The sequence below is a fragment of the Poecile atricapillus genome, chromosome 11 (assembly GCF_030490865.1).
Source record: "Poecile atricapillus isolate bPoeAtr1 chromosome 11, bPoeAtr1.hap1, whole genome shotgun sequence".
Classification (NCBI taxonomy): Eukaryota; Metazoa; Chordata; class Aves; order Passeriformes; family Paridae; genus Poecile; species Poecile atricapillus.
Window position 1 is genome coordinate 5,505,222 of NC_081259.1, and position 288,358 is coordinate 5,793,579.

The 288,358-nt window shown below is 41.8% G+C and overlaps 1 protein-coding gene across 1 annotated transcript; it reads right to left on the reverse strand.

Moving 5' to 3' along the window:
- Positions 1-41,570: 41,570 nt before the first annotated feature.
- MCTP2 (multiple C2 and transmembrane domain containing 2) lies at positions 41,571-159,297 on the reverse strand. The gene is made up of 23 exons (XM_058847241.1): positions 159,151-159,297; positions 143,145-143,723; positions 137,894-137,956; positions 136,640-136,748; positions 125,774-125,916; positions 124,884-124,960; positions 123,627-123,738; positions 121,697-121,732; positions 113,048-113,212; positions 111,572-111,702; positions 104,972-105,158; positions 104,136-104,229; positions 100,256-100,358; positions 98,495-98,597; positions 89,361-89,462; positions 88,336-88,410; positions 87,395-87,514; positions 64,330-64,452; positions 61,447-61,488; positions 51,301-51,410; positions 48,858-48,967; positions 46,453-46,550; positions 41,571-44,267 (listed from the first exon to the last, which is right to left on the reverse strand). Exons 2-23 carry the CDS (start codon positions 143,658-143,660, stop codon positions 44,199-44,201), a joined length of 2,688 nt encoding a protein of 895 aa, XP_058703224.1. The 5' UTR covers positions 143,661-143,723; positions 159,151-159,297; the 3' UTR covers positions 41,571-44,198.
- Positions 159,298-288,358: the final 129,061 nt, after the last annotated feature.

Genomic DNA, 288,358 nt, shown 5'->3' on the forward strand with positions numbered 1-288,358 from the left:
AGAGTGCAAGAAGAGCCAAAGCTTGAAAAAAAAAAAAATTCTGAAAGCTTTCATAGCAGCCTTTATCCAGCAAGTTTCAAAGAGGGTCATTTTGCACTTTCCCTGTATTTAATGAAAACAATTTCAAAGTTGAATTGTCCTCAAGCACTTTCAGTTTTGTTTTCTTCTTCTCATTCTCCTTTCTTGTTCCCCATCTGTGAATGGACTCAATAGCAGTAGAAAGCCAAAATACTCAATCATTGTGCCCTTTCAATGGGCCATAATGGTACTAAGGCTGCATAGAGTATTAGGCAATACAGTGTGAATAAACCTCTCTTTTTATATAATAATCTGGATTTTACAGGTCATTCCTGGGAAAACTGTACACTCATCTGTGCAAGTTTTCCACAGGAACATACAGAGCTATTATCATTTGCCAGAACTTTCTCATTTTAGTCCTAGAACTGTCATTGTCAAACCAATCTTGTGTTTCTTAATGACTGAGAGGTAGCAAGAATCGGTACTGAAAGCTCTCCAGGGCCTTTAAGAGGTTTGTGTGTTTGTAACAGCACATCTACCTAATCTGCAATGGTCTGCTCACTTAAGAACACTAACTGGTAGAGAAAAGCACAGGTTTCCAGTTTCTTACCTGCAGGGCAGTGGTTACGTGGTTCATAGGCAAGATGACCTCAGGTTGTGGCCAACTTTATCCTGTTATTCTGGGTGCTCACGTAAATGTCTGAAGTTGTACATGTCACATTAGCAGCCACCTGAAGGCTGGATGTGCTATCTGTTCTCCTCCTTCACAGGAATGGGGGAGAAAGCAGTGGGAACACATCCAGTGCTTTCAGCAGGTGCTGAAGGGGAAAGAGGAGAACAAAGTGAGCAACACAGCGACTTCATTAATAAATTTTTGTGCACTAAATCAGAATCAAGAAAATCTGAGTGCATGAGCATCAGGCAGAAAAAGACAAAGTGCAGATCAACTGATGGGATTCTTGATAATTTTAAAGATATTTTGAATAGTCTATTTAGATTATTTTAGAGTTTTCACCAAAGCAGAAGAACTGCCTTACCTGATGTGTGATGTTTCTAGATTCTTCACTGTTCCTCTGTCCATCCATCCCATCTGTCATGGCAGTGTGGCTGTCTCAGATCACTTCTACATCCAATGGAAAATGTTTGAATACAGAAAAAAAAAAAAAACCAGGACAATCAGGGTAAACTGGCACCCCTGAATCCAGCAGCTGGAGGATTTTGTGTTGCTTTCAAGCCCAGGACAGAGTTATATTTTTTTTCTGCTATAATCTGGCCAGGGTCACACCAGGCTCTGGTAGCACTTCAGCAGTATCACACCACAAAGGGGTGACCCTGAGGTGACAGTCTCATGCCTGGGTGCAAGGAAAATAGTGGATCTGACTTTAGGGTTTTGCAGTTTTGACACTTAGATCAACACCTACTCCATTAATAAATGAAAGTTCACGTACGAGAAGACACACCCCACACTTAGTATAACAAGTCTCTGCTTTGCTAATCAAAATAAAAAAAGCATTTGTGATTAATTTGGAAAAGTAGCATCAGGCAGGTGACTGTGGCATCTGCTTGACATATTTCCCATACCTTTTCCTTCACATGATGCAGACTCTGTGTACTAGTAAAGCAAGGTATTATAAATTCAATATCCAAATTTTCCACCATGCCAGCAATTGTTTTAAGCCTGCTTCTTGTGCCTTTTATCTCTCTTACAAATCTTGAAGGGAATCGGATTCATCATTACACAAATGGCCTTTATTTCTGGCTGTTAAAAACCTGATGATGAGCAACATTTCCAAGGAAGAAAAAGCAGTCAATTTCCGAAGCATGTGCAGAGTTAATGTCTGCAGTAATTGCGACTAAGTACGGTAGAGCAGAGATGCTCTGCCAGCTGGAGCCAGGGATTAAAAAGGAAACATCTGTGCTGAGATTATAGGAACAGAGGAAGCTGTGGGAAGGAAGGAAGCAAGAATGCCCATGTAGGTCCACCTACCTCGTTTGAACTTCTCCTTTTCCCCATGGTTTTTTTTTTCCTCTCACTAAATTCTATGTATTTACCACCACAAGTGCAAAGAAAAGCTTGTCTGATTTCTCTGCTGCTTGACCTTTCCTTTAGATCATCCTCATGGCCACACATCTAACCAGAATGAGCATTAAGAGCAGGAGTTGGGCATATCCTTAAAACTGAGCATTTATAAAAGTGATTTGCTGAGCAAAGACACCTTTGAGCATAATGACTTGAGATAAAACTTTGGGCCTCAACCAACAAACTATTCAAAAAAGAAACTAACTTTAAGCAGGCAAGAAACTCCCTTACTCTCAGTGGGACTATACACAAACTTAAATTTAAGTGAGTTTAATTATTCAGCTAGAATAGGAGCTGGACAAGCAGGAAGAGTACAGTCCAATAAGTATTGTTCATTATATCAGAACCGAAATGCATCATTGTAGATATTGAATACTGACTGTATGCTTCATTCTGCGTTCAATAAAACATGCTGAATGTAAGGAAAATTGTCTTCTTTTCAGGCATCAGAATTTTAAAACCTGTTCTGCCTTTAGGATTTTTTTTCCCTTCATTCTTACTTAAATAGTGAATGAAAGCTACAGGAGATGCATTCCAATAAAATAATAAAAAACTCTGGTGGCTAGGTAATGTGTCAAGGAAGATGAGACATACTTAAAACAATTTTTAAAACACAGCAAGGAGAAATTTCTACACATGCACAGACACACATTTAGCTAGTCAGCTTAAATTCTAATGAAATATTTCATGTTGCTTTTATCCCTCCCAGTACTGAAGATTTACAAGTTTGCAGTCGATTTTCAGAAATTGCCCTTTGTACAGGAAGGTCAAAAAGAGATTAGAGAACTCTTCACATTCACAATATTTTGTTTTTATTTTTATTTCTACTCCAGTTGCTTTTGAACTCATGCTCCTCTGGTGAGGTGAAAACTCAGGAGTGAAGGAATTGAAGGTGGGGAGAAGGAGGGAGGAGAGGAGGAAGAAAAGCTAGAAGGGAATTACTCCTTTCAAAAATAAATCAATCAATAGAAAAAGCACAGAAGTATTACTTTAAAAAAAAAAAAAAATTCCCAGAGCCAGCACACACACTCCATTTCTACTAATTGGATTGTGATGTGTTTGCCTTTAATATGTGCAGCCAGCCCCTATGCCCTGCCTTGTGCACATGTCATGTCCTTTTAACATCAGCAGCCACTGGCCTGATTCTCAGTCCTTGATAACATGTTCCCAAGTAGGATCGTGTAACGAGGGGGAAGGAGAGGGAGAGCTGGGGGAGAGCAGCCAGTGCTGGCACAAGAGATTGGTGGCCCTGTTGAAATGCTACAGACAATTCTCTTCTAATTGCAGACCCTTTGGTTTGATTTCAATTCTTTGTTTCCTGTTGATATGTCGAGGAAAGGCTGCATCAGCCATAAAACAAAAGGATGGGTTCGAGCAGGGCTTTTCCTTAATCCGCTCTTCTCCTTTCCCCCTCGCCCTGCTTTCAGCAGATTTCCAATATCATTAGTTTCTCTGAGTGTCTGCATTTTGCTGTTCTTCTTTAGAAAGGGAGGAGCTGTCAGAGACCACAAAAACTCTGTTGGGTTCAAACCACAGAAGTTTGAAATGCTTCAATAGCATTGATGAAATCCTAAAAGACAGTGAAGCTAGGGAAGAGCATGATGGGCAAGGAGAGGACACTTGCTTGGTCCATCCTCTCTCAGACCAAGTTCCCTTTTACTACTGCACCTTTTGACTCAATATTTTATCCATTTATTTTATGCAATTTGCTGAAATAACTTGCAAAGGTCCCCGTTGCCTACCTGGTGGGACAACACATTCTCACTCCATAGAGGAGCCCTCTGTGCTACATGGCTGCCAGAAAAACCAGAAGAAATTTATGAGCTGCACTGCCATAATATTTTCCTTTCTTTTCATTCACTTATTCTGTAAAAGGCATTATAGGAAGCTTTAGATCAAGTATTTTGCCAGTTCCTTGAGGAGAGAAACGGGTTAGCCATTTAACTCTACTGTTCTTTTAGTGAGATTGCCCATACAGGACATTCAAAATAAAGAATTTTGAAAATAATTCGCTTCCACCATCACTAAAAGTGAAATACACTTGAATAACTTTAACCTTCTTTTAAAGTGTATAGATGCTTCTGCACAGGTTAAATGTCAGATTAAAATATACATGGACTTTTTGAGTGGCATGTGAGCAGAAATCAGCCCCAGACACCACAAAACAGACTTTGCACTTATTCTGGGACCACATCTGAATTCCTGATCATTTTGCCTGATTTTTTTCCATTTGATTTATAAAAAGAGAGCGGTGAAGTTGGACTGGGATACATCAGACTGCAAATTACTCCAGACTTGGAGGTCTCACTGGTTGACTCTCCAGGGTTTATCTGAACTAAGTGCACATTGGGTTTGCTCAATGGAACCTTCTCCTAAATGCAGTTTCTCACCGGGTTCCTGATGTGTCCATACTGGTGTGAATAAGAGATACCTTCTGGTTCAGTGAAGATACAAGTTTGCCTGCAAAGTTACTCAGTCAACATCTCCAGTGTTTACTTTCTGCTTTAAAGTGAACTAGAGGACTTTTTGGGCTCTGTTACATCAGAACCACTGAACCCACTGACAGTGGCTTTTCCTGAATTCTGAGATCCCGAGTGATGCTTTGCCTAGAGATCAGATAGTCCTTGAATACCCTGAGGAACAGTTAATAAAAAAAAAATTCATTCAGTGGGGACCAAAAGAGAAATCAGATTCACAAATCCAAACTAGAAAAGTGAGTATACTGCCTTCCTTATTTAAGTCATAACAAATACCAAACTCTGCATAATAAAAAAGGCTTTATGGCACTATTCTTTGTCACACAGGTGATGCTGTGCAGTGGGGTAACACAGAGATCAGCCTGCCTTTCCTGTTTTGGATCCTCAGCTATCCCAGATCACCAGCTAGGTGACAGTTACCTGCCCTTAGCATCTCTCATTGTGTCACCTGTTAAAAACAAAACTCCAGCAGCAGCAGCTTTAAAATTTTGTGAAAAGACATCTTATGGTTGTCACTATCAAAACAGATCCAGAATTTTAACCTGTAGCTTTTATCACTTTACACAGCTGAGCCATTTGTTTTGTTAAACTGATCTGACCATCTCTTTGGGCAAGAGCAGGTAACCCAAGGCTTTCAACTAATGACAGACACGACAGAGAATAAAAGAGTTCCAGCATGGACCATTTCAAAGAAAACCAATGCAAACTTAAAATATCCTTGGAAAGGGGGAAATAAGGTAGCATATGGGAACTCAGCACTTTACTCACTTTCCTTAAGGAAATCCTAATAGCAATAAAAAACCCAAACCATTGAGAGCTACAGGGGAAAAAAACCAAAACCAACAAAAAACCACTGATATCCTTAAAACAGTAAGGATCCCGGCTGATGCAGCTTGAAACATTAATTAGTTCCCCCCTTGACCTGTATTTGATTAGCAGATGTGCACATCCTGAACTCTGAAACCTCTCCTGCACCCTTATTGTGTGTCACTCCATGCTCCATCCCAGTTCTGCTGCCGTGGGTTTCGGTGGCGCTGGCACAAGCTGCTGACAATCCCTGTACCTGCAAGCTGAGCCCGTGCTGTGCCGTGCACCAGTCAGATGTGCAGCTTACCAGCGTGTTACTGCGAGCAAAACCCTGTAATGTAGCAGCTTGGCAAGGGAATAGTTTCCCTTTTATCTCTTATTAAAGGGGATCAGGTGTTTGCCCATGAGAACTGCACTCTAAGCGACATGATTCTATTTTTTTTTTCCCCTCGAATATGCCCATAAACTAGATATGTGTCTGTTTAAATAAGCATAAAATTATGAGTATCCTGCAGCAAAAATGAGACAGCAGCGTTCAGGAGTAATGTGGATAAAAAAGCTCATTCTTTTCCCCTTCCATGACTTTGGTGGTGAACTTTGAGCCTACGCAGAATTTTCAAGGACACAGAAGAAGGGTCCCTACAGATGACAAAGCCTTTTTAGAATAAGCTTTTCAATGTATTTGATTGAGAAGTAGCAGTATAAAAGCTGTGATCCGTATTTCTGTGCACATATAATCCTCAGCATGCTGGCAGCTCGCTGTGTTGAGGAGCAGCGTCTCCCTCAGGTTTGCCATACACCCTCCACTTTTCCAAACACAGAGGACTTTACTGTTCTCTGAGTCGAGACTTTATTAGTTGCACTGACTGCAGGATTCTCGTGGTCTTGAGCCTTCTTATTTTAAAGCCTTTCATTTCCCACGACAGCTGCAAGGTGTCCCTTCAAGGATTTTGCTTTTTTTTGATTTATTCTTTTATACACTCAAGCCTCAATCGAGATATCCCAGCCTCATTCCGTTCCTGACCTCACGCTATCAGACTGGACTGACCCTCCATCTCTCAGGACTGGGCTGGATTCCAGCCCAGGTTATGGAAGCACTGGGGCAGAGCTGCCAAGCAACCCATCAAGAGAATCCCAGGGAGACACTTCACCCAGAGCCGCTGCCGGCCACGTGAGCCCGCTCAGCTCTCCACCCGCTGAACTCCTGACTCCAGCCTTGTGCTCAGCCAAGGCTCAGTCCTGGGTTCACTTTGTTTTTCTGAGAAAATCCTGACCAAGCTGAGCGTGGCGATCCCACAGGTGGCATGGAAGTGGATGACATGGGGCTGAGAACTGCAGACAATACTGAGAATTGTCTTTTTTCCTTTCTTTTTTTCAAAAAAAGCAGCAGTTTGAGCTAGGAGTGAGCTTGTTGGCAGTGAGTTGGAGTTCCTGAGAGCCAAGGCACCTGCTTCTGGTCATTGTTCTCCATCCACCACACCTGTAAGAGTGAGGATATCCAGGTATTCGATAAACCCCAACCTCAGCCAAGAAGATCCAGCCCACAGAGAGGCAACACCCAGGGGCTGACACCTCTGTGTCACAAATCTGCAAGTGAAACACACCCAGATGAAATAAATACCTTCACATTACATCATCACGCTTTTTTTAACTTTAAAGGGAAGGGAAAAAAGGAGGTGCTTTACTGGAGTAACCTTACTGTCAGGATCAGACTGGAAAAATGCAGCTGCTGTGTAAACCTCTTGCTGAAAATCCTTTCACTGTCAGAAAGCCCCTGTTCTGCATAATATATTTCTCTTAAATTAATACCATAAAAAAAAAAATCAGTAGAAGTAAGAGAAAAGCAGCTCTAATTCAGGAGAAACTGAGGCAATTTGAGACAGTATAGGCTGGATTAGCTTCCAGCATGGAAGCCATTTAAATAAACCTCTAAACAGTCCTTAGTACTTGCTTAAATAATAAAGTGGGGGGAGAAATAGAGGTTTTAAAGCTGGAGGTCTATAAAATCTCTATTCTTGTCCTATTCAAGAGCCACCCTTAGCTGCTGCTGATGAGAGCAAAATTGGGAGCAAATAATACTACCATCCTGCTTCCTCAATAATGCCTTTAAAACATATAAGTGCCAGTTGAATTAGCCTATTTACAAGACTTCTTTCTTCCCCCTGACTGTAAACTCCTAATGACTCTCCGTTACACAATGCAATTCAATATGACTCAAGCTTCCAGGGGTCTTGATCCCCTCTAGATAGTGTACCACAAAAGTGATTTATAAACTACAGTCTGAGAAAGTCACAGAGACTGAAGTGATTTGAGAAAATAGTTCAGGCTTGTAAGTGAATACAAGTGCTATGAATTCCAATGACAGAATAATACCCCCTCCCCAAATCTTTTTTTAGCTCATTTCATACAACAGAGAGAAAGGTAGTGTTGAAGGAAAGAGAGGAAAGGAATAAAAAGCCCAAAGGGGATAAGAAAATTGAGAGCTGTATGGTGAGGGCTAATCAGGCACACACGAAACTAAGAATTTTATTTTTTTTTGGTATGAAAAAGTGTAATGAGAGCCTGTTTGCATTGCAGATCATATCTCTGAAACTGAGCAATTTTGAATGGAGCACTCTGGCTGGAGGAGGCAGGGAAAGAGCTAATAGAAACAGAGACCACTGATAAGCTGAACACGGATCAGGTGTATCGTTGGAGGAGAAAAATACATATTTGTCATCCTTCCTTCTCCTCAAACAAGTGAGCAGCAAACCTAGGTTCTTGTATTTTCTTTTCTCTATATCTCAAAAGTTATTTTGGATTGAACCAGGGCTGGGGTGGGGGGAACAGAAAGAATCCCAGAGCATGAAGTTCCTTCTCACAACACAGATTTTCCTATCCAAATTTCAAAAGGGGCTGTTATTTTGGAGTCTGTTCCCTTCCCCCTCCCCTTATCGCCTCTCCCAGTCTTTCATATTGAGGCGTTTGGTCTAAAGACAACCAGGGAGCTAAATATATATTAATTAGAACTCTTGAGGCTGCCATCAATGAGATACAATTATCCCAAACTGTTGCTATTACAGGCTCTGATAGCTTCATTTAAATTCCTGAATAAAACATGAAATATCTTTAATGAGAAATGAATATAGTTGTCAGGAGGGAGTAGTTGTGATATTGTTACTAGTTGAGATATAGAAGATGAAGACATAATATGAATACCTCCGAATTTATATAAAAATGATGGCTGTTAGCAAAAGACAGATACTCCTTCAGAGACTTCATTTGGGCTGCATATCAAAAAAAACATGGAAAATAGCAACACATCTCTTGCAAGGAAACTCTGCTATCCGAAAGGCAGCTGGGACTGCTGTCATGCTGCAAACCATATCAGCTACAAGGTGTAACACTGGTCTAAAATATTCTTTACCATTAAGGGGAATGTAAACAAATAATGTGAAGCCCAGTGAGATATTCCTTTTGCCTTGTTACTCAGTGGCTGGCCAGGGGGCTCAGCATGGAAAACTCCCACACTCAACCACACACTCCCTTGTTTTTCTTACTTTTTTTCTTATTTTTAAGACAAATGCCAGTGAGGGAGCAGAGACACAGTTCTCTCCCTTTCAAGGCAACTGAAAGGCACAAGGCCAGGCTAGCAAAGAGCAGTTCTTTAAATCACACTGTCAGGGAGAGAGGAGCTGCAGCACCTCGTCATTCCTCCACAGCTGCTTGATGGACTGCACCAGACATACTAAAAATTCACCCCTAAGCTGCAGCCCAGGTTTCCTCACCTGCTGTTTATTTTACTGCATTTAATGAATCTCCCCTCCTTCCCACGCTTGTGTATTTGTCTCTTTTTTCCTTAAAGTGAGATCTCCTGCATATTTTAGACTTTTCATCCAGGAGAATTACTGAAATAGCATACAGAGAAGGGGCAGTCTGACTCCACCACTGGAATCCCTCACTTTCCTGGTTCCACCAGACAACAAAGCTCTCCCACTCTGGTATCACCCCTGGAAAGCAGTGGCTCCTGGAGTGGAGCACAGCAGCTATTTAACAGCATGTACCATCACTTACACTTCAGTGTAGGTCACAAAGTGGAGATGATTACCATACTAATTGAAAGGGCATGGGAAACATTAAGGAAGCAGAACATAATTATCCAAACTGGAAATTGCCAGGCCGTTCCCATTCTTGAAGGATCCTCTAGTGACCACAGAGAATGGTCAGGACCTCAATTTAAAGTCTCAGCACAAGTTTGCATCAAGCTTTTTTACATTAAATCAATTAATATGTATGTTCTGACTATTATTTTTCAGACACTTGTAGTGTGGTGTCTCCGTTTCTTCTCCAAGCATCAGTGTTGCCTGTAGTCTCTAGACAGAGAGACAGAAAATTATCTCAGGGATACAATTCAATTTCTCTTAATCAACACCTCTTTGCTTCATCGAGTAAAGCATGTTTAATCCATTTAGAGTTAGTTGTCAAGGAACACACACTCTAATTAATATTTTCCTGAAGATGTTCATACATGACAGTATAATAAATTAAACAAAGAAAGTGAAGGATTGAAGAGGTCCTAAGTGCCTCATTCAGACTGGACCAGAAGGGAGACCTCCATGGATTCTGTTTTTCTTCCACACAAGATAAGACCTTACAAGAATTAAAGGGAATTCATGTATTTAATATGCCTTCTATTCTTGGAAGCCCTCAGGGCTAAGTATGCTGCAGTTATGGCAATGAACTGCTGTGCCTCAAAACTTGCCCTTCCAGAAATGGATCAACAATTACTGTCAGGTTCCTGGGATGAGAGAAGAGTTTCCCAATCTATTGCAAAGCTTATTCTGTCCTTACACTTGCCATATTTGTGATTTTGAAGGCTCACAAGCCGATATGTATGTATTCACACCCCACAATAAGAAAATGGTTATAATTCAGCACTCCAAAACTGGCCACAAAATGCCTTGGAAGCAGAGATGTGCAGTCATGGGATCAAGAGTACGACCAAGAGTAAAATACAAATACCTGAATGTCAACCTGAATATTTATGCCACGTTCACATGCGTTAGATTTATATGAATAACAACCATTCCTGGGATCAAAAGTCAGCTTTAAGGTGAAATATTACAACCCAAAAGCAAATAGGTTGCATTAACAAGCAAGTCCTTTTCCTTTATAGCAAATTTGGGATCCCCTTGAGACAGTCAAACTTGCTGAATCAAACACTCACCCCTGACTGCATAAGTCATCCTTAAGGAACACAATTAAGGGCCTCAGAGCCTGACACTGTGAACATCAAGCACAATTTACAGCCCTAGAATCAATGGTACCAGAGCGATATCCAATTTTACTCATTTTATTTATATAGTTTATTTCCTCCAAAAATTAATTTTATGTTCCAAAAAATTTCTGGATTAATAGCCCTAGTAACTGAGGCCATCCATCAACACAAAATATACAAGGCAAACAGTGACTCTGCAGATTTTACCATTTGTTTTAAAGCAGAACATGGCCAGAAAATGCTTGCAGAGTGACAAGAACATCCAGAGACCAATATTTTTACCCTCTTCTGAGATGTCATCTAGGGTGTCAGCCAGCTATGACCAGCTGCAGTGTCATTATTTCTGATGGGAACAGGCATTTTTTCCAGGAGGCAACTGACAGCAATGACTTTTTCACTGGCCCCTTCCAGTTGCTCAAATCTTAAACTGTGGTTCAATGCCAAAAAAAAAATAAAAATAAAATAAAATAAAAAAAATTAGTGTTACCCAAAAGATGGATGTTTATTTCAAATTCACAAGTTGTTTTCTCCCTTTGCTAGATTTAACCCAAACTCTCTCTATTTTCCTCATCCCAGTACTGTTGTATTTGGGCCCTGGCAGCTTTTGTCTATATTCCTGCTATATCCTGGGCAAGGCAGGGGAGTTTTCTGGGTGAAAGAAATACGAACATGAGAGAGAAAAGAGAAGCCAGAGCAGCACTGTGATCTCAGGGTGGTGACATGTAAGAGCTAAGATACATAAACTGTATGCACAGAGAATTTACCATTGGGTGTGGTGACAATAATTTGCATGTGTTATTTGTACCAAAATCTTGGCTTCAGATCTTCTCCAAACACAGATTTCCCCTTCACCTTCCCATTGCAACCTCCCCCAGATTCACCCCTCGTCCCTGGGGCTCACTGGCACCAGTGAGGGCTCAGATAAGACACCCACCTTTGGCCTCACCTCTGCAAGATGTTGGTTTTCCTCTCTTTTCTTCCATTGTTCTCCTAATTCTTAAAATAAAATCCCTTCTGACTGAAGGTACCTGTTTGTTCCTATATCCTGAGAAGCCTAACAACAAAGCACTTGGAATTACTTATTGCTATGGCTTGGGGATAAGATTACATCTCTAAGTTTATAAAGCAGAGGCTACATTTGCCACTAAATACAAATGATTTTAATAATCAGCATTATATTTGCTTCCTTCAGCAGGGTGCCTTGTCATTACTTTAACGATAATAATACTCGCTTTTCATTTGCTAAGTGTTATTATGATTATTATTCAGAAGCTTTACTATAATTAACTAACTGAGCCTCACAACACCCCTGTGAGTCAGGTAAAGAATTATGACTCCTTGCTTTTTTACCTGGAATTGCTGCAAAGGGGAAGCTGAGGATTGGAACACAGAGGAGGCTTGGATTAAAACCAGCACTTCTTACCTCAAAATCCCATGCACAAACCCACACCCTGAATTCCCTGCCTGCAGTTCACCATCTAGTGATGCTGTCAATCCAAATCCTCCAAGATGACATTTTGGAGAGGCAAGAAAAAAAGAAGGAGAAGGAAGAAGAGACGTGGCAATCCCTAACAATGCTGAGACACTTTGCTCTCTGCAGCTTTAACAACCTCGTCTGGCAGCTCCCGCTCCTGGCTGGTGTCAGTTCCCAAATCCTGAGCACTCATGTTCAGTGCATGCATTACACACATCTGTATCTATACAGGCGACAGCTTCTGCCTATAATAGCCACCTGTGAGACCAGGGGAGGGGCATTAAAAATTAAAGAACTGCAGAGTAGATTGGAAGCCAATCTTGGGCTTTATAGACAGGGAAGCGTTTGACAGGTGGTCTCTGCAAAAGAAGTGGCCTTAGAGACACATTTCTCTTGATTTTATTTTTTAATTAACTTTTATTCTCAGTATTATCATGTCCTCCCCACACACACACACTTCCTTCCCTCCTCGTTTTCAGCCTGAAATGCTGATTAACTCACCAGACTCTCACCACAGTGCAATTATAGGTACCTTCAGTGTTGAAATCCAGCAGGAATGTTTTAAATATCTTTTCATCTATCTACATCCCGATGCCATCCATCTATCCAACAAGCCCAAAGACCTTGACAACCACACATAGTCAAACTGCAGTGCTTATCATCAAATTAAGGCAAGTGGCTTATCCTGTAACTTGCTATAGTGACTGTCCAGCAAAGCCTGTAATTACAGGGCTGCTCGGTGATGAGCAACCCAAGCCCTGGGTCAAGCATGTGCCTGTTAAGCTCTTCCACATGTGCCATTCAGACCCTTCCTGTTTGGGTTTGGTGTGCTGGCTTTGCACCTCTCGCCTCACATAAAACCAGATGAGCTCAGAGAGACCAGAAGGGCCATCTCCATCACTGTCTGCAGGGCAGGCTTCACCTCCTGCCATAAAAACGCTTCCTCACCTTCCCTCCTGCTCACCCCTCGCATTCCCGCTTTCAAGTTAATTGGAATAACACATCTGCAGCCAAACAACAGAACCCAGTGCATCCCCTCCAGGCCCCCCCTGCCCTCTCCACCCCCCTAATCCCGCTTTGCTTCATTGACTCCTCCAAACCCACCGCATTTCGACAGGAGCACTTAACCTTCTGCAGAATATCTTTATGCTCCATTTTCCTTTCCATTAGGAAGGAGATGAAAGCAAGCAGAGGATGCTTTTGTACAGCTGCTGCTGCTGCCAGCAGATGTGCTCTCCCAAGTCTGTATGTGTTTTTAGCCTAGGCTTGAATACTTTGGGGTGTGAGGGGTTTTGGTGTGGAAGGGATGTTTGGAGGAAGCTTAAACAATGCTGAGTTTAAGCCAAATGCAATGATTTACACCCAAATCAGAGTAATTCATGCTGTCCTCCACATTCTTACCAGAGACTCTGCTAACCAGAACTGCTGCTGTACTTTGAGTTCAATTTTCCAATTTCTAAATGTATAAAGTCAAGACTCAAACTGAGATTAACCATAGACCTTTACTACCTGAGGAAAAGATTTGTTATGAACCTGCAAAACTTTACTGTGGTATTCACTTCTTTACTTCCAAATTAAAAACCACTTCTGAGGCCTTCTTCATAAAAATTAATTCATGGCAACAATGGGAATGCATCCATGTACATAGGTACATATATATATACATATATAAAAACACTTTCTAAATAATTTTTAGAAAGATAAAAACAATCATTAGGAGCTTCCACACTGAGAAAAAATATCCTGCCCAAGTGACTGATGAGCACCAGTAACTTTCTGTTCATGTGTGTTCCTGAGGTTCCAGGTTTCTCTGTTGCATCCCACTGAGAACCAGTTCTGAGTCAAAGCTTGGGAAGCTCCGAGTGCAGGAAAACTGGCTCTAATAAAACTGTCCACATTGTGTCCTCCCAGGAGTCATTTCACCCACCAAAAGTGCAAACACATCTGGGGCAGGCAGCAGCTGAGTATAAATATAATATAGAGGGAAGTGATGAGTCTTTTCTGCACCTGAACTGCTGAATGTGTTTTAGGAAGATCCTGTTTGGAAGCTGATCAATCCCATGCCTACTCTTGCTTGTTTTCCATGCTTTAAAGCATGCCTGGTTGTGACCTCTCTTTTCCATCTTGGGTTGGAGGAAGGAGGATGGTGTGGGGATGGGCAGGGGTTAGCTCAGGATTTAAGTTTCCCCAGTTCAATCCTTTGCCCTGGACAGTCTTTGTGTATGTCTTGGGGCAAGTCAGTTAAACTCAATTTCCCACCTCTGAACTCACAGTATTATTGAAAGCGCAAACACTGCTGGGCCAGGGAGGGACAGAAAGCTGCCAAGTCACCAGAGCAGCAGCAAACACCATTGTGATAATGGATTGTAATGAAAATGTCCCTCATTCCCTGATACCCAACCCAAGCCAGCTTGAGGTGGTGTTAATGAAGCTGTAGAATACCCAGGCTTTGGAAGGGCAGGTTCTGGTTATAGATTTCAGGCAGAAGCTGTCCTGCAGCAGGGCATGGGGGGACTGCAAACAGGGCAGTCTGAGACCCCCTCAAAAACCACTTTGGTGGCTTGCCCAGCTCCAGCAACAACAATCACTCTTTCCTCCTTAGTGCCATCATGACCAAATCAAAGCTACATGAATCTCTGTCATTCTGTCCCTTCCCTTATTGCACCAGAGGCTCAGAGAGCCTGGCTCTGCCTTAACAGTCTCATTGTATTAGCCTGATAAACCATCCGTTTACCTATAATTCAACAGACTGTAAAAATCCTCGTGGCTATTGCACAATAAGGAAAATAAATAATAATATGCCTTAACAAGCATCAGTTGAAATAACCAGGATTTGATGGACCCAGTGATAAACAGCAGATTTACTTTCCTGGGAATGCAGACAAACTAATCAGATTTAGTTGGCAGCTATGAAAACACAACTGATGGGAGGCTCAGCGCCGGCTCACACAATCCCCTCCGTCCCCGCGAACGCAGAGGGGCATGAAAGGAATGGGCATTAAAAAGATATCCTATCGTCATGTCCCTGTGCTGGATGCAATGCCCTGGCACGCTGACAGCTGCCTGGCAGCTTTCCATCCCTGGGAAGGGGGGTACTGGCCTGCACAGCCCAGACAGCAGTTTAACCCCAGGGTCAGAGGCCAGTCAGGCGTTATCTACCGACTGGGCGCATTTCCTCCGCATCTGTGGCTTCAATATTCCCGAAAAAGACACTGACGGGAGGATGAAAGCTAATGGGAGCTCCTCTGGTATTTAGAAATTTAAAGGCCTACATTCATTTTTAATGACCTTGGGAGCTCACTTTTTTAAAAAATAAATAAATAAATACCTTAAAACAAACAAACAAATAGTCAAAAGCAATTTATGCTTTGTGAGAGGAAGAAAATTACTCTCAGCCTGCCTTCCCTACCTGGTTTTTCAGGACTTCTAGCTGTTGGACAAGAGGAGAATTGCTGTGTGCTTTGTTAACTAAAACATAATTTTCAGGATAATATTCTGACTATGAGATGGATTGTACAGTTGTGCCTTGCATGCACACCATTAAGCTTTTATTGCACAGGATGAAAATAATTCCTACCTTAGCAAGGTAAAAACCATCATTATCTCCTCCCTGTTCTTCTGCACAGGTAGATTTTGACAGACCCTTGTCAGTCTGCATGAGGCACAGGACCAGTTTTCGAGCTAAGTACTTATTTGGTGCATCTCTGTGATGTTTTAAAGCCACTCTTGCTTTCCAGCTGTCTTGGAGGTGCCAGCACTGTATAAATTTGAGCAGCCCCTAAATCTGATCACATTTATGGTGCCCACAAAAGCAACAGGGAGCTGCTCCAACACCTCGTGGCCAGGCAGGCAGACGGGAGCCTTGATTGTGTCCCATCTGCCAGACACCAGGATGGAGAGGGCAGAGATGTCCCCAGAGCCCTCCTGCTGGGCCAGAAATGTTCTGCTGGTGGGTGCCCCAGGTACCAGCCCTCCCACCAGAGCTGTGTGGCAGCAAGGGCCACCCAGCAGATGATGATGCTGCCGTGGACCACAGGGCCAAGCTCTGTGAGATAAAATCAAGCCCTTTGCCATTACCCAGGTGGAGCTGAGCTCCTTTTATTGATTATGCTGCAGCACTAGTTCTAGAGGAATGCAGCTGTGGATGGAGCCAAGATGACTGTCTCCAGTGGATGACGCTCCAATGTTTTTAGGTGTACTGCAATTTAATCTTCTGTCCTTTGTTATCTTTTATGAGGATGAAATCAAAACACTACCTGATGGGGCACTATTAATGGACCAAATAGCTTTTCCCATGTGCTCAGTTGATTGCCATACAGACCTCACCACAAGAACAGTCACCAGAAGACACATCAGAAGGACTTTTTGCCAATTCTTATGAGTCACTGATATTTACTGTCTCCTTCCCAGCCATATCACAAAACCACCTCTACGATTAATATCTTTACTGGCATCCTCTGTGGAGTGGTAGCCAACACCAACATAGCCTCTGCATTTTAAAGGTGACAGAGATGGATGAGGTCATTTTCCCATCCCTCATGTCATTTCCCACCCTCTCTACAACGGTGCTCCTTAGGAGAATATCCTAATGGAGGGTTTGTCTAGACTAGCCTTTAATTGACTCTAGCAACAGGACTTCCTCCATTTCTCCAGGGAGATCATTCCACCACCCTGCAGACCTCACTGCCAGGAAATGCTTCCTGATATTCACCCTACCAACTCCTTCCTCCTTCTGGAGCTGTTCTCAGATAATGTTTTGTACAACCAAAGCTGTAGATCCCACCCATCCCACCGGGGTATTCTCACGTGGACCACATTTCCAACAGGCCTGATAACTTTCTGCTTGTCAACTTTTTTTCCTTTCAAAAGCCCTAGATCAACACAATTATTTTAGTTTTCTCCCTTGGCTGCACATTAATTTTATTAGTTTATGGAAAGGGGTTTTGATAGCAGTGGCAGAGGAAATAGCACCTTTTAGGCAGCCATTATAAACAGTCAAATGTTTCTAATTTACTACAGGAACAAAAAGGTGCTTATGTGTATTCTTCATCAAATTCCAAATTCAGAGTGTAGAAGAATTACTTTTTCAAATGATTGTTTAAAAAGAAATCAGTTTAGATTAATTTACTGCCAGAGCAATCACATAAATAGTGAACACATTAATAAGGTAGTAATAGATATATTAATAATGAGTAAATTGATTGTTATGGGCTGTTCAATACTGTGCTTATTAGCCAGGTTTATATTCATCTGCACTACTAGAACTGATGAGCTTTAAATAATCTATAACATGTTATTCATGACTTGGGTATTCTTCTCTATTAATAATTTACTAACAGTTTATAAACTATTCATAATTGCATCCTTCATCTCAAAATATGATCTTTGATCTAAAAGTGAATTATAACTTAGGACAGTCTCCACTGGCCTGACCTGATCACACACAGGGGAACCACCCTGGAGCTGCTGAAGCACCACCCGAGCAATTCCCACAGTCCCCACAACTTGCTTCAACTCGTGTTGTGGCTCTCAGGAAACCTGATAGGCAACACAAATTTGATTTGTAGTTTTGCAAAACTCAGTAGCAAAAGATGCTTAGAGCATGGTTAACACTCTCATTGCATTTGCAAATCCCTTTTCACCTGCTGGTTTGGAAACATGAGGAAGAAGGGCTAAGAGGGGGTTACCTAGACTACCATGCAGGTATTATTACTGTTATCATTATTATTATCATCATGATCATGGGACTTGAATTCATCTTACCAGTTCTGTCAAGGCACAGAAACAAGCCCTGCTCTTCTTGGAGCATAAATCGTGCAGAAAACGGCTGAAGAGATGCCAAGAAGAAATGGAGTTTTAAGATTTCACCAGCAAGCAAAGGTCAACAATCAAAGCTCTGGCTTCCTCAAACTGGAATTTTCATATCTGTACTCTTCCAAAGATTCACCAAGTCCTGGAAACAGAGATGCCAAAACCTTGGAAAAAAATAATCCAATATGTGCTACAAAGGAAAAAAAAATCTGGCTTATTGGTCATTCAGGGAATGGCTAGACTGTGTTGGGAGAGGTGTTTTTGACAGAAAGCCATCAATGCTCAAAGCTTGGACAAAAACTTGTGGAAGTATTTAATCTAGTTCTGGTATTTAAGAACAGTCACCTTACTGGGACAAGTGCAGACTAGGGTATAAATATGAGACAGGAATGTGCTAGCTCCCTCATGAAGAGGTTAAGGGACTTTGTCTTATTTAAACACCTAAGGATTTAAAAGATGTTATGATGGCACTTCTTAAATGAATTCAGGATGGTGAGACCAGGGGAACAGTAAAGAAAGATTATGTAATTTGAAGGACACCATTTGAACTAGATCAGTTAATTACAGATCAACCAAGAATAATCTCACCATGAAAATAAAACAACACAGGTATTTATTATTTGAGTATTGAAACACTGTTATCATTTTCTAAAATTAAACAGAAGGGAATCCGAACTGAAATTTGATAAGCCTTTGAAAGGGGCTGTATTGCCAAGGAGACATGAATCCTGCATGTCAGTAAAACCCCAAAGGGCTGAAAGGAGTCTGGATTCTTCTTTGTTTGCGTTGTATTTATCTTATGCATCAGGTTTCTGTGGTTACTTCTGGAGAGCAAAAAGGATTTATCCCCTCCTCACCCTTTTTGTCTTCTGACAGGCCTGTGGGGTTTGTCTGGGCCCAGTTTGTGCCTTTCTTTGAGCACAAATTGCTGATCAGCCATCATAATGAACAGGATGTAGAAAGATGCAGTGATATACTTACAGATCCACATGTCCCCAGCTTAGTTGGAGGCTGGAACTGATGGATGAACTCTTGAGAGAGGAATAAAGTTTGCTGAATATACCTAGATGACATAAACATGCTTTATTTCTTTAGATAACTCAATAGTACAATATATGAGTGATGGGGCAAAATAGAAAATGGAAAGAAAATTCTTCTGGGTATTTGTAGTACCTAGATTTGATTTTGAACTCAATCTCTGCATGCTTGCTAGATGGTCTGTCTTAGTTTTTGTCTGAATGACCTTTGAAGGCTTGAATATCCTGGACCCTTCAGAATCAGGTTTGGGGCTGCAATCCTCCCTCTCTGGAGGAAAAATAATTTCAGAAAGAGCTGGAACAGAAGAAAGATTTGTTATGGCTTGTAGATTGGGTGATTTATCCAGTTTGGAAACAACGACAAAAGCACTCTCTCCTGTTTCCCCAGAATAAGTCTGAATGGTGGAGAAAATTAGCCAAGTTTTTTCAATTCTTTTTTCCCTCTAATTATTATTATTGCCAGCTCAGCCCCATCATTCGACTACACTTAGGAGATTAATTTTTTTTTTTTTCTTTTTTTTTACCCTGCAAAGTACTTTCTAACAATACTTATTAATTTTGCTGGAGGAGTGGCCCAAGTAACTGGAGTATTCTCCTGTTCTGTCCTCCCACACACGACTCAATCTTCCCCCGTGCTCATGGAGGAACAGCAGCCTCCTCTTTCATGCGTCTGTGCTAAAAGTGGAAAGAGGATTTGACTTAAAGGCACACTGACAACTGGTTTAAAATCTTGAGTTAATTTGGTGTCAAAGTAAATTTTTTTAATAAAATTTGAGGGTTTCGTTAGAGTGTCGAGAGAGTGAGAGATCTGTTAAATTAAAAGAGAATTAATTATTCCCAGCCATTACTGAAAATACAAACACAACCTGGTTGTGTTAGAGCAAATGAAATTGATTTTAAACAAAACTGAACCTGACCATTCTTGTTTCACCACCTGCTCTGTAGCACTGACAGCCACCCTTCTCCAAGGCACTCTGGCTTCTCCAAACTTCACTTCTTGTTTGACAGAATTAAGTATTAATCTGGCCACTTTTTGAGAAAGCTGAACAATAACCCTGTTTGCTCAGACTGTCTCAGCTGATTAAGTCTTGCTTCCAAACTGATTGGGAAGACATATGAGGGTGACAAGCTTTTGTCTTGTAGAGATCCTCATGTTCAAAGTCTGTAAATTCTCATCTCTCTCTTGCCACTCCTGTTTCTCCATTTAAGCAGACACAAACCTAAACAACAAACCTGAAATTTAGGAACTGAACAGAAAGCTCTAGCTTTTCTTTTCCCAAAGCCCTTCAAACATTTCTGGCATGCTTTTCTTAATCTGCCACTTGATGTTACCCCTTTCCTGCTAAAAGATATTAGAATACAGGTTTTGTTGTTGTTTGTTTTTCATGAAAAACACACTATTAGATCCATTCACACAATGGAAAACCAACACAGCAGTAAAGGCAGAGTAGGGGGTTGCTAAATGCTGATGAGAGCTGAGGCATATTAACCAGGTATGAATATGCTGCTCTATTCTTTGGCTTGGAAATCATCGCTAACAGGCTTCAAACCTGCTCTCTCACGGCCTATAACAAAGACAGAGAGGTGCAGAGGAATGTAATTAATTCCTCATTGGCTCTTCCTTGCCTCCGTAGCTGCACAAGGAAGGATGGTGTGAGACTGATTCAGCTATTCCATTAAAAACAAAGGGAGATGGTGAAATGAAACCTTTCCTGGCGGGTGTTTCCAGCCCCAGAGTGGCCCTTCAGACCACACAGAGACACAAGCCCTGCTCAGGGGGTGCTGTGAGGTGGCCAAGGCAGCAGTGGGGCACACGGAGAGGCACGAGCCAGCAGCAGTGCGGGGCACGTGGGACGTGCCAGACAAACCCCTGGCTTGGGAACCCTACCAGCACATTATCCAGCTCTCCTCAGCCTCCTCCTGCATAAAAAAAGGGAGAGATGGTCAAGAGATGTTATCCACGGAAAGAGCAGGCAGAGGAATTTAGAGGAACTCAGAGGATGGCTTAGTTTGAGCTCATGGCACACTGCTGGCATAACTATAAAGCCAGTGGTCATCCCATCAAAAGAGCTCCAAGACATCTTGGAATTTTCATCAAGGCCAGGCTTGCCCCTGACAGAAGTGAGAGCTGTGCTCCCCGCCTGTGACACTACTCACAAGCAGATACAATCACTCCTGGTAGGGCATTTCACAAAACATTTTCCGTCAGCACCTTTTTAAATATTAAGCAGCGAGATCTGCTGGCTGCCTCTCCGGAATTGCCGTCTCTGACACTGGTGATCCCAGTGTGGCAGCAGAATTCAGCAGCCAAACCCTGCCTCTCAGCGAGCGGCTTGCAGATGTGGATTTTAATTAAAAATATTTAATTTTCAGCTCTGAGTTCCATTTGCTCTACCTGGCATTACAGTTTGTGGCGCTCATCACACAGACCGCTGCAGTGTTGCTGTGTGGAAAGCTCAGGCCTATGGCAGCTCCATGAAATGGCCCTGCTGAGCCCTGTTTTGTGCTCAGCCATAACAACCAAAATGGAGCTGAAAAAAATGAAAATCATTTGGGGCTCAGAACCTACCTTATACTGGAACAATTCCCTCAGAGATTAGCAATATGGAAAGAGCACCTTTCTAGTCCCACCAAGACACATCCCTGTAGAACCTCTTTATTGTTTTTCATCTGCAGAAGGCTGAAAACTCTAGGCATTGCTCACTTCCAGGGGAAAAAAGTTAAATTTAAATTGGCACCTCAGGCTTGTATCACATCCACAACTATCTCCAAAGCCTGCCTCATCCTGTGGCCATTTTTTCTTGAGATGAGATGCTGCATTCCCAGAGCTCCAGCAGCTTCCCAGGATGGACCTCACATGGTCCAGTGGGACTTTACATAATTCCTTCATCGTCCTATTTTCCTTGTAAAAAATAAGTTAAGACAGTTGTTCAGTGAAAAGTTGCTGTTCCACTTGTTATTACTCATCACTCAATTTGCCTCTTTTCAAGTTATTTAGTGAGCAGCATTAACTTTATATATATTTTCCCTAGTAGGTTTCTACATCTACAGACTTGAATGAATGAATCCTTAATTGACAGTGTGGAACAGGATTTAGTGCAGTTCCTGCTCATAAAAAATATTCTCCCTTTGTCCTCTGATTGTCCCCTGCAAGCAACATACAGAGCATTCTTCCACATATAAACACTTCTTCAGAATTCAGCAGGGAATTTTCAGCATTTTGAAAGTCCTACATTATGGCTGATAAATAACTGAAAACCTATTTTGTGTTTAGGTCCCAAGTTTTTATGGAATGTGGAGGAACCATGTGGAAGAAAGGGCAGAAAGCAAGAAAACTACTCCAGGGCAAATAAGCTTCCCTATATCAAATATCCAAATATAATATACTGGATTTTGATGTATTTCTAATTATTATGAACTTTGATTATGAATTTTGATTATGAAAAATATTTTGAAATATTATTGCACTTTTTATATCCCGTTTTACCTACAATTAGGAGATTCACAGGAGAAATAAGGAGTCCTACACCCTCTAAAGAAACTCGTGTTAGAGGGCATGTACAAGTCAGTGTCTGCAGTGCCAGTGAGAGCTCATCCCCAGCGAAAGACTTTGTGAACTGTTTGTGGGAAGGACAGTACATGGTTACATGGCACCTGATGCAAGGGAGGCATGGCATATGACCCTTACTGCAAACGGAAAAATAAACATCAACAAGACAGATTGAAGAACACATCAGAAACAGTAAAAACAAAGTTAAAAATAATCGCTGATAACATTTAGCCCGGAGTGCTTTTCGCTTTGTTATTCTATATTGACAATCCCACCTACAAACGGGTCTCTAAGACTTTTTGACTTGCAGACAGCCTGGTTTGCTCTGCAGACCCCCATGTATCCATTGTCACCCGTGGGAGGGCCCCAGGGACTTTGCTGCGCTGCATCTTTGGGGACGGATCAAATGGCTCCCAGACGAGAACAGAACCAGACATTTTCCAACCAAATACCTCTCAGGTCACTGAGCAATGCTCTGGTGGCTCTGCCTCGCCAGCAAATGCCCACGCTGAGGCACGTCAGTGAGTAGCTTTGCCTGAGGAGCCTTCCTGCCTCCTCCAGGCTTTCTGGATGATGGCAGCAGGGACGTGTGGCCCTGCTTCGGCCGGTGCCAGCACGGGCCAGCGAGCTGGCAGCAACCACTGACACGGGCTGGGCACGGGCTGAGAGCCCAGGCTGGGAACACGGACACTGGCAGCACACACAGAGGTTTAGACCCACCAGAACCACTGCTGAGGAAGTTAGAGAAGGTGCAGGTGGCTGAGGGAGAGCAAAGGAGGAGCAGAAAGTCTCCCCTGATTGACTCAGCTCCACAGTCACTGCTGATGAGCGCTACCAGACATGGCAGGGCACCAACACAAGACTGAAGGAGTTTCAAACTGGGCTTGGGGGTGAATTGCACCAGCAGAGTTGCTGCTCTGAAGTCCCAGACACAAGAGCCCCCATGCCAAATATAAAGCCAAAACAAAGCCCAGTCCCTGATTACAACAACTTACAGCCTTGGGACATGCAATTACTCATTCAGATGAAGCTTTATGTCAAGAGCTACTGCTTTACAAGACAATTGGGTATTGCTGCAGATGACTGCCACAGCAAGGACATTTAGGAAATCTCTCAAAATCACCCTGTGAGTGCTGCCATAGGATCCAGAGCACAGCTGCTTCATCACTCTGTTCCGGGCTGTCATGTCGAAGGATAACAAAATAATGTCAGGCAGTTGTTTCTACTCCATGGAAATGAGCTGTGTTACCTCCACAGGGGGATAAATCTCTTCTGTAGCTAAACCAGACAGGCTTTGCAGGACACCAAACCCTCATCCCCAGCCATCTCAAGTGACAGACTGGACACTGGAAATTATGCCGTGTCCCATGATCCACACTGCAGGATCCCACAAAGACCCTCTGACAACCGCTTTTCTTTTCCTGTGTCTTGATGAGTCCACCAATAGTGATGGATTGGGTGGGCAAGGCCTGTCAGAGGACACTTGGGATGTCAGACAGCTTTCCTATCCCCTCTGTGTGGCTCCAGAACATGAGCAAAGATGAACTTTTGTTGTCATCTTGCTCAAGTCCCTCTACATGAAAATCTCCAGGCTGATTTCTAAAGATCCTTGAAGCAAAGAGAAGCATACTGAGGTGTCAGATGTAGAAAACACATGTCAGAGCAAGAGCATTCCCTTTCCCTTTCACCTCTTGCCTGCCTCAACACAGTCATTGGTTTCAACATCTCTCCTTCCTCACCACCCGTGAGGAACAGACCATGGACCAGCAAACCCAGAAAAGGGCAATTCCTGCCCAAATCCAAGCAGTTTCTCCTTCCCCAATCGGAAATTGCATGAGTTTATGGTAATGATGTTCTGCATGAACTTGTTCTCCAAACAAGGACCAGCTTGTCATCAGACAGAAGTGGAAAAGGGTCAACCTTTCCTGCCCTTTCTGCACATAACAATTCCTCCTTTCAGGGGGGAATGACTTGAAATCTCCAGTTACCAAAGCCTGTTTTCCAGAGTGACACCTCCAGACCCAGGCTCCTCCTCTCCCTTTTTTAGCCTATGAACAAGCCCTTGGTGTTTTGGCCAGGCCACTTCTCCAATGCAGCTTCTGTCTTCAGGAAAAGAAAAGGGAAAAAAAAACCAACATCTGGAGGGGGATTAAAAAAGAAAAATCTGTGCTTTTTTGGGGAAAGTTCTGCAAATATTATATGCCTCCTCTTTCTTTTTTCTTTCTATTTCTTATATTTTTTTCCCTTCTTACATTCACACAAGCAAAACAACAAGAGCGTCCTCTGATGAATGTGGCAGATCGCCATGGTTACGGTTCAGAGATGCAGCAAAAAGCAATTATGGTGGGACAGAGTAGAGAAAAAAAGAAACAAAAAAAAAAAAAAAAAAAAAGAGAGAAATGCACCTCTTTGTCAGAATTTCAGAACAGCTGTAATAACACTTGTGCACCCCAACCACTGCAAAGTAACTGAAATATTGTGGCATGCTAAATGCCAACGCATTAAATACCAGGATTTCAATGTCACATTATTTAAAAAGACAGGAAGCATTAATTTCCAGCTGCACTTTCAGCTTGTTAAATCATCTAGGGGGAATAGGGAAAAAGGAGCAAGTCCATGGCACAGGGCCTCACATTTTGAGGTGTGAAATAAAACACTGTTCAGCAAGGCAGTGGAATGCACTTGTAACAGATTTAATCTGACAGCAGCTGCGGTTTCCTATTTAAGCTTTGTGTGATTTATTTTTCCCCTTGGTGTTGGAGCTCCTGGAAGAGAAGGCAATGCTCTCCTGACCTTTCCTAGTCAGAGGATCTCAAAACACTTTACCCCCGTGCATCCAGTGTTGCTGCCTGTGATGGGCAGGGGAGGTGGGCTCTCCCTGTCCTCACAGGGTGGGTGAGACCTGCTCAGCTCTGACCTACCAAGGGTCACAGGTGGTTTGTCTTGGCTTGGGCTTCTGCAGTGACTGGAAGAAGAAGGCAATTCTCCTTTTACATGCTACTGTTTTAATATTATATTGAAAATAAAAGCTGCATGTCACAGGTTGGGATTGTCTAACATTTATATCTCTGCAGCTAATAAAAAAGATTCACCTCTGCTCTCTCTTACTTGTATTTAACCGTGATGGTTTCCATCATTGGTCTAACAGATCTATTTTTGGTGATAACAGCAGCATAAAATATTTCCCTTCCTTTTCATACCTGTTGCATACTGCAGCCTCCAGCTGTGTTCTTGTCTTCCTGGCTATGAATCACACCAGAGATGAGATCCTGCTGAATTTTAGACCATGGAAAGAGGCATAAGGTGAGAAATGACTAAAGTGGATCTGTCTCTCATCCTGTTCACCAAGATGTTCTGAAAATTGTAGTGCCAAAGGGTAGAGGGAAAGGAACAAATCATGAAAGGAACAAATGGTGCTGTGTTTGGTATACTTGGGAGTAACAAAAACAAAGGATGGACAGAGTGAAAAAACAATGAATAAACAAAACAGCCCAAACAGGACAAAGACTAAACACTTCACAGGTTATTTACCTCTTTTCTGAATGTTCCCCTCTGGTTTTGTTTCCTGTCTCTTCCTCCATCTGACCATAAGAGCAAGTTCCTCCATCCAGACAACATTAACTCAATTAAAGGACTAAGACAAAAAATTAGGTTTCCCCATCATAGCAGAGGTCCCCTGTTTCTCTCTTCTTCTTTCTATATTATGCCCAGCAAAATCAAAGCTCCAGACTTGCTTCCTCACAAAAGAAATCTGAGAAAACCTGTGCATGAGAAGACACTAAATTTGAAGGAAAAATGAAGTATTGCCAAGTCTTGTGGTTATATATCACAAGTCTATTGATATTTTGACTTTTTTAATTGCTTTTTATAGTGCTGTCTTCCAAAATCAAAAATCATCATGAACCTCTTATGAAAACAGCAGAGAAATCATGAATAATAGAAAGAAGGGACTGCTAAAGGTTTAGCAGTGAGAAGGAGCCTAAAAACACCCAGAGCTAGAAATTGTCTTGCTTTGTAAAAGCAATTAATGATTTAGACAAATCTGTTGCAACTTCTCAACACTGGGATGCATCACGTTAGATAATGTATTTAGGAAGGACTGAGTACTGGGGCATCACAAAAAATTTGTCATAGGAGAAAAGCTCTGTGGAGTGAATCTGAGACCTAATATTGCAGGTCATGCCTTTACTGACTTCTGCAACAGAAGTCTCAAGGGCTAAACCAAACCCCAAAATGAATGCTCCTGTAAATCCAACATTTGGATGCACAGGAAAGCTGTAGGGTCTCAGAGAATTCCACTGCTAATGCATCCTCAAGGCTTTTGTTCTGTCAGCACTGGAAATGTAAATCTGAAAACAAACAGTAAAATTTACCTCCAGTATAATTTTGTATTGGAAAAAAAAAAGGCAAAAAAATGAACAGCCTCAGTTTCTCTAGGCAACTCAAAAAAAAAAAAAAAAATGTAGCGTTTAAATCCATCAAAGTATTTTTCTATACATAAAATTGAAAAGGAAAACAAAAGGCCATTGGAAACTCTTTTCCAATTAAATTCAATTTTGGTCCGGAATCACTTCTATTGTTAAACTCTCAGGGGAATTATCAGCAACCCATACTCCAGGAAGGTGGGGTTAACCCTTCCCTTGACAATTCACACCTTTGGAGGTTTGGTTTCTGCTTCATTTTCCCCTGTCTCGGAGCAGTTCCCAAAAGCAGAGGTTTGGTTTAGGTTTAACCAGCCTCAGCAGTGGGACAGGCTGGGGTCTCTCAGGACTTCAAGGGTCCCAGGGCAGCAAACATCAGAGCCAAAATCAGGCTTGAGGTACCAAGCAGGAAGGGTGGCAAGGCGGGTGAAACAAGCTCAGTTTCTATGTCAGACTTCGGGTCAAAGCAGAGAATGTTTGCAAAAGTGTGTCAAATGATGAGGAGGAAAAAAAAAAAAAAAGAAAAAAAAGACTGTTTTGGGAGTTTCAAAATCCACTTCTCTTTCCAAGACAGGCAAGACAGCAAAGCCTGGAAACCTGAAAAGTGAGTAATTTAGGAAGCTCTGTTTTTGAACATGGTGATGGCCCTGAACCCACCATGGAGAGCTCCAAGAGGGAAGGATCATTAAGGTGAATCAATTCCAAGCTGTAGCTTCAGACCCAGCCCTGCAAGTGCTGAACTACCCCAAACCAGCAGGATCTACAAGCACACTGAGCCATTTCTGTCAAACACCCCGTGCCCAAAGGGGAACTCCCTAGAGATGGAAAGCAGATCAGAACAACCAAAAGTGCCCCAACCCTCTGCAGCAGTGAGTGCCATTGCCAAGGCATCCTTTGTGATCTCGACATTTATATGAGAGAGAGATAAAAGAAGGAAATTCAAAACAAAGGTTTCATTGCAGATTGCTACTTTGCCATTGCTTTATTATTTGTTATTTGCACATGTCAGATAGCTGGACTTGCAAATAGCCTTAATTAGAAATGCAGATTACACTGGGCCAGAACACAGTGGACACTTTCACTCCAACAATCCTGCTGGGAAAACACATGACCAGTTTTCTAAGAGACAGACTGAAAGTCAAAGTTAGCTTCATTTTTAGCCTGTGTCCTGTTCATAACCCAGCAGCTGTGAATAATTCTTCATTCTTAAAGAATTTAAAGGAAGAACTGTGTTTCCAGTAGGAATTCCCACTAAAAGAGATCTGCAGCTCCTTGTAGTGGTTTTATGTGTTGAGGTAGAATCAGACATGATCAATCCTGAACTTGAGAGCTGCAACCAGAAAACCAGTGTGTTGTCTCAGACCTGACAACAGGCTTTAATACTTGAAAGCTTGTCTCCCTGCCCACAGCTGAGATTAGTGTGTCAAATAAAAGATATTAACTTTCCTCATGTCCCTTGGCTTGCTTACCAACCCTCCTCCTAAGAGTGGGACCTCTCACTCTGAACTTGATGATACAAAAGCAGGGCTACCAATTCCTGGAATAAATGGCCATTTCAAATCCTACTGGCCATTTGATGTTTTGCAGGTGATTTCTTTGAGGTTGGCCCATTGCTTCATTTGATTTTAGCAGTGCCTAAAATCCTCCATGTGTTACTCGATATGTGACTGTTTTCCCGGCTGGTGCTTTGCAATTATAACCAAGTCAAGAAACAAGCAAAAATGGACTAAAGTTAGGGATGAAAATAAAATGTTTCATGTCATCACACACACTTCATCACACAGGACACTCACCAGCAGGATAAAAGCTGCTCCAGTCCAAGTGAGGTTCACTGTTTCCAGGCAGAAGCTCCTGGATGTCTGTACTCCTGGACATCAGGTGGCAGAGCTGCAAGATGGGTCCACAACACAGTGAAGTCCCAGCTTACCAAATCTGGAAAAACAGCACTAATAAAGAGGCTGTAGAAATATATGTCTAAAAAAAAAAGGTTGCTTGGAATGACAGGCTATGGATATGGATATGGGCAATACTTCTGCTTTTCTTAAGTGTTTATTAATCATTGTGACTTTGTTCAGTGTTCACTGAAGAAATGTAAATATTTCACTAAAGACAAAGATAAAAAGTGTGCAACTGGTTTCAGATAAACCATTAAACCTGTGAACCTGAAGGGAAATATGGATGTACATCCAAAAAATCTGGTGTGAAGATCAAGCCCACTCTCAGACTCACCATTATACAGAAATCCTCATCTTCATTGGTAATGTTTTATGGGTTTGTGAGTGGCAAAAAAACAAATCAGCAATCTGCTCAAAAGGATGCTATCATGGTTACAGAAGGCCACAACTTGATCCCAAGACATGTCATAGCTGTCTTGTGTGGCTGGGCAATCTGGTCGGATCCATTTCAGGAGGAGTTAACCCTGCTGCATCTCCAGCTCCTCAGACACTGAATTCACACAGCAGAGGTGTGATTTGATGCTCTCAAGTAAGGCTGAAATTCAGGTGAGAACTGGTATCCTGAGTTTATCTAATTTGCACCTGAGCTGATATAATTTTGCAGTCATGAATCAGAGTTTTAAATGTAAGGGACTGAATTTCAGACCTGAACCTGGTCAATCACACCTTGTAAATGTGTCATTTAATGCAACAACTGTGAGAATTGGCAGGTGGACAGAGAATGAGAAGAGAATTAGCAAATATTTTATAAAAAAGAAAAGGTACAAGACTTTCAGCATGGAAAAGAGAGCTGTGAGAGAAAGCTCAAGGACCCAGAATGGCCTTCATGCTCCGAAACACTTCCCCTTCCAAAAGGCTTTAAAGGAAATCTCTGACTTTGAAACTTTCCCCACCTATTTATTATCTACATTTGTTTGTCCAGGGAGGTCTGTTGAGAGGATGTGCTTGAATTGTGATGTCATTGAAATCCTGACCTTTCTGACAGCTCCCAGCTTCCCGTCAGCACTGTGTCAGGGCCAGGATTGGCACCTTCCAGCCTCTGCTTCATCCAGCCTGCAGCACAGCAGCAACTTCTTTATAATCAGTGGATTCTTTCTTTTCCACTGCATCACGATGGCACCTGTGCAGGTATTTTTAGAGGGGGGTGCTCCACCTCAGCTCTGGAGCTGCTCAATTCAGGTTCAACAGAACTGGTCTTATTTATTATAACTCCATTTCAATCCAAAACCAACCAATGACTCAACTGCTCCTCTCTGCTAATGCAAAAATTAAGGGGTTAAACATTTATTCCCTTCAAGTCAATGAAAAAACTCTTTTTGCCTATGGTGGGAGTAAAATGCCATTAAAGTTTTCTAATACTGCTTCTAAGAAAAGGTTTGGGTGGGAAGGATAATTGTTGAGAATTTTTTTTCTATGATATCTTACATTGACTTACTGTCAGAACTATTGCACTGTTACAAAATATTTTCCAAAGTCTTGCAATAAAATGTAGCTGGAGATGTAAATAAAACATATAACTACGTTTGTGACTTTCCAATTTAGAAATGGCAAGAAGGTCTCAGCATTTCAGAGCAATGTATAAATTTCTATCACAGTACTTATTATCAGGTTATGAACTCATTTTATCCTTATAAGTGTCTCAAATGTATATACTCCACTAAATTTCACAAAGTATTAGGTCTAGGTGAGGGTTTTAAACAATGTTTTTCAGATATTTGGACCCACTTAAATTGCTTCAGTGGTGCTGATGCATCTTGGGTGTTTTATAGGGTCAATTTTACAGGGAGAGAATTTTATGTGAAGTAAGGAAATTTTAGACACGTGGAAAATATGAGCAGCCACAAGTTAACATCAGTGTCAGGAACATGTCTTCAAAAATGTACCCAAGAAGCCAAAAATCTCCACAGGTCAGAGTCCAATGGAAATTACATGAAATGCAAGTGGAACTGGCTATGAGCAGCTTAAGAACATCTTTACCTCAGAGTCCAGGACCATGACATTTCAGGTTGCCCATGAAAATCCATCAGGACGAGGTCTCCATGTGACATCATTTAGCATTTTCAAATGTTCATTTGACAAAGTTCTGAAAAATACTTTTCCTGCTTGATCAAGAGAATATGCAAAAGGAAAATTTAAATTATACTCTAAAAACTATTCATTTCCATGGACTATGCCAGCAAACCTGCACAGTTCTCTCTCTCTAGACAGGACCAAAGCTCTGCCCCTGGTGCTCAGCAATTCTCTTTTCCCCCTGTCTGGGAGCATCCAGACCCATTTCTTTTCCAGGAACTGCTCAGGACTCTGAAGTTTCCCTCTGCCACCATCCCCTGCTCCCAACATCACCCTGCAAATGATCCCCAGCAAGCACCCAGGAACACAACTCAGGCAGGCAGACAACACCAACCTATGGAGAAACTCTAATTTCAAGGCAATGTTGAATTTCTCCCAGCAGGAGATGCAAAACTCTTCTCTCAGCTAAAAACATTCATTTTCTCACACTAGAAAATCTTCCATTAGCTTCTATAAATAAGAATTAGCCAGTGCTAAACTATCATATCCCCGTGTGCTAATAATTTCTTTTAAATTCACATGATTTTGGATATCTTCCTGTCTCTAACCTTATATTTACTTCTAATCAGTGATTTAAGTGTTTTAATATTTCACAAGGAAACCTGCAAACAAGGTTTCAAACAAACTATATTATTGCATTAATGACCTCAGTAAATGTTTATTTTCAGCAAGACAAGAAACCAAACATTCTTTCCCTTAGGTCTCCTCTATGAAGCAGGAAAGAAACTGTTTACAATAATGAAGGATTTCTTCTTCAGTGTGGCTTTTGTCACTTTTCCAAAACCACAACACCTGATCTAAGGCACCTGGCCAGGGACTGCCCAAGGCATCAAGATTTACTTCTAAAAATGAACATTAAACTTCAAAGCCACTTGATCAGGCAGCTTTCTCAAGCTTCCAGTTTAATCTAAAACTCTGTGATTAGGTGGCACATTTGCATAAATTTGGTCCCTGAATATTAGAGCCGTAACAGGCATCCAGTTCTTTTTTCAGAAAAGTGACTTCACTTGGATGAACTTACAAAGTGTACATTCAAGCTTCTAATTCAGATATTCATGGACTTGATCTAGTGCTTGGAGTAGGAGAAATAACCCTCAAACAGTAAAGGACAGTGCAAAAAACCAAAACAAACCAAAACCCAAAGACACAAGATTCAAACAACAGGTTCTTTTACCAAGCAGAAAATATTTTTTTCTCACCATTTCACACAAGGCCAGATGTGAATGTGTTTGGTATGTTGAGCAGGGGGTATTGGGTGACAACCATCCTTAACTACGTTGGACTTGAAAAACTGGAGCAGAAAAATGTTCTGTGTCTATTTTTGGCAGCCCTATGGGACTGTGTTTTCTGTCCCAAGCCCTGACCTCGTCAGAGGTTTCCATCCATTTGGAAAGCAGAGATAAAACAAGTGCTCAGTGCTGTAGTTTGCAGCACAAAACACTGGTGATGTTTCAGCTCACCAGGCTGCACTGTGGTGGGTGGGGAAGGAGCCACTGGAGCCCTCCAAAAGTGAGTCATCCTCAGCTCCAAAGGATGTAAATTCACTTCTCACAGCAGTGCTTGAGAGAAAGTTTTGCCCCATGAAGTCAGTCGTTGAATTTTCGGACAACAGGCTCCCCACCTGGGGGGGAAGCTGCTCTCAGCACTGGTATTTTAACTTGTGGAGGATGGAAAACACGCTAGCAGAGAGTTTGTTTTGGCCCCACAATACAGGGATGGCTGAGCTCTGCGTCCAGCAGAAGATTGTTGTTCCAACAATGGAAAACGGAAGGGGGGAAGAGATGAACTCAGAACAGACAGCACACCAAAGCCAAAACACACATTGCAGACATTTCTGCTGCGATGGGATACACAGGTTAAGCCAAGTCAATGCTCTGCAAGTCTAAAAACTCACGCTCCAACAAGCATCAGCCCTCGGTAGACCTGGGCAGAGCAAAGGTTTTTACTCTGGCAAAGCGACCAGTTGAGGGGAAGTGTGAGGTTTTCAACAAGTTGCTCCTAAGAAGATTTAATATCATATCTCCTCCTCTGCTGCATTGCCCTCTCACAGCCTACCCCTCCCAGGAGGCTGTGCAGAGTTAAATCATTTGGCTGCGAAACAAAGGCAGAGGAGGGTAAAGAGCAGCTGAGGGAGCAAAAGATGAGAGAGGTGGGAAGACAAGAGAGAGGCAAAGGAGAGTGCTCTCCCAGGGATGTGAGGGAGCTGCTGAGGGCAGCGATGGCAGAGAGAAGCCACTGGCACAAGCAGATTGTCCTCCCCCAGCTCCACACATCAGTCACAGTACGAGGATGTCTGGAGCAAGTCCCTCTGGAAAACACAGGCATCCAGACTCACTGGTGGCAAAACCTGAGGCTGTGGCTCGCCCAGCTCTGCCAGTGGGAGCAAACACTGGTGTGAGCAGCCCTGACAGACTGCAGGGGGTGAAGATGGCCAGGGGCTGTGTCCAGCTGCTGGCCCAGCCACAGGCAGGGGGAGGTTTGTCAAAGCAGCCCCATGGAGCAGGTCAGCACACCTGAGCATCCCCCTGCCCCATTCCCCAGTGCAAACACAGAGCCAGCAGTGCCCTTGGACTGAGGTATCCCAACCTCTCCCTTCCCTAGCTGAAGCTCAAGAAAGATAATTAAAGCAGAACAGTGGTTTGGTTTTTTTTCCTTTTTTCTCTTCTAAACAAAGGGTGTGAATTGAGCTTTAGAAATATAAATTTCTTTACCCCAAACACAGAGGACAGGACTGTGTGCTTCAGCACTGCACATATCCTGGATTTTATACCTCACTTCCTTCTTTGCCTTCACTCCCTCTTTCTCTCCTTCCATCCTTCCCACTGGCACAGGCTGAAATCAGCCCTCCTTCCACCCCATCCTCTCTCAGACCTTTACATGCTCTTCCCAAACCTGATCCAACATCCCAGCATCAGCTGAGCTCAAGCTAAAGCACTCAAATATACTACTGTGAACTGGATGCAAACTCAAGCCTGGGAATTCTGCATATCCTCCATGAATTTAGCTTATATCAACAGCAGTAGATATTTCTGTCCCTTCTACACAGGCACACACATGCTCCTGCTGCTCCCAACCCCACAGGCATTCCCCAAAAGCCATCTAAAATTATTGCAAATGCAACACCACATTATGGCTTCTAAAAAATTAAAAAAAAAAAAAAAAAAAAAGAAGTGAATAAAATAAAACACTATTACACTAATACAAAATTAAAACAAAATAAGATAAAATAAGCTAAAAAATAAAATAAAAATAAATAAAATAAAATAAATAAAAAATAAGTAAAATAAAATAAAAATAAAAATAAAAAATAAAATAAAATAAAATAAAATAAAATAAAATAAAATAAAATAAAATAAAATAAAATAAAATAAAATAAAATAAAATAAAATAAAATAAAATAAAATAAAATAAAATAAAATAAAATAGTCAAGCTCTGGAGTACCTCCAGAGAGGAAAGCATCACATCTCAGCTAGTAAATAAGATGTTACTGTGAAGCTTGTAAAGCCAACGTTATTTCTCCTTTGTAAAGGCTCTACCTGCATAACATGAAGGGGGCTCAGTGACAGACACATTAAAACACCATTAAACTGTGAAATAGAACACAGTGTGAAAATAGATTTAACCTTCACAGCATATTGATCTCTACCCCGCGCCGTGCCTAAGTTCTTGGACAACTGTTTTATAATAGGTTTTACTTATTTTCCTGTTGCTATTCTGACTTCCTCAGAGGAGGGTGTTATTTCTAAAAGCTCCTGACAGCTAAGGGAAAAGTGGGCTTGTTTCTTAGTCATCGCTCAGTGCTCAAGCCTTGCTGCTGCCAGCTGCTCCATAAACAGAAATCAGTTTTGTGCAAGTGAAGGATGGGTCTGGGCAGCAGTGATTGCAGTGGGATGGGAGGAGGAGGAAGGGGAAGCGGAAAGGGAAGAGGAGATGGGCTGTTTGCGAGGACTCTGCTGAACAAAACTCTGCAGGATGCAGGCAACCCGGCTGAACCCAAAACACCTCCTGGAAAGGACAGTGCCAAGATTTATTTAAGCGTGCAGGGACACGGACGCTGTTTGTGAAGATAGGTAAAATAATTGTGCACACATCTGCATATTCAGACGGGAAATCCTTCTGATGAATTGGCTGCCACAGATCACGCTGCTGCCAGCCAGGCCTCAGACTTTCACTGGGAGATAGGGATTTCTCACAGTGATGAGTTATGCCACAGGACCTCTGACCCGCCCGTCACCTCCCTCTGACCATTCATCCATCTCCCAGAGCCTTATGCTAAGAGTTCAAACCCTTTCAAATGGCCAGGTATTTTTCTTTTTCACATCAGTTCAACAAAAATGTTCCACCCGCCTCTCCACTAGGATTTCCTTTCTGACCACCCCAAAATAAACCCAGCCGGAACACAGGACAGATAATGTCCAGCCACTTCCTGTAGCCCTGAACAAGGGTTTTGTAACACCCATGCATAAACTAAATGAATTTTTGGGGGCCGTGGAGGGGTTATATTTACGGAAATATTTCTGATGCCTTCCCCACTGCGGTCATCTGGCAAATTCTGGTCGGGCTGGAGATCTCTAAGCACATGTGAAAGGGAGGCTGAGCCCATCCATCAGATATCCCTGACACGCTGCATAGAAATCAAACCTCTACACTGGCTGCTGGGCATGGCTGAAGCACCCCTGGAGCAGAGTGCTGGAGCCGTGTACCCAGCCCTTGCCAGTAAATTAGCACCATACCAGACACATTTGCACGCATGGTTCATGGGCAATTTGCAAATTATCTGTGAGGCGACCGTGCAACTGCCACAGAGGTCACCACTCAGCAAGGGTGGCCAGGGCTAATTTCAGAAAAATGGCATTGACTTCAGCAGGGCTGGGATGGTGCTCACTGAATTTAAGGCAACTGCCCACTGAAAATCTCAGTATGCTTCCCCCTCTGGTTAAGTCTTCCAGTTTTCCATGACATGGAGCATTCTGGTGTAGCATGGATGCCAATCATTCCCCAAAAATCTGCAGTCAACCAAAATGCATGGCAACGTTAAATTTATCTCATACACCTAAACTCTAATAATAGGAGTTAAAAAATGGACAAAACTCACCTTACAATCTGGCAATAGGAAGAATTATTTCTCATTAAAATTTCTGAGGTTTTTGCAGGATGTCCTGTTTTGAATTACCTTTAATCCAAGTCACACTGTGATGATGGAAATGACTGAATATGTGAGAAAACAGAAAATCATTTTGGAAAGAGATTCCGTGCAAAGAAGCCTAACACTCTGCATGTGCAATAGAAAAGTTGCCAAAATCCCACTCCACAGAGCCCTCACCTTCTGAGCACATTCATATCTGGCTCCTCTGGGCACTGCCTCTGGTGAGCAGCAGCCCTGCAGAGCTTCAGAGGACAAACAAAATCCCCCAGAATCCCTTCCCTCTGGGGAAGGAGGGAGCTGGCAAGCAGAAAAGGGATAAGACTGAATTTTCTGTTGCATGGGGTAAGCCAGGAACAAGTGCTGAAATCATCCAGGCTCTGCTGGCACAAGCAGAACGATGGTGCCCTTTCCACTGTTAGTGCTCAGTGCTGCAGAGGAGGAGAGAACCAGCCACTCCTGCAGAATGTGACCTGTGCAGGAGATCACTCCTGACTGATTACATGGAAAGTGGTTTATTCAGAGTGTTCTCAGCAACCTTTTAACCTCGAGATGTTCAGAAGCTGCCAGATCTTCTGTGCTGCCCCATGCCAACCCTGGGCAGATGGGCTTTGGCTGCCTGACAAGAGCTGCATCACATCATGCTCAGGGCACAGACACCTTCTGCTGGTTTGTGATGTAGTGAACTCACATAGTTTGGGTCTTAATGGGTCTGAATTAAAGAATTTCCTCTCTCCTGTAGTGGATCTGGGCATGGGGTCTCCTAATCCTAACACTAGCAGAATCATTTCCATGGAACACTGTCTTACTGTGAGGAATCCTCTTTTCAGGGCATCAACATCCTCTCTCAGCAATAGGGGCACCTACTTTATCAGCAGCAAATTTGGCCACTGTTGATAGAGTTTTTGAACTTTCATAGAGTTTTGAAGACTGATCCAAAACCTTTGAGCTCCACAGGCATTTTATTTCAGTGCACTTCAGGTGCAGCTCATGAAGAACACCACTTTAGTACAGCAATGCAAGTGCAAAACATCAACTGTTCATTTCTTTTTCATGTAGAGGGGTGGTTACATTTGCCTACAGGAATCCTGACATTGCTTCTATTCCCTGAAAGGAATTTACTTTTTCCCTGTGCTTTAGAGAGGGCAAACACACTCTCTCCAGCACAGCTGAAGAAGTTGTTTCTGTTCTTGATGATGCTGGATCACAAGGACAAGTCACTCAGCTGTTTGACTTGAGGGGGAAAGAAGACTTTCACCTTCCCTATGCCTCAGCCATTCATGGACATTCTCCCTCTGTTTTTAGAGACTCTCCAGAAGCTTCTGTCCCAGCACACAGTGTCTTAGACAGCCCACAGCTCCCACGGATGGATCGTGGCCGGGTGGTACAACCAGTTTGCCACACAAGCAGAACAAAATGTAAAAACAATGCCAAGGAAAGTGGACAGCTGAGACTAGGGAAGCCTAAATCAAAATCCAGGCTGCTTTTCCTGCCACATACATGCTCTGTGACCCTGGGCAAATGCTTCTTCAAGAAATGGCTCAACTTCCTCCACTTGCCCTCTGGCCTTCTGATCAAAAAAGCAAAATCTTCAGGGTAGCACCTGAAGGTTACTCATTGTGTTTGGATGTCGAAGTTCAATCATTTAATAAACCCATTTAACTGTAATCTCAAGTGCAAAGCCTGAGATGCAAATACCTCATTCAAAAACATATTTTGAAGTAGCAGTCACACATGGCTATGGAAAGATGATGTTAATTGTGACTGCTTACATCAAATGGTACTGCCCAAACTGGTATCATATCCTACTCAAAAGGTCTGAACAGAAGCATCTGGGCCATCATGGCAGAGTTAAAAACAAGCCCATCGAAAATGGATAAACAATTAAAAATGTATTGAAAGAAAAAAGAAAAAGAGAAATCATTCCTAATTAATTCTAGTGCCCTGTACAACCCCAGACTATTTGTAATCCTACAGGGAACATCTTTATTGATCTGGGGGACGCTGCAGCAGACTTCTGATGCTTATCTCAGCATAAAAATAGGCTCTTGTGATGAGCAGTGATTTAATTACATGACAATCACTGCTAACAATGCATGGCGAATACCAAAAATATGCAGAGCAAGAGTGGCAGTGATAAATGCAAGGGAATGGCATTGACTTTCAGTAAAGTCGTCTATTGCCAGAGCTGGAGGGAGACTTCACCCCCCTCCCACCCCTTCTCCTTAGGCTGTAGCTGCTGTGTGGTTTCTGATACTCTGGAGTGAGCCGACCACGGGCAGACAGAAGATGGAGGGAGAAAGAAGACAGCCATGATCAAAGCAAAATTTAGCACACAAGTCACTGAATCTAACAGGCTTTTTTTGTCTGTAGGAACATATGCTCTTTCCACTGTGCATCTCCTCTTGAAAATGAGGATGAGAGATGTTCTTTACTTTGAGAGATGGCAGTACTGAGCAAGTGAAAAATATGTGGTTTTGCTGAGCACGGATTCAGGCCCATAAAATCAGTTGCCCTATGTGCTAGTGAGAGATCAAAGACCAGTCAAACACCATGTTCCACATACAGTAGCTAGGACAGAACTAAAAACGTTTGCTCAAGAAGCAGAAATAATTTGGTTTGTTTCTTTTCATGTGTTCTCATTGAAAAAAAAATACCCAGAATAGAAATAAATAATGTGTCACTAAGACACTCCCCTTTATATTCACTTAGCAGTACTGAGTGTGAAGTATTCACCAGCATCTCTGAAGGCACTGTAACATTAGTGGTGAGAAGATTGCACTGTCCTGAAGGCATTTGGACCCTCTGGGACTGCAGGAGTGTCGAGGCTGATCATGCATTTGGAGGTGGCAGGCCCAAGCCCTTGGGTTTTATCACCTTCAGTTTCTTGATGACAGCTCAACATTCAGTGTTTTATCCCACCATAAGAGCAACTTACCAAAATGCAGAGATCAAGAGCAAAGAAACTCATTCTTTCATCTGCTGGAAGCCTGATCACAACACATCCAGAACAGAGGAGAGACCCCCAGCTAAGCAGTCCCTAGGTTCCCATACCCAAACCACTGAGGGCCAGGGCCTTGTGCTTCCTTCTTGGACTGAAAGCCACTCTTTAAATGTGCTGGCTGAGCCATCCTAGCAGACAATAATTAAGAGTGAGAGGCAAAATCTGCTGACCATCTAAACCTGACCACAGTTGGCCCTTTAAGACCCAGAACCAGATGTATGTGCCCAGTCCATGAGACTGTCCCACCTCCCTTCTACAAGAAGTCTTCAGGAGTTTAGAAGGCTGGTTCCACTAGGACATCAACACAAATTTTACACCAGCAAGTCTTCCAGCTCTTACTTTCTTCCCCTGCAAGAGGCACAGCATCATGTTCAGCCAAGAGGGAATTTGCAGGTGTTCAATCCAACACGCAGGAACCAACTGGAAACATTCATTCACGTAAAATTTAACAAGAATCACCAGCCCTCAGGTTAAAGCCACACTGAGAATTTGAACTCATGCCTGCCCAGGTGCTGGTGCTGTTGCAAACACTGAGACCTGGATGCCATCTCCTGCTTCCCCATGCTCAGTTTCATGATTTATGTCAGATGAGCACGTCTTTCATGCAAAACCAAATGACCCTCTAAATTCTCTTGAAAGAATGTTGTTTTCAGTCAAAGCATCACAGAGAAAAGTAGTTTTAAAATGCTCTAATGTCAAAAGACTTTTGTTCCCAACCCTATTTCTAAAGGCTGGTGAATATTAACATTAATCATAAATATATCCTTTGCTCACATTTTCCTTGAATTACCCAATTACTGCTGAGGGCCTTCCCCTCTGACAAACTCTCAGGCAGATACTTTGTCCCAGAATCATATTTCACCTGGCTTAATTTACCCAAGTTTGAGAATGATTAAAACATTCCATCTGGAACAAACCAACAATAATTTGGAGTATCCCAGCTCCCTTCTGAGTTGGTAACTCTTAGGATGCAGAGGAGCAGATATACTTATCAAGCCTCTGTGAGATTTACAGGGATAGATGCACCAGGCCCCGACGCATGGAGCTTTACAGATAAAACAACACATAATATTAAAATCAGAACAGGATTCACTACTAACACATGCCATAGTCTCCAAAGCCAAAGCTAACATTCCCAAAACAGTCCATCAGCTTAGTTAAAGGACGGAAAATCTAAAGGTTAAGGTTTGTTTAGAATGTATTTTGTCAATTTTTTTAATTAAGGTATCAAAGAAGCCAAATTCCTTGCTGGTGTGAACCTACTGGTCTGATGGGAAAATAATTCCAGTTCCACTTGTGGTAACACCTGCAGAATCAGGCCCTCCAAATTAGAAATACAAAAAAATGTAGCCCCATATAGAACACAGGAAATTAAATGGCAAGCCTCTGTTTTCTAGTGGGACAGCCCAGTTCAGGGAGCTGTTGTACTCTTACCCCAGGCAGGGAATTAGCAGCAGCCAGTTTAATCTCTAGGGGACAAGCAGCTTCCCTTTCCCATGCACAGGGGTGCTGGGTGCTGATCCAGTGGGATCCCTGGGCAGCAGGACAAAGCCTGGGCTCTCCTCTGCTTTGTGGGTGGCTCAGGAGGTGACGGAGGGGGAAGCAGAGCTGTGGCTGAAGGTTAAAATCAGAGGTTTTCAAGCAGAGAAAAAGGAAAGGTGTGTGGCATTTCCTGCTGTGTTTTACTCAGTTATTTGCTTGCTTCCCACAAGCTGTGTTTCAGTGATTGACTTTTACTAACAATGATCCATAGGGAAGCCAGGTCCTCAGTCCTATTCATGGATATTCCAAAAAAATCAAACCTTCAAGCACCACCTTATGTTTGGGCAAATGTGAGTAAATATTGCATTTGCACATACACGTCAAACCCCGTTATTTACACACTGTACAGTCAGTGGACATGCTTCACATTCCCATATCTCCACGATTCTACAATCCAAAAGACCCAAAGTTAGACTGGAACTTCTGAATGGCTTCTGGTCCCAGAGACTTTAGACATCAAATGCCCTGAAACAAGTACCTTGAAGTAAAAAGCTAAGTTTTTAATTTCTATGCTATACATTGAATACATTAAAAATGTAAAAACTGATAATTTGCATGAGGAAATGGACACAGAGAGATAGTCTTGCTTTAAGAATTTCATGACAAATCTGAATTTAGAGTTTGATAAGTGGACTGTGCAGTAAGTACACATAATCCTCCTTTCCTTTAAGTAGAGCCTAGTAAATCCCAATATAGAGCTGTAGGCAGGTGAGATGAGGCTTTACCTCATTTCCTGCTGCAGCAGGAGATGCACTTACACTCCCTACTCCAAGCAAACTCCAGTGTGAATTGTTACACTGCACTGCCCACGGATGTCCTTGCTTACCTAGTCAGATACTATATATCATAGCACAGCATTTTGCAAAGAATGTGAAACATATTTCCTAATCCAGACAAATTAAAAGCATCAGTTTAACCTCAAATGTTTATTGCATTTCAAACAGCATTTATCAAAACAAAGAGCTCATCACAACATATATAGGTACTGGACCATCCAAACCCCTTCATTTGGTATGTCTCCAGCATAACAATTAACACAAATTATTCTGAAACCAAAGATATCTACACCAAAGAAAAAAAAAAAAAAAAAAAAAGAAAAAGATAACACCCCATCTCCTGAATAGAAATCAGTTCCACGTGGAAAAACCTAAAGAAAAACCCCCCAAACTAGTAAAGAATCAATCCAAATTTCTGAATAAATAAACAGTTTTTCCTGCAGTTTAATGTTTTCACTCAAATCAACGATCAGATCCCACACGCCTGCTTAAATATGCCTGACTTTGGTCCTTACAAAATGACAAGATTACAGTATGATAAACCAGATGATAGTTTGAAGCGAGACAATGAGGCATTGTTTACAGAGAAGATTGAGAAACTGGTTTAACAAAAGGGTTCCGTGGACATCTATTGTATGTACAAGAAGGAGATTTACTGGAGATTTTGTAATTTCTACAAGGCTCTTTCCAACCAGCTTCATTAAGTTGAAGTAAATCAAATCATGCAGAGATCTGGCTCAGCCAGAGAGACATGCCGGGAAAGATACGAAATGAAGAAGAACAGACGCGAGATGATAAGCTTTAGAATCTTTGGCATTTTTCATAAACATTTTCAAGGTTTTTAAATCTGTATACTCACCCATTTTCCCCCACACACTCGCCTATAAATACATTATATATGTACTCTTTATACACAACTCTGTATATGCATGGGTACACAAGCACACGTGCAAACAAAGAGGCATTTTTGTGGCTTTTTAAACCAGGATAATCTTTCCTCAATCCTTCCATTTGCAGCTACACACAGCTTTGCATGAGCAAAATACATTCTTTAGCCAATCAAGTATATGAAAATGTGCCTGTCTTTATTCAAAGGCACAGTGGGACTTTGAAAAAAGAACTTATGAAAAACTACTGAATCTGGCTAATAACCCCGTGGAAGATAGTCTGCTGTTAGTTTTCCTTCTTCAGATTCTTGGAACAGGCCCCCAAGACTGCTACAGAACCACACACAACTCCATCTGGATCACCAATCCATAAATGAGGTTTTAACCATTTTACCTTTTATTAGATGACTTTCAGAGCCTTTTTTTTTTTTTTATTTCAAAAAGAATCCTTTCTCCCAGGATTTCTGTATTTCTTTGTACTGTCAACTACCCCAGGGAATGCTGGTGGTAATCTCTGCCTGGGAATCCTAAGCAACAACTCCAGCCCTCGTACTACAAAGGCTTGTGGTGACAAGTCACTCCCAAAATCTCCCACAGCACCTAAAGGACCGAGGGCTGCAGTATCACCAAAATTAAGCAGGTTTTACACACGATTCTGTGTTTTAGTTTCCCCAGCCAAACAACCTGACTAATGCTGGTTTTCTGAAATACATAAAGCAAATGCACAACTGCTAAAAGATTGGTAAGCAAGCAAGAAATCACATTCTCCACAGAACACAAAATGGGGTCCTTTCTTCTGTCTTTCCCTCGTTGCTTCCACTTGACTTCACTTTTGGGTCTTCTCCTTGTGAACCACCAGGAAAGACTGCAAGAAGACATCAGTGGTGGACCAAAGCCTGCACACTATTGCACAACCACTTCTTTGGGCACATGCTCTCTTTCTGCACAAGCACTTGTTTCTTTAAGGCTATGAAGTGTTTTTTTTTTTCCTCTTGGATCTGTAGTGTTGACCCCTCTGGATTTAGACAGGAAAACAACAGCTATGCTGAAGATATCTGATGAGATGGAATTATAAAAGGCAAGCCAACAGAGTCTTTTCAGGTCACTGAGTTAGCCTTTTCTCTTAATCCTTTCATGGCATAAGGTTTTCATGCATCCATTGCCAGCAATGGATCTCTGATGATTCCAGTATGCAAAGAGTTAACCACAGTCTGGGCTTTAAAAAAAAAAAAAAAGGAAAAAAAAAAAGGAAAAAGAAAAACCCACAAGTGCTGGATGAAATATTGAGATACTGTTGGAGCTCCTAGCTCTTTCTGCTAATTATGATAAAAAACTTTTTAAAATGTACACTGCTTGAACAGAAGATGGGTATCAAAGACTCGTTAATTCAGAGCTTAAACCTTTCTAGGCACAGTGATTTAACTCAGAAAAGAATAGCTTTCATATCTTAATGTAAATCTGTTGGATATGTTAAAAACTGGTTCAGAGCATCTCCTCACATCAGCTCAGCTGATCTGGTACACTAAGCAGAATTATCTCTTCCTACATAACACAGGGAGTGCTGCCACATCCAGCCTTGTCTCTGCAATCAAAGGGGGAAAAAAAAAAGAAAAATAAAAGGTGCAGTTGCACCATCCTCTCCCATTCTCCTCCCCATCCCACAAACTAATTCATGTTTCACCTTGCTCTTTTTTGGGATGCCATGCCAAAAAGACAACCCCGAAAACAAACCCAAGATAGGTGTTTATCAGGAACCACATCTTCAAAGAAAGAGAAAGTCTGTGGCAGTGACTTTAGTGTTGTTCTGAAGCAAGAAGGAGGGGAGGGATGCTGTTTGTGCACGCGTGTGCAGGGAGGGAGGCGCCGCGTTCCCAAACGCCGCCGCATCCTATAGCGCGCTCCTCTTCTTCCTGATGGGGCTGGAGCTGCTGGATGGTTTCAATTCAGCGTGCTGCACCTGTGAAAACAAACAGCCATGACGTCTGCACTTAGGTAACTCTAGCTCACTACAGCGTGTGCTAATGGCTCCCCCAGGACAAACCCAGGGAAACTAAAGAAGGTTCAAAAGTAATGAATCATTTTCTAAACACAGGAACATGGGGGATTAATTGCAGGAAGGATTTGAGAAGTCATGCATCATTTCTTGAAACAAAAATATTAAAAGCAGATTTTTCTAATGAGATACATGGGGTTCTACCTGATTTCAGCAATCTTTTGGGTTTGTTTTGGTTTGGAAGTTGTTTTTCTTATCTTTCTGGCATTAACCTATTAGTTTAATAAACTTCTCTCAGGAGTCTCAATTCAAGTGGATCCCAATAGACAATAAGATGACAGTTGTCTCAACCATACACAGACCCTGGGATGCTGAAACACTTAATAATTTCAAAAAAGGAAAGTATTGTCCCAGATAGAACCTGGACAAAGCTACCTCCACCTTTCAAACAAATTCATACACAATATAATGATTAAAACATGCGTGGTAAACTGTCAAGGATGGTGTAATCTCCAAATTGTCTGTTGTGTGAGACAAAAGTATTCTCACTGAAATCACGGGGGAAATTGGGCTGAGCACATCATCTTTTTCACTCCTTCTCTGTCTTTTGTCCAACACATGTGGTTGTAAATGGGTACTGTACAGACAGGAGTAATTTCCAGCTCACTGCAGCAGCCCAGTGAAATGCTGATGCACTGATAGCACGAAAAACAAAGCACATGGAGAGGCTTTGGAGCTTCCATGGATGACTGTGTGTGGCTATCACCATTTTCAGCACTAGTGGAAAACTCCAAGGTTTGTCCCATCCAAGGAACTCCTATCATTCCTCCCATAGAAAACGGTGATCATTTTCCTTGGAGAGCTCAAAGGATCCCAATATGATAGAAACCACTCAAGGAAATGTTGTAAGTGTAAATGTTAAATAAAGCATAAATAGAAAAGCAGCTTATCTTTAAACATAAACACTTAAAGGGCATATGCAAACCATCACTGCAAATCCAGTGGCCTCTACAAGAGCAATGACAACAAATAAAAATACACTGAAGCTTAATGGTTCTATGATTGCTCCTGCTTAGCCTTTTTCCTCCCACCACTCCATGGTGGGATTTCTTTCCAGCCAACCAGTCTGGTGGCCTCCTGAGATAAATGTCACCAGAAGCTTTTTTCCAACCCAGCTTCTACCAGATGCCTCAACACTGCATGTGAGCAATTCAGTTTCTGTCTCTAACAGCATGAAGTCACTACAGGTGAGATTGTGATTCCCTTATTCCCAGTGAGCAGCACCTCACAGGGAAAGTGCCACAATTCACAGAGAAAGGTACAATGCCAGAGGGATCCTGGGCATCAGGATCAGGGCCTGGGGACACAGATTCCAGATAGTTAAAACAAAAGAAAGAATCCTTTATATTGTGTGGCTTCATTACCCAGCAAGACTATTTTCCCTCCTCCAAGAGAAATAAACAGATCTTGACATTCGAAAGGATTTATTGTTCAAATAATTTCCAGGAAGATAGGCGAGATTGCTGAAGACAATGTTGTTGTTTCAAAGAAATGGGAGAAGAGACAAGACTTGACTGAAACTGAGGGAGGATTCTGGCTAGATTAAAACTTGTAATTCCATAATGGTAGAAGATTGATCTGATCAACTGTAGAGTATTTTATACACATTTCAGGGTTTTCTTTAAAGGAAAAGATGAGCAGGGCATTGTCCAAAGGAGGCCTGGAGCTCAAGCACAATGTCACAGAAATAATTCCCCCCATTCCTCCCCCTATCTTGAGAAAAAGGAGAATTCAGCAAATCCTTTTGGATGGTTATCTCTATCAAAGAGACCATTTTTCTCCTCCCTCTGTACAAATACCGGAGCAGAAAGGTGACGAAAACCACAGCTCAGTAACCACGCTGAGTGATTTTCCAGATCATTTTTAAGTAGGTCTTTTCAGGATAATTTTTCTGCAATCATTTTATCCTTCTGACAAAGGATTTTGGCTCCCCTCTCTTCTAACACTCTCTCCCCCTCCCTTTGTGGATTTTCCCCAGATTCCTTATCTCTGTTATTCAAAAGTCTTTGGCATTGTATTCCCAAAGGGAGCACCCAGCCGCTCTCTGTGTCACTCCTGCCTCTGTTGGCTGTGGCCATTCATTACTTACCTTTTGAACATCAGATGGTACCCTGGAGAGGAAATCTAGTAGCTCATTATTGTCGATGGCATAGGGATTTCTAAGCTTCTTAGTAAATTTATTTATGCCTAGGATAAAAAAAAAATAAAAAATAAAGGCAAACAAAATAATACAGCCCTTTTCTCCTCCCTCCCTCTAAATTTGTTCAGGCAAGGTGAAAAAGGGAAAGGGAATTCACAAGTAAAAATTAGTGTGAAAACAGTGCCTCAGACTTGAAGCCATACACATGTTCCCTGTCACGTGGAATCACTCACAAGTGCTTCCTGGAGGAAGTAGAGGACATTATTGATCAAGGTATTTCTCTACTTTTGGGATCATGTGTTGCCAACAACGTGGTGAAAAGCTATTGCAGCATGAATTCTTTCTGGGGGATACTACAGGGAGAATACACACATTGAAAACCAAATCTGCTACCCTATGTGACCAACTGGAAAGCTCTGAAAATAATTGGGAAAAAGGCTTTTTTTTCCTTCCATCTTCAGAAAATGAAAGCTTCTCTTCCCCATCCCTCATGGCTTACCCCCTTTTTGCAGAGCCACATTTGCCAAACTGCCCATATTATGATGCTGTGGGACACTGTAAAACCTTATCACAAGGTTTAGTTTGACTTTTGTGTGAATAATTAGGCTTATTAACTGCAGCAATAGCATCTCCATGGACTTAGTTAAGCTTCAGTTGGCAGAGGTGGTCCCTGGTCTGGACAGAAGATCCATGGGAGTGTAATATTATTGTGAAGTTCATAAGGTCTTCTCTTGCCTCTCTTAAGGTCTTCCAGGTGAAGAAAATCAGCTAACCCATTTTAAAGAATAGCAAAAAATTCAAATGTTGGTTGCCTCTCAGGATCATAATACAGCATTCAATTCCATCATGCCCCTGTCCAAAACCTCATAGTGGTTTCCCTGAAAGTGATTTCAAATGCTCCAGCCTTCTCTCCCTGAAATGTACCTGCTTCACTCTGAGATTCAGCTTTTAAGCCATATACTCGTAGCAAAATGACAACACAATTTTCTGTGTACCTGATTTTTAAAAAACAGAAAATACCATAAGGTCTTTTGAGGCCTTGCCACAGGGTAGTTGTTTAACATGTATCATATTTGAAGGCCCTGTCACTCTAGATGATGTTGAACGGATGTATAGTTTTCATGTACTCACCATGTCTTCCATACAAGAACAACAATATTTTGTTACTGAACTTTTTACTCCCAGCAATTTCTCCCCTTTCCTTTTGCCCTTTCTTTTTGTTTGATTTAATCCTTTAGTTCTTTGTTGCAGTTGCCCAAGAATGGCTTTTTTTTAATGCCACCTTCTCATTCCCTCCCTTTTCTGCATCCAAGGCAGCAGCAGATGGCTCAGCGCCAGGGGTGATGGGGGTCCCTACAACTCAGAGCCACATCAGGGCTGAGCTTCTGCAGGTCAGGGAGGATTTACCTGCACTGTGCTCTCCACACCTTTCTACCTCAAGGCTGAGATAAAAGTTAGCACCCTAAATAAGGCAGGAGGTCATCTGGAGATGCAGAAAGTCTTCAGCAGCTGGAATCATAGAATTGTATGGGTTGGAAGGCGCCTTAAAAACCACCTCAATCCAAGCCCCTGCCACAGGCAGGACACCTTCCACTAGACCAGGCTGTTCCAAGCCCTGTCCAACTTGGCCTTGGACAGTTCCAGGGATGGGGCAGCCACAGCTTCTCTGTGCACCCTGTGCCAGGGCCTCCTCACCCTCCCAGTGAAGAATTTCATCCTCATTTCTAATCTATACCTGCCCTCTTTCTGTTTAAAGCCATTCCCCGTAGTCCTATGCCCTGCAATGCCATCTCCTGTGAAAGATGATCCCACATTTCTTCACAACATCACCAGTAAAGATTTACTTTCTAAAAGCTCCTCTTTTAGTTCATTATGTATCTTCAAATAGTTTCTGACCCACGACAAAAGGAGATGCTCAGTGTGTCCCACTGGGCACAGCCTGTCCTGACTGCCAGGATATTCAGATCCAAAAGGCTCCCAGGGTCCAAATCTACATGGTCCAGCTCTGAAAACACATCTTGTCCACTTCCTACCATTTCCCAGCTGGAGGGCTCCAGCACCAGGAAGCTAATTACTTTCCTGCAGAAGAAGAATAACACTGAAAGTAGCTTATCTAGGCTAATACTCTTCTTGTGGTGCTGCTGGAAACTTATAAAGAACCCTAAGAAAAGCAAATTATCGGATAACCCAGGGGGGAGAAATGGTAATTTTAAGAAGTTCATAACATCTTTATTCACCTCTAAGCAACAGCACTTGTTTGTCTGTGTAACAGGTCGTTTAAAGCTTGTTTGATTTCACTCTGAAGACATATATTGTATTTATCTCATACAAATGAGACACTGTGGAGTACTTACCCCAGATTAAAACAATGTACCTCAGTGGTATAAAATACAAAATAACTGTTGCTGCTGCCAGGACCAAGCAGGCCAGGACAGAGAGGAAAGGCACGGTCCAGTTGAATGTGCTGTAAGGAAAAAACACAACCCCTCTCAGCATTTCTGTTCTTGGACACTGTTTGTGCTCTGCTACCCAATAATAATTTAATGACCTCTTTCAGTGCTCAGTGCAGTCGGATATGCTGTAAATTGCAGACCCTTTGGAAGGTGGATAAGCAGATTCCTCCATCTGGATGTTATAATGGATTAAGGGAGATATCTGAGAGGCAGATATTGTGATAAGGAAGGAGAAGAGGAGCCCTGGGGAGCTCAGTGGAGTTGTTAGGTGTGTAAGGGAGTTGTTTTGGTTTCTTCTGTGTGTCGCACTTGTTACACATCTCTGCTCTCCATTATTCATGAGCAGATTATCTGATCTGGAGACAGGGCTGAGCCAGCTCCACTGGGCCACAGTGGAGATAACACGAGATGTGTGTCCAGCCCAGGTGTGGCAGGTAGCCAGAGTCAACCCCAATAAATAACTTGCATTGAATTAATTATGATACCAAACTGTGAAAGAGCAGTTTGAGTAATTTCTGTGTACAACATTAGAGCCATCATATTCTATATAAATCTATGTATATATACATTTTCTTCTATATCTTTACATTTTCAGCAATGCTTTACTGTACTGACTACAGGAAGGAGGCTGGCTTGGATAAGCTGTAATAAACCAGCAGCAGCCCAAGCTTCTGCATTCTAACAATCCACATTGGATTTTTCCCTAGAGGAGCATTCTTGAAAGGCTCAGTTACTACAGCATTTCAGACTTTAGCCACATTGTAGTGAAAAACAGGATTTTATTTCGCTCAGACCTCTCATCTGCAAGTCAATGATGGACTGAAGGTGAGAAGCCACTGCTAACACATCTTTGAAATATTATTTTGTCCCCCTGTGCCCTTGTAAGACATAACCCTATGCCCTGCACCAAATATTGAGACACCCAGACTACAAGGATGCCCACTAGCCCACAGGTGGATTTATGGATCTGGGCATCTCTGTTTCACACAATCTGCCTGCTAACTTCATCATACCACTACGATGGGGAGTAGGAAGAAGAGAGAATGAATCTGGACCACTTCTCAGGCTATAAAATAAGACAAACTTCCCTTGACAGATAAAATTAATAGGACGCTTCAAGAATTACATTTAAGCTTCAATAGACGTATTAAATATTAAGTAAAAATAGGTGGGAGAGGACCCATCATTATCAATCAATGTAGCTTAAGTTAAAGCAAAAAAAAAAAAAAGCAAAACAGCTCAATTGAGTTAAACTATGAAAACTCCCTATGATTGTGTAACTGGAGTGACAGACGGAAACTGTAGCACAATTCAGTCTGTCACTTACAAAAAAAACTTTGATAGTAATTTTTTAATGGCACATCACTGCCGAGCTACAACAGAATTCTTCTGAAATTACATCGGGCATCCACATTAATACCCAACGTGTTCTTTAAGATCATTGTTGCCAAAATGAATACAAGAATTAATACTGTTTAAGTGCTTTGAGCCTTCCTGCCACACAGCTGGGCAGAACAGTGCCCTGTTCATAGACTGGAATACATCTTTGGGCCACTTCCACCCCAGCTGGGGTGTCCGGAGTGGCACCACAGCACATGTGGTTGCTGTATTTTTAGCTTGAACCCAGCTCCTCATTAAAGTGAGGCTCGGTCACAAACCATCACTTTGTGTTCAAAACAGACAACAATATGGATCAATTAAGCTCCAATAAAGACTGAGTTATGAAAGGTTTGTGTGGGGGGTTTTTTTTTAATTTTTTTTTTAGGCTCTTCACCTCCCTCCTTTGTAAGGTCAGGAATACCCTCTGTGCCTCCCCCCTTGCCATGAGACCCTGAAAACCCCCTTTGGGCTTCCTGGTGGCACCAGCAGGAAGCAGACAGCTCAAAATGGTAAAGACAGAAGAAGATCAATGTGTTGGCCAGGGACACAAGTGACTGATAACCCCCACAGCCAGGTCAGCATGGGGAGGGCGTGGGAAAGGCAACACTGACCATCAGTACCCACTTTCTGTGATGGGAATGAAATGCCTGAGGCTTCTGTGCCCCACATCTTCAAGCAGGATCTGCCATCCATGACTCCCCACCCCATCAGAAACAAGCAAGACCAGGAATTCAGGCAAACATGAAAGCTACATCAGTAAAGAACACTGCTTCTCCTCTTCTCTGTGCTCTGCAAAGGTTTTTTGGAATAAAAAGACTGAAAGAGAAGAAGCAGTGGTGGGACAGGACAGTTTATCCTGCTGCACCTTGCAGCCATTTTTGGAGCAAGACAATTACTCCACATTGATTGTCCTGGTTCTGCCTCACTTCAAATCATGGTCAAGCAAGAAAAATTTATTACTTACTTCTTAATTCTCTCTCCAAATGATGCTATTTCTTCCAGGATGCTTTGAACAGCTATGATGATCTCTTGGACCATGTGGATTCTCTCAATTAGCCCCTTTTTCTCAGACTCCTAACCAAAAGAAACCAGAAAACCAAAACTTTTAATAATTTGCTAGGGTGTTCACAGACTATGGTGAAACTGAGATTTCCAGCACTGCTGATCCATCCATGACCTCAAGTATTTCCCTGAAGGAAGGACAGAACAAACATCACACAGAACTAACATTATTTGTATAGATCCCTGCATTCTCTTCCTTTTCCTCAACGCATGGGCAGAGTTTTCTTCATCTTCTAACACGACTGCAGGATCTCAACCAGGATTTCCCACAACTGGATGCCAAAGCACAAGAGGTGCTGAGCACCCCTGGTGTGAAGCGCTGGCTGCTCAGTGCTCCTCAAGAACAAAAATATTCTTGTCCAGAACTTCTAAATATCACTTTTCTGAGCTTTGTAGGCTCCCCACAACCATGCTGGTTTGTGTATATAAATTAGCAGCAAGATGGTGAATGCAATATTTTTTGAGCATTCTGTATACAGAGACTCATTCTTTTACTGGGAAAAAAAAAAAAAAAGATCAAAGGAAAAAATGTCATTTTCCCTTTACAGCGGCCATCTCAACTTCATTTCTTACTGCTTATTTTAGGCAACAACATTACAGGACATTACTACACATGTGCAGAAATAAAAAGGAAGCACAGAATGAATTAAAAATCAAAATTACTTAAATCAGGCTTGAAAACCAGTATACAATTATCAGCATTCAGCATTTCTTTGCCAGCAATCTAACACACATACAGGCATGCAAATTGGCATGGTTGCAGATATTCTAGCAAGAAATCAGCAAAACATTCACTTATTACAAAATGCAGAGCCCTGGACACTGATTTTACATCACATTTAGACACTTAAAAATCAGTCCAATTCAGAAAAAAAAAAAAAAAACAACAATAAAAAGCCCAACAAAACATTTTAAGCTGTGTTTTAACCAATCTGTTCCCAGAGAGGGGAGATGATGGCATTTTGTATCCCTGCTCTCTGTGGCCCACACCAGTCAAGGTAGAGGAAAGGGTGGGTGGGAATGAGCAAGGGCCAGAGATTTTTGCATCAACACTGCTGCAACCCTGCCTCTGTGTTGTCATCCACATTATTCCTCCATGCAGGAAAGGGTCAGAGGCTGTTTAAAATCACACAGGGCTGCAGAGGTGAGGGCTCTTGCTCCAGCATTTTGGCACTGCCGTGCTGGGAGAGCGTCTGTATGGGGCTGAGACAGGGCACCACTCCACAGAGAGTGCAGGAATAATCTGTGACCCATCCTTGGATGCTGAGAGGCGGGCATGGGAATGCTGCCCTTATACCACTTTGAATTACTCACTGCCCATTTCTCTCCCCAGTAATTTCTGAGTTTAAAAAAGCCAGCCAAAACCACCATGGAGTTATCAAGCTCCAGACATTTGAATATTTGCCTTTAGGTTGCAAGTCAGTGCACAATGAATAGAAGCAGCATTTTAAATAATCACACATTTGGGTGTGAAAATGAGTATTTTTACATTAATAAAACAACCAACAAAAATGAAACCCTTGGGGTGTGAAATAACCCCAGAACAAAATAAATAAATAAATAGTCAGTTTATGTGAAAATAGCACCAAAAAGTCATTTTCACACAGCTCCAGTTATAATCTCGTTAGGCTCAAATGTAAATGACACATTGAAATTATATTTAACTATTTCCTCACTGGAATGGAACAGCAGTCCTTGAACCATATCTGGCTTTTTTTCCACCAAATTTGGAAGCAGAAATTGGGGAGCAACTCATGGAAAACCAGGCAGTGGGAATTTCATTCTGTCCAAATTCAGGCAGAGGGGTAAAGAAAAATCACTTAAATAAAGTGATATTGCAGGGCAAGCCTACTCTTGCTGCCCAGAGCTGCAAGGCAGATCATCTGCCAGCTCTGTCTGCATCATGCTGACTTCATTTACACGTCCTCGATGGAGCTCAGGGATGTGGTGATAACACAGTTTAACCAACACAACACAACACAGCTCCTGCTGCAGCCACAAGGCAGAGCCAGAAAATAAACCAGAAACTGCCAGTCCCTAAGTTATGACAACTGCACGCCCATGCTCACCTGGCCACGTGCTAAAATCACCCCCAGACAACAGTGCCTTCAGTTTCTGGTGCAAAATATTGCCAACCAATGTAAGGGCAAAGACAAACTGGGATTAGAAAACCTTGTAAATAAAATCTGTTTTTTTGAGAGAAAAACAGGCTGCAACTGTCCCTGCAGTATGCACTGTGTGCATAATAGTTCGAAAATCCTGGGAATTTGTCAACGTCATTTCTTTGTTATTGCTGTTTTGTTCTGGAAACCTGCAGTCTAAACACATGGACAGGATTATTGGGCCACTGGTTAAGCAACAGAGAAGCAGACAAATGAAGTACAACAAATGGGATTTTCCAAATTATTTAAGTTTTGGAGCTTTGTTTATGCTTTGTGAAGCCAGTGCCTCACAAAACCCTGTCAGAAGCAGTAAGAGTCCATCAGGGTGACAGTCACTGGACCCTATTTATTAGAAAATGGGAAACTATCACAGAGAAAGCTAGATTTGAACGCTGCCATGTTCGTGGAAAATGTAAAAAAAGAACCCAAAATGCATCTTCCACTAAACACACTTCCTCATCTATGCAAGGCCCCACCACCCCAACAATCCTTCTCCATCCTCCTCAGGTATCATTCCTTTCTGATTTCTTCTGCACTCAATGTATTATACTGCTGGAAAACTGGATTTGGATACCGATAGTTTAAGATCACAGCTCAGAAGCTTTTGCATGAATTGAAAAGGAAATGTCCTGCCTGTTTCTGGCATTATTTCCCTAAAACCAGTCGTGATAACTTCCATTAATTCAAGGCCTTTTTCTCATTTATTTCTCAGCTGATTACAGCACTGTGGGTGGACCAAAACTAGTCTTCAGCCTCTGGGAAAGAATTAACTCCATCAAAATGAATTTACAACTGAGAATTAATTATATAATCAGTGTGTTACTTCAAATCTTCCTTGCATATCCTGATTTAGGAAACCTTCATTTCTACATTAATTGCCTGAACAAAACCACGAAAGAGGTTTACAAAAGATTAAGCATGTCACCAAGACCCAGCAATTTCAGAAATTAAGTCTTTTGTCTCCAGCTAACATACATCAACTCAGAAATGATGATACTGAATCTCTGCTGCACTGGAAGATGCTCCTAGATTTTTCTGTTTCTGAAATATGTAACAGTTAAACAGGACATATAAACACACTTAAAGAGTTACCACAGCTCTGGGATCTCCCTCCCTTGGAAGGAACTTACGCTGCTCTGAGACATTTGGGGTCTCAAAAAGAAACCTTCACACAACCATGGAGGGGCTCCCAATGCTCAAGACTTTAAAAGAGTGGGAATATGGGGCAGGCCAGGACAGGATGTCCCCAGCACTCACACAGCAATTCACAACGGGTGAGCTACAACAGCCAGAGCTGGTCTTGCAAGGGAAAATCCTAAGAGTTATGGGGGAAGACACTGAAGGCAAAATTCTTCAATCGTCTGCTCTGGAACAAAGGCCAAATGCCACCCATTAGTGCTTCTTCTCTAGCCAAGCATCCATTACTGAATTCAAAGCTTGGATGGTGGAGATCCCCTAACTTCTTTTGATCATTTGTTTCAATGATTAATAGCTTTCATCTTTACAGAAAGCTGTTTCCTATTTTTTTACATCTATCCTTCAAATATTTTTCCTCTGGATACATCCAAACCAGCAAGCAACGCTCCAAATGCAAAGACAATTTTTGCTGTTGTTCTCTGAGTGTGTTTCTGATGTATACTGCAAATATCATATGCACACAACGAAAAGTTAGGCTCAAAGCCATGGGTAACTTCTACATAATACTTGCTCACTTGGATTTCATGGAAAACACTTGCAAAGAAAAATCTTGCATGCAATTTCAAACAAGTGGTATTCATCAGCAGATTTCTGGCCTGCCAAGGGAAACTTAATATATAAAGCTGAGGAACACTTGGGGGCAAAGATGAGGAAAAGGGGAGGAGAAAACACAAATATTGATTAATGCAAAAGGAGGAGGAAAACTGGATACAGGCAGCTCAGTCAGGAATGGAAATCCTGAATATCTTCAGGGACTGGAAGAATTAGTCTGTCTAACCCTGGGCTGGCCTAACTTTCAGGATTAGCTTTCTTACAGTAGCTGTCTCATTATGCTACTGCTGCTACAAGCACATTAGGGCAATGTTTTACCAGGATTTATCTAACGTACTAGTTATTAATTCTTCAGTGTATTAGCAACGAAACAAGATTGATGGAAAGGGAAAAGAAAGGAAAATAGCTCAGGCATGCATTCCTTTTTGCTCCACCATTATTCTGCTTTAAAAAGAAAATCCAACAAAACATGCTGTAGTTATTTAGAGAAAAGCAGAGTTAGCCAAAGTTGGATTTAATTTTCAACTTGCTGGACTACAAAACTCCAACCTTACTGGTGTCCAGCAAAACCTGTGCCAAACAACATCTTAGGGCCAAAGTACTCGTCCATGAAGAACTTCTGAAACCAAAGGGATTTTATTTGGTATAAACAGCAGACCACTGGCCTCTATTGTCTGCAGGGAACACTTCACTAACAGCTCCAGTCTAGCAGCAGAATGAAGCTCTTGTGGGAGGTGGCAGCCATGGAGTGACAGACAGTCTCTTGGTAGCTAAAATGAATTCCAGGCAGAGCTTTGCAAACAGTCACCACAGCAACCTTGAACTGGCTCCTGCCTTCGTTGGGAGCCAAAGGCTGCTGAGAGGAGCCCAGCAATCCGCCTTGCTGAGTCACTGCTCTGCCCTGTGCTGCAAAGGCTGCGAGGAGAGCCCCTCGGCACTTCCAGGAGGATGGGCACGCCGAGGGGACGGCTGCCAAACTCCGAGCAACTGCCTCGTGCAGTCCTGAAACTGTGCATCACAGGATCTTTTTGTTTATTAACACCATGCTGCAAATGTGCCTGCCTGTGGAAATTTAGCGAATCTGAGTGTACTTGAAATAATTACCAAATAGAGGAAATGCAACACATACAGGTCAATTTATGCTCTCAGTTAAAAAGGTGTGAAATCTGGAATAATTCCACCAGAGCCAATAGAATCACTTCAGACTGGTATGAAGGAGAGCAGCATCGGTCTTAAAAGGAGACATTTGGAAAGCAACAGCACATGATGCTACAGCTCAGGCTGGGGAACACTCCCTGAAGGGCAGAAGATGACCACTTCATGCCCTGTTCAGCCATGCCTGCACCTTCTCTGCCGATAAGATTAGATGAATTTCGTCCATGCACAGGGGTCCAGCAGAAGTCTCATAAACCAAGCCCATAAGAAAAATCTTATGTGAAAAACCCTAAATCATAATTCAGTTTCTTTCTCTATGCACAGGCATGAAATGCAGGAGGCTTAAGAAGCATTTTCCGTACTTGCTCACGTTTTCATAGATGTGTAAAGTAATCTGAAGTCTACTGGTATTGCCACAAGATTTCAAGCAATATCAGCAGTCACAATAGAATAAAACACAATTCAGGTGAGGAAGACATGCTTAAGAAGCAACAAGAATCAATCCTGAATGGAGATACAAAGTCATCAGTCATCTTTGATTTAAAAAAGAGAAAGGGAAAGAAAATAAATTTTGTCAAAAATAAGTGTTTTCTCCTGGAAACAAATGAGACTTAAGAACAATCACATGGATTTTAGACTTAAACTACAGGATCATCTATGATCCAGGTAATGATCTTCAGCAATTTGGGGTACAGGAGAAAGAGATCTATTCATCTATCTTGCCAATTCAAAATAAAATTTAACAACATTTTAAATAGTTTGAATTTTTAAGGGACGAGAATGCTCTGAGGCTCATGTGCTTGGTCCCGTGACCTGCCTAGTGCTACTTAATATTTTTCCAGAAATTTAGAGAAGTTACAGTGTTGACTACATCTAGGTAGGTAATTCTCTCTAAGAGGGAGAATTCTGGAGTGCTATAGGGCTGCTAAGGTTTCCTTGTGAGGATATCTAAAAGTCCCCTGCAAGAACTTCCTTTCAGCTCCTCTCCCCCATCACCTCTAAACCTACAAATGGGTGGCTCATGGCACTGATACAAGGACTGTGACAATTTATGGGATGCTGATGGATAAGAACAGCCCTAGACAATGCTGCTGTGCAAGATTTAACAAGAGACCATTTAACTTCCAGTTTCTTGCACAAAGAAGGCTCCTACGAAAGAATCAAAGCAAAACCAAAGCAAGCCCTGCACTGGGTCTTTTTGCCCATAATTTTGTGGAGGACATGGATGCTCCTTGCCAGTCTGAACATACTCTATGTATCAGGGGGCATTTTCAAGTCCTCACCATCATTTCTCTTCAGCAATCTTAATGGGGGATGTTGAAATATTATATTGCAATGGTTGTATTGAAGAGAAAAAGAAAAAACTAATGAAATTATTTATACTTCCAGGGAAGAAAACAATGAGATGATATTGTCTTGAATGACCTTTCCTAAGTATGGGGATATAGCATCTTACACAATAGACTCTTGGTTCATGTTTCAATTACTGACCTTTACTGCGGAGAAAATTAATGCAATTTTCATCGTAATCCACCCGTACAAATAAGATCCATACGGAAGGTTTCCACATGCTGAATCTAACTCAAATGGAAAATGTCAGCTGTTTGCTACTGGATGAATTTGACTTTAATTTGTTCGGCTGAAGTCTTTTTGAATTGTGTTCATAAAACTTTGTATATCTTTGGTACCTATATTTGACAGAGATTTTCCTACATTAAAGGCATTGAATTTTTATTCTTTGGTGATTTTTTCCCACTTCTGTTATTTTCCCAATACATGAGATACTAAACATTTCTTGGAAGTTGCCAAATAACTTGGCTTAAAGCCACGGTATCATTTGATTCTTCCCTGTTACATTGCACTAGCCAAGCAGGACTACACTGGCTCAGCACAGGACAGAAACTCTCAAAACCAAAACCCCAAAAAACCAACAAAAACCCTGTACAGGAATTTCTGTTGATTCAGTTTTGTCTCTGATTTTCTTTTAAATCAGTTACCAGACCTGAAAATAGTAGTAAATTAGGTTTTGTCTGTTGTGGAGATGTAAACTTTTATTCAGACAATGGAGAAGACTCCAAGGCTCTTTCCAGTCAAGTGCTATGACACAATCATTCACATGTGTGCTCTTGAAACTCTACAGTTATTATCAGAAACAGAAAAAAAAAAAAAAATAAATAGAACTGGTCAACAACCAGACAACTTTAACTGAGTTGCATGCAGCTTGTCTATACCTTCTTACTGGCAGACCAAAGATGCTCCAGTGATGCAATTTTAAAACAATCCTTCCTCAGCCTGACAGACCCCAGAGCTGACAGGACACAGGCTGAACTCTGCATCCAAGATGGCACAAATCCGAGAAGGCATTTATCCACTGAAGAGCTCGTGCCAAAGGGACAGAGCACTGCTATCTTTTACAGCCCTCCATGCTGGTATGTGGGGAGGGCAGAGGGGGAAAGGAAGGGGGAGCTGGCAATTAAGCCCTGTCATTTAAGACAGATAGTCTAGGTGGAGGGAGTTAATCTGCTCTTGGGTTTTTGAACTAAGTGTCTGTGTATTTATAATTTGTAAACAGTTCATCTCTTCGAGGGTGTGTTACAATTCCCAGAAGCACGGTCTGTTATGTCTAACAGGCAGCAGAACCCAGAAGGGCTCTGTGTGCGAGTATTTTGATACAGCAGGATGACAGGAAACAGAAACAGTGACCTCGTACACCACAACCCAACTAGCAGATTTCAACTTTGGGAGCTCTTGTATTAGGGAGGAAAAAAAAATACACAGACTTCTTTTTAAAGTAGAGTTGTCTGTTTAAATGTTGACATTGCCATGAGATAGTGTCATAAAATTACATTTTTCTTACACTCCCCAGAGAGCACTGGCCACCCTCAGACTTGGAAAAGAGACTTGGAATAACTTAATGTACTTAAAGATGCAAGTCATGGGAGTGCAAGTGTGGCCCATCACTGCACATGGCTACAGTAAAGACATTAAGGCAATTCTGCACAGCACTGGACATGGGACAAATGTAGGGGCTGGCAATTGTCTCTTCTGGCAACTCTGTGTGAGAATTCCATAGACCCCTAACAATTAGAATGAATTCTGAATTATTACTGTAATGTTGGGATGTAAAGTGCTCATGAGAAAGCCTGCTGGGGGTGTCTGCTGTGAGAGGCTTTAGCCAGGGCTACCAGCTCTCTGTGTCAGAGAGTCCTGGAGAAATGGAGAGAGAGGCAGCTCCCATTACAAAATGGTAGGGCCAAACCAGCAGCAGCTCCACACTGACTCTCAGGAGTTCTACCAAACCTGCACACTCAGAAGAGCAAACCAAGAAAGGGAATGACAGTGAGGCTGTTTGCGGGGAGGCAAAAACCCAAAGTCATTAAATCCATATTGAAATGACCCAGTTGTATTTGTAGAGAGAACCAAAGTCACTGGAGTTAAATGCAGGGTAAATGTAACCTAGAATATTTTAGTATTGCAGCAATGAATTCATTGCACGCCGCAGGAAACAGAGGATTTGATACCTATTTAATACATTCTTACTTCTCTTTTCCCACCTCAGCACTTGCAAGGGAAAAACAGGATTATTAAAATAGAAAAAAAGTAAATGGGATTGTTCCAGTGAATAAGTTACACCTTTAGGCATCACACAAATAATACTTACAGGTGTTCAGAACCAGGTACCCACTAAATAGAAATTATTTACTTTTACAGATATTCAGCATTCTTTTGAAAAAGATGCAACTTTCATTTGGCAACTTCTGATGAGTTTCAGATATTGGTCCATTCAGTTGACACATTTTACAATGTGAAGAGTAAATTATAAATGAGAACATTTAAACAACTATTGTGTGTTGCAAGAAACCTGTAATTCAGCTGGATTGCCTAAACTTCACTTTATAACTTTGACGGATTTCTGGTTGCTCATTAAAATATAACCACAGCAGAAGAGCAAGTTAAATTGAAATAACTATTCCCATCAATTAGTCTGCTGAGCTTCAATCCTAGGGTCTGTCACTGAGAAGAGTTAAGGTGAACTTGCTAGCTGCATTATTGATTTACTTCTTAATGATCAACAATTTCACTGTAGCATTTTTAAAACATAGAATATTCAAGAAGAGTCTTATTAACTTAGCATGCAATTTGAAAGTTTCACATCCCCTCATGAACATTTTCTTCCTAACAGCTAATGTTCCTTTGCATGCTGTTGCTCGTTAAATAATTCCTCACCTTTTAGCTTTAAAGTATTTATAGATTATCAGATCCTCCTTCACTTACTTATGTTTTTTCAAGCTGTATACATTAAGTTCTCTTAATCTTTCTTCATATGTCATGCCCTCTAATCCTTTTATCATTTGTCACTGTGGTTTGATAAACTTGGAAAAAAATCCAATGAATTTTTCACAGTGAGAAGAATGAGTAAGTATGTTCCAATAAAATAAAAAACAGGCCTTGCCAATTCCAATTCTTTCCACATTTCAGCTGCTGAACTAAAACTGTTTTTTTTTTTCCCAGGCTCTGAGAGAAATGTTGAGAAAATTCTAACCAGCCCTCCACAAATCACACCAATTCTGGCCTACTGAAGTGGAAATGCCAAATGGTTTGGGGAAAGCCATTAGTAGGGAACGTCATCCAAACAGCAGCGAGGGGGGATTGTACATCCTTGTGTGCATCTTTGCAGCTCCCTGACCCACACCAACCCTGCAGGGACACATTCACAAACATGTGCCCACTACAGGGTCAGGCACAGCCTGGGGCTGCTCAGAGTCACTTGGTTCTGGTTCAGGTCTTGCCCAGGTACCGCTGCTGTGCAGCGTTTCACAAACCAACCCCTTCCTACCTTCAAACGTGCCAAGCAGCAAACTGCTGACAACTGTTTTCCCAGTCAGTACAGATAATAACTGAAGATTTATGGAGAGATTGTTTGTTTGTGTTCTCCCACCTTCCCTCTGATTCTAGCCAACACAGTTGAGAGATATGCTTACCTTGTCATCTTCATCTTCGTCTTCATCCAAGCCCATAAGCTCCTGCAGAAGCAGATGTCCACATTACAAAACGCAACACTTATTTTTTAGTGACAGGCAATGTTCAAAAAGCTTATGATACTCCCACAACGTTTCACTATACAATTTTCTCCCACTTCTATTGAAAGTAATTAAAAAACCCCACCACTTTCTCCTTTCCAAAACAGTGCTTTATATTCAAGGACCTTTCTTTTTTGTGGTATTCTGAACAAAGCCTGCAATGCCCTATAAAAATTTTAAGTCTAAATAAAGCATTAGTGGCTGTGTCCAGTAATCTGAAGGCAACAGGCTTTCAAACACATTGCCAACTTTTACTATCTGTAAACAGCTTTGTTCTCAGTCTTGCAAATGAACCAACTGGTATGTCAAGGCTGAGGACTCTATACTCAACTTGTTCCATCCCCACTGCCACAATGACTGCTCCCTCCCTTTAGGGCCATTACTGAAACATCAGACTTTAGACATTAGTATGAACATAATCAATCTCACAAAGAATCACAGGCAGATTTCTATGCAGCATTATTTCCTCCTTTTTAACTTCTGTGCTGACAGGTAGGACAGAAAACAAAAGACTTGGCAAAGGCTTGGAATTAGGAGCACTTGGCTTTCAATTCAGGTATTTAATAAACTGAGCCTTTAACAGGGACCTTCAGGTTTTTTCTTGGTTATTTAATATCTACATTTGAATATGTGTACTACAAGTTTAAATACAGCAAACATGCAAAGAATGTGAAGAATCACAATAAAAAGATGTTTTGGATTTAGGGTTTCTTAGGGGGTTGGGTGTTTCTCTTTGGGGTTTTTTAATTTTCCCCTGAAAAGCAGTTGTACTGGGAGTTCAGATACCCAGATTTATTCTTTGGCTCTCTGGAATACCCTGAACAGCTGAATTAACACTGATCATGGTTTAAATTTCTATAGAAGCTCCCCATCTGTAAAACATAAAACATTTTACTAATATTCACGAATTTAGCCTCCTGGCAAGTGGATCAGGAGTACAAGGTTAATTCTGTTATTCACATTTTATAGCACAGAAATCAGAATCTGAGGTTCACTTTTGCAAAGACTCTTGCTTGCATTCCTCTGTATACACAAAATGTGTGTGCTGGCACACAAAAACCAAAGGCAGTGAATATCCAGCCAAGGCCTGAAGAAGCAAAAAATAAATAAATGACTGTGTAAAAAGCATTGGTATTTTGTAGAAAACCTTTTCTCATCTGCAGGACAGATGTGACTGGGACTAGCACCTGATTGTCTATTTTTGACCTACAGATGGTTGGAATCATAGGCACACATAAAAAAGGAATCAGGTAATATTAAAGGCACTTTGACTACTTGTTCCATATGATCCCAATCCTGCAAAGCACTTTGGCAGACGTGTGATTTTGCATATGCAAAATGCACCCCTGAATTTCATGGCATGGCACTGCTTACAGAATGTGTGACAGGAAAAGAGCCAAATTCCTGATGGACCTTTCTTTCGTATTGCCACAATTAGCTGTATTTTTAGAAATAGCCTTTTTGCAGTGTCCACCTAAATGATGCTCTGCTCAGTTTTTCTGTCTTATGCGAGACTCTCCTCACCTGAACATGCAACATACTCACCACAGGATGAGAGAAGGGGATGGAAGGCACTCTCTGTGTATTTTTTTCTGGATAAGTTATTATTGTCATTATTTACTGCCTTTTGTATTAAAAACAAAAACATCTGTTTGCCTGGGATTCTCCCACATGGGAAGTTCTGCTTTTCTTGATGAAATCAAGTCATCACTGAAGACACACAGTGCCTTTCTGCATTATTCTGGACTTGGCTGAAACTGGGGAAAGGCATTTCTTTTACCATGTTTTCAAATTAAGCCTCCCCTGGTCTGGATAATGCAACTTCTCCTGTTTTCTAAGAATATTTCCACTTGAGAGTGGATGAAAACTAAACTGGAAGCAAAGTTTCACACTAAAACTAATAAACCAGCCATTGACTTTTTTAACTCTAGGATATTAAGCCTTTATGTAAAATCTACTTGACTAATCCAGGTAAAGATATTCTTCATGGCTACCAGTGAAAATTGTCTTTTTGTTAGAAGGAATCGTCAAAAGTCAGAAGGAAGCTATCCTTTGACTTCCATATCATTACTGTATTTATTTCACTTTTTAAAACAGAATATTATGGACATTTACTCTCCTTTCTATCTCTAATTACCATTGTTATGGAAGTAAAGACAGTGGTCAACATCAAACAGCATTTCATATCCCAACAGTAGCACTTTTTCACACTTGGTTATTTCTGTATTCAAAACTTCTGTACTCTTGATTATTTCTATTTAAAACCTTCCTTCTCCCAAGTAAAAAAACCCAAAGGCTAAATTTCTGGAGGGGAAAAAAACATTTGTCTTTCAAGAGCTGGGAGTGGGAAGGAGGAATAAAAGCTTCTTAAGACCTCAGATCACAGGACAAGCTTTAAAAGAACGACATTCTCTTTTGGATTCTATTGACTTTCCTCTTCTGTGAAACATGAATCATTAGTGTGTTGCAAAGTGTAATGGCAGGAGGGGAATGGCATTTAGGAACTTGCTGCTTTGCAAACCTTTCTTAATTCAACTTAAAAACATTTGTAGTTATTTAGTAAGTGAAATCTTCCTCCTACACACTCCCATCTTCTTCTTCTACTCCGAATGGTTTATTGCTTTAATTGAATAATGAAAATTGAGATAATTGAGGTTTCTTTTCAGTAACTTTGAAACAGAAGTGCTGTTTAGCTACACAACCAGCTAAATGCCATTCAGACGCATGACACTTTGCTCAGGGGCAAACTGGGGCTACCAGAAATCTTACTGCTACTCTACTTGCCTGGGCATCCTGGGCATTATTGACCTTCCCTGTTGTGACGAGGGAGAAATTGTATGCAAAGAGCACCAGCAAAGCCAGGGGCACCATGTACAGCTCCACGGTCCAGACGGTGACCACAAATACCTGGGAGAACACATACAAGTTTTGAAAGAAAAAGACATGTAAGAAAGGCTGCCAGTCATTATCACTCTGCACATTCATCCTTGAATCTCTGCTAATCTCATTCAGATTATTAATTATTTTGGCAAAGAAATCTGCTCCCTCTGTTCTGTGTGAGTTTATTAGGCTGCTGCTCACTGGGTTCTGCTCCCCTGAACCTGGGGCAGGAGAAGGCCATGAGCATGAGGTCAGTCCAAAGGCTTTCTTCACTCCTTCCTGGGACCCCTCCAGCCTTTTGTCCTGAGTGCTGGAGTACAACAGATGCACTTGGAGAGGTAAATCTGCTCCACTTGATCGAACCCTAATGCCAGCAGATCTTTCCCAGGCTAGGGAAGAGCATTTTCCTCTTGTGCAACAGGAGCCACGGAGCTCCCTTGTCACTCCACAGGGGATGATCAGCAAATGCATCTTCACCATCAATCCACCTATATTCTTGGCCCAGCAGCACAGAGAAAGGACTGTCACCTTGCAGGAGGCAAGGCCTTAGGTTGCACATGATGCATTATTTTGGAAAGGGATCCAGTCAGCCTAGTCTCCATTCTCATACTCTTGCCATTTGTCAGCCCAGCATATTCTGATTTCATTGGTTCTTTGGAGTCTCTTTTCCTAAAAACCAGTATGAGTCCGTGTGTTTGGACTGGTATCTGACAAAACCCACTAGCAGCAAAACCAGAAGCCAAACTGGAATGGCAAAACACACAAATAACACGATGGGAATCTAAAAAGCACATAGGATTTAAAAAAAAAATATTACAAGCCAAACTGCAATCCTATCTTACAAGTACCAACAACACCTGCAAACTTGGAGGGGTTGGCAATGCAAAGTTAATAAACTAAATCCAGAACTGCCATAAAATGTATGTTGTGATCCCATTTCCTTTTCTACTACATACATAGTGTTTCCAGAAGAACTGCCTAATGCTGGTAGCAACTTGAACCTATTTTAAGCAATCTCCTTCAAAGACATGGCACAAACGCATTTTTCTGATTTTTCCTCCCCCAAAAGAGGTTGGCTCGATCAGAAACAACAATCACATTTTTAGAATAATACAGGTAAGTGGAAATGAGTCAGATCCAGTAAAAGTATCTCCAACAACAAAGGGAAAACTCTAAGGGTGATGAGGAAGCTAAATCTCCACCTCCTCTCATCCTTGGCCTGCCAAATAGTACATATAAAGACAATGCTGGCAGTTGTAGAATGGGAATTTTTATGGCAATGTATGTTGTGTTATGGACCTGAAAGTGTAACCACATTGTACCAAAGAAACACTTCCCATTGCATTCAGCAGTGTGAGAACTTACACCCCCACAAAACAGCAGCTGTTTTAACTTTTTAAACAAAAAGACTTGTCTGACATCAGACAAATGGCAAGTTAATACCTACCATGGGCCAAACATAAACCAGGAAACAATGCCTGTATGCACAACCTTGCCCAAACAGCACTTGCATTTTCTGGAGTGTACCTGATTTCATGTTAGCTGTTGCTATGCAAGGAATTAGACTGTCATCCTGTTCTTGGCATTTGTTGGCCAGTAAAGCAATCTCTGAGATATATTCATTTATAAAATGGGCTGACATCCAGGCAATATATCCCCATGCTATTGATTTGCAGCACAGGAATGTGGAAGACGATTTGGTTTTGAGGGTTTTTTTTTTCCCTTTTTGATCCTGTTTTTCAACATACTAAAAAATTAGAAGTGATAATGATTCACACAGCCACATTTAGTATGTAAGCAAGGCAACAGAAACACACGAATCCAGGCCAAGAATTGGTACTTGTCTTACAGGAGTCTTGCATAACTTTAGCTAATAAAGCCTTCAATAATTTTGATATTCCCAGTTAAAACATCTCCCATAAATGAAAAGTTTTAACCTAAACAAGTTCCTCTGAAGCTATTCCAACTCCCTTGGATGAATATATGCTTGTCTTTTAAGACAAAGTGAAGGTGATAACAGCTTCTGTCCTACCCTAAATGTCATTCCAAAGAACAAGGACCTGTTATTGCACATAAATCCACAGGTATCTTTCTCAGGTACACACAGATTAAAAAAAAGACATACATATAAATATACATCTGATTCTTATGTAAATTCCTTTTAATAGAAATTCTTATTTCCAGGTATTAATTCAAAACATTTGCTCCAGTCCATGGGAAGGGGTTGCCTTTGCACCACCTCCCTGGGCTGTGAGCAAACTCAGCCTTCTCCTGATGCAGCAAAAAGGCCCCAGCAGCAGCCAGCCAGGCAAAGTCCTACAAGGAGTCAATGAAGCTCTTGAAGAACCTCTCTTCATTCACTCAAGTGCAGGACTTGACCCAATTTTAGTGCATCTGTCACCATCCTATGTGAACATCACCCTGCTCGGCTGCAAGTGCAACACAACCTTGCAATCACAGGTCACTCAGGCAAGCTAAGAAACCAAGACCTTGGTGATTTTAGATCTTACAGTACATTTTGTGTATTATTAAGTTGCAGACCTCAAACAAAACTTCAAACCTAATTACAAAATCTCACTGTAGGCTCAATGGGTAGCTGAGGCATGCTGTCTCTTCCTTTCTAATGCTGACTGGTTAATCAGCTGCTGAGTTATATCTCAGACAGGGAAGCTTTGATGGAGCTCCCACATCTCCTTAACAAGAGCTGTTTTGCTGCTATTGCCACAGTACAGGGAACTTTCATTACTGTGACACGACACAGACACAAGACAAATTGATTTAGCTATTCAGAAATTATTTAGCCTCGGAGGTATGGGAAATGATTGCTGTGAACATACAGTACATAATTAAAGTTCAGAGTGTGTTTATAGAGCGAATAGAAATATTTCTGTTGTTCTAACAGCCTTTTGAGTAGTTCTGCAGCATCAGTTTTCAAAGCAGATCCCAAGCAGGCCCATGTCCTGTTTTATCAGCTTTCAGGCAGCTCCCTGACACTGACCACAGCACCAGCAGTCCTGTGACACAGATCCCACTCTGCAAATGACAAGGTCCTTAATCACGCATGCTTTTACTCTCTCCTCATAAAGTGATACTTTATGCCTGGGAGAAGGTCTTGAATTATGCTCCCTAAATTACTTTCTTATCAATTTTTTTTTGCCAAAACTCAAGAATGCTTCATCTGCTGATGTAAATAATGGCTAATGCAAGGAAGAGTATCTTCTTGATTTCTTGTCATCCCCAGTCTGCCTTTTGCCTAATAGATAACCTAGCAAGGGAATCCATTAACAGGTTCAGATCACTTTCCCAGTGCCACAGAAGTCAGAAAGCCACAAACCATGGCCCTTATTCAAATGATCCACTTTCAACAAACCATTTCTTTTTTCAATGTTTCTCGTTGTTAGACAAAGTTCTGTCAGACATAATCCGTTACATAATTGATACTTTTTCTGCTGGACTTCACACTGTGGATGGGAAAAGTTAAAAGCACAACAGCCAATTTCTAAACTAAGAGTTAATGTGGTAGAAGCGAGTTTTCTACAGTACTCCTTTTAATGCAATTTGAGAGTATAAAAGCCTATTATAGAAGTGAGCACTTTAATTCACAGCATTCTAAAACAATGATCAAAATAGAAACAGGAATGAGATAGACCTATCTAGAGGGAAAGGAAAAAAAAAAAAAGAGCTCTTGAAACTAATATTTAGACTAGAGCTCTACCTAAAAGACAACAGCAATATCACAGCCTTGGAGAAAGGACCACTTTATTTCAGCTGATTAATGTGTTGCTATTTCAAAGGGCCTAATAACTACAAGTTAAAGCTCTGGAGGTTTGGAAGCTGTTTCATCTGAAAATCATTGAAGAGGGGTCCAACTGTTCCTGTCAAGAAGCATGGAGTTTGAACAACCATGAGAGTGGCCCTTTTGACAGCAGTACAAAAGATGAGAGAAGGCAGCCTCAACTGAAAGTAAAAACAAACCCTTAGAAACACGTTTCAAATCTGGTTTTTCTGCCGCTCTGGTTCCAATTTAGCATCTGACTATTAAGACCAGATTTTAGACGGGTGTCTACTAAAATATGCCCATAAAACATTTGTCACCAGCAAACCCACAGTCATGGGATAGAACAGTTTTAAGAGGCTTAGAAACCTAGCGTAAGATGGGATTTTCTGCGTCATTTTTCTACACAGTAATTACAATTTTTCTAAGTGAAAAATTAACAGGTTCTTTTTGACCTGGCAAGCCTTTGAGGTGCAGAGAGGGATGCTGCGCTGTGTGACAGAATAACTCTTGAACAACACCAGTGATGGGAGGAGAGTGTTACATTCCATCAGATGGAAGAAATAAAAGTGAAAGGAGATTAAATGCATGCAAGGAACCTATGGTAAAAAGTTATTTTCTTGGCCAGTGTAGGCTCCAATGCTAATGAAATGCCTCATCAGCAGAGCTGTGAAAAATATTGTTTGAAGCTCCAAGTTTCAAAAGCCACAATTTAACTGAACTCTAAACTTCTAACAGCTTCATCAAAAGTTTCCTTGAGATTTATAAACACGTTCTGTGTAACTCGTGAAGGCAGGAGAAAAACTTGGGCTGATACTGCTGTGAACGTCCAAATTTTGTTTTGAACTAAACTAAACTAAAACCAATCAGTGCATTTAATTTGAGACAGAAAGATGTGCTCTCCCTTATTCACAGGGGAGAGGAATTCTGTATTTTTAATTTATTTCTGGGCTACACAAGTTTCAAGTTACCATGTATGCATTCAAATGAACTCTAAAAAAAAAAGAGAAATTTTTGAGAAAAAATATTCAGGGATGAATTCTCTATTTTGGGGGGGGTTCTAATCTTTAAGTCCCTCTGTTCCAAACAAAATACAGGATATTAGCCAATAATATAAGATACTGGCTCCCCAAAAGGGCACTCGAATCCCTTGGAGGCAATAAGCCTGTCGACAACAAATTATTTCTGACAGATACTTATTCCTGCCCTTAGACAGGGAGAGGACAAGAGTAGAGGAGAGAATGAACACACTCACAGAGAGCAGTACATTTGTGCATATGTGCATATATAGCTGTGCATATGGAGCCATCTCTTCCAGATATGGGCAATATGGATGCAGGAACACAGCAGTGCTGAGCCTTCACTGACAAAAATCAGGATGCCTGGGGAGGGCCCAGACTGATGGGAGTGCAGCAATGAGCATGGCTTTCCATGGAATAGTGAGAGAATTAAAATAAAAGAAGCCATTAAAAATAATGCAAATTATCTTAATACCCCCCTATAATCTCAAAGCACAGCAAAAAAAAAAAAAAAAAAGGTTGAGAAAACCATGTAGCATGTATTTCCCACTAAAGATCCTCTTCCAAAGATGCATTCCAGAGTCGTTGTGACTGATCCTCTCCTTCCCACATCCACCTGATGCTCCCTCACCCCAGAGCCTGCTCTCATTGCACTTCACAGCCGGGAAGCTGGAGCTCAAGGAGGGTCAGCTCTGAGCAGTCTCTCCCTCATTGCAATGCAGTAATGGAGAACGTGGCAGGAAGAGAAATTATACTTAAATAAACCAGCACTGGCAGAAGAAACCTATTTACTTTAGATTCAATTTGTTTTTTGTGTCCCCGGCAGAAGAACGCAGAGCATCTCAACGGCGGCGCGGAACGTGCGCTGTATTGAACGGCAACGACCAAAATCAAAAATGACCTGAAGGAATAGAGGGCTTTAAATATTTATGCCACATTACAAATTATCTCTGCATTGCTCCACACACCACCGTACAACTTACTAATTTTTTAAGGGTGTACCACAAGGCAAAAAGCTCTTTTGTAAGTGTAAGCACAACCAGAATCCAAAAACAAAAGAAATCCACCTAAACATCCCAAAAGCCAAACCAAAGAATCAAACTGTGCCCCAAAAAACCCTCAGTCTGCCTAACAACATGTGACTGCACAAAACGAGAAGTAGAAATAAAGGAGATGTTTGCAAAAGTTGTTACCATGTGCAACAACCTAACGGGTTTTTTTCCTCAGGTAATGCTCTGGATAACAAACAACAAGCCATGTTTGCCCAACCCAGTTGTCTGCACAGGCTAAATCACATGAAGCCATGTCCTGCTGCCATATCCACATCCCAACTCTTCTTTTCCCAGCTGCATCTTGCTGAGTGAATGGCCCAGGACGAGGCTCAGGGGGGAAAAGGGGGCCCCAACTTGTTGGGAGGTACCCAACTTGTGCTTGACAATTTACATCATGTGTGAGGATTTGAGAAGAAAAAGGAATAAAAGAATAAAACCTGTGGTGGATGGGAACTGTGACCAGCATGGTTGCAATTTTACCAAATATTCAAAAGCAAAAGAAAAAAAAAAAAAAAACAATGTTCCCCACTCCCAACAAAAAAAAAAAGATATGCTAAACCAACAAAAATAGTCCCAAAACCATGCAAAAAAACTCATACTGTTTAAGTCAATATGTGTTAGGGCCTTTTTTGTCATTGCCTGATTTAGACTCTTCAGGGGGATCTCATTTTCTCTGCTGCTGGTAGGAAGTAGAGACTCATTTGTGTTTTAAATGAAAGCTGTGATTCATGTGCAATCACAGGACTCTTAAGAAATAGTGCTTTAAGAAGAAGCATGTTCTGCAAAAGTCGCAGAGGAATCAGAAGAGCTGACAATATTGCAATCTGTTCTCCACCATCCTCTTGGGACACTGCCGTCGGAAGCTCCATCAGGGAAGGTTGGGATGCTACACTCAAGACTGCAAACACTTACAAAATGTCCCCACTCTGAGCCTGAATTACTGTTGTCATTGACACGTTCAATGGATTTATCCCCTACTCATAACAATGCCTGGAATCAGAAAGAGGTAACAACAAAACAAAAACTAAGCTAATTAAAAAGTGACGGTTATCTTTTATTCTGATTATTTTCGTTATGTTAATGAGGTTACCCAGCCTAGAAATGTGGAACCAAGATCCATGGGTTTATTTCTGTATTGAGGAGGTCAGGGAAGAGGCACTCAGTCTAAATTTATTTCACTGAACTTATCACTTGTAAAGTCTGTGTGTGAGTTAAGATTTCTACGTTGCATTCCAGCTACTTGACAATTACCTGGCACATTGGTCAGTGTGGATGATAATTTCCAACACGAAGGGGTGCCACCTCTGCCCTCTAAAATACGTGCATTTAACCCCAAAGCAAATGCCCACGAGTCCAGTGGGTGCCCCTGCCCAATTTTCCTGTGGCTCCTACTTTATCCCTAATCCCTAAAAGAGGTTAAAACAGAATCAGCTACAACACGAGTTTTGGGTTCTATATTTATGTACGTACAACAGTTTTAGAGTAAAAGATTTCAAATCCTTTTAGGCGGCAGACACTGAAGAAATAGCTGTTTGCCAACATGCTGACTGGTCTAATTTTTCTCTCATGCTTTTATCTAACGTATTTTACATTTCCTGTGCCAAGTAAAATACAGTTAAGACCCTCAAGCAATAAAGCTTAAAATCAGAAAAAAAAAAAGAGGAAAAAAAAAGAAAAATTACAGCAGTTTTGTATGTTTTGGGGTAATCCTCTGGGGATGGGCCAGGGGAATAAATCTGCATGCTATTTATTTCTAAAGGGGTTACTATCACAGACCAAGGTGACTGGAGAAGATCCCAAAACAAAGAGGGGGTGACATGCAACAACAAAAAAAAAGCATCTGTTGTTTTATACTGTAGACAAATTAAATGGTAATTTTTTAATTCTAATGTTTTGGTTCGTTTTTCAGCAGGGTCATAGCTCTGGAATTATTCTCATACACAAAGTTATAATCTGTTTGCAGGGAAAACAGGCATTATGCAAGTTAAAAACCTGATCTTAAAGTAAATAATTCTTCCAAAAAGCATCAGAAAAAAAATATATTTGTGCTATTTAAAGAAAGCAAAAAGTGTAGGCAAATTTTAGTTATTCTGGATAAGGTGAACACCTTAAAAGTGTCATGGAAAAAATTATCATTAGCTGAGCTGATAAACGTCCACTTATTTGGAGATGTATTTGTTAACATTTTGAGAAACATTAACAGCAAGGGACAGATGGTGACGTAATTGTTCAGCAGTGGAAGGAGTGGTGGTGGAAATGCTCTTAAATTTGGGCTCCCAACTGGGTTCCAATTGGTAACGAATGGGAGTCTTAAATGATATGTTTAAACCACTTTAATGACTCCTCCTTCACACTCATAATATAAATTAGAGCTGAATAAGGGGAAAAGAGCCCTCTAATAAAGGAAACATGTTAAATTAGATTGTGTTCAGTGAGAATCACACATAAGGTTACTTCCCTGGCATTTCCATCTATGGCACAAGAGGAAAAAGAAAAAATCAAAAAACAGGTTTGTAGAACCTGGCAGTAAACCCAGTCAAATGAGGAATAGATGATCGTAACACCATTGGTACAAGACTGCCTGGTACCCTCTTTTACAAAACCTCCAGTCCTAAAAAAACATTTCTAGACTGAAACAGACCAAAGGAACAACAACAAAAAAAATTCAAAAAATATCCCAAACCAACAAACCAGTAAACCACGACCACAAACCCAGAAAAACACCTCTAAAGCACATATAAAGCAGTGAGATTATATCCTTTCAGACAAAGAATTCCAGATTATTTATTCTCTGTCCTTAAACTGGGATTCCCCAACACAGCCCCGTGCCAGAGCCCAGGAAGTCTCTTCATCTTCCTGGGATGGATTTCCCACAGCAAAGAGCAGAAATGCAGTTCATAACTGAGCCCCAGCCCTGACACACACCCAGGACACCAGGAGCAGTGTGACTGCACAACACTTAAATAATTCCAGCAGGTTCATAATCTGCAGTGTGACAAAACTGCTGCATTACAGAACAAATGCATGAAGCTGACTGAGGCTCACTGTAATTATACCCTGGATATGTTACCATTGTAAGCTAACAGCAGTGACACACAAAAACACCCCCTGTATATTGACAGCATGACTATGTAATAGAGATTTTCTACTAGCAGACCTGTAGAAGGTTGCTTTTTAAAACACAGAAAAATCTTTTTTTACAAAAAAAAAAAAAAAAAAAAAAATTAAAAATTGCAAGACTCCCGCAATTTCAGGCAGCTGTTCAGGTAAAACTAAAGCGAGAAGATTGTTTATTTTAATAAAGCTATTATATGTGCAACTCCAAATTAGGAATGGCAGGAGACTGGGGGATGCCTAAACCATCACCACCTGTTTGCCCTGAAAATCAATTAAAGTCACACTATCACAGCAATCCCTTCCTAGCTAATAAAAGTTATACAGCTTCAACATGCAGCTTTAGGTGCTTTGTGGGAATGTGCCTGAAATCTAAATCCTGAGTCTCACATTACTTCAACACTAAACACAACTCTGAACCACTGTAAAACTTGCTTTTTTGGGGTTAGAGAAGGTGTTAAGAGAAAAGAGATCCCAAAATGCTGTTTTGATGCAGTGGATTGAACTAATAATCAGTAAATTCTAACGATTCAGCCAAGAACATTATATAGAGTTTGAAGTAGGAGAAAACTGAAGTCCTTTATGACACATGCCTGTTCAACATATTCTGTGCTGCAGAACAGATCCAACTTTACAAGTTGAAAGCAAGGGCAGTAGAGACATCCCAAGTGTTTTAGTAATTAAACGAATATGCATAATGAACCATATGCCCAAAGGGCCTGTTCTTCATGTGGGCCAGATTTTTGTTTGAATTTTTAATTTTTATATACAGATGAAACATTTCATGTAATATAGCAACAGTGCAAAGGAACATGCTATGCAGGAAGGGAAGGAGGAACTACCCATCTGAGAACGATCAGAATACACTTGATGAATTCTGCTCCTCAATTTCCGATTCAGAGCCAAGAGGGCTTTAAAAAAAAAAAAGAAAAGAAAGAAAGAAAAAAATCCTTTTCTCCTTTGAACAGCTGTATTACTCATCTGCTCAGAGTCTAGAAAAGAGGCATTGAATATATGTATATTTATATAGGTCATATTTATACGTTTATGTGTGAAATGGATTCGATACACCAACACATTTAGATGCTGCAAGACTAGCAAAAACACAGACACTATCAAATTGAAAAGCTTCTGATCCACCAGAAAAAATAACTACAGGATGGCTCTCTGGCCAGCAGGACCTGTCACGTCGTGTGAGCTGCAGTGAAACAGGACCCACTCACATCTGTCTGTGAAACAGGAACAGGCATTTTGAAAAAGATGGGTCAAATTCCACTCTTGTTTCAGTCATGCTGCCCTACTGTGAATGTGAGGACACCACAGCCTTGTTGCAGAAATATTGAACCTCCCAAGTTCTCCTGGGGTGGAGCCGTGCTTCTCCTTTCTCAGTAACATTTACCCTTTTTTCCATTCCTTGCCTTTAAAGTACTTGCCAAGCAAAAGCAGCATCCTTTGCAAACATAGGCTATTTCAAATATCTAGACTGCCAAATAATAAACCAATTCTTTTAAGTGGTTCTTATCCACTGGGCAAATTTTTATTTTGCTTAAAAAAAAAAATCCAGTGACAGGAGTCAGGTAGTTGTCAGTGTGGACATTCTGGTTCAGAAGCAGAAAAACTTTCCTGCCTTGAGCTTTACCAGCCTTCTGAGCAAATTTTTGTTCCAGGATTTATAGACCAAGAGAACTGAAATGCTCATCAGACTTGGTGAGAGAGGAAAATGCCTCAGAGCAGCTGAGGTGTGGCACAGCCCTGGGATAAAGAAGCTGTGGCTGTGAGCGCTGGGCTCGGTCCCACAGAGATGGGCTGGGGAAGCACCAGCCCAGCAATAAGGGATGGAGACCACAACGTGAGCACTTCTGAATTAAAAGGGTGACTTTTCATCAAATTCAGCAGTTAAAACTTTTCATGGGACTTCAGGAACTCCTGTAACCAAAAGTTAGTGGCATGGCAATGTAGGAGCAACCCTGGTCTCAGGACTTTCAGTATTTAAAAGCTGAAATAGTTGTAAATAGGAGCATTCATTGCTCTCAGTCCTAATTCGGGGTCTGTGCTTTTGCCACCGCTTGGTTTGCATGATCTAGTGGTCTCCATGGAAAGACAGATAAACTTCAACAGCTGTCAGAAGACAAAAATTGACAAGGAGCATCACCTTTCCTGACTGTTTAAATCCTTTAAGGAAGTGTTGGAGCAATTAGAGAGGGAGTTTAATCTTTGCAGAGTGCATTAACACTCTCCGACCTCGCAGACAATAGATCAGACCTCAGACACATAATGCTTCCCTAAGGCTTTTTAACCAGAGCATTTGATCTCATCGCCACTCTGTGTGTCTTACTGTAGGTATCAGAGTGTGAGACAGGATTCATTGGGCTCTAAAGGACCACGGGCTCTGCCAGTATTCTTACAACTTTCAAGAAAGAAAGCAGGAATTGCTTTCATTGCAATACATGCTGCTGCAGAAGTACTACTTCCCAGAAAAAGGGAAAAAAAAAAAAAAGAAACAAAACAAGATTAAAACCATCCAGAGTAGCTCTGCAAAATGTCTTCATTTTTATTAATCTCATATTTCCTTTCTACTGCCACTGTTTATTTCCCAGCTTTGGAATATAAATCTATTTTTTTTTCTTAAAAAAAAAAAAAAGCTTAGATTAGTTTTTTATTCATAGAAACAGTTATCTGATAATAATTTCAAAATACTTCATTTCTTAACCCCTGCAGAGGGACTTAAGGGAAAGGGAATTAGGAAGACAGGTCTAGTTTATTAAGGAAATTGAAATGTATCATTGCAAATAATTTTCCCAAATGTGTACATGGAAGTATCTGGGGAAGTTTTCTTAACTGCTAGAACAAGTCATCATCTCATTCCTGATGGGCATGTTCAGTTAAAAAAAAAAAAAAAAAGCTAATATCACTGTATCAATTATGCATTTCCCATTTAATATTCTAAACATTTTAAGAAAATTTGCTTAGTGCAAATTTTTAATGGAATTAGACTTTCTTGCCATCATGTTCTGACAGAAGCCACATCTCCAATGGCCAAAACATAATGGGAGGATAAAAGCAGCTCCCTGGATTCCCACCCACTGCTAAAAAATGGGTGCTGCAGTCTCCCAGAGCACTGGGGGTTCTCCCCCACCATGCAATGCATTTGAGGTACTCACATGGCTAAAAATATTCAGATGAGGCTATTAATAATTTTCATTAGCAGCAGGTTTTGTTTTACTTTTCTAGACCAACAAAAAGTGCCTTTTTGTGGAGTACCTGCATTACAAAAAGGTTTGGCTGCTGTTGAAATGGGTATCTCAAATTTGCCAAGCCAAGTGCATCACAAATGACAAAAAGGTCACATATACCCAGTATATTTAAAAACAAGCAAGCCTTCAAAGTCAAAGTGTAATGCAGTTATTTCTAATCTGAACAAACAATAGAATGCATCTAATGAAAGCTGACAATTGGCTTTGATACAGAGATGTGCTGCTCTTCTCTTCCATTAAAAGATGAAAGCTGAAGGAAAGTACAGAAGACAGTGACTTCTCCCAAAACAAAAGTAGAAAGTTCTGAACCTCAGCGAGCAAAGTAGTTAAAAGCTGTTTTAGTGAAGACTTTTGCTCACCTTTGGCACTCATCTCTCAGTAAACATGCTGACTTTACACAGGTAATGCTAAAGGTAAAATAAATCAGCATATTAGACTGGTACAAAACACTACATGTTTTACATATTTATTAACACTTCTCAAAATCACAGCACTACCTTTAGAAAATAATAATAAAAAAAAAAACCCACACACAGAAAAACACCAAAAGAAACCTGCTAAGCTTGAGTACAGTGTGGATGCCACAATTAAGAATAAGAGATTTAATTTTCATGAAGCTGTTGGGGAAGAGATCAAAACTCTATTGATGTTATTGGTAGCAGTGCAAACCTTTACTGTGGAAGCAGTCAAATTTATACATAATTAATAGTACAGATTTTTTTTTTTTTAATCAGATTTCTGGGATTTTGCAGTCATCCCACTGCTCCAGGTTTATTTCCAAGTGAATATTAAAAAAAATAAAAAAAAATAATGGAAGGGACATACCCTGATTTAAGGTATTTTTACTATAACTGCTATCCTCAAACAACCCAAGAACTTTCTGCTTACTTAAGAATTACCTCTAAGTTAAAGCACATCTTAGCAACATCTTAGTTGCTAATAAAGAAAAGTAAAGCTCAATGAGAACAGGCTTTTTAAAAAAGTGTATTTGCTCTGCAGCTTCTCCACTAATCCCTTTTTATTTCAGAACTTGTAAAGGATCCAACTCTCTTATTTAAAAGAAAAAAGAAAAAAAAAAAAGCCCAACAAGCAAAACTCCTTGAGAAATCCCTCAAGGTGTATCTGTCTCCATCATAAACCCAAAATTTTGCATTACCTTCAAATAGGAAATTTCTTCCAGTTGTCACGATTTCTGCAACTAGTGTTACATTAGCACTGAGAGAAAGGGTGAATTAAATTTTTTAAAAAAATAGTTCAAGCAAGAGAAAGAAAACCTGCCAAAAAAATCGGACAAAAGCCTGAATGCCAGAGCTGGCTCATTCCTGAGGGTCCATCGCCATCTACAGGCTTTTCCTCCTCTCAGAAAACCTGATAATTCTATTCACACAGGATTTTTTGCCCAAAACGAGGATGTAGTTTTTTTAACTGATGTTAAATAACACAGGTTTGCTGAAGCTAGAGGAGTTACAGTGATTTAAACCACCTACAGATGAGCCTCTACTTATTCCCTCATTTTGGAAGAATAAAAACTTCCTCTATGATTCAGGGGAATGTAGTGTTGCTCTAAGCTTACATTTGTGTTAAAAACAACAAACAAACAAACAAATAACCTACGTTCTTTAAATTAAAAGAGAAAAAAAAAATACTAACAGGGGTGTTCCACCAATGGCATAGCAATAAAAGTCAATGTCTAAAATTTTCCTATAAAACCGAGTGCTTTAAAGCACTTTCTGAGAGGTGTCAGGTCAAAGTAATGTGAATAATGAGCCAAACCCAAGCAGATGCTGACGGAAAGAAAATCAATACACCTGTGGCTCTGGGGGGAAAAAGGAGCACATTAAGTATAAGAATTTTTAATTTCAGTAGCATTTTTGCTTCTTTATATATACCTTTCTCATCCTACAAGCCACGGCTTTCCTGCCTTTTTTGTTTGTTTGTTTGGGCTGAGCCGTATGTTTTTCCCATACAGCTTGCAGAGTCTAACTCCATGCCAACTTCGGGAATTTTACAAATAAGCTTCTCAAATTCTGGTATTTCCAATAGTGGTGGGTAAGTAGCTTCTGTCTCACACTCCTGTTTAATGAGTCTCACGCAGATGCAACATTCATTCAACTCAGAATACTAATTTCATCTTTGTTTATGCAATTTCTAGTCTATGAATAAAGTGAACTTTCAGAAAAAGCACCAGGCAAATTGGGAAAATGAAAATGACTGGATCCTGACATGGAAAATCATCTATTTGGGATCAGATAAGACAGCAAATTATTGCAGATAAATTCCTCTTGGTTTTCAACCTGCCATTCAATTCAGAAGACTTACAAGTCAGAATCTTGTGACAAGAATCAAAAATTCAGAAGATGCCCAAGAGTTTTAATTCGAAGTTCCTCTAAAGGATTTAAGACTGTGAAAAGAAATACAGCACAAGAGAAAAGTCAGATTTCAGGTAGTGGGCACAGCAGCCTTGTCCAATTTTTTGGTGGCAAATTCCTGAAGTCAGAATGGAGGTCTGTAAGATAACCATAAAAATCATGAACTAAATTCACCTTTGACATAATCTAAATTTTGCAATTTTGTTGGGAATAAAGGAACCAGTGCTGCCTTCTTGGAGAGAGATTTTCATCTTTTCTAAAACAGTTAAATAATAGCAAAAAGTAAAAAAAAATTCAAAAAAAAAAAAAAATTAAATGCTAATGCGTGATTACTCTCACAGTTGGGAGAACACAGAATATCTGCCAGCAAGGCGTTAGATACAGGAGTTCAGCATGTTAAATATACAAATAAACCCAGCAACAGGCAAGAGCATTATTTTACTGTGTTGAACAAAGCAAAATAAATACAAGGCATGCAAAAATAAATAGGAAAAGTACAAAATAGTATATGATCAATAGCAATCTTTTGCAAAACTTCAGGACTTCGAGACACAAGACATTATACATTAAGGAAAAATAAAAAATTTGAAAAAAAAAAAAAATTAAACAGGGTTTCACAAATCAAACGGTGAAGGTACAACACAATATAGCAAACTCCAGCCAGACCACAAAGAGGGTTTGCTCTTCATAAACATCAGATCAGGCAGCTAAAATTATTACCAAAGCGCTCTTGTAACTGTCACCTGTGGTGGGTATAATTACAGGCTACTGCTGCAAGCACGCCCACGTCATATGGCAATAAAAGGACCTACAGCTTGCCAAGACCAGGCAGACAATGGAGGACACACACCACCTGACGAGAGCCCAAAAAGATCAGCCAGGGAGACTAATAAAAATGACAGCTCTGAAACAAATGGCAAAGCTTCTACCGAAAGAAAAAAAAAGGGAAAAAAAAAAAAAAAAGGTAAATAAATAAATGAAAGGTGCTATCAAATTAGCTGGAAATGCAAGCACTGAGCAGAGTTCTCCAACAGGTTGCACCTTGAGCACAAAGGCAGGCAGAAGGATTTGTGGATGCAGTTAGTTCCTGTTTTAGTTAGAAAGAGCCCTTTTTAATTTGCCTTTTTTATTATTATTATTATTAGATAAACTGTATCCATTTGATCTTGGCTTTGTAGTCCGTCATTAAATAGCCAAAGAGATGAAAACTACATTTCCAATCTGGTTTAGAAGAGTGACAGATACCTGTACTATTCAGCTATCACAGCACCAACACCTTCTAGGGATAAACCCACATGCTATAACAAAGCTGAATTTCTTTCTCTTCACCTTAATTCTGTCCTGGATGCCTGCATACACAGTCCTGCTGACCAGCTGCACAGAGGCTTATCCTACATCAGGACTGCTCTTCTGCCCAAATACTTGGACCACAGAGAGTTTAACACACACAGCCAAGGTATTAAAAGGCTTTATCATCAATTAAACCCAACAAAATGCAATTAAAGAGTGAGAAGCAGTGTTCAGGTCTCTCGTTTCCAGGGCTGAGGGAATCATTTTGATGTGATGCATTCAAGTTTTGAGTACATGACACAGAAAGCCTCAAAAATATCAGCACAGCATAGTTTAAGAGGAAGATCCCCAACCCCAAAATCAAGGGAATTGCTATATAGGGTAAATACCTTGTTAACCACACACAGAGGAAATGACTCCTCAGATGCAAAACATAGTTGTGCTTTTATTTTTATTTTGGAACTTTTCACTGGTAAGAAGCAAATCCCCAAAACTCCTGAGCAGGAAATGTAAGGCCATCCATCTATTTCTAAGTTAAAAGGGATATTTGTACTGGTCTCTGCTCAGCTCCATCTCACCCTGACTCCAAAGCTTCAAACTTTGCTTTTTAAATCTTGTTTATTGTGTTGTCAAGGCTCAAAGTGGTTATTTCCCTATTAACTTTGTCCTTGTTTGTTCTTGCATTTTTGAAAGAGCTGGAAATAACATGTGTTTACTTTGCTGTGTGTCTCTCAGCATCGTCAATAACACTGTTGCTATTCCAGGAATTTTAACTGCTGCAGCAAAGCAAAGTCTGGGATCTCAAGCTTAAATTGTATTCCCCCTCAACCCCGGAAGAATAATAGTGGAAATGTAAAAATTGCTGGGGAAAGGGTGAAACCATCTCCTCTAATTGTCTGGAGAAGCCTTTTTCTCATCTGAGCAGCCACTTGTGTCGGGTATGGTGCTCCTGACAGCTCTGCAGCCACAGCTGGGGATTGCACAGGCACTGCCAGCAGCAGCCAGGGGGGAGCAGGGTGTAAACGTGTCCTCCGTCATTAGGAAAATACCTTTACTGGGATATAACAGCCCGAAATAAAAACACACCTCTCCACTCCAGCCTTTTCACTGGAGTTCCAGACGATTTTAAAGATGTGGCTTTGCCAGGGACTTGCAGAGGGAAAGAGGGGAAGAGATGTTGGGGGCTCTGAAGAATTACTTACTAGGTCAAATTCCTGAAACCTGCCTCTTGCTGCTCCTCAGCAGCCCTAGCCTTAACACGAATGAATTTCTGTAGCAGCGTTATTTTTCAGCTTCCCTATTTAAATAGAAACTGCCTTCCTTCCTTTGCCGACTGCTTCTTTAGAACTGTAGCAAAACACAAGCTGCAAATGGGCTGAGAACAGCCCTTAGCAAAAGCTCTACAGTAAAGCGGATGTAAAGACCATCTCTTTTGCATTAATACTTTTTTCCTTCTTTTTTTTTTTTTTTTTTAAGTTTTTTCTTCTTCCAAGTTCCCTATTCAGCGTTTGAAGAATACTCATTCTTCTCTCTTTAGGATTACATCTATTCATTTTATTTAGCTTTTTAATGTGGAGACATTTTAATCTACCATTACTTTAATGCTGTTCCCGAATAGTTTGGGAACAATGATTTATATTTCGTCTTCAGCTGTGAGGATGAAAAAAAAAGGGGGAGAAAAAAAAAGACTATATCCTTCTCATCAGTTACACATGTAGTCATGGCAGGGTGGTTTATGCTTTGTATCAGGGAACTGCTTGTCCAAAATTAGCAGACAATCCACAGTGAAAGTAAGAAATGTTTCAGGGGAGCTCATCTTGCTTCCTCACCCTACAGAAGAGTTATTACCACCTACTGGTAAACACTCAGTTAAATTAAACCTCTTTCTCTCTGCTTGGTACGCCAGAGGTGCAAGAGAGGTTTGGTGACTCAGTCTTTTATTCCATAGCTGCTAGTGGTCTCCCTTCTCCATAGATTTCTCATGTTCCCTTCATCCCAAGAATTTCCTCTTATTGATCTATAACTCCCCTCCCATCAAGGGAAAAATAAAATAAAATAAATCACTGTGTTGCAAAACAATGCAGGAGTTAGACTGGATGTTTTACCCGTATATTGTTGTCATGTCCAGGGTTGAATTATGCTCAGTACAAACAGGGCTGGAACATTTTGTGCTTTTCTTGGGAGAGCCAAACCATAACATGCAGGAGACACTTGTCCACATACAGAATGAGAGATTTACCCCAAGTAAACTCCAGAAGGCTCAGATTTGAGTTAACAAATATCTTTTCTGAGGGGATAAAGAACATTTCCCTCTTACTGATAGGCAATTAGCAATTTTAGAGGACACTGTCAACAAGCAAATGGCCTTTTGCCCGTAGTTCATCAGTATAAATATAGCCCAGCTCAACAGGGATCAAAAATTGTTCAAGTCTAATAAGATGATTGGTATCTTCTCTCTGAGATGAGTTTAGCTGGGCTCAGATCCAGCTCCTGTACCAGGAGCTGAAGTGGCAGTGTTCAATCACACACTCAGCAGAGATGCCCACAAGTTCCCAGGCTGCAGGCTCTGTCCTCTCTCTGCCACTGCCCCAGGTTAGACCTGAAGCAAACTGGCAGAGCAGTGCACATCCCTGCAGCCTCACCCAGCCAGCCCTGGGGCTTTTCAGCCTTCCAAGCTCCCACAGCCCCAGGGGCCAGTGCCAAAACTCAGGCATCCTCAAAGCTCCCCCCAGGCTTTGGAGATCTCAGTGGAGAACAGTGACAAAATCCCACCTCTGCAGCAAGGAGCACAAAAGCTTACATTTGGGTTGTGCTGCTGCACCCACAGCCCCAAAATCGTCCTTACTCTTGCATCAGCCAGCTTTCTGGGCAGCCCAAAGTGCTCCAAAACGACCCCACACCTGTCATTTTCCCATTAAATAGCTGCAGTGAGTTTCACCAGAAGCCCCACATTCCCAACACCTTATGCTGCATCACCACACATTCCTCCCCTTCCTCCCAGTACTAAACCATCATAAAATAATTAGTAGACACAGTGCAATGTCACTGCAAAATAAATAAATACTGCCTGTGCCTGCTGCATTCCTTTGTCTGGCTGGCCCTGGCTGCCAGCAAGGGCTGAGCTGGAAAAATCACTCCCACCTGTCCCCACCCTGGCAGCAGCCTGGATCAGCAAGAAGCCCAAACCTGCTGGAGAGTGGGAAATGCTGCCAGTGAAAATGAAGTATTCTGGCATGGGTGAGTGTGCAGGGACCCTGAAGGAATTCAGCAGCAGCACTGCCAGTCACACCAGAGGTGCTCTGGTGGCTGGTTTCCCATCATTTGCCTGATCCTGTCAACGTCTCTTGAAAATATCATACAAACTTTAAAAATATATATATATGATAGTAAAAATTCAAGTCAATATATCCTTTTAATTCCCACCAGATTTTTTTTTAATGCAATTACTGTAATTTCATTAAATGGCATAATTACCATTAATGCGGAGAAAACTGTCAATAGAAGGTGTAATTATGTTGTATAAAATCACAAGCACAATGTGCAATGATGCATAATTCCTCATGAAAATCATTGCGACTAAAATTAACTTTTAAATATTTTAAAAATACATATAATACAGTAAGAATGATTTGGTTATTACAGATTTCACTTCCACAACCAGCAAAGGGAGAACAGAGCAGGCAGAGAGTGTTTGCATACAGAAGGGAGGTTTAAGTGTGCAACAGGAAGGTAAGAAAACAAGTTTTTGTATACATGGGTGGGGAAAACAAACAGGTTATAATCAGACTTATAGGCTGAGTTGTGAGCAGACATTCCCCAAGGCACATTACACCACACAACTCCAGCTTTTTGGACACCAGTAACGCTGTGTGGAAGTGATGTCCCAATGGAGAAAAGTGTGATAAGGAAGGAGTGAAGAGGACCAGGCTAAAACCACAATACTGAGACTGCAAATGGGTAGAAAATTGTCCAAGGTAGGATGTGAAGTGTGTCAGGCACACGAGAAGGACCATACAGGGATGTACTGAACTGTGTCCAGGTATCTTCAAAATAAAGACCTTTTTGTGATGTATGCTTCAACCAAAACACATCTTGGGTTGAATACAGAGATAATGGTACCAAGATTAAACAGAAAGGAATGTCTGAAGGTCTTTTTGGTCTTCAAAATCTACAAATCCTCCCAATCCCTGAACTGGTGGAGAAGACTACACAAAGTGCTTAAAGTATCTCTTGGTATATGAACACTGTCAGCTCTACAGGCAACATTTTTCACATGGGGGAATATTCCTGATATTCCCAGGCACACACAGCCATGTGTGACCATTTTCCACACCAGACCACTGAAGAGAGGTAAACTATGAAGAACCCAGAAATCCTATGTGTGACCCTTTCCTCTGACCCAGGATGTTTTCTCCAGTTGTGTAACCCTTTATGCACAGGGCAAACATCACCAAAAGTGAAATTCTGCTCTTCATCTCATCCCCCTTTCAGTCCGCTTTTCTAAACCTCTAAACTTGAAAAAATTCCGATTTTACATGTTCTTCAGCAGAGCCCAGTGTCCTTTGTGCCTATACAATTAACTCAGATGAAAAATCATCAGATTAAAAGCACAGAACGCTGATGAAAAATGTGATTACATTTTTATAGCAGAAAAAAAAATTCATCTACTCACATGTTCTTGGACTGTCTCCTCTCACCATTACATCCTAATAAAGAAATTTAGCTTGGGATGATGAATCTTATAAATGAGGAAACAGTGAGAGCATTTCTCTCATTCACTGGTGTCCTGCCTGTGCTGTTCTCTGTTTCCTTCCTCTTTACCTGTCCCTCTTTTCCTCTTACACCCCTAAAAGCAGCTGATGTCCTTGTCACACACAGGAGCTGTCGCTCTAATGGGGAGGGAAGACTGAAACATGAAGGTGAAAGATTCCATATCCTTGGCTATTGCTGTCCTCTGACAACCTCACAAATATTTTATCTGCCTGGCAGTGGGTTTTGCCTGATTGCTGGAGAAAACAAGGCTCTCACAATTACACTGTCTGCTTGTCCTCCTCCTCCCTCACTTCATTTCCCCTTGGAAGAAGGGGCATGGGTTACCTGCAGAGGGAAACCAAGGGAAATACCAGATCAAAATGGTAATTTCCAGGGGCTCAAGGGACATCATCTGTAACGAAAAAAATTTTTAAAAATGCATTTTCTAGTTTCAAGGCCTAACTGGCATTGAGGCTACCAATGAGGGTTTTGTGAACCCAGCTGAAAAATGGGTAAAGAAGCTTTGTGCATCCTCCTCACCTCATCTTTTAACCAGCACGTGAGGGGTGGATTTTCTACCCAGACTGGGCAGGGAGGGATGCTGCACCTAACATGCTGTGTGCATATTTCCAATACTATGAACACTCACGCTGGAAATAGTGAGAGAGAGAGATGTATAATTAGCATTTCATTTTTAGTGCCAGAGCTGAATTATCTCCATGTGAGAAAAATCAGATAGACTTAAATTTTGGGTTGTAGAAGAAGCCTGTGGTAATTATTCTTAGAGTTGAGTATTTTTATTCCTTTCCCATTACCTTTCCTTTCAGGAAACCAGGAGTATTATGGTTTCCAGTAAAGATGTTATCAACCTGCAACTTGTAACCTGCTCATACTCCTTTACACTAGAAATAAATTCCTTTTTCTGTAGACCCATTTTCCCACCTTCATATTTTTCTGCCTCTCCTCCCCTTCCAAACTTTTCCTAGGTTTGGAAAACAGAACTTGACAGCTGTAACTTCACAAGCAGTTTGGTGAAAAAAGAGCAATCCTTTTAAACATGTGCTTAGATTCCTGCTGTACAGTGGTGGCAGGACCTGGATATTGGGATTTTACCCTCTCTTTCGAGTCCCTGCATGAACAGCCATCTTATTCCCTTGGACACAATCACAGAACTCTTTTGAATAGCCACTCTTACTTCAGTGAGGTACCAACCACTCTGCTCTCCAGCCATTAACTATATATAATACCTACAATATAATATCTTCTGAATGAACTTCAAGAAACAGGAAGACAAAACATAAGAGAGAAAAGACCCTCTTCATCCTACCCACGCATCTGTGTGATCCATCCCTCTGACCTACAGCGTGAAGACAGCTCTGTCCTTGTTCTGAAGTTTCTTTCAATCAAGGATTGGTCTACTTTACCCATCTGTGGCAAATACACTGAAGTGTTTTCCTTAAAAAAGCCTTTAAGCATCTTACAATTCACAGACAGTAAATGCAGGAGAAAATCTTAGAGATGTGGATGTTGTATTGCCTAATAAACACTCAACTCAAAAACTTTCCTTCTGCATGCCGGACCACCACAAAACGATTTTTGCAACCTTTAATGGCATGCCAAACATTTCAAGCATGAAGAAAATGTCACACCGCAGAATAAAGAGCAGGCAAAATCTTTTTGTGCTTGAGTGGGTTATGAGAAAACTGCAAATGGGGTGTTTACTACCAAGAGGAAAAAGGAGAGAGATGAGAAGTGGGAGAGGCAGGTGGAGAACTTGGCTTTTTGTTTGCTGAGTGCAGTAGAACTCACTGACCAGCTTTCTTTTTTTTTTTTTTTTAAACAATGTATTATTACAGCCAGGTGAATAAACTTGCAACAGGCAATGCCAACACAGGCAGAGCAGGAACTGATAAACTGCAGTGAAGTGATGCCTCACTGCAAAGGAAGATGGAAGGGACAAAACCCATCATCTCACTGCATCACCGAGACCAAAAGCATCTCCCTACATCACCACCACCTCCTGCCTTTCCTACCCCGCAGCTGCCACCTTCAAATTAAACATCATTAACCATTCCAAAGGCACCACTCAGTTACAGCCTGTGCCTGGTGGCAGGACATGGCATCCCCAGTGCTCGGTGCAGGAGGTGAACTCCTCTGCTCCAGGCCAGGAAAGGCTGCTCCTCAAGGTGGAATTTCCATCCCCACCAGGCCCAGTGTGGCCCAAGCTGCCCTGCAGCCACAAAGCAGCAGCAGGAAACCAGAAAGGGCTTCGTGCTGCTGGGGAGGAACACTCCAGATCTCAGATCACTCAGCCCCCATGCAACAAAAGAAAAAATCCACTTACCACAAATGCTATCAGGCTCTTTACCGTGGACTCCCAGAGAAAGCAGCTCCAAAGGAATTGTATTGTATTCCATATTGCCATGGTGATTTTTTTCACGCGATCAACATTTCTTGATAAGATCTGATAAATATTGAGTGGGAGGAAGGGAGGAGAAGAGGAGTTTAATCAAACACACTAATATACTACTATTGCTTCAGAAACAGGGATAATTTAAGCTACAAATGCACGCCGGGGCACATATTACAAATAAAGCCTCTATTTCAGACACATTCACCAGCTCCTGTCTGCTTTCTGATTACACACACAAACCTTCCAGATTTTCCTCACTCCTTACAAAAAAAAAAAAAAAAAAAAAAGAAACAGCAAAAAAGGCACAAAGAGATGCCAAAACTAAAATAAAAAAAAAAAAAACAGTTAAACAAACCTACCTCTATCCTCATTCAATTCTTAAAATACATCAGTGTCTCAGGAAAAGGGACAGAGAGAATGTAGCCTGCTCCTCTTTTCTACATATTTTGGACGAGTCCATAAAAATAAATAGGGATTTTTAGACTTATTATAGGGCCCCTCGATTCTAAAGAGCATAATGGCCATTGTTCTGAAATCCTATGGACTTTTTGCATAAGGAATTTAGCCCTGGTTTCTTCCTTCACAAAGAAGGGAATAAGGCTCTCATTGAGCTTTAAGTGCTGCGAACTGTGCAAAATCCACAGCTATCATTTTCCCCACTCTGAAGCACAAAGCAGAACTACTGATGCAAGCCAGATCAGAAAGCAATTTCGTGTTAACACAAACAAACCTTTTAATATATACAGAAATACACTGAATTTACATGTGTTCAGCATTTTATGCATAAATAGGTTTTGTTCTTGCAACCGTGCTACAGCAATTCAAATCTTCCCAAAACAGATGCAAAAGCTTAGCCCAGACACAATTTTCACCTTTTTAGAAAATTTGCGGTTCTCCTCAGTAAAGCGCTTTTCCCGGGGCTTGAATGTTCTAATACTTGCTTTTATCTAGAAAGAAAAAAAAAATAAAGAAATAAAAATAACACCATGTAGTTTAAAAGGAGTTATTTCAGTTTCATAGCAGCAGCGCTGCTCAGGAAGATTAGGAATTTCAGCATCTCTCACTCCGCTGTGTGACACAGGAGCTGCTTTTCATACATATTTTCCACAATGAGGATGGTGATGGCACAGGCTGGCCAGAGAGGGTGGATGCCCCATCCCTGGAAACATTCAGGTGGACAGGACTCAGACCAGCCTGGTGTAGGGGTCTCTGCCCATGGCAGGGCAGGTGAAGGAGATGAGCTTTAGGGTCCTTGGAAACCAAACCATCCTGTGATTCCATGCTGAGGAAAATGCAGACAAGTTAAATGGGGCGAGGCTGGACTCACTTCAGCAGGAGCAGAGCTGAGGCACAGCCCACGATGGCCTTAATAAATAGGAGTTAAACTCAGTAAAAGGCTGGAGGGCATAAACGATTGAGACTGACTCAGCCACCTAAAAACTAAGCACTGTGTCCATGCCTCATTAATTTTCCTGTCAACACCCTGGGAAGAGAACATCCTGGGTCAGCTTTTTAGGGGAGAAGTAGGTGTTAAAAGTAATGTATAATGAAATGAACCTGAAGCCCTTTTTTGGCTGTTGCAATTGAATCTGTGGCTACAGCAATCAGAACCTCCTTCCTAATGTGCTTTTATTAAGCACTTTATTTTTATTTTAAGGAGGGTTATTTGTCCTTCCAGAAATGCCCCTTCTCTGTTCCATCCACCTGGAGGGGCCACGGCTCTCATTGCCCAAATCTTATTCACTCACAACATCAAACATCCCTCCACCAGATGCAATGGGGACAGGACTTTTCTGGCTTGGTTCATGGTTTTAAAAGCATCACCCCCACCCTTGTCCTTGCAGATTAGTACTTTTCTTACACCAGTGATAAGCAAAAAGAAAATACTTCTACTTACAGGATTAAATAGGACATCCAGCTCCAAGTAAATCACTCCTTTTGAAGCACGCTCCAAGTCTTTATTCTTCAATGTGTAACAACTTTGTTTACCGTTTCTAATCTATAGTTTGGGGTGGGGAGGGGAGAAAAAGCATCAGTATTTTCCTGGCTGTAATCCTCAATATAATTTAAAGACATTGCAAACAAATAAATAATTAACTATAACTCAAGCACAAAGGAATAAAAAATAAAAACTTTCCCCGAACCCTGATAATATACTTGGAGCCTAAAACACAAAACAACCATTGGATTAAAGACCTATAAAATTGCAGATTAAATCTCTTATGGTCCAACTTTAATTTTCAGACCTTGTACTTTATAGTAGAGCAGCGCACGCAATAACCAGTCTGAAAATTCTGCCCTGGAAGCCAGTGAGTTGATGGAAGTAATCAGCCTCTGTTATTACAAGTTTAAAATGGGATTTTTCTTCCAAAGTTTAGGAAAAGAGCCACAAACAACAACTTTACCTACCTATTGCACACTCCAGTACACGAAACCACTTCTTAATGCTTAGTTTATTGCGACGTTATCAAATTATTACCCAGCAAACAAATACAATCCAAAGAAATGAATCGGCTGAAGTGGAGCGAATGCTAATGTAACAAATGTTCAAAATTAACTAATTCATGTAAAAGGCTTCTCCCCCCAACCCACCCCTGAAATTCAATACCACTTCTCTGCTCTGATCAACGGGTTGGCCCTATCTTATTTAAGCATCTATTAAACAAAAAAACAACCAGCCCAAAACCGAAATACCTTCCTTGCCATTTTGTAAACTATTTGGCTCAAAGCAAAAGCATTCTCTCTTCAAAAATGATGGCAGAAATGTATTTATTATACACAGTAGGATATGTATTGATTAAACATTTGGCTTTTTAGGAAGCAGACCAGTTAATTCTAAACAGCAATAACATAAAAAACTGCAGCTTACCAAAAAGCTATATTGAGGGACTGTAATGATCAAAGATTAAAGATAACGGAGGAAATTTGGGGGCATGAAATTGCAACCATATTTAAAATGGCTATTGCTGCTCTGGCATTTAGAAGAGGCACTCATATAAACCATGGTAGAAATGACTAAGGAAAAAAAAAAAGGTGTAATAGGAACGAAGTGATTTCACAAGACAAGGGAAAGGTCACTTTCTTTCCAATGTTGCTCCACCCTTTCTATACCAAAACAGCTTGTCAAAGAGTGGATGGGATTTCTGCCTAAGGGCTGAAAAGGAAGAGGGATCTCACAAGGACCAACTTTGCATCCTCAGTGGTGTAAGGCCAGGAACTATTTCCTATTTTCTCATCCAAAGCCTTACAGTTACAGAGACCTATGTGGAATTCATTTACTACCAATAAATAATAACAATAACACTAAACTCTCACAAAGCACCTCTGCTTTCACCACAAGAGAGCACACACCATGCTGGAGCTGGCAGCAAAGGATGCTGCAGCTCCCGGGAAAGGGACGGGTAAAAAACCATTTTGCAGTCCTGCAGCCTCAAAACAGAAGAGCTGCCAAAGGGATTAGACCCTTTTCTAGGGCCAAATGGACTGTCACCAGAAGGTCCTTGGGCCAGCTGCCACATACAGCATTGTCAACCCATCATAAATGTTTCTGCTCTCTTACCAGTTTGCTTTTCCTCCCTTCAAAAAAAGGAAAGCCAAAAAAAAAAATAAATTTACTGAATGAAAACAAAATTTTGTTTAGAAAATTGTGATTTTGTTAAATTTTACAAATTAAAGGATAAATGGTTTTACTGATGGCAGGGATACTGAGACAGAAATATTTGCTTTGAGGTCGTTGGTGCAAGACAATGCCCCAGCAACAGGTTTAGCCTGAGCTTTGATTCATGGATTCTGCTGTGACAGGATCAAATGTACTTTATTCCCAGTGTGTCTGCAGAGAAGCAGATGTCCAGTATATATCACAATACCCTAATTCTGGACTCTCCATGGTTATTAATTGTAGAGCTGAATTTCCTTGTATTTCAGGTATACATATTTCTCATCACATTTCAACCAGTTACACCAAAAGCAACAGCTAGTGGGAAGGTCTCTTTATATTCCTTGGGATATATTTCTTTCTTACATCTTTCAAGAGCATAACCCAAAAGGAAAAGAAATGTGACATAGAGGTAAATTGAGAGAAAAAGGAGAATAAATGTTTCTGAGTATTTGAGCCTGATACTGTGGTATTCTGCACTCAAAAAAAAAGCTTTGGGGAAAAGACTCCTCATTTTAAGAGCTGGAGCTGAATCAGGCATTTTGGCCATGTGTGCAGGTGTTTTCAAACAGTAAATTTAAAATCAGCAACAAGTAATTTCCACCTCTGTATTTTCCAATGGGGGTTGTTTAGGAAACTTCTTGAATGGTGTCATTATTATTGTTGCTGCTATTCTTAAATTGAACAGGGCAGGAAATAATGAAGTGCAAATGAAGTTTTAGAGTCAGATTTATTTGGCATATTTAATTCAGTGTTCAAACTCTCTGGAAAAAGATGTGCAATTATAACTCAGCCTAGGACTAAACATTCATACAGATACTTTAGCTTTAGACTTTCTTCAGAGGGAAAAAAGCACAAGAGAAGGACGGCAGGCTATGGAATGGCTTGCCTCCATTACATTTTCATTTGGATAAAATAGGGGAAAAAACCTTGAAAAAGTCAAACAAAAGACTCCCTTACAGTTTTGGCACCATGCTAGAGCAGTGTGGTTCAACAAAAAGTACAGGGTAATTCTAAGACCCACGACTGCATGGAGATTACACTGGTGGCATGCCTCAACTGTGCCCACAAGAAAACATGCAAAAGAGCCTTAAATACTCCTCATTTTCACTGCATCCTGTTCTTGGGGCAGAGCTCAGATTCTGTTCAGCTTCTCCCCCAGCTTGAGAGACAGACAGTTACGATAATTTCATTTTGCTCCTATTTCTTTCTGCCCTCTGGGTACTTTCCCCCAGTCTCTGCTATTCCCAAAGACCGCTTAAATGCTCTCTCCAGCTGTGGGAAAGAGCAGCCAGGGCTGGGGGAGCAGGACGAACCTTAATGTCAGAAAGATCAGGTTTCTTCTGCCACCCAAACACCTTTTGCTACAAACCTGATGATGTCACATGGACTTGACTCAATGAGTAATTCTGAAATCTGTTTCTAAAACAGCTTAACATCTACTTATAGGAAAAGGAAGGGAAAGGAATATTCAAATTAAATGTGAAAATATCTGCAGGTAAGCACCTTAAAGAGACATAATCAATATTATTCCTTTATTGATGATGGTTTATATCCTCTCTGAATACTAATGCCTGCATTCTCTGAAAGCTTCTTAATAGTTTATTGGGGCTCAACCACCAAGCAAGACTGCTCATAACCCTGGGATTAACACGAGGACAGCAGTGCCTACCACACCCACATGCTGCATTTTGCAAGGTCACCATCAGAAAAACAGTCTGGCTTTTCATCCCGTGGGAATTTCTGATGTTTGGGGCATTCCCCTCTTCTGAGTCAACACAGAAAGAGAAAACCATATCTATATTTTCACAGAAAGAACTGTATATTCTGTGTCACATTCCTTCTCCATACAGGACCACGGAAAGGAAATTATCAGTTGGAAGAAAAGCTGAAATTCTTTTTTGCAATAAATATTTCGACCTACAGAGGCACTTGAGGCAAAACACTCCCTCTAACTAGTTAGTGTTCTCTAACTGAAGGAAATGTTGAGGCACACGAGACCACCATCCAGTCAAGGTCCAAAGTGCACCAGGTTCCTCTCAAATGAATGAATATATTTGCTAAACTCTTCGCACAGATGTCCCCAGTAAAACAAATGTGACTAAACACAGTATTGATGTAGCCAGCCAATGCTAAATCTATTAAGCAACAACCTTCTGACCGCTTGGGAATTTTAATGAAATAGCAAAAGCCAAGATTGATATGACACAAAACACAGAGAAGACAGGACCCTTACGCAGCAAAGCGTGTTTTTTCATTGCTCTTGTCTTAAAGAAATATGGTTTAGAGGCTTTTTTTTTACATTGATTTTAAGAAAACTTCACTCTGTATCCAGCTTTGATGCAGATTCAATGTCATATATTGATGACCTGACAGAAGAACGCTGGGTTAAACCTCTGTACATCAACACCCGTGACGTGTGGAGAGGGTAATGGCTACTCTCCAAGGGTAATTCATTTAAAGCATTTGGGACCTCTGATATTCCTGCTTGAGCTCATTGCTGATGCACAATGTCATCCCATTTGCTCTGCATAGCATAAAGCTGTCTTGTAATAGACACACACCTCCCCTTATCAAAGGACACATTTCCCCAGGAAAAGATGAAAGCAAGCCACATATTTGATCCACCTGTATGTGAATAAAGAGGTTTTTGTTCCTCCCCTTATTCACCGAGCAATTTTGTACAAAATGCCTGTTCCTTCACTCCAAAACTCTTTACCCCAAACACTTCACTTTGAATAACCTTCTGTGGGATCCAAAGCGGAATGGAGATTTGGGGTTTTGGCAGAGGACTGCTGTCCAAAGAGCAAAGAGATACGGAGCTGATGGACTGAAAGAAAGCAGGCAGGGCTTTCATATGAGGGCTTTGAGCCAGTCTGAGGAGGAGCTGAAAACCCTGGGAGCACAAGGATCCTAGGTGATAGTTGAGACAACATCCCTGTTGATACCTCTTCAGTGAGCAGCGGGTGGCTGGGGGAGATTCTAACGTCAGAAACAAGACATTGTTTTCCCTGGAAGAGATGTGGGGGATTTTTCCCCATTCCAAAAATCCTGGTTCATGATCAGGACAAGAGGCAGAACAGACAGCACACTTCACAGATGCCTCCATTGCATAAACACAGCCAATTTCACTTTTCTCGAACTCCAAAACTTTCTCCTGGAAAGGACTCCGCACTTATGGTCAAGTGCTAAGTAAGTGCAATCATCAGGTGTCTGCTCTCTGAATCCAGGCCATCCTTTAGACAATTAAGCTTGCCAAAGGCACACTCCTTGTTTTCAGTGTATCATTGGCTACTGACCTTGCCTGGCACTTGAGAATATTTCATAGACCTCTTCCTGTTGGCTGGAAAAAAAGGGTGCAGCTGAGGACTACTCTGAGCTGTTAATCCAGCAGATAAAAAACATCCCATTCTGCGCTACAACTCTTCACTCAAAGGCCTTTCTACATCAGGATATTTGATTTACTCTGCTTTCAAATTCATTGAAGCACACTATATGCTCCCATGTCTCTAATAACTTGCAGCCTTCTAGGAGATAGGAGTCTCTTGAAGCAGAAGAAAAAAGACAGACCCTCACAAAGAGACACACGGTTGCCTTTACTAAGATCTAGGACACAAAGGAACACAGAGATAGAAAGGACTTCTTTGATAATTAGTTCAAGTCCCCCAGAACCTACAAAACTTCTAAAACCTATCAAACTTCTTTCTTGAAGTAATAAAGTTTTTGCCCTACTTCTCCGTTCCCCCGGTTCTTCTCCGGTTTCTGGCACAAAAGCCTGCTCTGTTCAGCGCTCATGGGCTTCCCTTTCACTCCCCAGGATCTCCCTCTTGGCCCAAGGCTTGGCCAAGCCATACTCCATGGGTCAGCTCTGGCAAGAGAAAGATCCATCCTGCTGGACACCATGGTAGCACTAATTTCTCTTCTAGTGTAAATTGTGAATGTGGCTGACCAGAGCAGAGTTTGAGATGAGGTCTCATACATGCCTTAGAGGAGGACGGTAATTTGATAAAAAGAACAGGAGAAAAAAGTACTCTAGGGTGATCAACATGGAAAAGTTAAACTCCAAACTTTTCTCCCTCTGTTGCCAAATTCAGTTTATTGCTAGCAAAATGTGCATTTATCCAATTCTGCTTTATCACATCTACCAGAAAGTGAAGTTTGCAGCTTTATTCATCATTTGGCACCTTAAAAGTCTTCTCATGATGCCCAGCTTTTTATTTTTCTTACTTGGTTCCTGTAATAATCCTAGATCACAGGATTGATGTTCATCAAGGATGAACAGAAAGAATACGTCATTTCACCATCCCTGAATTTTTGTGCTGTAAGGTTATTCCTGTGCTAATGTGATGATGAGGGTGTAGTCATGTTTGTAAAATGCCAGTGTGGGACTACTGAACACATTTAACCCAAACTTCAGTGTCATATTAATTAAACATTTCATATCCCTCCAACATATACTGTATTCAAGGCAGTTTTTCATTAAGAAAAGAATCTAGTCATCCATGAACAATTCCTGAAGTAAACCTACTTCACATGCTGACAGCTCACAAGTCAAACTTACACATTTTTAACAGGAAAAAAGAATGGCAAAAGCACATCTATTTTCAAAAGACAATTCAATGCCAGGCAAATATTAGGCCTGATTACATACAGAAATTAAATCTACATGATTTGTGAGGCTTCCCTGAGTCTTTAACTTGTTCTCTTTTAGTATATTTATCTAAATGGTTCAAAGGATACATTCAAAGTTACAGTCAAAATGACAACATACACTGAAATTCCCATTTGAAGAAAAAGAGCTCAGAAAATTACAGTTCTGTCTGAGCAGACCAAGTTAATAGGTGCAAAATGTTTTTAATCAGAAGCAGAGATGAGTATATTTACACTAGATTTGACTGAAATAGGAGGCAGAGAAGTTTGGATGGGAAGGAAGAAGATCGGTTGGCAAAGGAAAGCATAAACAATTTTTTTTATTTTTTTTTTATCCCAAACCTTGGACACAGAAAAACCTACACTGAATAGTTTGGACATTACCACACACATGCACTCCCCTCCTCTGCCTTGTTACATGCTTCCTAAGGGATACTTGACAAATGCCTATAAAATCAACAGAAAATCCAAATCTAACATCTTCTCACTGTGAGCCCACACAGCCTGCTGCTGATCATGCAGGCCATTTGGCAAGCACTGGGTCTGCAGGAGAGCAGCTGCTCCAGCCACTCTCTTCCAGTAACATCAGAGATACGAGGACTTGGGGAGTAATTAACAAAGTGATCAAAAATGGAATAAAAGATGTTAAGAGGTTTTTTCCTCCCTGTAAACATCAAATAATCCACCATGCCCAACTGACTCTAATATTATCCCAAAATAGGAGATACTGACAACTCAAGCTACAAAAATAGATAAACAATCTAAAATATTCCCAAAAAGATCACGTAGTCTGAGCCACGGAGGGAAGAGCATTGTAAAGCTCAGAACAGTGTGTGGCCACACAGAGCTCAGTATTTACTCCTGAATCTTAGGCTCTTTATATCCCCAAAATGCTGGGGCTCCCCTGTTTCAGACACCAGTGTGAACAGCACAGGGTGGATGAAGCCATACACACTTTTGTGAAGAGATTCAGAAGCCACATTGCTTTTAGTTCACATATACAAGAAATACACTTATTTAGACAAAATCACAGCTGGAGCACATAGACCTATTTCTTTGCCACTATAAAGTATTCCTTAGTATGGGATCATATCTTCTAAGTCAGTTCAAGAGTTTTCTGGGCAGTTCATTATTTATTTGGAAATACCAAATGTTTCAGTCCCCCTCTCTGATCTTGACTGGTCCCTCACATAAACTGTGCTGGTGCTGTGAGGCTTATATGGTCTGCCTTGATCAAATGGGACCTTTGCTTTTTTTCTGGAAATCTCCCATTTCTCCAGTCTCTGCTGGGACAGAGCCCCACAAATCCATCACTGCCTTTCCTGCAGCAGCTGACCTCTAAAACTCAAAGATAAACTCTCGCCTTAACCCTGGAAGATGCGTGCCAGCCTTTCTGCAGAGGTGAATCTGCTTTCACAGGGATGTTTCAAATCCATACTGCAATTTTGCACTCTGCAGTTTCAATCAGGATCCACCATCTGCCTATTTCAGAGTGCTATTACCCACAGCATCACACTGAGCATTACCAAAAGCATCTCACCACAGCCTGTGTTGCTGGAACTGGGTTACACATGGAAAGCATAAATGTCATCATAGAATATCCTGACTTGCAAGGGACTCACAAGGATCCTTGAGTCCAGCTCCTGCATGGGACAACCCTGAGAATCACACCACGATGTTTGTACAACAGATCATCAGCCCACACGTTTGCACAGGGCCCAACTGCACAAATTATCTGCCACAGCCTCCCCTCGGCACAGGGAACCTCCTGCAAAGCATCACTGCCTCACAACTCACAGAAACCCCCCTGCTCACTGCTAAACGTGTTTACACAACTTGGCTAATATGACACAAGAGTCCCATGATGTTTCAAGCCTCATCTACTAATTGATTTAGTAAGTCACAGCCTAGAAAGTTCTTCCTGCATGTTACTGTAAAAGCTACCAGAACCTTCTGTGACACTGCACATACACATGGAGCTGTTTATGGCCTCTTGATCTGGTTTGCTCACTATTACCACCAGTCTTGTTTCAAAATTAAATCAGTCTTACCAAACACAAAGCTGCTTTTCCCCCATTCCTCTATTAAAGTCTTTTAATGATCCTTTCATGTTCCACTCTCTTTAGCTTGGCCTTTTTTGGCTGTTTCTGAAAAAGCTTCTTCTTAATCTCCAGAGCAACCACTTTCCCCTGAGCTCGCTTTGTTTCCAGTTCTGATTTTATACTCCCATGGTAGTGCTCACTCCTCACATATTTGTTTACAGAACAAAAGCCACCAGTCTTTAAAAGCACCATGGAGTGGAAAACACCCCTTTTAGGTAATTTCATTCTGCTGTGCCAATAACAACAGCTATCTCTAGTCAGTCCTACTGCGATGTGCAATTACTTTCTTGGAGTAAAAAGAAGCAAGATGGAACAAAGACATGCTTAAAATGTTACCTTCAGAAGATGATGTGGAAACACACAGAACAACTCAATTATGAGTTCAGACCTACGTGGCACTGATGAAGTATGGACATTTCTGCAATTTGCTTTCCAATCAACCAAAATTTGCACTAAGACAGGTTGACAATGCTCGTTACACTAAGGAGAACCATAAACATTGCCAATTAAGGCATGCATAGATCACAAAACCTGTTTAAATCTGTGGGGTTTTGTGCAATGGGGGAAAAAAAAAATGTGTCTTGTTCCCAGCCAACCATGATACATGTGGTAAAGCTAACTTACAGACAGCAGAGGGATGGCAACTTTTCCAAGGAAATCAGGGGGTTTATCTCCATCTTCATCAAACACTGTCACTTCCAGAACATCGTGAATGTCTTTAATAGGGCTGGAACCAAAAAGTGCAGACACGTAAAAAATAATATTCAGTACAAATGCACACAGTCTCCACAAAGATCTGAGACTACTGTTTTACTAATTAAGTTTGCATTACCTTGGGGTATATAACTAGCATTTAATTAAATTCCCCCCAAAATGAATCAAGTGATGGGTATTCCCCAAGCTTTCCCCTCATGTTTCAGTTGCATAACTAGGTGAAGAAACTACCAGACAGGGACTTTTTGGTATTTTTTGTAGTGGTGATTCTATTAGTGTTAAACTCAGCTCTCCAACAGAGAATGCTGGTGAATGGGAGAGGCCAAGGACTGAATTCAAACCCAAGTTTCATTGCATTAAAACTTGGTGACGCACACAGGTATTGCAGAAAACCTGGATATAATGGGGGGGCTTTCTAGTGGTATTGTGAGCTCCAGCTGAAATGAACTCATCCACCCAAAACAATCCACACTGCTCCAAAATAAATCTAAATCATCAATATCTTTTAAGGGGCCTAATTAATTTTTTTTTTTTTTTAATGGACAAAAATCTAAGGAGAGATGCGAGTGCCTGACTGGCTGTGTGGATTTGGTGCTTGGATTAGCCAGGCAACATTAGTTAGAAAGTCAGAAAGAGTCCATAGCTGACATTTCTGAGACCCACAGGAAGTACAGACACAAACTTTCTTTTGAAATAAAATAAATTTGGATTGTTATTGGATTTATTTTCCTGGCTGAACATCCGACAAGACTCATCTGCTGGCATAGTCTCAGAAAAAACAGCGATGAGTGGAAGCTTCTTGAGAACAAAGTATGAGAAAGAACTCTAAGGGAGAAGCATTCAGCTGTACCCCTGAATTAAACAGAAATACAGCAAAGTATTTCTATTAAAGAAATCAGATAGTTTTTCTTGTGTTCTCATCCAGCCTAGCATTTATAAATGTTGCTTTAGCAAGAAGTTCATCATTTTCAAACTGTTCTTCCAGTGGACAGATGCAAATATCACAAATGCTTCACTGCCAGCCTTTGCACAGACTGCTGCAGCCTTGGGAGACATTTATCTCACTCATTTATTCACAAAAATCTTTGTCAGCATAAAGCAAGATTAAAAAATTGGGCTGCCTAAAAGCAATACCTAAATTATTAACTTTTATTATTAATAAAGTGAAAAAATAAAAGAATATCTTGATTTCCATAAAAATTTAAGCATCTAATTTGGAGCATGTTTGACTAGTTTAAATTCAGAAGATATACCAAAACCAATGTGAGCTCTAATTCTCTGCTTACTTCAAATTAAACAAGGATTCTACCAAGATTCAATGAAACATATTTTATTTTAAGTTACGGAAAATGTAGGCGTGAGTATCTGGTCTCAACTTTCTGTTACATTATCTCTTGGATCAAGCTATGACTCCATTATGTCTAGTCATGATTCTTCCTATAAATATCACAGTAATTTTTCTTTTAATGACTTCTATTAATAAACTCCATGCAAGAACTAGTAAAAAGTAAAAGGCTTTAATTAAGTTATATTTGAGATTTCTCCAACATCCTCTCTGACTATGAAAAAAATTACATATCTTAAACTTGACCTTTGTATTTTCCCAAAGTCGATAGCTTTCCTAGCTAAGCTGATGGAGTTGCTGCATGGTTTCCAAAGTAATCCACTTACAATGTGAAAACTTTGTTCCACTCTGGATTGAGGTTCTTGTAAACAGTGTGTGTTTGAAGCATGTCGTTTCCCAGCTCCAAGACACAGAAAGGATCACTTTTGCCTAGAAAGAAAAAAAAAAAATTAAGTGGACCACTTATGGCATTTAGTATGCAGACTCCTTCTTTGCAGTAGGGCTGAGGAAGTGATTGGCTAAATAAAATTAGATCCATTAAAGCAACTGCAAACTGCCCCATTCTGTTGGAATGACTTGCCAAAAAACCAGTACCTCTGATCATCCCCAGTTCTGGAAACTCCAACATTTACCTGACAGCTCAGTCAGGGGGCTTCACTCTAACACCTGAAATCTGTGACTTTCAGTGACTCATCTCTCAGTCTTTACAGCAAGAAAGATCAGTTGATGTTGACAATCACTCAGATGCCCTTCCCAAAGCAGCACCATTGCTCTGAGCCAGGGAAGGAGCAGTGCTGCAGTTACATTCCCTATTTTATCCTCTGCTTACAGCCTGTGGTCTTCTTCACTCGATGACAGGATTAAGTATCCACATCATGAGAAAAGAAGCGTGACACTGACTGAAATCAGAAGCATTTCTTCAATTAGTTCCATGTGAGCAAGTCCTTGAAGCTACAAAGGCTCTACACCGTGCCACAGTTTAAACAAAACCCAACATCAACTGGAGAATCCATGCATGATCCAGGTACTGCACTTACAACAGACAAACAAAGCAAACCTCCCAAAACAAAACAGATAAACAACAAAAACCCAAACAAACAAACAAAAAAAACTCCTCTTCAAAGAAGGATGTCAACATGGAATCTATTAGGTGAACATGTTTCCTAATGTATTTTTTGATCACTCATATTAAATGAATTTGTAGTTTTCCCAACTCTTGGCAGCTCAGCAGATTCCTTTTTGAACAGAGTGGCCCCTTATCAGCATGTCTGGCTCAGTATCTGATTTAATCTCATCTCCAATGCTCATGTACAACTCAGCCACAGACACTCCAGCCTAAATTCTATGTAGGCAACTAAATATGTCAGCAATGCAGGGATTTAGATACCAGACAAACAAGATATTTAAGCAAAAGCCGTGCTTTTCTTAATCCTTATTTTCTGTATTATTAATGCAGAGCTTTTAAGGGTCTTACTCTCAGAAGTTTATAAACTAAACAGGAATCTTTTCAGTATGTAAACAGTGGGTAATAACTAGTCAATATTGGTAAAGTTTAAAGACCATGTGTATTACTGGAATCTATTTGTCTTCTCCTTTTCAGCTTACATGCCCATTCCCTGATAAGTGTGGAAAATGCATGTAGTCTTTCAGAGAAACTGCTTGAAATGCAAACTGGTATATGCCAAAAACAATCCCACTGTATAATTTGGTATTCTGAATGCTATTTTTTGGTCAGTGAGCAAATGCAGTGTTTGAGAAGAACTCTCATGCGTACACAGAAAACATCCAACAAAGCAGAAAAAGTCATTTCCACGTCAACAGAACTATTATCTAGGAATATAAAAGTATGGAAGGTTTAAACTGGGCTAGCTGTGGCTGAAGAGCTTCTACATATATGATACAGCTGTCTGGAAACCAGCCCAAAAATTTATGTCCAAGAGTAAAATATGGATTTTCAGAGGAACACTGTTCAAAACCAAAGCAGATAGTGCGTGTTTTCTGATCATTATTATTACAGCAGGCTAAAAACTTGCAATTAAAATCTATGATGACAACATACAAGCAACTGACAGAAATCCCAATCACACCAAAATGCAATCTTTACTGTGGGAATGAGGTATAAGGTGGCATTACACTCATCACACCCACTGGTCTGCACCAATTTGGGGATGTAAGACTGGTGCCTGCTATGGGAAGGGACAGGGAGGGGACACTACCTGCTCACACTGCTCCTCTATTAACCCTTGGAAATCTTTGTACCTCTGATTCCCTCTGTGATTTTCCCTTTATTAGATTTTTAGCTGGGACTTTGAATTTACTTTTATCAATAACAATAAATCTGAGCAGTCTCCTTGGCAATGCAGGAAATATGGCACTGCTCTAGGAGGGCTCTATTATGGAAGCCCATAATTGCTGCACTAATCATTTATGAATGGCTCAGAACAGATAATTAATCTTTATGTCTCTCATTTCATGATCAGAAATTATGCTATTTTTACCTAAAATGGCTGCATCCTTTTGCAATTTGGTGGGTCTATTACAGCATAATACTAGGATATTTTCAGCACTGCCATTGAAAAACAATTTGTCATTTGCTTCATGAATCAGGCTCAAAGCCTGGGTTATTTTGAATATAATGACAGACTGAGTAACCTTTTACTTAAGCAGAATTTCATTCTGTGCTATGCACAAGGAATGTGTGTCACATACTCTGTATGAAAAGTCTTTGAATTGCAGAATCAAGAACCTGCGTGTCTCTTCCAATGTTCATTATCCACCCACATGCTCCTGTTTGAGTACTGAGGGAGAGGGGGCCAAATCCATCACTGATGCAACTGCTTTAGCATCAGCAAAGTTTTCCAGAGGGTAAATAACCTTCTGGGCTCAGCTCTTTCCATGAATTCTGTCCATATTCACATATTTCTAGATGGAACTTTTGGCACATGGCAAAGCTGGGGCTGCTCTGCTGTGCTGCACTTATTAAATCCAATTAGTCAGCAAGGTGCAAGTTACACTCCTAATTTCATATGGACAATATGTCAATTTAGATACGGATTTCTTTACAAGTTTCATTATTGACAGGTTTTGGTTTGGTGTTTTTTGTTTTGTTTTTTTTCAAATTAAGTTCTTCAATTCCTTAAAATACTGCTCTCTGCTGTAAGCATTTTTTTTCCAATTCAGGGTTAAGCAGTGAATTGAATATAGCCCTAAAATAGTACCATGATTAATCATGGGCTTTCTCCTTTGCTCCTTTCTTTAGGAGCAGCATTCTCTTATGTAACAATGCCTCCACAAATGCAGCAATTCCTCCACAAAGGAATGGGGCAAGAATGTTTTCCCTCTACCATCTTTCCTGCCTTTATCAATAAGTTATCTTAAAAAAATGAGTGTGTCAGCAAATACACAACACACAATGCTGTGCCTATGAATTATGAGCTGCTGTGAGATAGAGAGGGGAATTAAAAGGTCTCCAGAATCCTGGAGATGATGATAATAAAAATAATAATATCCAGGCAGTTGCTACAGAGAAGTATCAACCTCCTAGACTTTCCCCGGAGGTACAATATAAAGTTGTGGTTTTAAAAGGTGTTAGTGTCCACTGCTGTCAGGACCAAGCACAACCTGAGGAACAGCTCAGTGGAAAATCCATACTTTTCATGGAGTAAGAGCACCAAAAAGGTCATCCCAAACTGAAGCCTCAAATAAACTCCAAGAGAAAGCATCTCAACCCAGCCCCATTTCTGACAAGCCTTCTGTCTCTTTCAGATGACAGCCTGCAGCATCACCCAAACCCACACACCACATCAGACCCCCCCAAAATCTTTCAGTCTTGTTCCAAACTCACAAGACACCTGACAGAAGATGAAGAACCTTTGCTTTGCAGGTGCTTTGCAGGCACCATCACTCTGTATCAACTCTTATTTTATATATTCCTGGTAGAAAAAACACTTAGCATGATGTGCTGTTGTAAAGTTATCTGTCAGACTGCTCAGGTCTAATGGGAAATTAAAATCTCCATCCACTGGACCTTCCCACATACTTTTGGTAGTCAAAGCCATTTGGTATCTCAGTTCCCTGAGGCAGGTTTCACTGCTGGAGAGATGAGTGGGATTATTTACTTCTCCTTGATCAACTGACAGTACTGCACAAAGTCTATCATTTGCAATGTATTACAGCATCAAATGCTGCAAAACAGAAACAAAATACCTGAAAAGTCTGCTGCCATCAGGTCCACTGCCTTTAAAACTTTGACTTGTAAGAAGCCAATGTCCTTTATGTCACGAAAGGAATTCTTTACACACTGCAAGGAGAAAAGCACAAAGATGTATTTTGCTTGCAATTCAGTAAGAAACAGAGACAACTGGACCACTAAACAACTCATCAGCAAATTGGTTAGGTTGGAAGTAACTTCTGAGATCATCAAGTTCAACAATTAACCCAGCACTGCCACACCCACTCCTAAACCATGTTCCTAAAAGCTGCATCTACCCATCTTTTAAATACCTCCAGCACCGATGACTCAACCACTTCCCTGGGCAGCCTCTTCCAAAGTCGAAAACCCTTTTGATGAAGATATGTTTCCTAATTTCCAATCTAAACCTCCCCTGGCACAACTTGAGATACACTTACTCTTTCCTGACCAGTTTTTGAGGACATGGAAGCCATCTACATCAAACAAAGCTTTATTTCCCAACATTTGAAAGTCTAGAAAAAAACCTCCCTAAAGGAGGGAATAAAGTTAAGTATATTATTATCTTTTCACGATATTCAGTGTTTCATTCCCCATGAAAACCTCCTAATACAATTCAAGTTTGCAAAGAACAGCATTAGTATAAAACTCAGCAAATACAAATAGCCAAATTGCTTGGGTCTATCTGCCCTGTAAATCTCCTTGTCATTCAAAATGCAACTAACTCCATTTAATAGTTTTCTTCGGTAGGGGACATGTTATTATGACTGGAGAAATTCTTTTTTTTTCCTGCAATTTGGACTATTTAAAAAAAAGAAAAGAAAAAAAAAAACCAAAAGAAAGACAAACTCACATAACGCTGAGAAATCTGTTGCCGTTCATTGGGGTCTCCCAAAGGACAGACACACAGATCAGAGATAGACACTCCTGTACATGGGGCAACAGCAATCAGCATCAGCAGGGACCCTGGATGTCTTTCCAGAGGCAGCTCCAAGCAGTTGGTCTGCTTTGTTGGCAGGGCAGTAATGTCAACGTGGCACCTGGAACGACATTGCCAAGGGTTAATAAGGAAAAGGAGATGGTAAAAAAAGAAATAATAAAGCAATGTTTACATTGATTTCAGCAGCAAGCAGGGACCAAAACTTATTGTTTCTTCAGGATAGAAAGAGTGGGGGGAAAAAAAAATCATCCCAAAATTAAACATGGGAAAACCAATTAGGCAGATTCTACTGTCAGATTTTGCTTTCAGATCTGTCTACTGGTAAAGGGAGGTAAAAGGTTTGGGCTGCAAGTGCAGGAGGAAAACTTAACTCTGGCCTGCCTCACTTCCCATCTAAAATCCCCCAGTGTTTTGTGATGGATTTGAAACACAATTTTATTTCACCTGGGGGAAAAAAAAGGGGCAAATGCAAAATTTAAAACATTAGCCTAAAATAGATTCGTTTCTTTAAAGCCACATACTCCATTTTATGCTACATTATACTGTATGCCCCAATCTCTTTTACAAGCCTTACTAGAGTTACATTTTCAGTGTACTGTTATACTTCCCAAAGGGAAAGATGGTCTTAAAAGTCACCCCCCACCCATTCTTTGCATGTAATACGTATCATTAACCTGATGCTTCTCGCAAAAATAAAAATAAAGAGGATAAAAGAGAAACATTCATAAAAAGACAACAATAAAATATGAGTATGGGCTACAGCAGAGAGATCACCAGGCAGCCAGTTACACACAAAGGGAGTGGTTAAATGTAACAAAATGTCTAATCACTTGGCTAGGCTAAATTCCTTCTATTTAGAAGTCCAGTAAATGGAGTGGAACTTTCTTGAACCTCCGTGGGGCTTGGCTTGTAAGAACAGGCTGATGAAAAAGGGTAAAAAACAAAGCAAAATAAAATAAAACAAACAAAATATAAAAAAAAAAAGTAAAAGGAGAAGGTTTGCTGCCACACTGCAAGAGGAGGAACATTCCTCAAAGGGACGGGCAGTGGATGATGGAGAGTGAGGGGTTTTGCTTCACTTAATGCCTGCCGACAAGTTTTTATTTAAACTAAACTTGTTAAGGTGTTGTCTTAATAAGCTAAAATTCCACAGGGCTCCCCCAGGTGGGTTTCTTCTGGGTAAATGGTGCATGTAGTGTTCCTGATTGATCCCATTCCAGTAGTAGAGCTGGAGCAGTTTATGCCCATCTGCTATAAATTGCATGCTTTCCGCTTCTTAACAGCCTATTTTCTGTGAATGCTAAAGGGGGAGAAAAAAAAGGAAAGGAAAAAAATTCTCAAAACATTTCAGCCTGAGAGCCCAAGAAGCTGTGTTATGAAGTAAAAGCCACTGCTCTGATGAGTTTCTGAGTTGTCCAGTAGCTGCGTGTATTAAAACACAACTCCTTAAGCTTCCTCTGACCACAATCAACCAGAATGACTTTGCCTTAAGTGGGCTCTTTTCTCTCCACTGCTCTAGAGGTACAACAGGTTTCAAGTTTACTCTTATTAACTGCTTTCAAGTGCTTTGAAAGAGAAGGAAAATAAACCAGGCAGAGTACCAAGACGGCTCGGTGCGTAGGCTGCCTCTCAACACCATTTCCAAGTGTGAGAGGTTGCATTTAAAGCTCATTGCTACGCCTAGACTCTTCAGAAAAATATGACAGGAAAAGTTACAGCAGGAAGGAAAACAAAACAACAACAAAGAGAGAGAAAAAGACCTTATTTCTTTCTGAGAAAAAGCCCTTATCACTTCCATACTGGAGGTCAACATCACCTTGGCTGCATTAACGCCGCTGATGTCTCAGGCTGCAGCAGTTTCACTGATACTTTGGGTATCAGCACAAAAAGGGGGGATGTATCCTTATCCTGGAGTTTAGTTTTTTGGGTTTGTTGTTTTTTTTTTTCCCCCAGATGCAGAAACTGAAGGAAGGAGAGGGGAAATCTCAAGGTCACCCAGCTGGTCTGTGATTCAGCTGGCAATAGAGGCCATGTCTCCCACACCAGCATTGCATACACCACCCACTCAACACAGGCCACAACTGGGAAAAGCTGCAGTTGCTTTTTATGTTTAAAACTTTCCACGGAGTAAGACAGAAAACACAACTAGTTCAGACAACAGTGCATCTCCCACCAATAGATAACCTCAAACTCTATCATGTGTCAAGGACAAAGTTACATATAATTCTATCTTGTTTAGCAAATTGGAATTGTTTCTCTTCTTAAAATAATTTGATTTGCATAAGGTTAAAGAAAAGATGGAGTATAAGGGTGTGGGGGTTGGGGGGATGCACATGTGGAGGGGAAAACAGCAGGAGGTGGAGTGTAAGTATTTCTTCCTCAAGTCATGTCTGATTTCTGTGCAAACTAACTTTTCTTAAAACATCTGCGTTCACTCAAGGTATGCCTGTATTTTCTTGTGAGGAGCAGAAAAGAAAATCCACATTTGTTCTGGCAAAAGGCTTAAGAAAAAACAAAAAAACACAATCTGTTTAATTTAGGTTATACAACAAAATTGACCAGACTGCAGAGAATGCAGCTTGGTAAAACAATTAGACATTCAATTTAGTATATAAATCCAGCAATTTCCACACTAACACTTCCACACTATTAAAACAAGTCTAATGACTTCCCTCATTCTCTTGAAACAGAAACTCTTCCTTCTTTCCCAGCTTTCTATCTGCAAGATCTTATTACAGATAATTATTTTACAGGAAAGCAGTAAGAGACTATTGTGATGGGCACAGAATCAAACTAATGGAGGTAATCTACTTTTGTTTAAAATCGCCTGCTCTGAATGCAAAGGGCAAAACTCTCCGAACATTTGTATTTTAGGTGATACAAATGATCTCCTGAGTTAAATTCTCGACAGTAATCCTATCTTAGGATAGCTCTGCTTGTTGTCATCTTTTGTTATGCAACATATTAAATTCAGACATAATCTTTCACACAAGTGGCTACACACACAATCTGTAGGGGCTTCAGTTCTGTAAGTTAAGAATACATTGTGCACACAACTGTATCACTCTTCTTTCTTTTAACACATTTAATTCAATTAATTAAATTCTTTCCTTCCTCCCCTGATCAGTATTGAGGTCTACACCTCTATATTAGCCTCTAATCCTGTACAGATTTAGTTTTCATTTAAGAATGTTCTTCTGACTTAAAGCCCTCACCTGTAGCTTCCTTTTCCCCCATTTTCTTTTTCTTTTTGCAGAGAAATATTACTTGAAACAGTACACAGTAAATTTGGGATTGAAATATTTATCAGGAAATCACATGTTAAAATTTCACTAAAAGGTGCTGAGGTTAGCTTCTTCCTAGCCATGGAGTACTATTTTATTTTCCCATTCACAGTTAATCAAATTATGACAGGAATCTTTAAATATATATAAATACATACAAAAAAATCTGTACACAACAGTGCCACTTTACCTCCTGCAGACTTCTTGAAAGCCCTTCACAAAAGAGAACAGAATCATCAGAGAGTACAGAAAGATGTATCTATGATTAATACCTGAAATTTCAAATGCCACAAGTGTCAGGGAAGCAATTAATAAGATCTTATTGTGACTTATTCAATGGACAAATTTTGTTTTTTTCTGATTCATCCTACAGCCTGATAAGATTTAAGTGCAGGTTTTGGTTGCAGCCATAATGGGGATTTTACTGCTCCATCCCAACAGCACAGCCTTTAAAACACAGGTTGTTTCTTATTGCAAAGACAGTTTCCTGGAGGCATTCATCATAAAGATATTGGATGCACTCCAGTCTCAGAGCTCATGGTCTTAAGTTTAGCAATTTTTGTAAAATCTCTTTCTTGAGGTAAAAATGTGAAGGAAAACCCTTCAACATTCTGCAGCATCTCTTTTTCCAGAATATATCTCCTAATGCAGAAACACTCTCTAACAACCTGGCATAAACAATTTAACTCTGCCTGGACAAATTCTGCACACGTTAACACCTTTGTTTATTCATATACATTAACATCTTCTCCTGTTTATAGCATGCCTCTTATCCCACAGGACACAAAAAGCACTCAATAAACATTACTAACAGTCCTGTGCAGACTAAGTAGAGGGATTATTTCACCCAGCACCAAAATGCAGCCAGCCCTCAGTGTCAGAGCTGCGGGATTTTAAGTGAGGAAGAGTAATTGGACCCAGCTGAAAATGTACGGAGACTGCAGGTAGGCTGAATGTAATAATTTAGCTTGTGATATGTACTGACAGTGAAGGTTTGTTTTGTGTAGAAGGGTGACATGAAATGTTTCCTCACTAATTCAGAAGCAGACAAACACCCCAGGTGTTTGTGTTCAGCACCAGAGGTCCAAGGCATTCCTTATTCTGCATGTTCCATGTTTCCACAGACACTTCAGGTCCTATTTCAAAAACAGTATTTTACCTTGAAAACAAATTATGCCTGGGAGAAGAACCATATTCCAGACTCTTAAGGCATCTGTACTATCTGAAATCCTGGGTCTAATGGAATTAATAGGAATCTTTATGCCACAAAAGGTCTGCAGTCAGGATTATCAGATTTGACTCCAATGTGAGCACTTCCAACTTCATTTAAACATTAAAAACATGCATATATTTAAAGGTTTAACCAACACAGTTGGAGGTTGAACAGGCTGGAAGGGACCATAATGAATTCCAACTCTATTCACAAATTGACCACAAAATTATTAAGTCAGATCCAGAAAATTTTGCTTTTTCCTTAAAGCCATGCAAATTATTTGATGGCAGTTGGCTGCACTGCTCTGTGTAATGACCGAATATAACCCACAAAGAATATTTCTTACAATGATGTTGTGAAATCCAGAAATCTCAAAACTCAACTTGGAAATCATGGAGACAATAAACATGGCACCTCATAATGCTGTTTTTCCAACAGAATCCTTTTCCAGATTAGACTGCATTTGAACCCTTCATAAAATATTATTTATAGGGTGTCAAAAAGTTTCTACACTGTAAAAACAATACCTGTTATTATGCACTTGGTGTTTACCTATTCTTGCAATTGCTCTTCAAAAATTAGTGTATTTTTTCCCTTTTTGATGCTACAGCCAATTTGCTGTGCTTAAGACAACAAAAGCAAAAACATTTTCTCCATATAGACATCAAAAATAAATTTAAACATAGAATCACAGAGTTGTTTGGGTTGGAAGGGATCTTAAAGATCATCTTGTTCCACTCCCCCTGCCACAGGCAGGGACACCTTCCACTAGACCAGGCTGCTCAGGGTCCCATCCAACCTGGCCTTGAACACTTCCAGGGATTTACCCTTGAAGATTTACCTTTACTTCAAGGTAAATCTACCACACAGACCTCACCAGTGCTGAACAGAATAAGCATTTCACTGGTAGTTTTTGCCACACTAAACACCACCTGCCAGAAAGCAGTAGGAAAAAAGTGGGGGGGAAGCCTAGGGAAAAATTAAAATAAATGGGAAAAACCTAAGGAAGAACTGCTCCAGCATCAGAGACTGACCTGAGGCAAGCTGCAAACAGCTCTTTATTTCTTAACTCTAAACAGAATATCAGAAGTAATGGAAGTAACTGTGAGAATGGAAGGAACAGATTCATCTTCAGCCACTTCTCCATGTGATGAGCAAGAGCACTCAGCCAGAAAGAATTTCCTGCTCTGCAAAACCACAAACATTTGTAGAGCCAAAGGGCATTGTTCTTCTCAGTGAATAGTCTCAAACTATTTGAATGCCTAAAGTAAGAGAATGTTCTTCCGAGTTACTGTTATTTAGTCAGCACATTGTGAAACCCCAGCCAGGTGAGAGCAGCAAACAACTGCAGGCAGGGTCCCACCCTCAGGAAATTCAGAGTTGTGGCAATGATCCTGCCAGCAGAAAAGCATGGACAGAGCAAAGAGGGTGTCCAGTAAAGTGAATGGTTCCTGGTGCTGCTAAATGTACCCAACAGCACAGATGTTGTCTGGGGAGATGGGTCCACAGGATAATGCTGAAAGCCAAAGGAAGGAAGAGAGGAACTACTAAGAATAAACCACTACGAATTCAGATAGGGTAGAATGGAATTAAAGAATCTTAGAAGAACATAACATCAAAGTGCAAACAGAAAAAAAGGGACATCACTCTCAAAGGAGCACAAAATCATGTGCAGCAATATCAAATATGTGCAGCAATATCGTCACAAAAATACAGAAAAATCCTGCCTCTTGATGCCATTGAGCTCCCACAAGATTTTGGGGTTTAGAGGCAGCATGAGTGTCTCTGCATTCAGATTTTGGCTAATCGATTACCCATTAATAGGTTTTAATAAACATAATGTAAACATAACCTAGACATGACTGGAATAAGGACAGAAAAATGCATTATGATGCCGGTAATGAAAACAAATTGATTCGTTAAAAAAAATAAAATCAAAATAACTTTATTTTTAGTGCTTAACCTATTCTCCCCCCACCAAAAAAAAATATAAAATCTAACTCAAATCCAACTTACGTTCCCAAAAGCTCCTCGTGCTTTTTGTTATCCTTTCTCCACACCTCAATGTCCAATATATCCTTCCTGTCAGAGAAGTAGTGAAAATCAAACTGTTCCCTCCACTGAGGATTTGCACTCTTACACAGTGTCTAGAAAACATGCAGTTATAATATTTACTTTTCTTAAACAGTACTTATTTTCACAGTAAATCAAAAAGAAAAAAAAAAATCAATTCTACAGAAAAAGGCTGGATGTTAGAGCATCATGTACTAATGTCATTCCAACCAAAACTCCCCAGCCCATCACATATCATCTCACCTTTCTAAATATTCTCTTTCCTCCCTCTCAATAACAATAAATATACAGTTGTTATCAGAATGAATGGCTGGGAAAATTCAGAAATACAAGGTAGACCCCACCAGCTCCACTTCCAGTGGAGTGAGGTCATCATTCACCGTCACACACTGGAAGAAATCAGGAGTAACCCTTTTGAAGACTATCACCTGGAAACAGGTTTGGATGAACTAAGGAACCCAAAGGAGTATTTTTTCACCCTCCTGTGTTCAGCAAAAAGCTCAGCCTTGCAGATTCACATCTTTGGGCCATTAAAGAGACACATAAAAAGGGATTGTAACAGGAATAACATCTACTTATTCTAAAGTAACTAAACCATTTGTTATTTTTCAAAACTATTTTTCTAAATGTAAAACATATCATGACCTTGGTTTGAGGTCTGATGTGAGGGACAGAGTGCAGGTTTCAGATGCGCCTACATCCAAACATTATGTTCTGTGAACTTGCTCTGTACATTTTGTACAGGAGGAGGTTTGTTTTCTCCTCCTCTGCACTTCCAGTTCATGACATGCAGAGCTCCTGCTCTCTCAAAAGAGTATTATTTTAATTATACCCTTTCTTCTTATTAGACTTTCCAGATGAAATGTGGTTTTTTTGGGAACCCCATTCATTTCTTGGATCCTTATATAACTGAATTGTGTACAGATAAACACAGCCTAGAAGAATAAAAATTAATATCAAAACTGTGGAACATTTTATCTGTTTGGGGGGGCAAGTTCTGCAGTATGTAACATATTTTTCAAGAAAAGTACTTTAAAAGAATATTAATTCCCCTGCACTGGAAACCATTTCAGGTCTACTTATCCAGCAGATCTAACCACTGCAAGCTCAACTTCTGTATTGGCAGAGAACAAAACACATGTGTGATGCATGTAGCTTTATTTCATTTCATATTAATGTCAAACATCCATCAACATGATGAGTATGTTAAATGCACAAAATACTGATAACACACAATATTTTTAACTTGCTCTTTCTCTACTGGCATGAAAACAGAGCAAAATGTTAATGCTTCTGGTCTGGTCTCCTGGTTTTGAACTCACTTATCTAAAAGATATCAAGAATAGTTCCATCTGAGGTAGCAACACTGGTAAAAGAAACATCAAGCACCTTATTGACTTCAGACAACTTAATGCTTACCTTGCTCTTGTATCTTTGATCTCCCAGTTTGAGGAGAATAAAAATCTCTGCCAAGCCCCCTCTGGGCATGTTCTTCCCCTCCAAGAGGGTGATGGTGACCAGCCCGTTCCACAGCTGGTTCTTGCGCAGAGACTCCGAGAGCCGCATGTTCCGCATGAAACTCGACTGAAAAGCAAGGCAGCAACACAAAATGTGTCAAGACCCAAACACATTTTCATGTTCACATTAACTGTGCTATGAAAGCACACCAGGAGTGAGAGAGATGCTTCCCTAATGGTGAGCAGGCAATGGAAGGCAGTAGGATGTTATGGATTTTCTTCCCAACTGTACTACAGTCCCTGTGAAGGGATGGTGCTCAGTGTCACAGCAAAATCAGCAAGGTTTGCTTAAAACCACCAGAGAAGTCACCCTCAGCTACCCTGGCTGAGCTCTGGCAAGAGCAGACCTCGAGCACTGAGAGCAATCTGGTACCTTGGCTTAGGGAAAGGCACGGGAGAGCAATGGGGAACGGAAGAGAGGAGAAACTAAACTTGAAAATGTCTCCAGCTACGTCCATGAAACGCAGGTCTGTCCTGTCTGAGGAGGCAGCCCAGGACCATAAAGCCCACAGCCAGGTGAAAGGCTGAGCAGCATCTTCCACCTCCTCCATCACTCAGCCACCCACTGCCCGCCTTAGCTCTTTGCCCGCTGCCTCTGCTGTTCCTGCTTCCAGAAACTGAGCCCACGAATCAAAAATACTGATGCCTGCTGAAAAAACACTGACACCACCAGGCTCTTTATCTGGAGTTATGGTTACCTGGTAGCCACATTTGTTACCTTCGCAGCTTCATCTCGCACAGCACGGCTGCGCTAACAGTTTGCTAACTGGCAATATTTTATTGGACAGAGGATGATTAAATAGGCCTTTATTTGGGGGGAGTGAGCTGGAAACATTAAAACTCAAGGCTATACTCTTCTTCCTGCAGTAAAAATCCTGCCATATTTTATTCTCCTGAAGCAACTTTTAACTCGCCACACTTTGGAGCTTCAATCATGTCATGTACAGGTGGGAGCAAGACGGAGGAGAAGATTTCACAAGTCACTTTAAAACAGGACGTGTTAGCTTTAAAAGCAAGTAAGAAATGTTGTTGCTAAATAAAACGATTGCAAAAGCACCTGATGTCTGAAGATTACTTTTTATGGATCAATTACCCAGCAACAAAATTCTTAAATCATAGGTGGTGAACTCACAAAATTTTTACTTGCTTTTTACTGGTTAAAATACCGAATTCTGAATCCCACAAGCATATTAATATACTTCTATTTAAACACCCCGTTTGGCTTTCCTGGCACAATGGGTAAAAATTCCTACCTTTAAAAAGAAAACGAGATTTTGATTCATAAATCCAGCTGCAATGTAATTTCTTTTCTCTCTCTTTTTTTTTTTTTTTTTAAAGTTCTTCTTTTGGGCCAAAAAGCTAAAGCATGACTGTTCCCATGGACATACTTCAAAGTCCCAGCAGATATACTCCTCCCTAAACACTGCAACTATTTCAAAATCCTTTTTATAAAAAAGGGAGTAATGTCCACAAGGGATCAAAGGGCATTCTACAGTCTGGCAATCGCCTTAGAAAAATGGCAGTGCTTCCATGAAATATGCCCTAAAATAATTTTGCAGCTTGGTATGTCCTAATTTCGAATTGGATGTTTATCTTGGAAAGGCTTCTATCTAACTTGTCCATAAAACAGCTCCACTTAGCTCTATGAGCCCTGTGAAAATGGAATCCAAAGCTGGCTATTAAGGGGGCCTGGAGATTGCTTCCATATGGCGTAACAGCATGGGAGTGGAGGGCTAAGGCCTACAGCAGGCGCTGCTTGGCTTGAGCTCCCCATCTATCCATGGACACTCATTGCATTACACCATAACATCTGGATTATTGCTTGTAATGTCCCTGGGAAATATCCACTTCCCATCAAAGCCTTTATCTATCTCGCTTGTACTTTGAACATTTTAGTATTTAACATAGTCATGTTTGATGTGATGTACTCGCTGCTTTAGGAGCAAGGATTTTCCCTCCCCCTCCTGCTCCTTCCTCGGAGGAGGAAGAGGTATTTGATGTTAGTTCACAAAAAAAAAAAAAAAAAGTAAAGGAAAGAAAAAGGCAGATGAAGTTTATTATCCACGTTACAATTTCTTTTAAAAACAAAGCATCCAGCTCTCTTCAAAGCTTCCAGGCTGAACACAAAAGACAGTTGTTATCACTCAGTTTTCGAATCAAACTTGGATTCTTTTCTTTTTTTCATCCAGGCCAGTATTTTAGGGATTCACTCAGCACTGGGGACCTTCCTAGCCCAGATCTACAGCACACGTAACCCCACCCTTGTAGCTGCTGACTTGACAGTTCAAAGGACTTTTGGGAGGTACCCAAACCAGCCTGGATCCCACACAGCCCCAGGAAAAATCAGCACCTGCACTCAGCATTACTGGAACACATTGCAATGCGCCAACCTTGACCTCCCAAAACAGGTGGCCCCAAGCAAAGAGCCTTCTGCACCCCCTTCTCTGGCTGTGCAGCTGCAGGAGCACCCTGAGCTCCTCTCAGAAGAGGGGTGTGCTGCTCTCCAGCCACAAGGACCTGCAGGAGATCCAGCATCACCTGAGAGCATCCCACTGCAGAGTGGAGCCAAGATGTTTGCAACTGGTTTTGGGCACGGTGCTGACCTGCAGCAGCTCCACACAGACCCCATGAGTGCCCCCAGCTTCCCAGCACCCCCAGTCCAGCCCTGCCCCTGCACAGGGCTCTCTCCAAAGCCAGCACAGGAAGGCTGCTTGCCTTACACCCCTGCGAGACACAGCACACGAGGAATGCTCTGGATTTCCTGGACATGCCCAGGTCGCCCCCACAGTCTGCTCAGCAGGTCTGGCACATTTCCTGTGCCTCGTAGCACCAAAGAGCCCCTCTGTACTCGCTCCGTGGCCACCTCTCCAGCCTCCCCAGGTATTTGGCAGGCTGTTCCCCTGACCACCCTGATGGAAATCCCGGTGAAGCAGGCAGTGTCTCAGATTCCACCCACAGTTTCTGGAAGGAAGCACGTCTGGGGAAAATCAGATGTGTGGTAGACCCACAGACCCAGGCCTTCAATGAGGCAACTTTAGTGCTGCCTAGGGAAGTCTGCACTATGGAAAATGCCTCCCAGGTGACAAGAAAATGATATTGCCTTCTTTATTTTAGACATCTTACCTCCTTTCTGATACCCCACACCTACTCATTTCAAACTGATTTACACAGAGCTAATTGATTAAACTTCACAGCCTCCCTCTGAGCTGGCAAAACTATTGCAGAGCAGAGCACAGAGGAGCACAGCCATTAGTCAAACAAAGTTACTTGGACAAAACGAGCACTGAAAAAACCACCCCAAACACTCTCCCTTGCCTCCAGCCACCACTACCCTAACCTGCCTTCACAACAGCACCAGAAAAGCCAAAACCCTGGTCCATTCTGGCTTGAAAATGAGGACATAACTGCTTAATCAGTGACAATTTTGAAGTGTTTTATCAATTCAGCTCTTCCTTTTGCTGTTACCTCCCAAGCTCCTGATGCCTCCACACTTGGGTACTGCAGCTCCTCCCCTGCTGAACCTGAGCCCTTCCCAGCTGGGCTCCCACGCTGGATGCCAGGTCCTTCAGGCCTCTCCTGCTTTATTTTCCTGTAAGCTCTCTGCTCACACTCTGGCTACATCCCAGACCCAAGTAAAGGTGCCTTGCTGAGGTACAGAAAAGTTGGCTGAAGCTGGGATCAGGCTACAGGGCTGGAAATTAAGAAACACATGATTTATGGTGGAAGCTGGCACATATCCCAAGTACAAGGCATTGGACAAGCTTGCTTATTCCTTCCCCTCATCATTTCTGAAATCAAGGTAGCCTTGAGATCAGAATTTGAGGGCTGTCTCTAGACAGAGTTTTAATTTTTCTGGGGCTCTGTGTGCAAATAAGTAGTAACACCATAAAGGTCACCTCTATGAGCAGTTCACTGCTGTAAAATGGATAAAAACTGGAACTAAAGACATCCCTCAAACAAGCCTGCCAGAAAAAAAAAACAAAACCAACAAAAACAAAAAAAAAAAAAAAAACAAACAAAAAAACAACAAAACAAAATAAATCAAAAAAACAGACAGTAAGCACAAAAATACTCAGAGATCCTTATTCCTTAAAACAAACTAGATGTTTTTTGAGTCTAAGAACCCATGTCCACTGCAGATTTTGGGACTGTAACTCATCAGATAAGTAATGAGCAATATCTGAAGCCAAAGTACGGCCAGGTCATAGAGCAGGACCCTGCCACAAAAGGACCAGAAGATGGTTCTTCTCCATCTGCTTAGAAAGGACACTTGCCCAAAAAACATCCCATAGTTCTGAACAGAAAAATTAAATATCAGCACTCACATCACCACTCTCAAAATCTTGTTCCTGGTTTCAAAATGAATATAAAAGTTTTTCACATCAACTTTCAATTTTTTTATCACTTTCTGGTCCTGGTTTAAAAAAGAAGAAGGAGCAGGTGGGCTATACTCTGCCTTCACAGAGCCAAATACAGGAACTGAACAAGAATGACAGAGCTTTGGAGGGGAAAGAACCGGCTCATTGACCCAGCTTCACAAAATCCTTTAGGAGCTCCAGTCTCCCTGATAACTCCATTTGTCTATAATCTCCCTCTATAGGCACCCAGCAAATCCCCTCTGGTGCATCAGGGCTGCTTTCAAATCTGTCTCTTTTCCTGACACACACATACATGCCCCAAGTTCAAACTTGTTTTTGAAGCAATAAAGAGATGCAGAAAAATTGTACATTTAAATGACACGGCGAGGTGGCCAAGTGTGAAGTGAGCCCATCTCTCCCATCTTTCATTTAAAAGGATGAGACAGGACAACAGAAAGCCTGCTGCAATCCCTGTGAAGAGGTCAACGTCAAAACTGGGCCACGTAATTTGCCATTTGAGAAAACAACAACACACAAATAGGAGGACTCTTCGGACCTCTCCTCATTAGGCTGAGAAACCATTTTTGCAGAGGCAGTTTCCCCTTGGGAAAGAGGAGAGGGCAGCGGGAAAGGCAAGTGAACCAACACGAGATTGGCACCACGAGGCGTGACCCTGTGGCGAGCGCGTCCCCGCGAGCGCCCGGAGAGCTCCGCTGCCCACGGGGGACTGGGGGAGAGAGCCAAACACAATGAGGCAGACAAAAATGAAACCTAACAGCCCACACAGGGAAACAAAAAAAAAAAAAAAAAATAGAAAGGAGATTGAGGGATTCTCTCTTGCGATGAGATGCTTGAGGAGCCCTTGGGTCCGGTCAGCCTTTCAGCCAATTTATTCAATCAGCTTAGGCTATCAAGGTGGCAATTCCATCGCTTTTGTTTCAGGACTGAACTGCTGCAGGTCAATCCACCCCAAGCAGACCTGCTTATCTGCCTCCTGGATGTTCAACACTTAAAGGTTATTCAGCTGTACAAATGCTGGAAATAGCGTGCAGGGCACTCAGGGTGAGACTCAAGCCACCCGGGACAAACAAGGGTACTGAGCATCAGCATGTTGGGCTCCAGCAGAGAGCTACCCCTCCCTAACTCCCTCTGTGCCCCAGAAAGGAAAGCAGAACAGAGGGGAGAGCTTGTCAATAGACAGATATGAGTGAATACATTAATGCTGCCTAATGGCATCCTCTTTCCTTTGCAATGCCACCCTCCATGAGGAAAAGAAGAAAGCCACACTCTTGAAAAAACAGCTCCCACCGAGGACAATGCTGTTCTCAGCTCCCATGAAAAATGAGGGATCTGAATGTGCTGCCCATGTCTTGGGAATCCACCCAAATATGCAATGATTCCCTTCCAGCAGCAGTGAAAAATATATACTGCGTAATAACCAAGAGATACCTAAATCATGCAGTTCAACAGCTCTTGCTCCAACATGATTTAAAAGACCATACTGAGTTGCTGGAATCCTTCCTGCATACTCCCTGTAATGACCATGAGGCTACTGGAGCTGGACTGGAGATCTTGTGCTGACACAGTTTCGGTTGCTGTCTGAAATGCAGCTCTTTCTTCAAAAAGCAAGGGAGCTCAGAGAACACACATGAAGAGAGTGCAGTATCCACAACAGCCCACACGAGCCCTGCTGCCAGTCTGACATGGAGCTGCAACAGGTATCAATGCCATCAACATTTGGGGTAAATTTGGGAAGTCAGCAAGAATCCTGTGATTAATGTGAAAAGACTCATTTAGGACACTGATGTGCCAAATCTGCATTAAGACAACACAAAATGGTCAAATTAGAGGATAATCAGATTTCTTTCATGTAGGCAATACAGATTAAAAAACAGCTGTGAAAGTTATATTCATTTTGTCCATCCTTAAAATAAGTCATTTTCCCTGTATTTATAGAAGAGGAAAAGCTAAATATTACAATAGGGGTCAGCTGCAGTTCAGCACATAAAGAAAAAAAAAAATCCCAGGGAAACTATTTCAAATAGAAAACTTTTATTTGCTTAAACCTGGAGAGAGGAAATTTAGATGTCTCAGTTCAGCTGCTCAAATGGAAAGTGTGCTGTGTTTTCCTCCTGCAGCACCCAACCAGAGTCAGCTCAGGAGCCAAAAAACAGACAAGCTCGTGTATCCATTACAGAGCTCTCTCCATTTCCCCTGCTCTCCTTATCCCTGTATCTTTATCTTGTCCAGCAGCATTGTTTTCTACCCCATCATACTCTCTGGCTATTCTTCCATAACCTCTTGTGCCTTCCCTAGACACCTATATTCCCCATGCACACAATTTTTCTTCCTAGCCTTTATGTTCTGCCACAAACTGCTAGTACTGCTTCCACAGAGCAGAGTTTCCTAACTAAAGATGGTTATTGATGTACAGTACTAGTGTTTTAGTGCAGTAGCAGAATCAATAAACCAGGAAATACTGCTTTGTCAGATTTTTTCCGGCGCATGCTGGGAAATATTTTTTACTGCCTTTGGATGGTCACAGAGGTTTTCTTTAGAGATCACACTGGAGCATGAACTGTGTCTTCCCTAGGAAGAGCTGAAGCTCTCCTACCCTCTAGTGACTGGAACAGAACAGAGCACAGGGTTGAAGCTTTTTTCATTTTAAACAATTCTTTTATGTCTCCTACATCAGCACCACGCTTCAGCATCTCTTAATTTTATTTTGAAAGGTATTAAGGCACGAGACAGAGTCTTGCGAGATGAAAGGATGACAGCTAAAGGTCCAAAAACACATATGAAAAGAAATTATACAAAATGAAATGAGATATTGCATAAAAACAAAAAAGAAAAAAAATCCTAAACAGAAAAAAAAAAAAAAAAACACCCCAAAACTTCCAGTGACAGCAACCAATACAGAATTTTGGCTATTCTAAAGAAAAAGAACCTGAGTTTAAAAACCTGACTCCCTTTCCAAGGTCCCAAAGCCAACCAGCATCCAGTGACAGCTGTGTGAGAAAGATGGGGATCAAGCAACACTGACCGAGCCAGGGCACAGTAATTTCCAGAGTTTTAGTTAAAAAACTAAAGTGATGAGCTCTTCAATTATTCCATCACTATCTACCAAGTGGCATTCAGGAATTCCTGGCAGCTCTCTGCTCCAAGCACTGCAATATCCCTGCAATCAGGGCTCCAAAGGCTGTACTTTGCACTTCTTCTGTTGACAAAAACATTCTTGCTGGCACAATACCTGAGATGGTTGGCTCCTCTACACAGCACACCACAGTTGGAATGAATAAAACAAGAGGAGGTTAATGATTCAATCTATTTAGGCACAAACCGGTAGTTACAGAGGAAAAATATCATGAGAACACACTCATCTTAAGAGCCAAATTCTGCTTTTCAGAGACTGAGACTGTACAGCTCTCAAGCTGGGTATTGGGGCTTGCACTGTCTGTATCATTGTTATTTACTCAATAGCAAATTAAGGCTTTACAGAACACATAAAGAGCCACAGTCTGTTTCCTGAACAAGTTAAAATCTAATGCAAAAATGATACAGGAATATAAAAGTAATGGAAGCCTGCAGGGATCCTACAGGAGACCAAGGGAAGTAAGTTACATGGACATGTGGCAACACACAAATCTTGGAAATCCTGTTACAATGGAGGCAATGAAAACTCCCAGCTCGGCCTCCATCCCAAGAACAAAAGGAATTTCAAAACCCACAGGGGCAACCAGAAGAAATACTGCCTCACAAAATTCCACCCATGGTGAGAGGCAGCCCCAAGGATAGACAGGGATCCAGGAGAGCCTCAATCAACTCCTGCACCAGCCACTGTCTGGGTGCTCTGGAACAGCTCAAACCCTCCACAGCTCCTTCCATTTCAGTTGAATTTACACCCCTTTCCTTAGTACAGAAAGTTTGTCTCCCTTTCTACAGCTCTTGGTGAATGGGGTCTTATGTTCACTTGCCACTAGACACTACCATGGAGCCTACAATTAGAAAACAGCAGCAATTTCCCATCACGATGAATAGAAAAATCAAAAAAGGTTATCACAGCCATCACGTTGTGACAGGTTGCCTCTACACTTGTGAGTTTTCCTTTGTTTAGCCTGTTTCAGAGGAGGGCACAGATTTTGGGAGGGGACCTTCATTTTTGTTAAGTGGAAAAAAAAATAAATATGGATTACCTTGGATGAAGTTCGTTTCTTTCGACTTGACCATCTCTGTTCATGACTCCCCATTATTGTACCAAAGAGAATCCAGGGAAAAGAAACAGGTAAGGAGTAAAATGGGGAAAGTGTTTAGTAAAATAATTCAAACAACAGCTTGTCAAATGAGTTAGAAAAGCCTATTACAAAATTCAGGGCTAAATCTACAACTGCATCTCCATCTACCTTCCCTGCCTCATGGAACATAACAACCAACATGCTCAAAATACCTGCATTGCACCAAAAAAAGAGGCAATAAAAAAAAAAAAGTAATTGAGAATAAAAAGTGGAGGGACCCAGAGCCATTAGTAAGAAACATGGCTTATACTTTTGGTGCCATCTGGTTCTACAGTAAGCTAATTTAAAAAGGGGGAAAAAAAATCATCGTGCTGTTAAGTGCTAATGTGGACAGAGCTATTTCACTGTTCTGATTCCTTTGGAAATGGCTGAGCAATCTGCATTTGAAATATGAGGGCTTAAAACATTGTCTTTAAAAAAAATTACAGTGTGCACCAGCTCTTCTATCATCTGCACTCTGAATGTTAACTAAGCACCCAAGAGTACCAAAAGCTGCTATTTAAACCAATAAGCTTTGTTTCACTGGCTAGGTCCACTTTAGCCCAGGCCTTACTAAAAATCCTAGAATTCCTGAGGTTCTTCTGACTAAACTAACTTTTTTGCTGAAGTAACTTTACATTTTTGCTTCACCCTTTCCTGCAATTCGGTAACACATGCCAACAATGCTGTCTTGTACAAGTTAGAGGGGAGTTCACACTCCAAATAAAAGCATCTCATAATATAGATGTATAAATACACCATTATTTTAAATATTGCCATTCAGCTTTCAAATAATCACACAGTGAGATAAAAATAAGTATTGTTACCTTGTTATTAATTAAGACTATACAATTCTGAAAAAGGCATGTATTTGAAAAATAAATAATGAACAGCAGATATCCCACATTAGCTTCTTCTCATTTTGCTTTCCAACCCCTTGAAACATTTATGTTTCTATAAATAATCCCATTCAGGCTGGAATTCCATACCTATAATTCAATAATGTGCTGTAAACAGCAAGTTTCATACTCAACTCTGCAGAAAGCTTGTAGAAATATTTTCTCTTAATATGTATTACACATATTTAAAACTAGGTCTGGTTTTTAAGACAGTCCAAGTAACTCCCTGATCTTGGGTATTCTCCACCCCTTGCTGGCCAGGAGCAGGATTAGTTCACCAATATTTGTGTGCTGCACACTCTGTATAAAACACTAGGAGAAAACTTTAAAAATAGAAGCAAAAAAGCCAAGTGCAGGACCTGAATTTTTAAAAAAACTATTAGCTTCAGTTATGGTGCTCCCAATCTCTGCCCAGCTTCTCTGAGTTTCTAACATAACTGATCACCACATTTCTGCATCAGGAGCCAAGTTCAGTTAACTCAGGGAAACTGTCAGTGGGAAGATCAGGGTTTTTCCAGCAACCTCCTCCTCTCAGCCTGGTGCTCCTCCACAGGACAGTTTAAGTCTTGACATCCACACCCAGTTTTTAGATTTCACCTGGATAAGTTTTTTCATTGTTGTTAAAAAAACAAAAAGAAAAGGAAATATAATAGCTTTTCTTCAACCTGCCCATTGCAGTGCTGGACACATGGCCAGAGCACAGAGAGCAGTGCCACAGTGCACATCACACTGACAGGGCAGGAGCATCCAGCTACAAATGTCTACACAACTTTAACCCACCTAAATACATGGGTTGGTTTTTTTTTTTGAAGTTATGCACTATCTCGATTTCAATATTGAGTCTCAGAGGATGAAAATAAAGGTGGCATTTCCCAGTAAATCAGATTATGCCAGCTCTTCTTTTCTCCCCCCTACAAATTCCAGCTACAAATTTGATTTCCTAAGCCACTTACATTTCTCTTGAAGTCTCCTTGCTTGACTGCTAGACTCAAGTTTAATACAATCACTCCCATGTCGTCTTCTAAACTGTTGGGATCTTCCAGTTTTAAAACCTGTTCAGTAGTTCTACACAGCAACAAAAAAAAAAAAAAAAAAAAAAAGTTGTGCATTTATTGACTCCAGTTAACTCAAGTTGATTATTAAAGGTCAGGCTGAGCTGTGCAAATTTCAGCTTCTTGTCTGAAATTCCCAGTATTGAGTTTAAATGTTAAAATGGGAAATCTGGAGAGTTCTTTCTCGGTTCTGAAAAAATACACCCCTCTTTTAATAATGCAGCACAGTGTTCCTATAGCACTGCTCACTACTCATAACCCTCCATATGCAGGTACACACTGAATTAAGTTACTACTACCTCCACTACACAGAGAAGAAGAGTGACAGGGAAACTGTCACTCCAAGTGAATTTTCTAATATTAATGGTTTGTATTTGACTCCAGAGATATTTATTCTGCTTTTAATCCCCCTCCATGACTCTGTTCCCTTGCTGGAAACAGGAATGCTGGTATTTTACCTGCTGGCACTATCTCATGGACAAATTAACATTTCTAGAAATTCAGATACAACAGCCACAGGAGCTACAACAGCCCCCACATAGGGAAAACTCATTTCCCAAAAAAAAAAAAAAAAAGTCATTGCACAGCAAGAGAATATAAAAGAAACAACTAAAACTTGAATTCCTGGCTTCCAGCTCCACACTGAGCCCAAGCAGCAGCAGCAGCAGCAGACAAAAGGCACAGGGCTTGCCTCGGCACTAAATCAGGGCCAGATGCAGCTGCTGCAGGCACGGATGGATACGGGGGGAGGCTGGAAAAGGGCACGGCAGCAGCCAGGCAAAATGCTCCTCAGCCCCAGAGAAAAGCACCCCTTTCTTGGGGCTGAGGACAAGTCCCAAGCCTTCTCCCCCTCTTCCTTTTTCTACCTCCATAAATTGTCCCGGTGAAGCTTTCCCTAAACAACGCTGCACTCAGAAATTCTTAGTCCCAGAACTGGGCTCCGTCCAGGCTGGATCTGAACCCGGCACATAACGCCGGATAAAAACATCTGCAGAAGATAGATCTCAAGTGATTTCTCTTGAAATCCCCACTCTTCTATCAAAAATAAGTTTTCATGAATAGAAAAAAAAATCCCAAGGCAGAAAAAAAGCATTTCACTACTTCCCTCTGTTTCTCAATTAAGCTGCATTAATAACCTTTAATTAAATGAACTGTTACCTATTGAGTTCAAGTTCAGTGAGCGCTACAGATGCCGAGCCCATGAAGTCTGAAGAGGTTAAATCACGATCGTACACCTGGTGGCAAAATAAGACAAATATTTCCAATTTTCACATCATAAGCCAGTTTTATCCCAGGCGATGAAAGAACAGATATTTTAAGCCCTTTCAGTTCAATTTTGTATTTGAAAGATCAAAGCTTAGATGTAATTCAGGGATCACTTTCCATCTCCCCGCTTTAATTTGTATTTTTAGCTAAATATTTAACCAGCATTTTGAAAGTATCTTCTTAATATTATGTAAACAGAGACATGTGTGCTGCTATGGATTGTGCCTGCTCCTTTATACTCTGCACGACAGCATAATGAAACGCTGCACAAAAATCAGGTACTTCTGCTTACAGATGTTTTAGCAATTAGTGCTCACAACTGGTAGCTTGTGGTTCTGGTAACTGTAACGTTACTCATAACCAGAAAAGGCTTTGCTACTTGTCACGGCTGCATCCCAGGTAATAATTCTGTGCAGCCCAGCCAAATTACACTCCTAAAACGTGCTTCCGAAACCGCCCTTGGTTTCCCTGAGTTTGCACAAGCACCGGGGGAGAGAGAGAGAGAGAGAGCAGAATTCAGCTCCACGGCTTTAAACAGATCCAGTCAAGGAGTTTTATTTCAAACTTGGGTTTTTACAGACGGAAAGCAAAACATGCAAGTAAAATCTGGGAAAGACATATGTGCATTTTAATTTGAAATTGCTGAGGCTCTTAAATCGGATTGAGTTTTATGCTGTGCTGCTACAGCGAATAAAAATCAGTATGTTTCTAAAGCTGAAAATAATTGCTTAAAAAAATATTGGCCAGTCTTTCAAAAATCTTACCAAAAGACCAAAACTTACCTTGATCCAGAGTTTTTGATCGAGGGTCTGTATGGGCAGCACAACAGTTTCATCCCAAACTGGGTTCAGGTTCTTGTAGACTACCTTACTTTTGTAGAGGGTTTTGCCATTCAGTTTAAACTTCACATATGGGTCACTTGTACCTGTGATATTAAATAAAAAATAGATTAGCATGCCTGTATGCAACTCCACTACCTTAAATTGTATTTTCATAAAATAATTAAAAACAGTTAATGGTAATTACCTATTTTATAAATACATGCATATACTTAATTACCTATATAAAAATTGCTCATTCATACAGGAAATTTACAGACAAAACCAGAAAGTTATCTGAAAGCAGGCAACCAAAAAACCTTCATTGTTTGCCTGATCTCTGTTGTTTCATTTTTAGAGAACATTAATTGTTGTTTAACAACTCTGTTAAAATTTTAATTTGGTAAAAGAGCAAACAGAAGCAGCATTAAAGCACTATTTACAGGCCAACTAATGACACAGTGGAAGAGAGAAAATGTGATGCTGTGACTAGGAATATATTCAAAGGACCAAACTCCAGAGCATCGTAACTGGGATAGGAGCTCCAAGGAAACCAGTAACAATAGCTAAAATACCCGTCAGGATTTCATCACTGGTGTCACTTTGCCAATTTACTTAAAACCCAATTTGGGGTTTCAGTGAAAAAAATACCGACGTTATTCATCATCTCAGGATAAAAACCACACAGAGAACAGACTCTGTAAAAACAAGCACTGTCCAGGTAACATGATTTTTAATCCAAGTGGCACAATTCGCCATGGCAATTATGTCCCTTGTTTTTATGGAGCAGATGTCCATGGACAGAGCGTGAGGCTCGTGCCACTCAGCAGCAATAGAAAGACTTGCATCTGTCAAAGGAAAACAGAAGAGGGAATCAACTTTTAATTATTGTTATTAAACTGGTGGCATCTGCACTAACACCAGCCACCATGCAGGACACCAGGTAAGAGGGGGAACAAGGCACAGGGAGGATTTAACTAAATGACGGTTGATTTAGTTATTCATATAATTTTTTATTGAAAAAAAAAATCTTCACAAGCTGCAAATAAAGGGGAAAAATCAAACTGAGATGTAGCAGCATCTACAATTAACTGAGCCTAGGTGCCATTCACCTGTCATATCCAGTATTTTCTGTATTGTACATTATAGCTGGAATTAAACTTCCCTCCTAACAGTTCAGTTTCATTAGAAGGGTAACAGCTAAGGTGATGGTCCTGGCTTCCCCCAGCCTGCAGCGAGGGCTGCTGGAGGAAAAGACTGATTTCTACAGCAGAGTTCAGAGTCAGAAATAATCTGAACTTCTCCTCCCTGGCTCCCACTGGCCCAACAAATATATGGCAGTCCAGGATAACCCAGCCTAAGAGCATTATTCAGTCTTGCCAATGATTTGGTGCACCTGTATGTGAAAAATCTGTATCTAAACATCCAAAGTTTTCATCAGTGTTATGTAAGATAGACCTAAACTCAAGAAAAAACAATTATGTGTAAGCATCTATTTGGAATTATGCAGCACTGTAAAGAATTGTGCTCTTGGGAGACAGACATATTTCTAAGAACTATATGAAGTTTTTATTCTGCTTTAATTTCAAAAGGGAAGAGTTGCAGAACCTGGTCCGTTCTGCACAGAAAGTGTTTCATTCACAAAAGGAAAATATCAGTTTCAAAATATCAGGCTTTCAAATACTGTCTGCAGCTGATCCTTTTCCTGAATAATAATTGTTGAAAAAAACTTTTTTTTTTTTTTGTTGAAATAAAAAAGCAAGCTGCAGACTTCTTAAACAGAATTTTCTTTTTCTTCTCCTCTCAGAGAGAATAATAGTAAGGGCCTGATCCAAAGCCAGGAAAGTCGGAGGGCAGATTCTCATTGTTCCCGATGGGTTAGGACTAGACCTTTCCCTAAAAATTTCTCAGAACTATGATTATACTCTTATACAAAGCATCCAGCTTAAAACCAGCACAATTTCCAGGAGTGGGAACACACAGATAGATCATAGTCCCACAGTGTGGGGGGCAGCAGTCCTCAGAAGATGCAGAATTAAGAAATAACAGTGCTGAGCTCTTTGGTGTCACTTCAAAAAGATTTTAAAAGACCAAAAAAAAGCAAAAAATCCACGGACTTCTATTAACGGGGTAAGCTGGACAAAACTGCATAATTAAAAATAAGAATAATAATAATGTTCACAACCTATTCTGTGCATGAAATAGCAACTGGCCAAGACAAGGAAAGCAAGTGATGAAATGAAAGCACAAAGAGACGATAGAGGCAGGTGGTTTATGGCCATAACTCATCTGCTTTTGGCACAAAAAACCCATGAAAAAGGGCAAAACCTGAAAAGAGAGAGAAAAATAGGAGATACAGAATAAAAGCAAACAGCCAGCAAGTTCAATACCAACAAGCAGAAAACTCCAAGCCCTTTCTCTGAGGATGGGAAGCAGGAAGACTATAGCTAAGTAAGCCTCCCAATTGCATTATTGCTCTGAAAAGCTTTCCAGGTTGTTATACAGTGAAGTAAAATAAAAGGTGGGGGAGGGAAGGGCTGCCCAGCACTGCTCATATGAGCCAGGCTTTAGTGATCATTTTCATGTATTTATTTTTAATAAACTCTTCCTTTATATTTACACATATTTATATATAGAAACATACACATCTCTAGAAAAATAATATATATAAAAGGAATATATAGGAAAGGCATATCTATAAAAGGAATATATGTTTTGTTTATATAATAGTCTACATTGTACATAAAAAAAAAAGGGGGGGGGCGGGGGGAAGCTATAATAAAAAGAGGCCCTTAATTAAATAAGATTGCCACTCTGGGATCAGGCCTTCATGCTTGTCAGCTTACTCTCAAAATAAACATCTCAAAGCGGGGCCTCAGTGGTGTCACTTGCTCCAGCAAGGCAGCCTGGGTAATCCCTTGCTATCTTGACAGCTCCATAATGTTCCAGCGGCTTCACGGGTGAGCGGCGGCATCCGCGCCGCGGAAAATATTAACGCCGCGGATGAACGGCGAGAGGGGGACGGCGGCTTACAAAAGCCAGACAAGGGAAAGGTGTCAAGTTAGCACCGGTGTTAATTGTGAGGGAAAATAATTGTGGCAGAGCGGGGAGGGGGGGTTCCTGCGGCGCTCGCCTGTCGGGCTGTCACGGGGGTGACATCTCAACTAGGCCGGAGCGGGACAGGGGTCGGCACCGGAGCGCGGCTGCCGCGGCCTACAAACGACAGGACGGTGCCTCGGTGGCAGCCAGCAGCTGGACTGTCACCTGGGCAGTGGGACACAGCACCTGGGGGCCACTGCTGGTCACTGGGGTGAGGCTGGGTGGCCGTGGAGAAATGTCAGGGATGGAGGTGGCACCACGGCCTCCCCGCGGGCCTGCTCCAGGCCGTTCCCAAGATGCTGGCGGAGCTCCCTGCTCATTGTGTCTGGTTCTGGTTTCCTTTAAGACACCCCAGACTGCATCCAGGTGAGCAGAATAGTTGACAGGGAATGAGAAATAAGCCAGGTGGGCAAGCCTCTCCTGATGGGATGAACAGCGCAGACTGCAAATTACTGACTGCATTTGAATTCAGGGCTTGAAGCCTTCTGGATTCAAGCTCAGAAAGACGTCTGGGTCTATTAAAAGCTATTTATAAGAGACAATCTACAATCTAGGCAGAAAAACATAACTTTTCTTGAAAAGAGCCTGGTGATGTTAGAGATGAACCAGTCTAAAAAAAGGATTTTTTGTTTATAATCTTCTTTTAACTGTGACAGAAATGGATAATTTTCTGAAGAAGCCAGACCAATTTAAAAAAAAAAAAAAAAAAGCAGCTTTTTACCATCCATTTCCTAGTGAAGGCAACTGAATCAACAACTTTTAAGCACGTGCATGCAGGCTTTTCTGAAAGCAAGGTCTCACTCACATCAGCTGTAGCAGTACCAAGAGGGGACTGCATTTTTGTTAAAACCAGTTGAGAATTTTACCCCCAAAATACATCTCTCTGGTGGGAAAAGCAAGATGCTTTGAGGTTAATTTATATATTGTGCAGTGAAAGAAGTAGGTTCTTACACAGTATAAAATATATGGACAAAATATATATAAAAAAGCCAAGATAATCTGTTTCTAAGCCTAAAGCAAACCAAATAAGAGTAAAAAGGAAGGCTGACCTCTTAAAAAAAATCATTCCATCAGCTAGGCCTTTTTCCCCATGAGAGAAAGAACATTCATCTCAGTAGTGATGCTCCCTGGAATTCCTTTGCATAATACCAATTTAATTTCTATTTTCTTCCACTAACGCTAAAAAGCAATGAGTGCAGGCAGACCAGACATCACCTAAAGCCTCAGAAAGCTTCAGTGAGCAAAAAGTTGCTGGGACAGAGCAGCAAGAGAGGGTTTAGTAGCCCAAGAAACTGTTAAAGGTGTTTTTAAATGGATACTGCTGCCCTCTAGCAGCTACCGAGGGATGGATCACATCCACTGCTTCAGAGCAAGGGGAAAAATAACCCAACAAACCCAGAAGACCCAATATAATTTCAAGCCACACACTGTTTTATGGGAGCAAACTTACTGGAAATGTAGCATATGAAACAAGTCTCGTTCCATAAATAAATAAATAAAAATGACCACCAAATTGCCTTAAAATCTTGAAAAAATCAAAGAGCAGTGTGAAATATAACCTAGACCATCTTAAGTTTTGGTTAAAAAACTAAATTTTAATCTGAAGAAGGAAATTAAGGATTTATTTTATATGCATGTAAAGAATAAGTATCTGAAAATCTTCCTAGAAATAGAATCACTGGAGTTATTTACGACAAGGAGTAAAAGACATTCTAAAATGGAACACACATTTTTCTTTTTAAGTAGAAAACCACTACATCCTTGTAGCAAAACAGCCAAGATTAAGGCTTCAAGGGGAAATCAGAAAGAAAAAAGTATTCTGCTGGCAGGAAATTCAGGTGATTTTGGAAAGTTTTGTGCCCAGCTAGTTTTACGTGGCCAGATGGAAATGAAACATTGCTTGGAAACAAGCAGAGTCCCAAAAGGTTCCAGGGGAAAATAAAACCAACCAGAAAAAAAAAAAAAATACACACACAAACCTAAAAAGAAAATCACCACACAAAAAAAAAAAAAAAAAAAAAAATAAATTAAAAACACCAGAGAAAACACCAGAGAAGTGTGAAGAAAGTGTGCAAACCCACTCCCAGTTGATGGGAGGATGAAGGAGGGGAAAAAATACCTGAACTTAACATTAATAGAAAGAAAGATGCAGATAAAGCACTTTCTATTCAAGACACTTTAGAAACACCAAAAACAAAAGCAAAGGAACTGAGGAAAAATCTACCAAAATGCCATGTGACATACACTAGGGACATGTGACATAAAGCACAGAATTGTCTTTGGTAAGAATTAGTCCAGCTGAACACTGCTGTAGGCACTGGCAGAGGCTCCAAGATCTCCCTGGAGCATTTTCTCCTGCATGCTAAACAACCCCAACTCAGTGTTGTTTCCTGTATTCTGAGTCTTCACACTAATAAAATCTTCTTACAAGATCCCAGGAAATGCAGTGTGAGCTGTTAACGCAGGCAGGAGCCCCCCAAGACTCAGCTCTGACAACGGATGGAGCTAGAACAGTTTAAGAAACCTGTTTTCTAAACTACAGTTCTGACACAAGAGGAGTCACAGGCTGTTCTCTGGGCCCAAATATTCTCTTTCTATGCTATCATTCCTACATTACCTAATTTAACATTACAAGCATGGGAAGACATAGAAATTGCTTTTGTTTGAACTCCTCCAGACACATAAATTGCTTTTGTTTGAACTCCTCCTGTTTTTCTGAGGTTCCTATCTCAGTGCATTCCTTTCCCACGCCAGTGCAGGCAGGATGCTCACAGGGATCATTGGGTACAAGGCAAAGTTTCAGACACACACTTTGCACTTCCAGAAACTGGGCTTGGCACAGACAGGCACTCTCAGCACAAGCCCTTGCTCACAGAGCCACAGGGCATCCAGAAAACATCCAAACGAGTGCTCAGCACCGTTCCAACTCTCAGCAGTTGTAAATGAGCCATGATTGCGCCTTTCAAAAAGAAGTGAGAAAAGTTGCCTAATACATGGCAATAATTAATAAATCTGAAGGCCTAATGATCTAATTGCAGATACCCTGAAAACAGAGAAAGTCTGAATTAATCAGCGTGTTTGCAGAGAGCAATTCAGCCTAATTGCTCTGAGCATTTGCTTTCCAAACAATTACTTGCTCTAAGCTGACAAATACCCAGCACAGCACACACACACATCCCTTCCTCTGGCACTCTGGTATCTGCACGGACCCAGGCAGTGAATCACAGAATGATAAAATACCCTGAGTTGGCAAAACCCACTGGGATCACCAAGGTCTAACTCCTGTATAGCCAGAAGGTAACCAGAGCTATGAGCAGTGGGTTCCTGCAGGCTCACTACTGCTGAAAGTTAAAAATGTATGTTATTCTACAACCTTTCTCTCCTTTTATTTTGTCCCTGGGAGGCTGATCTCTAGCTCAGCTCACAGGGAGCCCCCAGGACCCTCTGGTAGTGGGGGCTGTGAGATGTGAAAGCAGAGAATGATGTGCTGAGAAGGAAAGCAAGATGCACCCATCAGGGCACTGCATCTTCCGTACTACTGCTGCTCCCCTTGCTCCCTTCCCATGTTCAGCTGCCTCTGTCATGAGAGGAAAGGAAGGAGAAGAAAACCGAAGTGCAGCAACAGGAAACAAATGAAACCTGAAAGGAAGAAACAGAGACAGGCCACAAAGGTCCTGTAAAAAAGATCTACAGAACACAAAACCAGGTAGAAAAGAGACACACACAAAGTTCAGGCTGGAACATGTGGTTAAAGGGGAAAGAAAAAGAAAGAAGACACCAGCCACAGCCACTCACCAGCTGACATCACATTTGAGAACTGTGTTTCCTGTAACCACACTGTTTAACAGATGAAAAATGAACTTCAAAAGCACAGGATTTGGAAATGGGGATGGGGAGGCTTCTCACTCTCCCAGGCACTCAAAACCCAGTTTCTGTTTATTCTTACAGCAGCAGAGCTGGGTCTGCCACCTGAAGGAAAGCAGCCCTTCCTTACAGCTGTGGCATCACTTTGTTCACTGCTCTGTAAGGGTGACTCCACCAGGAGCAACGTGCACAGTCACAGCACCCCCGTGTCAAAGGGGAGCAGGACCTTTGAGACTTCTTTAGGTTGACTCAAACAACCACGAGGCATCATCCTGCCCTGGGAAGGTGAACCAGCAGGTGGAAACGGGCTCCAGCCTCTCCCAGCTCAAAGCCTGAAGTTGAGCTTCACAAAACAAGGGTCAACAAGACCATAAAACCACTAAGGGTGCGACAAGATGCCAACACTTAAGAGGACCAGTGATTTTCTATAAAGCCAAATGAGATAGAGAATAATCATCTCTCTGTCCTGCCTGCCAAGCTGCTGCAGTGCTCCACAGATTTTTAATCAAAAAAATACATTTCTGCTTTCTTACTACCTGCAGTATTAAAACTACACAGACACAAACTCCTTGCCATCACAGAAACACATCTAATAACAGTAATACCATAAAAAAATACATCAAAATTGACCTTCTGGTGCTGTGTATAAACACACAGAGATTCATAAGCTTCAACGTTTGGCTCATCCCCTACAGGAACTAGAAATGTAGGACCCCTGCACTGTCTAACCCCAAAGGTGCACCCAGGTAACATGCCAAATTTACCACCTGCTTAGGCAGTTTCTGCTGTGTGACTGGGTGAGACTGTAAGCAAGTAAATCAGACTCCAAGCAAGCTGATGACTAACAGGTAACACCTCTCTCATCCTGCATGCCTAGACACTGATTTTGACCCAAGAAAGGGTTTTTTTGGAGCTTCTTTTCTTTCCACCACAACGAAGATCCTGCTCTAGCAGCACCTGGATTCCTTGGCTGGGGCACATGTACTGGGTGCTGCTGAACAGAGGCTTTTTCTTTCACTTACCCTTCAAAAAATAGATAAAAGAAGAGAAGAAAATACTGAAACTCTGATTTATTTTTCTTTTCTGCATTGTTGTGCAATGTAGAGGAAACACATGCATCTGAACCAGCCTCCTGGGCTGATGCACCCTCTCTAAAGGGAGCAGTACCAGGAGAGGGGCTGCAGAAAGTCAGGGACTGGAGAGATGCAAGAGACAGATAAAAAGCAATGCAAGAAGTAAAAAGTGAAGAAAAAAACAGGAAAGAGCAGATGTTAACAGGATCAATACTATGAAGAGGACAAAACATGTAATAAAAATCTGGTCAAGTGAAGGAGGACTTTATATCCCATCAAAGGGAACATATCCTAGAAAGAGCAGGACATAGTGAGGCAAAGAGTCAGAAAAAATACTGAGAAAGTTGGAAAAAAGTGAAATTGTGGTGGTCTTACAGCCTGCAGTTCTAAGCAGAACTCCTGCTCACCTTTGCTTGGCCAAGCATAATTATTTTCTAATTAATAACTGTTAAGCATATAATGAGTAAATTCAGGGATAAACCTATTAATTTGATGAGTAGTGCCAGGATTTTTTTAGCAACAGCTGTCTCCAGTGTCAGAAATATTCCTCCTTGGTCACACACCTTAGATTTATTTTTATATGTACACACAGATAAATACTTATATTGGGACAAAACGGGCAGAAACAGGATGAACATTAGTGCAAGAAACTCTACTCAGCTGCCAGGAGAGGGCATCACCCACCCGCACTGCAGCCCCTAAGCCTGAGCTATTTAAACTGATGTAAAATAAAATTAAGGGGAAAAGTGCAATCAAGAGAAGAAGGCAGAAGGTGTGTGGAAGACACCACACTTAAATACCATTTTCTTTATCTTTAAGTAAAGAAACTCCCTCAAAAAATGTAAACTAGTGGGTTTGAGGACTGCTTTGAGATTTTTTCCAAATGAATCACAGATTGCATACTAAATGAAAATCAAAATTTAGGAAAATTACAAGACTTATTTCAACCCTTATTTAGGCTAAAGATGCTGGAGCATAAACTCTGCACTCAGCCCATGCCGACTATTTTGCTAAATTCAAATTATTCAGAGCACACCCAGCACAGCAGGGTGGGGGGGAGAGAAGTCACACACTCCCAGCCCACAAGTTATCTCTGAGGCTTTCTCACACTGAAGAGATGAGCAGAGCTGACAACCTCCCACTTCCAAACGCACATTGAGAAAGCCCAGCGGTCGTAGGTCAAGCCCCAGCATCACACAAAGATGTCAATAACCAGAGTGGCAGCAGAGGCCTATAACGATGGGCATCCACAGTGTGCTTTTTCATTTTTTTAAGGAGCCACCACTGCAGCATGGTGGTGACTGATGAATAATCATCAAGTCACTGTTTTCTCCCCTCCTGCTGCCTGTGCAATAAAAAGCAGCAGTTTTATTGAAGGAAGCATCACCTCACATACTCAGTTTACTAAATGAGAGGTCATTTGCCACAAAGCAACAAAGACTCATCAAAAGGGATTTTTTTTCCCCCTTATGTTGTTTCACTATGCTGTCCAATGCTTCACTAAGACAAGCATTTGCTTTCTTACACAACAAAACACAGCCTAGAGCAAAGTATGCTCTGTCTTCTCTAGAAATACTACTCTGCTGGAATTGCTCATTTCTAGCATCCTTTTCATAGGAACAGTTGGATGTGTCCTGGCTTGTACAGCCTGCTAGTAAAAGCTGATGAACTGCTACACTGCTAGGAAATACAGGCTTCTCTATAACCAGGAAAGATCTTAATCTAAGTATTGCTTCACTCCTTCCAAAAACTGGTAGGAAAAACATGCATTCACTCAACCAAAAGTTACAGTTTTGTGAAGCCATGAAAAACCAGCATAGAAAAAGTGAGGTACCAGATAACAGAAATCCCAAGGAGTACCTGACGTGAGAGCCTAAATCAGACAGGCCCCTCCAGGTACAAACCTTCACAGGCCTTTAGGCTGTGCAAACTTATTTTGTTTAAAACCAAATGAATAAACCCCATGATAACTTCATAAACTTCACCTCAAAAGAAGCTGCTCAGACTTTTTGCAAGACAAAGCTACCAGAACTGTTCCTACATGCAGGAAAAAATATGAAATCAAGACTGGATGTATGGAAGAGCTCTCTGACAGGTTCAGATGGAAGGTCCTGACACAGCTGCTGTCTCACAGTCCTACAGCCTGCACAGAGCCTCTGGAGGACAGCTCCTCCCTCCACACCAAGTGACTGGCTGCTTATGAGCATTTTTCCTCCTTTTCAACAGCCTGAAGAAAAGCCAGGTTAAGGGCAGGCATTTTCACACATTTTTTCCCAAGAATTCCCAAAATAATTTACAATTTATTTGATACATCATCTGAGGGTGGGGTTTGGGTTTTTAGCATGCTGTCACTGTTCAGTCACAATCCCAGGTTAGAGAGGATTGCTGGCTTATAGCCCTGCTCCTGTGGTTTCCCCCTTTCATTAACATCTTTGCAAATAACCCCAAAAGCACTGCTAAGAACAGCTCCATCATTTAATAAACCTCTGATTATTCTTTGGATGTTTTTTTTTTTAAGCTGAAAGAGAATTTCTTGCAGTTCCTGAATGGGTAGAGGTGCTAAGGGCAGCCAAGAAGGAGCTTTGCAGCTGCCCAGGCAGGCAGGAGGAGCAGCAAGCTCCCTCCCCTGTGTATCCAGGAGGGATAAACCCAACCCCTGAGTGCCCTGACCTGGAGGAGAGACACAAGCCTTGTTGCACTGCAGATAAGCAGCCAGCTTGCTGCCAAGCTGAGGTCAGTGATAAAGGAGAGCTGTGTGAATTCCAAAGGAAGGCAGAGGAAAGGCAGGGCTCACCACAGCGATCCCTGATAACCAGGTTCCGGCCTTCCTTCAGGTGGATGGTCAGCAGGTAGGCAAAGGGGCTGGGCAGGTCACTCAGGCAGTCGTTTGCTTCCTCCAGAGCCTGAAGGAGAACAAAGGAATCAGTCACACACCTCTTGAAGCACATCATAAATGAGGCAGGTGTGCTCCCCGTGCTGCAGAGACAAAGTTCTGTTCTTTCCTTAGGGCAATCCTTTACAGAAAGGAAAAAAAAAAAAAAAAAAAAAAAAGAAAAAAAAAAGAGGGGAAGGGAAAGAAAAAATTACTTCTTTCCCAGGCTTCACTAAACTGTGCAAGCTGGTAAGTATCAGCATCAAGTATGTTCAACAGAGGGTTTTACCTGAAAATGAGTGGTGATAAAACAATCACAAATGCATGCACAGGCTCTCCAAAGCTTATCAGCACTTTTTTTTCCGAGCTGTTTCTTGTGAATTCATAGCATCTCTCAAGTTGGAAGAGACCCCTAAGGATAATGGAATCTTTTGCATCCATCTGATAACCTCACGAGGAAGAATGCATCTCACACAGCTACTGAGAGGAGAGGACAGCATTTCTTTGTGCAGCTCCAAAAGAGAGAAGCCCAGCGGCAGGCAGTGCTGGTTGTGAGGTTTAGCAGAAGCAAACTCAGAGAATTTTTGCTCATCAAATGTGCTGCCAGGGTTACACACCTCAGCATCATCCTCCAGCCAGAACACTCTGTGAAAACAGCTCTGGACAGCACTTGAGAGGTTATCAGAGGGCAAAGGTAGAGAAGTTAATCCACGAGGCAAACATGTTTAACATGAGAATAACGTGGCAGAACTGCCAATGCCTTTTCACACTGCCCTAAAACTGATTTTGCTGTCTGTCAAAGCCTACAGCTGTGTTATTTACTGTATTTACTTTAATCCAGTTTGTTCCCACACTGTTATTTGAGTATTTATGCTGATGCTTTCATCAGTTACCAGTACAGCATAGATATTATAGAGAACTGTAAAAGATCCAGAATGTATGGGTCTGTTCACAACATTAGCAACCACTTCGAACTACTAAAAACCCAAACAACAGCAAAAACACAAAACCACCCATAAACACACAAAATTCTCTCAAAAAAAAAAGCAAAACCCACACTGGGCAAATCTCTAGATAGCTTCTTCACCTGATGAGTTTTTAAATTTATAAGAAGAAGAGAATCTAAAGCTAAAATAAATTGTGCTGCTGATCAAGCTTCAAAATAACAGAACTTACCACTTGGTCATCAAAATTTTGAGATGATAGGGAAGAGTCAAAATCCATTTCTCCACACGGGTACTATGAAACAAGAGATACAATGAATTAGACAACAATACAGGAAAGAAATTGCTCCTAGCATCAGTCAAGAAATTACTCATACATACGTGTTATGAATGAAATGCTCTTCCTTATGCATATAGATAATTTAAATATATATTTCTTTTTCCTGTTTTACATTAACTGCACTTAGTCTCTTGAGTTTAGTCCAGGAAAAATAAGTGCCTGCTTCCAGCTAGGAATAAATTTCTTCTTCTCCTCCCCAGCACTGGTTGCTGAAGGTCCTTATCACAAACTCTCCTGATGTCTGAAGGTTGTTGTGTCTGGCGGCCGGCTGCTCTCACTTGACCACAACTTCTCCTTCACCATCCGAAAAGCGAGTTCCACTTAAAGGTTTTTTAAATAGTTTTTTTACTTGGTTTCGTGTTTGGTGTTTCTTTTTGTTTGTTTGGAGCTTTTTTGTTTGGTTTGAGTTAAAAAAAATGCTCAAGGGAAAAGAAATTGTACAAGGGAAAGGTGGCCTTGTTTTGGATGAGTTAATTTTCCTTCTAGTAGCTGGTATGGTGTTCTGTTTTGGATTATGGTGAGAACAGTGTTGATAACACTCTGATGTTTTTTGTTGTTGCTGGACAAGCACTGTCCCTCTGCTGAGGAACTGGCTGGGCATCAGTCAGCAGGTGATAAACAATTGCACTGGGCATCACTTGTTTTGAATATTTTAACTGTTGTTAATTTTTATGAAAATACTATTTATATATATATCAAATATATAATTAATATAATTAAATATTTAGACTTTTATGCTATAATATATTTATATTATAATACACAAAATATTATTAAAATAATTACTTCTTCCTTTTCTTTTTTTTTACCTTCTACCCCCAGTTGTCTCCTGCATATGATAGCTCCCACTGAGCAAGGAGTAATAGAGAAGCTGTGTCATATTTAGCTGCCTGGTGGGTTAAACCACGACAAAAGAGAAAAAAAAATACAAGGAACATGTACTTCCCCCACCTTCCTGCAGTAACTGGAAGATCCAAAGGGCTTTTTATCTGTAGGAGAGGAAGTCAAACATTTCTTCCTAATCCAAAAACTTGAGGCTACAGTGGCCCAGCATGGAGTTCTCTGAAGTGCTTCATCAGCCAGGACACCTCTGACGCTCTTGTGGCTGCTCCAACAGCCCATGGCCATCATTTAAGCTGGAGAGGACCTACGTGCCTGGGAAACTCTTCTGGTCTGATGCAGGGCAGTCACAGCCCATCCAAAACACAAAGATTTATGCTAAGGACAATCTCGGCCTGCAGAAATGCACACAAGGTGGAATTCGATCCTCATGTGAAAGTGTTCTCATGTGCAGTGCGGTAACCTCCAAACCTCTCCGATGAGAGCAGCATTGTGTGCAGCACTACAGAAACATTTAAAAGTCAACCAGCTCCTGCACCAAAGTACATAAATCTTAGCTGTATTGACATGCTGAAATAAACATAAATACCCTTTGTGCAATTCTTTTCCTCCTCCTCCCGCAATACATATATTACATATCAGGAAGTACAGTAATCCAGCATTGCAAGTAAGATTTCCCTTGCACGACAGACAAAATCTAACTTTATGGTTCCCACAGTAATCATAACTTGGCCACCTTGCAAAAACACATTAAAAGTGGAAAAATTATCATCATAAAGAGCAGCAGAAGAATTTTCTCACACAACGGAGCTGAGTTACAGCTGCTAGGGGAACCCTAACTTTGAATTTTCTGACTAGCATGCATAAAATCTCACTCATGTGCATTAAATTTAGTGTTTCTTGGAGTCTCTGGCTTCACAGGAATCTCCTTCAGGCATCATCATTGGCACTGGTAATGGTTTCTCTTTACAGCTTGTTTTGCATGGCACAAACACGGGATCAAATAAATGCATTGAAATTATAGTAATTTTTAAAGTACCGTCTTGGCTAGCTTGATATCATTTATTTTAAAAAACAACCCTCAAAATTATGATTTTGTCTTTATTCTGATTTTTGTTTACTTGCATTATATCCTCAGATACTGAAAACAATTATAATTTTAACTAGAAAACCTTTTTTTTCTTAATTTTAGCTCCACATAATATAAACTACTGTTATTCTAGGTAGCTAACTGCAATGAGATCACTGAATATAGATAAAAGTCTCGATGAAAACATGGTAGTGAAACCTGGATTTTATTAAACTACGGTGAAACTTGTCAACTTTAAACAAAAGTGGGCACACCCAGGGGGGTCACAGCCCCAAATGTATCTGAATGAAAACAAATCAAGCTCGTGTAGATGTATGAATATACATAAATTGCAAGTTCCTCTTGACAAGTGTTGCCACCTCTGCCTCCCCTTGTTTTCTGCAGAAGAATTATTCAAAATGCAAGACCACTGAGTGCATCAGCAGCAGGACAAGGTTTTGGGTTGCCAGTGACTCACTGCCAAGTGTTGGCAAGGAGACAAAAAGATATCTTTAGAGATAGAGAGCACTTCAGCAGTGACACCTGGCCATGGACAAAATCCAGTGGCAAAAAAATGGCATTACAGGAACTCTTTACAACCCAAACCACACAGGGATTCAACGCAACTCCACTTGCTTCTTCAGGCTCGCCTAGCTGTGTGCAATGGGGAACAGAGAGGAAATCTCTCGATAAATGGAAAAATGCTACCTGTGGGCAGAGCCTTGGTGAAGATGGGCTGTGCTGAGCACCCACAGCTCTGTGCAGAGAGTTCAGACAAGTGTGAAAGCCACCAGCACACACTGATCTCACCCACGAGGCTCGGGGAGGATCTCACGATATCGGGTGGCCAAAGACAACCAGGAAATGAGTAGGTGGCATGTGACAAGCAATTCAGGGGGAAAAGAAGCTCAACCTACATTTTGCTGCTTTTTTTAGTTTGTTTTGTTCCAGGGATCTGATTTACATCCCTGGGCAGGGAATGATGCTCACACAAGAACAATGCGAGCTCTTTGCTCTTCAGAGCAGCCTCAGTCAGCATTCAGGGACCAAAATCCTCTGTAACAAACTATTCCCCTCCGAGGCACACACAGCACAAATCTGGTAGCTGTTCAGTTAAGTACAAGCAAAGCTGAATATTGAAGTTGTCATAGAATCATAGAATATTGAGGTTTAGGCTGGAAGGGACTTTAAAGATCATTTAGTTGCAACCTCCCTGCATTGGACACCTTCCAATATTGAATTTGTTTTTCACCAGATTCAATATAATTAAATTTGCTCAATACTTCTTATTCATTTCTACTTTCCTTTGCTTCACTCTCCTTTTATTTTCGAGGGAAAAGATCTTTATAAATTGCACTAGAGGCAGATTACAGTAAGGAAACACGATCAGAGAGAGAGATGATCTGCCATACAAATAAATACAAAATTATTTACACACACTAGCAAATATAAAAATACACATTTAGGGAAAGATGTAAATGCTGCAGAAAATAAGCCAGACTCCGATTGTGCATCTGGATGAAACTTGACTTGAGGTTAAGCTATTTCATCACTATACAGGTACTTCATTCTCCTAGGACACTCAGTTTACCCAAAATCAAAGCAGGACTTAATACAAACTTTGTTGTGCTGAGGTAGATTTTAGATTAGGGTTTCTGGTGTACAACAGCATGAAAAAACTGCTGCTGTCGTTAAAACAATCTGGTAAAACTTCCAGAATAATGAAAGTCCATATATTTACTATACACCGAATGAAGTGCTACAACTTTGAGTAACGTTTGAGCAGAGAAACAAAGCACTGTACTATTTCAGTCGCTTTTTTAAGTACCCCTCAAAATAATGAACACTCCAGCAAGATGAAACCAATTTGTGAACAATTTAGCAACACTAAACGCAAGTGATGCTCAGTAACTACCAGTCTGACACTTTGCATCACAACAGACTGGGAGCCAACACCCATTTGGTAGGAATACACGGCCTTTGAGATGCAAAACAAGCAGTTTATAAAGAAAGGACCACTTTCCCCACATCAGCGCTAATCATGCTTTTGAACAGTGCAGTTAAAAAACAATTAACCTGTGAAATCCCCATTCCCAAGGGAGGACTTGAAACAAAAACGCTCAGTTCCCATTTTTGCATCTTCGATTACTACAGAGGCAGTTCCCACAACTGTAACAGGTAATCAGGCAATGAGAAAAAGGCCTCAGAAAGTCCAAAATGAAACCTTCCCAGAGAGAACTCAACAGGAGCAGACATATTTCCACAAAATACAAATGAAACAAATTTTGCCTGAAGTGTTTCCTTCAGCCACAATCTTCACCTGCTGTCTATATAATGAAGCTATCATACAGCTCCTCAGGATTCCCGATTTGCTCAGGCCAGGCAGGAATTCATTTCATGACAGTACTGGTCTCTGGTCCTCTTGCACATGGACATTATGTCCAGACATTATGTACAAATACTGACCACAGAGGCAAGGGGGGAAGGAAAGGGGGACAAGACAGGGAGTGCAGAGAAAACATTTTAGTTCTTCACCTCCTTAAATCATCACCACAAAACCCCAAAAAACAGTCCTGAGAACGATGCTACATGTTCTGTTCCCCTTCATGTGCTTGTTTTGCTTAATTCCAGGCAGAGCTCACCTTGCTCACAGCCATCTTTCACCTATTGCCTTCATCAGTGTCTTGAGTGGGTGGGTGGGTGGCAAATTGACTATGCTATATAACAATCCTGGGAACTATATTAACTAATAGCAAATGTATCAGCACCTCATTTCAGAGCTCAGAGAACTGCAACAACTTTTGATTTGAGCAGGCAATTCCAACAAATCTGAAAAATCTGAAGTATCATTACAAACAACTGAAAAATAATAAAAGAATAAAAAAATTGGAGCAGTGTTATTTGCAGCCCCAGACTGATAGGAAGGATAGCTGAATTAGTCTTGCATTATGCCTATATCATGTAAAGTTTAGGCTTATTTGTAGTGCTCATTCATTCCTTGAACAGAGCCCCCTCCTCACAGAACGGTTCAGGTGGGAAAGGATCTTAAAGCTCATCTCATTCCAGCCCCCTGCCATGGGCAGGGACACCTCCCACTACCCCAGGCTGCTCAGAGCGCTGTCCAACCTGGCCTTGGTTGGATTCTCCATCCCTTTATAAGCCAGAAAATCAAGGAGAAGCATGAGGGGCCCACAGGAGGTGGCCACGGAGCCCCAGGGCTGCGCGAGCACCCACCTCTGTCCCCTCGGCGCTCAGCGCGGCGCTCAGGCGGGAGCTCTGCAGCAGCTCAAACAGGTCCTCGCTGGATCTCCTCTTCCCCTGGGACACGGGGCCACCCACGGCCTCAGCTCCTTGTGAGGACATCAGGTGAATGCCCACAGCCTGCGTGTCTGGGGAGGTGACGGTCACCTCTGTCCGTGTCCCCTGCTGTGACGCCCACAGCCAGTCCTCTCCCACTGCCGTCACCGAAGCGTTTCTGCTTTTCAGGGACACCACAGACCTAGAAAAGCTCTTGGGGGAGCAGCTCGACAACACCTGAGCACTTGAGTAAGTCGTTTCTTCTTCTCCCACGAGAGTCTCCACCTCCAGCATGTCAGGCACTGACACACTGAGACAGCGGTCCAAGGAGTGGCCCTTCCTCTCCAGCATTTTGCCAGACCTCTTCTTCGTCTTCCTCACACTCAGGTTTTGCAGGAACGGCCGGGTCTTCTGTTTCAGGGATCCCCACACGGATTGTTTATCCAAGTCCATTGCTGCAAGGGGAATCTCAGCAAAGCCTCCTGCACAGAACAGCTTCAGCGATTCCCAGGGTGACTAAAAGGAACGTAGGAAGGAGGCAAGTCAATCACAAAAGTGAACAGCCGCTCAAGACTATGATTCATGTTGTCTCATCTTAAAACTTTCAGTCATTTCTCTGAACAGTTAAAACAGAGCATGTCACATTAGTAAGTGCTTCCAACTACAATCTGGTGGGTAGGTTTGATTATTTAGGAGGAAAACAGCCAGAGCAAGTATTTATTCCTACACAAAAATGCAATATCTGCCCACTACTTCATGATTGCTAAGAGGGGACATTGTATTTCTTCTTCTGTCAAGCCCTGATTTGTGAAAACTTGAGATTTATCCAATTTGAAAGTGTTTCTGTACAAATCTTACTGATGGGAGTTAAATCGTGATAATGCAAGCACACGAAACAGGCTGGTAAAGCTGGCACTGACATTTCTGCTGCCACTTTCCCAGGCCACGCAGGGCTTTGTTGGCTATTTCCAAGGCTACGTGAATTCTTGCAGGGTGGCACATGTGAAAAATAGCTCCACAAACTAAGCAGCTGAGGCTGAAGAGGGCACATTGAGCATGTGGACCCCAAAATACTCCCTTACATTAACCCACTGTCAGTGAAAACTGCAGAATTATTTTTGATTGTAAAGTAGGCAATTGAGAGAAAAATAATACAAAAATGGATGGGTGCATCACTTTTGAAAACCTACTGGTGGACTCACTTTTGAGTTGATTCACTGTGAGCATTTACACAGCTGGGAGGGTCAGGAATAAAAGAGCTAAAATAGAATAATTCACTGTATGTACATGGTAAGGGAACAGGAACACCTCTGTGCTCAGGAATATCCTCACAGACAGACTATTTCGTGGTTAACAGCTGAGCAATCACCCTTATTCTGTGAAAAGAGGTGGTCAAATCATCATCAAAACTCAGCAAGGAAAAAGCTGGTGAAACCTGCAGATTTACTCCTTTGCAGTCAAACACCCGGCGGTTACAGTACATACCCATGACCTCAGAAATATACACCCATTAACTACATGAGGACTGCTTCCTAAACTCACAGCATCTTTACCTTCTAACTATTGCATAGTCGATAAAAAATGACGTCCCACTGTTTTCCTGATTAGTAGGAAAAACACCAGGACAGGCAACAGAAACACAACAACTGTTAGATTAATTCACAGAGAGAAATTACTGCCTGCTTTCAAAGAAATCTACTCTTGCATTCATTAATTTGAATGAGGCTGTATAACCAGTTACTTAATAACTTATTTAAATAACTTTATGACTAACCTCACCACACTTACAGAGTGTTCAGGAATCTACAAAAGAATTCTCTAACTGCATTTATTGTGTAACTAAAGCTGCACAATTCTCCCCTCCCCCATTTATGTTGGAAATAAATAATATCAGCATTATTATATTCAATACAGTAAATTAATAAGCTTAATGGCATTGCATGCAATCACAAGGCAATAACAGGTTTTGCCCAAACAGGAATGGGTGTTAGTGTATTTGTATCAGCTTAACACAGCCACAATATTAAAGTGCACATGGACAAACTGAATTTTTTGTCTTTATGCTACCACTAAGTAAAGACAGTTTTCTGAACCTCACAGAGGAAGATTTCACACAGGAAGACCCACCATGCCTTTGTGTTTCTCACTGAACTCAGGCTGAAGCACAGCAGATTTACAGAGGGAGGAGAAAAGCCATAAATGCCAGCTCAGTTTGACTGGGGATGGAGGGATGCCCTGCACACCCCAGACATGGCTGGCTTTGCTCACACCAGATGAGAGCTTTCATTTAGGCCCTTCCCTCTTTCCATAAAATCTTGACAAGGCAGCCCCAGTCGTCCCTGGCAGCGTTACATCACGTGCCAGCAACAGAAGTTATTGGGATAACCACGTTTGCAGAAAACATTATGAAACACTCTGTTGGGAGTCATTTAAACAACTCATCTTCTGCTAGTGCTCTCTGCATGGCTCGCCTACTTGTACTGAAACCTGCTGGAGCCAAGATGTTGCAAATAAAGGCAGAGCCCAGCTCAACATCCACTTCCCAAGGCACTTACAGCTCCCTGTTCCCTTCCTGTTGTTCTCCACCCCTTCTCACTTCTAGGACCCACTGCCGTTGTTTTTATTTTGTTTGCTTTGAGATTTTGTTACCAAGGAGCAGACTTGTTCCTGTCGGTTTTTCCAGTTGCTTTCACCAAGTCAAATGTTCTTTTTCCCAGTTACACTGCCTCAGTTGCTGATTAGAAATGCTCATTCAGAAAGGATGGTGCAGGGACCACACTGTGTCTCTGAGACCCACCTGCACTTAACCCAGAGTGGGCAGAGTCCTCCTCAAGTCCGGCAGAAACACAGTGGAATCAAGAAGTTAAAAGAAAATTTCAAAGGGTTCTGTCAAGACAGCAGGGATGGCTCCACTGAGCTGCCATCTCACAAATCCTACACTGGAGCAATACATCAGTGATATTTGCTGCACAGCAAGCAGCAGGCTGCCTGAACTGAGGCCACAGAAGAAAAAAGCCCATCCCTGGTCACTGGATTGCCTGGAAGTTTAACCATACTCTGCCCCTGAACCTTTACACCCACATTCCTGCTGCAGCTACAGCTTCTCTTATATAAGCATTGTATTTACAAATAAATTAACCCAAATGATGGCTATGATACACAATTAACAACAAATGCACAATGTTTCTCATCTGAGAAAAGGGTAAATACAGTCTGAAGGGCAAATGCACTTTGACATCAGCCACCTGCCAATGGCCCTTTTTCACTTCCTCAGTTCAAGCAGAAGACACACAGGTCACCACCACGACCAGAAATGTTCCCTAGGGAGATCACTGGAAGATTGGGAATGGGGACCACCCTCCTCCCCCGTGGTGCCAGGATCACTGGGGTACCCCCTGCCAGGCCAGCCCATATTCACACACAACTCTTCTTTCTTCCTACATCCATTTCCTCTGCTTTTCTCTTCCATGCAGAGCAGCATCAATAGCAATACTTTATTTTGAAGAGAGAGAAATCTTCCCTTGCATGTAGAAAGTGTGTTCTTGGTAGCAACATGTTGTTCATGTAGTCCTTATCCTCTACAGGCCACAAGTTTTCCCTCCTTCTTCCTCAGCCTCAGAAGTTCATGGCCAACTGTATCGCCAAATACTCCCTAAGCAACCACAGAGAAAAACATACTTTGCCAAATTCTTGGTCTAAGCTTGGCCTCTTTATTCTTCCCCTTTCAATGGCACATTGCAGCAAAAATCTGCAAACAGAAAGCATTCAAAGAGACACACTTCCTGTTATCAATTTAACTCTGTTGTTTTTGATTTAATTGAATGGCTCCTTGTTCTTATGTAACAAGAAAAAATAGTGTTTTCAGTCTATCTCCTTCAGCTTTCTCTTTAATATGCTGCCAAATCTCAAATGCTCAGAAAAATTCATATACTTTAATCTCTTCCTTCAGAGAGACTGCTTTTGATTGCACCTGTCATTTTTATTATATCCTTTTATTTTGCCATCTCCTCCTCTTTTGGGGGCAATATGGACAAGAGAGAAAGGATTAGTGACAAAGAAGTTGGTCACAGCTCACTATGATTGAATAATTATTTCTAACATTTTATCCTCCCTTAAGTATCTTCTAATTATGGTCCTTGAGATTTTTTTTTTTTTAATGTGCTTTGGTTTCTTTCAGTAAAACACTCCATATGCACTCCCTTAAATTCATATAATATTTAGAGCTAAACGATTTTTTAGATGTTCTACCAGGTGGCTGTAAGAGATATTTCAAATGCCATTGAAAGCCTAGAGAAATCATCCTGCAATTCTGCTTCACTTACTGTCTTGACAGGAAGCCAGCAAAGCCACAAGTGAGAAACACTGCAAGACACTCTGAAAACATTGTAAAAGCGCCCAATATAACCAAGCAAATAAACTGAACAAACCCAAACTGATTTACACACTTGAAATTATGGAAGAAATTGTCTTTCTTCACTATAGAACCATTCTATGCACGCTCAGAAGTGCACAGTGAAGATTCTCCTGGTTAATATTTTTAAAGTATCATCCTCAAAGTCAGCCAAGATGACAAAAAACACACTTCAGCACCACACCAGCACTATTACAGCTCTAGACTAATTAAATCTAATAATCCTTGCACTCATTTGTTTATCTAAGGTGAAAACTTTGGCTCAGTGTGCATGCCAGCCACCTCTGAGCTTGAATTCAGTCAGTGTGTTTTCAGCTACAACTAAATGCTAATAAACACTTAAATCCATGGCAGCAGAAATTACTCAAACATGCATCAGAGGCTGCTAGGAAGATGCTCCTCACTTGAATTCATATTAACACAGGTTCAAATTGGAAGAAACTAATGGAACCCCCTCAGAGTAAAAGCTCTGTTGGTTCTGGCTGCTCTGGAATAGGATCCAATCTCTGCCTGTCAGGCACATTCACTAACTTAAAACCTAATGCATGAGACATTGTACAAATTACAAGAAAAGATAATTACATTTCTGTTATGCAACACAATATTTGGCTATGGAAAGTTCTAATATGAGTTTATAGCCTCCATTAGGTTTATAATTTCAGAATTCAGTGCACTGAGAGACAAGGCTAACGAGAAGGTGATAAGGGAGCAGGGGGGTAAGGGACTGAGGACTGTTTTTCATATTTTTCTTCTGCCTTTTTGCTATAAATTGAGTCTTCTGGCTCTATGAGCCATAAATGAAACCACTCCTCTCTGGGAGAGAAAGGAAAATATCAGGGAGATAGCTGTTTGCTGACTGAACAACCACTGTATGTGCTGGGTGGTTATTTCTCTAACAGAACATACCAAGTACCCCAGGTTTTAATATCATTAGTAGCTCAAACACAGCCAAATACAAACCATTACTAGGAATGAAAGGACTTTTTCTAAAGAAACCAACACTTCCTTCTTTGCAATGGCTTATTTCAGTACATTATATCTGGCAATGCTTTATGCTAAGCACCAACAGCCGCAGAGATAAGAAAATATCATCCAAATAAAGTAACCCTTTGTTCAGCATTACCAGTTTGCCCTGGAGCATTCCAGACCCAGCACCAGTTATATAAAGAACAGAGGTAGGATGTTCCTTGGATCATCAACACCTTCAAGCAAGCATTGTGCCTCCTCTGAAGAATAAAAACAAGTCCAAAGGGGAAGGCTGAGCTGGGTGGGCCTGAGGCCATTCCTCCCTGGGTATGATCCCAGAAGGCAGCAAGGGACACTGAATTCCAAACAGCACAACGTGGAGAATCCCAGAGAGCCTTTTCTCCCTGCAGCATATGGAAATACCTGGACTTGAATGTGATAAGGCACCAGAAAAAAAGAGTCTGATCTCAATCTGATTCTGCACAGGCTAATTACCCTGGGGAAATCAGTGTTAGAATTATTTTTAGCACTAACAAGCATCACAGGGAGTGCACTGATGCAGTGCAGGTAAAGTCTTCACTGCACAGGTGATTTGCTGCTAAAGCAGGGTCATGGCTTGGGCAGCTTCCAAATCTTCCCATCGAGCTTAAGCCTCCCTGTAGGGCTTCAGATGATACCAGTCTGTGGATACAGATCCTGCTGTTCTCTTGTTCTGTTGTAACACATTCAATTGCAGAGCCTAGCAGGATGCTAAACTTAAATATATAAAATAAAATAGAGACTTGACCTGTTGCTGTCAGCCAAATTAGAACAAGTGCTTCACGAGAAACAATTTTACATGCTTCAATGGAAGCCAGATAACCAAAACAAACCAGCTTTATTTTCCTGATGTGGGGTGAAAGAAATCTACAGTCTCTGCAGAAGATCAGAACACCCAGGATAAATACAAAGCTTTAAAAAAGCCTGTTTGTAACATGCAGATAATACAGGCACCTAAAGTAATATTTTCTATTTTAGGTTTAGTGTTTGTTGTTTTGGGTTAGGTTTGGGGTTTTTTCACAGATTCATGGTTTTTTAGGCTCTGGGCTTTTAGATCCCATGCTTGGGTTTGTTTTTTTTTTTAATTGGCTCAAATATGACGAGTTTCATTTTTCACAAACACATGAAACAAGCACACATCCTCCTCCACTTAGCAGCAGGAGAGGAACAGGGGCACTTTAACTCCTTAGAGCCTCTTTTCACAATCTGGAGGGCTTTCTTCTCAACATTTATGAGCAGACAGTAACTATGAGAAGTAAGAGAACGACCAGCTGCTACAAGCATCTTAAAATAGCATTTGATAGTGAAAGTTACTGAGAAAATACCCTGCACCTGCCTCCAGCTTATGAAAGTATTGCTTTCATTTTGCTTCTGCCATCCTAAAACGGAAGAAAAATGATGAGTATGTATAGAGGAAATGAAGGAGGAAGTGTTTGGGTGTATTTTTACAAATATATTTCACAAGTTCCTTCCACTCTTTGAGCTTCCTTCAAAATATTGTGGCTTGCAACTGTACCTGTGCGAGCAAAAAGGCCCTTTCAACATTTTCAGTCAAATTGGTAGGATTTCACCAGAATGGGACAATCAGATTTGATCTTTACAGTGCAAAAAAACACCTGCTGAGCAGCAGACCTGTCCAGGGACACCTGTGCACAAAGATCTGCTTCCTGCAGCGATGATGTGCGCCTCAAACCAGGCTCCAAGAAAGATCCTGGAGTTGGATCCCTCTCCTGGAAGGCGCTGTGTCACCAGCTGAGATCACACCAGCAACTGGGACACTTCCTCACCACTGACTGTGTCTGGTTTATAATTTGTCTCGTTCCAAATCCCACCAGAAGGTCCCTGGGAATTCTGGCACCTCGAGGAGCAGGGGGAGAGGGAAAGCTGATGAGCAGCAAGGGGAAGGAGGTACAAGCAGAGTAGGAATGAGATAAAATGAGCTCTAGAGTAACTGAGCTTTATCAGGGCTCACATGAGGGACAACCCAAAACCAGGACAGAGGCAGGTACACACATGCTGGTCCCTGCTGGAGGAGCTCTGTTGGGAATCCAGCCCTGCAGCCTCCTTCCTCCTCACTCTCTCCTTCCAGCCCCTGCTCACCTCCCTCACAACAAAAGGTTTATTTTTATAACAAGAGGTGCACAGAAATAGATCCTCCCTTTCCATAACTCTCAGGGAAAACAAACCTAGGAAGGAAATAGGAGACTCATTTCCACTGGAGGCCAAATCAACATGTGCCTTTTACTAGCACTTAAAGCATATATTTCAATAAAAGAAGCTTGTGACTATATGCAAATTACTTGTCCATGTGCCAGCATATCTCCCTAAATAACTACTATTACTGTCACACTTCTTATCAAAATTCAGTGACTATAGAGGAAAGGTCTATTAAAAGCTCTGTGTGATTCTTTATTTAACAATTTACCAAAATAACCCTAACAGAACACTTTTGATTCATAAAAATGCCCTGATGACAACTTGAGCAGGACAAAAACCTGCTGGTTTGCCTTTTTTTATTTTTTTTTCTCCTTTCTACAGTGTATTCCTCTTTCCAACAGTAACATGGCACAAGCCAGGCTCAGAGCTCACAGGCAGGGTTGGGCACATGGGAGAGTTGAGATTATTTTGAATCTGTATTGACCTGTGTGATTAAATGTCCTCTCACATTTAACATCTCCACACAGCTTGGGTGTAGGCAAAGTGAACAAAAGTATTTTTGCAGTTTTTAAATTCCCAAAGGCAGGAGGCTGAAGAGCCCTAAAGAAAAGAGAGTTTGGGGTGTTGTAGCACAGCACTGAATTGCACCAATAGTCACCCTGATTTTCTGCAAGAGTGACAGGTCTCCCTACAGAAAATAACAGCATTTAAATATCATCATTAAACTGATGATATTTAATTAATGCACATTAAATTGTGCATCACCCTGAGAAAGCTGGAGAGGACACTGGGAAGCCCACAGACAGAGAAAGCCCTTAGGAATCTCTTGGTGAAATCAAATGTTTCAGGGTCTCTCCCTGGACAATAATTCAGTACTTTAAATATGAAGAAGCGAGTGCATACAACTAAAATCTGTCACATTGCTCCCCTGAAGTCATGACAGCAAAGTGCTCAGCATACAAACAGCAGCACAAACCCCAAGACTCCTTTAACTCCTTTAAACATCCTTTTTTTCCCCAACTGTTACGACTGAACGTATGCCAGCACACGTCTCTAAATGCCAGTCATTTTTCACAGGAAAGAGCCAGCTTTGAGGTTTGTCTTTCCATTCACCACCTGAGTTTTCAGCCTCCTGGCCCTAGAAATCTGTACCTTGTCCCCAGTTTCTGTTACAGCATTATCTTCCCACTGAGAAGATCAGGTAGAGTTTGTAAATTTAACTCATGTGCAGTGGCAATTACACTTTGGTGCTTCCAAAGCCTTAACACTGGTTTTGGTTTGCTAAAGGTGGAGTCCCTAAATACAGGTAGCAGCAGCAGCGTAAGAAAATCACAATTATTCCAGTAACTATTTTAAGCTTGAATAAAAGGGATAAAAATTAAAATATAGGAATATCTGCTGAGGTGAGTAATAAGTGACCTGCTCAGGATTTTACTTGCAAAAGTTCAGAGAACCTCAACTATAGCAAAGCCTGGTTTTGTTAATTCTGATTCCTGGAAGTGGTCCAATCAAAAAAGCTCAAAAAAAACAGAATATTGTCATTGCTGAGCTAGGATGATACCTGATGAAACAATTTAAAATTCACTTTCAGTGTTTTTATGATTCTGTGTGACAAACCTACTCTGTGAAAACCTGCAGACACATTATGCAGTCCTTCAAAAACTACTTTCCCTGATTCATCTGGGGCAAACTTGCCATAGGCAGGGTGGGGTAGTTTGCTAATCTTTAAATACATTCCCTTAAGCATATTTACAGCTCTTGCTGCCCAACCACACTGGCTACTCCTTTGTACACTGCTACCACAGTGGGGTTTTTTTTGTTTTTAATCCTTCTTTCATGCACACATAGCTCCAGGCAGGATAGTTTAGATCAAGCTGACCACTTGTCATTATCGTGCCCCATTCACATATTCTCCAAGTAAATGTTAAGTGCACAAATTATGACTACTTAGCCTTTAATTAACCAACAAAACAGAGTTTATTAATCATGGATGTTTAGTTCTGGTGAATACTGACTAAAAGGTATTTTAATTCAGTTGTCATAATTATGCAATTTCCTGGTTTGGCTCATGGATTTAAATCACATAAAGCTCAAATCCAGAACTTTTCAGCAGGTGTCAACAAACCCTTTAAAGATGCAGCAATGTTTGTTTGAATGGATTTAAGAGCTACTCACATTTCAGTTCCTCCATCTAGCAGATACAAACAGGAGTCACCAATCTGGCAAGTGTCTTGAAATACAAAAACTGCTCACAGTCAGCTAAACAGATCTGCAGGTTTTCTGGTTCAAACAATTTTTGCACCCAAGTAGGTGAATGTTTGATCAGCTTTCATTTGCTTACTATTAAAGACGAGACAGATTTTTTTGCTAAATGCTACTATGAAGCATTTGGTGAATGGGAGGAACGAGAAGCCTTCCTGAACTGAACACAAATGCTTGTAATGAGATTTGTATCTTACAGTTTTACAGAGTTGAACAAATTTCAGCCACTTATACAATAAAATAAATTAAAATCGCACCCCAACCACAAAGGCACCATTCCCACTATCTGAATTTGTGTATGGAACATCTATTCTAAAATAATTATGAGCAATCCCAAAAAGCAGAACTTCTACAAAATCCACTAGAATATATAACTGGAATTAGATGTTTGCATTCAAAAAGAAAAACAAGACAAAACAAAACTCTCCAGTTAATTGTTTCCAAGTCGAAGAAACTGGGAACAAAGCCTGCTATTGAATGAGTATTAATGATCTGCCATTTGGATCTGCAGATGTTTCCCATGAGGGAAGACAGCAAAAAAACACTCCTCTTCAAACCCAGGGAAGCAGCGACAAGGGGATGAGTTATGTTCATTCATTTGGATATTTTTATTTGAAATTGTCAAAACCATTAGGTTCAATAACGTTTTACTTCAAGGGGAACCTGCATCCAATAAAATTTCAAAGAACTGAGCTCTTAATCTCTCCTCACTTAAACCCAAATGAGTCAGACTTTAAAAAAAAAGAACTTTCACAACCGTGATAAAGTGAGCTGAGAGAGAGACTGCCCCAACCTCGCTGACAGCTCCTGATCATCACCACCTCCACATCAATGGCAACTCAGACAATTGCCTGCTCAAATAAATTAGCATGGCTCCCTCATTTCCATTCACCCCCATTAAAAGATTATCGAATAATATGGATTATATACCCTGTCCTGGCTAGAAACTTAACTTCTAGAGCAGGGCTTATCTGTCTGGGAGGAGAGAATGAAAGTGTACACTCATGAATCCTAAAAAGTCACAGCTGCTTCTGTGTCTTAATTTATGGCCTTACACAAAGCAGAACTATTTTCTTTCTAAATTGGCTCTGATCTTAAGACAGCAAAGCCATACAATTCCAAGAATTCCCAAAACAATGAAATTCTCTCAAACCTAAAGTTTCCAGTAAAATTTACTCCACAGACTACATCTATAGTTCTAGGAGTGGGCAACAGGAAGAATTGTCAAGGGTACAAGTATTTCCCAGAAAGGCAGGATATGAATAAGATCTCCCTTTATTTTCCCCCATCCCAAAAGGCCAACAAAACCAAACAAAGCCCTCAAAAGCTATCTTAGTATTTAGCTTGCATTTTAGCAAGTTGTTTTTGTGGGAAAGTGAAAACAAGCCAGTGAAGGAGCATCTGTGTAAATACATAAGAAACAGGCACTCACCATGGCAGGAGGAAAAGTCACCCCCTGGGTCACTGTGTTCCAGCTCTCACCATGCACTGACCAAAACACCAGCAGCAAGCAAGCAACTTAATTAGTTTGAACTAAAGACCACCAGAAATTGTTCCCAAGAGGCTCTCCTTTAAGGCCAAAGGTGCTCACAGCGTGCATCCAACCTACCCACATGAGGGTCCTCTCTGGTGGCAGGAGGAGTTGGACACCTACATGATCAGACTGGAAGTTCCAGCTTCAATTCCACAGGCAGACTTGAAGACTCTGAGCTCCGGGGCCTGTTTTCCTCAGAAAAGCAGCAGTGGAAGTCAGTAGGAAAGCACAGACATAATTTGTCCCCATCAGTCCCGACCTAGGGTTTGACAGGAGGCAGTGAAAGAATCAGAAGCAAAGGTTAAAAAAAGGCCTAAAGATCAGCAGGCTGCTTATGTGAAGAAAACTACAAAAATTCTTCTTAGAAAAGCAGTGTGCATTTCAGAAAATAGAAATCAAAAACTCAAATTATTACATGCTCCAGATTTTCCCACAATAATCCAATGATTTCACAATGGAGCTTTGCAGCAGTAGGGCAGCCTTGCAAAAGGTCAGCTCCATCTGTGTTCTTTACAGATTACATTTATGAAAAGTCAGTTAATCAAAATTTAAAGAAACACAGCACTGAACACACAATTTACTTCAGGTTTTTTCCCCCCAAGTATGAAAATTGAACTTGCATCTAATGTTCACCTGCTTGAAACTATTCCAGACAAAACAGCAGTGATCCCAGGAAAATCCATCCAAATTTCCATCACGCACAGGAGGCAAGGGGACCACATCACTCCAAATATCCACTTAGCCCAATAAGCTGCCTCTAGCTGTGGCCAAAAACAGATGCTCAGGGGAACACTATAAGGTCACGAAATCATACTGTGATTCTGCCTGCAAAATAATCTCCTTGTTTCCAGGAATCTGTGATTTAGGAGCCGCTTCAGCTGCAAATTGTATCTGCATCCTTGTGATTAACAGCCCCAGCAAACGTTTGCTCTCTTAATTTGCCAAACAACTTTTAAAACTCTTTTATATCTTTAACAACAGGAAGGTACTGGAGTAATGAGTCCCACAGATAAATGTGGAACTATTATGTTTGTGTGAAGCAGAAGCATAATTTAGCTATGGAAGAATTTTTTTTATTGAGAAGACCTTAGGAAAAAAAAAAAACTTTGAATCTTGCTCATTTATTCTTACCTCTTTAACATGTTGAATTATGTGAAATTATAAATAATTGTTCTCTGTTTACTCCACATCACTCAGATTGCTCCCACTTCTGCATTCTCCTCTCTAATGATCTCGCTTATTTGAAAGAGAGGTTCATTCAAGGAACCTGGTTAATGTTACACCATTCAGACATCTGAACTGGCAAACAGCACAGGCTTTTTTTTCCCCCCCCGAGATAACTGATTTGTCTGAATATATAATGTAGTGCAAAACAACCTAAGTTCAAAACTATCTAGGAATGTTTCAAGAAAAGTTAATTAGCATCTTATTTTCTACATTCTTTACAAATATTTTACCAAGTAATTTCTAAGTTGAAAGAATAGTTTAAAGGGTTTGAAAATTACCTCTGGCTGTGTAGCTTTTTAAAGGACTTAAGTTTTTGATAAAGAAAAATTTGCAATCCCTAAATATTTTTTTAAAAAATTAGAGCAAGACCCTCCTTTATATCACTCCCGAGTAGCTTTTTGATGATGTACTGTAAATACAATTATAGTCCTGCAAGTGTTTACCCTGGCACAGCGAGGCATGAGGCCACAGGGGTGCCAAAAGTCAAATTTGACTCAGGAGGTGACATCCTCAGGGCAGGACAGACAGATTGCACATCCACAGTGCCTCGCAGCTCACAAGATACCCAATATCCAGGGAAGATGGAGAACATCTAACAGAAACAAAGTCTCCATCAACAAGGCTTCCTTACTACTGATCCCTAAATTGGACCAAAACCACCTGCCCACGCAGCAATCAACCCACTCAGTGGCTATGCTGGTAAACCTGTTGTTACACCCAAGCTGATTTCTCCAAGGCAGAAATTGCCAGGTGTATAAAAAGGTGATCAATCATTTGATCTAACATGGGAGACTTGGCCCAGTTTCTCTTACCACCCTTGGTCTTCTTTAGAGCCCTAACACAGAAGATAAAGGGGAGTTAATTCTCCCATGGACCACAAAAAATCTTAGGTGAATTACAGTGGAATACACAAAGACAGCCTTGATATTGAGACACATAAATTGTCCGAATATGAATGTTCCATCTGGTTCTATGATTTGATTTTACAGCATCAACATCTTAGGAAACAGAGGTGCACTCAGGATCAGCTGTTATCTGATATGTGATTTAAAATCAGAGTTCAAGGCACTCGTGGTCCCAACATCCTCACAATCCTGCAGAGGCCAGTTAAGCCTTAAGAAACAGATCCCTTGGACCCAGGGGAGATTTTAAGTTAAATAGGAATAGATTGAAGAAAAATGGTCTTTTTCTCATAAACAAGCTTCTATGCAAGCTTGTTATCTAGTAAGTACAACTGGAAGTAAAATGGGAATGTGGGAAGACTGCCAACATAAATCCTCCAAATCTGAGGAAATCGGGAACAATTTTCCACTCAAGGGTGGAAACAACAAAGAGGAAATGCAGAGCATACTTGGCATGCTTTGCTCTCCTCTGCTGAGGTAAAGCTTCTCTCTTCCCTGTGCCCAGGCAGAGGGACCCCAGGTGCTGAGACCCCCAACTCTCTGCACTGGGAGACTGGAATTCAGAACCCTATGCTGTAATTAGTTCATGGTATAGGTGATGGTGAACAAAGCAGCTAAACCCCAAAATTCTCACAACAAAGTGACAGCACAAGTTGTTATATGCATCCTGCCTGAATTTGACTGGTGGGGGCCTCATGCCAACCTGCTGCTGTCAATGAGAAATTGAAGATGAGATGGGCAAATCTGCACAGAGTAGACTACAGAAGGAGAAGCAGACACTCAGTATTGCCCAGAAATGTCAGTGGGAGCAACCTTCTGGGGTGAGGTTTATCCCCTGTCCCAAGCCCACACACACAGCCTGCCTCCAGCTTCACCACAGGCAGTCCCAAATCCCAGTGAACTTCAACATTCACTGTTCTCCTCAGGAGTGTCCCTTGCCCAAGCAGGTAGATTTTTTTTAATAATCATCTGTTCAAGTGAGAGGTGCAGTTAGTCCAAAAGCATCTGCTTGCATTACCAAATGCAAAAGACGCTGGGGAAAAAAAAACCTGCAGTGAAATTAGTGAAAATGATCCAGTTATGGTTCTAATTACCTTGAATGACATGATAAGCAACACTTCCAGCACTGTTACAGCCTCATGCACTGTTCCAGGAGGGGATGATTACAGGAATCCCTGGGCTGTTTAGACACCCACCTTCCTGTCAATGACAGCGATGCCTCTCCTCATGCCCTTGTTTATAATTGACACCTTAAACCCACACAATCTACAAACTATCCCATAGCTCCTTTAATATAAGCAAAGTTAAACTTGTCTTAACAGCACAGAATTTACCATTCTTAATTTTTAAAAAGTGCAAAATTTTTAAGAAATAAAATGAAAATTTGCTCTCTGCACCACTTTTGATTTTTTTCTTTCCTTGGGTACAGCAAAGTGAAACTACACATACTGAATCCATCTTCAGGCTATAGCACATGCAAGTTTATTTGCTTTATGATAAGCTGTTTTATGATGGCATTGAACAGCAGCAAGAAATCAAACAAGAAAGATTATTGCTCAAATACACTCATTCATCCTGACAGCTAAATCGACTCACTCAACAGTATCACCTTCTGAGAATTACTGCAAAATACATGACAAATTCTACAGTTTAATCACAGTAAATTAATAGTAAGATATCCAGGTGAGAACTTCTATTTTCTTAATGCCACATAGCAGCAATTCAGCTTTCAGTTTGCTTTGAGCAACTGACTGTCATAAAACTGAGGGCACCAACTGGATCCAGTTGCCATAGTTGTGCTAGGCGAATAGCAATGAAAATTCACACTATTTCTCATTACAATCCTACGAACAGCGCTTTAAAAAAGAAAACACCCAAAACCAAAAACAAAGCATGCCTTCCACACTACATTTCCCTTAAAGTTACCCTTAAAAGAATTCTGCTATGTCAATGCACTTGTGTGAATGTTCCACTTTGTTGTTTGTTTTAAGTTTAGGGATTGTTTTATTATTACTGTTAAGTGGCTTATTTATTTAGTCAAAGTCAACAGCCAACTCAATTTCAGCCAGCGAGCGCACATGGGGATGCGCCGCTTCAGCCAGAGTTGGTTGAGGAAGGAGAGAATTTCCCCAGCATCATTTTCTCACATTAACGGCAACAAAAAGAATTATTCACACAAGGTGCGAGTCCCCGGGGCAGCATCACTGAAGCGACACCCAGCCAAAAAAGCGAAGTAACCCCGAGCCTCCCACGGCAAAGTTATTTCTGCGGGGTGCCCGGGGCAGCACGGACAGCGAAAGCGCCTGAGCTGGCAGAAAACGGGCGAAAACCACCAGATCTCAAAAAGCAAACAAACAACCAAGAATAAAAAACCCCAAACTACAGAACCCCCCTCCCCGAACCCGCCGGGCTGCCCGGTCCAGGCGCGCTGCGGGGCCCCTTTACCTGCGGGCCGGGCCGGGGCCGCGCCGCGCCCGCAGCCGCCCATGGGATCGCTCCGCTGCCGCCCGGACACGTGTGCCTGTCCTGCCTGTCCTGCCTGTCGTGGCTGTCCTGCCTGTCGTGGCTGTCGCTGCTGTCACCGCTGCCCGGCCCCGGCCCCGTCCCCGTCCCCTCCCGCCTGCCGGGGCGGTGCCGCCGCCGGCGCCTCCCTGCGCGCTCCTCTGCCCGCAGCCCGCCCCCGAACCGCCGGGGCTTCCCGCAACCCGCCCCCGCCGGCATCCGCTCAGCACCGCTTCCCCGGGGCATCCCCCTGGAGCAACACCTGGAGCAACACCTAGGGCATCCTCCTGGAGCATACCCCCGGAGCATCCCACTGGAGCAACACCTGGAGCAACACCTGGAGCAACACCTAGGGCATCCTCCTAGAGCATACCCCCGGAGCATCCCACTGGAGCAACACCTGGAGCATCCTCCCGGAGCAACACCTAGGGCATCCCCCTGGAGCATCCCCCTGGAGCATCCCCCTGGAACATCCCCCTGGAGCATCACCCGGGGCATCCCCCTGGAGCATCTCTCCGCCGGTCCTATCGCTCATCACCATCCCCGCCCGGACCTGCATCCTGCCCGCCCACTCCACACCAAGACCAAAGCACCAAACTCCCAACACCCCAGGGACATCGGGGATGGTGGTGACAAAGGGCAGGGGACTGGCAGCACTGCCCTGGAGAGCCCTGGGTGAGGGTGGGGCTAGGAAGGAAACCACGCGAATGACGACAGGCCAAGGGAAATATAATCAACAGCAGCACTGCTGCCACGTAACACTTGTTCTTGGCTGCATCTCCCAACACAATTTTTTGGCAGCATCTCCAGGTGCCTGACAAGGGAGCAAAGGGCTGCAGCCACTTTCCAGGCAAGGAAACTGAGGCAGGATTGGGTAAGGTGATGTGCTTACCTGACGTCTCTGCAATTGAAACATGGTCCCACACATTTCTTCATGAGTTTGCCCCAGCATGGAAAAGCAAACACCTCCCAGCAATGCCTTCAGTGCCAGGCTGTTTCTGGAGCACGCTGGATCACACACCTTCCCAGAGAGCTCACCCAGCCACCACTCCCACCTGCGGTGTTCAACATCCCTTGAGTGTGGTATTGCTGCAGGAGGTGCAGAGCAACGAGATGGGGAAAGACAAGCTTGGTGGTGGAACATATTTACATTCCATACATGTCATTCTGATCAGAAATTACACCTTGTCTACGAGTGTCGCTGACGTAGGGACACCCGTCTCACACCATGGAGTGAAACTTGGTGATGCAACCACGTTGTGACATTGCAAAACACAAATGGTCATGGACATGTGGGAAGGGCTTGTCACAGTGCAAAGAATCGTTCTCTAATCACTGAATAAATATGTGGGGAAAACATAAAAGCCATTAATCCAATTCTTTCAACAAGATCTGGAGAGTAAGAACTCACACCTGTGAATGGTCCCTTATGGATCTACAAAATGAGGATCAGGAGCCATCAGTACAAGAGCTAGGAGCTACACATCAGGGAGATCATTGCTTGAACACGTGAGCAATTCCAAAGGAACAGGAAAAAAAAAAAATCTGCCAATGCTTTATTTTGCCTCCTGACTTAAAGGTCATGTTTGAAGGGCCAGATCCTGATGTTCCAGCACAAGCTCAACAACAACATTGGTTACTGCAGACAGTGTTGTAGGTATACAGCAACTCTAAATTGCATAAACCTTTCCAAAGTTTGTCTACATGCTGAATAGGACAGTTTTACTCAGCTCATGCAATCAAAAATCTAAGGGGAAGTTGGCTGAGATCAGAAAACTAATCAACAATCTCAGCTGAAAACAGAGAAGAAAGGAAACTTATGCCACTAATGTTTGTGTTTTCCTTTCATCTAAACCAAGAAAAATATCAGCTTCAGATAATTAGATAAGTTTAGAAGTAAAACAACACAGCCTTTAAAACACTTTTCTTTTAGGTGTGTGATTTCACAAAAAGTGTATCAAATATAGTTCTGTGCATGTTTTGTCAAAGGCTGAGCCAAGAGAGAAAAAACTGTAAATATGCCCAAAGGCAATCTAATAAAGGTGGCTGCTGATTTCGGGAGTAGCAAAGGAAAGCAGCTTGTGTGTGCCTCTGCCAAAATGAAATGTAACAGTTCTCCTTGGATACAATAGGAGAAAGAGATACAGAAATTAAATTCTCATAGCCAATATCCACCCCAAAGAGAAAAGCTTGCCACAACTTAGTGTCAATAAAGAGATAAATTGATTAACTGTTACCAGATTACCCAAATATGGGCTCTGCAAAACATTAACTTGAGACATTTTCTTGTCTTAGGCATCATGTAGCTGTATTAAGGATGTTGATAAGGCCACAGAATGCTGAATATCAAGTTCTCTGTTACTTCACTGCTAAGAGAAGAAAAGGAGGACTCTACTGGGAAGATCCTTGGGATAGGAACTTTACATCACTGGCAGGTTAAAGGGAAGAGAGGAGGAAACGTGAAACTTTGGAAACATCAGTGTCAGGGTATTCTCTGAACGTATCTAATGTAATCTGAAGTCATCGAGAGCCAAGATATGCATTATTATAACAGTAAGACATTAAGTAAGACTTAAAAATGAGCACTAATTAAATCCCCCTGTAAAACACATTGTCAAAAAGAAAAAAAAAAAAAAGGCACAATTAAAAATACAGCAAACAGAAGCATTTCAATATAAGAAACTGGAATGTGTATGTCTAAACAATATTTCTTATTAGCTTTCCCTACTCATAAGAAGCCCCTATGCACCTTTTCTTCATGCACACAAATGTTTTTCTTCTGGATTTTATTAAAGATGTCATTATCAATTCCTGTGAGAGAAGAGAAAATACATAATTGAGAACCATAGTTGGCGTTATCAAATCCTACTCATCTTTTGTGTGAATTTCTCATTTTCTCAGAAGGGAAAGAAGACCTGTCTTCTCCGCAAAGAAAAAAAAATTGCATCTTTTCGTCTTTGCCTGCATTCTCTTACCCTGTATTCTGACTGCTGAAAGGAAAAATGACCTTCTCAGCCTTTACCAAAACCTGGCCAATGCAGATCAATGTGAGGCTGCTGAAAATAATGGGTTTAGCTCCTTTCCTAATTACAGGTTCAGCTGCCACCTTTCAAAGAGGCAGCAAGTGAAGCATTTGTATCTAGCCCATCCTTCTGCAGAGCCTGTTTGCAGCAGCATTTCTCGTGAGGCAGAGACTTGAGCACACAGGGGCACAAGGAGAACAAATCACAGAAGAAAAGAGTCATAGAATGGTGTGGGTTGAAAGGAACCTTAAAGCTCACCTAATTCCAACCTCCTGCCCTGGGCAGGGACAGCTCTCACTGGAACAAGTTGCTCAATGCCCCGTCCACTTCAACACTGGCCTTGGGCTCTGCCAGGGATGGGGCAGCCACAGCTTCGCTGGGCACGCTGTGCCAGGGCCTCATCACCCTCACAGCAAAGAATTTCTTCTGTATATCTAACCTTAATTTCCCCCCTATGTAGGTTAAAACTCCTTTTCCTGACCTCGCTGGTAGTGTGTCTGGTAACAAGTCTTTGGAGCACAATCAAGTTTAAAGCTGGTCAGTAATTCCTCCTCTTATCTCGCCTGCAAATGGAAGGTGTTCACTGGAAGCACCACCAGAAGCTTTGAAGGTGCCTTTATCACAATTTTGAGCAATTCTGTTTGCACCCACCTGCTCACCACCAGCTTTACTGACACGTTTACAGCACTTGGCTTGACAGATTGCTTGGGACACTTGTGAGCCTGGGACACAACCCCTCAGCTATGTGACTTTTCAAAACCCCAAAGTGAAATCTCCTGCAAGAGTTAAGCATTATGTTTCATTTCTCTTGGACAAATGGGTCCCAGAGACCTGGTGACCCCAAAATATAGAATTACAAGTCCCTAAGCTGCAGCCCATTTTCCTTGCAGCCCAGCACCTGGTTTACAGGCAGAACTTGGAGCAGGACCAAGGGTGTGCTTGCTCCCAGGTCTTTGAGTGTTAAGCCATTCCCAGAACACAAACTAAGCCAAATGCAAGGTTTAAGCCATTCTTTGCAGTTGCACAAATAAATGCACTCAAGGCTTTAGAAGACTTAAGCATGTCAGTAAGTCTGGGATTATTAAATGAATAATGATAATTAGTTATGGCTTGACTACTCGCTTTCAGCTCCAACAGGTTACCTTGAAAAACCACATATTTTCTGTCTCACTTAACGTCATTATGATTCACCTCTCCAGTTAAACGTGTGATACATTCTTTAGGGATGTATTCTCTGCTCTGAAAGGTCACTGACCATTTTTTTGTCTCAAGAAATGCCACATGGGCAAACCTGAGCTTAAACTTCAAATAAATGAAACCATCTCAGCCTCAAGCTTCCTCTTCTCTCTTGTTTAATTCCATGCACGTGTTTGTGTGCAGCTTCACCATTTGAACAGCACTGACAACATTTCCATCAGCTGTTCAAGGAGAGAAAGAACAAAGATGTGAGACAATTGTTTCAACCACTCAGGATTCATTATTAGCTTTTAAATGCCATTTAAACAGGCTGTATTTTGTGACAGAACTTATAATTCAGACTCTATGCAGTCATTTTCCTGACAATCCATTGAGGAGCAATGCTGGGGACTGTTTCTTGTGCAAACAATGAGCTTTCAGAACATTTGAAAATTCAGCTTCTGATTCATCCCAAGAGTAGCGCAGAGCTGAGCAGTGGGTCTGTGGGCTCCTGAGACCAGCTGACAACTTCTAGAACAAAAGTGTAGTCAGGGATTTAAATAAGGAATATCCAGGAATCTCCAAGGAATTTGCCAGCATTAATCAATGCATCCTCATAAATTTCAGAAATATTGTCAGAAAAAAAAGGCTGATGTGAGCAAAGTTTTTTTTGTTTTTTTTATGATTTGCTTATGATTAGACAGTGAGAGTCAGGGATAAAATATGAAATTTTGCTCCTTCCAGTAATATCAAAGTGTTTGGTAGGGGAAGGAGATGATGGGTGAGTTATTTTGGTTGGGATTTTCTTGTACTTCTTGAAGAGGGAAAACTGGGCCCCAGTGTTTGCAGCTCCCAGCCCCAAACTCTCACCAGAGCTGCAGTGAGACATTTGGTCCTTGGAAGAGGGGAGGCTGGCACCTCACAAGCTGTGGAGGGTCTGAGTAATGCAGATAAGTTATGAACACAGGGCTGGAAAAATAAAAACAAAAATAAACAAACAAAACAAATAAAACCATCAAAAAGACTTTCAATGCTTTTTTTAAAATTTCCCCTAAATATCCTCTCCCCATTTCTTCAAGTACAGAGTTAAAAAAAGCTGATTATTGATGTACCATTACCCCTGCTTTCTCACAAAGTTATCCTAGATGTTGAATGAATTTTTCAATATTAGTGTTTCTGGATGAGAACAAGTGTTTACCTGTAGCTATGGCCATAGATATACTTAGAGCCTCACCTACTGTTGCTCTCCAAATGTAATCCCATAAGCAAAGAGAAAGACTTTGTTTTACAAAACACTGACCTATGGACTCTTTAGTCTTTTAAATTAAATTTAAATTTAATAAATTTCAATTAATTAAAATTAAATTAGTAAATAAATAAATTTCAATTTAATAAATTCAATTTTTTAGTCTTTTAAATTGAATTACTATTTAATATTAAAGTCACAGAAATTACCAAAGGTGAGCTGAGAACTATAACTCAGCCTAGCACAGTTTGAGAATGGCAGGCTAAAGGTGACAAGCTTGCAAAGCCAGGCCAAGTGTCACACACATCCTTAGAGCCACCAGTAGATAGATCCCTAAGGGTCTTGATGGAATTGTTAAAGCCTATCACACTTCCCATGCCAAGGACAGCTGCACTTGCCAAGGAGGTTCCCAATTCCATCTGCACGCTGCCCCCCGTGCCAAACATCATCACACACAGACCTGTCAGCAGGGCTGCAGCTGTGAGATCTCATTAATCCTCTTCTGTCAAAATAAACTGCACTGGCAGAACCCTGTTAATTAAACTCCTTCACCTTCCTCCCTTGGCTGCTGCAGACATGCCCTAACTACCTCGTTTAGGAGCATCTCCAGTCCCCACATCCCTCTCCTGCCCTGAGCTGCTCCAAGAGGGCTGGAGATGACTAAATCTGTAGGAGGGGTAATAAAACTCACCAAGCAAAGCACAGCTCCTATACTTCAGTGTGATATGATCAGAAATGCTAAAACCCAGCAGTGCCCACAAGCAGGCCCCGTTTGGACATGTGCCAGGTGTGATCAAAGGCTGCTAGCACAGCACAGCCCCTCTCCCTGCTCCCAGCCATTGTTCTCCAGGACAGCAATTCCTAACGGGAGAGGTGCTCTGCAGAGGGGCTGACAGCCTTCAAAGCAGGTCTGTCATCCAGGCAATCTTCAGAACAGCCTGAGAGGAGGGCAGGAAATTGTGTCAGAACAAGGAAACGATAAGAATAACTCCCTATTTTTGTAACTATGAATTTGTTGGTACTGGATCATTCCACTGATCCATCAATTTCCCTGTCCTCTGTCAGGGACCAGTATTTGTCAGAACCAAGGAAAATGGAAACCCCACAGAAGGCGTAGGGGCAATTTGCACAATGCTGGAAGTTCAGAGAAATTGTCCTCAGCAGCTTCAGGAGTGGTTCTGTTTGTAAATGAAAGCACAATACCCAGGAGCAATTATTCTAGCTGTGTTTTTCCTACTTCGTCAGTCTGCGTGCTCCAGAACATAAACAGGAATACTGAATTACAGTAACTGGTGACTGTCTGTTTCCCAGCAAGGCCAGTGGGCTCTGCTTCTCATTCTCTTTGCTTGTTGTGAACCAGATATGATGATTTCCCAGCCTACCTAGGAAAACCCACCAGTGATGCAAAGCAAAAGAGCTGTCTCTGTGAAAAGGTGAAGATCTGAGGTTATTATAAAGAGTGTTGGTGGAAGAGACACAGGGTGGAGCGTGAAGTGCTGGGGTAAGGCCTCAGCTGCTATGATTTAAAACAGCCCCTGAGGCTGCTCTAATTTACTTTGGAATCTTTCCTAGTACAAGGTTGAACATTTTACAGAGAGGACATGAAACACAAAAGCCTTTTGCACAGGCAAAACCAAATGAAACAATCCCTAGGCACAAGTGTCTAATCCCTCCTCTTTAAAAGCCCAGGTGTTTTGACGGGGAGTTTAAACCCTTGGATAAGTCAGGCCAGGTGGAAACCCCACCTCTGTGTACACAGCTCTGTTCCCTTTCCTCTGGGTTTGACAGAATCCAGCTTGAGTGTAGATAATTAGAGGGGAAAAAAGCACAGAGCAGCCTCTGATATAGCATAAAAATAAAAAATGGGTGAATTCGAGGCGTAGAAGCAAGAGGTAGCACTTAGCTTTGAGAACACTCGTTAAAATTCATCTTCCACATGTCTGGGTTGTTTATGGTGGATCACCTCAGCCACTCAGCCCCGATAAACTACAAGAGCCAGTCTGGAGATTTATGGCACTGCAGCCTGAAAAAAACCCACCTGATTCTTGTCTCAGCAGTTTGAGGCTGATATAAAATATATATGTATAACAAAAGTACTTTGAGCTTGCTTTTTCCCCTGCCTCCCTGATAAACCCAAAAGGTTACTGTTAAGGTTTTTAATATAAACCTAGGGACCAGGTGGGTGAAAGAGCACTAAAAGTTGAATGATGTTTCCAGGTAACAGCCAGAGCTGACAGACAGGTGCTTTATAGATCCAGCTTCAGCACAGCTGATAAAAGATAGGCAGGCATCAGTAAGTTGGGAATAAAAGCATATTCTGCATGTATTTTATGAAGGTTTTAGTACAGAATGACCAAAGCCAATTATGTCTGTACATTTACCATCCTCAATACCTAGAGCTAAGATGCAGCAAAAGAAAATAGAGGAGAAAAACAACCTGTTGAGTGTGGGTGTTTTACAGGGTTTTGTAATGCATAAATACATTTGTAATGCATGTATGCATTTTTATGGCATTTCTATAAATCACATGGCGAGATGCTCCAAAATGATGTATTCTTTAAGCATCTTGTTCATTTTCTTTATAAATCTCCAATTGATGCAAACAATTTAGTATTGAGAAAGACTAAGCAGCCAAGTTGGGAGAGACTTTTTTCTTCAAAAATCAGGATTTTTACCACTATTGCAGTGCAGCCTTAGCACCAAAATGTCTTATTTTTTCTAAATCCTGGAGACAACTGATGCAATTCTATTGTTAGTCTAGTTCAGTGGAAACTGGGCTCCAAATCCCCCAAGATTCTGGGGTAAATATTCCCACATGTTAACTTTTAAAACTTTCCTTCACCACCGACAGCATTTCCATGGTGCAAGCTGTGATCTAGCAGCTGGTGAAGGAAGTTGTGACATGCTTCCTCTTACACCAGGGGGAAAACACCAGAGCATTTTACTTTCCTTAGAATCTCCATGTGCAGTTTTCCAAGCCCCTTTCTGGGCAATGGGACAGAAGGAGGAAAGGGGGAGGATTGTCCAGCAGTAACAAGAGGTTGAGGGCTGACAGGAGGCCAGCAGCTCACAGCATTTCTCCTGGCTGGAATCACACTGGCACATCGAGGCATTCCTGGCAGCCAGCTGCTGCTACAGCCTGCCTCCACCTAGGTTTTATCAAGGACTAAAGAGAGCAATTCTGTGGGATCAAGGAAGAGGGCAACCATTTGCAAATCAAGCCTCTACAGGGAACAAGGAAAGTTCATGAGAGCTTAAACATCATTTTCACGCAGCAAGGCAAAAACTACACTGGTGTATGTCTGCCTGAATTTAGTGCTAGAAAGAGTCAAATGATGCCAGTGAAACATCCACATAAATGCCAATCAGCACGTACTATACTCAATATCCTTGAACTTCGAACAGTATAATTCACCAGGCACCAGCTGGTGAGTGCTTTTATTTGTTTTCCTATGAATATTCCTTTCTAAGAGATGAGACACTCTGTTCTGCTGAAGGCCAAATGTGAAATTATAATTGAGATGATGCCTAAGTGGAGCAAACTGGGAAGCCTTCCAGACTCTTATTTTGAAAACATGCAAGTAAATTGGAGAATTAGAGAAGGAACCATGGTAAGAAAGGGAGTACGTACTGGGTAAAGGAAACAAATATTTGTTTGATTGTAAAGTACAAGTTCTTCTCCCACCACCAGTAAACACCTTAAAATTTAGTATAGGAAAGGTTTGCAGTCAAAAACAACCCTAGGTGATAAATCCAGGGGGAAGTGCACAACTTCTACTTGCTATGCCAGATCCAATAAAATGTTCTTGGTACCTTAGGACCAACCTACATCTATTTCCTAGGAGATCACAAGGCATAGAAAACAAAGTCCTGCAGAAAAACATCAGGTGAAATCAAGAATATTTTGTCTTCTTTTAGATTCCTTTAGCAGAAGATAGTTTAAACACAAAGGTGGTAACTTTGTAAAAATAAGAGGTGGTCCCTGAAAGCAGACCCTAGTGCCACATTAGAATAGACTCTAGAGGTCCATGCCAATAATAGTACCAAACCCTCCAAAAATGAGTAATATTTTCTGGTCAGTCCCTGAATTATTTCCCTTGCCCAGCCTGGCTCCCATAACACCATTTCTCTGCCTGTGGCCAATACTCCAGAATGTTCCATAACTACAAGGGGAAGACACATTCCAAGACTGATATAATCCTGATGGAAAAGCAAAGGTACTCTGACCATAAAAACCTGAATGAGCAGGGATTCAGCATCCAAACACTTACCTGTTCCAGCTGGGAGAGGAGAGAGGACTCAGCTCTGAGCATCCAGGGTGTGGGGTGACAGGGACATGCAGGAACAGAGAGCTCCACTGCTCTGGGACAGCACAAGGGGAGTTGCTGCAAAATATTACAGTGCTTTTTCATATTGGTGCAGTTGAATTTCATTAATTAGGAGATGCCTTCAAGGTTACCCTCCCAGTGCCTCTAATCCTATACTCAAACACCCAACATGGATCCTCCTGCATCCTTCACCACCTGTTGCTGAAGAATTCACTCTCCAGAGACAAAAAACTATCCTAGATTTTTTCTTCTCCCAGAGTTCTCACAAAACTCTTCTTTCCAGATAGCCTGGCCTTTGAGTTCTGCTCTTCTTGGCTCTGGAAACCCTGAGTTTCAGTGAGACTCTCCCACTTTGCCTGGTTTTGCTTCACTTGGAAAAACCTAAACTGGTTGCATAAATTTGAGTGGCTATTTTGGCTGACACGAGCTGACAATCAGGTTTGCCTGAACCCTTCTCTGTAGCTGTGAAGGAGAATTTGAGCTTCAACAGCCCTTTAAACACTGGTTTAATAGGTCTGGCCAGCAGAAGAGGACTCTGCCTCCTCCCCAGCCCCCTTCAGATGCTCCTGCACGTTGCTGCTCACTCAACTCAGCCCACCTGGCATCAGATCCCTCTGTCAAAGCCTCCAAAGGGTTAACCACTTCCAGCACTGAGAAGTGACACGGGTCACCTGGGAACAGAAATATTTTCCAGTATCTTAGCTCTATGGAGGGGCTCTCACTGGTCACACCATAGGGTTCCTTATGGTTTTTCAGGTCACACCTCAACAGAATTATTGGTCTTGCCCTGGTTCCCAAAGACAGAGCAGATTTACTGGGTCAGATGTGGATTCTTACAAAGCAAATCACTTTCTGCCCGAGGAGAATTTAATTTCTAAAAATTGTTTATTAACATTTGGGTTGAATTTGTCTGCCTAAAGATGGTGCAAGATGAAAATGTTTCCCCTTTTTGGTTCTCAATGTACAGGAAAATAACCCACATGAGTGTGGGCTATTGCTTCATTTGCCTTTATGAATATTTCACATGGCTGTATTTTACATACCTTTAAACCTTTGTGAGAAGGAGGAAGAATGCTGAGAAACTCTGATACAACATAAACCTTCTTCAGTCTTACAGACTGGCTCCAATTTGTGGCCTATCCAAAGAGTAACTGTTCACCATCACCTTTTGTCCTTTTAGAAGAAATAATGAAAACTTACATGGGTATCAAATTTAGCTCCACAATTTTTACAGAGAAATTAAATTTAGGACTATTTATTTAAATGGTCAAAATGTCACATTTCTGAGGGAAATAAACTTTTTTTAGGAGTCTGAATCTCAAAAAAAAATAGGAAAATTCAAGACTAAGGAATGAAGTCTAACCTAAAAGTGAAGGTTATTACACTGATTTTCAAAATTACAGCACTAAAAATGAAGGAAAATGCTGCTTCTTTACAAGTCTATCACTCCTAACAGCTGATATATCAATGATGTACACTGACAATCTTGTTTGTAAGACTGGTAGTTAAATAGAAAATGTCTTTAAGAATTTGCCAAATTTCATTACATAAACCCAAAATTATATTTATGAGGACTCAACTTAATCAAAACTGGGAAGTTATTTTTATACCACTAGAAGAATTACAAACATCCTGTACAGTCTCCAACATTCATTTCCTCCAATAGCCGTAGCAAGTCAGAGATTTCAAGGATAAACCTTAAGAGCAGGGAAAACAGTTTCAGGAATAGTGCGTGCCCAGAGTTTAGCTGTGCTTTCAGTAAGACAGATCAACTTTTGAGTCATTCTTTTCCTCCATGCTATTCTTTATTCAGAGCCTGATGTTCCCCATATGATTTAGTAAAGTTATAAAAAAGCATGAAATATTTCTCTCCGGTGTTGACAACGCAAGACAGACTTGATGGAAGTCTCTCCTTCTCTGCCTGAAATGAGTATTTCCCCTCTCTTCTTTTGCCTCTCTCTGACAGGGAGAAACCACATCATAGCCCTGTTACAGAATATTATTTCCTTCTGGTTATAGAAGGCCATGGGTTCTATTGCATTTATAAGTGGATGTGTCAAATACGTGTTTTCACTGATAATTGTATTTCCATTTTTAAATGGTCACAGCATCTGAACTCTAAAGAAAATAAGTAGCTGTTATGGTAAAACAACTCAGATTCTCCATTTGTTTGTCTTGCATAGGAATTGCTTTGTACCTGAATTAAATAAGGTTAAAAAGGTTTTTTAGCCTATACTAGTTGGCATCACCACATTTCTTCCACTTCCTATACCACAAAACTTCATGCCATAGTACTCAGAACAGCACCACTCTAACATGAGAGAGCTAAATAGAAACACACCTGGAGCATCTTCCATCATGAGGTTCCAAGGCCATGGGCTGGTTTTTGGCTACCTCTACCAAAGAAGAACCTTCTTTTGCCAAAAGAACCTTCTTTCTGCCATTTCTGCAGCGTTCAGACAACAGGTGGGCTTTGTCTGCCCTTGTCTCAGCAGCACAGAAACTCCTCCCTTCTGGCTGAACTGCAGCTTTTACCCTCAGATGAGCTGGAAGGTCCAGACACCAGAGAGAGCAGGTCTGCTGACAGAAGAGACAAAATGTACAGTGGATGAGCAAAGTGCAGCTGTGCAGCTCTGGTGCTGAATGGACATTAAGTGTCAGCAATAGAAATGGCAAACACAGGAGGAAAAGCAAAGAAATTGTCTTCTGACTTGCTTGAGACACTAAAGATGATCAGTTGACATTCAGTAGATAGATGGCTTGGAGGAAGAATTGTAGTCTGCAAGAAATCCACCTTGAATCTGAAAATCAGAGGGATAACAAATGGGTATACAGAAATATCAAAAGCTTGAGCTTAAAGTGCATTTGAAGCATTATTACTGTTCAGACTCTATAAATGATTCCATATCCTGAAAACTTGGCTTTTGAGACAGTCTCAGTTTACAGCTGCATGGTGAGAAGGTGAATAATGTTTAGAAACTTTTGAGAAGAGAAGTAGGAAATGTGGTACCAGGCACTTTCCCTCAGATCATCATCAGGATCACATCTGGAAATCTTATCTTTGTACAAATTCCGAATACAGTGATATTTGGGGTGGGGGAGAGGCCAGAAATTAAATCACAAGGTGACTGAGTGAGACAAGGAGTTAAGCTCCTGGGAGACCCTGCAGAGCATGTGAAGCACAAACCCACAGCTCTGAACACCAACTCACCCCCATCCAGGATTACTGCTCATAAACAGATCCCAGGGACACATGCCAGCCAGGAAATACACTCCTGGTTATGCAAACAGCCAGCAAGAGTTCAGAGAACATGTGCAAGCAGGAATGACACCAAAGAACAGGAGCCAGGCACATTCAGGGGAAAAGCCTGACAGCAGAATGACTGAGCTGATGAAACTGGGCCCTGGAGAAAGGGCAAGGACAGCTCACCCAACCCCTCTCTGCTCCAAAGCTGGCATTGCACTGAGAGGCTGAAAGTCTGACCACCAGCTGAAGGAGGGAAACAAAAGATTTATCATAGAGGTTAAGAGTATACATAGAAGAGTAAGAAAAACAGTGAGATGCATGATAATGTATCAGGTGAGATCCAGAGTGCTTGTGCCACCTCCTGTAGAGGTGTTTGTACCTTCCCAAGAACAGCAAGAGGCTGGTCAGGGATTCATCAGGCTTGCCTAGGAATGGGGTTGTAAGGATTCTGTTTAATTCCTTTCTCTAAAACCTTCCAAGTTATTCAGGTTATCTTCATGATCAGAGTAGCCCTCCAAAAGCTACTTGCAGTGAAATCACTACAGATTCTGTGCCAGAACATTTAATTTGCAAAGTGTAGTGGAAAATCATAAGGAGTCTGCAGAGGCTGTGCCAGTGCTCCAGCCTTGTGTTCAGCCTTGAACACAGATAAGCATTAATTTTGATCAATACCACCCTAAAGAAATTGTTGTTCTAGACAAGGAGAGAAACCATAGGGATTTATGAAACAGAACATAAAGGTACATTTTGGTTGCCACTATTTTTCTTTTATAATTAATGGTTAGTGATCAAAAGAATAGTTTAAAATTGCAATATGTTCTTTATTGCATCCAGCTGCTGTAAGCTGCAAGATAATTTATCTCCATCTCAGCTGCAGAATCATGGAATTCTTAAGGGTGGAAAAGACCTCTTAAGATCATTGAGTCCAACCACTAACCCACCATGGAGCTGAAGGTTTGGCTGCAGTCTGGGTAGACAACATTCCACCTGGGCAGCTCAGCTCAGGGGTGACACTGTCGGCCACAGGAGATGGGGCTGCTCAGGCAGGAGCTGCCCCGTGCTGGCTGCGCCTGATGCCCAGGTTGTCCTGCAATCCCACTCCAGAGGATCTCTCCCTAAAACTCCTTGGCACCCACATCACTCTGACAGGTGTGTGTGCCTCATTTCTGGCACACTTGAAAAGACAAGAGAACAAAAGTATTAAACAAGCATGCAGGAGTTACAGCCCAAAGTGACAGCCTGTGCTCTGGGCGTACAGCACGCGTGTGACTGCACCTTGAGATACCCCCTCCTACAGGACAGGCATAAACCAGAGGGCTGAACCAGCCTTGCTCTATTTGATGAGTCATTTAAATAAATTGCACTACATTATTTCCTATTTAAACTAGTAAATTACTCCATCTATAGGAAACAGTGTTAATTGGGGAAGGTATTCAAGTTGTCTCTAATCCATTTACGAGGAAGGCAGAAAAAATTGCTGCAGAGTTCACACACCTGGTGCTGCTTTGCCCTGCTTTCCTGTATGACCACATTCCTTCGAGCAAGTGCTGTCCCATGCTGCTCCCAGAGCCTCATATCTCACTTGGTGATTGCTTAGCAAACAGCTTCTCCTTTAACTAGTGTCCCATACTAATTATGGCTGCAATAATGAGCAAGCATTTCCCTTCGGCTGAGCTGGGCACACTACAGACACAGCCAACATCTTTTTTCCTGGTTGCAAAGAAACTCCTGTCCTTCTAGACAAGCAGAGAAACTATGAAGATTTATGTACCAGGAGGCAAAAACCCATTTTGAGCTGGACTATTTTCTTTTATAATAAATGATTGTTGCTATTCAGCCCTGTTCTTAGTTGTGGCTCAGGCCACAGGGCAGAAAGTGGGTTTGGAACCAGGGATTGTGATAAAACTTTGCTTTCCAGTCACCTCCCAAGGTATTTCCAGTGTAGTTTTAGGCAAGAAGCATTCAAACACTTGAAGACTTTATCCCAGGGGAATTAGGCTCTTTATAAAGACTCTGCTTTTTAACTGTCTCTAGAGAAATCCTTAGCCACATAAAGGAAGTTTCCTCTGCCTCCACACGCTTTTGTAACTTACCTGTAATGGAAGGGTCCTTTCCCTGCTGCTTTTTATTCAGGCTTCAAGGATTGCTTAGGGAATGGTTTCACACTGTGTTTGTAGAGCCTAACAGGACCCTGAAGCTGCAATGACAATGTGATAGGACTGAAGTAAAGCACACATGCTCCAAAGCCAGACTGATTTCTCCTATGCCTTTAACTCATCCTCAGAGAGAGGCTAAAAATAAGTTTATTCATTTCCTTGAAAAACCATGCAACTCAACCAAAACTTACTGGAAATGTCTAGAAAAGTTTGTGCCACTCTCACCCAGTCCAGTTCCTGCAGGAGCAAAGCACAAAAGGAACCCAGTTCTGCTGGAGGTGAATCCCAGCAGCCTTTCCCTGCAGCAGGATTCAGCTCAAGTGGCACCTGACAGAGCCCCAGGGGCTCATTCCTGACACTGCTTTAGGATAGGGGAGCCTGTTTGGATTTTGCTGCCGCACTGTGGCTGTGGGGAGCAAAGATCTCAAGGCGAGATGCTGCAACTCAGACAACTCCATGGCTACACAGACTCCAGCCTTCGTAGTTTCTTGCACAAGTGGTTTATGTCGCTTATTTTCAGGCAAAATTAGATATAATCAAAGAAATATATTTTAATTTTTTTTCTGAGAAATTAGGGCCTGAGCATGAGCATCCTGGTGAGAATTAAGCAAAGTATGATATTGGTGGAAGCTCTTGGCATTCCCAAGAAACAATTTTTGGCAGCCTGCAGGTAAAAGTGGACCCTGAAGGACCAAAGGAAAATGGCCACCAAAAAAAAAAAAAAAAAAAAAAAAAAAAGTCTTCCCATTACTGTACATTTGCTAAATAAGAGCCCTTGTGGATTTCCTGTAGCAGTTTCTATTTTGTATCCCCTAAATAGTTCAGTATTTTTGTCATTCAAATACTGATAAACCATCTCCCACCCCCAAGCATAACCATCTCTGGGTTAAACCACATGGAAATTTTAACCAAGCCCAAAAATCAAATCAGTTGAGTGCAAAACAGTGCAGAGATAACATAAAAATAAAATATAAAAACTCTGATGCTCCTTCCAAGTGAATATTAACACTAGTGTGTGGAAACACCAAAATTCTTCTTTCAAATCCCATTTTGACTCTGGCATTGAGGCTTGTCCCCCGTGAAACTGAAAGCTCAGTGAAAGCAAACCTCACTCACATATAAGTGCAGGAATCAAAGGGCACCTTCTCCAACCCATCCGACTCCCAGGTCCTGGGGGGCCTGCAGGAGCTGAACTGGAATGCAGAAAATTGCAGGCAATGAGAGCAGACAATGTGAGAGCTTCCACGGGCAGCTGCTTCCATTTGACTCCTGAACTTTTGTTTCTACTCCAATAGCAAATCAAATCTGTGTATTTTATAAGCAGCCAGAGCATCCTCCAGCTTTGTCAAGCACCCCAAAAGTTGTGCAACAAGAGTGTGGATAAGATGCTGTTCCAAAACCCCCAAATGCAGGGCCTTTGTAAGTTGCACTGCCATCCTTTCCATGATTTAGAACAGCCTGAAATGTGCTTTAAATAACACCCTGAAATGCTTTAAATGGCTGTGGCACTCCCTGATTTAACCCTGCCAGTGAAACACCATTTTAAGACAATGCCCATTGCAAGGTCTGATCACTCAAGTATTCATCCATATATTTTTTTCCCTTTGTTAACTGGTCTAGAAGAGCTGAGATCGTCCCTTTGTGACTGTCCCAGGACACATAAGCACATCCCCTTGCAGACATTCAAATTACCTCTAAGATGGCACTGAGAAAGTTGTGTCTTAAAGCAATCTGGTCCCATTAGGGCTCACAGCTTGCTGGCAGTTTATCATTTCTCCTGAAAACTAATAAGACTGCTCCTGTCAAAACAATGGTTTGCATGCAATCTGCAAGAAAATTTTAGGAAGAAGGAAGGAAAAATTAAGATAATAATTTGCACAGACCTTCTGAGACTTAAAGCAGCAGTTCTATGCATCCTCTCCTACCTGGCCAATGTTAAAACATGAAAAGTGATGGGTCTGAAATACTTCAGAATGTAAAGTGCTTGATCATAACTTTTTTTAGGTTAAATGTTGGCTCAAATTCAAAATGGAGGCAGTATGCCAGCTACTGCTGAGTTTTTACACTGCATTTTTCAGAGGAAAACTTTCCATTGTGTAGAAAACCAATGCCTGCAACTTCACTATGAACTTGCATCCTACAGCAATGTCAGAATATCTGCAATTATATATCCAGTAAAATTCTCTAAACAAAGAGATACCTCTGCCCAGTAATGCGAGGGCAATGCTTTTTACATCCTGTCATCTCAAAAAAATACATGAAGCCCATCATAATGTCTATGAATGCTTTTTACTGATAAATATTCTGTATTAATTTGAATCATTTTTTATAAATATATGACAGTGAACACAAGTAGCAATATCCCCCAGCACAAAATCAGGTGCTGAAATGCAGAAAAGTTGATTTATGTATGTGCAAGACAGAGAAAACAATCCTCAAACGTGGCCACTTATTGACCAATGAGGGGAAAAAAAAAATCCATTTCCACTACAAGGTTATACTTCAGCATTAGCTATACTAGTAATGGCTGAAGATGGAGAATTTCTTTACAATATTTCCCCAATTAAGAGAAAGAAATCTCTGGCAGATCTGTCCAGCAGGATTACAGGACTCACTTGGTAAAACAAAATTACTTCATTGATCCCAACAGACATCCTCCTTCCTTTTAAAGTCCACGTGAGAGGGAGGCACAAAGGCTGCAAAACTGAAGCCTAGATGTAGCTGAAAAACAGACTAGAAGGCTTGATTACATTTTCCATCAAGTTACTCTGGTTTATTGCATTGCAGCCCTGGAGAATTTGATTAGCAATTTCTCCTCTTCATTCATCCTCATGTCATCTGGATTTCAAACCTCTGATCCATATCTGTAAACATGCTAATACAGATCCCAGCTAGGTCTCGTCACTACCCACTCCTGACATACCAGAATTGAAGTGTCAGAAGCTCCACTTTATTTGTGGTTAACTGGTGCAAGTCCCCCATGGGCAGAAATAAGGGAAGCCCAGGGCAAACTTGGACTGAAGTCAAAGCAAGGTGCATGAAGCAAGTTTATATTTTTTTAATGTGGTGTTTACACAGAATGATTTATTACCTATAAAAAAGGGAAGATTTAAAAGCAATTTGGTGACTTGGCTTTGACACATGTCCTGTCTTTAGGCTGGTGCAGTGCACATGGGCACCATCACAGCTCTGACAAATACCAAAATGTGTTTCCCAGCAGCAAGGAAGATAAAGAGACCAGTCCCTTAGCAGCACACAGCATCCCAGAGCAGACATTGTGATGGAGGCAGTGAAAAATGCAAATTTAAAGTGCAAATTTGAAGCATAAAAACAGCTCTGCTGGGTTATCTGGAGTGCTGACTGCAAAAGCTGAGAAACATCACCAAATAATGTAGTTATCACAGCTCATCTTTGCTTGCCACGCATCCCTTTTACGAGATACAAAAAGGAAAATCTTCCCTACATCCTCTGTCACCTGGATTTCCTTTTTTCCCCCTTTTTTCAGGCCATTTCAGACATTTGCACAAACTAAAGCTTCCATTGCTCTGAAAGCTTTCCAGCAGTGTCTTTACAACCCCACTCAGCAGTATTACTGGGTATTGCTCTGCACCAAAGACCAACCCTCTCCCTGAAAACCACATGGATTTAAAGGTTTATCCTGTGAGGTTACAAAACAAGCTCCAGCTGCAGTCCCCCCTGGAGCAGACAGAGCTACAGCAGGACAAAGGGAGGTGTGGGAAGCCCGGGGGGCTCCCAGCTATCCAAAACTCCTGGAGGAACCGTGAGCAGAGCGGTTCTGCAGGTGCTTGGCTGCAGGGAGGAGCATTCACAAAGCCCAAGAGCTCCTCCAGGATGGGTGGGTCGGGGATTTTTTCACTTTCTGCACAGAGCAGCAGCATCTGCCCGGGAGAGGAGCTGCAGGGCTCCAGCGAGCTCTGTGCCAGCAGATGGCACCGGGAAACCATAAATCCATAACCTGCAGGATCGCAGCTGCCCCAGCCCTGCAGCGAGCCTGACAGCGATGGATAAATAAATACCCCCCTAAGGGCAATAATTCTGCACTAACCCCTGCAGGGCTGCTTCTGCTGCAGCTCCATTTATTTGCTTCCTACCCTCGCTGTGGGAAGGCTGATCATAGCTATGTTCAGAGAGGGGAGAAAGGAAGGGGGAATTCGGTGGGCTGCCTGTTGATGCATAGAAAAAGTGGCAAATATTCTCCACTCTGCTCGCTTGTCTCAGCTGCAGGAAACACGATGTGAATTTGGGCTCAGCAAACCTGCATATACAGGCAGGTGGGGAGACTGCTAAATATTGTGGTTGAATTTTAATTCAGTTGTTTTTCTTTATTTGCGCTGTATCTAGGCACTTCTTCGTGAAAATTCCTTTTCTGTTTATCATGTCACGCAGCACCTGAAACACAGCTCAAATTTCCACAACCTTCTCAGAAAAATGACACCAAGTTACTGACAAAAGGTGAGAGGGAATCACTTGGCTAAGTACAACAAATATTTTATTTCTAACCTTGTCCCACAGCAAGAGGCCAGCATAGTTTGTCCAGCAAAATCCCTAAAAACTGTTCCCAGCATTGCTTCAGAGGAATGGGGTGTGGGAAAATGCTGCCTTGGTGGCAGCAAAGGGAAACACTGGGGAACAGAAGAGGGCAGTTGAGATTGTAGGGCTAAGCCTTGGCCACGAGAAACTGTATTCACAATATCCCTGAATTTCTGGATTTTATCCATTCCAGCTACTGCTCTGTAGTCTTCACCTCCAAATCATATAAAGTTTCCTCCAAATCTAAGGCCTTTTCCTCACGTTACTGTTTCCTTCTATAGATTACTCAGAGGGTTTCCAGTTTTAAGAACAGCAATATTTACATTTGCTGCTGCATACCTCCATCCAGAGCCATGTCTTGGGGCTTTTAGGAGTGTGCCTGAGCAAACATGACTCTTTATATAGACTTCAAGAAGAGGTAACTCGAGTAAACACTGTGTGACTTAAAACCTTGAAAGCTAATATTTGGCAAGCTCTTGTGTTCACAACTTTGGAAAGGCCCGCCTCTGGAAATAAAGCAAGAATATCTTCTTAGGAAAGAAAAAAAAAAAAAAAAAAAGAAAATGAAAGAAAGAAAGAAATAAAAGAAAAAATGAAAAAAGAAAAATTAGAAAAAAGAGTGGCAAATCCACACCCAGGACTAACACTGGAATTCCTGACTTCACACATTATGCTGGGAACAACCATACCCAGATGCTGCTTTTATAGAGGCAGGTTTTGCAGATGCAGACCCCTAGGACAAGACCTTCAAGAGGAGCCTTTGTACCCGCCTGACCTGTATGGGCAAGTTGCCCCAAGGCTTGTGAGAAAGCTGAATATCCACACAACAAAAGTGGGAGGAGTGGAAGCAGCCAGGGACCGATTAACAAAACAAAACGAAACAAACAACCAAATAAACCCAACAACCTTTACACCAAAAGAACCCAAAACTGAGCGTTTGACTTGGTGGAGAAGTAGCTGGGAATATACTGTGGGCTGTAAAGAGTTCCCCAGCCCTAACAACTTCGCTCCCAATAAGTTAATTGAGGTCTCTCACAGCTTTAGCAGATACTCTAAGAGAGGTTACATCTCTAAGGCAGAACTGAGCTATTTTGCAAACTCATATGATTTCATTGCACTTCATGTTAGCCCACTACTGCAGCAAAGCTCTCAGTTCCATATATTAGGAATAAGGAGGGAGGGTCCCACATGAGCAATGCTCAAATTTTTCTTTCGTCTTCCTAAGTAATTCAAAGATCAGCATAATCTCCCATGTTTCAACATGAAAATGAAGGCACAGAGCAGGGGATGGGCTGTACCAAGCAGGATGACCAACAATTTGATTAGCAGATCTTTCCAGATTTCCTTAGCTGCACATTGGCTTGGCCCTGCAGTAACTTTGAGAAGAAACAAAGCCCAGTTACCATTCTTCTGCCACTGCTTCCAAACTCCTCAGCAGAAAAGGAACACAACGATCATTTTCCTGGGAGGTTACTGATAGCAGGATAGAAATAACACAGTAAACACAATTCCCTTGAGCTATCTGGCTCAATGTAGAAACCAAAGGGGTCAATTCACAAAACAGCTGCACTCAGCTCTGTAGAGGACTAGGGGATTAATTTCTCACACATGCTGGACTGGATATTTATCTGATTTTTTTCCTGCTCTTCAAGAGCACAGTTCCAGCTTCCCCAGTGTCTGTTTAGGAGCTGCTCTCAGGTTGCAGGTGGTCCTTGCTGCAGTGAATGACACTTCCATGGGGACACTGTCTGTGAGCTGCCACAGCAGAGAGCACAGAGCGTGCTGCTGAGGTCTGTACCAGGGCAACACAAACTATTGCAATGCCACATCTTTGACAGGCTCTCCAGGGACCTTCACAGATGTTTTGGAAGCTATTTTGCAGCAACAGCTTCATTAGAAGAACTCAGCAGGAACTCTGCGCTCCCTTCTCCTTGCAACCACCCCCTGCCACATTATAACAATGGCAAGTCTTAATTTTCTTTGTTGAGTCTGTGACAGGAGGAGATGAAGAGATGATCATATGGAAGCACTGCTAAGAATCCCATGTGTAGGTAGCTGTTTGCAGCACTCACTGTCACTCCCCAGAGCCACCAGCTTTGGAAAGTGAGAAGTGATGTCCCACATCACAAACAACCCCAAACCATTTTTATTTATGCACTGGAAATAATGGTAGCACAGCCCTGCTCACGAGCACAGGCTTTAATCCTTTCCAATATGCAATAAGGAAGCACAGCAGCAATGAGAAAAAAAAAAATATCTATGCATGCAGGTATTTGGTTAAACACAAAAAGGTCCTGGCATCTCTCCAGCCCAAATTGCTCTTTCCTTTGATGCTGGATTCCATCTACCTCATGTAATGGCCCATTGGTTTGGCTGTCAGCAAGAACTGGACCTGAGGCACATACCTCTGGAGGTAGCTGACTAATCCAATTAAGTGGAAGAAACAGAAAGTTGAGACCCCTCTTGTATTCTGGACATGAGCAGGAAAGAGGCATAAACAGGGGATTTTTATTTACCGAAAGGAGTTAACTCAAGAGTTTAATTTGGGAAACTTGCCACAGAAAATCATGGAAATGATTTTACTATTATAATTAATAACTTTCCTTCAGCTTATCTCCACATGTTTTCATGGTAGCTGGTATCACTGCTTTGATTTTACAGGAAATCAAAGACAGATGAAATATCCTCTCCAAATTTCTTCTTCCTTCCAGGCCAGTAGGAGAGCCTGGAACAAAACATGGATCTCAAGAAATACCTGAAAGTTTAGATCCTGCCAGAATAACCTTCTAATCCACTTTCAAGTTTGTGTTCGGACAAGCTCTTCAGAAGCTGTTAAATAAGCCCAGATAAATTCTGAATTACATCACTTATCCATACTTGTTCTGATGCAATTCCTTTTTGCAGATGAATTTGGTATCCCTTTTCCTCCCCATCTTTCTTTCTGCAATCATTGCAAAGCCACCATGTGGTGCCTGTTTCATGGTGAGCTGGATTTTCTTAGCTGGCCCCACTCCTTCAGTAAGCAAGAGCAGCCCAGCTCCAAGTGTGCTCTGGAGCTCAGGTTTGTTTAATCATGGAATGGTTTGCACTGGAATGGACCTTAAATCTCATTCCATCCCCCTGCCATGGGCAGGGACAGCTTCTCTGTCTGTAGGGCAATAACTGCTAAGAGCAGTGATTGGCTCTGAAAACACAATAGAGGACAACATAAGTATCTACTTATTTTTTGATGTATTTTTTTACATTTTAGTTGAATGCATTTAGTTGTCATTGATACGCTTGGATTTTTGCCTGCCCACTCTTTCTGGCAGCTCTAGGTCCAGTTTCCCTGCTCCTCCAGGCACTGGAAAGGATTACAGGGACTGGTTGAACACCAGAGCAAGATGTATTGCTGAGCAGGTACCCAAACAGTGTCTCAACACCAACTGCAGTGGTTGCTGACCTCTCCACTGCATCCTAATGGAAAATGCTGGAAGCACCAGGAAACACCAAAGCAGGCCTTGAACTGCCACATTTTTCTGAAGAGTTCTTTACAGGTCAAAAGAAAACCAGCATCCTGAATTCCCACACAACCTCACTGCCCCCTTGGAGCCAACAGGATCTCAAGAAACAGCTACTTCACCTCAAACATAATCACAGCTGCCTCTGTTGCAGCCTACCCCAAACACTCCCATGTTAGAGTTCACTGTCACCAGCTTTTCAACAAGCTGAACTTCTTTTACCTCCCACAAAAGACACCCCAGCAGCTTTGGGGCCTGACAATTCACACTCTCTACAGGATAACCAGTACAGCTCCTGTGTGTTTGTAGGCTTGTTAAAAGACTTATCTTAAACTTGAGTAAACACCACAGAAAAATAAAACTTTATATCAGCAGAAGTTTCATATCAGATCAATAAACATCTGAACAGGAAGTCCCTTTCAATAGGGACTTTTGATAAGTAACAAAAATTCACATAAATCAATCAGCATCTTTATGCCCACACACTTCTGATTCTGCCAGGAGAATCCACAGCCATCACTGCAAATGCTGGGCTTGAACAATCTGCTCCAAAGGATGGGGAGATAAGCAGCAACCACAAAAATCTACTGACAGACAAACAAGTAATCTCAGAATTAAACTGTCAGCTGCATCTGCAAACCAAATTTTACATTTTCCCCATGACCTACATTTTGACATAAACCCCAGAAATTTTAGGAGGAATCTTCCAGAGTGTTTCTGCAAAAATTCTGTAACTAATTATTCAATCATCCTTGGCCATAATCCTGACATTTCTGTTCAGAGTTTAGGCACATGTAGAAGAGCTGCACACAGGACAAAATTAAATTTCACATTTTGGTCTCTGGGACGAAAGATTTTTAGGAGGAATATGGCAAGATTTTCATACCACGAGCCTTTCTCTCAATATTTATAGCAGAAAAGCTGGGCATAGGGCTGGGAATAGCTGATGAATTTTCTGTGGACTTGTCCTGCACTCCTCCTGCACCTATTCCTCCAAACACCTACATCATTTGCCTCAAAACAATTAAAAACATAAGCCATAGTTTGAGCAAAATATTTTCTGTAAAATTTCTGGGGTCTAGGCAATCATCCCTTAATAGAAACTCTTCCAGCATGTAGGGAATGTTTGGTATTTCTGCATGAGGAGCAGGGGGCACAGGACACCTGACTTTGCAGAAATGTTCAAATTTCCCTGAAAAATTATACTGGAAGCCCCAGACATATCTCTGAGCTCACCTTTCACACTCAAAATCCATTCTCTCAGCTATCCCAGCTCCCTGAGAATGACTTGGCTTCTGGGTTGGGATTACCCTGTCTGACCAAAATTTTGTTCAGTCTGTTTTGGGGATATTGCTCATTAAAGAATTTGTTTAGAGAGATGGGAGAGAATCTCCCTTTCCTTTGTTTTTGAATGGATCCAACACAACATAACCCCAAGCTCTTTTCTGTGGCTGAAACCAGCCAGCACAGGTAGCCAAGATGTGCTGGCAGGCAGCAGATCACCACTCAGTAAATACACATTACTCACCTCACAGCAGCCAAGCAAACCCAACTCTTCATTTCACCTTTCAAGCACTAATTAATGGCAACAGCGTGAAAATGTAATCTATGATCCCCTCTATGAGCTGTCAAGTGTTTAGAAAGGGGAAAAAGGAAAGTTTTAACAGAGCTGGGCAAAGGCAGCTTCCACTCCACACCCAAATTTCTGCTCTGCCTCACAAAAATCTGCTTTTATTTCATTTTTTTCATCACCATGTGCTTACACCAGAAATGCCTTGGTGGGAAGTAAAGGACAGAGGCAGTGCAATAGGAATGGGCTCTAAAACTTTCAGATTTCATAGATCCCCTCCTTTGGATGAGCCATCTCAGTGCCTTTGTTTCTTCTCCCTGCACAGCCTGAAGGGGGAAAAGTCATTGAAAATTCAAGAGAGGAGGAAAAAGTAGTTCTGGCCTTGCCTTTCCCCCAAGCAGCTGTGCCAATGCACCCTTGCCTGGTCCAATTCTCAGCAGACAGGGATTTGCAGCAGACAAATCTCCTCTACTCTGGCACTTCACTGGCAGCCTCATCAGGACTCACAGCCCAAAGGCTGGAACAAGCCATCCCAATTAAACCACTGTCACCCCTGGAGAGATTTCTTCCTTTGAAGGGAGAAAATAAGCTCCAATTCCATTGGCAGCAAAGCTGCCATCTTTGCCACAGATAAACAGCCAGCCTTTTTCTCTGCAGGTGCCAGCTTTGCCCCTACTCACTCAGAATTCAGCTTTTTTTCCTCTTGTTCTGTCATCACAACTCAGTGCCAGTAGCACTTTATCTCATCCCATTTTATGGGTCACATGTGCAGCATTGTCTTGTTCAAATTATGAAGGCACAAACACCACCTGCCACTGGTTTGTGGGTTGTTAATCTGCCTTATCTGTGTTCAGGTAATCCATGTGCCATTTTCTAAGCACCAAAAATTCCATTATTTCTATTTGTTTTAACCAAAACTCCATATTCTGAAATCTTGTGGTTATGAGAACCCTGGGTTTGATTTAAAATAACAGTAGAATCAGCAAATCACAGAAATTACTTTCAGTCAAGTGAATGACCCTGTGCTAAAATCAAAAATAATTTAAGGCAAGAGTCAAAAGGAAGAAATAGGGGGAAAAGACCCAGCACCACCAGAATAATATATAGTCCAGACCACGAGGGCAATAATGAAATCCAGATACAAGGTACTTCAGCCTAAGGTTAATTCCCAGTGAAGTTTCCAAATTACATTTGCCTTACATTCATATCAGCACAACTCCTCTGAGGGTTGGAATTGTATCACTGAAGGCCACAGGATCAGGCCCTGAAGGAAAAATAAATAGTATTTAACTGTTCAGAATTCCATTTTTTTCCCTCTGCCGGGATTTCCCGTGGCTTTTATCTGGAATTGGTGCAATATACCCTGATTTCCAGAAGTGTGCACTGGACACCCAATACATGCATTTTCTTTAAGGATTTGGTAATATCTTGCCTAGAGGATTTGGGGTCGAACCCCTTTCCAGCAGGAGTGTCCCCTATCCATCCTCCCACATTCCCTCTGCACTTCCCTAAATGTGCCTGCAGCATTTTCAGACACCTTTGCAGGAACCAGTTCTCCAGCTGAGCACATTTCCAAAAAGGAACAAAGACACATTTACCCAAGGAAAAGAAATATTTGAAAATTCAGATGATTAAATACAGCCTGCTGTTCTTTTTACCTCCGTGGTCTCTGCTAAGTACCATAAATCCTGGTTTCCCTTTGAGACAAATTGTCACATTATAGCCCTGCTATACAGGCATATACACATTCCTTGCTATAAAGAGGAGAGAAATCCATGCCAGATTAGGACATATGGAATCTCTGTTTATGGATAAATCATTTTTAAACCTCCTCTCTCTCCCCCCCTCCATGAGTCATGTGTGAATTGCTTAAAGTGTCCTGTCAACAATAGTTTATTTACATACAGAACTAATTAGCATTATTATGGCAGATTGGAGAAGCAGGATTAGAGCTGGGAGACATCATCAAATGAGTGATGCCATTTTAGGAGGGTTGGGGAATGGAGGTTTGCATCTTTCTAGCCCAGAATTTCATAAATTGGCCACCTTCCAAGGATGTCAAGATGAAACTAATTTTTAACATTTCTCCCATTACTGATAATATTCCTTCACAATTAAAAGCCTGAGTCCTAATGTGTATTATCCTGAATTTTTTTTGTAATATGCATTTCATAGTAGAGCTTGGTCAGCTTCTTTTGCTTGTAGTCTACTTTCTCAGTTCCGTATCTTAGCACCACAAAATTGAGTTTAGATTTCCAGTACTACAGATCCATTAATAATTTTTAAAAGCTTTAAATGCCCTAAAACATTTATATTCTCTATTTGAAGATTATTTAAAGTCAGCAACTAAATTTTAAACTAAATTAAATTTATATAGCCTCTTTAGGTTACTGAGCATAGTACATACAGCTACTCTGGGACTTGCATGGACCTTTCATCATTAATAAGTGGAACAAGATAATTACATGCTCCAGTAGCTCTTAGGGGTCTAGAAGTTATCACCACATAACCTGCTTTATAATGCAGGAAGAAATCATCTGTGCTAGAGCTGGGGGTATAATTCAAAGAGATTTCCATAAATATATAAACACTGTGAAATGAATTCATGTGATGTGCAGGCATTTCATTTCAGAGCTGCTAATGTGTTTGCCCATTAATTTGTCAGGAATGTTCACTTTGATTTGCTCCATTTACCTTCGGAGGATGTTCAACAGCAAAACAGCCAAAACTGCAAAATTAGTCTAAAGAAGGGCATCTTAGGTAAGTGCTGCTGAATTTGCTCTCAAAGGTCCATGCACAGGTGTCTGCCCATGCAGAACAGCCAAATGCAGAGCGAGCAAGGGCCAGAAGCTGCCTTGAGCTCCTGAGAGGATCTCTGACTCCACACACACACTGATGGATGTGCCTCCTCCTTTGCTCCACAAAGACAGGATCCCCTCTTCCATGCTTCTTTTGATGGGATCAGTCCCCAGACAGACACCTTGCTCCCAACTTACTGCCTCCCTTCTGGGGCTAGACCTCCACTCCAGCTGCGACAAAGGACCTTAGTACTCAGAACACCCTGGGAAAACTTTCACGTTATTTGGAATTTTAGTTAGTAAGTGCTTTCTGGCTGGTTCCAGATTTCCCTGGGATTATTTCCAGCAATATTCAGACTGTGATGGACATGTTTTCCCTGCAGAGCTTCACGAAACTCTCCTCACAGGCAGAGTGGCTCTGTGAGAGGGCACAGCCTCCGTGCCCTGCGGTGGAGCTCCCGCAGCTCCCTGGGGTCAGCAGGCAGCTGCCTTCCACACCAGGAAGGAGCCCTTTCCTGGGAGATGCTTCACTTCTCCCCACAAGCCATAAAACAGCAATTCCTCGAGCCCTCTGCACCCCTTTGGAAGGACAAAGGCCCCTCTGGGAGCCGTGAGCTCTTCAGCTGCTGCAGACACGGGCACGGCCGTGGCACTCACGACACACCAGGCTCACTTGGCTTTGTGTCACCCTCGAGTCGCCCGTGGCTCCCACACAGCCCCAGCCCTGGGGGGTTTGCAGGTGCCCACGTGCCCAACCTGTGCAGGCAGCTCCACAGAGCTGACTTGGGAGCATCACCCAACTCTGGCACAGGATCAGGGGCTGGAAAAGCAGAAAACATGGCCAAGCTTAGGAATAAGCAAGTGGAAACCTGCACAGCCTTGGGCATCTAGAAATGGTCTGAAGAGGTATGAGATAAGATGAGTGTTTTTGCCATCTGAACAACTTCTCTGTTTCTGTTTGGCGCAGCTGTTTATGTTTTGGGGTGTTTTGTTTGATGGTTTGAGGGGGTTTTTGCAAGCATGTTCCTAATATTTCCCCTTGCAATTTTTCCAGTTTCTGACCATTTTTAATGGTTAACAGCAGCTGAGCAATTACAAGATTTGGACTGGAGAAGTTGCATTGCTCAGAAGCCAAAAGAGGAAGTTTTAGTTTTGTTAGGAACTGAATTTGATAGCAGTGAGAGACAGAGACCATTCCAGCACCACGAGCATTTCAGTGGGCGTTACACTGCCTTTTCCTCAGTGAAATAGGGCTGACACACAAGCCCTGGAGGCAAGAGGGAAGAATACTGGGAAGAGCACTGCCAGTCCTCACTGACCAGCTTGGGGACCTAGAAAGTTATGCTGCCACTGGGGATGGGAATGAGTGTGAAGAAAATGGAAACAAACACTGGGGGACCTCAAGAAAGCATTTCCAAAGCCTGCCAGGTGAGATTGCCACAACAGTTGACAGAAACAAATGCTGTTTAAAGGTACTTCACCCCACAGATCCATTTGGAACGGTGACCCCCTCAGATTCTGCCTCCCAAAGGGAGATGCCAGCACTGCCCTGCAGGTATGAGGCAGATGGGCCGGGCTCCCAGCAAGGACCGCTGCTGTTTGCCTTGCACACTCCCCAAACTGATATTTGAAACTTCAGCTTCCACTTACTCACATCTTCGGAGAGATACCTTTGTTCCTTTGCTCTTGGCATTTTGATCTCCAAGCACTTGAGTAAGTGGCGTTTGATTGTGATAGGATGAGGGCAGCAGGGATCCTCTCCTGTCACTGCAGCACATGCACTTAGTACACAAGAGGCTCTCAGCGAGTCAGGTTTCACTCCTGACATTGAGTTTTCTGTGTGAACCATTTATTTCGCTGAGTTGGCATTTATACTCCCTCCCCCTTTCACCATTTGAAATCTGAGACAAATACAGGCTTGAAGTCCTGACTTTCCCCCCACCCAAGAAAGCTAAGCTGGTGTTTACATGTGGCCACCCAAATTCCAGACCAAGCTGCTGAAACCCCGTTTCACTGTTCATAAAGCGTGTAAGGTCTGGCTGGTGCTGGTTCCCACATTCCTGATCCAGGCAAGCTGGATTAAAGTTCCTCCCTCACTGCCTGCACCTCTCCTCCATGCATCTAAACTTACAGGGATGAATCGACACAAAGGAAAGCCTGGACAAGTGCAAACTAATTTTTTCCGCAAATTTAAGTGCAGGATAACCTCCCCTCCCTGGCTTTCTCCCCACCATCCAGCTGTGCCCATAAACCAGAGCCTGACCAACCAACACAGGAGTTGAAGGCAGCTATTAAATCTGCTCCCTGGAGCTTTAACACTTGGAGCAATTTGTAGTGGAATTATTCTCCCAGCTCAGCTTGCAAACCACCTCCACACAGGGTTCAGTGCTGGGGTCGAGAAACCTGCTCTCCACCACTCCTTCCTCTCCAGAGGAGGGGCTCAGATGGGCACACATCCCCACACTGCCGTTCCAGCTGGTGAGGGAGGCCAAGCTCAGCCTCTTCTCCTTCTTGAAACACGTTATTGTTAGTGTTAGCTAATCTGTGAGATATGCCAACTGTCTGGCAAGCAATTCCAGGCAGAGTTGTTTGTTTAGGATAGGACTGGGCTCTATGAATCCAAATTAGACATGTTTTTTTTTATAACTACCTCAGCCAGGAATGTCTGAAGGTGTGTTGGGCTTGAGAAGGCAGGGAAACAGCAAAACAGGCCACAAGCCTACAGCTTTATAAAGGTTTGTGTGTGTTTCTTTTTTTAGTTATTAACTTCCCTCCACTTGAGATTCTTTGGGAAACCAGAGTGTATCTGTATACCAGATTCTCCTTATCAGCACAGAACAGAGGCACTGATTTGTTTTTCAGCAATGGACTACAGAAACCAGATTGTTTATTGTTTGAGTTCTCTTGTTTGTGGGTTTTTTCTCCCTCTCCTCTGGAGGGCCCTCAAACACTTTACTGGTGAGCACTGGAAAAGTGAAAAGAGGAGTCCATCAGTACTTCAGCTCCCTCTTCATTGCCACCACTGCTCCAGAGGAAATTCAGACCCTCAAGTTGCAGTAATGATCAGAGGATGAGGTGGCTGGTTCCTCAGCAAAGCATCGAGCTGTTCTAGAGCTCTGGCGCCCCAACCCATCCCACTTCTACAGCTCTCAGATGTTCATGTGCAGGTACCTACACAAAGCACCCCAACAGCTCAGCCTTGGCACATGGAAGCTCACAAAACACCCAGGCAGCTGAAGAGCTGTTGCTATTTGTCTCCTATCCCAATATTGCCAAGGAAAGGGAATAAACGGGAAATTAGTGGAAATGATAATGAGCACCATCCCCATGTGAAGTAGCCAACCTGGGAAACCTCTTGCAGCCAAAAAAATCAGACCAGGCTTCAGCTCAAGGACTAGAAAATGGCTCCCTCATAGTTATAGAAAATGAACATTATTATATTTAAGCCTCAAAATTACTCACCCTCAACAAAAAACAGCCATTGTCAGCTCCTTCCTGGGAGCAGCTGCCCTTGGGATGGGGCAGGAGAGCTGACGGTCCTGGCCCAGGAGCCCTGCAAGCGTTCCTCCAGGGAGCACAGACTGCCTCTTCAGGCAAACCAAACCTCCTTTTGCCACAGCCCTCCTGGGTTCATCCCTCTGGCCAGCTCTGCCCCTCAGATGCTCAATTGCAGATCACTTGGTGCTCTCTGGCCCTTCCCAGGCTGGTGCCATGGGGTGGGAATCACCAGCACATCTCTCCTGCCCACAGGTGGGCAGTTCCAGCCATTTCCCATCAGGACCATGTGTATATCATATCAGCAAAGTGCTTTAATCAACTCATGGGTGTCATTTCCCCAAATTCAACCTCAGCCTTTTTGCATTCACATCATTCCCAGTGCCAAGTAAAAAAAACCACCTACATTTGCTTCCTACACAATCCACAGCATCACTGTAGGTGTTTGTCTTAGCTTAAATAAATCACTTGAGAAGTAAACTGTGGAATTGTTAAAGAACTGTGTTCACCAAAAGTAGCGTCATAAAACACAAAGCACCAGCACGTCTCTGAGCAGCCCAGTGCCCTGAAGTGAAGCAGAAACTCACATAAACCTTGAGCAAGCACACACCAGGGAAAACTGCCCTGAAATTACCCTCTAGGATCTGCCTGTTGAGACAGGGTGAAGGTTCTGTGCAAAATGAACTTGCATTTATTTGGAAATAAATGACAAATGGCTCCATTTGTCTTTTATTCTCCCGTTAACGCTTGAACCTGGGGATTATTATCCCTGCAGTGCCTAAGGCTTGCAGATGAAGTGACCTCTTCATCTGGACAGGATTTCCTTCATTTGGGGAATACCTTTCATCAGCCCATTCAGCCTTTTCACCTGTACCTTTGACCGAATTCTTATTTTTCAAGTAATTTTGAAGAGTTTGCCAATTTAGTTCCATAGCTGGGATTCAGCTACACAGCTCTGGGGCAAGGAGAGCTCCTGTGACTGGTGCTTGACAAACAGGATCCACAATATAATAATTAATTCCATAAGCATAAGCTGGGGCACAAACTCCATAAAGAGAAGTCTGAGCTATCATTATTTTTGCTTTAGCCATTTCTAGCCACCTCGAGCCATTTATCTCTGTTTACTTTCCTCCCTCAAAGAGGAAATGATTGGCAGGATGAACAAATAAAACAACCCAACCCTAAAAGAGCGTGAAAACGTGATTTTATCATTTTGTACATTGTCAGTGGTATTTTTTATGGATTTTCTATGGAGTTTTCATTGTATTTTTATAAAATCTAGATATTTTAACTCTCATCACACACATCTGGAGGAAGAGCAGGAAATTAGGATTCTCTGGGATGTAAATTATCTGAAATATCTAGGTTTCAAGTAAAAATTGATACCTTGGAGAAGGAAATTATGATGAATAAAAATTCCAGGGTGCTGTCAACAAGAACATATTCAAAGAATGCAAGTTCATACTCTTCTTCTTGCTACCTCTACAGCAAATGTGCTTATGTGTATTTTTACATTTAATTTCCTCATGCTTCTCCCTTTTTGTTACCCAGTCCAGCTGTTAATTTTCTCTCTCCCCTCTAACATTTAGCTTATGTTTATAATTAATTGTTTCTGTAGTAGATTATAAGTAAAAAGAAACGGAGACTGGTTTTTAATATTTGATCTTTAACAGTGAATATCACGTATCAGTGGAATGATTTATATGCCAATCCTAAAAATCCTGTTCTCATGTTTAAATCAAAAGGTTAAGGCATCATTCCATCCCATTTTTAATAATGTGTTCAGGGCTTTATTTTCCAGTGAGCAGCAATATCTTTCCACATTGGGCCTGGGGGAAGAGGGAAGGTTGCTCCTTGGATGGAATTATATTTGTTTCTGTTCTTTTTCATTGTCCTGGTCATTAATGCCAAAATCCAGGAATTTAATCCAAAAATTAGCTGTGTTTCTTGTAGGTTTTTTGCTGTGTACCCCTTATCCTCAGCCTGAGGTCTTTGCAGTGGTCTGGAGATGTGTAACACCCAGTAAATTCACACCAGTATTTCTCCAGTACTGGACCTCCACTGCACCTCCACCAGTTTTATCCTACAGCCAGCAGGAGGAAAAGCTCCAGGTACAGCAGAGGAAGCAGAGAGAGGCAAGAATAAACTCAGGAAACATACTGAGTCATCCAAAATGTTGCAGATAATGATTTAGGCCTGGCTGAAACGAGAGATTGATTTCTCAGTGTCGTTTTCATTCTTTCCTACAGATTGCCTCAACCTAGGGCACAGACAGAAGAATTTCTTCCCTTCACTGCAGTTTCTCTTCTGTCAGAGAAGGCGGCAAAAACCCACAAATGCTCTTTGTAAGAGTCATCTGAATAAATGGACAGGACATTTATAGTAGTTCTGCTTTAATATATGTGGCTGCCTGAGAGGTTTGTTCTGCCCAGAAATATCCTCACACTGGCATTTTCTTTTCTTCTCTTCTCCCCCCAAAAAAAGCCCAAGATGTTGGATTACGTGGCTTCCAACCACCCCAGGAAAGACACACCTGTCCAAAAGGGGCTTGCATTGCAATAAATGTAAATATAAATATAAATATAAATATAAATATAAATATAAATATAAATATAAATATAAATATAAATATAAATATAAATATAAATATAAATATAAATATAAATATAAATATAAATATAAATATAAATATAATAAATATTTATTTGGTTTCAGGAAAAATGTAGTGGATTTTTTCTCTCCCAGTGCAAAGAACCACAAGCACCAAGATCTGTTTTGTTTTCTTCCATTTTCAGTCCTCACTTTTTGTTTTCTTTTTTTTTTTTTGTTGAGAAAGCAAAGTGCATGTAGACAGAAAACCTACCTAAAATGGAGAAAAAAAAATGAAAAATATGGATTGAGAAAACTTAAAAAATTACACTTGAAATGAGTCATGTTTCTGAAGTTCAATTTTGATTTTTGTGGGTTTTTTCCACTGGAATATCAAAATATATGAGGACAGTAAGTTAATAATGTTTGGACTATAATAGAATATTGACCTATTTTGCCTCTGAGAGAGGGGAGGAATAAATCTAGGAATAAATCTAACTCACAGTACATCCTGTTGCAGTCAGCTCCTTTCCTGCAGCAAAGAGGTGGGAAACAGTGGCCGTCATTATCATCATCATCATTATGATACATGGAAATGTTGATCGTAATTATAGTGCATGCCAGAGAGAGCTGTGAAGTGCATTTTATTTCTCACAAAATATCCTGGAGGTGCAAATTAGATAAAAAATAGGATTAATTAAGTCTCTTTTTTCTGCACATTTCCATGCTGATTTTAGGCACTTTTAAATGTGTTAGAGAAAAATCATCAGCAACAGCAAGATACGTTTGTGACATAAAAATACATTTTTTAATGGAGTTGCTTCCAGGGATGCCTTTCATGCTTGACCTAGCAAGGATGTTTTAGGTGGTCCAGAAGAACTTGGGACCTGAGGTGTCCTATGCAAGCCTTTTGTTGTGAGAAACAAATACTGAACCAACACAAACTGATTCTTAAATGAACACAAGCATCTGTTAATTTTTTTCTTGATATAAGTGTGATGGATATATTGGCAACTCCAGATCCAATCAAGGAAGAGAGATAAGCTCTGCTTGCTGATAACAGCCTGGTTCATGCACACAGGGGATACAGAGGAACAATAGGTAAACTGAATTTCCAGGAATCAAACAACAGAAATCAGGGGGTGGAGGAAGCCTTACAGAGGTGAGGAGATGCTGCTGCTTGTTGCTATGGGCATACACACTTGTGTTATTCCACTGGCACACAAATATTCCACATCAGTGCAGTGATGAAGGGATTTCCTGTGAAAATGAGTAGAGAGGAGAACAGTACCAAAGGAGCCTGGAAACAAAGGCACATCCATGCTCTGGTAGTACTCTGAGAGAAGAGGAATCAAGTACCCAGGATTTTGTCATGAGCAGGCTTTATTGGGGCAGAACTGCTCAAAATTCTGCCTGAGGAAAAGTGTTCTATTGAACTGTGTCTGAGGTGTCCAAACTTCTGGGTCCAAACTGGGTGGGTGCCCAAACTTCTCCCTCATTTGGCTGTCTAGAATCAACAATAAAGTCTTGTAACATGAAGAGATAGTAAGATCTAAATGTCTGACTCACAGTGCCCAGATGTGCCCTATTAGCACGGCTCTCCAGCTGCTTTGCCACGCTCTACTCTGAGCAAATAACCTTTTCTTTCACCCCCTCCCTGAGCCCATTTCCCAGATTTACTTGGCATTCTTTTTGCTTTGTTGAAACTCTGAGTCCAAGCCTGGGGAAGTTCACACCACATCTTGTCTTGGACTTTCCATCCAGTATCACCACGTTCAGGGTTTTCTTGCCCACTGGGGTGTTTGTGATGATTGAAGGAAGTTACCCTCAGTCATGTCAGAAAAAAGACCCAGCAGGCCTTCATGAACCAGACTTCCTTCTTCTCCTCCACTTCTTTCTAAGTCCCCTCTGACAAAACCAAGGACCCTTGGGCCATATTTCCTATTTATTTCACTGTCTGAAGCTAATTTGAACAGATGCACGGAGAATGACAGTTAAACAGCCTGAAAAATAGGTTTCCAACCCCTAAGGCAAAGTTTAAACTATTCTCTTTTTTTAATTATTTTTTTTTTGCCTCTATCAAAACAGCCTGAGACAACCCTGCTGCTGAGCTAATGGCTAGTTTAGAAATTGCTCCATTCTCTTGTTTTACTCTTTAAGGTTTAGACTGAAAGCTTTGTGTTTCAGATACAGAAAAGAACTACAACAAGAAGTAATTGTATATCACTGTTGGGTATCACCAGTCAAAGAAGATGAAACCATTTGTGAAGTGCTCCTATTTTCCAGGGCTGATGTAGCTTGTAAGCTGTTTTATTTCTTCATTACTGCTCTCCTTAAAGCTCACTCATGCAGTTCAGGCAATTCACAAGCAATAGGAACTCTAATCCTTCTGCCTTCTTTAAGATCTCCTGGTACTTTCTGAAGAGAACCCTCACAAATCAAATTCTTCCCCTTCATCCAATTCTTCTCTCTTGATTTTCCTTTTCTAAGAAACAGATCTGCTTTTCTTCTGGGCTGGAGTTTACCACAAGTGTTTAACCCCAGAGGCAGCTGCAGTACAGCAAGGGACTACTTTGTTCCTATGGAGATCACCTGGAAAAAAAATGAGAAAGGTAAAATATCCTTGAACACAGATTATGCCATTAAAAGTGAACCATAACTTCATCAGAATCTGGGGGGAAAAAAAGAGAATTTTAAAACACCCATTCCTAAAATAATGTTGGGTCATGCTCTTGCATCCTTGTAACAATTTAGGCAAGTGCTTGTGTGATCACCTAGGAATCTGATTTTTTTACTCTCTGTTTTATTGTGTTTTTAGGTCTCCAAGTATAAACATCTACTTGGATACTGAATGTCACACAAATGCCTTTAACAGCCCTGAATACATCTGAACAGAACTTTACTACCAGGGTGTTGAAACACGTTTATACAAAATACGTATACAAAATTTCAAAGAATATAAATGTGTACCAAAAATGCATACAAAAATAATTGCAGGATACCAAGAAAAGCTAGACAGGTCTAAAACCAAACATTTGCCATGGGCATTTATCCACTTCTACTCCTAACCACCAGCAAATGGGTAGAGAGGCTCCACCAACCCATTTTTCTTTTGATTGCTTTGTTTGGCTTTTATTCTTACTAGAGACAACCAGAAAACTCCAGGGGGTTATTGGTCTTCAGAATATATTTAGAATTCGGGTCTAATATTGTTATTTATTTGTGGAGATAAGAAGATAGAGCTGTTGGAGAACCAGGAAACTCACTGATAAACAAACACATTCATGTTACATATGTGTGGTATCCACACACACGCATACGTAAGTGTGAATGAGAACATCTGAATATTAAAATAAATATTTCTCCTTTAGCTTTCCCACATGCTGTTGCAGAGCTGAGCCAAAAGCAGAGCAGAAGCAAGGGGCAGTGGGTAACTCACTCTTCTGCTTCTGCCAAGGCTGTGGCTTCTCCCCATGCCCAAAGGAGCTGTGTGTGAGTGTGACACCCTCCAGGTTGCAGAAAGGTCTCCAAACACCACAAGGCACAGCATGGATCAGGTGTCAGTGTCTGCTGAGGTATCTTTGTACCACTGCAATTTTTCCTGTATTTGGAATAATTCCAGACACTCAGAGCTCACTTCTTTGGAAGTTAAAATGACAAAGCCTGCTATTCTCAAAGGCAAAATGCTGAAATCCCGCTCCAGTCACCATCACCAGTGGAGGTGATGCAGAGCAGCTTGGTTTGGCTTCCATCTCTCTGCAGGTGTGGGCCTCCTGGGCCTCTGCAGTGGCCTGATGGAGGAGGGGTAGCAATGTAAATCTATCAATAATACCTGTTTTCCTGTGCCTGGTGTGAGCATTCCTGGGTTCCCAGTACCAGGAATGCAATCATCACTGCTGCAGATGCTCAGGGTGAGCTCTCCTCTGGAGAGGCCCTCCTCTGCATCTCCATGCTGGACCAGCCTCTGTCAGCTCAATAGGTTTGATTAGAGCTGACAGGAGATCCTATAACATTCCTTCCAGTGAACACTAGTGACCAGCCCATACAGCCTTCACTCCATTTACTCCAATTCTTATTTTCTTCATTCCTTGCAGCATTCTGCTCTCCACACATCTTGTAGCCACACTCCTCTTCCACTGCAAGTCAAGAATATACATGTTCAGTAGGAAAAAGACCTGTTCTGTTAGTTAGGTACTGTCTGTGATGGGATAGTTTAGGATAGTTTAGTTCCTTCCTCGTGCCTGAGCTTGTGCTTCTATAGCAAAATATCTGACAGCCTCACAGGAGAAACACTGAGGCCACCAAGCTTCAAGTCACTTCAGAAAGCAGCTGTGCTTGAGCCAGATGGCTGGAGCTGGTGGAGTGAAATCCAGGGCCTTGGAACCAGTCCTGAAGCATTATTTCATCTGAACACAGCACACCTGGCAGTCACGGGGACTGGGTAAATGCCCTTCCATCTAAAGCAGCACAGTAAATTCCAACACATCATCTCTATGATAGGAAATCAATGCCTACTTTTAGTGTCCAGCTTCCAGATCAGATTTTCCCTTTCCCTTTCTCACTGCCAAGTCCCTGTCCTTCCAGTGGCTCCCTCTGCTTCCCCAGGAGAGTTGGATAAAGGGCTGATGTGGAGGAAAATGACCATTGACATTTATGTCACAGTGAGGAGATGCAGGTTAATGACAGATTGGTCACAGCCCTCAGGTGACAGGTTCTGCCTGCACTGTCAGCCTACGAAGAGAATGCTGTTTAAAGCACTCACTGGTCAGCTTTGCAACCTGAAACACTTTGCAATACTGTTTTCAAAATCTTCCAAAATGCTCAGAGCCAACAAAAAGAAAGCAGGGACTCAAACACGAAACCTCTGCAAGGCTCATGACAGCAATGTCTGTGCCAAAGAAATCTGGCATGTCTGAACTCCTCATCCTGAGAAGGCTGGCTTTTTCCCCTTTCTTCCCCACTCTCTTTCTTTTCTTCTCAGTTTCCCACCACATCCTGAGGTTTGAGTCACTATGGGTTGTACTTTTATCAACAATGGAACACAGAGACACCTTTCACAGCTGCTGAGCTCGTTTCTTGCTCGGAATTTGGCTTTCTAAAGGTGAGTTGTTTGTCTTTGGAGAGTTCACACACGTGTACACAGCCTCAGACTTGCACACAAAGAATACTCCCTGTGCTCTACAACAGCCATACACAGCTGGGTCTGTCACTGGGGGTGGTGGCTGCTGCCCTGTTACCTTGGGGCAATGAGGGGATGCCAGATGATCACTATCAGCCTAATTAGAGCCCTGCAAAATAACAAAATAAATAATAATTTTTAAAGAAAACAATGGAGGATGAGCCTTTTACAAGATGCCAGACACACTGAGAAGTGACAACAGCATCAAGATTAATGTTACTGGTTTGGGATTTTCACATGGAAAAATCATTTTAGAGCTGCATTTGCAGCCTCTCATTTCATCCTGCTGCATTCCTCAGCCACAGGGGAATGTTATTACCTGGGCTGGACCAGTGAGTGGGCTGAGTTCCTCTCACAGAGGCACATCCTGCTGCTACCTGGCACAGCATCTCATCCCCACATGTGCTGATACCTTTCAAACCTGGCATGTTTCTGTGGCATTAGAGAACTTGATTAACTTTCCTTCTCAGTATCCCTTCTTCCCCCTCATCCCAGCCCCAGCACACTGTTTTACATTCTGCCTCTGCACTTTCTAATTCTCTCTCCTACCTAAAATTATGAACTCTGGTGAGAAAGGCTCATTGGATTGTATTTCCTGCCTGTCAAACAAGAGGAAGCATCAGCAGCCTTGTGAGAAAACCATTTCTCATGACACCATGAGGTGAATGAGCTGGGCCCAGATGGTTTGGAGAACTTTGGAGAGTATCCATGTTAGTATCTAAGTGTTAGGATGTTTATCTGAGCCTTTGACCCTGTAACTCTTTCACATTCCCTATACACTTTGACTCTGCCCACCATGGTTTCTCTGGCCAAATGCATCCCATGAGGAGGGTTATTTATACCTCCTGATCAGCTCAGGGTGTGCACAGTGCTTCAAACTGCTCTGGTTGCACAAAAAAACTTCCTGGTCGTGTTGCTTCTTTTGCTTTGCTTTGACTTGTGGGGTTTTAGCTCACACACATCCCAACAAGTGGAGATCTGTGTATGTTGACAAACCCCTTTGCTAATCCCTTTGACATAAGCTAAAACTCTTCCAAGTTAAGAAAATTTTCTCCTTCATTGTGTTTCAGTCATCTAAAACTGGGAAAAGGAATTGTGCTGTGTGGTTCAGTTCACTCATCATGTGAATTGAATAGGAAACAACTGATTCAAAGAATGCACACCGTCCAAGCCTGTTAATGAATATTGGGAGAAAGGACTTGAAAGAGTGTAGGTTCACTTTACAAATAAATTATGAAACAGAAAAGGAGCTATGGTCTTACTTGGAAAAGCAGTGGGTCCTTGTTGGATTAAACATTTACCCATAACAATAAACACATGCTTGAATCCACATTAGACAAGTGAGACTAAAGAGTGCTGAGCTGGGACTCCATTGTAGAACATTTTCAGCTGTTTTCAACCCTGGAATTTTTTCCCCACATCCTGCAGACGCTGCCGGAAATCCCCAAGACAGCCGAGGGTATTTGGGTATTCACTTCTGCACGTCAAAATTTCCCCGTAGGCTTTGTAAAACTTCAAACATCTCTGCTTTGTGTTTGCCTGAATGACAATGTTAGCTACTGATTTCTGTTGGAGATGGTATAGTTCCAAAAATCAAAGGTTCCATTTTGCTGTAGTGGTTAAATGGAAATAAAAAGCAGGCAAACTACCAATTTCCTGCCTGAAATGAAAGTAGCTACCAAGATGCAGTGAAGAAAGTCAAAGATTCAAACTGTGTTATTGAGCAGATTTTCTCAGGACATACCTGAAAGCAATTCTTCACTTTATTTTTCTCATCTATTTCCAGGTAGAACAGTCTTTCTTTACTGCAATGTGTTGGCAGCAAATAACATTTCATGAGACAGATACAGTCAGCAATGTCCTGTCTGCAGTTCTTATTAACAATTTTTCCTGCTCATCTATGTCTGTGTCATCTGAAACAAAGAGTCTACATGTCAGATGTTCATTATATTGATGATGTCCCAATGACAACCAATTTATTTTCCTGCCTGCACCTCAAAGAATTGTATTAGTAATGATGTCTATCTGCTCTAGAGATGCTTTGTTAAAACTGGTGGTCTGCCATGAGGATACTTAATTATATCTTCTTAAGGGAACACAATTAAGTTTTCAGGTAAAAGATGGTTCTAGAGTTAAAACGTATTTTCAAATTCGTTTTCCTGGTGGGAAGGATGTTTAATTTTCATTTTGGTAGTCAAACTGGAGAATTGATCAAAGCAATCTGGTAAGATGAATGCTCTCAAAAGCAGAGCTGACACTTATCAGAACTCTCTTTTAACCTTCAGCCAATGTGACATTTGGTGGTAAAACCAGGGAAACAAGAGACAGTCATGGGAGACCCCTGTGGCAGGGACACTGCTGATGGGGACATCCCTCGGGGCTGCCAGCCATTAGGGCATTAGAAACTGCAGCTCTTCATTTGCATTTCCATCGAGGATTCCTGGGACAGCTAAAAGGAAACTTCATTCCCAGCTGAGATCTCCACTACTACTCCTCCTGTAACAAGAAGCGCATCCTGCACACCAGTGTGTGTTTGGAACTGGAACTACAAATATTCCTTGCTAGAATGAGCCTGTAGCCATCCCATAATGGGGTACAGGGCTTGGGGCACCACTCACACTTGGATCCTTTGCCCAGAAAGAGTTGATGTGCATATAGGCTGGCCAAGAACCAACTCATTGACCAAAACCAGCAGAAAGTCTCCTGTTCTCCTGAACCCTTCAGAGAACCAGGGGTCTTTCAGCTGTGGTTTCCAAACTGTTCTGACAATGGTAGAAGTAGGACTTTCTGGAATAGCTTCATTTGATTCCTTTTTGGGATCATTTGTCCTTTCATTTCAGTCTGCTCCAAAGTTTTCCACCCCACCTCTGACATACTGAGTTTCCGCATTAGCTGTAGCATATTCATTATTTTTAGCTGAGCAATTACCTTCTGAAAGCAAATCACTGTTTTGGTTTTTTTTTTTTTCATAGCATTTTAGAAACAACCCCAAAAAGATTCCTGAAAGGAATGTCATGAAAATGCATGTAGCAATACTTTCCTGCAATACAAAACAGAACTCATTTAACATGAAGATCTCTGCAAATGTTGGAAGCCACCTGCCTCCCAAAGCACACAACTCTGTAGTCCAAACCAGAAAAATAAATAAATATAAGTATCTACATGCACACACACACTTCTATGGATCCTTATCCAAGTCTATTTTAGTACAGCAGAAACCAGAAACTGTGGATGTAAAAAAGGACATAATGAAGAAAGTCCTTTGTGCACTACTAATTTAAAAATAGTCTATCATAATTATTTCCAGAATATGTCAACATATAATTTAAAACAAATGTTTTGGATGAAAAAGTAGCTTTTCAAATTACTGGTGGCAAGTAATATTTATAATAATATTGATTTTATTTGTGGTCTCTTCTCTCCTGCTTTCTGGTAAGCCACTCATTACTGGAATATATTTACCATACAGTTTGGGCAAGAAATTGCCAATCTGTTGTCTTTTTGCAAATTGTACAGTATGGTATTTTGTTAGTTGATTTTAATAATGATGATGATACCAGCTGGCTCAATCATGTGCTAATATTTCTGTTTATTAACTGGGGAGACAGAAAAACTGAAAACTAAAACAAATTAATATTAAGTCACAGAATGTTTTTTTGTTGGAAGGGACCTTAAAGATCATCTTGTTCAATGGACAGGGACACTTTCCACTATCCCAGGTTACTCCAAATCCCATCCAACCTGGCCTTTAACACTTCCAGGGATGGGGCAGCCACAGCTTCTCTGGGCAACCTATGCCAGGGTCTCAGCACCCTCACACAAATAATTTCTCCTTCACATCTAATCTAAATTTCCCCAGTTTCAGTCTGAACCCATTACTCCTTGTCCTATCACTACAGCTCCTGATGGAGAGTCCCTCTCTGATAATTGATGATAATAAATGCACTTCCAGGTGCAAACATCTGGTTGAAATCAATGAATTTAATTAGTTTAATGGGTTGCAACTCATTAAAAGAAAATACTGCAGAGAGTTGGCAAGTATTAATCACAATGTGACCACAGTCTTCATGCTGATTAAATTTTCCACGTTATTCATGAGTCAGTTTTTGAATCAGGCTTTAAGTGCTATACCTGTTCCAGCTGACAGAAAAAACAAAAACAAAAACACAAAACAAAAACAAAACCAAAACAAACTGTTCTGGAAAAAAGCCAGGTGAGACATTTAATCTGGGCTGTGTTCAGGAGCACTGGGAATATTCTTTGCTCTCCTGGTTCCCATGGCTGGAGATCCCTCTCCCTCACAGATGCTGCTGATGCTGCTTAAGCCACTCTCTTCCCAGGTTAAAAGTTTCCCCTCTAAGCCAACCCACAGCACCAGATCCAATGGATCTGATCCACTGAGGAAACACCGTGCTCCAGCACCATGGATTTTCCATGCAAGTACAAGAGATTAAATCAAACCTCCAGATACAACAAAAAAAAAAAAAAAGCCCCACAAAAACCCTCCTGTTCTTTAGCAAGGCTTGGATGGAGGTTTAGATCCAAGCTTCATGGCTCGGGATCATTGCCAATTCTGTCGTGTCTTTCCATTCCTCTTTCTGGACACGATCAATAGTGGCCGTGCCAGAAGAAATGAGTGTTGGAGGCTGTTTTTAGAACCCTGGTGATTTGTGCAAAAGCAAAAAAAAAGGAGCAATACTCCAACTGAAGCCTCACTTCACAAAATTTCCATTTCCATCCTGCAGGCTTGGGGTTTGGATGAGGTTCAGTTTTGAGGTGCTTAGCACTCAACTCACCACCTAACGAGCGCCGCGCTGGCCAAGACCTGGTTCTGCTCTGTTTCAACACAGCGTCAACTCAGCACCAAAATCAATGGATGGGCTTGAGATTTCACCATAGTAAAACACAAGAAAAAATTAAGAGCCCTGGGAATTTGCTCCTTTTGCAAGATTTTGAATGCCTTAGTCTAATTCTTTACTACAGCGCACTGACCCTGGGCTAAACCTCTTGAGATCAATGCATGGACCAGCTTTGGCGAGCTCTGCATTCAGCTTATTCTGAGAAAAACATCAACCCTTCATATAACAAGAGGAATGAAATTGTGTGGGTGGGTGTACCTGTGAGAAAAATGTTAAAATTATTCTTGTTCCCTTACACATTTCAAACACAAAACACAGAATTCGTGTACTCTTTATAAACAAGCCCTCTATGAGACTTCCACATAAATATTACATTCAGTGAGGTTCCTGACACATTATTAATAGGTTTTCTGTTTTCGCCCAACAGATTTGATAGGAAACATTGTCTGCTCTGTGAGGAATACACAAGAACTAGTTGGCATCCAGGCAAAATATGCTGCTTGATGTAAATTGCTTCAGAGCTAGACTTACAAAATGTTTATTCAAGGCCTTGCAGCAATCCATTTGGATACATGGCAGCTAGGGAACGTGTCACCTACAATGCTGCTGGGCAGAGTCTCCATTTAAATAATTTTAATGGAAATAAAAGCCATGCTGCACAGAACCCTGTGCAGAGTCTGCCAGCCAAGCCATGTTTAAGAAAAGTTGATTTTTTATTTATCTTTATGGAGGGGCTGATAAACTGAGGCTTTTGCTGGATACCCTCAGCAGAAGCACATGAGGCATTTGGTGACAGTGTATTTGTTGGCGTGAGAAGCTGGCTGTGACACCCCCTGATCAATTCCCCATGGTTGTGACTCCACCTGCATTTAACACTTTACCACTTTCTCTACAGATTAATTTTAAAGGTCTTTCAGAATATGTTTTTTTTTTTTTTAAATACCATTGTATGATAATAAATTACCTGTTTCAAATCAAAAACTTTGTGGGGCACGAGGACTGAAAAGTCACCCTCACATTTACAAACCAGCAACAGGCTTTGCCATCTGAACATCCTACAAGGAATGCCACACGTGAATGACAACCCACAGGTAAGCTTTCCATCCTCCAGCAGCAGTAACATCTGGGGCACCCTATTGATTTGTTTTCTCAGTGGCAATCTCACAAGGATGTGGAAGAAGAGCCCAGTGGAGTGTGCATGTCAGGAGCTGCCCAGGGCACAGCCGGGTGACACAGGGCCGTGGTGACAGGAGCACCGTGTCCCCACCAGGCTGTGCCGAGTGCTGTAGTGGGTGTGTGGCTGCTGTTGTGCCACGCTGCTTGCCAGCCACAACCAGAGCAAGCTGCTGGTGAGGTGCAAAGGGAGAAAGCACTGATCCATCACAAGCCCTGGCTATACCGTGAGAGCGACCACAGGGGTTTTGCTTTGTTTCTCAGCTTGACTCAGCACGGAGCAGGTGCAGAGCTGGCAGCCAGAAGCAGCAAAGCCTAGAAAATGTTGAGCTGAGCAAGGAGGAAATGATGGTGACCCACCATATAATTGCTGTGTGGATAATCTTTCCTCCCCAAAGGCCCTGCAGGGCTGTCTGCAGGCGAGCTCTCGCTTCAGTCGCTCACACACCGAGTTCACAGGATTGGAGAGGCTCTTACAAACCAGTGCAGCCTCCAAGTTTTAGGTAACAGTATTACCTCTGACAGCCCTACCCCACTCTGTGCAGCTGTCATGGTTGTACATGGCTAGAGCCACATCTATCCCCTCACCTCTTTTTTGTTCAGCGCTTCGGATTTTTCTATTCCCCACTGCCTTTAACTCATTGTCTCCTGTTAAACTGATTGACAGGCTTGGCAACCATGCCCTCTTAAAAAAAAGAGAATTAAAAAAAAAAAAAGTGTCTTGCCAGACAGAGTTTAGAGACGGTTCTGCATACATCTGGAATGCAGCAAACCATGAAACACTGGTGTCCTCTTAAAGCTCCCCTTCAACCAGCTAGAGGTCACATAAAGACAGTGCTGTAAAGGTCCAGCCCAGCTGGCCAGGAGGTAATGTACCAATGGTGGAGGAAGAACATTTTAAAAAGGCTGGATCACTCTGCTCCTTAAGCTCCCTTGTATTCTCCCAGTAAATCTGGCCACACTCACCATGACTGATCTAAAATATTCCATTTTTAATTAGTTCCAGGCTCGCAAATGTGATTGCTACATCTGCATGACATAGCAGTGCCAAATCAAAGTCTGAGGCTGATGAACAAGTACTGCACAGTTTAAAGACCTGTTGAAGTAGAAAATAGGGCTACTCTGCTATTGGAAATGCCTTTTGGAAAGTTTGGAACAGCCAGGTCTCCACCTGAATCTCACAGGGCCACTAAAAATGAGAAACTGGGAGATACACTTTAACTTCTCCCAGATTGAAAAAACCAGCTCTCCGAAATAATGAACATTTATAAATGTTCTGCTGTTCTGGAGATGTCTCTCTGAAGAGGTACCCCCAGGAATTGTATGTGGAAGCTGGGGAATACCTTGACTCACTGAGCTTGTGTTTTAAAGCTGTCACTGACAGTGTCTGTGCTACTTTCTCCACAACACAGGGGTGGAACAAACATCCCATCTACAAAGAAAAAAAAAAAGAAAAAAAACTTCCAATGCTCTGGATCTCTGCTTTCAGTGTCTTATTTTGGTGCAGTCTAACTCGATGCTGTTGATTCTCTGTCCTGTCAGAGACAAAAGAGGTTAATAAGGATGAGACCTAAATGCTGATGGGAGCCCTGTTGCCCCAGTAGCCAGGTATGACCTTTTTCTCCATAAATACAAGTCCCTCTGCTGTGGAGCCCTGCTGAGCAGCTACTTGAAATGCAAGGCACTTCAGGGGGAAGTTAAAGAATTCCTTGAGAAATTATCTTATAAGGAAGACAATAAGATGAGAAAGAATGCATCACTAATAATAAAGCATATGAGCATGGCTGATAGACAGAGAGACAGATAGGCTGCGAGATAGTCCTGAGTATTACTCTGTGGAATTTTTTGCCAACTGAAACATTTCTGTGGTTCACAGAAATCATTGCTGTCCCTAATTAGATGTCATGACTAAGCCACCCAAAGTCTGTGCATATGGGGATTTTTTTTCTTTAATTTTTGTAAATGTTCTGTGATACTTTTTACTCTCCTGAGAGCAAGGCTGAAACTCTCACAAGGACTAGGAGGTGAAATCTAAACCATTACAAACTGTGGCTTACATAAATCTAACCATATGCACTTTTGGAATGTCTCTTATATTTTAAACTAGAGGTCTATGTGAACTGTTCTGGCTTTCAAGTCCCAAACCCAGGAAAATGGATGGCTCTGGGCTCTAATAAGATCTTTTATAGGTGCAAGGATACTAGCACCTGGCTTCCCACTGCAGGATAAAAAGAAGGATTTCCCCCTTTTCTCTGCCTTTGTGGGTTCCTATCTGGAATTCTGTGACCAGCTCTGGGCCCCCAACATAAGGACATGGACCCATAAGGGGAAGTCCAGAGGAGGACACACAGATGATCCGAGAGCTGGAAAACCTCTGCTCTGGAGCCAGGCTGAGGGAGCTGGGGTTGCTCAGCCTGGAGAAGGCTCTGGGTAGACCTTAGAACCCCTTTCAGTACCCAAAAGGGTTCCAAGAGAGCTGGAGAGGGACTGTGGACAACAGGATGGAGTGGCAGGACAAGGGGAAATGGCTTCAAATTGCAAAGGGATGGGGTTAGACTGGGTATTAGTAAGAGATTCTTCCCTGTGACGGTGGTGAGGCCCTGGCACAGGGTTCCCAGAGAAGCTGTGACTGCCACATCCCTCAAAGTGTTCAAGGGCAGGTTGGATGGAGCTTGGAGCAACCTGGGCTAATAAGTGGCATCCCTGTCCGTGACAGTGGGATTGGTCAATTCCAGCCTAAACCATTCTACAAAATCCTATCACACAATCACATAGTCTGCAACTTCTGACTGCTCCCGTGGCTGAGGGCTGCTTACAAAGAGGTGCTGAGGAGATGAGACTGAAGGGTGAGTCCCTGAGGTTCAGAACTGTCTAGGGGCAAAATGCCTTTGCTTCCCGAAGGCTGGAGTCTCTGGCTGGCTGGAACACAAGCCTGTCTGTTTCTGCCTTGCCTTGTCAGGATTAGCAGTACCTACCTGGGATCTGCAGTGTTGACCATGGCTGTCAATTAAAACTAAACACATTTCAGTGTGGCTGCCAGCCAAAAACACAGAACCTGCCAAATAGTAAACACAGAAGATCTGCCTAGTTTCAAAACCATTGTGCCACCGCTGCGAGAAGAGAGTGCATATAATTCCTCTGTAATCCAGGGGCTGTCAGTGCCAATTCCCAAATGATAGATGAGGTCTTCAAAAGGAGCCCTCCAGAGCTGACTGACTGCTATCTTTCTTCAATGTGAGATTTTTTTATTTTGTCATAACCTTTCTTAAAATATTCCTGATTCATAGCAGCGCTTTTGTTCAGTAAGCAATGAGGAGACTAAAATGCATCAGACACAAGTAAAACCACAGCACTTGATGAAAAGACCACAATAAGTGGATCTAGATTTTTTAGAATGGATATCTATTTGTGATGTTCCATTAAAGAATCCATTGAGCTTGTGTAATTAAATAATACAGGAAACTATTTTCATATAACTATTACTGAGGGTGAAACTTTCCCATAAACTCTATTCTGAAGGGCACATGACAATCATCATGTGGTCATTAAAAATAAAAAAAATGGTGTATCAACTATAAAAAAATGTCATCTGCAACTTCTAAACTGTAAATGGATGCTCACTTAAAGAAGTATGTCTAAAATAACAGTGATGATTGAAAAATATCTCAGAAGATGGAAACAGATTGAGCTGTGCCTGAAAGCTCTGGGATATTTTGACCAGTCAAAAAGAGTGCCTCAAAGCTGCTTGTGCTTGTGGAAGCAGGGGAGAAATGGGACTGCTCTCATCTCACCTCCATGGGGCTCCAATCCAAAGCTTGGCTCTAATCCCTTGGAACTTGGAAATAAACATTTTCTATTTCCTGAATTATTCCAGAGCAATAGGAAATACCTGAGAAGATGATGAGGAATGGTGACAGCCCTGCATGCTGCCCATAAGGTGATGGCTAAGGCAGCCTGCACAAACTCTTGTGGAGATGGTACTGTGGAGATGAGGAGAGACTTATTTGCTGGCATCTCAAAGCCCAGACCTTGGAATGCTGTAAAGTTCTTTTTTTTTTTTTTTTTAAGTTTGTAAATCATCCTTAAAACCTACAACAGATGAAATATGTTTTTAATTTTATATTTAAAATGGAAACCAAACAAAGATGCCAGAGCACATTCTACTCTGCTTAACTGAACTTGGTAAAGTCTATGACAGCCACATTTTCTTTTGCCAGAGAAACCCACTTGCCTTTTCAATTAGGCTTAGATTCGCTCCAGAAATATGATGGTGCTGGGTTTAAATAGGGCTCACATGTTCCAGCTTTCACCATTATTGCCTCAAACCTCAACCATGAAGATCTGACAACACGATGGGACAGGTAGATCAAGGGAAAGAAATATGGAGACACTAATAACCAAATACTCTACTTCAATCCCTGCCTTTCATTCTGAAAGCCCCTAAAGCACATTACAAATTGGGTTCTTTATCTCCCAAAACAATTTAATTCACCCATGAAATAAAACCATCCCAGGAGGTGGGGTACTAAGGAGGGCAGAGAAAGAGGCAGATGTTTAACATCAGCCCAAGAGAATAATTTTCTACTGAAAAAAAAAAAAAAAGAAGAAAAAAAGAAAACTAGCAAACCCAAAGACTTATTTATGCAAACACCAGATACTGTGTGTCTCACCTCTTTCCTCTGAGTTTTCTATAATGCAGGTAATGGAGCTGATACCCAAAATTTACAAAGTTCTCAAAATGTTCTGGCAGCCCACAGGGAGTTAAATATTACATAAGAATGAATGCCCTTCTGCCTGTCCAGGAGAGGTAAGTACTCACTTGCTGCTACAGCTTTTCTCCAGGGAAGTACTGCAACATAAGCCCTCAATCCAGACTTCATCAAAGCATAGCAAGATGCCTTGGTTATCATGATTTCTCTAGTTTTCTGAGTGTAAATAACTTCTCTGAGGAGGCAACAGTAGAAAAATCACCAGTGTATTATGAGGATGTTCATCATCTCTCCTTCCATCTGAGCATGATGGGCAGCAGTGGCATGGAATTTTTGGCAGCAAACAGAAAAACAGGTTTGCTGTCTCTGGACTTGCCCACCTTCTCTCAGCAGCAGTCTCAAACACTGTTTTGTTTTGACACGTGTTTCCAATAAAAACACAAGGTTTGTATTGACAAGAGGAATGCTGGAGCAGACCACTCGCATTTCAGAGCAGCCACAAATCCTTCTTTCTCTGAACCCCCAAGGGTCAATTCCACGCAGCAAGCATCCCACTCTCTAATTATTCACGTTCCTCCACTACCAGCCTCATTATCTGGTGAACTACTGTCAGCTGAAGCAGATTTTTTCAATTATTTGAAGAGACATTGTAAACTCAGCTATGCTTTATTTACATATATGAAATCAATAATCTCTTTCTCATTACCTCTGTTATGTCTGCTTTAAATATTACTGATGTTTGGAGAGGGGCTGTAGAACTTTTCTTCTTTACAATGAATATCCCAGATAGATATTCTGGTGAGCCACATAAGGGCTGGGCTACTAAGACCTGTGAATGAAAGCAGAATGTTGCCACTGGGATGTGTTGCTGGAATGTCCTTAGTTTCATGCCTTGGCTAGAAGATTCAAGATTTATCTTTTTTCTCAGTTTGCTATCTAGGAGTTTGTGATCTAGAGGGTATTTTGCTCCTGACTTAGAAAAGGGCTCTTCTTGTAACCTAGCAAAGGACAGAAAAAGTTGACAGAAAGTTGTCCAAGAGAGGGAAGTTGTTCCCAAGAACCATGGCTCCTGGCTGTCATCAAGTCAAGTGATCAGGGTGTTAAAGAATCAAAGTCCTAGTCTGTGTTTCTCACCCACTTCCTCTTACAGATGAGAGAGGAGCAGGAAAAGCTCTGAGGCTCCCTAGGAGCTCATCCCTTTGGAGCAGGGATGTACAAGGCCCACATGGTCTGGGAAGGCATCAAATCCTTTTGTATGCTCAGGCTGGGTAAAGGGCAATCCCAGCTTGCTCCAGCTAGTCACCTCTTCAGGTACACAAAGATTCACCCCACAACCCTCCAGCAAGACTTACAGTGCCATGACCTGGATTTTCCTCCTCATGTCTGCAGACTATTGTCAAATGGATTAAGATGAAATGCAGCCTGTGTGAGCTAAATGTCTCCAAGAATCCCACACAATCCTAGCAGAATAACTGGGAAAAGGGCATTGGCTCCTTTTCATCTCCTTCAGGGGCAAGAGGGACATTTTTAGTGAGTCTCCTTTATTCATCAGTCTCAAAGACATGATCCATGTGTTAAGAATCCTGTCTAATAGGAAACAAGGAGTATAGCCAAAACAACTGATACCACAGGACTTTTGCTTTTGCCTCACTGACAAGTATGGTGTGACATTTAATTTTTTTAAATAAATTCTACTCAGATTTCCAAAATCAACCAAAGGGAAAAGATCACAAAGAACTCAGGGGAAAAAAAAATATAAAAAAGAAAAAGCCACTCTTGAGACACATTGCTATTACACTCCATGAATTGCCATGTCTTCCCATTTCACCTCACACTGGCACAAACAATAATGGAAGCCCAAACAAATGTCTTGAACCAGCAAGTCAGGCTCTCAGGAGAGCAATTCAGAACATTTGCTGTCTTTCTACTCTGATGTGCTCTACAATCTCACACGAAATCGGGCCTCAGTGGGAACGGCCAGGCTCAGCGTACCAAAGGCAATGGGCTCCCCTCCTAGGGAGCTAATCAAAACCATCCAGTGTCAGCAGAGGGAAGGCAAAAGCAAAGCACCAGCAAATAACTAAATAAATACAATTGCTACCCCTTAAATAACCTTGTCACCGAAACACAGAAGTACACTGATAACTCCATCCTTCTTCTGAGCAAACACACTGTGCGTATTTAACTTGACAGGTTTTCAAGACTCATGTTCCATAGCTTTCCATATTGTCCTCAGCAGGACACAGCCAACAGTCTGGAAAATAATATCTTCTCTAACTCCACTATTCCCTCCCCCACTTTTTTTTTTCTTGTAATCATCCATATTATTAATAGGAGGCAGCTGGTTCCCATTAATGTTGGGAAAAGTGGTCTATCTCAGGAATTATGGTTTAAATTGGCTTGTAGTCTGGGGGAATTAGCCATCTGCACCTGGCCTAACATGGATATTTTCAGCCATACTAATCATAAACAGGGCTTTGTTCTAGTTGTGTCCACTTGGGTCTCTCACTCTGTCTTTTATTTTTCCTACTTAGAGAGTGGGGAAAAAAAAGAAAGAAAAAAAAATAATCCCATTAACCCTTTCAAAGAATTAATCAAAACTTAACTACTTGATTACTGTCCTGCATTTTATTTTGTGTTTGTAACTGAGTACATCATTTAAGTCTGAGTGGGGCCCAGCACAAGTCCTGTAGCATCTCAGAGGCTGAACAAAATTGGCAAGAGGACGAGGCAGTTGTTTGGCAAGCCAGCTGTGATTTAGCAATAACTTCATGACGTCCACACAAAGCTGAATACCACGTGGGCAGGAAAGGCTGAACACCAGGGTAAAGCACAGAGGGAGGGTTGAAGTATGTAAAGCAAGAACACCACATTTCAAATTATTCCAAAGAATGTACTATAATGTAAAGGGAATGCAGGGTTTGGGGTAGCTTTTCCCCCCACCTTCCATTTTATGCCCATATTTGGCAAAATGGTTGTGTTTTCCAGTGGTTTGGGGCTGAGAAAAGAGTGGATTCAAAGGTGAGTGAAAATAGATGACATCATCAGGTCAGGGAACTGCTCTCTTTGTCTCACAGACTTGGCAGCAAAGATATAAGTTCTATCCCACCTCCAAACTCCGTAGGGAATCCACCCACAACTGCAGTTATAGGAATAAGGGGTTATTCTGCAGAGCCTATCCAAAAATTTGACCACTATTTTTTTTTAACAGCTGGATCTTTACAGAGATTTGTAAAAGACAAGATTTTCTCTCTCTCTCTCTCTCTCTCCCCGTCAATCTTTCTGCCTTAGTGATTACAAATGGACAGTGCTAATGTGTTTAAAAAATGTATAGATAAATTTTGGGAGAATAGGTTCATCAGTGGCTCTTAATGACCTGGACAAGAGTTTTGCCTTGAAAGCCACTGAACTACTGCACGCTGGAACTGCTGAGGCTTTGCCAAGGAACTGCTCAGTCTGATCATGTCCAAATCTCCTACTCTCCCTACAGACAGGATATTGCGTTAGCCACGACACTGGAGCTGTTTGTACACACACCGTTATGAGGGCTCGTAGTGCAAGCAAAAATACACTCTTTAATCTGTCAGTCACAGCTCTGTCTATAGATCTGGGGCTTTGTCTGAGCAAAGCCAGCTCCAGTGGCCACTTTTTGTGGTGCAGCATCCCTTCTCCACCCAGACCTACCCCAGGGCTACTGCACTGAGGTGCCAAATCCAATGTTGGGCCAATACAATCACTCCATCCCCCACTCTGTCAAATGCCAGCAATGCACATCTCAAGTAGAAGGAATCAGAGAGCTCCTTACAGCTGCCTCGTGTTTCCACCTGGTTGATGGGACCACCTAGCTCCAAATGGGCTTGTTTGCTTGCTCACTCCCTTTTCAGGATACAGCTAAAATGCTGACCTCTCATGCAAGAGCCTGTTGCCATGCTATCTGCAACTTCTCTGGGATCAGGAAGTGCCAAAAGCTCAGAAAACAGCCTGGGTCTTGAAGGCCAATTTGGAGTCTCAAGAGGCCCAGATAGTTTGGATAACCTACAGTCAAGCATTACAATTTATGGGAGCTTATCCAAAGCAAACTCTGAATCAAGTCACTCACCCATCAGTAACTGAAACACCTCTCAGAACAAGGTGTGCTGCCAAGTGCTGTGAGGTAGGGCCAGGCAGCAAGGGGAAGGGACAGGGTCAGCTGGGGATGGACTGCTGAAGCCAGGCTTTGGAGGGCAGGGAAGGTGCAATCACCTTTTGATGAAAACATGGGCTAACATCTGGCAGCAGAAGGAAACAGAGCATAAGGGAGGTAGTTTTTAACAAGCAACTTTGAAAAACCCGTTCAGCTGCACCAAGACAGATGTAAATCAGGAGGAACTGGTTTGTGAGAGTAGGGAATAGTGATGAAGCCACAAAGGGGAAAAATTGAAACTACATCCACAGTGAAGATCAGTGTACATCCCAGGGGACTGCAGCTGAGCTTGCACCTTGTCTGCCCAAATGTAGGGTACAGTAAAAAGGAATGAAAGGAAGGAGGTGAGGGCAGAAATCCCTAATCTTGGTGAGCTTTTAAGTTCACTGAGACAGCCACAAATTCCTGGAAATGTGAGTTCCCACCTCTTCAAGGAGGAGGATTTAGGCACAGAAGCCAGAATAATGAATCTTGCACAGGAAAGGTATATTAAAAACAAAATAATAGAAGCTACACAATGTAATAACTGAGAGAAAAGGCACCTGCAATCCCCAGATATGTCGTGTTGGAGGTGTGCACAGTATCCACAGTAACTCAGGAGAAATGGAAACCAAAATCAAAGACTCCCCTGTGACTTGCTCCTTTGCCTGACTCCACCAGCAATAAACCAGCCCATGACTCCCACCTGCTCCAACCCTCCTCCTCCTCCTCCTAACAGAGGTCCTCAGGGCCCATCTTTGGAATAATTGGTGCAGTGTCTGGTACACTGCAAACCTGCTCTCCATCTCTGTGCTGGCTGGACAGTTAAACTTACTTCTTCTTCATGACAGCGCTGATCACAAAGTCCAGAACAAAAAGTGAAAAAGTCTCCTGGCTGGAGATGCAGCTGTGGAACAAACTTTCAGAGGAAATGAGACAAATCCAGTTAAAGCACCTTTGGGACACAATGAAAAACGTTTTCCATCACAAGCAGGATGATGTTCACAGCATTACCGTCCCTTTGCATCTGAGGAGAGAGATATTTTTAACCATAAAAAAGACAAGAACCAGAGATATCCCAATCTTGCTTTTGCTGACCTGTTTTCTCTCATGAGCAACAGTTATTTATTAAATTGCTGTGATAACCAGAAGGATAAACAATCAGGAAGCTCAGTTTAAGAGCAAGGAAAATACTGATGGGAAATACTTTGGGAGCTTGTGGAGATGCACAGCTCCTTAAACCTGTATGGGAGATGAAGTGAGACTGGGGACCTTACAGACAGTGGAACTCCTTGCAGAGATTGATTTCTGTATCCCAGGTGTGTAAAGAAGCCGTGGGTTTAATGCAGGACATGAGGATTCACAGAAGGCAGAACAGTGACAGGTGATAAGGGCAGCACCAGCATAGTGAGATCTGGAGTGTATCACACACCCTTGCTGTGGTCATACTCATAATATTCTTTCCCTTCCATCCTTCCCAATTCAAAAGATACATTTGTTTTTTAGGCATCTCACAAATCACCACTGCTTTTGGCTGTGTTTTTAATTGTTTACAGAGCTGAAATCAAATAAATATCCTGCTCCCATCAGCAGTCCTGTCTGGCTACCTATGGAATGCTTCTCCTAAGATGCCAGCAGCGCTTTATTTCTTTTCCCCTGTGATGTTACCCCTCAGGAAAACACTTTCCCAAATAGAGTTTCCACTAAAAGAGGTGCCAAACTTATGTGTATCCACCCAGCCAGGGTTCCTGTGTGTTCCTCTGAGGAAACAGGAAATAAATGGCTGACCTGGAGATTGAATGTGTGTGGTACAGCCCAAATGATGAAGCAGAGATTTCAAGTTAGGTTTAGTGGAGATGGAGATGAAGAAGGGATGAAAGAGGGATGAAAGAAAGGAAATCCACACACAGATGGTCCATCAGCATTTTTACTTTTGGTTTGTGTTTTGGGTTGTGTTTTTTTCATTTTGCTCCCTGTTCAGGAAAATCTTGAAGTAAATAGGTAATAAGAAAACAAATTAATGAAGACCAAAACTTATTCTCTGTTGTGACATGAATATCTGGGCTTCAAAGAAAAAGACAGATGTGTCACAGCACAGTAGCAATCAGAGCTTGCCACAAAGAAATTAACCCACTGGAACTGAGGCAGAGAAAAAAAAGAGAGTTGTTGACTATTTAAGGTCTTGGAAGACTTCCTGAAACTTATTTCCCTGTGTTGTGATGACCAAATACAATGGGGAAAGCTCTTAAGTGCACTTAAGGATAGGGGGAGAAAAACCAAACCAGCTGTAGGGACTGGGAACACCACATGTGACTTCTGAGTGACTCATCTCCTTCCAGCTTTGCTACCTGCAGCTCTCAGAGAGCCACCATCACCCCCCAGCAAATAATCTACTGTAAAAAAATGTATTTATTTCTATCCCATTCCTGAATTTCTGTGCACATCCTAAATAATCCTTCTTGGTGCATTTCAAAACCAAACCTCTTGGAACAGCCTGGGTCTTGGAGACTGATACCCTCACTACAGTTGGTCCTCCAAGAAGAGGGATTCGTGTCACCAACCTCATCACATGAGCACCTCTGAAAATCCAAGCTTAACATGCAGCTTGACTCCAGCAGAAATGCAGCCTTGTAACAAAATAAACAAGAAAAACCTCGTAATAGCACAAAGACCCAATTTGGGGAGTAGATTTCATTATGGGAATAGCACATGTCTGTCTTGCAGACCTTAAAGTATCCCACATGCTTCGCTTATTTCAGAACCTGACTCCATAAAACAAAACACTGCAGGATAATCATATTTATTTGTTTGGTTTTCCACTTTGTTCAGTTATCCTAGCTTAAATCTAAGCCAAATGCTACACTCCAAAAACCCCATGGATATACATGTTTTTTGATTTACCAACAAGAAGTAACAAAATAGGTTACGAAAGCCAAGACCAGAGGTCCTCATTTGTAACCGTTTATCCTCATGTAGTTAAAGGTCACCCACAAATTACAGACTGTGGCTTCTAGCACCGTTTTATATATATAAATACACATCTATATTTACAACTGCTACATACTTATTTTCCACGGTGTGGTGCCCAATGTTTCTGCTACAGCCTGAAAGCCTCGCAGGAAGGCTGTGCCTGCTGCTATATTTAACACACAGGAACTGTTTTCATTGCTTACAAGTGGGAGGAGAAGAACTAACATGGTTAAATCAGTTGTGCCCAAGACAACCAAAGGTAACTGTTGTGGTTTGTGAGCTAAACAGCTGCTTGTGTCCCACATGAAATAGAGAAACAAACCTAGAAAACCATCCCGTTAAGAAATGACTCACTAAAACTGAAAAAAATAATTGTTGGCAAATATCTCTATCTTTTTCTTAAAAGAAGGAGAAATTGGATTGGCAAGCTGAAGTTTTAAACAACAGAATGTCTAAATGGCAATAAGATTTGTGAAGAATTATAGAAATGATGGAATAGTATTTACATGCTCATTTATGATTCTTTAGGCATGAGCCTTTCAACATTTCTCTGCAGATCCTGCCACTTGAAAAACGGAAAACCTGCATTTTGAGGGAAATACATGACTCAGGAAATCAACACTTTAATAAAAACTGCAAACACAGTGGGACCAGCACTAGAACTGTGAAAATGGGCAGTAAGCCTGTGTAAATTGATTACCCAGCAAGTTTATAGGGCCAGTGAAATTATTAAGGAGTAATTTGTAGTCACCTACAAAAAAGAGATCTCAGGTTAAGCAGATGGTGTGTTAACATGCAGGGAACACTTAAGCCAGTGAGACAGAGATTCTACATTATTTACAACTTGCCATTTAAATTAGACTTCAAAGATGACCAGACTTCTATAGGTCTCTTTCAGCCTGGAACATTCTGAAGATTTTGGCATATATCTCTCTTCACTGGGGGGTGAGGAGGAAGGCTTTTCAAAATGCAGGAAGAAGGCAAACCTGGTTGAAAAATCAGAGGTGAGAAAAATGAGGGGTTTATGCTTGGGCTTTAAATAATGTCCTCCCTGCAAAATGTGTTTTGAAGTTTTGGCATTTTCTAAGTGGTTCTTTAAGGAAATTATACAGGCCCTTCAGTTCTATGCTGCTGGGTGAGGTTCAGCACAGTGTTGCTCACTATTAGACTTGGTGCAGTATGTACAGACTGATGCTGTCTCCCTTTGAATTCCTACAGCTCCTTCCCTTAGTTTCTAGTTTTATTTCTAAGCTAGTCTCAACTAGTCTAAGACTTGAAACTAGTCTAGACTAGAGTTTAAACTAGTCTAGACTTGAAAAGTCACCACAGAGTTCCTGAGTCCCTAAAGATAACTTAGGTTTTCTTGCAGACTCAACAGCCCCACATACTCCACCTGGGAATAATTCCTGGAAAAATTACCAAACCTTGTGTTTCATATAAAAGATGTTTAGCTCATTAAAAGCCATCCTTTATATTCCAGTTTTAAATGGATATTTCTCACTTTGCTTTCTCCTTCTTCTCACCTTCCATCCCTGTGCAAGCACAACAGCCCCAGGAGACAGAAACATGGAATGGTTTGGATTGGAAGAGAATTTAAAGATCACTGAGTTGCAGCTCCCTGCCATGGACAAGGACACCTTGCACCAGACCTGGTGGCTCAGAGCCCCAGGACAGTCCCCATGAACAGAAAGGGGACAGTCCCCATGAACAGAAAGGGGACAGTCCCCAGGGACTCATGCCCGAGTGCTGTGCCAGAGGGCACAGAGGTAAACACATGAAACTGCACCCCAAAAGTAGAAAATCCAAGTGTGGCACACACAGGGCGAAGGGAGAAGAAACCAAGCCCTGCTTCTCCCAGCTTTCTGCTCCCTTAGAGAATCACACAAGTACAAAACCATGAAAACAATAACCCCAGCTGCAAAGGCAATGAAGCAATTTGTTAGGGAGATGACATTTTTAATGAGAAACACTTGCTGGAGGAGAACAAAAGGCCCTGTTTGGTCAGAGAGATGCTCTTGATACTCTTCTGAAGTGCATGAAAAAGTAATTTCATTTAAGCGTCATACACAGAGCAGCTGAATTTCCTGGGGCTCCAGATGTTGTCCTGTGCAGATGCTGAACAAATGGAACTCTGTCTTGATGAAATGAAAAGAAAAAAGCAAGCTTTCCTAAACCAAAACCCATGCACCAGAGTATTTCACATCTTAAAAGAAGAAAAAGAGAAGACAAAAAAAAGAGAGAGAAAACCAAACTGGGTGAAAAGGAAGTTCTTGAACTCAGCAACATTGCCCATAGGATAGACTGTTCTTTATCACCCGATGGATAATTGAAGGAGACGACAATCTGGATTTGCAAAATACCAAGATCTGGCTCTGTCACCTCTTTTTCTTGGCTTTGCTCAGTTTCTCTTTGACAGCTATCTGGCTGCGATTAAACTGAGGTTGTTCCCTAAGAAGGGACAGATTCTGCAAGTTTGTATTAGGCCAGAAGTTACTGGAATATTCTGGGGTGAGTGACAGATTCAGAATCAACAACTGCAAAAGTACAATCAATATTTCTCTGTATTGACAAAGGGTAAAAGTTCCTAAGTGAAATGACACCAGTTTCTTTCCTGAATTTTGGGGAGGGCAAGAGGTTTGGTGCCTCAGTAGTAAAAGCTTTTGAAATAAGAGATGAGAGCAGCATTAGCTCTCACGTTAATGAAGACTAATGAAGTATAATGACCTTGATATTCAGACACTTCATTCCTGAACTTTGGGGTGGGTGACAGAAGTAGATGTAGATGATTCCTAGGCTTTGTAAGCCATTCAGGGGCTATACAGATCCTGATGCAAATCAGAATAGCCTTAGGCCTGCTGGCTTATGCTCTCATTTTTTTCTTCTGCCTTTTTTAGGCTCTGAAGAAAATGGACACTATTCACTCTTTCTTCTAAGGCACAAGTCTCCTTCTGACACAACATTATCCCTCTGCTAAGTGGTAGCAGATGACAGAGTCCAAAGCACTGCACAAACACGAGAGCATTCCTGCCTCTTACACAGGGCCCCTTCCCAAGAAGGCAATGCTGTCACAGAAAACCCTGCCTTTGAAAAGAAAAAACAAAACCAAAACAGTAATAAAAGCCAGGTTTGTGATGCTGGTCCATCAGCAGGTGGTACTGTGTAGTCAGTTTATAGTGAGCAAAGTGAGAACGATAATATTGTTTTAAATTGGGATTTGGAAAGGGTGGTTGGCATCGTATCTGACACCTCCCCGAAGGGCAAAACTAAAGAGAGACACACCAGAGTACACACTAGAGGAGGGGGGAGCACACAGTGGGTGTGTTAAGTAGATCTGAATAAGAATAGAGCTAAAAAATTGAAAAAGAAAACAATGTAGTACATGCAAGTTATGAGAAACTGGGGACTGACCTTTTGCTTCTCTCTGTTGAGAGGGAGAAACAGGCAGAGAGCAGCTGCTCTCCTGCTCAGAGGGAAGAAGCTGCTTCCACTAATCCTCACCAGTCAGGGAGAAGTGATCTCAGAATTCAGGCAAGAAGCAGATAAGAGGGCTGAAAAAGAACATTCCTTGTTATTTTTTAAAGGCAATGCATCATAGGTCAAATGAGCTAGTTTTGTCCAAACTCAGTCAAACCTAAATCTTAGATGACCTAATGTAAACATCAGCAAACCAGCCGCAGTGCTGGTGGCTCACAGAGGAGCATTGTGCTTTGGAGAAACCTGCTTGAAGCAATGCAATAAAATGAATTGACCTTAGGATGGAAAAATCAATTTTTACAGAATTATTGGGTGCGATCTAATGACTGCACTGAACAACCCAAATTCCAACAATGGGTAATGCTTTTAAGCATGTTACCAGGTTTTGTTTCATGCATATGTTGCCAAAGTAATCCCTTTGCACACACAGAAAGTACTCAGTAAAACTTCTGGTGAGCACTTAGGAGAGCCTTCCACAAGCAAGCAATCTGTTACTTTTTATTCTAAAGAGGTTTGCCTTAAGGCCTGCCCCACCAGCAATCAGCAGCATACTGACAGGCTCCAAGTCTTGATTGCTAATGAGGAGAAAAAAAAAATAAAAATCACTGGGGAAGAGGGAAACTAGAGATAAATAAGTTATTTTGCCCTCATTTTTCCTCCAAGCACTCCCCACAGCAGAGCATGCTTGAGCCATGTGGGATACAGGTTTGATCCCACAGAATTTTTGCTGCAAGGATTTTGGGTCAGGGAGCGTTTTAGAATTTCCAGAGCAACAGCAAATGCTGCCACATGAGCCAGCATGAAGGAGACAAACAGGGAGTGGTGCTGAGGGACTGGGGACTTCAGGGCAGCGAGAATTGGTGTCTTTTTTAGGGTGTATTTTTAAGGGTGACCATCTTATTAAGGATAATACCATTAAGGCAGGCACTCTTTAATCCTGCTCGTGGGGGTAGACAATGCAGAATGTCACTGCAACCCCATGTTGCCTCTCCTGTGTCATTTTACCCAGAAATCCAAGGATCATCTGCGTGGCAGATGCTTCATCTGACAGAGAAGCCAGGGGAAATGGGCTGTGTGCCTCTCCCTAGAACCATGGAATTATCTCTCCTTGTGCATCTCCAAGCACTGGACAGCCAGGCAAATCTTTGCTAGTGTAGCAGCATCCAGGGTATCATTAAAAACAACCTGGGTTCAAAATCCAAATTGTCCGTACGCAAACTTTTAGGGACTTCTTGGCCTTCTTAATATTTCTTTTGATATTTTAGAATAATTTAAAAAATTCCCCTGGGCATAAATATAAAATAATTCCATAAAATCATCTGGAATACCCAGCTTCCCCACAGACTGCTAAGTGAGCACACTTATCCCCTCAAAGACACCAGGGAATTATGATTTCCTCATTCAGGAATCGAATGTTCATTTTCATGGGTCATTAGAGTTGGATAGCTCTAAAGGTAGTCTAAACCTTTAAACTCCCCTGTCTTTTAGTAACGGGAGAAAACCAGGAGAAAGACAAAGAGAAAGGAAATAATGAACATTTGCAAAGCCACTAATGAGCTATTGCGGGTCATTACTTTTATTTCCAATAGGAATTTAAATTTCAAACTGTTTTGAGAATCACTTGCATTAGGCATTTACTTCATAATGAATGTGACTGCAATTTTAAAAAGCTGGTGTGCAGGATGGTAGAGAGGCCATAAAAAACCCAAGTAACATATTGAATTCAGTGTACACATAATGACCATATTATTTCTAGAGAATTAACTTTTTTTTTCCCCTCTAACTTTCCAGACTCTGAATCATTTTCTAATAGGATCTCAACAGGCAATAGTATTAAAAATGTGTTAGATGTTAGCATCTGGGCCAGGAAAAGCATGACAATCTAATACAGAGAATCTAACTAGGGCATTCATCCAAGCCTGCCATCCATCTTTCCATTCTCTGTGGTTGTCTCTCCCACTTCAGGGTACACAGATGGAGCAAATCCTTGGAATAATGGCATTTAAATGAGGTAAAACCTACCTGATGACGTTTCCTTGCCAGGCAGGTTGCAGGTCCCAGAGAACTGATACCCAAACTACAGCTGTCTCACTCTCAGTAATGGCAATTTGAACACAGGAGTGGTTTCAGTGCATGGAAGCAGATTTAAACCAGCACTCTCATTCCATTGAAGGGAAAGGAGAACCCAAAGCTCCAGCTGTCATGATCTCGATGTTTGATTTTCCTTCCACAGTGGAACTAAAATGAAACCTTTCAACAATCCTCATGAAAACTTTCAGGAGACAGAGACAAGCCAGAGTAATGAACTTGCTGGGTGGGAAAGATCAGCAAACTGGAATATCCACATTGAAAAAAGGGGCTGATGCCACCTTTTTTTGTACTCAAGACAGAAGATTGAGTTTCAAGATCCTCGTTTATATTAAACAAATCTCATCATGACTATAAAGCACTCTGACCTTCAAAATTCATTCTTTTCCAGTTTTTGATAAAATGGCTTCTTTAGTAGATATATTTTTAGCCTTTTTTTTTTTTTTTTTTTTTGTGATCCTAATCCTTAAGACTGTGGGGGAAAAAACCCAAAATCTTATTTTGACTAGCATGAAATTCACTGTCTAGATTTAAGATGTCCATTTACCCTCTTCCTATTTATCACAGTAGAACAAATGAGGTAAGGTTGGGAAAAGAACAGTAAATACCTAAATGAAAAATATCTGCATCTTTCCAGTATGTCCACTTTTTCTGAGGTACCCTGGGAGGCTAAAAATTTATCAATCATCTGCACATCATATTTGGATACTAGTGAGCTTGATTAAACTCTTACTTCAGCAGGACAGACTGCTAAGAAACCGTAGCTGTCTTTGAAGATTTAAAATTGCCAAAGGCAACATAAAGAGAAATAAGAAAAGGCATTTTAAACAAATTAGCCCATTCACGTGTTTTAGCTTAGGAATCTTTGCAGAGAATAAAAGAAAGCAAATTACTCAAATACATTTCCAGTGGGTTCAGTATGCAATGGTTATGTTCCCTCCCTTTGGGATAGATTTGCATAAAAGAGCTGAACTCAGGTTTTGTTCAAAACTTAAAACTAAAGCTTTAGTGTTAAGAGATATTTTGCTTTCCTACTCGTACACACAGACTGTGGTCAGAACAATGGACAGGACTTCTTTGGACACTGTGTCCAGTCACTTATACTGCAGGTACTTTTTATTTTATAGAATCATTCAGAAATAATATTTTTTTTTTAAAAAAAGCCATTTTAAAATATCAATATAATATCAAGATGCTGCCTCTTTTTCTAACGTGGACGTTCCACTTTATGCCAATCCACCTGCCTACAGTGAAAAGCAAATATTAATCATTAATCTATGGGGAGAAACAGTGAAACGTGTGAATTTGGGAAACATTTCCAATTGCTGGGCTTCACTTATGATTTGCATGTCTGCTTGGATGACACCATAAATACATTAATCCTGTTGAGCTGGGGTCCTCAAAAGTCAAAATCCATTTAACTGAGTATATTTTGTGTTCTCAGTACCCCATTCTAGGTACCCCAAGAACAGGGACATCTCTGTTTCTAATAATTCCTCTGGCCAATAGAAAGAAATTTCTGTGTTTAGTTTAGTACTGATTCAGGAAATGCCTAAACAAGATTCAATGGTTTTTATTATTATCATTACTATAATTATTATTATTATTATTATTATTATTATTATTATTATTATTATTATTATTATTATTATTATTATTATTATTGTTTTAAGCAAAAGACAAAACAAGAGGGAACAAAAGTTAAAGTTTTGAGGCAGAATGGTGTTTATTTTAATTCCAAAGGAAAAAGATTTACTTCCAACTCTTGAGTCTTTGCAATGTCCTCATCAGTCAGATCTGAAATGGAAAAATGGGCTACCCAGATGCTACAGGACTTTCACTGAATTCCTACCTGTGTGTGGTTATTACAGACACTAAGGGATAAAGCACAGCAGTGCTCATTTTATTGCAAGAGAGACTACATGTAGGCATGTGCATTATGCTCTAGAGTGTTACATCCATTATTCACTGACATTTTTGATGTACAACTTCGCTTTTTCCATGAATATTTACCTCAAAACAACTTGTGAAAAAGCTGCTGCTTAAAGTACTGAAATTACTGGGAATCCCAGGGCACATCAAACATTTGGTTCTGCATTTTGTTGAGAGTATTTTCTGAAAAATTCCAATTTTGGCCTGGTATTCAGGCTCATAATATTTCATGAGAACATTTACACACAGCTGCTTTGAGGAAAAATAACCTGAAAATGAGCAATAGAAACTTCATTTTGGATTTAATTATTGTTATTAATGCAGATCAAGGGATATAAAAGTAGTCCACTGCAGATGGACTCACACATATATTGAATCACAGGTTCAAAGTGAAGTATTTCACTGGAAAGCTGCTCGTAACTCCTTATTGTTGTACCACAGGGCAAGCCAGTCAGTAAGACAAAAATCTATTAAAAACACTTTCTAAAGTTTTCACTCTGGGAGCAAAGAAGTGCACAAATTTTCTTATATTAATGTTTTATAAATACAGACTGAAGACTTCTCCCTAGATATTTGTTAAGGTGGGGGTGAGTTCTCTTTACAGAACATCTTGGGAGTGTAATGCTGTGTTCACACTTCTGGCAAGGACAGGAGGAAAGGAAAAAAAAAATGGGTTTGAACAACTTTTTGCACCTCCTAAACTATGCAGGACTTGTACAACTGGAAAGTAGAATAAAACCCTGCAGCAGGGTAATAATTGGGATCTGTCTACATAAGATCTCTTAGAAGAGGAAAGTGCTAATTCTCACAGATTCCTCTGTGGTGATTTCTGGGGTTTATCTCCCTGCTGAGAAATCCCACAGCAGAATAAAGCATTGCTTGATCAACTTCCTTGATCAACTCATCAAAATCCAAGATGTGGCTCTTAGAACCCCTCTCAAATTCAGATTTCATTACCAGTGTGGAAGACTTAAGACACAACCTTGGGCCTTGTTCACCCATTTTTCTATAATTAGGTTATCTGCCCCCACAAAGAGATCCTTGCACAGCAAACGTTTGTAGAAAGACAAAGATGAGCAATGGAAACCACTCCCACAGCTGGAGAATGGCATATCTCATTTCAAATTGTCTCTTACAAACTTCAGTGCAGGAACAGTGGATGAGAGTTAGGTGGGTAAGTTTGGGATAAGGGAATGAGCTGTTGAGATATATGAGGATTCTAAGGAAAACAACTTGATTGTGAAGTTTGTTCTGCAGCGAGGTGTCCAAAGACAGGACCAGAGCAAGAAGTCTGGAAAGTTGTTTTTTTAACAGGTTGAAATAGCCAAACCAAGATCTTCAGACAGCAAGAGCAGTCAGAGCAATATGAGAAGCTAAATAGAAAAAAAAAAATTACATAATTACATTTTTTCTCCTTCTGTGACTGCCTTGCTGATGTGATTTTGCATGTTTACTGTCATGCCCAAGCACATGTGGAGTGCAGTCAGAGGCAAAGAGGAGGAAGAAGAGGCAGTAGGAAATCAAACAAAAGTCCTATGAAAAGAAAGTCTGGAGTAAAAATAGCATGAAAACCCCATTCTATTATTACAGGGCCAGATGTGGCAAGGCAACATATCTAGAAATAGTGTGGGTCTCAGATGGTGTTTATGTGTCCATCTCTGTTTATGCTGGTGATATATTACCTTTATTACTGAATTCATGTGCACCCACTGCACCCAGAGTGCAGGCTGTGAGCTATAGTGCAAATCTGAGTAATTACATTAATTTATCACACACACCTTTGGCTGCCTCAGCACGTCCTCCCTCCTGAATTGTCTCAGCCTTCCAAACAACACTCTGTGATAGAAAATTTTAAAGTGTCTAAGAGGGAGGAAGCCAGTAGGGTTGTATAAAATATGAATAAGGTATTACAAAATATACCCTGAAAATATGTTGGCTCCTTCCCTCTCTAACAGCGCAAATCAAGAGCAACAAGAGTGTAGTTACACTACTGCTCTATAAGAGGACACCACCACAGGTCAGACCCAAGAACCACAGGGTGAAATGGCCTCCAGCACTAATAAAGCTTAATATCTCATGTAAAATTATTAACCCCAATTAGGGTCATTATAGCCCATAGCACCAGTACCTCACTCATTCACCTATGTTTTAAAAGCAGTCCAGATTTTGTCACCACTGTTGGTGTTCAGAGGTTACTGCAGAACATCTCTGGTGATGAAGAACTCCCTTAATTTTTACAGCCCATGTTAACCATTGTTTTTTTTCTGTTCCCTACAGTGAGATGAAAAAGTGAGCTAACAGAACTCTCACAATAAAAAGTCCCACTCCAAGATCAGCTCTTACACTTGCAACATCTAAGGACAGACAACAAACAGCAGCACTGAGCTTTTACTTTGGTGGAGTTTAGGCAGTGGAAGCCACAAGAAACCAGAACACTACACCAGGAAGGACAGATAAAATCTGGTATTTTCAAGAGTCCTCCCTGGCCCCCCACTAGCTCTTTTGTGTGGCTGCTGATACTCACAGCTTCCCCAAGAGGCAGCACAATGAAATAGGTTTGGTATTAATTTCACATCTGCACCACAGAGGCTTCCTGGACATTGGCAGCAAGAAAATAGCTTCTTTTCAGCTGGGGATCCTCATCTTCTGTGGCTTTCCCTCCACACCCATCAGGTGAATGAGATTTTTCAATTGTCCCCCATCTCATGCAGACACAGCAGACCTGCAGAATCGTGGCTTTTACCCTTGTAAATCACTGATTTTGGTGAAGGTCTCAGGTTGTTCAAAGCAGTTCTGTGAATAATGTAGCATTGGGTTGATACATCTACAACACATAGATCCCAAAGAGATTTTTGGGTGCAAGGGGGAACAATTCATCTGTTTCTCTGAATGCAAAATTACCTACAGAGTCTTAGATCTGCTTTCAATGTTCAGGCCCCCTTCCATACAGATACACCCTAAATTTCATTTTCTTCTGAATCAATATAAATTCCCAAGAATCCATAATTCTGCCTGTGGCATTCCTCACTGACCAACTTAATATTTTACACTCCAAAAATCAAATAATAAACTTCTGCAGATGTCATTATCATTTTGCTAATTTTCCTCATATAACATCTCTCCTTCATCTCTTTTTGAAAGTCCTTTTTTCTCCTCTTAACAGTCACGAGTGCAAAGAGAGAGAATGGTTCAGCTCTCTGTGCTCATGCCAGCTGAATTCATCCCACTTTTAAAGAAGTTTAATTCCACTTTTAAAGAAATTTAATCCTACTTTTAAAGAAGTTACTTCTACTGGTCTCTATCTGCTTCAAAGTTACATGACTGAAATCCTGAGATCAAAACCAGACACAGGAGCAGCTTACTCAGCAAAGCAACTGAGCTATTTTAATATAAATCAAATCTAACAGAGACTATGATTAGGTATCTAGTTTTATACCACACAGCAGGAAAGAAGATCGAATAGCAAGGATTTTGCATCTGAAATACACTGATAATTCAAAAGTCTTTGGGTCCTGATGGCTGGGCATGTTTGTGTATAATTTACCTTAGTCTGGCAGCCTCATTATAAATGAAATTAAAAAAGTCAGCCTATAAGAAACTAAGATCTTGTGATTTCCATCATCTTAAAGGGGAGATAAGGGCTCTTTAAGCTACTGGCGACAACTTGACAGCTCAGAGACAAGCAGGCATTTGGTTTAACATCAGAGCACAGAGGTCTGCCTCAGCTGATGTTCAGGGTCACCCACACAGCATCGCCCCATCCAGGAGATTCCTCTTTGGGGACATTTAAAAGACAGGTGCTGGGTCCAGCATGGGAAAATGTTCACAAGGGAGGAGCAGACACAGCAGAACTGTCAGCCTTGGAGCCCTGCAAGAGACTGAGCTCTGCTTTGGGTACCACATGGAAATACAGGTTCATGAAAACAGGGAGGGTTGTTTCAGTGGTGGCATTGCAGGATGGCTCTCAGGGCTAACTACAACAGATCTTTTAAAAACATAAACTTCTAGCATCTAAACATTTTCCACCTTAAACTGTAACTTTCAAAGCTGATCAGACCGAGCCAAGGAGTTGTTTGATGCCTGAAACACCTGGAAGAAATTCCTGCACCCTGATTTGGTCATCAGATTCAGGATATTTCTCCCCATTTCTGACTGTTTAGTTGTTAAATGAGAGAAATGCCCTCCAGTGATGCCATCACACCGTGCTGCTGGATAAAACCTGGCCTCACAAATTCTAAGAAATCAATTTTGCACAGAGGAATTCTGCCCCTGGTACCTTTGATATGCAGAATTTGTACGTAGCAGAGGGGAAGTCTGGCAATGAATTCCTATTGCTTAAGATCTGATCTCAATGCACAAAGTGAAGTCTTGAGATTACAGAAACATATTTGCTTCTGGGAAATATTCTACATGCACAAACATGTTTAGAAGACAGCTTTTCCTAGCACAGGATTGTGATCTGTATCTGCAGCCCTTTGTTCAGAAGCAGAAAAAGGAGGGAAGAGTGGAGAGATCTGGGTAAGAGGCTTCAAACTTACTGATACAGCTCCAAAGCTTTCATAACTTGCTCCCACTCTTGCACAGACAGGGGATCCAGAGAAGCAATTCTCCAAATAAACCCTCAGAAGTCATGTCTTCATCTAATTAAAATCTCTTATGATCCACATAACCCAAGAATAGCAGACGACTGAGCATTACTGTCCACCTGTTTTAGTGTATAAGCAGAAGTGGAACAAAAGACAGTTCAAGTGAAGATTTCCAAATACAGAGACATGCCCAGGTTCTACCAGATGATTCCTAAAGGTTGATTTAATCAGGGCTGACAATCTTTTAAGGACCCAGTCAACCTTTCTTAACTGATACAAAATAAATGGGGGCAAAACTCTCACATTAATCTGAAACTGAAGTCATAGGCTTTATGAAAGCTGACATCTGCGTATGAGAAAATTACAGATGGGTGATCAAAGTTTCTCTCTGACATGATCTATTTCCACATTTACAGATTTGAGGATTTTATGTTTGCCAGAGGACACACATTCCTCAAACACACTGGGCACACTCCTCAAGGCCCATCCTGGAAACCTGCTCTGCAGACTCCAGGCCTGAACCTCCTGCTGTTGCGTGGATTGAGGAGCAGGATTTGGTGAGGGAAATGCTCACATTTGCTTCATGACCATGTCCATCAAAGTGTCCATGCAGATCAGAGCCACTCTGATGGTTACCAAGGGCTCAAGGTGCAAGTGCAGCATCCCCCAGCAGTTCACCTCCTCCATGGTGATAGAACAGCAACAAACTCAATCTGTTGCCTGCAGAGATTTATATTCACAAAACAGTGGCCAACTACTTTGAATTGATGTGAGCCTCCCAGTGCCAATGAAGATATTTAAGCAACCAAACCCCTGCAGACAGGAATTACAGCTGTTTTCTTTACCCTGGGGACAATTAACTCCCATTAGCTGAGCAGGATCTCAGGGAGCAGGCAAGTTGAAAGGGAAGTTAGGAGAGGTTGATGATGGGATTGATCTGTCTCTTCGGGCATGATGTCCCACCAGCAATGCACACAGCTCATCCCAAATTCCCTGAGCACCACAAAGACACAGAAAGGAAAACACCTGTATCTATCCAGATCCTCCTGAGCAGACACCAAAAGTCCCTCCAGCATCTTGATCCTATACTCTGAACAGCCTCAGGAAACACATGCAGTATCTAAGAAATCTCCCAATATCCGGCCATCCACAGGCACAAGACAGAAGCATCCTGATGGAACACACTCAAACTGGTCTTTCCAAAGTGTGCTCGAGCACAGATGTTTTCACAAATATGTGCTGCAACTGGCAAAGTTGTTTCATCTGCCTTCAGTATCACTGGATCCAGAATTACTTCCATATTATTTTCTTAGACCAAGACCTTAAGGGAGAAACAGAAGGGAAGAAGTGAGAGGAGCGTAACAATCTCTGTTAAATCCACCTCATGTGCGAGCACACAAAGCCAGAGGAGTTTGCTGCCTCATGCTGTGAGTGTACATCTCAGCTTTTGGCAGTGGAACAAAACCCTGGGAGCACTCTGGAGGCATTCATATGTTTTGCTGCTTGCTTTGGCTACTGTCGAAGCAGCCTAAGCCCTGTGTGCTCTTTACAGAAATATGTTTGCAAGGCATTTTTCTGAAAAGGGTCACAATGAAAATACCTGCCATGTAGGCTCCTTCACTCCCTCCTTTTTTTAAAAAAAAGTTATTAAAAAAGCTGATTTTCACATTTTTCAAATAACAATGGCAGCCCTATTCATAAGAAAAAAAAAAATTATTTTTTTTTAGACTACCTTCTGCATGCCTCATTTTTTATTCATCACAGCACATATTCTCTCCTCTGTGAGATCTGACTAGGATATAAAATATATTCAGACTTTGTCTGCTGCCTGAGGAAGGTCTGAAAGCCTCCAGAGCTCTTCTAAGGCCATGCATTTGACACAGGAAGGAGGCAGCACACCTGAACCTGCAGCAAGGACAGTTCTTTCAGAAGTTACAAGGCTGCAGAAGATGGCTGTGGGGCATCAACCCAACACTCACCCTGCTTCTGGAGCTAATTTAGCAGCCTGCAGTGACTTCTCTGCTGCCTTGGCTGGGATATTTTGAAGGTATTCTTTGACTTTTGGTGCCACACAGAACACATTTTGTTCCAGCTCTGCAAAGTGCCTGGACTGGAAGTGGAGCTGTGATCAGCTTAGTTACCCTCAATACCTGGCACTGCAACTCCACACCTTGTCTTGGCAATTCAGGGTTAGGAGTGGTCACCAGTTATCTGAGCTGGATCCCCTCTGGAATGAGTGCTGAGGACAGTGAGAGCACCTGGGAGAGGGAGGGCTTCAGTCATGAACCAAATTACAACCATGAGCCAGTTGCTCTGATGAGCTGTCCCCAGAAGGGCAGAAGAAAGGAAGCAAGTCAAGAGTACATCACTTTGGAAATTCCCACCATCACTAAGATCACTTTACACCTGAAGTGACAGGAATTAAATTATCTTGCTGCTATTCCCCCAGCAGATCAGAAAGAGCTGTTAAAATGTCCCCATGACTCCAAACCCAGTTTCTCTCAGTCCTGCTCATTGCTGCAACTCTTCAGGTTTGCTCCAGCTTCCACTGGCTCAAACTTTCTCCTAGTGCTGGAAGATGTGAAGTATGACATAAAGGGCAGAGGAGCTGAATTTGATTGTTCTGGGTCTTTGCTCATGGTCTGATTGAAATATGAGGCATTATCTACTTTTCCTTGGCATCAGAGGAGCCTCAAACCACTAGCTCTGAAACAAACCCCTTTGAGGCTCTCTGATAATGCACTTCAGCAAGTATTTCACAATCAAAATGAGTCTTGGTATTTCTGAAAGATGCCAGAATCATGCCAGCACATCTGCTTAGGCTGGATGACTGACTCATTTGGACAAGTCCTGCTGCCTCTGTTTCCCTTTCATAATAAAATAAGGATAAAAATTAAATCCTCAGTAGACTGAAGTTCTCATCCCAGTTCCAAATATTTTTTCCTCCATTTTTTTAATGGCCTTCAAGAAAGGAGAATGCTTGGTTGTTTGTTTTTTTTTTTTTCACTGCTGTCATTCTCATCTGTTGTTCATCACAAAACAGATTGAGGGATTTTATTGATACTGATATATGTCTGATCTTTACATGTCAAAAACCAAGGCAGAAAATCATTTTGGAATGTGAAAAATACAGGAAATATAAGTAGGGAATGGAATGGAATATAAAAGGGGAAATTCTATGTGAAATACACTTTATTAAGAAATATACTGAGAGAATTCATCCTAAGCTTGAGATAACAATATGTATTAAATAAAATAAAGTGGCCTCTGCAAGTGGAATATAATGACAAGCATTCTAGGATCTTTCCTAAGGTATCAGCTATTTAGGAAAAGGACTGGAAGATACCACTCAATGAAACAGGTAAAAGAATATATTAAAGGGATTTGTAACAAAGTTTTAATTTAATTAGATCATGGCCTGATGATGGGCACTGGCCCTTTGTCTGCATGGTGCCTTGGTTTTAACTCTCTCTGGAAAGTAGAGAGTAGGGCAAATGGATTTGGTAGGTTGTCTTTAAGGCATAGAGCAGAAAGGGCAATGTCATCTGTAAAAAAAATCACAAGTGCAACAACCGCAAGAGTGTCTTTGTTTCCCCAAATCTGTCGAAGCTGTGGTGTGTTTTACACATTAACCTCTCCATCCCATGGGCAGCACAGGGCCAGATGATGCTGAGGTGATAGGTCACTGAGGCAATAAAGCTATGCTTTATTAATGTCTGTGCTCCTAAAAAATGCACCCCCAAATTCCTTCCAGATATTCACCCGCGTGATGGAAGTTTTATTTGTGGGTTAAACCATAGAGCAAACTGCAACCCTCCTGCCCTCTTAAATCATGCAGCCTTCTTGGAATGACTAAAATTCCCTCTGAGTTGCATTACCCAGAGTTTGTAAATGTCTGGAAGGCATAAACCACTAATGCATGTAATTTTTCTTTTCTCTCCCGCCATTTCTCCAGCTTTCCCACACAGATCGCTGCTTTTTCCCAACCACTTCAAGAACGGGATATATTTCTCTCTCAAACCCCATGCACTATCTCTTCTGATCCAGGGAGTCAGATTTCACTGAGATTCAAAACATACTTCCTCGCTGAACAAATTGGACATTCCTTTCTCCCCTGCGAGGAGCTGTCTGCTCACAAACCAGGTGTGACTTGGAGTGGGCACCCCCAGGGTTTCCTTCAGGGAGGATTGGAAGGCCTGGAAGAGGAGTTATTGACCACAGCCAGGAGCAAACACCTCCATACAAGTGCAGTGCACAGTGCTGGATCACCCTGTTTCTTTGGATCCTATCCTTGGGTGAGGTGTTCCCGTGCAAAGCTGGCTCTGCCTCTTCCCACAGCCCTCTGCAGACTTCCTGCAGCCTGCACTGAAGCTCTCCTCCTGCAGAAGACACAACAAACCTGTTCAGCAGTTCTGTTCTGTTCCCCATCACTTCTGCCAGGTTCACTTTGCATAATGTAGACATTAGACTGGTTCCCAAGGATATTTTTCACATACAAGGAGCTGCTATCTACTCTGAATACTCTCAAGTTATTAGAATATTCAGAAGGCACTTATTTTTGTGTTTTTCTTTCAAAATAAGGCACTCAAAAGCCTCAAACACCAAAGCCATGGTGATCTGGGTCACTTCATCTTTAATTTTATGTCTCTCCACCTCACTAAGACGATATCCTCTGTATCAAAAATGTATTGCTTGGGTTTTAGCACTTGGATTAATTTTTATGCATAAGCTTTACCTGGACCTCTCTCAAAAATAATTTTACAGTCATCCTGTGAAGGATCTTAGGCACTGCTTCTCATCCTTTCTAAATGCAAACTCTGATCCATCTCAGACCTGTGTACACCTGTGTGCCTTCTCTATTAGTCACCAAATCCCTGCTCCATGCAAGAGTTATTCACAACCAGCACACTAAAATCACTCTCACCTTTGAAAAGCACAGCTAAGAATTCTGTCATAAAATACCTCTGGTAAAAAGAAAAGGAAGATAAAAGTCCCTCTCCTCTCAGTTTCATACTCAGAGTGATGGCAATAATAAAGTAACAATGTTTTTTTTTATAAATCTGTGTGACACTATAGCTGTCTCAGCTATTTATCCTTGAAATTTAAAACTCCACTTGATATTCTGTTCCAGGCTTAACCTCCAGAAACCTTTATAACAAGAAATGGACTTTTCTTGACTTCTTGTGGTGTTTACACCTCTGCAAGGTGATGACTACTAAGTTGTCAGCATCTCCAAGAGTCGAAAACAGACGAATCACTTAACATACACAGACAATGTGTATTCAGATAAGGGTATAAAAATCAACTTGCCATTCAAAACTCACATTGACAAGTCAAAACTTCTTCCATTTATGAAATTAATTCAGAAATGTTAAAACAAAAGGGAGGCTCAGAAGGTTTCTGATTGAGACAGAAATATACAATTTTGGCAGTGATTTCCAAGAAAGACAAAGATGATACTAAAGGTGAGTGAGGGAGGAAAGTAAACGAAGCCCAAGATTTCTAATGCTAAAGTACTTTGATATAAATGTAGCTTGATGAGCAGGAGGCTGTTTTCAGCATGTGTTTCTTTGCTCCTGAATCTTTTTTCTCATCTTCTCAAGGTCAGTGGTTTGTAACCACACGTTACAGTGTTGGCTTTGAACCCCAAAACCCCATCTTTAAGATTTTGGTTCTTGTTTACCTCAAAGGCAGGAACTATGCAGCTCCTGCCTTGGATCTCACATGTCTCTACTACCAGATAACAAATACCTGTGTGCCAATAAGCTTCTGTGTCTGTTGTCATATCTGGGACTCCTCTAGTGGATAAATAAACACTGAAGTGGCACAACTAGTTCTGCATGAAATCAGTGAATAGGCCTGATTTGGTATATGCTAACAAATCTCTGCTCCATTCATTTCCTCCTCCTTCCTTCTGTTAAGAGGATTCCTCTCTCCTTGGGCTCTTTATTTTAAATTATTATCCTTAATTTTTAAACAGGTGAGAATACTTCTCAACCCTGTGTATTTCTCTGAACCTCTGATCACTGCAACTAACCACTTAACTGTGGGTTGGTTGGAGATACCAGGCATTCCAAATGAGCTTTTCCATGTAGCAGGCAATCAAACTCTGCCAGGTTTCCCAAGAGCTCGGCTGGGTTTGGCAAGTCAGCTGCTCCCACCACCCACACCTGCACACCCCTGTTGGTGCCTTGTCCCCTGAGCAACTCTTTCTTCTCCCACCCACCACGGCAGCTGGGCCAGCAGGGGAATTTGTAGTTCAGCAGTTCAAAAGAAAGCTCGCTCATCCTGCGCTGAAAACTGTGTCAGGGGCACGGCTGCCCTGTTCTGACTTGCCTGGAGTGAGCAAGGTGCTCCAGCTCTGAGCACACATGGAATCCTCCTGCTGTCACACCAGGCACTGCCTGCCATCCCAGGGCTTCAGCTGGCTCTGCAGCCTGAGCATCAGTAGAATTCTCTGCTGACATCTGAAGGAACTCCGTGCTGCCAGGCAGCTGGGAGCCAAGACGTCAAAAAATCCACCCTCTCAGCTTTTCCAAATCAACACAATAATACCAGGCAGGCTCCATGGCTACATAAAGCTCCAGTGAATGTGGTACGAGAAACAAAATAAAAGCAAAAGCCTTCATCTTTAAAAGCACCTCAAACAATGTAAGGACTTATTTTTCCTGTTTTATTATTTTTATGACTGTTTTTATTCTCCTTACAACATGCTCAGCATTCAAGCAATATTAAAAGCAGCTGAACATTAAACATTCAAAAGGACAGCCAACACTTGAAACATTTTTTCTTCCCTTTTATCTGCACCTATGGTGAAAAAAAATCAGAATGAAAACACAAGATAATATTCCTGAAACAAAAAAAAAAAAAAAAAAAAAAAAAAAAAAAAGAAGTATTTCTGCCTCTAGACTCCCAGCTGCCTTTCCACACAGCTACAAAAATGTACTCCCTGATGTCCTGCTGACACTATTTGTTGATTATGGTGCACAGGGATTACCTGCCCTGATAAAGCTGGGTTTCTTCCCCTCCTAGTGGGACAGTGTTCATTTCCAGATGCAAACAGAGTTTTTCAAAAGAAGCACAGCAAAGGTAAGAAAAAATTTTGAATGCCATATTCCTTTACAGAGCATGGAAAATAAAGAGGATATTTAAGTGGAAAGGCATTCTTTCCTTCTATTTCCTTGCAAATCATCTCTATCTGTTTCAAACTCAGAATTTCAGCTGGCAAGCTGGCAAAAACCTGCCCAAGAAAATGTGATGCCCTGGTCCCAAAGTCACTTGGGTAATTTTCCCCAGGAGGTTGAGGCATTAATCCAAGGTCAGACACATCCTGTGCGAAACAAATACAGGAAAGTTGGAGTCTTGCCTCCTTCCACCTCACTAACCATGGTTTGGAAATAAATATAAATAAAACGACGGGAAGAAGATAATTCAATTTTATTGTTAAATGTGATGGTGCTTGTTTTGTGCTCAGCATTGTGCTGATCCACTGCTGATCCCTCCAAAGGACACCCTCCCTCCATCTTTACAAGCCCATGGGATAGGGACAAATCAGACTGAATTGAGCTTGTGTTTATGATGTCCTCATTTTACCCCCTGCCTTATCTTTAATTAATATCTGTAAAATGTTCTGAACTTTCCTTTTCTCTTATCTCAGCCATGGCTCAGCCCCTAGATGTGATGAGTTGAAGCAACCTCCTGGAGGGATTTGGGCTGGCAAAAGGGAGGAATCTCTACCTGCTTATCATTTTTGTTTGGCAGGATAAAAAATGATCGTTGCTAAGTACTGCTTGCAATCTTTAATATTAATGTGGTTCATTTTGGTCAGCAGGGTGAGTCTGTTTGGTTGTGGTTCAGATCAAGCTGTGATTTTCCAAAGTGACTGACCAAGATTCTCTCAGCAGTTTGCTTCTGCAATAAGTACATTTCTGTGTAACCCGAGAAGCTTCAGGGAAGGATGAGGAAGGGCTGATGAACCAAACCAATCTGAGCAGTGCTGCTCTTGGCAGTGTCAAAATATGACCCATGTGGCTGGTTTGATTCCTTGGGATGTCCACAAATTCCCTTCCATGGGGACCATAAAGCACAAACCAACATTTTAATTTGTGACAAACAGTTGCACAAAGTAATTTACTGTGAAAAGATCCAAAGTAACTCAGCACCAGCCTTATTCTGATTTTTTTTTTTTTTTTTTTTTTTCATTTCTACTATCTGTAATTACAGGCATGAAATCCAGGTAATAAGTGGGTTATATTTTCTGCTAAGAAAATGATGTCTATAATTACAGGCACATGTTCAGCAGAGATACTGTGGTATCCAATGCTTCCACAAAGATGATAATTGTCAACCTTTGCACTGTAATTAAGTCTAAATGGGAATCCTAATCATTTTCCAAATGAGCAAACAGTAAGCCTATCTTGATTGGCTCCGTTGTGGCAATGAATGAAACTGATTTACACTATGAGTTAATTAAGTTCTATGAAATCCTGTGCCCCCCTCTCCTCAAAACCCACGTTGTCAGCAAATATTTGAGCTAATTAGTTCTGTATTGTTTTAGTGCTGTCTGATAGTATTACCTGCATTATCCCATTAGGAGCCTTGGTTTTCTGCAACCTTGATTTCAAATTTTCTCCCTTGGAGCAACTCTGCCTTTGATTCACCTATTCCTCGGGTTCACAGCCTTCTTTTGCCTTTGAGGCTCATGATTTCAGCAGGGCTCATGAACAAAAGAGGATGCTGTGCACTTTGGTGCTCAGCTTTCCTAACAAATGCTCTTTATGCCTCTAACCGTGACCTAACAGGCTCGGTGTAAGTGATCCCATCTCGCAGCCTTTCTGTGCACTCCCATTCATGGGGGATACTTTTTCCTATCAAATGCCAGTGCAGGCAGCCCAGCAGGACTCTGCTTAGCATGGACCACACAGGGAGGGAGCGTGGATGGCTGCAGGCAATGTATCATCCCAGGTAAGATGTTATGCTACATGAGCCAGCCAGAGCCAATGGAACCTGCCCTTGCCCTGCGTTCCCACATTAAACACAACATGATTGTGTTGGAAGTGCTCAAAACTTGTGTGGATGTGGCACTTGGGGATATGGTTTGGTGGTGCTGGGTTAACAGCTGGACTGGATGATCTCAGAGGTGTTTTCCAACCATAAAGATTCTATCATGCCATATCATTAAATCAGCTGCAGTTGAAGAGGCCATTTGAGGTCTCAGGTTGATTTGCTCCATGCCTAGCAATTAGCATGTAACTGCACAGAAGAGTCAAGAAACTCTTCCACGCCACATCCTCAGTCTCCCAAGAAAGCCACAGGTAGATATTTCAGGTTCAGGTAGAGGTTGGTAGGAGCTGCCACAAGGGGAATTTTGGATCCCCTCATCAGCCAATATAGCACAGGCACACTGAGGCAGCATATATACACTGATTTACGATCTGTGAAGACCAGGTTTTGTTGACCTCTATCTCTGCTCCCTTTGTTTTCTCCCCCCAGTTTTCCCAGAAGAACATTATTTATTCCTCCTTTCATGAAGGACTTGAACTGCAGAATAAATGCAGAGCAAAATGTTTCCAATGCACTTGCTCAAACATAAAGATTTGTGCAATTTAGTGGAAAAATTCACAGAGCTGAAAAAATATATGTGCTTCCTGTGGCAAGAGCACCTGAAAGGCAATGGAATTCCATTACCTGAAACAAGCCCATAAACAGCATTACATAGCAGCCACTTGTCAGTGCTGGATGCAGTTTGTGGGAAGCCACTAATTGCAGCTTTCATAAAACGGTTTGACTCCCTTCCAGGCTGATGCACAGAGCATTCCAAGTGGGTGATTTAGGAGCTGCAGAAAGCCAAATGCCCCAGCCACAGGGGAAAGCTGCCACTTTTGGCCTCCCTCAGGAGAGCTGCCCAGCTGAGCAAGGTGTTGGCTCCTTCCTGCCAGCTGCCTTCCATCCTGTCAGTGACTCCTCCTCCAGCAGGAGCACCCTTAAAAGCAGGGATCTGTGGGAGCAGGAATGGCAGTGACACCATGAGGGGCAGCCTGGGCACCCAGCAGATTCCTGGGATTTGATATTATGGGAGAACTATGCAGGAAGACTAAGATTGCCATCTATTTGCCTAAACAGAGACAATTAACGTCTCTTTAGATGTGATTCTCAAGAGTTTGTGGTCCTAGCACAGAGAACACCAGACCTACAGAGACATCCTCCCTCCTGGAAAGACAGCTGGAGGCCAGGTGGGGCATGGTGAGCATCCCAAGAAGTTTGGGATGGTTAGGCAACACTCATGGCACAAATTACTTTCCCATGGCCATACAATGAGCCCACAGCAGAAGTTGCTTTTCCAGTCTAATGCTTTAGCAAAAGACCTTTCTTCCTAATTACCTTTCTTCTTATGTAACCTGGGCTCCCTCGGAGAACAAATACGGGAAATGAAATTTAAGTCAAAGGCATTATCTTCATTCTGAATCCAAAACACACAGGCCTCACCTCTGACCCCAGGATTGCTTCATACCTTGCCCTCTGAATCTACAGGGATGACACAATAGGACATGCTTGATTGGCATGTGGGAAAGCTGGCATGCAGCAGTGTGATTCACCCATCCTTTCAGAGCACACACAGAAGACAATCTGCTGATGTTTGGATAGTTTGCATGTTCTTATCTCAGTGGAACTTGTTCACACAAGCAAGGTTTGATTATTATGTTATCTTAAGCCTTGCCCCATACTTGTCCTAGTAGCTGAAAACAAGTTATTTTAGCCAAAGGCTCCACAATTCTCAACCTTTTTTTTTTTAAAATAAAAATAAACTGATCAGTGAATTTAAAAAAAAAAAAAAAAAAGGAGAGAGAGAAAGAAATAAAAAGGAAGAGAAAAAAAACATAACAGTATTTTCAGTGGCTCATGAGCTGGAAAAACAACATTTTTTAATGAGGGGAAAAAAAAAGATTAAGGCCACTCAGCAGCTGAAAAAGCAAGCACTTATTAAACCAAAATATTTAATGTTCACAGCCGTTCAATGGTTGGAAAAGCATGTTCTAATGACCATGTTTAATAATGTTTAGAGCCACCCAGGGCCTTAAAAAGCAACTTCTTGCCTAACTTTACAGAGCTGCTGATCCTAATAAATAACATGTATGTTGTAGCCACGTGTAGTTAATCAGAATCCCTGGCTCTTCCAGGGAGAAAAGGGTTAAAAACCTGAAGCAGAAGATTCTCCTCTACTTTAGGGTATGTGGTAGAGAGAGGAGGGGAAGGAAGTAAGAGCTGCAGAAAGAAGCTGGGATTTTTGCTTTTCTTACAGTGGGGAGTATCCAGGATCCAGAGGGTCACCACATTGTCTCCATGTGAGAAATGTAGAATAAATATAGGTTTTCTACTGCCAGGTTTGTGGTACTGCAAACACCCCCCATGTTTTCACAAACTGGGAGCACTGGGGATTGCAACTGGGCAAAGGAGGCTGGGGGCAGATTTTTATCCGTGTTTCCAAGCAACCTATAACATAAAATTCCTCTTCAGTTTGATAATCTAATGGCTTGTCCTGAGGCAGAGTCACAGGTTCATCATCTTGGCACAGAGGATATTTGCTGGGGAATGGTCCTGCTTTAGCAGAAACAGCCTGTACATATTGAAAACGGTCTTAATTCTGCTGCTCTGAAAAAATACTCAGGGTTTGGTCCTAGGAGAGCTGAGGTGTTGTGAACCTCTGAGCCTTTCAGCAGCATGACTGCCTTGCATTTGGAACAGGGCTGCAATTTGTTGTCAATATTTCACACTCCCCTAATTTTCATTTGTGGAAAATGAAGGCTCAGAGCCATCTCGCCTTGCTGACGGGGATGCAGGGAGTCATTCGCATCCCTCTGGGCATCTGGAGCCCTTCCAGCAGCTCAGCATGGTACCTGCAGAGCAATTTGCCTCTGCAAAAATATTTTGCCATTTAAAGCCACTAAGTGGCAGGGAAAAGCAAGTCCTGGAATACGCGTTGTGCTTAGTGCTGGTTCACACTGAAGGTTTTAAATGCGAGGCAGGAACCCCACCCAGAGACACCAGGATGCTGCTGCTGCTGCTCAGAGCACCCTTTCCACCAGCAGAAAGAGGAGAAATCAATGTATGTTAATCAAGGTATCAGACAGGAGGGAGATCTAGCAACAAATAGAAATAGGAGCGGTGTGCTGGCACGGTGCCAGGCATCAGGCCAAGGCTCTGTGTGAATCCAGCCAGAGCAGAGGCTCCCAGCACAGCGCAGTGTCACTCCCCAGGCTGACAATCAGCTGCAGGCTTTCAGCTCAGGCTTGCAGGAGCCTGTGGTGCCCACCCCACACCACTGACCAGCCCCGAGCTCAGCCTGTAATCGAGATGGTGACAAGAATTGCTCTGAACCCCTGACTTCAGCTGCCTCAAAGGAACTGACATTTCCTGAGCAAAGCTGGAAGTTTCAGGTGATTAATTTAGGGTGGCACTCATCTGTAGTGTCCCAGCTCACAGCAGTGGCCTCCAGCTGAAAGAAGGAGGACACACAAATCTGAATGCCTGCAGTGGCACAGCCTCGCCCTCCAGCCCCAGTGACACGGGCTCCTGTTCAGAGGGAAAACACCCCGGTTAATTTTCCCATGCTGAAATGCTGGCTTTGTGTTCCCAGCTAAAAGGCACATGCAGCTTTGGTGAAAAGCCATTTCTGTGAGGAGACAGCAAGTAATGTGAACATAGTCAGTGATGACCCCCACGGCAGGATTTGGGGTTCCAGGGGATGGAGAAAAGTGTCACAATAAATCAGGAACTGCGCAGTTGAGTGAAGCTTTTAGGGTGCAGCACACTGGATGATCACAGCTGGGTATCACAGACCTGCCACAGAGCCTAAGGCATTTTCCACAAGAGATCCTTTACAAAACTTTATCTACATCACCCTGTTCTGCCAGGTCCACAGGAGCCCTTTGCAGCCTCCCTCAGCCCACAGGGAACACTTTTCCCTATGAACAAAGAGTTTAACTCAAAACTAGCTGGGTCTCACTGATGCCAGGATATCTCACAAAGGAGTTTCGCTGCTCCACAGATGCAGACAACAGAAACTTTCAAAAATAGGCTTCATGTCCCGCTGTTCCTCCCAGAGCAGGGCTGCAGGTGATCCCACCATGTCCATCTCCATGTCCACCATCTCACATGCCAAGGGGTGACGTGTAAGGAAAGAACAAGGTCCTTCTCTCTCCTCAGTGTTCACAGATGGTGATTTCAACTATCTTCTAGGCCCTGCACCCAGCTGGGTTGCCCTCTCCTAAGTGCCAGGATTTGGGGATTTTCCTAAAAATCCTGAGAGCTTTCAATACTGGCATCACTAAACGTAGAACTTTTAAATTTTTTCTGGATACCATGCAATGAAGAAATCAGCCTTTCCTCCCTCCCCTTCCCCCTATAAATTATTATTAATTGGAGCTGAAATGAAAGTTAAACTGGTGCTAAAACACCAGGCAGAGAGGGCTGCAAAAGGTAAATGTGGGGAAGGTATTGATTGCCGTGGATCAACCCAAAAGAAGGATCCTGGGGGAAAAAGAAAAGGAAAAACAACACAAAGGACTGAAGGTAGCAGCTCAACAGGACACATCTGTTGCTGCTCCCAGCAACATTCAAGCATCCTGTAAGAAATTTGTGGTCACTTCTCATGGGACTTTTTCCCATTTTCTGCAAACATCCTGACAAAATCCTACAGCTTAGCGTCCCCAGCAGCTCCCACCACCTGCTCTCTCCAGCCTCCAGCCCTGGGCTCGTCCAAGCTCTCACAGATACTGTGCAGATGAGAACAGGCTACAGGAATCCTGGAGAGGAAGCACATGTCTGTCTGTACATCCAAATGAAAAATGCCCCGGATCCAGTTTCTCCTGTTAAGAGCGTACGAAGCACTCGTGCTGTTCTCTCCTGAGGAGCTGCAGGGAACCACCTTAAGCCCTGTGACAGTTCTGACAACAGCTGCAGCAAGATTAATGTTCTAACTACATTAGTATCCTTAGTGGTACTAAGTGGTTTTTCATATATTTGCTCTTCCTCAGTGGTACTACAGGATATTTACCCACTGGGAATGCTCCACTTTAAACAATAAAAGGACATGAGGCTGTTTTCTCCCATCTCAAATTTTCACTCATGATTCACAATGAATTTATTTGGATTCATCATGATTTTAAATAATGCAAGCAAAGCAAAAGAGAAATAAAACTCGGGATCTGAGGAGTAAGGATGTTCAAGTTCAGCAAGGAATGCTCTGCTGGAAAAGGATGCCCCAGAACCCTCCAAATTTCTCCTGCTCCAGGAAATTTTATAGGGTGAGAGCTGATGAGTACACTGTATGGAGCAAGTTGAAAATCTCATGTCAAGAGAAGCCAAACACAGTAAACTGAACTGGCACAGTTAAGGGAAATGGAAGGAAATGGAGAATAGATGGGGCTGTTGGTGTGAAAGCTGCTCTTGTGTTGAGCTCCAGTGATAATTAATAAAGGGAATGGGCTCTGGCTGTGGTGGGAGATGAATAGAAACAAGTAAGATCCATGTTGTCCCAAGGAACAAAAAAATAGCCTCAGAATTTGCAAGCGTCATTACAGTACAACAGAGGTTCCCAAGAACACAAGGAGTTAAATCTTCCTTTCAGTTGACAGGATATTTTTTTTCTCCTCTCTGAGAAATAACCTAGTTAGACTTCTTGGAACAGCTGTTTTCTACCATCCTTGTCATCTATTTTTCAAATTACCCAGATATTAAGTGATTATTTCTTATGATTTTAGCTCAAGACCATCTGGATTTCTTGAAATCTCCCATCACTTCAGGTTTTCCTTCCACCTCCTTTACATCCTGTCTTCTTCTCTTTGGTCTCAAAAGTCTTTAAGGAACATAAACTATGCAACCAATGCTCAGCCTGAAACTGCCCTCCTTCCCCTTCCATCTGCTGGATCTCTGTCCTAATGGTCAAACCCCTGGCTTTGCTAACAAACTTGAGGGATATTCCAAAGGTGAGCTGCTGCCTAAGATGCAGAGCACAGGCCTGAAGAGCTCAGTGCTGGAACATTTACCAGTAAGTGTGTGACCTGAAATTTAACATCAAACAGCAGGATGGGCAGCATCAGCGAGGCTGTAAAGAAATGAATGATTGTACATATTAAAGAAATGAAACACAATCCAGTTCACAGCGCTCTTCAGGTTCGTGATAACATGGCATCTTGAGACTGTAAGTGCAGAAAATATATTTTGCTAGTTTTGTAACAAAATATTGCATCTTCAGTTTGCCACCTGCTACTCCATGTGTGTCCTAAATCAGGTATCCTTTGCTACAACTGCACATTTTCTCTCACCCCAAGTCACCAAACACCTCTGGTCCCTTGCAGGAAGCCAAACAGACTCATCAGGGGTCAGTAGCACATTCTCCTCTGCAGCACACCAATAAAAAAGGACTTGGGATTTCCCATTTGGTTTTTCTGTACAGATTCCTCGGCTGAATATACCAGGGATTCAAAATGAGTTTTATTTATCTGCCTTCAGGTCATTTGTGGTGATTGCTTGCTCTCTGTAGAGGTTCCAGCTGTCAGCACCGTGCTGCTGGGATGCAGCAGCCTGGCACCCAGAGCAGCACACACAGAGATATTGGCAGTCCCTCCAAATGTCACATCTCACCCTCATATCACTGAGGCTTAGCAGCACCTTCTCTGACAAGCCAGTCTTTCTCTCTGTGAGCAAACAGGGTGGGTTTGTCACCTGCCACAGGAGGAGCAGAGGGGTCTGTGATCCCCACTGCACACATGGGAGAGAGCTGAGCTGCTGGGAACCAGACAATCCTGTCTGAGCACCCCTGGGAGCAGGATGTGTGAGTGATGTGCAGGGTCTGGGAGTGCTGCTGTCTCACTCATGCTCACTCAGAAGTCTTCACTAGGATCAGACTTATTAGAGCTGGAAAAGACCTATAGGATCAGCACTGCTGTGTCCACCACTAAAACATGTCCCTAAATACCACATCTACACGTTTTTAAATGTTTCCAGGGATGGTGACTCCACCACTTCCCTGGGGAGCCTGTTTCAATGCTTTACCACTCTTTCAGTGAAAAAATATTTCCAAATATCCAGCAGAAACCTCCACTGGCAGAACTTGAGATCATTTCCTCCTCTCCTGTCACGTGTTATCTGGGGGAAGAGTCTAACCCCCACCTGGCTACACCCTCCTGTCACTCACAGAGTGTGAGAAGGTTCCCCATGAGCCTCCTTTCCTCCAGGCTGAGCCCCCCCAGCTCCTCACTTAAACCCTTCCCCATCCCTACTGTTCCTCTCTGGACACTCCAGCACTTCAATGACTTTCTTATAGTGAGGTACCCAAAACTGAACACAACTGACACTACACCCTCACCACACTGTGGCCTGTGAAGGGGCTCATCCATGGCAGATAATCTGGGAAAAAAAGCTGCAGCAAAGCCTCCACACATCTTTTAGGGTCTAAGGTGAGATCTCTGTGTGGCAGGTGGACTGGCTCCCCTGAAATGAGGTTTAGCACCTGTAGCACATCATTGCAGACAGCCTTTAATGGGACTGCCCTGGGGCAGCACTCCCAGGATGGACCCAGCATCACCGTGGGCTATTGACTTGTGAGCAACTAAAATGAAATATCCAGCAAGGAGCACAGACTGGAGAAGGAGCTTGAGAAGCATCTATTGACCTGATTGATGTAGATTGGACCATGCTGGACACAGGAAATAAACTCAGGACTGAAGTTTTGCTGCTTTCCACAGCTATCTGACACCACTGCTGCTGAATTGGCACCACTGAGGCCAGTGAGTGATGGGTTGAATTTTTGTCCCACCTGGATTTTGAACACTCAGCAGCTCCCAGGCACCAATGCCCTTCCTCACAGTCACATCCATCATGATTGGCATTGATGGATTAGCCAGGGACTGACTGGACATGAACTAATGAGCACCACTGGGGTGAGGCAGACGTGTGCTAAAAGGGCAGCATAATGGGAGCTTTCATTCCACAGGATGCATCTGCACTGGAGGCCTTGTCCAGCCAGAGCCTTGCAAACCCCCCAGCCTCTGCTCTGTTTGGGATGCAGAACCTTGCACAGCTTCTGACAGCAAGTGTAGGCAGCGCCCTTGCCCCAGTGTGGAGTTAAATGAACATTTCAGCCTCTGTGGAGGTGTCCAAATCCACCCCCACTCCTTGGGGTAGGATCAGGGAATGCCATGGATGGTAGAAAAATATCTCTGAGGTTGACACCAGGACCAGGGTGGGTGGAAGCTGTGATAGTTGGATCCTGTTCTGAAAAGCAGCTTCAGATGAAGTGACAAGCAGGTAGCAGAGACAGTTCCCAGGACCATGGGGGAAAATGAGCCTCAAGAGACACCCAACAGCATCCCAAGCCTATGAGCAGACCACCTCTTGTGTCTTGGTGTCTGGCTGGAAGGACAGGGCTCTCCTACAGCCTGAGGCTGTACTTCCCTGAAGCTATGCTCTGGGACCAAGATCCCAGTTACCATTCTCAGATTTGCTCCACCCCTGCCTCATTCCTTCTCTGTACTGCCTTGCTGTCCTCTGTGAGGTCTACAGTCATGGATCAACCGTCTCCACATGCTACAGCAGAAATCTCCCTTTTCAAAAATTTCTCTGAACAAGAATTACCTAGAAACCTCAGAAACACCCAGTTTTATCTGTGAAAGGCAAAATATTCCCTCTCCACAAGATGCTTTACAGAGTATTTTCCTTAACACCCTGGAGCCTGCAGCAACTGTTTCCCATTTGTAGCATCTTTTATTTCCCACATGACACGTGTGAGCAAACCCCTGATGTAAATACTGTGGCACTGCATATCTTCATGAGTACACACTGACACATTTCCTTTTGAAGATAACTGGCAGGATTACTGAATGCAAAGAGCAGCTGGAAGCAGGGAAGTAAGAGGCAGATCAGATGAAGCTGTGAGTAAATACCATAGATTGTGTAGTGTGGGTGTGAGCTGGGAGATTCCTAGAAAAGAGCAATAAAATAACAGCCCTTGGCTTTAAATATTACTTATTCATCTAGACAAAGATTTTAATTGGTAGGAAGCAGCTAGGGGAAGATAAGGATATAGCCAGTGCAGTTCTGATGGTTGATTTGTCATAAAAGTCCATTTCACACCCATCAAGTATTTAATAACCCACATAGATTTAGAAATTCACCACAAGGTTTCTCTTCCCAGAGTTTCAAATGGGGACAGGCACGTGACAGCACAGATCTTCCTCCGTGCATCATCCAGCAACAAAATGGTAATTGATGTATAAAAAAATAGATCATCTGTCTGCTATTTTCCACCTTCCTCAGGAGGGAACCTTTTAATTGGCTGATAATATCTCCCCTTTAGTCTGTCCTCTGAGAGGATTATATAAATCAGGTGTATAAAAGGTCAGGGGATTCCCAGGGGAGGATCCTTGAAGAACAGAAAGTTTGTGTTGCAGCCATCCTACTGCTTCCCCCCAGGATTCACAGAGGTCCAACTCCACCCTCACATGGCCAAGCAGCTCCTGTTGAGCAAAAATGAATTAATGCCTTCCACTAATGAGCATTTGCTTCTGTCTCAGTAGGAAAATCCCAGTGAGTGGCACCAGTAGCAGCCAGTTCCAGTTCCCAGTGGGTTAATGACAGAACCCACAAGTCAGCTCAATTTGTGGGTTTTGCCATCAAAAGAGAAATTAAAAAAAAAAAAAAAAAAAAAAAGGAAAAACTAAAAAGAGCATCTATTTGCCTTCATTCTCCACATTGATGAAGTTGCCTCCAATACTTGCAATTATTCTCTTCTTGAGAAAGGAATTAATTAGCATCATAATATATCTTCAAAGTTCCAAGAAGAATAAAGGAATCTGGCACAAAGCAGGATTCCTGGCATGGAAATCAGCCCCTCATCTAAGCAGCAGGGGTGATTGTACAGGCATATTAGTGTGAAACAGGGGAATGCACTTCTATTTGCTGCTGGAAAATTTTTGATGAATAAATCAAAATCTTTATCATGTCTGAATGTACTAATAAGGTTTCTGGTGCTGGAGGAGGATCAGCAACTGCTGTGTGATAAGGGCTTGATTCAGCTCCATGGAAAGGTACAGGAATGCTGTCCCAAAGTTCAGGGGGACAGAGATGAGGCAGAGAGAAATGTGCTTCAGAAAATGCTGTCTTCTCCCAGGGACTAATTCAGCAATCTTCAGGAAAAACATGCACCTCCTTTCTGAGCCACCCAAGTAAAACTTGTTTTAAGTTGGGCAAAATAACATTTATAACCTCAGACAATTTCAGCTACTGGCATGACTGTTAAAATATGACGTTCTTTATGCCTTATTTATTGAGGCATTTCGATAACATATCTGGAGACAGTGTGTAGACACATTAAAAAAAGGCATCCCTGTGTCAGACAGCACGGGCCACAGAAATGAAAGATGATGTAACAACAGCTGAGGGCACTTCATCACAGATCTGCTGCTTGCAAAATTCAGAAGAGTAATAAGGTGGTGGGCAGCAAGACTCACAACCTGCCACACATCCAGTTGCCACTGTAGGAACAGGAGTTGATTGTAAATCACAGCCAGAGATGACTCGGAGGTGGTGCTGAAGGACAAATAGCCATTGCTTCATGGGCCACTGACACCGAGGCAAGCCCTGGCCATGGGGGGCTGTGTTACTCAAAAAAAATGATGGGCCAGAGAATGTCAAGCATCAAATGTAATCCTCACAGTCCTACCTGACCTGAATGGAAAATTCTGAAATAAAGACATTGGAAAGAAAGAATGATTTTATGTATTCTTGCAAAATGGTGACTGGCACCTGTCAGTGCGTCTCACATTCCTCCTTGAAGGCTTTCGCTGACATTAAACTAGAGTGTAAATAATTCTAATCTCACCCCTAACAGAAGGGAGGGTGGAATCAAAAGAGGTGAAGTGAAATGCAATTAGGTTCTGCAGGGAGGATGAGCAGGCAGGTGCGAGCAGCTCCTGAGCAACCGCGGCTGCGGCCAGAGCCGTTCGAGATGGCTGCACTTGTTATCTTCAATCTGTTTACAGAGGAGTAATTGAAAGTAGAGATGTCTGTCAGGCCAAGTGTAACAGTTTGTTCATGCTTTTCTGCCCGTTCAGTGTAGCTGAAACGATGGCAGGAGTGATACAGGACGAGGATCCACGAGGTGTGAAACCTATCTGATTGGCACCGGGAGAGGCTGTGATGTGTGTCAAGTTCACCTCCACAACGATGTTGTTTTTACAGCTTGTGACTCACCTGGGTTTGTGCAACTGCTAAAAAGTTATTTCTGGCCACTGGGACATCCATTTGACCAGAGCAGGACTGAGGATAGATTTTGTGCAGGTCACCATGTCTGGGTTTTAAATAGAGAGCCCTGGGAGCAGAGGCCCAGAGCTGTTGGTGCAGGACATGCCCAGGAAAACTCTAACTCCATTTTCCTATTTAATTTTCTCCATTTTACAGTTTCCCCTACTGTTTTCATAGTGCTGTAACAGGAAAACTCTGTATTAGGCACTTTCAAACAAAATTTGGTGGTGAGTGAGACATGCAAGTTGCTTTTACTTCCCGTCTTTCAGACCAGGAGCTGTGCACTGGGCAGACTTCCTAGACTGCAGATTCCCAGAGTGAGACCTGTGGCAAACATTTCTGCAAAAAAAAATGTGTGCTGACATAACAAGTTTGATACTGATACATGTAAAAATGTGTGAGAAGAATATTTTTGGGATATCACTTTTTTCTAAAATGCTGAAACTTTTCTACTTGGACGATTCCTTGAAGCCAGTGAAGATAAAGTCTTCAAAGGAGAAGAAGCAAAAGGAAGCAGGCTGTGCTTAAGTGCAGCTCAAGCAATAGCAAAGGTCTCTCTACGTGCACATCTTTCAACACTTCCCACTGCATACAAGAAAAAATACTTCCTATTCCTATTGTGTTTCCCTCCACCCCATGTGCATAAATTGCTCACAGCATAACCTCCCCTGGAGAAGCAACAGGCAAAACCCAAAATACTCAATATTTTCCTGCTTGATGCTAGTCAAGGACAAAAAAACGTGGGGAAATTACTGGAAAAGCTGTTGTGTGTACCTGGGAACAGGAGCATCACAGGGTAGTGGCAGCAACAGCCAAGCAGAAAAATAAAATCCCCACCTGTCACCTAATGGAAAGTGCCAGCCATAAGGAAAGAAAGAGAACATTTGGAAAGAGGTGGCACAGGGAGGGTAAAATTACTGCTCTGGCTGCAGACTGGTAAATGCCAGCTGTTTGTTCAGTGCCATGATTGCTGGGGAGCATCACTCAAAGGAAAAACTAGAAAGTAGCACTGAATACTGAAAGACAAGGAAAATTACACTATTCCACATCCTTAGCAGATTTAGAAGAACAAAGCCAGGCATAGGAAAGAAACTTCAGTCTTTGCAGTGTTTAACCCACAGCTAAAAGGGTGCTCATAAGGTTATTTATTACATAGAAGAAGAATAAAAGTTGGCACAAAGGAAAAAGAGAAAGAGCTCACAGTGGTCCTGCCTGGGTCTAAAGAAATAAATCCAACAGCGCTTTATGAGAAAGGCGGGTGAAGTTTAGACTAAGCTCCAAGTATCTCTTTGCTTTTGGGATGATTTTGTTGTATTTGATTCTGAGCTGTGTTTGGTAGAAAGCACCTTAAAAGTGAGAAAACACCACCCTATATCTCAGATCTTCCAAGTTTGTTAGAGTTGCTTGAATGATTCAGACATTCCCAGCATGCACACATGTAAAACAAAACCCACCAGCCATGCTACCCCCAAATCCCATTTACTCCTTTTCATGCCTGGTTGTCCCTGAGCTCCAGCTGGCACCAGCAGTGGCCACTGCAAATCACAGTGTTTTGTCTTGGAGCAGCTCTGGAGGAAGGCTTGGGAGAAACCTCAGTAGGAAACCTGCACACCAAAGATTTTTTCACCCTTTTTGAAGGCACAATGTGACTGAAGAATTTAGATAAGGCTTCAAATGCCTCCGTCCCTTGGGCTGAGTACTTGTAGCCTGAGCCTTCAGACCAAGGCTGAAGATCCCCCCTGTCACAAATAGGAACTGGATTAGGCTTCACACAAATTTTCTCCCCTCTCTTTTCCATGACTAAGAAGCAATTCCAGCTACAGGGTTGCATTCTCTGCTGGCACAGATGATTGTTACAGCACTGGCTTGCCCCACAGTCAGAGAAAGGAAAGTGAAGAGAACCCCTGGAGTTTTTAACCAATTTAAATTAAAAACCAACATGGATGAATGTGACTCCTTGTGTCCTAATAAACAATACAAAACACTGCCAAACATACCAGAGGCTTCAGTCTAGGGCTGAGATTTGTGGCCAGTCAAAGCCCAAATCCAAACCCAGACCTGGCTTCCACCCAAGCGAGGCTGAATTTCTCGTCTAGTTTTTCTAACGCTGTTGCTTATGCAAAGCCTGAAATAGTCAACATCTTCACAGTAAGTTTGGTTTCCTTCTTGCTCTGAGGGCCAGGGAATGGCAGAGCAGAGCACAGAGAGTTGTTTGTCTTTTGCAACCTGTCTTCATCTCCACAGATCAATCTGGCAAATTAAATTCAGGGCGTGAATGCCCCCGCTGCCCAACCACTCCAGGATTGATTGGGCACTGTCTGTGCTCCTCAGAATATTTATGCCAAAGAGCATTAAAAATAAATAATTAAATGCTGCTTCTTCAATATCCTCTGACATTCAGCAGAAAGAGAAATGAAGGCAAGGTGGGGAGGGGGGAGGAGAAGGGAAAGCAGTCAGTTCCCAGAAAGAAAAACACAGGCACGTGTGTCAAATGATTTCATCTGCAGCAGCAGGACTGGGTGGCAGGAGGATGCTGCAGTGGGGAAAATACTCAGCTTTCCTCCCTAGCAGACAGATCTGCATAATTGCAATTTGGGAGGGCAGCACTGGTCTCCTACATGCTTTGCTGGGGAAAAATTCCCTCAGAGGTTAAATCATTTAGCGTGGCAGAAATGAAAAGAAAATCAGGTTCAAAGTTACATGCTGGGGGGTATTTTGGTAGAGAGGTGTCGATCGGTAGGGAAATAAGCATAAATAAATCACATGCTCAAATTTTTTCTCAAGGTCTGGATGCTAATCTCACATTGCATGGATTACATGGATAATCTGAGCAGGCAGATCCCCAGTTGACTGTAACAAAGCTGCTCTCCACAGTGATTATGAAGCTTAGCCCTGCAGTGGACTCCCAAGAGCTGGAATCTGCACAAAACCCAGAGCTGGTGGGCAAAGACCTGTGTTAGCACCCAGAAACCAAACCTACTGCTCACAAAACAGATATGAAGTTAATCTTTTCAGGATTTGCTCTAAGGTTGTAGCTCTGAGCCAATATTCACCAGGATATCCAGCAGAACAGGAAAATACTGTTGTATTTCTCATTTACCCACCCACAACTCATCAGCTGATTTTACCAGGGAAAGGAAACATCAAAGCAGCTCCTTGCCCAGGCCAGGCAAGGGCTGAACAGATCCACACATAAGCTTGGTGGCACTGTTATCTGTGTTTTCCCTCTTGCCCTCCATTTTCTGTCTCAAATATTCCAATTCACTCCAATCTTTCAACCACTTCCCCTTTGTTCACCTCTCTTTTGTGTTTCCTTTTCTACAAATACTCCAGCAAATGAGGTCCCTGGAAGGAACAAAGGCATTTAAGGATAATGTTGCTATCCTGCAGGAAAATGGTTTTCAAATTTATGACCATAAATAGAGCTAGGAAATATTTTACAGACTTGACTTTTTTCTTTTTCTTTTTTTTTCCATCCAAAACATTTCACAAGTTTGGGCTGATTAATGTGAAATTACTTTGTCAGGAAAATGGGTAGTAGTGGTAGGGAATAAAAATGTTTGGTTTTAGCATTTAGAGAATAAAACACTAGCTTTCAGCTGCACTTGGGGTTTTTGGTTTTTTTGCTGCAGTTTTACATAGCACATCTTTTAAAGCCTCTGAAATTAAAAAGAAATCAATTTTGGTAAAAAAAAAGATCTCCTTTTTCATCTGACTTCCATTTTTCTTAAATAATGCAAAAATTATTTCCAGTTGAAAGGAGTTCTTCCTATTCTCATAACAGTTATATATCATTAATGCCTTGTAAGAGCTACATTTAGCCAATGAGCTAATACAAATAAACCATGTGATTGGCAAAGACAACTCTAATTAGAAGGACTTCCAACAAATTGACCACAGATGAGATAAAGGGCAGGATAAGTAAAAGTGCTATATAAATTACTTGCCATGAATAATCTGCCAGCTCAAGACAACTGACAGTAATAGACCTGGGCAGCACATTGTGTCACCTTTCATTTCAGATCCAAATTTTTCCAGTGAAATCAGGAGCAAAAATCCTGCTCTGCTCACTAGGGAAGCACACAAGACATAAATTATAGCAGGGTATTTTTTTTGTGTCAGAGATGGTTCTTTGTGTCTCCTTGTGCACGCCCCTTGAACCCAGAATTTTGAGCTCTTGAGGATATTGGTGTGACCCTTATGGAGCCAGAAACGGGTTCTGAGCAGGAAGGAGCACAGCCAGCATTTCACCAGGGATGAGGGTAAGAGAGGTAAAATCATCATCCCCAGATGTGTCCATCCAAGGAGACAAAGACCTGTCAGACTGCTCTCCACTCAAAGCATGGCTGGTGTGCAGGAAAAGGCAGGAAAAGATTGCTAAGGTTGGTTTCCAAGCCTTTGGTTTTCATGTAGCCAAGAACATTTACTGCACTGGACAGGGTGTGTACAGCATTTTAAACAAAACCTCGTAACATCTCTCTGCAGGGACTGATTTAGATGGCATGATAAATCATTTCAAATAAAGGTATGGGATGATATCCAGAGACTTCAGGCTTCAATCTAATTAGGAGTCTGGGAGCAGCACAGAGCTGCTGGCTGAGCAGGGGCTTGTGCACAGAGCCCTGTGGCCAGCACCTTCCTTTAGGGCACACCCAGACCTCCCACCCCACATGGAGCTGCCAATGCCCACGTTGCACTGAGCTTCCCAGCAGAATTAGTGGTCCTGGTGGTCTCAGTGGGGAGGAATGAATGGGATAAGTGCCCTACCTACCCTTAAATCAGCATACAGGGAACAAAAATCACCTTGTAATACAGTTCCAGCACCAGGAAGCTTGTATTTCTTCTGGTGACACGTCAAGGCCCATGACATCATGCCTCGGTGTCACGGCCCCACATCATTTCATCATGAGGTAATCGGGTCAGCAGCGGAGTAAGGACCCTTTAAATCAAGCGACGAGAGCCAGAGGCTGTTTCTGATGGAAGGGCAGCCACGGGGAGAAGGTGCCATTCACAGCCTCAGAACACTCTGTCCTGCAGCTGCAGAGCTCAGGAAGGAGAGGGGAGGAGAAAAACCCCCCAGCACCCAGGTGTTTGCAGTTTGTCCTTGCTCGGAGGCAGCCAGATGCTTTAGCATTTCAGAGAAACGCTGGAGGAAGGGGAAGGGAAAGAAATACCCTTCACTTTTCAGAAGGAGACAGAAAGAAATGAGAGAGTCCATTAGATGTTAATAAATTATCCTGCAATATGCTGGGCAGGCAAGGCCAGCTCCTTAACTCCAGAGCTGGCAGAGATGCCAATTTATCCATGTCTGCAGCACTTTGCAATAACATGCCAGACTGGGTGATGCTTTCCCCTCCTGCACCAAATGCTTCCTCAGGGCCCATCACTGGCAGCACTGTGATTTAAGGCTGGGGTGAGTGTGTGACCTGCAGGGCCAGTTAAAGCACTAAAATAAATTGCCAGAGGAGGGTATGGAACCATCGTCATCGGCAATTTCTAACAGCAGGTTCGACATCCTGCCTGCAGCCAGAGGGATGGAGAAAAAAAACCCTAGCAAAGTCTTTCCAATGTAGTTTTTATGATTTCACAGGTTGCAGAAGCAGCTTTGAGAGCTCTGAGCTTTATTCCACATTTGCTCCTGCCTGACCAGAAAAAAAACAAACCCTTAAATATTATAAAATCCGCTGAACTTATTTTTTCTTAGTCTCAGTTTATTAAATGGCTTTCAAATCCAATTTTAGAGGCTCTTCCTTTATCAAGGGAGATGTTGGCAATTGCAAAGGTTATATCAGCCCCACAGATTACTGCCTGGTCTGGAGCAAATACCCTGGAAATGTTTCAGTGCACTCTCTGCTCCACAGACCTGCAGAAGTAGCTTGGTCCCAAACTGCTGTCTGAGGACTGTCCTCTTTCAAATCCACCAGATACAGAGCTAAATCCTGAAAAGGGCTCTTGCTGCCTCACACAAAGCTTGATGGAGTTGAGAGCCTAGGTAAAAACCTGAACTGATAAATTAAAAATAGTTTTAACTGTTATCAGGACATCCCTCCAGGCTTCAGAGCCAGAAGGTGAGATGCAAGCCAATCCAGGGGTTATCTTTCAATCATCTCAGAACTTTAAAGCTCAGCACCTGAGTTTTGCCAGGTGGATGTCTGAGATTTGAAGGTCTGAGTCTGGCAGAACTGAAACACTGCCAGAGCAGAGCCCAAAAGGTGAGGTACAAAGTATTTCCCTGCAGGATGCTAAGCACCCTCACCTTGGCTCCAAAACACTTGACTGGCAGGTGCTCACCCTGACCCTGGCTGCACTCAGAGCCTCACACAACTGAGTTGAACGTTCATCAGTTACACCACTTACCCAAATGAGGATAATGACAAGTAAAATCAATTTTCATATGGTTTCTGAACTGAGATTTGCTTCCAGAGGTTAAAGACACCAGGCAATACCCTTCAGCGAAGCTAAACAATTTATAGCAGCTGAGGATCTATCCCTTAAAGCTTAACTGCTAAGAGCAGGGAGAAATTAATTTCTGAATCCAGTGCATGTTCAGCCAAGCTTAAAATAAATGGGGATTATTATTCTTTTCAGGTGAAAAGCAGATTATAAAAATAAATATACATTGTGAGTTTAAAATCAAGACTCTAGGGAGACAGCTGGGTTCAGAGTGAAATTAATCAGAAAGCAACTTCTGAAAGCATTGAATATTCTTTGCCATTTCCCAATCGATTCTTAACTCAGAGAGCAAGAAAACAGCCGACACTTGTAATAGCTGCTTTTGGAAGTGCAGTCTGCCCAGCAGTGTGATTTGTGGGGCTTGCATGAGTTCCTGGCAGTCACTGCAGATGAATCAGTGGTTTCTTTTTTAACATCATCTGTGATAATAGTCTGGCAGTGAGGAGAAGCGTTGCTTCCCTGCAATCCAGCTTTGGAGGATGCTATTCTCTTTGGTAAAGCAGACATTGAGATTCAAACTCTGAGAAGGCCCTAAAATAGAGAATATGAGCTAAATATATCCGCTCTGCAGATCGATTTTTCCCTTGCCAACATGTTAACATGTTTTTTCTTTTTATTTTTTGTTCCTTTCCTTTTCTTTAAATCCGAGATCAGTGCTGCATTCTCAAGGACTTGGCCAAATTAATAATACCCGTTCATTATTTCAGGTTCCTGCAGTTTTAACTGCTCAAAGTAAATGCAGAGAGGCTGCATAAGCACAGGCTGCCTCTGGGGTAGGAGAGAACCTGGGAATCAGAACAATTGCCTCCTTCACTTCAGCTCCACCAAGGAGTTTTCAATCCAAACCCAGCTTTCTTCTCCACCTAAAATGGGTAATCTGGACCTTGCTGTTAAGAATTACATCACTCCAGGAATATAAATAAATAGATACTTCTGTGAGATCACTGCTCACCAGCAATCTTTCTATCAGCCAGTCTTCCTCACGCAGCCTTCTCATTAATTAAAAGCTGCACAGTTTGGACCATTGAGGCAAATCACAGTGTAGCACCCAAAATATTACCCTGGGAATAGCTTGTGAAAGCTCCCACTAATCTCTCAGAGCAGCCCAAGCAATCAAGCCTCAGTGATCCCTCAACAACTAATGAAATCTGGCAGGGCAAAAAAAAAGATAAATGGAGAAAAAATAAATAAATAAAACCAAAATGAACCCTTTGCCAGCGTGCAGGGAAGTTTTTTGAGGTCTCTGCATTAGGAGACAAAAGCCTCTCAGGCTCAGCTCAGCTCGACACTATTGAGAGCCAACCCTTTGCTGCAGGTTTCCCTCAGCGTGAGTCCCTGCCCCTGGCGTGTGCTCTACCCCCTCAGAACAGCAAGAAACAAAACAACCCAGCACAGGAGTCACTTCAGTCCTGAAGGTCCAACCATTGACTGCAGGCTTTGCCCTCCACCTCTGCACAAACACCAGCCGAGGCCTGCACAAACAAATCAGCTGGAGAATGGAGAAAAACCTGGCAGAACACTAAACACGGCTTTCTTTTCACCTCTTTCAGCACTCAACCAATGGATGTTTCCCTAGGGTAGAGTAAGGAGGGTTGAATTAGTGCTCTGTAACGAGGTGAAGCATACCCAAACCTCTCCTTTCCCAGGTTAAGGGTAAAAGGTAAGTAACACAACAGTACATATCCCCAGTATTGCTGAGGAACAACCAAGCACGTGCATAAAAGTGTCTATTAACTTGCTTTACCTTTCCAAATGCTTCAGTGTTTGACACTTTCTGCTACAAGGAATCAGTAATATTTTGTCTTTATGCTTTCTTTAGTTTACTATAAAAATAACAGGGAAGATCTGGTTTAGTTCATCATTTGGCCCAGTGTATTTAGAAATTCAAAAGGCTTCTAATGTTTTCCTCAAAGGAAAAGGAATCTGACCCACTATTGAGTCTCAAAAATGTTACACTGGCCCTTCCCAGTTCCCATCATAATGAATTTATGGCAGCTGCTGCCTCCCTGGCCCTCAATAATCCTTCATGAAGTCAAAGGATGTGTTCCCATGTGTTACCCCTACCTTTAGAACTGAGACTAGAAACTTCCTCCCACTGGTGTTTGGTCAGTGCTTCACAGCTGGGGATGAAAGCCTTTGGCAAGTTGAACCCAGCTCAGTCCACCTTGGATTGGCCACAACCAACAAGAAAGAAATTTTGGCTTCTTAATACTATTGTTCTGGCTTTCCTTTACATTTCATTTTTACCTGAAAGCCTGACTTTATTTAGTGTTCCAGAGTGCAAAGACATCTTAGTTTGATTTAACCTTTGGTTTGAGGTCAGCTGCTCTGGCTCGTGCTGGCCAACCTGTTTGTCTGTGCAGCACAAGCACACGGAGGCAACAGGGAGAGGAACATCAGCCACATTCAGATCTCCTTGAAAGGTGATCTTGCTGCCTTCCTTCCTCTGCTGTTGATGTATTAACTCTCCAATTTGCTATTTTTGTGCCTTGGAGCACAAGGAGAAGTAAGGGAGCCAGCCAGCAGCCAGCACCATATTTTAGGGTGTGGTTCAAGCCCTTTGTTCACAGCACAGCAAACATGATCTGTGAGGGCTAAGACAGGGACTAAGGTTAAAATGCCCTTCTCCTGGTGGACCCAGAGCCACGGGGGTCAGGGCAGGCCAGATATTGCCTCCCTTCACAGATACATTTCTCCCAGATGCTCCTGTGTCCTCCAGCCCTTGTGTTCAAGAGTTTATGGATGACACAGGCCTCTCCTAGAGCTTTGTGCAGCATCCACTTATGGTCCTGAACCTAAGTGAGAGCACAGCTCCCAGGAAAGGAAGTTCAGAGATGGAAAGGACAGGAAAAAACATGACTTTCATCTCAAGCAACAAGCCCACCCTTTGCTCCCCAGCCAGGAAAAGCCACAGTGAAGCACATAACTCTCACTCAGCAGAGACCAACAATTCCAAAGCAGAGAATAAACCAACCCTTCCTTAAATCATGTCTTTCCTTGACCTTCCCAACAGCAAAACAACTTGTGTGCATTAATGATGCCCCTTCTGAACTCAAATGTCCTCCTTTTCCAGCAGTACCTGGTTTTTCATCTGACACCCACAGGAGGATTCCTGCAGGAACAAACTTCCCTTGGAAAGGAAGGGCCAACAATGAGGAACTAAGGCATTTTTCCTACACATTTCAACATAGGAGAAGAAGTAAAAACTAAGCCACAATCTTGATCCTGAAATCACTCTACTTCTAGTCTGGATCTTTAGTCAGTATCAGCAAAAGTCATGCTGTTATGAGCACTAGAAAATCCAGTTCCCAATGCACAGCTCAAAGGTTTTCTTCTTAACCAGGGTAGAGAGTAAAGACAGAAAACCCAGAGTTCAAACAGAACCAAGAATGGCTGTTGTTCAGTCATCTGCTTTGGATTTTTTCAATGCCTTATTAGGAGTTGATTGACAAAAAAAGAAAAGGAATAAAAGGAATAACAAATCCATAGCCTGCCTAGCAGGGAGAAGGGAAGAATGCAACAATTTTACAAGACTGATAAATTGAAACGAACACAAACTCCACAGCCATGACCTTTTAAAGTGTCACTTTTACTGAGAGCATTGGCATGGAACAGTGCTTTTGATTTGTGCTGAGAGCAGAAACATTCAGAAAATCCAATCTGCACTTTGACATCGGCTGAGGCAGATCAGCCTTTGCCAGTTAATTTGGAGAAGCCCAGGATGGTTTGTGCTGCAAGGTAAGACTGAACATCTGCCTTCCTTCCCCTTGACTGCCCACTGAATCCACAAGATCTCTTTGAGGGCTATATAACATGCCTGTGGCTTTCACAACCACTCCCCAGCCTCAAGCTGATTCCCCCAGTTGGGGAAGTGTGTAGGGGTAGCATGGAGTGGGTCACTGCCAGCACTTTGTGTTCTGTAAAGTGCTCCCAGAAATACCTGTCAGTGTGGCAGCCCCTCCATCAGAAAGAGGCACTGCTGTTTTTTACCATCACCTGCCTGACTGCCCTGGGACAAGGAGGCCAGGTAATGCCCAACCAGCCAGAAAAGCTTCCCTCTGCTGGACACTGCCGGTCACTTGTGATGTTTGGAAAAGGTTTTGTGCTGCCTAAAGTCTGGGATGAGATCACTTCCCTCCAAAGACACCGACCTCCAAGACAGGCAGGGTTTGAATAAACAAGGGTGTATATTCCTGCCCAAGCCTGAACTTGTACAGTTATGTTATATCCACAATAGAAAAATCAGCTTCTCACAGCTCTGTCTTTCACACAGAGATGAAGGGAGTGCTATCAGGGATGAAAACGTGAATATAGACGTGTGCCAGAAGTTTGAGGGGGGAGCTAACGTGAGCCACGGACTCCTTGAGGAGCCTGTGTCATACCTTGTCCTGCTAAAAAGCAAAACCTTTTCTGCATTAGGTTTTACAAGGATTTGGGAAGTGAGCAGGCAATCCAAGGGAAGCGCCATCACAAAGTACAAATTCAGGTCCAATAGCTCATTTATTCCTACTTTACTTACTTTTTCCCAGCTACTAACCAAAGATGGACTCTGGTTAGTGAACATCTAAACTATTAGTTTATTCTAACCCAATGTGTCTGGTTTCACCTGAGAACAGTTTGTGTCATGCCCTTGTACGAGCCCAGAAGCTGTTAAAATAAAATAAAACTGGTATTTCTAACCACGCCAACAATCAATGTGCCCCAGAAAAACACAATGAGCATATCTGCAGCCTGACTTTATAAGAGCCTTTGCTCATTGGGAAAAGCTCTTCTAGGCTGAACAGCAGCTCCATACCTTTGGAAGTTAAAGCACACCTCCTTCTGCCAAAGAAGAGACAGAAAGCTGAAGAGTGTGTGTCCGCAGGCAGATTGAGTGATGAGGTTGTTTCTGTTAATACAGTGTAGGAGAGAGGGTAGGAGGGAAGAAGCACTGGCAGAGGAAAAGGGCTGCTGAGCTAACAGACAAAGTGGAGAGGAGACATTAGTCTCCAAAATTCCTCATTACTAAAACACAGGGTTCTGGAAGGGCCATTTCCTCAGGCCACATAGGACCTTTGGGCCCTCAGTTCCCAAGTAATATGTTAAAACATTATTTTCAGAGGATAAAGTTTGGATAAGTTTAGCTCCATGGGCATACCAATCAGCTGAGAAGGGTAGAGAGGAAAAGTCCATTGCACTGGGGATTATTTTAGCAAGAACATGGAAAAGAATTCTTTGCCCTCTTCCCTTGCAGCTGACTCTGTTTTGGTCAGGACAAATCTTCCCCTCTCATCTACATTAAGATGTTGCAAGGATACCAAACAATCAATTGATTTCTCAGAGGACTTTTTACATTTATCAGCTTGGAAGACTGAGATTAATTCAAGTCCAAATTAAAGCAAAGGCACTGGCAATGCCTGGAGAGCCCTGCAAATGCATCTTTCAGAACCTTTTTCAGCTCTATGTGGACTTGATGAAGCTGCACATCATTTAAAAATGTTTGGGAAACTGCAGGGCTATTTTTCAATTACCAGACATTTGTCTTTTTCACAGAGATTTCCTCTACCCTATTTCAGATTGCTTAAAAAATGGAATAAAAACCTGCCATGACTCAAGACCTCGTCGTGCAAACTGTGCCATTGTGTCCAGATGACTTTGCCCACAGCCATACGAGTAATACCTTTCTAAATTAAAAGGCAGGAGTTATACAAGTTTTCATCCCGTTTTTTCTTTTGCTGCTCCTGAACTATGAATAAAGAGAAATTCCTGAGCACAAGTAGATTATCCATGAATAATTCATCACCCCGTGGTCTCTTCCAGATGTAGAGACCCATGTGCAGATTCCTGTGCCTTTGAGTCTCCTGGGGGGGTTTGGATACAATTGAGAGACAGGTTTCTCTTATGCTAAATCTTATTTCATCTCTTAGAACCTGTGCTAGCAGCTCTCTCAGGCTGCAAGCAAACTCCCTGATGAATTCCCTCACCTCCTCCTCTTTCTTTGCTCTTCCTTTCATTTGCTTTGTCCGAGGTGCTTACACACAATCACACCCTGCTTCGCAGCTCCTGCAAAAAGGAATAAAACAGAGAAATGTTTTACATTCACCCCCAGAAACACGTCTCCCTTCTCCCAGATGTGTGTTGCCTCAGGTGTAACTGCGTGGATGCACATCTGATTGCACAGAGGAGAGTTTCCACATTCAGCTTTGCATCAGACAGGTCAGAAAACGCCCAAATTCACTGGCCAATTTGCTTTTTCATTTTACAAAAGGAGCTCGGTTTGCATTAAAGGAATGGCAGAACAACACTGATAAAGTATTCCTTCAGTTTTTAAGCTGCCTCATGTAATTCATAATATTAATCAAAACACAAGAGAAAATCACATGCTTCCCCAGTCACAAATGTCATTAGAATAACTTTCCAGCTTTAGAAAGTTCTTTCCAAGTTGTATCTTGAGTGGCAGTTACTAAATTAGGCTGAAAGTCATTAATCTATTCTATTTTCTCCCCAGAAAATACATTATTTTAAATTTATCTCATAATGTGTTTTTTTAATGCTCTTTCTAATAATGCTAGGGTAAAGAAAGGGAGGAAGAGCTTTTTTTTTTATTTTGATTTTGTTTTTATCCAACAGTATCCAACAGATTTGAGTCCTTTTATACAGTGCATAGAACTGAATATTTTAGAGGTCTCCTTTTCCAATGATAAATGCCATTTTTATATTAAAAAAAAAAAAATGTTACAAGTATTTCAACCAGCTCAAGGAAAAAAACATGTACTGAAAAACTGGGTATTAGACCCAGCCACTGCTCACTGCCAGCACTGACAAGGGGTCACCTAAAGACATCCCTTTGCCACAGGGGTCACACAACCAAGAAAGTTTCACAACAGTGATGAGAGCTCCACAAGAAGGAGAAAAATAGAACACAATGCAGAGCTCTTAGCTGAACCCTTCTCCAGGGCAAACCCTTCCATCCTAGAGTCAATCCCCAACCAGGATTGATAACATTTCCTTCCAACTTTTTCTGTGCTTCTTGACTCAAAGGGTGATGCTGCCCTGAGTCACAGCATCATGAAAACAGGTAAACAAGAGGGAGCACCTCACTGCTTGCTCTGCCTTAAGTTTCATCCTTGCTTCTCATGGACTTGTCTAAAAACACCCTCACACAGCCATATAAGAGAAACAGCAGGACTGTAGAGACAGAAAACAGAACAACTGGCCATGCACAAGGGCTGTCAGCTGCAGAAAGAAAAATTGAGAACAGATACAGAAAAACATTGCTGCTCATAGTCATTTATAGCCATCTTTAGACAGTGCAAGGAAAGCCAGCACGCAGGCAGAGAGTCCATTCCATGGCTGCCTTTCCCATGGGTTGGGTCTTACTCAGTGCTCACGCCACCATCAAATATTTGGAGGGTTTTAGTACTCCCCTAACTCCATGTGGAAGGCTAGTGAGGTCATCAGCTTTTATATATGAAACAAAAATCTGAATTCAGCATGAGGGAATTTTACAATTGAGTTCATTTGGGAGCATGCCAGCTCAGGAAAGGGAGATAGATTTTGTTTTAAGATGTGTTTATTTGCAATCCTCACACCTACACACACACATTTGATTATTAATGTGGGTATCATAAACAGGGCTCTGTGCATGCCTGTTTCTCTGGGAAGAAGCTGAGTGGAAAGGAAATGACAAAACATTTTCTAGAGTCTCTACCATGCTTATAAAATTACTATTCCAACTGTGAAATAATGCTGGACACCACAAATAAAAGTTGTGGGTGTCAATGTACTAGAAGAATGTGTCTAAGCATTAATTTCTATATAGCATTAACACCAACAGATTTCCTTTAGTCAGGCTTGAGTCAGACCTGCTGGGCACCTCCACTGACCAGAGCCACACTTGGTGCTCAGCCTGGATGTCCACGTTGCCACGAGCAAGGGCAGCAGTTAACATTTGGCACCTGGTTATTAGTGTTTATTGGTGGAAGCAGTTTGTGCTGTGTGACTCAGCCCTGCTGAGAGCACGGGAATATTTAGGTGCATTACAGCACGGCGTGAGCTGGCTGGATAAAGATTGTGCTGCTGCTGCTCATCGAGCTGGAGAGTTTGGGGCTTGCTTGTGTGTGGGTAACCCTCAGGAAAAAGGGCTGGAGGTGCTCACATAACTCATTTAGCACATTACAAGTTTTAGAGGATTGGGGGAGAATTGTTATTCGGCAGGACATCAACAAGTACTCAGGGTCTGTACTCCCTGTGCACCTCTGAAACCCTCAGGAGAGCCCCCAGCTGCAATTTAAGGCACTCAATTACTGCAGACACTCCTGGGTGATTCTGTGAGAAGCAAGTAAAGATATATTTCCCTTTCCTGCATGGAATAGAAACAAAACAAATGCTTGATCAGCTGAATGAGAACAGTAACATGAAACGTATTCCAAGGGTCCCTTAAAACTCCTTATATCTTCCAATAAATAAATAACATCTTATGCCTTGCAGTTTTTATAACTTACCACTGCATTTTGATAATCAAATTATCAAACATTTAACATGGGATTTAAAGCAAGAGAATGAGAACACAGAGGGGCAGGCAGGAGGAAAGGAAAACATTGGAGCCAGCTACTACGTCAACAGAATGACACCCTAGAGAAAGAACCTGAGATATCCATCTATTTTTCATCATCAAACTAGTGATACATCATTTGGCAATTAACTGAGAGCTAAAACCATTAAGTATTGATTCCAATTAGCTCTGAGGTGTAATTAATTGTTTTCTTTCTTTAAGATAGCCAATGTAAAATAGCAGTTTGTAAGGCTGTGTCGTGAAAAAAACACAACAGCTGGTAAGAGCAGGGAGACTTTGGACACTAAAGGAGAATCTAATGCATTTAGTCTGGTTGGGAAATTGTCCCTGCTTGTTATTTAATTATGTGCAAAATAATTTTACATTGTACTTGATTTGTGACAGTATTAAATCCGCACTTTCAGCAAAGAGCCAAACAATTCTGCAAGATTTCTGATGAGCCTATTGGCACAGAGACTAAAGCTGTATTTTTATAATTGCACACCCAGAAGGTTTGCCCAGTGTTTGGGGTGTTGCTCCAGGATTGTGGATCACTTTGCTATCCAGAGTCATTCACTGTTTTGCTCTCCTTCACTGCTTCATTCTTCAGTTTAAGGCCGAGAAACATACGGGTGGTGACTAAAGTAATGTCTTTTCCTGAACGTGTGTGCAGGTGTGTAATTCAAGCCACAAATGGGAACCTTGTGCATTGCAATTTGAGAAGTCTTGGGCCAAGCCACAGGTGCAGTAAATCCCCAGAACTTCTCTGACTCCTGCCCCATAGAAGTATCCTGCATCCATTTTCTGCTCACCACAACTACACCAAATTAGCAAGCAAGCCCTGGCAATAGTTGAATAATTACATCATTAGCTGTGATTTAGACAGCTGGATTTTGCACATAGAGGGATGTTTGATGAGAGACTGTGCTGGAGCAAAGGGGGCTGATTTGAATTTCAGCCCTCTTCAGGCTATTCCACAAGGTAAATCCCACCTCCACAGCAGCATTCACACGGACTTGCTCTTTGGAGACAGCAGGGAAGTAAAGCAGGTGAAGAAACCCAAGAGAAATTTCCACATTAGTGGCTCAAGCGCTCGGCTGCTCTGCCTCCTGGTTGCAGTTTTCCCAAGACCATTGTTCTCATCATAAACAGTTGACTCAAAAGATTTCAAATAAAGCAATCCCACCCCATCCCCTGCTGCTCTCTTCCCAATACACAGAGATGCTTAAAACGAACCAGATGTGCCACATAAGGCTGTTTTGTGATAAAACCCTCAGAAGGCTCTTGCTCTCCCAGCCTGTCCTCAAGTATCAGAAGTGGCCAGTTCATTTCCGTAAGTTATTATGCAAAATAGCCTGACAAGCCACGGTGCTGGGGAGATGATTTCCCTTCTCTAATGTGACTTTCACACTCTCCTGATGATATACAACTTTAATAAATAGCATAAAAAGAAAGTTCAGCCGAGTTGGGCATATGGTGCACAACTCAATCCCATTCCCCCCCTCAGGCACTAATTTAAAACACATCCCAGGATACTGATAGGAGTCCAACGTGCTGAGGGCCTGGTGAGAATGCACACAAGTTCAGGGATGGAGGGTCATAAACTGGCAATGTCATTTTGCATAAGGATTCCCAGGTGGCCTTCATTTCCAGAACAAAGGTAGGACACATCTGACACAGCTGATAAAAAGACATGAGGCAGTACTAATTGCTTCTGTAGCAGCACTTTTAATCCCTTCAACTTTTAGATAAGAAATTTTCCTGCTGTATTTTGGAGCTGGGGGATCCCAAGAGGGGTCACCAACACAGCGCAGAGCCAGGCACTCTGATAAGTCAAGGTGTTATCAGGTAGTACCAGATTCAAAACACCACTGCCAGCCCACCACAAGCTCACCTGGGCTTGACCAACCTTCAGCAGAAGGTAAAATTACCTCCTGGCTTTTCAGAAGCAGAAATAGCACCTTGCAACTATACCCTAACTCCCCCCAGCAGCCCAAGTACCCCAGCTGCATGAGGAGCCAGGTACAAGGTAGGAAAGAAGGTGATAAAAAAGGAGAGGGAATGTGGAGAAGGAGCAAAAAATAAATCCATAACTTGCTTGTAATTGCTCAAATTATCTGAACTTCCCCTTGCTGAATGCAAATATTCCCTGTAGTCCTCCCCTTCATCATCCAACCTTAATATTGCTAAATCCTTCATGCATGTGTCTGCTCAGGTATAAAGACCTTCAGGACATATAAAGACCTTCAGGACAAAGCACAGGCCAGGCTCGGTGAGAGGCTTCTCATTCCCCCATCTCTAGAACCAGCCATGCAGAAGGCTCCCATTTGTCAGAGTGATTCAAATCCCTCATCAAAATTCAGCCAAATGGTGTTTGCAAAGTGATGACCCTCCTCTGGGTCATTATTATGTAAGGAAATAAATTGGAAAGAGAGAATGAAGAGACCCAGGTGGATGGTCACACAATGAGAAGACTGCAGTGATCCCAGTGCTGCCACGTGCTGCGTGTTCATCCTCAATGCTTTAAGGGACCATATTCTCCCTTTTCCAAAAAACACAGCCCCCTTTAATAGAAGAATAGCTTATGGGCTTCCCCACTGAGAGAAAAGAAGGAAATTGTTTCATTAGAGCAAGGCTGATTTTCACTCTAGCTTCAGTAACACTGGGAATTGATAATTTCTATATCAGCAAACACAGGGGTTATACTGAAGAAATTATGCTGAGGAAAGGCCACTATCTCAAATTTCATTTTGGATTTCTGTTGGGATTTTTCCAGAGCTGCAGTTCTGGCACCATGAACAGCACCCCATTGCACTGGGCATCACAGAAATGCAGGTGGAAATAAGGATCCTTGTCCACACCCCCAGAGAAGCGAAATCAAGGGGACACAATTGATGGGGAGAAAGAAATGGTGAAATCAGCATAGGCTGCCATCAGGGCACAGTGATGAGGATGCTCCCTGCTTCTCAGGTAATAGAAAGCATGTTTTTTTTAATACATAATCTCTTTAATGAATCACAGTGGGTGAAGCCACAGATGCTCCATCTGAAGGGTACAGGGGGTTAAGATCACAAAGCAATCTCATGCTGTTCCTAGTGACAGCATTTGTCTTTGCTTCACATTACATTGAATTGAGCAATGAAATTGGCAACTAAAATAATTTCCAAGAAACAATTATTTCTTTGTTGGATTGTGTTTGGGGTGTAGGGGGTGGGGGTGTTTCCCCAATTTAAAACACATTATTTCCTTTGAAAGTAGGAGTCTGGGGAAGGAAAAAAAACAACAAGCCAACAAAAAATAAACACCACAAGTTCAACTATAATAAACAACACAAGTTCAGCTACAGTTGACTTATATCTCAAAAAAAATAGATTTCTTTTTCATTTGTTTTCCCTACTTCTTTTTGAAGGGGTATCTTGACATTTTTAAGAGGAAATCTTTGGATATGTGAATGCCGTTGTTTTCTCCAAATGAGAAATGGCAGTAGGTACTGTGAAAACAGAACACAAGATGGGCAGCCTCTATCCCAGGGGTTGTAGCAGAGGCTGGAAAGCACAGAGGAAAACCAGACAAAGGGAGAAAGAAAATATCTGGGGCTTCAGGCACCTGGGGCTCATATGGCCACTCAGCAGCAGCTGCCTGGCTCAAAATGTCATGATTCCCAGTTTGTCAGGGCTGACACCACCTTTGGTATTCCAAAGAGCCAGGCAGCTAAATAAGGATGAAAAATTCACAAGAGTGATGAGCCAAGTGATGTAACTGTTCAACGTGTTTGAGTCTTTCTTGTGGCACAGAGGGTGCAAGAGTGACCCAGCTGGGCAAGGGCCTGTGTTTCATACCTTGGGGGTTTCTTCCCCCACAAAGATGAAGACATGAGAAAATGGGCCGACAGCAAAGCTCCCTTATCACTCTCTCTTCACCCCTCTCCTTCCCCTGCCCCCCATCCTGAGGCTATCTGGGGACATTCATATCCAAAAATACATGAGCACATTAAACAAAAAAATAACAAATCCTGAGGATCCAATATCATTCATCAAAGAGACAGCCCTTGCTCTTTCTGATGACAATGGTGCTAATCTTATCCCCTGGCTGCTGCCCAGAAGTGACATAATGCTTAAAAATGTGTGTTTGTTGTAGAGGCTATTTACCACAGGAGGGGAGGTGGGGAGAGATGTGAAGGCAGGAAAGGAGCTGGATTGGTGGTCACCCCAGACCGGATCCTCGCTCTATCACAGTCCATTTGCACAGCTCTGTGTCACTTTCAGATCCATCAATACAGAGGGCAGCAAAAGAATCATTGTGCAAAGGACTTTAAGCTCTTTTTGATCCCTTTGGAGCTGAATATGCATGAGCAAGAGAGTGACACAAGCATTAAGGGAAGCAGCAGCTGATCCCAGCTCCCTCTTCAATACCCAGACTGAGGTGACCCCGTTTAGCAGCAAACAGATTTCTTTTTTTTAGTCATCTTTTGTTTCAGACTGATTTTATTTCTTCAGCATGAACTCTGGAGTGATTTAAAAGCAACAGGACCTGCTCTTTCAGCATCACTCTGATAAAAATAAGTGGTTAACTGAAGAGACATCGATCTGCATGAGCTTTGGTCTATATTAAGAACACTCCCATCAGAAACCCCAACTGCAGACATGCTGTGTTCATGCAAAGCAAAGCCAGATTCCTAATAGGAAAATTACTTCAGCATCTTACCAGGTTAAACCATGCCACTATAAAGCCTTCCTGCCAAACATAGGCCCCTCATCCAGATCTGTTGGAGGCAGTGTAGTCAAACTAGTTATTAAAATCACAGCCAGCTCCCCAAACGCTCATTTCAGAGCACCCAGGTCCCTCCTGGCCCCAACATTGGGCTTTCCCAGATGCTTATCTTGGAGAGAATGAGAAAACTCAGTCCCTTTAGGAACAAATCTGGATTTTACATATATTTGTATGCACCCAATACATATAGTATTGGTAGTCTGTAGTTCCAGGGACCATCGAACAAGAAATGAGATTTTAACTATTTATCCTGAAATAGATATGTAGGAACTGAGAAACCACGTGGATAAATTTAAAATACACATTTCATGCAGATTTTACTAATCCACTGTTTCCTAATTAGTAACATGTGAAAGCAGAGGAGGCTATTTTGAACTTTCACAATATAAGAGATTAATCACCATTACATAGTGATTTAAACTCCCGATACATTTGCAAACAATAAATGCTCAGAAAGCATAAAGTGACAGCCTGATTAGATCTAAAGTAAATATATTTCATTTAGTGCTGCACTGTCATGATAGGAGGAAAGAGAGACCCCACGCAGAGCTGCACCAAAGCACGTTGGCTCCCAGGGCAAACACCACCTCGCCTCCCCAGTTCCTGCATTTCCCTTTGCTCATCACAGCAACAGACACCAAGATGTGACCAGTTGTCCCTCAATGAGATGCTGGATGTGGTGTTCATGCAACCTTTAGGTGTATCTGGGTGGAAAACCTGACCTGTAGAAAGCCTGAGACTGAATCTGACCTGGCTGAAGGGGTGGGAGTGCAAAGGGAAAGAGAGCAGCACATAACAGCACCAAAAATAGAGCCCATTCTCTGGCTCTAGGATTCACCACACCCCTGCCCAGCACCTCCATCTGTACATGACACATCAGGACACAAATGAACACAGAAAAAAACTAATCCTGATAATATCAGACTTCTAATCATAGAGGGTCAATACACAGAGGCTGGGGTTTATCCTTTTAGGAGTATTTGTCATTAGGAGGAGTGTTTTCCACTATGAATTTCACTGAAATAGCAGAATGTAAGGTTGGTAGTGAGTAAGCCAAATTCTCCAGTTACTATCCTGGCAAGATTGATAGCCAACCTCATTGTCCTGGGCTCCATAAAGAGAAACAGGCTGGATAAATCCTGACTTATTGCCTGATCCTCCCATTGCCTTTCAGAACAGTTTTGCCTGGCTTTGTCCAAATAGGCTGATATGACATGTAAGAATTACTTTTTTATTCTTTGAATGCTTTGTGTAAAGATTTGCTCTGAAAATCTGGCTTAGAAGTAGGACAGAGGCAAAAAAGAATAATCCATCTTTCAAAGAATAGAAGTCAATCCTTGAATCCAGCCACTTTTAGGTACTCAGGCCCTAGAAGGTTACAGAAGGCCAGCTAAGCACACAAAATCTCCCTAGAACACTAATCAGTGCCTAGCAATTTGACAAGATAAAAATTTGATAACACATTGGCTGGCTGTGATTGCCCAGGGAAAAAACATCTCCTTCATAATAATCTTATTATAGGCGAGCAGCTCTATTTTTTGAGCCTATTCTTTGTGAGGAGCAATTTATTTTTATGGCTGGCAAAAGGAAATAAATTCCTCAGAAATGGCTCCTCGGTGAATCGGGGTCTCTGCAGCTCATTTTACGTTTATAGATAAGCAAAAGGTCAATTGAATGTTATGTCTTTTATGGCACGGTTTGCTAAGCCCTCGTGTAACAGGAAGAGATAACACAACTGCTCCAATGTTTCCTCCTGGAGCCTTGGCTGAGGGGAGCCTTCTGTTTTGTGAGGTTGGAGCAAGACACGGAAGATTGGTCACTTGTCACAGGGTATTTGTCTTGCTTGTGAGGTTTAATAGAGTGCACAGTGGGAGATAGAGTAGGTATTGCTGATGGGGAGGCAGGAACCTGCTGAGACCCCCCCAGTATTTCATGGGTCTCGTCACACAGATACACACAGTAATATTAACCTATTAGAGGGTGTTTTCTGTGCAGTTTTCATGCCTCACCAGAAGAAGCTGGAAGCATATTCTCCTCTCATGTACTTTTGATTTAAAGCTTGGATCCTCACAGCACTACCTGGCTCCAGTTTTACCTGCTGAGAGTCACCCTGCAGAATTACATCTCACCCTTTTCCCACTTTGCCTTTTCTTGTGCTGTGCTTGGCAAAACAGGGGCTGTGATCTCAACTGACCTTTAAGAGAAAAAATTAAGGTGACAATGGCTAGAGTTGCTTCAAAACTTCACACCATGTTATTGTACTTGCTGGAGGAAAAAACCCTTCAAGAACCAGGTTCTGGTGTGAGATGCTCCTGTGAACATCCTGTGAGATGCTCCAGCATGAGCACGTTCCTGACCTTTTGGGTGTGTTCACAGGCTCAGAGGGCAGCGAGTGCCAGAGCCTGGTATTTCCAGGCTGTACTGTTTTCTTTGAGGACATAAAACAAAAATACATGCTGAACAGATCTAAACAGTTGCTCATTACACATGCACAGCTCTCATTCCACTTTCATCCTATTTTCCTTTCAGAAATCCTTGCTACGAGCCCTCTCCTCTGTCCTCAAGTTCTCCACACTTTAGAGCTGCCTCATCCCCTTCACTCACCAGCCCCATGGTCTACAGACCAGGGCATGGCTCGCCAAAATTTACTCACCAAATCCTCTGACCCAGTGCTTGTCCCAGCCCCATTGGAGAAACAGCACAGGCAAAAAGCTCTCCTATATTACTGGAGACTTAATAAACCCATCAGTGCATATTTTCTGTATGATCTTGCTGCACTGCTGAAAAAGCAAGTCCCAGCTATCTCTTTCAGAAGCTCTGCCAGGTTGATAAACACAATGATTCTCTTGCTAATGAAACTCAGGAATACAAGCCTTGTGCTTCCACCTTTGCTCTGATGGATTTGACCCCCCATGCTCCTGCACCTACAGAGACACAGGGAGAGCAAATGAACTATGACTGAGCCCCCATTTCTGAACAAATAGCACTCTCAGCTCACTTTTGATGTAGTTAAATATCCTTACCAGGTATTTAAAGCTAATCAGAGAGAGCATTACTCAGACAGCTTTTTAGCTGTCCTAGAAGTTCTATTGCATTTGTGTGTACACTGTCCAGGGGGCTCAGCATCTGCACTCTGCACCCTTCCTGCTCTCATTTATTGTTTGATATCTGAATTATGTGTCAGCTATGCCGTTAAAATGAGCTCTTCGAAATAACCTTTTCCTCATCCACTGAAGCAGTTACAATTCCCTGACATAACTCATCTAATCACCACCTCAATGAGCAGGGCTTAATCTAAATGCATGTACTGAGCACCTGCCACATGTACTCTTCATTTATCTTACACAGCTTTACATTAAAATCTAGCGTGGACCTTTGATACATTATAGATGACTGTATCAGGCTGTACACGGCGTAAATTAGGAGCAGCCACTCAAAGGACATTGCAATTATCTCCTCACCGATACATAGCTTTAATTAAGCTACTGCCACCTTGAGGGATTAGCAATCAGATCCCAGGCTGTATATGGCAAGAACATGAAATGCACAGACCTGATTATTTTGGCACCCTCGGAGCACTTGAGCTGTAAAAATGAAAATGCCTTGGAAGGAAGAGCCCGTAGCTGAGGGATTGTGTTACCTGCCACTGCACTCCAGAAACATCCCTGACACAAGCCTGAATTTTTCAGCAGGGGAAGACAGAGTTCACTGTTGACTTGGTTAAGTTGACTGTTTTTCACACAAGAGGTAACTGGAAGTTCAGCCTGGCTTTTTTTTTTCTATCTTTTTCCTCTTTCGTTTCTATTTTAAAGATAGTCTGTGACAGAGTTTAGCTCATCTAATCTCTTAAAGATTTTTTATACATCTTATATTCTGTTGTTTTACCAAGAGGAGCTCGTTTCCTTAGGGAACAGAAATGGTTGAGGTCTAATGGACTTGTTTTTCCGTGTTCCAGCCAGTTTTTCCAGAGAAGCAGCAGCCTGGTTGCACCTCTGTATTTGCAGCAGGGCTGCAGACTGCACTGCAATTTTCCAGTTCTGCCCTTCGGATAATGACTGCAACTCACGGCAACAGGCTTCAACTGAAAATCCAACTACAAAACAAGCCCACAAAAGTCTCCAGAGGTTTTTAAGAAGTCTGAATGTCCATGGCAAGTCCTTTCACTGCACTCATGCCACTGAAGCTGTTGTACCACCAAACTGGTGGATTTTAGGCTGCATGTTGACATGAACACACACTTTTATGTGCCACACTGAATGGCAGAGGTGAATTTCTTGGTTCTATTTCCAGTTCCAGCCCCTGGTCCCTGCAGGTTTTCTGCAGATGAAGATGTGAGGCTGCCCATCAGCCACGTCAGGTTGGAGAGGCCATTCTGGCCTGGGAAGGGATTTCAAAATTGGTTGTAAAATGCAACTGCTCAGTGTAACATCCATGAACTCAGCTTCAGAGAGGGCACCTCATGCTGCTGTCCAACAGATCTTCCCTGAAGATCCCAAAACACAAACAGTTTCATTTCCCTAATAAATGTTCTCTATAAAAGGGAGTATTGCATGTGCCTGCATATTTAGGAACATGCTAAAAGCAGTTCTGATGAACAATCCCAATATTAATGATGCATGTCTCCAGATATATAGAATATATCTTAGATGGGCAAGAGGTAAGCAATATTTTTGGTGATAGAAGGCAATCAGTAGTAAATCAGAAGAAAGAAGGAAAGAAAAAGAAAAAAAAACAAACACCAAAAACATCAGGACATTTTTTAGCTGTGCATCTCCAGCAGAGCTATGTAAATATTACTACACTGATGATCAGCCAGCCTCCGTGGCATTGCTGAAAATTAAACATAACCCTAGTGATGTTAATGACTTTCTGTTAATTTCCAGCAGCACCACAAGTTTTAAAACCTCCTTTTTCACATCAGTGACTACATGAACATCTCATCACTGGGAAAACCAAGGGTGGACTCCTCCCAAAATAAATGGAGCAGAAAAAACATGGATTTCAAAAGGGTCAACTCTGCATTTTCCAACATATACATGAATTCATAAAGGCAATAAACCAGATTATCTTTTTAATATTCATATACAATAAATGCAATAAAAGAGTATTTCTTGCCTTATGCAATATTTGATTTCCAAGAAAGAGAGAATATTAAAAAGGAGGAGAAACTGGAGACAAAGCCATGTTATTTTGACAAAAGCAGCTATTCCACAGATTGCCAAAATTGAAGTCAGCAAATGCTATACATAAACAAGCTGAATACACTTCCACCTTCTCTAAGTAGACATCTGGACACACATCACAGAGATATTAGCATTGCCAGATGTGTAGAAATCTCTAAATTTAGTTCAGGATAAGGGGTTTTTTGTTGTTGTTTTGGGGAGGGCTATTTTTTTAATCTTTTTTTTTTTTTTTGTCCCACAAAGCTCATTTGCTTTGCTTAGGAAGTAGAAAAGAAGGCTCTGAAAGGTTTCTGAAGTGAGTGGCTGTCAGATGCCCAGCATAAATCAAACCTGACAGGGCAACAGGGAACACTGATTTAACTCCCCCCAGCACCAGCTCCTACTCAGATCAATATAAATTTCCAAACGTTTAGAATAAATGTAACTAAAATCGTTCCAGTACCATAAACATTCCTTTCATTGTTTTTTCCCCCCCCTCTTCTTTTCCCCCAGATGCCATTTGGATGGGGCTCTGCAAGCCCTCCTCCATCTGACACTCTGCTTCCCCAAGCCGCCTGTCAGTGTTTGATTAATGGTTCAGATCCTGCACACCACATTTGCCAAAGACACAAAATACTCTCTGCAGCTCTGACTTTGCAAGGCACATTCTCCCTCCCATAAGCTGCTGCAGTCCCACAGTGTATTTTCATGCTTTTCTTTCCATGGGACCTGTGAAATTTCTCCCCTGCAGTCAAGCCACAAGCTGAAGTTTTTCATGGCAGGTGGCCCAAATTTTTTATTGTTTAAACTGCACCATGATGCGGGTGGAACCACATTGGTCACGTCTTGTACATCAGTGTTACATACATTAAAAAAAAGATAACGTTCCCATGGTGTTGGAGTTCATCTTGAAATTGTAAATGGAAAAGGAATATGTGTGTATGTCTAGAATTGTCTTTATGAACAGAAAAAAAAAAAAAAAATAGAGTAATTGTGGATGAAATATCTGGACTGATAAGTATTTTTCACTGCTGCTCAGACTCTAGGGATTTTCATCCAAGGCTTTTCCTTCAGGCAGCAATCTAGCAAGGGAGATTAATCAGAGTCCTTGAAAACACTATTTCAGATGCAGGTGAAGAAGAGCTGTGCACGTCTGCTGAACTGAATCCAGCCAATAACCCAGTCCAGGTTTCCATGAGATAACTCTTCAGTCAGGTCAGAAGCATGAAGTTTGGGAACTTCTTCCTCTCTTTCGTTTTTTTTTTAGGATGTTGCAATGGTTTTTACTTCTGGACTCATGCACTTTTCTAAAGCATCTTCTTTTCCAGCAAATCAGACAACCTTGTGAAGAAGTGCAGATGGAATAAACTTTGCTTAATAAGGTGCTGCCTGGCTTGACATAAAAGGGACTGAACTCCACAAAAAAGTTCCAAACATTGATTACACTAAAATAATTTCACCTACCACCTTCACAGGATTTCTATAATTGTGTAGACATAAAAAAGGCCACTAATTCACTGGAAAACTAGGCAGAGAGGTAGACTGTGGCACAGAAAAAGGAGGAGTCATTGATCTCTCCTTTTCTTTCTCATTGTCATGCCTCATAGCTTTGAAGAAAAGAGAAATCTGAAGGTCTAACCTGTGCCATAAAGCCAATTCCAGTGTGAGCATTTAAAGACAGCAGACTCACAAGCATTTAACACTAAGAAAATTAAGTACAGCCCCATCCTCACACAACTCAGCTGGATTAAGTTCTGTTCCATGCTCCACAGAGAACATCTTGAGTCCATTCTGTCCTTGAATTTTCACTAACTGTGAAGTTTTCTAGGAAAAGTGTGGCTAAAGAACCTTAAATTTACCAAGTCACAGATTTAAAATATTTTAAAAGAGCACATTTCAACACAAATCTTTAAATTTGGTGTGGAACTTGTTGCCACATAACATTTCAGAGAGCAAAGCAGTGTGGGTTGCAACTCTTGGCACTTTGCAATGAAATAAATCAAACACTATTTATTTTCTGAATGTTGTTAGTTTCCATCAAGCCTTTGCTAGCCTGAGCCAGTTCAGCCATCTCGAAAAACAATTACAGGAGTATCATGCAAAGTTCCAGCCCTCCCTGAAGCCTTTTCCACCCTCCAATTCCAGAAACTCACCTAGACTAAATGTTTACAGAATGGAAGAGCTGTCAGACACTTATCCTTTGCCATCTGGCAGTAATTTGCACCCCCCAAAATAATCTCATTTTAGGAGTTCAAACACCAAGTTCAAAGGAAAACCTAAGAATAAACAACATATTTCACCTAGTATTGAAACCCCAAGAGAACTTCAGCATTACCTGATTTCATCTTGAAACCATAAATCTCCCCAGGTTTACACCAAGGTTCAGGACTTGGTTGGGACAAACTGAGGCTTTTCACAGATTTTTCACACCAACTTCACATGATCCTCATCAACAGCACTGATGGGTTTTTCAGAAGGAGAAAGCAGACCTGAAAATCCCAGCTTTTGAGGACACCTCTAGTTTAAATCTCAGCCTATATCTGAACTGTTTCTATTCATCTTTTTTGCCTGTAACAGGCTAAGACAAATCAGTACAAGTTCAAGAGCACAGCACGGAGTAAGTATTGATGAAGGTGTATCTTAGGAGGCAGATACAACTTCTGTGCAACTCACAGTGGGAATGCAAGTATTAAATCAGCTAACAAATTTCAAAGAATTACAGTTAATTTTTTTTAATTTGAAATATTTCAAAGATAAAAACTCTTAGAAGAAAGCCCAAACCCTAAAATCCCAGTCTTCCTGCATGTGCCATTTTATTGTTCATTAGTACCTGCACTCTTGCAGTTCTAATTAGAGATGTTACAGATTTTTGAGAAGGATTGATTCTCACTGTGTTAGATGACCAAAGTCTGAGGCATGAAAGCCCTCTAAGGCACTTAATCCTGAAAATCTAAAATCCAAGCTTCACAGTTTTTTGGGGTTTTTCTTAAGCAAACTGCTGCTTTGTAATCTGTGTATCATTCCCAGCTACTGGAGTTTACAAATACTTTAATTTGTTACCACAAAAAGGCACATTGAGGACAAAAATACTCTGAAAGATTTATTAATATTAATACCACTTGGCATTTGTGCAGAAGCATTGTCCCAAGATAACAGAACACAATCAAGTTTAACCTTGTGATTTTATGCTTTTAGCAAGTGAACAAACGTAATGTTTTTAAACCCTTATCAACTGCTCTTCAGCCCCTGCCTTTAGAGCATAATCTCCATCACATTCTGCAGGAAATGTCTTTCAGGTGACCTTGAAATGAATCAGAATATGCAGAGAATCCATTTTGAGGAGCACAACAACTTGTTTTGTACTCAAGAAAAACAGACATCAATACCAAAGAGGATTATCTGGGGCTGCACAGGGAGGGTGATGCCTCAGTCACCTCCAGTAACCAATTTCATTAAAAACATGACACAGTGCAGAATAACACCACTGAAATAAGTGCCCTGTCCCACATGCTTTGAAGGGGAAAGAGCAGTCAGCTGTGTCACACGAATCAAAGAAAGAATCTGAAGGTGTTTTTTTCAGGAAACAGGAGCCTCAGGGGATTAGAAAGAGAAATGTAGTATTTCCCATATGTGTTCCCAACCTGCTTGTTGGGCAGATCCATATCAATAAAACCTGTCTTCCAAGTTCTGGCTACTTAAAATTAGCCCTGTTTCTAAAGCCCCAGTAATTAGGAATACAGGCTTGATTGGCACCTACTCATTGATATGCTTAGCAAAAGAAACAAGAGTTGAACCTTTGTGGAACAGTGGTAGAATTGTTGTTTCTGTAGCTTCCTCCTACTTAGACCTCAGTTTATCTTGGAAGGGGGAAAAATAATTAAAGAAGGTTTTTATATAAGCAGTTATCAGCCACACTTTCTGCTGCAGCAAAACCACCAGGAAAATTGAGCACAGGCAGTGTTGGTCCTGGTGACAAGGAAAAAAATATTGACTATTGCAAGGAGTTCTGCTCTCATTAACGTGCTTCCCCAATGCCCCGACCTAAGACAAAAGAAACATCACAGCCAGAAAATTATAGGACAAGACCATAACAAAAAGGCTCTCTACTCTCTTACAGAGGTCTGAATTATTAGGATGAACAAAGAAAGATATTCTAGGTCCACTTTTATCTTTTGAGTTCAAGTTATAGTGGTATATTCTATTTATAGTTCTTTGGACTCACAGTATCATAATGCCACATCTTTTCCCTCACATTTAAGTACTGAAGACTTGGGAGATGGATGGGTATGGGGGTTTCTCTTACCCTTCATAGATTCTTAGGTCAGGAGGAAATGTGTTCATAAAATCACAGAGTCACAGAATGGTTTGGGTTGGAAGGAGCCTAAAAAATCATCTTGTTTCAACCTGCCCTGCCATGGGCAGAGACACCTTCCCCTAGACCAGGTTGCCCCACCTGATCTGGCCTTGAACACCTCCATTGATAAGGAGTCCACAGTCTCTCTGGACAACCTGTTCCAGTGCCTCACCACCCTCACAGTCAAGAATTACTTCCTAATTTTTGATCTAAATTACCCTACTTCAGCTGAAGGCCACTCCCCCTTGTCCTACCTCCACATGCCCTTGTGAAAAGTCCCTCTCCAGCCCTCTGTTCTCTTGCTCTCCTGCAGAACAGAAATCAGCAAGCTCCACCTGGTTATTTCTCTATCAAAGTCACAGCTGCTGTTCAGGACAGTGTATTTTACATGGAGGAGGGAAAACCCACAAGGAGACCTGAGTGAGTTGTTAGTTACCTTCAGTGTCAAAAATAGCAGAGCTCGACTTCAGGCAGCTTTACCTTCCTACCACTGGATCTGTTTCATGCTTTACTCCCCACCTCTAGATTAATGGAGCTGTCTACTATCTATTAGTGGATCAAATCACCTCTTAACCTCCTCTTCAATAAACTGAACAGATTGAAGGAAAGGAGACATTTAGCTTTCTCAAAAGGGTGTGAAAGGATACCAGTCCTTCCTCATCCCCAGAACAGGGCTGATGAAGGAGATGTGATCAGTGGAAGGCATTGTACCAGTCCCCAGGGGCAATGTATTCATTCTAAGTGGGTTGGCAAGTTGAGAAAAATATGGGTTTTACTGTAAAATTTATGGTCAGCTATTGAAGATTTCTTCCTTTATTTGATTCCTTGTATAACACTGCCTTTGATATTTCCCAGTGTTTGAAAGGCTTTCCAGCAAATGCAGGAACAATGGAGGTTTTGGAGGGATTTTTTTTTAAACAATCCACATTCATTAAAAAAAATATAAAAATCGAAAATAGTGCGCAAGCATCACAAATGTATACAAAAAAATTTCCATCTTTTCAGTCCATTCCAGTAACCTATAGAACCATATCAAGAAATTGGTAATTATGCCATGCACATTATAATATAAATGCACTGTTTATCATTCAAAGAGCCCAGAGCAAAAGCTTCCCTTAGGACTTGAGGGGGACTGAACTCCACTTGCCTGCTAAAATTGCAAGCAGTTGGCTGGACTGTAAGCCACCTGCAGCTCAGCTGTGCATAAGTCTAGGGGCTGTTGCCATATTTTTATAAAAATATATTCACAAAACCTCAGAATATCTAATATGAAATCACCTTTCAAGGCAAAGGAAAAAAAAAACTATTATATTATTATTGTACTATGATATTAATACCATTTTGGAGAGCCTAGATGTTTCATGGTTGTTTTGAATACTGGTGAATCCAAGAGAATAGGCTGGTTTCCAAGTATTTTCCCAGTTCTCTTCTGTGATTGGCATGAGTAAGACCAATTGCCAGCTTCAGAACTAACCTCACAATTTACTTATAAGATTTCACCACCATTGTAAACACAGCTGAGAACAGATTATCAGAATTAATAATCAAGTTCCTGGTATATGAATATGTATACAGTTTTTATTGCTTTAATATTCCAGTCTTATCATTCCCTGAATCCCAGAATATTTCTGCCAGCAAACATGTTCATTCAAGTGCTTGCAGAGAGCCAGCAACGCAAGGAGCATGAGAACTGGTGAAATAAATGAGATTAGAAAGAGGAACAGGGGAAAAAGAAAAGCAGCTTGCTTGCTGAGCACTCCTCTCACCATTTTCCTTCCACTTGTCCCAAAGTATTCATCACATTCCTCAACTTTACGAGAGAAACTCAAAAGCTGTAACATCATCAAAAGGAGCAGAAGGGGGAGAGGAAAGCAGGCTGTGGAAGAAGCCTCAGCACTGTGTGATTTGCTTCAAGACAGAGTTGCTTCTGAGGAATAATGAGTAGGTCCTGCTCAAAGATGAGACTCATCAGGAGTGTTACCTTTAATAACCCTGATTCCTCAGAAGAGCCCTCAGTGCTGAGGATGAGGCTGTAAGCTGGCAGCTTGAATTATTCATGAGGGCTGGTGGAAAACAATCATCTGCTCTGGCATTAATGATCTGTAAAGAGTTGCTTTTGACAAAACCATTTAACACCAGCAATAAAATAAATAAATTAATAAGGAGGAGGGGGAGAAAGGGAGCATAATAATAATGATAATAATGATGATGTACTGATGTAAGCCAGCCTGGAAAATATTGCTGTCTTAGATTGCAGATCACAGGCTCTTCCATCTCATCAGGGAGGAAAGGAGAAGGGGGAAGAAAAAAACCCAAAACTAAACAAAACAAACAAACAAAATAATAATTCTTGTTCCCAAATGGTGAAATGCTGGAATATAAACTTGGGTTGGAGTTGGACAAACAGCAGACCTTGTAGAGGAAAACATGTAGAGGCCAAAGGAAGATATTATAGGTAATTAAATCTCTGCTTGGAGCAGGGAGGGAGGCATGGAAAACCTGGAATGGTTTCCTTAGGTTTTTGTTAATGCAGCAGTGGGGGGAAAATATTCACAGGGTGAATGACAACAGATCCTCTGGCTCCACCTCTGCCATAGCCTTGGTGGATTTCCATGGCTGATTTCTACATGTAAATATGACACTTGCTCTCTCCTTGCTAAATAAGGAGGTTTAACTTGCATAACACCCAGGAGACTTCAGAATTCAAGGTCCAGGTAAGAGTCTGAGATTTTAAAGTGGAGGATTTTTCATTACACACTTCACTAGAGTAGATTATGTCTGTCAGATCCCCTTCACAGCAATTTACAAAATAGCATCTTTGAAAAAGGAAATTATTTTGCACCATTTTCTTCTATTCAGCACATTCCAACCCATTTAGGAAGTGTGGCTTTTTGAGGAAAAAAAAAATAAAAATAAATAGTAGTGCTTTGCAGTATTATTGTGGCCCTTGAGTTGTTTGACTCTCTTCAGGAAATCATGTCAGTATAAATTTTCATTTTAATCTTTGTAAAACAGATTACCTCTGCAGTTGGGAGGTAAGATTCCAACAAGACCAATAAAATAAATATTAAACATTTGCCTGGCTAACAAATCAGTCTACACACTGCTCATGTCACATTTCATTTATTTCCAGTAAGATTTCCTTTGTATAAAGGGAGAAAAGAGATCAGAAATATTTGTGCTCTTTGTTTATTGATAAAACCATTGACATGGGAACTGTTCAGATAGTCATCAGTAAAACTTTTTTTCCAGGTTCAGGAATCAAAAGCCAAAGTCTCAGATCTCCCCAGAGCTGATTTTAGCTGTCCCCCATGGGGACACTGTCCTGGCAAGGTTCCAACACCTCCTCAGGTTATCATTTCTCACATTTTCCAGATTTCTGACCAATCTTCTTACCTTCACCTAAGCCACCAGGTCCACGAGAAAAACTCTTACTGAGCACCCCAAGTGCCACAACAATTAGCCCCAACAGTAAACTGCAGCATTTATATCAGGTCATTTGTACCACAGTGTGAATTATAAATAAGTGTCTCTCCAAGCTTTACTCCAGCAGCCCTGGATCCAGTAAAGCTTTCCAATATGCAGCGAATTTAACAGGCTATTTTTCATCACCAGCCAGGCAAAGCAACTGAGCACATGCTTAATCTCAAGCACACACCTAAAACTTACTGCTCCTAGTGAGACTAAAGCACTTACTGTGTTTTGATGAACCAAGCTGTTATGCACAGATCGAGCCAGCAGGATTATTCACCTTCTAAAATCATACACCTGTTAAGTGCTTTATTGGACTGAGGGCATAATTAGTGCAAAATGTAGCTATATTTATTTAATTACAAACAGAACTAATGACTAAAATTATTTTTAAAAGAGCAGGATATTTCCAGAGGCCAACTGTGAAACCAGCTCGTATTCCAAGATCTAATTCTGCATCCTCTTTGAATCCAAAGGGAGACAAAACAACCGCTGTGTTTTTCTCAGTCCCACAGAAATCATACTTGAATCAAATTATCTTTTGTATTTATCAGCTAAATAATTCTGTCAACTGTCCAACAACTGCAGCAGCCCCAGGAGCTTTAGTAAACTGGCTGATGAATGATTGGTTAAATAAATCTGCTACAATTATTCTGGTAATGAAAAACAAAAACGACAGCATGTCTTCTCTAACACAAGCTAAATCCCATTTGCTGCTTTTTGGTAATGGGATATATTGTGTTTTCTTCAGCAGTGAGGATTTACACTTGTGGTTAATTGCAAAGCTCAAAATAGCTAAAGAATCTTTTTCTTTCCTGAGATAGGATCTTATAAAGCTAACATTCATATTGTCCAGGCTTATCATAATGTAACATCTGACTTAATGAAACTCACTAATGATTCAAGCACCACTGAATTTATAGACTTCTTGTGCGTTAAGTAACAGACATGAGCTCAGACTTTGACCATAATGAATAGAGCAAGAGCATGAACAAACAGCTATTTATATGAGGGCAGTGTCTCCACAAAAAGCTACAAGGTCCCTGGGTCAAACTCTCAGCTGATGTAAATGCCTCTTTGCATTTTATTAGAAATATGTTTTAATAAAAAGCACAGCAAGGTGTCAAAATGGAGCCAAACAACTCATCTTTTCCATAATCCTTCCATAATCCATCTACAACCTGTCCCAGTCACTTGTCTGCAAGAGACAGAAAAAAATAACAAGTCTTTCATCCTCCAGAAATAAATTTCTGATAAGGCCTAAATGAATGACCATAAGCAAGCAAAGAATTGATGTGTTCCTGCCATTCCAGGATCACAAATTCTGTGTTCACTCATCAAGTCAAGGAGGTTCATCTCAGGGAAAGCTTTTCTTTATGCATTGTCTGGGATGGATGGCACAGTTTAGATATTTTTTAGTTGTTAGAACATGAAAGAAAGAAAGAAAAAACTTGGGCTTTTGTGTGGAGCTGGGTTTTCTCCAAGAATTATATACACAGATATCCATCCTCTGCTGGGGAACAAATTTTGTTGATACTTTTTTTTTTTGCTTTTTTTGTGCCTTGGCAGGCCCAAATCCACCACAGTCTGCAGATTTTGAATCCAGAAGGAAAGGCATCCAGGATTGCTTGCCTGTGTTCTGACCTGCATTTTGATCCAGCATTTGTTACTGCATGTGTTCTGAGAGTGTTTTAACAAGCCAGGCTGTGTTTAAATAAAAAGCAAAAAACAAGATTCATGGGCTAGTTTGTCTTCATTTTAAAACTCAAATTATTTTATCAAGAGAATAAAGCTCACCTGCAGTTTTGAAAAGCTATGCAGGAAGAATAAACCAAAAGCAATGGTTGACTGAATTCCTGCTGAAAGATCAGGTAATTCAGACTGCTATGTGAATAAGAAATCACAGAATTCTTTTACAAGCAGAACTTTGAAATTTTCTCAAACACACCTGCCTGGCAATTTTGGATAGACAGCAACCCATAAAAAACATGGGTACTTAAATCACAATCTGATCACAGGCAACTCATGGAGTGAGAAATCCCTGGATGAATGCCACACAGGTGTACTTACTTCATGAGCAGGTGATGTTATTTGGTCTATAAAATGCTCAGGAAAATCTCAGCTGGCAATCCTACAGTCCTTGAGGAATAAATTTGTTTATTTGTTTCAGTTTGTGGACAGTTACATTTACTCACCACAAGTATTGCAATACCATGGACAGAGCACTTACATTGAGAAAAATGGAGGAAAAAGGTTGCTTTCAGTCCAAACAAGTCTGCTCAGCTCTTCCCACACTCTGTTGTGACTCTGGGAATATTAACATCACTAGTAAGAGCTGAAGCACTGTAATTTTGCCATCACCAATAAAACTGTGACCACATTTTCCCTTTTGGAAAAGCTGTACTTGACTTCACTAGGACTAGAACTGGAGGGAAATTCTAAACCACAGACACAAAAATACTGAAGCACAAAGAGCAGACGAAGTGTTCACAGCAGAGTCAAAGATTAAATGGGCTGAAGAATTCAAGCCTCTGCAATTTAATGTTAGAGAGGCAAAGACTCTGAGAGAAGCACAGCCTCAATTAGGAGCACATTATAAAAAAAGCTACATAAGTGTGTTTATGTTAAAACATGGAGATCTTTTTCTTCTTCAAATGATTAAAAAAAAAAGCTTAAATTTTGATACACATATATGCATGTGTTTGTTTACTGCTGTCCTTTTGTGGTTGCAATTTTTTTCTGCTTCCAAGGATGATCAAGGTCAGTCTACAAGGTCTGGGGATCTTAATCAAATGCAAATTAAAACATGAACGCACAGAAGATCATAATATTCAATAAGGCAACTTTGGAAATAGAGTAAGTGAATTAGAGGGTTGAAGGCATAATTCATTTTCAATGGATAATGTAAAGCTACATGGGAAGGAAATGCTTGTGCATTTGCAAAGGCCAGAGTCAGTTTAGAATAAGAAACTGGATAGATGGATTTAGCAGGTAACACATAATGTTTCCCTGAGGTGACTAAATTTCCCTGAGAAATGAACCAATCCTTGCACCTGTGCTACAGGGTTATGAAACCCTGGGGAATGAAATACCCTGTCTAGAAGTTAAAATTTGTTGTTGCATATGCAAGATTTAATTCATGAATATCTGTGCAGAGAGAACTGTTTTCCATATAACTGCAGCTGTGTTCTGAGACAAGCATCCCAACAGAGAGAGCAAACTCCAGTGAGGCTGGGAGAAGAATGTTCCCTCTGATGGCCTCCAGCTGACACAAAGTGCTTACAAGAATGGCAAAATCAAATCATATCTGCACCTACAGCAAGAAACAAATACTGATGAGAGGCTAGTGAGTGACAGTGGTACAAGGTGATGTCTGTAAATTTGCGTGCTCCTGAGTTCTTGCACTATTTATATACAGAAAATACCAAAAATGAGCAAGGACACAATGATTAAATAAAAGTCTTGAGGCAATAGTTCATTGCCACCCCTTGAAAACAAGTAGAAAGTGAAATTTGTGGACATTTGTCTCCTTTTGAGATGTTTTTTTTAAGTGAAGTACCTGATTTAAGTTTGCAATCTCAGTTCTCTCACTTGCAGTTAACCCACACTGGACGCCCAACTCCTTACCAGCCCTTTATGGAATCCTCTGAGTGGCATGACATAACAGAATAGAAATCCCTAAAACACGCATCTGGTGAGCATCAAAGATTCCCTCTGGTTCAAAAATGAGCCTGTACCACCTGTGTATGAGCACTTGAAGGCCTGGAAGAGCAGCCCTGCTCAGGTAGCAGCTGGCATCGCTGACAGGGGATGCTGCTCACTCTCTCAGGCTGAGCTCAGCACAGAGGACAAGCTGCTAAATCAGACCTTGGCAGATCCAGCCCCCAGACAACTGAGATGCAGTTCAGTCCTTGGTGGCACCAATCCATAAGTAGATCACAGTGGCTTTGTAAATTTGGCCCTCTTTAAAATGGGTGAATACATAATCTCATGCTAATTCTTGCAGTAATTCCCTTGCACGCAGCTTTCGTATTTCTGGGTAATTAGAAGAAAATGTAATCCGTTCCCAGAGACACATTGCTCTCAGTGTTTCCTCTTCTTTAATAAAGATTTTGCAATTTTACTTCCTTGGCAAAAGGCCCAGCTCAGTGACCTTGTGTATTTTACCTGTAGGATAAGCAGCAACAGGAATGGAGCACAAACAGCCATTAGTGTTACAGTCTGCATTTAAATATTTGGAGGAAAACAGGAGCTTGTTAGAGCAGGGCTGGTTTTTGTGAGCACTGCACCGTGCCATCCCCAGCTATTTAATGTGTCATCAACACCACCAGCTTTTCTTCTCACCTTTGCCACTCAGCAGTAATTAAATTGCCCACATCAGAGTGCACTAAACAGTACATGTTCCCCTGATTTCTAGTAATCCTGTTTCAGAAGCATCAGCTTTACACTTTAACTTATTCTTTCTCCTGAATCCACTACCAGCACCGAACTATTCCCATTCCTGTTATAAACTTCAGTGAAAGAAAAAGTCTCTAAAGTACTGAGGGAAACAAAAATACAAAAAACAAAAGGAACTGAGTACTGAAGAAAATAAAAATAAAAATTAGAGGCCCAGAATCAGGGATATCCCTTGTCTACCTTTACTACCTGAATACCCAGTTAATTTATTTTAGCATAGCTAAAATATCTCTAAATATCTATCTCCTTGCAGCCTGGGAACTACCAAAAAAAAAAAAAAAAAAGCCAAAACCACCTACCTTTTTGTTTAAATGAGATTAAAAAACTGAGGCATTCTGTGGCTAAGCTTGCAAAAAGAAAAAAAACACTTTCCACATGTGAATCTATAAATACTTTGCAGAGAGCAATTCACCTTTGTATCTCCACTGAACAACAGGTTAATATTGTTTCACTCCTTTGGGACTGAAAGGCTGAGGTGCAGAGAATCCCAGTGATGGCTCAACCTCACACAGCATTTTAGTGCTGGAAGAGACAGAAAAGTGAGGCAGGAGAGTTACTGCAGTCCATTTGGGTGGTTTTGGTGGAACACAGGATGGCAGCAAGCATGACCAATGCCTAACAGCTCCTAAGGTCTGACCTCATTCCTCAAAGGCTGAGCAGGAAGAGACCTGGAGATACCAGATCAACTCTCAGCTGCCTGTTTCCACTGTTCACAGTGTAATTAAATTCTAAACAAAAGGAGCAGTTATTGATCAGGTTAAAAATATTTCGTCAGGAGAGACCCTTGCTTTGAGCCAGGGCATCCTGAGAGATCTGCAAGCCTCAACTGCAGCGATCAGTCTCAGTTCTGCCCAGCAAAGCCCTTAAAAACCTTTAATGTACTGAAACGGAGGGGAGGAAAGCAAGATACTGACTTATCCTTTCCCTTCTCCACCCAAAATCCACCTGGGATCCACAAAACTTTGCTTTTCCCCTTTACATTACAAACCAAAATGAGCTCCAAACATCCAGCTTCTCCCTGGGTCAAGAAAGGATTTTAGCAAACACAGTGGTAACACCTCCTGTGTTAAATCAGGTTTAAATAAGGTTCAGGCACCAAACACACACAGGCGAAGTAGTCAAAAGAGAGCTTACAAGGTTAACAGCTGACAACTGACTGGAATGGCATGGAGGTTAATTGCTATTTGCAAAGCACTTTTCAGATAAAAGGTTTTCTGTCTCCATTAAGAAATTTTGAAAGCAAACTGCAACCAGTGAGTAATCAGTGCCCAGTGGCTCAAAATGCTCAAGACAATCAGCTCCTAAATGCCATCAGATGAGAAATATTTTGCAGGATAACAAGGTGAGAAAAAACACTTTTATTTTTAGTTTGAACCTTATATAGTGCAGCCCTGAGATCTCAGGAGGAAATGCATCCACTGCCTGTTCTGTGCCCCTCTGCCAACAGGATTCACCAGCCCCAAACACACAGAGCCCTGAAGGCCATTCCAGAGTGCTTTGTCCCACTCTGACACCCCACAGGGGATGGATTTGACTTACCTGGGGGGCAGCAAAAAAGAACATTAACAAGTGAAACCATCCCTGTGTCTCATCTCCCTGCTGACACTTCAGAGGGGCCACAAAGGTCTGGGATGGTAGAAGAGGAATAAACCAGGAATATGAAAGGTGAATGACCACAGATGAGAGGAAAAGAGAGATTAAACAGCTCTTTGAAGCCAAATCCCATTTTTCTAGGGTAGCTACACAGTCAGGACTTCAGGAGAACAGTGGAACACCACTCAGTCTACACCAGTGTCAAAAAGCCCCTTTATCTGTAAGGTGGTGTCATCTGTACTGTTTGTACATTCCAAGAAGCATCCTTAGATCAAGATAATCTCCTTTCTTGGTTGTGCTTCCAGCCTGTTCATTTTTTTCCAGTGCCAGCGAGTTCTGGATTGTTTGTAAGCCAAAAAGTGACAGCAGTTTGATCTTAGTTCACCCAACGTGTGCTTGCCATGGGGACATGTGGCTCCCATACACCCATTCATTTCATGAAGGTGCAGGAACTGAGATGGTCCTGTGACCTCACTCCCAGAGAACATTTTTTTTAAGTTCTTCTCAGCCTTGTTAACCAAAATAAATTAAAAAAAAAAAAAAAAAAAAAAAAAAAAAAAGGCTCATCCTAGTTTGAGGAACAACTGAGTATGGGTTTGGAGTTTTTTATAAAGAAACATGAAGAGCACAAGTCTTTTCGTTGAATTAGAGTATGGGAGAAAAGTTCTATTTATTGGAATATGAGGGAAGATAGATAAAAGTAACTGCACACTCAGGGACAGGATTGTGAAAAGCCTGCGTTCTCCCTAATATAATGAAAAGCTGAGAAGTGTGCCATGTTTGCAGATTATTTATTAACAGTAGGACAGAAGCTATTTTAGGCACACGTCTTTAGACCATTAACAGAGTAATTCACTCTCCGGAGTACCCTTTCAGGAAACAGTAGGAACTAAGTAAACCCCATATATCACTCAGAACCAGGAACAATTCTCATTGTTTTTTTCCTAAATCTATTTCCTTTCTCAGAACTTTGTCACCATATGGTCAACAAGGAAGCAGAGTAACAGGATCTGATAAGATTGAGTTATATATTTTAGCAAGCTTCAGGAGTTCAGACAAGGCATTTAAATAAATCAGTTACAGAATTGGGACAAATTGTTTGGCACCTTATTAAATGAAAAAAAAAAACCCACAGAAAAGAAAGGCTTCACATATAATCTGATTCATGAGAGGCTTCATAGACATGATAGCAGTGAAGGGTCAGGCACAGTTGTTTCTCATGACAGCATGTTAAAAATGGCTCTT

Bases quoted from the DNA above. Each gene is read 5' to 3' on its own strand.
- MCTP2 (XM_058847241.1), bottom strand. From the start codon at position 143,660: ATGGACTTGGATAAACAATCCGTGTGGGGATCCCTGAAACAGAAGACC. The intron at 124,961-125,773 runs GTAAGTTTTGGT...TTTTGCCACCAG, and splicing joins ATCAAAAACTCTGGATCAAG to GTGTACGATCGTGATTTAAC. The intron at 104,230-104,971 runs GTGAGTTTGTCT...TTCTCCTTGCAG, and splicing joins AACAGATTTCTCAGCGTTAT to TGTGTAAAGAATTCCTTTCG.